This window comes from Melanotaenia boesemani, chromosome 6 (genome assembly GCF_017639745.1).
Source record: "Melanotaenia boesemani isolate fMelBoe1 chromosome 6, fMelBoe1.pri, whole genome shotgun sequence".
Classification (NCBI taxonomy): domain Eukaryota; kingdom Metazoa; phylum Chordata; class Actinopteri; order Atheriniformes; family Melanotaeniidae; genus Melanotaenia; species Melanotaenia boesemani.
The window spans coordinates 5316425-5547989 of NC_055687.1; the positions used below are offsets into that span (position 1 = coordinate 5316425).

Below are 231565 nucleotides of genomic sequence, written 5' to 3' on the forward strand. Positions count from 1 at the left end.
TATCACACTTCAGTAGAGCAAACAAAGTTCAAGCAAAGTTCAAACAGGGAAACACATCAGCATACAACACTTTATGACCCTTATCACACAGAGCAGTGACCCCCACATCCTGTCCTCTGCAGGGTGGGTGAGACCGCAAATCATTACCCATTCTTAAAGGTCCCATATTATACACTTTATTCCCAATCTGAGACCATTCATTAATATCTAAATGAAATATTTCTGCCATGGTATGGACAAATCGACCCTCAGTTTGAGTGCAGCGGCTTCTCTTCACCTCCCTCTTTTTAGCAGCTTCAGAAATGTGCCGTTTATGGTGGGCGGAACCCTGGTGGAGCAGCTCAGCTGTTGGCTCCGCCCATCGCATCGCCCGTCATGAGGTGATTGACAGGTTAATATATTTTCAAGCTATCAGACTAATAAGGCCGAAACGATAAAATAACTGCCAGCTCTTACCTCTCCAGCTGTGTCACGGACAGTTGGTATTGAACCTGGCTTCAGCTTCAAACGGTCGGCGAAGCCTGCTTTCCATGCCCCCATGTTGTGGAAACAGTCCTCTTTGAAATGCTGGCCACAGACATGCAAAACCTTTGGAAGTTTTCCGGGTACATTTCCTCCAAAAATAAAATTAATCCACTCAGTCCTCGTGGGTTCAGTGGATGGAAGTAAAAAAACGTTTTCGTGTTCATTTATGCAGCCACAAACAGAACAGTGCTTCTGTCGCTTAGCCATGTCCGCTAACGAGGGTTGCCGAAGAGGGAAAAACACTGGGCGCTAGGTGATTTTTAGAGGGCGGGCTTTGAGAGCCGGTAGACGGGTCCATCGCTCTGTGGGGAGTGGTTATTGTCCCTTATGACGTCATAACGTACACGCTTTCAAACAAGCTCATTTCAGCGCTTACTTCCCTAGAGGTGGAGCAGGGGGGAGAGAGAGCGCCTGAAAGAGTTTCACACTTACGGGTCTCCTACACATGCGGGGGGACCAGTATGACTGTTCCAAAACCATTAAAAAGTGAATTTTGCATAATATGGGACCTTTAAGGGAGAAACTTTAAACTGTCAACTTCTGCTTACTCTAACAGTGCAGGCCGTCACCCGTTCTACTCGTCCCTGTTTTACTTTTATTATTACGTGCGTGTTCCCTGGAATGCAGGTCTTTTACTTTTAGCTGATTTAACGGCTTTTTATTGCATGTTCTTTTTGTTGAGTGTCAGAGGGACAAAGTTAGGGTCGGGCCTGACCCTAGACCCTTCCTTCCCCCCGCCTTTCCTTTTTTTCTTTTTTTGTTTATTTTATTATTTAGAGAATAGAAAGTACTTTGTGTCAATAGGTAACTTTACTTCTGAGCAGACATGAATTACATGTGGAGTTCCCCAAGGTTCCATCCTGGGGCCTCTTCTGTTTTACATCTACATGCTCCCACTGGCACAGGTCATGAAGAACAACTACATTAGTTACCATAGCTACGCAGATGACACAGATATATATTACAATGTCACCAGGAGACTGAGGCCCTTTAGAGGCTCTTGGTAAATGCATTGAGGAGATTAATGACTGGATGTGTCTAAACTTTCTTCTGTTGAACACGAACAAAACTGAGGTGATTGTATTTGGAGCCCAAAGAGAAACGATTAAAGGTCACATAGTGCATTGTTATTAATGAAAATTTATTTCCTTATATCTGCTTTCCTTTTATTAAAACTAAAAACTAAGATTTATAAACACAACATTTTGAATAAGAAAAGAAACAGTATATACAAACCTTCAGAATCAAGGAGATAATCTATCCAAAAGCCAAGTGTTTTGCCCTCCTTCTGCCGCCTCTTGCTTCCTTCTGGTTTGAAATCTGGTTGGAACATGTTCTCCAGTTCTGAAGCATTCAGGACTTTGGCAGAGAAGCATAAAACTGGGACCAGAACACTGGAAAGCTGCTGCAGTGCAAAAAAAAGGAAGACTTGCCAGTCTATCTTTGAATCTATTAAGGATAGAAACACTAAGGATTTGCATTTATTCTTTTATTTATGATTATACGAGAAGGGGACAAAACAAAAAGGTATCAACAGAAAGTATATTAAAAAGAAAAAAAGAAATAAGAATTTAAAGGGAAAAAGCCTGTTAACTTTGATGTCTGGACAGGTAATAATTTCTTATTGTTCATATTATCACAGGGATGCTAATTAATCAGTATTTTAATAGATATATGAAGGTTTCACAATGTCAGTGGCTCTTTTAATGAGCGATGCTGGTTTCATATTGAGAAATGAGCTTAGAAATGTGGATTAGTTCTAAACACTACATCATATTTTTGATAATTAATGGCTGACAGGTTATTAATTACCATTGGATGGCACTGAGTCAATAATGTACCATCTGAGGTACTCCTCTATGAAAGCTTGCTTCTCACAAGTCTTCACACCTCGGAGGCATCCAGCAGTTTGGAACATGGTGCTGTTTTGCAAAATTATATTTTGCAAAGATTTCTCAGATTCTGCTTCCAGGATCTAAAGAAAAAGGAAGTTTACTATGAGAAAAACTAAACAGCAATATCAATTTGCTACATTTCTAATGAATACAAACAATATAATAATAAAAAAAAATATTTGATGCTGGTTAATTGAATACAAATGCCTAAACTACTACCACAAGCTCTTCTGAGGGCAGATCTTTCTTTTTGTTAGGAGCAGGATCTTCAGTGTCAACTTTATCAACCACAATGGGTTCAAACAGGTTGGTGTAGTTTCTGCGGAGTGAAAACATTATGTGCACACAGTATAGATGCAATCAAACATGAATGCATAAACATGCAGTTCCAGCTTTGTAGAACATCTAATTTGTGTCAAGAGTTAAAAGAGTAAAAATACATGCATTCATAATAATTTTGAGTATTAGTTTCATATAAAAATGTTGTTATAAATGTAACAAAATAGCTGATTCAAAGGAATAATATAAAGCACATACTTATATCATTGCTGAGGGCAAATCACCAAACCTACAATTTCTTTTTTTTGCACCACTACTAAATAAAAATATGTAAATATGTAAAGGACAGATGAAGGTTATTATTGTGACTAAATCTTTCAACCTTTGTATCACAATAGTGGGAACAGAGACAGACTTCCTAGATCTGACAAACAGATGATAACAATGAATTTCCATACATGAAATTCAGGTCTCCTGCATTGTTTTCTGACGTTGGCAGATGATTTCTGTTTAAATGTTAAGAGGAACCTGTTGGTTCTCCATGAACTACAACAGGAATTCCTCCTACAGTAATAGCTTTAAATATGCGTACCAGCTTCTGTTGAAGGTTGGTCTCATCCTCAACTCTGAAACATCAACAGCAGCAGATGATCTTTAAGGATGGAGGAAGAAATAAATGATTCAACTCTGGTTTTTAACAAAAATGCATCACCTTCAAAAGGTAAAGAAGTCCTGATTTCCTCATATTAAACACGTTTAATATGTTTGATTTTAAGACGTCTTTAAATGGTCTGTTTAGTGAAGTTATGGAACTAGTTCTGTTTGTTTCCAGTTAGCTGTTTTACTAAACTTAGACACCAGATTCAGCTGGGATTTTCCAGTTATCCCAGCTGAACCTACTTGTCTTTAGGTTTCACTAAAAACTGGAGGTTTAATCTTTATTGCAGATCAACTGCTCCAGACTAGACCATCAGTCAAGCTTAGATTTTTCAGTGTTCAATCAGGAGTCAACCGGTTCAGGAAATGCTTCTTTGTAGAGTTGTTTAAAGCATTTCATCCATGTTTTTAATCCAGACTAATGTACTTTTATTATTATTATTACTAATTATTGTACGTTAAAATACAATCAATTGTCCCAGAAACAGAAATTCATTTTTCTTGGATCGTCATAATTTCCAGCTGGTGTAGGTGTGTGCAGCTTGATGTTCAGTGAGGAATAAGCTTGCTTGTATCACTGTGGTTGCTGAGATGATTGGGCCTCATTCACCAACAATTCTTACAAATTTGTTTTTAAGTCCTGCTTTTTATTAAGATTGCAGCATTCACAGATATCTTCATATCCTGAATCCCTTTGTCTGACAAACACGCAGGAACATTTGAGTCTTTTTTTTAACCTGTCCAGCATCATAACAGCAGAATGATGGTCTGGTTGTCGTATTGTGCAGAAGAAATTTACTCTACTAAGAGGAGCCTTTTGGATACAGGGCTCCCCTTTAATCTTAAATGTTATTCTTTTTTATTATTTTAAAATATGTTTTTGCTTATAACTGCTGGACTGCACCATAGAAACAGCAGAAAGGAAAAGGTGGATAGAGGAGAAATAGGAAGAGAAAGTATAGAAAAAGGGAGAACAGAACAAAAGGTAGAAAACAAACCGCATGAACTGCAATCAAAGCTAAACAGAAACTAAACAGCTGCTACACCTGGAAAGAACCAGTAAACATCCTAAAGGCTTCTAAGAGAACACATCAGACTGAAAATCATGAACATGAACAACAAACACAACAGCAACTAGTGTGTGTGTGTTTGTGTGTGTGTATGTAGGTGTGTGTACTAAACATTAGGGGTTAGTTGTGATGAGCGATCATGCAAATGCAAACGGGTCTCCTCCAAGGATCAGAGGCAGACTAAGAGGGCCCCAGGCTCTGGGCAACCATGCACCTGGACAGAAGGAGGCAGAGGAAGGTCACAGCTACACCCCTAATCCCATCCAGCTTCAAGGCTTAACTCCCACCAACCTCTGAGGGAGCAGTGGGCCAGAGGGCAGTGAGCTCCAGACAGCCACATAAACAGACAACCAGACACACCTCCATTTCATCCATTTTGTCCATCCATACCAACATCCAGATACATTCACCCCTCACCAGTGTTCAAAAGAGAGCCCATACAGACACATGAATTTACAGGGTTCCCCAGGGATTGTTTGCCATTTAAGTGAAGGAAGATGAGCCGCCCCGTTAGTAGCAGTAGGCACAACTGTTCCCCGGGACCCCTACCAGGGCAGGATGACTCAGGCCCCACCAAGCCCAGAGCCCAAAGTGACAGCAGCCAGAGACCCACAGTGCACCCCGAACAGTTTCCACGCTCCACACCCCAGAGAGAGCATTAGAAAGCTAAAGTAGAAAAAGATATTAACATTTAAGAGTAGAAAGAAACTACTATAAGAATTTACAGTAAAACATTCACAGTACAATATTTACAACTACAGATTAAAACGTAATAAAAACCTACAAAATACGAAGTACAAAAATTAAAATGCAGTAATATTTAGTCAGATTTTTTTTTTAAATAATTTTGGTCATTTGCATGATCATTTTATTTTTAAAGAAACTGCAATAATCAGCTGGGTGATTCTATGGATGGACTTGAGAATAAACACAGCATTAATGGAGCAACCCGCGAACGTCGCCTCAGTGGAGAAAGGGGATGTTTTAACACTCTTTTCCCAGTCAGAGGACTCCACACCCGCACTTTACCCACTTTTTTTTAAATTTGCGACAGTCCAGCTGCGTTTTGCTCCAATGTGTTTGCTCTAGAGGATCTCGGGTCTTCTCGGTTTGTGCAGCAATGGCTGTTGGTGATCAGCTGATCGGCTATTGTTACACTAGTTTATCGTTTAGCTGAGAAAGAGGAAACTAGTGGTTCATGGTTCACACCGTCACATTTTTACCCCAAAGTATTGCTTTTGGCAGGATCTTCTCTAACACAGTAGCTGACGAAAGGATTTATACTTCAGCTATGCAGGGGTGGATCTAGAAAAGTTCTGATGGGGGGCCAGACAGGAGCACTGACCAGGAAAAGGGCGGCACAAATTAGACCTTTTTTAGGTTTAGATTATATGAAATATTGAACTGATTATTACAATTTAAGTGATCATCTAATGTAAAAAAATAAAAAAGCAAAATAAATCGTGTAAAACAAACAGTCAGTGATCTATTTTATCATCAGGTGTTTACTTTGGGTGAAGCTGCTGTAGGACTTTTATCACCGCTGCCCATCATTTATCACTTTTATCTCTTGGTGAAGTGGTAAGAATACCTTTTTGTTGGAGCACAATTCTAATTCTTACTTATCTTTTTATTTATTGCTGGCAAAGTTGGTAAATTAAATCTACCAACTCATGTCTCAGATTTTCTTTCGTGGTCTGTGGCTGCTATGTAGGGTTTTGTTAAGTTTAAAATCTAGTTACATTTCTTTTTTCCTTTTTTTAATGGTCAGAGTGAAGATTTGCCTCATTTTTGCTTTAACAAAGAAAATAGTTTATGCAAACATTTGCCTTGAAATAGGTTAACTGAGGAAAACCCCGCAAGCTAGATCAGGTACCCAACTGGAGTTACTCTGCCTTGTATTCTACATGCCACATATCAAACATATCCATTCAGTCTGGGTGATCTGGTTAAGCAACATACTTCCTGTCTTGTTCCTCATGCTTGCTGCCACTGCTGCTGTGACATGAAAAGCTGCCTGCTTTTCATGCAACTTGATTATACACTATATTGTCAAAAGTATAGGCTCACCTGCCTTGACTCCTGATTAATGGACATCCCATTCTTAATCAAATGAGTTCAATATGACGTTGGCCCACCCTTTACAGCTATAACAGCTTCTAACTTCAACCTCTTCTCTAACTCAGGTCAGGACTCTGTGCAGGTCAATCAAGTTCATCCACACCAAACTCATTCATGTCTTAATGGACCTGCTTTGTGCACTGGTGCACAGTCATGGTGGAACAGGAAAGGGCCATTTCCAAACTATTCCAAAAAATCCGCCTGATTTTCCAAATTCCTGGTAAAAAAAAAACTCCAAAACATCCAACTGATGGAGATATTACCCGATTTACCTTACCTTGACATTTACAACTACCTAGACAATCGACAGGGTCAGAATTAAAGCATACAAGTCAGATTAGAGCAAGGGTGGCCAACATCGGTCCTCAAGAGCCACAATCCTGCAGGTTTTTCATGCATCCCTGCACCAACACACCTGACTCAAATTAAGTGGACCCAACAGCCTATAATGATCTGCACTATGACTAATAAGTTTTAGTCAGGTGTGTCAGTGCAGGGATGCATGGAAAACCTGCAGGATTGTGGCTCTCGAGGACTGACGTTGGCCACCCCTGGATTAGAGGTTTATAAATATTTCATGGCAGGATGAGTATCAGACCTTCAGCTGTGGAAAGTGCCCCAAAGTATTTCCTCTTCATGTCAAAGCTGAGTAAGAAACAGCAGATGTAGATAATGTTAATGCAGTGTAAAAATTAGGGATGTCCCAGTGATATATTTAAGAGTTGATTACTGTGAGAAAACATTACTATTTTAAGATTGCTTTGTTTATTGAGAGTACAAAGGAAAACATTAACCCTGCTAGCTCATGTTAGCTCCCAGCTAACTTCTCCTCTTAGAGTGCCTCTCTTTATATTAGTTCCCAACAACAAGCCTACATTCAAAACAGCTGTACAACTCCACCCTTTAAATCATCACCATTGATGACTCCAGTCTCCTACATGGAGCAAACAGACAGTCTAACCGCACTCTTCTGAGTCTGTAGGTGTTCCTCTGCAGAAATTTACTGATAGCTTATTTTGCTAATATGAATTAGAATACAGAAAACAGTCTACAAACTGCTTCTTATCAGTTATGCATTGTTGTTTCTATCATGCAGAGGAAAAAGAGGATGTTACAGTTTATTCTGGGGTAAAATTTGCAGAGCCTGTGACTACTGAACCAAGTAAGTAATAACATTTTACTACAACATACAATATACTGCACTCTTCTGTTCTTTGGAGCTTGTTGCAGGTCTTAAATACTTAAATGTGGTACTGTGTTGGCTAACCTGTGCTGTTCACAGTTTATACAAACAAATTCAAACTAGGCCTGTCGCGATAAGCAATAAGTCAATTAATTGAACGATAAGAAAATAAGAGCACGATAAGTTTGCCGGCCGCGATAATTTTTTTTCGTCCCCCCTTTACCATAGACTGTGTATGACAATAGGTTTCACTATGGATTATTTCGACTAAACGCTCTGGTTTCTTGCGGAGTGATCTCTCTAGTGTCACACTTGACTGCAGCATGTTGCAGCACGAGCCGGTAAGCCGCATTTGTTTTGCACGGCTGCCAACACGCAATGGCCGTGAGACTTGCGTATTTAAGTGGCTTCTCACGCTCTCGCGCTAAACCTCCGATTCTCATGCTGAAATATGTAAATAATAGATGCAAGCATCTCCTCTTTTATTGTTTCGCTGCTTCCCACATGTAAGCAGAACACACACATTCTAGCTTACGACGTCAGTACAAAGCCCCCACTTCCTGGTCTACCGTAATAACCCCTGTAATCCGCAGGCACATTACGCAAATAGAATCAGCCTATATACTACCGTATATGACAAAATACACATTAAGAGCAATGCCGGCTAATCGAGAGGTTTGGGAGGATTCCCAGTGGGCCGCATAACTTTTGGGCCGGTGTCCCGGCGTATGTGAATGTGGTATCCCAGCTAACTGCTGGGTTGTAGTTACTTATAAGGCCAACAGAGGGCAGAATGACTTTGTTTCACAAGCAGTAGATTTTGAAGAGCAGAAGAAGAACACGGGTTTTTGTTCGATGTAAAGTGCTGAAGTTTGGTTCGTCATTAAAACCGGCATGCTTGTCTACTTGTCTGGAGTTTATTTGAAGATGCAACAGTGAAAAAGGCGCTTTTATTTATTTAGTTTATTGACCTTTGAAAATGTGTACTTGCATTATTACGGCATAGGTCACTATATTAGTTGAGAATGGTCTCAAAATGACACATTAGCGCTCTGCGCAATATTATCGTTTATCGCGATAATTTCTGAGAAAATTTATCGTACAGCTAAATTTGTTATCGTGACAGGCCTAATTCAAACATGTTAGATTCTCCAAAGATGCTGCCATTTTTGGACTTATTTAACTCTGTTGCTCAAAGTCTACACCATCGAATCTTCAGCGTATATAAATTTGTGTGTGTGTATATATATATATATATGTTTTTTTTTTCCTTTACCCTGTCCTGTCCAGCATCCTAACATACAGAACGGTGGTCTGTATGCCATATTTTGCTTGACAGATTTGCTCTACCAAGGGAGACATGTTATATACATGGCTGCACTTGACATTTTTATTATTTTTACTGTACTCTTATTTTCTTTTCTTTATTTTTATGTCAGTGCCTGACAGGAGATAGAGGAAGAGGGAGAAAAAAGGGAGAAAATATCGTATAAGATAGCTGTCAAAAAGACGTATGCATGATTCTAAGATTTGTAGTCGTATTTTTGTGTTAATAAAAGTTTTGTGCACAAATCAAGGCTGTCATATATGTGCGTCTGGTCAATTTTGTGGATTAGGAGTTGTTTTATGTGAGTATGAATCTTAAAGCTGTGAGTGCAAAATCTTGTGAATACAACTCCAATTTCTACGAAGACAAAGTCTCCTATTCTGTGTGGACACGAATTCACGTTTTTGGGTACGAGTAGAAAAGTATTCAGATGAAGTCACAAGGGAGGAGTAATCGATCTGCCGATTGTACAAAACACAACAAGCTCCAATTTCAAAGATGGCTGAAGAAATTGCAGCGGGAGGAGCTACCGGCTCAAGTGAAGCATCACAGGTAAGATGTTCAAGCGGTCTTTATTTATATATTAAAGAAAAACATACTATTTTCAATAATATTCTTTGATTTAAAGACGTACTGCTATAGTTTGCCATGTCGGGTAGTGCTAGCATTAGAAGCTGGCTTGTGCTATTAGCATTGATGTAGCGTGGAAACTATAAAATGTTTATTCTTAGACAATGTCGATTGAAATGCGACTTTTATGGATTTATTAATTACGCTATTTAGTCGATCAGTCTGTCCTCGCCAATCCTCTTTTCCATTTACCCCACTCCCTTCGCCCGCCGAAGCTGAGGATAAATCAATCCATGTACCGGTGAATAACCGTATTTATTATATATGTCATGATATGCATATTTATGTAATCTTCTCTGCCATAAACACGATATTGCGGGGGTTGCGGGGGCGTTTGAGTGACGTGACCTGGGACGCCGATGGAGTGAAGAGACTTAATTCCTCCCAGTAGAAAGTTGCAATGGATTTCTTTAACCATCACTATTACTCTGAAGTTGGTTAAGTACCGCGTAAAACCTCATAGGGCAAATATCTGGCATATTTCCTCCCTGAGCATCATCTTTGTCATCTGATCAATCAGCGGAGCACCGTTGCTAGGGACGCCAATGCCCCTAGCAACGGTGCTCCACTGGTTGAGGAATTAAGTCTTTTCACTCCATCGGCGTCCCAGGTCACGTCACTCAAACGCCCCCGCAACCCCCGCAATATCGTGTTTATGGCAGAGAAGATTACATAAATATGCATATCATGACATATATAATAAATACGGTTATTCACCGGTACATGGATTGATTTATCCTCAGCTTCGGCGGGCGAAGGGAGTGGGGTAAATGGAAAAGAGGATTGGCGAGGACAGACTGATCGACTAAATAGCGTAATTAATAAATCCATAAAAGTCGCATTTCAATCGACATTGTCTAAGAATAAACATTTTATAGTTTCCACGCTACATCAATGCTAATAGCACAAGCCAGCTTCTAATGCTAGCACTACCCGACATGGCAAACTATAGCAGTATGTCTTTAAATCAAAGAATATTATTGAAAATAGTATGTTTTTCTTTAATATATAAATAAAGACCGCTTGAACATCTTACCTGTGATGCTTCACTTGAGCCGGTAGCTCCTCCCGCTGCAATTTCTTCAGCCATCTTTGAAATTGGAGCTTGTTGTGTTTTGTACAATCGGCAGATCGATTACTCCTCCCTTGTGACGTCATCTGAATACTTTTCTACTCGTACCCAAAAACGTGAATTCGTGTCCACACAGAATAGGAGACTTTGTCTTCGTAGAAATTGGAGTTGTATTCACAAGATTTTGCACTCACAGCTTTAAGATTCATACTCACATAAAACAACTCCTAATCCACAAAATTGACCAGACGCACATATATGACAGCCTTGATTTGTGTACAAAACTTTTATTAACACAAAAATACGACTACAAATCTTAGAATCATGCATACGTCTTTTTGACAGCTATCTTATACGATAAGAAAAGGGCAGGATTAAAAATGTGGAATTAACAGTTATGTAGGCTGCCTAAAACACACACAATATATATATATATATATATATATATATATATATATATATATATATATATATATATATTAGTGCTGGGCAACGATTAAAATTTTTAATTTAATTTAATCTTTAATCTTTAATTAATTTAATCGCAGCATGTCATGCGATTAATCACATCGTTACGCGCAAAATGTCTCTTTCCTTTAAAAAAAGGCCTACAGCTATAAAAAGAAAATGCAGTAAGTTTTGGTTTACAAACACTACACCAGGAGTCTCCAACCTGCAACTCTAGAGCTACAAGTGTCTCTCTGGACCTTCCACAATCCCTCTAAATACGTGGCTAAAATATTTTTTTAAATCTATCTTTCTTGTCATTAACTTGGAAGCCATGGACTTTTTTTTTCCCCCTTTCTTTTACATCATTTTCCACAAATATCTGCATTACTTAGCAGAAAGTCTGCCTGTCCTCTTTTTTTTTATAAAGGTTTTATGTTTTTCTTTATTTTAAAACCTTAAAAATGGAATTAAAAATGTGGTTCTTCAAAAATAACAAACATCCTATGGTGGCTCTTCATTAAAAATATATATTAAGTTTCCTTTTTGAAAAGTCTGGTAACATTTGCGTCTCTAAAGTAGTTTTATTTAGCTGGCTGAGGGAAAAATGGCTCTTTGGATTGGAAAGGTTGCAGACCCCTGCACTAAACACATAAACAGGTTTAGCAGCAATTTTCAGATGAAATATTTCTTCATATATATTTATAAAATCAAACATTTATGACAAAGAAAGATGAAATGTTCAGGATTTACTAACTAAAAGGTAAAAAGTCAGCAGGATGAATTTAAAGCTGTGAAGCTGCTTCCTTTTAAACACAGAAGGAGCAATATGTGATGAATATCAGCATCAGGTGAACAGACAGAAAGCAGGATGAGAATCTCACAGCTTCTAGATGGTGAGGAGAGAAATATTCACAATATGCACAATAACTTCCATCCATGCACCTTTAGTGTTTCATTATCCAGATTTCTGGATATAATTTCTCTAAACTTTAATTTTCAGCCTCCGCTACCGGGAGTTAAGGGGTTAACATCTCGTTCCGGGTGTAGCGTCAGGTCTGTAGATGTAACTATAAACATGTGTGGTATCCACAGAAAGTCCAGAATCTCAGCTACCAGCTCAGTAAAACCATTTCTATCACCCACAAACACAGTTAAGACAACAAATTATTTGAAGAGCAGCTACACAAAGTCCAAAAAATATGTAAACACAAATTACGTCTCCCCGTGTGAACACGAACAAACGACTCCTCTACTGAAAGCTCACATCGCACAGATTCCACAGCTGGAAGTTTCATCTCGCTATGACCAAGATTCACCGAACCAGAGACAGAAGAAGACCCGATTTATGCTTCATGTTTGTAAAAGTCAGAAAAAATGTCTTACCTTTGCTGTATTGCATAAATTAAAACTGCATTTATTAAAAAAATAATAATAAAAAAAGTTTCCCGTCCAAAAATTACGATGTTCTGTCCATCTGCATGTATTTTGACAAAGAGAAACGTCGGTTCTTTTTTTCTTCTTCCTGTTCCAGACAGAAAACATCTCTTTATTTTAATAAACCCGCTCTCTCCCGATCACGTCAGACGCACCGCTGCAGCAGGGGAGGGAGACATGGACGCCATGTTTCTGTCATCAAAGCCAGCGGCCAGCAAAAAAAAAAAAAAAAAAAAAAAAAAAATTAAGAGCGATTAAAAAAATTAACGCCGTTAATTAAGCATTGCGTTAACGCGCGATTAATGCGTTAACATGCCCAGCACCTATATATATATATATATATATATATATATATATATATATATATATATATATATATATATAAATTACCACAGTTTATATTTTATATTATAAATTATAAATAGTGGAGATGGTGTTTGACCTTGATTGTGTAGGTCAGTGGTGACCCATGACCACATCAATTCACTTGTTCTAACAGACACCTGGGCATCCACATGGATGAAGCACTAGTGTGAAAACTTAATGTAAAAGTTGCATTTTCTCTACAGTCTCAGAACCATTTATAACTTCGGAGTTGCTGCTTCTTTTATATCGTGTGCTGTTGTATGTTTGCATTTATGGACAACTTGATAGTGCAGTTAAAAGCTTAAATCACATGATTTGAACAGATGGAAATCAGAAGTGTCAGTCAATATAACAATCCTATCAACAAAGCAGAATTAGACAGCCTAAGATAACACCCACATAATTCAGATGAGTTTCTTCAGGCTGGCTACAGGGTTCCCATAATTGTTAATATTTCTGTCACACAGAGGAAAACAAGGACCCGACTACTACTTCAGAGATCAAAGCAAAAGAGCCTGAAGCTACTGTATCAAGTAAATTTGGTAAGTTTGAAAATACCATTCTGGCATTTTGAGGGTTTCTAGTACATGTACACTCACCAGCCGTTAATCAGGTCCACCTTCTAGTACCAGGCTGGACCCCCTTTTTACTACAGAACTACCTTACTTTTTAGATTGAACAAGGTGTTGGAAACATTCCTCAGAGGTTTTGCTCCATATTGACATGACAGCTCCACACAGTTGCTGCAGGTTTGTCGGCTGCATCCATGATGAGAATCTCCCGTTCCACCACATCCTAAAGCTGCTCTACTGGACTGAGATCTGGTGACTGAGGAGGCCGCTGGAGTCCAGTGAAATCATTGTCATGTTCTAAAAAGCAGTTAGAGATGATCTGAGCTTCGTGACATGGTGCATTATCCTGCTGATAATAGCCATCAGAAGATGCTCCACTGTGGTCATAAAGGGATGGACATGGTCAGCAACAATACTCAGGTAATGCTGTGGTGGTTAAACCAGGCCACGTTGGTACTAAGGGACCCAAAGTGGTACAAGAATATATCCCCCACACCATTACACCAGCAGCAGCATGAAGCATTGATTCAAGGCAGGATGGGTCCATGTTTTTATGATGTTTCTACCAAATTCTGAGCCTAGCATCTGAATGTGGAGCTGAAATGGAGCCTCATCAGACCAGCAATGTTTCTCCATCTTCTATTGTCCAGTGTTGGAGAGTCTGTGTGTATTGTAGCCTCAGTTTCTGAAATACTCAGAGCAGCATCCATGCCACTTTCCCAGTGTGACTGGCTAATTAGATATTTGTGTTAACATGTAATTGAACAGTTGGACCTGATAAAGTGGCTGTTGAGTGTATATGAGCTGCAAGTTATGAATTATTTTCTTGTATTTTGTCTGTTTCCTTCCATTTTCTTAATGAATGTTTTACTCTGATAGCATAACATACTGTAAATTATTCTGGTGACAATGTTAACTGTAAATTGTTGTACATGAATATACCCTGCATGGTCAGAAGGGAAATGTCAAACTGGTTCAGAGGTTTATTTAAAAGAAGAAACTTACCCAGTTGTATAACATATGGTGTCTGTACACATTCCAAGATAGTAAACCACCATAATGTTTAGTCATTTCAGATTCACTTTTTTTCACCCCAAGCAGAAATTGAACCAGTTGCAGACTCTCACTCTCGCACTCATCTCTTGCCGATGTGTTTGGGGATACTTTGCATCATCCTGTTGGCGAGCATCATCATCCTCATCGTCTACAGTGAGTTTTATTTAAGCACTAAACTATAATAAACAATTAAAGCAGCTTACATGATCGTTGTTTCAGTGTGGGGAGAATGTTCTAACCAGAAGATAAAATCGAAGAACTCTGTAATGGGTTTGGATTAAATAACTTTGTTAACGTCTCTCATAATTATTAAAAGTATTCCTTAACAAATTCAATACACTGCTCAGATGAACTTCTACATACTTGAATGGTGCTAGTTACTCACAATCAACCTCTTCAGGTTCTATCACCACATCACAATGCAGCCTCTTCTGGAGCCGCCACCTTATCTTGGTAGTGGGGTTTACACTTTCCAGTGATATTAGGAGCTATGTTGTCAGAGACCTCATGCCCCTAGAATGGTCATCAAAGGCCAAAAAGGTCTCTACATGACAGACCAGACAAAGTGCAGCTCAGCAGACCCCTATGTAGAAAAAGAACATTGGTTCAAAGATTCCCTTGCCCAGATATGGGTTCCTGGGGCCCCCTCTGGAGCTAGGTCTGTAGGTGGGGCTCGTGGCAACTTGGTGGCCAGGCCCTATGAACATGGGGTCCCAGTCAAGCTCAGCTCAAAAAGGTGACATCAGTCCCCATGGGCTAACCACCTGTGAAAGAGGCCGTAGGGGTCAGGTGCAATGTGAGCTGGGTGGTGGCTGAAGGTGGGGATCTTGGTCCAATCCTCAGCTGCCAAAGTTCACTCTAAGGCTGTAGAATGTCAACTCTCTGGCGGGGAAAGACCATGATCTGGTGCACTCACCTCAACTCACAGCTTGGTGGCCTCTGATCTAAGGCTTCAGATGATGTGGTGGTTCTGTTGCCTTCATTAGGCTGCAATCTCCAATTCTTACTGGAGTGATTTAAAGTTAAGCGTGCTTAGCTGAGATGAGAATCAGCACCTCCAAATCCAAGACCATGGTCCTCAATCGGAAAAGGCTGGCGTGTCCTCTCTTGGTCGGGAAGTGGGGATCTTGTTCATGAGTGAGGGATGAATGGAGATCGACAGGCATATTGGAGCAGTGTCGGCTGTGATCTAAATGGTAAAAGGTGCATATTTATATAGCACTTTACTATACCTGGAATGATACCCAAAGCGCTTTACATCACATTCACCCATTCACAAACACATTCACACACTGATGGCAGAAGCTGCCATGCAAGGTGCTCAACCACAACCCATCAGCAGCAATTAGGGGTTCTGTGTCTTGCCCAAGGACACCTTGACATGAATTCGACTTGGCCGAGGATCGAACCGGCAACCCTTAGGCTACAAGACGACCGCTCTACGTTACTGAGCCACGCCGCCCCATGTGGACTTTGCATCAGTTTATTGTAGTGAAGAAGGAGCTGAGCCAAAAGGCAACCGGTCACACTACATTCCTACTCTCACCTATGATCACCAGCTGTGGGTAGTGGCCAAAAGAACAAGATTGCAAATACAAGCGACCAAAATGAGATTCCTCCCCCGGGTGGCTGAGCTCTCCCTTGGGTGAGAAGCTCGGTCATTCTAGAGGGTCTCAGAGTAGAACCGCTGCTCCTCCACTCTGAGGGTAGCCAGATGAGGTGGCTCAAACATCTGGCCAGGGTTCCTCCTGGATGCCATCCCTTCCTGAGGAGGCTCCAGGGAAGACCCAGGACATACTGGAGAGACTATAAGCCAGTTTCCATCAACGGGTGTGGGGTGGAGCGAGTAGACGCATGTCTATAATTATAATTCCAAATGCAAAAACTGACCCAACCCATCCTACATTTTTGGGACCCTTCGGTTGGGGTACAAATCCAACTGATCTGACCCCTAAGGGTGGAGCTTGACATGACTGATTAGTTGAAAAGAAAAAGTCACATCCCTTGCGACCTGGCATGAAATGTTGTTACGAAGCACCACCAAGATGAAAGAACATAAACATGGTGGATGACTGGCATTCTCCTCCTTTGTTTCTGAGTAGTGTTTTGGTTATACTTTAAGGAAGTGGTTGTGCTGTGATGGCGTCAGGCTATTACGTAGCTGAGGCTTTAATTACTATCCACCTGACACTCCGCCTTTCAGATAAGGTTACGGTTGGCTTTGGGAACCCAACAAGATTACAGTTTACAAATCATATCCACACCCTAACCGTCTCATCCCGACCTGCGCCCGTTGGTGGAACCAAGGCCTAAATGTCTCTCCACTAGCCTGGGAATGCTTGGGATTCCCCAAAGGGAAATCAAATAAGTAGCCGGAGTGAACATAGTCCGGGTTTGTCTGCTTAGGCTGCTGCCCAACCCGAAATAAGTGGTTAGAAAATGAATGTGTGGCGTTCAATAAACAGATGAATTTATTAAACAAAAAAATATCAATTAAAATAACCAATAAAACCAAGGGAATAAATAAGGGCTGAGACCTACTTGGTTGGGGAGGGTCCAGACAAATCAAAAAGGGGGTCCCAGGAACACCACAAGTGAGGTTAAACAAACTAAACCAACTTAAATCCACACGACACACAGAGGGGGCACCACCAACACATAAGCCCAACCACCAGCAAGCGAGAGGCGGCCTGCACGCCCTGCTTGCCTTTTTTATGACCGTCCCCCCCAGTAATTGGCCGACCAACACGTATGGCAATCAATAACACACGTAACACACGTGTGTCCTACTACAAATGGATAGATGGATCATAAAGCAATAGAGACATAAACTTTTCCTAAAGATTAAACAGCGGGTGCATTTAAAAGGTGTTATTGGACTTGCGCTGAATTAAAGCAACCATAGATAGCAAGTGGACGACAATTAATAGTAAAGTGATATTTGACTTTTTGTTTGATGGACTGGTTTACTAATGTGCTGTCTCCTTTCCTTCCTAGTCACCACAGTAATGAACAAACTGGAAGCAAACCTCAGCAACCTTAAAGGACAAAATGAGCAACTGATTGTGGAAAAGAGAGTCTTAGAGAATCAGACTGAGCAGCTAAAGATGGAAAAGAAAGTCTTAGAGAATCAGACTGAGCAGGTCACAGTGAAGATGAAAATGTTTGAGAACCAGACTGAGCAGCTAATGTTGGAAAAGAGAATATTGTTGAATCAGACTGAGCAGCTAATGTTGGAAAAGAGAATATTGTTGAATCAGACTGAGCAGCTAATGTTGGAAAAGAGAGTCTTAGAGAATCAAACTGAGCAGCTAACGATGGAAAAGAAAGTCTTAGAGAATCAGACTGAGCAGGTCACAGTGAAGATGAAAATGTTTGAGAACCAGACTGAGCAGCTAATGTTGGAAAAGAGAATATTGTTGAATCAGACTGAGCAGCTAATGTTGGAAAAGAGAATATTGTTGAATCAGACTCAGCAGCTAATGTTGGAAAAGAGAGTCTTAGAGAATCAAACTGAGCAGGTCACAGTGAAGATGAAAATGTTTGAGAACCAGACTGAGCAGCTAATGTTGGAAAAGAGAATATTGTTGAATCAGACTGAGCAGCTAATGTTGGAAAAGAGAATATTGTTGAATCAGACTGAGCAGCTAATGTTGGAAAAGAGAATATTGTTGAATCAGACTGAGCAGCTAACGATGGAAAAGAAAGTCTTAGAGAATCAGACTGAGCAGGTCACAGTGAAGATGAAAATGTTTGAGAATCAGACTGAGCAGCTAATGTTGGAAAAGAGAATATTGTTGAATCAGACTGAGCAGCTAACGATGGAAAAGAAAGTCTTAGAGAATCAGACTGAGCAGCTAACGATGGAAAAGAAAGTCTTAGAGAATCAGACTGAGCAGGTCACAGTGAAGATGAAAATGTTTGAGAATCAGACTGAGCAGCTAATGTTGGAAAAGAGAATATTGTTGAATCAGACTGAGCAGCTAACGATGGAAAAGAAAGTCTTAGAGAATCAGACTGAGCAGGTCACAGTGAAGATGAAAATGTTTGAGAATCAGACTGAGCAGCTAATGTTGGAAAAGAGAGTATTGTTGAATCAGACTGAGCAGCTAATGTTGGAAAAGAGAATATTGTTGAATCAGACTGAGCAGCTAACGATGGAAAAGAAAGTCTTAGAGAATCAGACTGAGCAGGTCACAGTGAAGATGAAAATGTTTGAGAACCAGACTGAGCAGCTAATGATGGAAAAGAGAAGATTGGAGAATCAGACCGAGCAACTGAGCAGAGACCGAGACGACCTCAACTGGACACTGGGAGTCATCCTGACATTCAACAGCTTTCCAGTAAACGAATTTTGCCCCAACAAAAGTAAGTACTTAACTAAGTCAATATAGCTAAGACAGTTATTATTATATTTTATTAAGGAACATGCAAATATATTTAGCTGGATCATAATCCCAACTTTCCTTCGTTGTAGGAGTTGTGCCACAAAGACTTTGTTTTTTTAATATTAAGTCTTTTAATTGTTTGAAATCTGTTTTCTTTTTTCATTGCTTGTTCATAGGCTCCATTATAACAACACTAAAAACAAACTAAACTCACCAATATGTCGCTCAAACTCTCAACACTCCAACACTACTCTTGAATTAGGAGGAGATTCCTTGGGCTTTATCTCTGTCAATACATTGCAGCAAAATTCGAACCATTTTCTGAACCACTAAATGCTTCAAATGCCACTGATGACATCGCTCACCATAAACAATATGAGTGTTGGAACAAGCTGTAAACACTTTCTCCATTTCTAGACACGTGTTGAAGCCTCAGCACGGTATGTCCCATCAACAGAGATCAGAGATCCTGCATGTCCATGTTAGACTTGTTCCCTCATCCTTTACACACTGAAATTCCTCCAGATTGCTTGAATGGTTCAATGATTTTCTGCATGAAATTTAAGTAGATCCCTTTCGATCTTCCTCTGAGTAACACTGTTTTTAAAAACTGTTCAATTTTTTTTCATTAACTAACAACCCAGAGCTCCTCAAAGACGTAGACTGTCATGGATAATGCTTTTGTATTAAATCATCATTACAATTACTTGACATTACCGTATTAAAAAACACTTTTTGTTTAACTTTAAAAAATTATTCTCCATGTCCCAACTTTTTTGGAAGGTGTTGCAGGTCTTAAATATAAAAATGGAAGTATATTGACTAATATGAAGTTATTTGGCTATCTCAGCAATTAGCAGGTGAGAGGCAGGAACAACCTGGACAGATCGCCAGTCCATCGCAGGGCCAACACAGAGCAACAACCAACCACTCACTGTCACGCCTAGGGAGAATCTAGAGCAACGAATTAACCTAACATGCATGTCTTTAGACGGTGGGAGGAAGCCAGAGTACACGGAGAACCCACGCACACACAAGGAGAACATGCAAACTCCACACTGAAAGGACCCTGTTCGAACCAGCAGCCTTCTTGTTATAAGGCAGCTCTGCTAACCACCACACCACCATGCAGACCTTGACATGACAAGTCAAGCAACTTAATTTCCAATCACAGCTCGAATAACGTTGCCAAATGTGTAGGGTGTAGGCCTGTCGCGATAAGCAATAAGTCAATTAATTGAACGATAAGAAAATAAGAGCACGATAAGTTTGCCGGCCGCGATAATTTTTATTAGTCCCCCCTTTACCATAAACTGTGTATGACAATAGGTTTCACTATGGAGTATTTCGACTCAACGCTCTGGTTTGTTGCGGAGTGATCTCTCTGGTGTCATACTTGACTGCAGCATGTTGCAGCACGAGCCGGTAAGCCGCATTTGTTTTGCAGGGCTGCCAACAAGCAATGGCCGTGAGACTTGCGCATTTAAGTGGCTTCTCACGCTCTCGCGCTAAACCTCCGATTCTCATGTTAAAATATGTAAATAAGTCGAATGGAGAAATAATAGATGCAAGCACCTCCTCTTTTATCATTTCGCTGCTCCCCACATGTAAGCAGAACACACACATTCTAGCTTACGACGTCAGTACAAAGCCCCCACTTCCTGGTCTACCGTAATAACCCCTGTAATCCGCAGGCACATTACGCAAATAGAGTCAGCCTATATACTAGCGTATTTGACAAAATACACATTAAGAGCAATGCCGGCTAATCGAGAGGTTTGGGAGGATTCCCAGTGGGTCGCATTACTTTTGGGCCGGTGTCCCGGCGTATGTGAAAAAGGCGCTTTTATTTATTTAGTTTATTGACCTTTACAAAAGGGGTACTTGCATTATTATGGCATATGTCATTATATTAGTTGAGAATGGTCTCAAAATGACACATTAGCGCTTTGCGCAATATTATCGTTTATCGCGATAATTTCTGAGAAAATTTATCGTACAGCTAAATTTGTTATCGTGACAGGCCTAGTAGGGTGTAAACAAAATGTTAGAAATGGCCCCAACAGACTGGTGGTTGGTGGAATTGGTGGTTAGATGGATACTTTAGTTTCAGTTCCTCTCCTCGATGCAGGATGTGCTGCTGCATTTCAAAATCAGAATCAGAATACTTTATTAATCCAAGAGGAAATGGTGTCTTTCATCAAAGAAGCAACCTGGCTGTCTGTGTCTGTTTAAATTTCCTCTCCATCACAGCATGGTAGTCGTAGGTTGATCAATCCCTTTGATTACATAAAAAAAAAAAAAAATTTGCCTGTCCTGTCCAGCATCATATTAAGCTGAATGATAATCTAATTGCTGTGTTGTTCCAAACAAATTTGCTCTGCCAAGGGGAGGTTTATGGATATAAGGCTCCTCTTGATAATCTGATTCATTTATTTATTTACTTTGATTTATGGAATCTATGTAATCTTGCTGGACCTGACTGGAGGGGACAGAAAAAGAAAGAAAGCAGCAAAAGGGAAAGCAGAAAGAAGAAAGAGGAGACAAAAACACAACAAATAGAAGGCAACGACCCTTAAATACAAACTATCATGGATACACAGACGGATGGACAGTTGGTTACATGCATAATTTGATCCGTAGCCTTCAAATCTGTCAGGCACTCAAAGTGTCTCACCTACCTTTTCCTCATGCTTTTGAACTCCCTCAATCCTGAAACTGTTAGCAAGAGCAACCCGTACTCATCTTCCTTCCAAACGTTCATAATGGGATCTACAGTCAAAGATGGGAACATTAGATTTACTTCCTCAAAAGAATAATTGCCTCCTTATTCCAAAAAGCTGATTAAACAATTCAGGAAACATCTCCACCGCTTTAATCATACCATTATGAAAAAGCCGCTTCTCAAAGATCTGTGGACCTGATATGCCATCAGCCTGTGTGACAACCATCAGGACCCATCAAGCTTCCAGGACAGAAGTATATAAAGCTGACAGCCCAGTTATGTCTGCTTGCTCCTGCTTCAGGAGAAAGATGCTTCCCATATCACGGTTCTTCTGGCCATGACATCAATAAGACCTTGGCCTCCATCCAGTGCCTCCTGCTCCAAAAAGTCCAAAATCAAATGTTGTGCACAAATGTATTTAAGACCTTAGGGAGGAGAGAAAAGTATAAACTTACAACCATCAAGGCCACTACTAGGTTATTAGCAATCAGGTCACATCCTCTATAGGACAGGTGGGGTAGCAACCATTTCCATTTAGACAACCTTGTACCAACTTTATTAACTGTATCATCCCACCCCCACATCCCATCACTCCTCTTCTTCCCCGCATTAAGTTCCCAGGCAATATGGGAAGTATTACCCCCCGCACATGTCCCTGACTGAAAAGCTTGACATTTTGTCCAGTTGACTTTTGCAGATGATGTAATAATTATGGATTTTCTGTTAATGTTTGGTTCTGGTGATGGATTTACTTCCTGGGTGGAGTGTTTGGTAAGTGATACAGAGTGTTTTCTGTAGGTAGGAGGTGGTCTCAGTAGACCAGTGAGTAGAGGAATAAGGCAGGGCTGTTCTACTTCAGGGCAGCTGGACAGTGTAGCTACTGAACCCTTGCTTTGTAGGCTGTGTGACAGGCTGGGTAGGATTCATTTACTTGGGATGGGTGAAAATCTTCTTTTGGTGGTCAGTGTCTATGCTGATGATGTCACTGCGTTTTTAAGAGAACAAGCTGATGTTGAGGCCCTGATAGAGTCTTTGAATGTATATATGGAAATATCATGTGAAAAGGTTAACTAGGCATGTTATTGCCTGGGAACATGATGTGTGGAATGAAGAGGTCTTTGGTTTCAGCACTGAACATTTTTACATTCAAAATACCCAGCTAAATTATAAAGAATGTGTCCTGGTTACCAATAAGCTAGTGGCACAAACTTATACCTCTCCCTCCATCCACGGACACATATGAGAGGGTACATCACATGATCTTGTTTCTTTTTTCTTTTCTTTTCCTTTTGAAGCAGAAGGGACTGGTTAGGCAAATCTATCCCCTTCTTATCAGTCACAGAGGGAGGCCAAGGTCTTTATTGACATCATGGCCAGAACGATGGCCTTCAGAAGACTGACGGCTCAGTCTCCTCTGTCATCACATTGTGAGACTGCTGGATACAACAAGATCTCTCCTGCAACAGGCTGGAAGACTGGGATATGGCAAACATCTCTGTCTCCAGAAGCAGGAGGAGCAGACTTTACCTGGCTTTCAGATTTCTATACTTCTGTCCTGGAAGTTTGATAAATCCTGAAGATTGTCAGAGATCCTGAAGGCACTCTGGATCTGTGAGGATCGTAACGGTATCCTATCATCGGCCTCTATAAGATCAGCTTTGAGGAAGCAGGCTGTGTGAAGTTTAAATACAATTCAGCAATTCCTCTTGCTCAGTTTCATGATGGGGAGAGTTTAAAAGCAGGGAAAAAAGGTAGTTTATGACCTTTGCATGAAGGTGAGACACGTTCAGCCTCTGACAGATTTTAAGGCATTGATGTGGATAATGCCTAATATTTAGTTTGTACTTCATTAGGGTATAAATTTTCCATCATCTGCATTTACTCCTCATTAAAAAATGTACAAATGGAGTTAAAGACCTACAAAGAAATAGAAATTAAAAAACATACTCATTACTTAGTCAGCCATGCTACATAACAATGTCTTCTCCATTTAAAGTCTTTTCAACAAAAGCTTGAGCAAAATGTTGGTTAAATACATTTCATTACAATATATCAGGGAGCTTAGGTTTCTGTCGCTTGAAGCAGAAAACAAAGAAATACCACCGGAAATCACAGGGGCAGTGCTGAGCAGAATATCTGACATGTGACCAGCAAAAGAAATGAACCAGAGAAGAAGAAGAGGAACAGGATGGGAACAAATAAGTAGAAGAAGAATAAAGACGAGCACAATAACTGTAGAAATTGTGCGAGCTTTACAACCGCCCAAAACAACCTAAACAACTTTGTAGATGCGTTAATGCAGCAAAACGGTGTCTGAAACTGACGTCAGCTCGCAGGAATGAACTTAGCACTGCCCACTAAGGGAGGATTTAACTTGAAAACCATGGCAACGCAAAACAAGCATGGAAGTATGAGGACGGTGACGCATGAAAACGTTTGAAACAGATTTCGCTATTTACGCACATAATGGAGCATAAATGGTCCTTTAATTTCTGAGGACGTGCACAAACAACGAATCAAACGTGAGGCACAAACACAAAAACATGTAATTAAATGAGTTTATTTTCTGCCTTAGGGGTTTGTCTTCTTTTCCTTTTTCACCTATATGTGCATTAATGCTTCACATATACTTCTTAAGATACTCAGACTATGAGACTGATTAATTTAACACATTGCATCAGGATTTTTGTCAGATCCAGTTTACAAGATAAAGAAAATATTCAAGACATTACTATAATCTTTGTTATTTTAATATTTTAGAGACTTCTGTGGGTACACAGTCAGTATCAAGGCCAAATGAAGACAAGTCTGCTAAAGAGCTTTGTTTTTGATGCAAACTGACTATTAAATAAATACTTTTTTGCGTGAAGAGAAGTAAGTTGAAGTGACAAAGATAAGGCTGAAATGTGTTTCTGGGGCTCAAGACTAACTCCAAAAGGAGGTGAAAAGCTCAAAATTAACTAACTGCTTCCTTTTATCAGAACAACTGTTAATTCCTCACACGGGAACTTTATTTTGTGCTTTTTCTCTATTTAATTTATTTTCTGTTTTTATTTCATTTCTTTTATTTCTTTTAAAGTCTGTTTTTATTAATGTACTTGTTATTGCTCAATGCTGTAAAGCAGGGGTGCCCAGATCCGGTCCTCAAGGGCCACAATCCTGCAGGTTTTTGATGTGTCCCTGCTCCAAAACCATCTGACTCAAACTGATGAGTCATTGAGCAAAACTTAATAGGCTGTTGGAGTCAGGTGTGTTGAAGCAGGAAACATTGGAAAATCTGCAGGACAGCGGCCCTCGAGGACAGACTTTGGGCATCCCTGCTGTAAAGCTTTTAATGTTTTATGTAAATTGTCTTATACAGGAAATGTGCTATACAAATAAATTTGACTTGCCTGGCCTATTACATGAACAAACATATTGTTTCCATCTGCTGTAAGAACTTAAAAATTAACTTTAAAAAACCCAAACAAAACAAATAAAATAGTCAAACTTCCGTTGAACAATTTCTTACAAAATTGAAGCATAAAGAAAATACTAAGTACCTGATGTATTCGTTAAGATCAGTGTGTATCCTGAATTAGACATTTCGTTGCACTGAGTTAATCTGGTTCCATTTTTCTTCTCATTTCATGAACACAGAGTGTCAGTCGTGTCGCACCGGCTGGATTCAGTACCAGAAAAAGTGCTACCTGTTTTATGAAGACAGTCCTTGGATGACATGGAATGACAGTCGACAGTACTGCAAAGATAAAAACGCAGATCTGGTTGTTATTGATGACCTGCAGGAACAGGTGAGTTTTAACACAAACACTGCACCAACATCATTTCCTAATTTACCAAAATGCCATTTAAAGATAAATAAATAAAAGTTCTGATCAGAATTTGCTCCGTAGATCATTTGTTCATTTAATATTTAATTAAAAGTTATAAATAATCAGTTAGTTTTTCATTATTCTTTCAGAAATTGGATATGAAAAACAAAATAAATATATAATCAGGCTGTTTTTGCACTTTCGGTGTGAAATTAATCCTTTAAACCTGATGGAAGAAAAAATGGAGAGAAAATCTCATTTTTAAAATGTGAAGTCTTTATGTATCCCTTAACAAAATATAAAAAAATAAAAATAATTTTTGTATATTTACCGTTGATGTGTTGAAATTATCGTGGTGCATCATTGTTTTATTACTGCATCCACCAGGGGGCAGAAGACAAGTATCAATCAGTGTTCAACAGGGTTTTAAGCTAAATTTTGACCTTAAAGTGATGCAAAAGGTCTCAGAAACTGTAAGAATCAAATATTTCATACAGAATTAAAGGTTAGGATTTAAATCAGTTAAAGTAGAAAAACAACCAACAGACAGATTTTGACCCTAATAGTTAATTTATCAGATTTATGTGATCTGGAATACCAGAACTGATGCCATTAAATCTGAGATGAATTTATTTGATCATAAGCAATAACATGAATTACAGAAATTCATCAGTCAAAACACGAAGTACTACTATGACGAGTATCACGGATACTGGATGGGGCTGCAGAATAATGGCACCACATGGGTCTGGATTGATGGACACAAGGACACACTTCAGTAAGAAAATATTTCTTTTGAAAAAGTACTTAAATATTTTCCTTTTTCCCTACATATAAAAAGCACCAACTCCTGACCAGGCGGTGTTCAATGAAGCTGGATAAAGGGAAAATTTAGCCTGTTTCAATAAATCTCTCGTCTCAGTGGGAGATCTATTCCATCATCGTGGCTGAAATGAACCCTTGCTGAGTTACCATGGTAACTACAAGAACAAGTCTGCTCTGAGCCAGGCTAAAGCTGGATTTATATTTATATTTTATCACCGCCATAAGCGCTGCGTAGCTCCGCAGAGGCCCAACGCGCACCTCTTCCAGACCTAATGTGCAGCCCTGCTACGCGGTTACGTGGAGGTACTCTCTTATGATTGGTCAATTTGGGATTACGAGTTTTCAGAATTCCGGAACCATGATGCTGTTAGGCTAACAATATTTTCCTTTTACCTGCTGGATTACTTTGTTAAAAATATTACAATTTCTCTTTGTGGGATAAAGTAATTTTCATGTTTATTCTATTTATATAATTTAATTTACTAAAGGATGGTTATTTAGTTCAACGGTTACCTGGTCAGTGGGGTTCACTTATTCAGTAGAGATAATAACCTAAATTTATTGTGTCATTAGTCTGGTCTACATGGTCTACTTGGACAGTTTATTCATTAGTAAAATGGAAAAACATTATAAAGTGAGTTGTGTAGAAGATTTAATACAGAATTTAAAAAACTTTATGGAGGACTGAAGAAGACAGAATTAACATGAAACACTTCCACATTTAGTCCGTCTGCAGTCTCCTGCCGTTCCATCTCCCTGCTTCTGGTAACAGCTGCAGGATTGCCTTATTGTCATCGGTCTGGACTAAATAAGGCTGAACTGAGTCAGTGAAACAATTCAGGCTTAACTGGGAGATGACGAGAGTTTTAGTCTGACTTTTTTGTGTGTGTGTCTTTCTGGAGCAGCTTTTACAGCATGCCCCCCCCGAGTTCTCTTAGAGAATAATGAAATCCCCAACATCCCCTTACATCTCAGTAAGAAGTGAATCATCTTTGTGAGGATGGATGTTGTTATATGTGCTGATGTTCATGTTTTCTTTTGAAGGTACTGGAAGAATTTGTTCAGTTCAACACTTTATGCACTGACGATGCCTGGAAACAATCCCCAACAGAGCTGGAACTCAGGAAATAATTATTTTCTGAACAAATTCATCTGTGAGGATGACAAAGTCCTGATAAGGTCCAATTAGCTAACACTGTGTTTGTATTCTTCTTCTTTATATTACACATAAATGTAACTTTATGAATCATCAGTTTTAGACAGTAAAAAACTTTAAAACAAATATGTAAGGATGCTTTTTAGAAAACCCATTTTATATATTCTATAGAAGTAGGCTACAAGTCCATTTACTATTTACATGAAGACAAAACAGAGTAAAATAATGTGACGACTCAGCTGTTTCCATTTAGAATCCGTCAATAAACACCTTACATGGCTGATCTGTGTCTTTATAAAGATGATATAATGTCTAAAATATTCCCAGAGATGAAGAAAATTCCTGGAGAAGAACTGGCTCCATGTTCCTCTTGTGGATGTCCACCACAGTTGTTGTTTTTAGTCCATCTCAAGATTTATTTTAATGTAGACAACTACTTCTTATGCTGAACTATAATCATTAATAATGCAGTAAATTCATATTTCTTATAAAAGCTTTTTAATAGAGGCCTTTAGATTTGCTTTGCTTGGTAATTAAAAACCAGCTTCTGTTCTCTTAGTGTAAAATTAGTTGATTTTCAACATTTAAGAAACGTTTTCTGAGGGTCAAATTCCTCGCAGGACAAAGAGAAGACAAGGATCACATGTTTTCAGTTTCCTTTTGAGCAAATAAAACACTAAATATCCTGAAATTGATTTTATCAGCTTTGTATTAAATAGATTGAAGTTCCAGATCAGTTCATTAGATTAAAACTACTTTAAGGACTGCAGGACTTCTGTAATTCAGTCCAACGGGGACAAAGTTTGAATTCTTTTATACACTATAAGAAATCTGTAGATCTATTCATGAGGTAATCTGATTTTATTCTACATTAAGACCCTGAAGGAATCAGGAGATTCTCTGTTAATGATCTGTGCTGCCAGCTTTTCAGTCAAAAGATTCTGTTCAATGAATAAAATCATTTTTAAAATGTTTGTGGTTTAAAGAGAGTTTTTGTTTAGTGGTTTGTCTTTCTACAATAAGAATTAAGATTTTTCCAATAATGAGCAGATTTTGTTATGAACTAACAGCATTAAAAAAAGAGATAATGAAAGATGTGAGATAATTACATTATGGGTTATTTGATCAGTAGTTCTTCAGACTTTCTGAACTTATTTAAAAACTTTTCTTTATTTACTTTGACATGATTCAACTACTTCCTGTAACCTTCCTCAGAAAAGGCTGTGATGTTGCTGTGGCGGTCAGCTGTTCTTATTCAGGTTTTGCCAGACAGCAGAGGACGACGTCGCCACTTTTGTCTGGAGCCTTGAGGAGGACGGCATCCATCCCCCATCTCTGCTCCTGGGACGACAGGAAGATTGTCTAAGAGGGTTCAGACTGGAATAAAGAATAAATCTGCTCAGACCAAATATTTACTTTAAAGCTGCTTAGAATTAAATAAACTGTTTTTGTTTTACATTTATGTTTGAACATATTTCAGAAAATCACTGCAGCTGTTTCCTGTTTAACTGGAAGCAAAAACAAAGGAAAGACTTAAACATCATGAGTCATCTAGAATGAATAAAATATTCCTGATGAGACCACGGATGTTCCCCTGAGGGATCTGCTCCTATGGATCAGTGCTGGACTAATTTGATGTAAACATTAAAATAAATTTAATTAAACATTAAAAAGTTCCTTTAAACTTAAAAAAGCAGTTTAAAGCAGTATTCGGCAACTAGCACCACAAAAGAAAAAAATAAATAAATAAATAAATAGATTTGTAGAGTTATGTCTCAGTAATGTAGAAACATGGTGGTGTTTACAGCGCTGTACTAACAGAACAGTGTGGCCTCTTTAAGAGCTGCAGAGGAAGAGAGAAGCAATGTGAGCAGGGGTCAGAGCGGTAGTGAGGGGAAGGGGAACGTCGGAACAGAGGAAGTCACTGTGAGAAACTTCCTGTTTTTCCTGGGTTAGAGTTAGGGTCAATGTTTTGCTACCAGCTTTAGCAATAAGCACCACACAGCTCTGCTAGTTCCAGCAGAGTCCGTGTCTGCTTCACCACTGCTCTGTAAAGTGAAGGGAGCTAAGCCTGAAACTAGCTGCAGTTTCACCCAGGAACAATCACCTCTCCTCCACCTCCCGACCTCGGTTTGAAGGTGGCAGCAGTTTCTGCTGTTTCTGTTGGAGTAATATCTGATAGTGAAGCCAACAGACCAGAGCAGCACGGTTAATAAATCATCAAAGAAACGTTGCTTCTGGAGCAAAAAGACCAGACAGAAAGACGAGTAAAATAACTTGTTGTTGCTGCTACTGCAGTTAGTTCACCTGGCAAAAAAAAAAAAATGCCCCAGGTTCAATCCTGAGGTCTTCCTGACCCACTTTCTCATCTACTTGCTGAACAATAAAAGGACAAAAGAGCCCAAAGAATGTTAAAAATATAATAAAGTAAAAGAAACAGTGGTGCATAAAAACCACTGATGTGACGACTTAAGTTAAACATTCTTCTGAACATTGATGAAGAAACTGATAAAACTGATGATCTGGATAAAAACAGGTTTTTACTTTTATCATTGAAGTGTAAGTGATTGTGCAGCAGTGATAAAAGTGCTACAGCAACATCACCCAAAGTAAACACCTGTTGATAAAATACATCATTGGCTGTTTTAGACGTTTTTCTTCACTCGATCACTTTAGTTTTCATAATCATTTCAATTTTTCATAAAATCTAAACCTAAAAAAAGGTCTCATCTGGGCCCCCTGTTACGACCCTTTCTGAAAACTAGAGGAACGGGGTTGGTAACAAAACGGACTGGACCAAAAAAAAAAAAAATATATATATATATATATATATATATATATATATATATATATATATATATATATATAGTTTGAACCAAAATATACCTTAACTTTTAACAAAAGGTGTCCTATACAAGGTAATGATGGATGTATGGGGCTTGTCATGCTGCACATGCGTTAATTGCGTTTAAAATTTTAACTAAATTACAAAATAATTACATTAAATTGTTCAAATCAAATTCACATAGCAACACAATGTTCTTTACATAACTAAAACAAGTTATGCATTTTAAAAATAAAATTTAAAAGCCTTCACACACCAAAGTGTTTAACAAAAAATGAAAAACACACGTCATAATAGTTCACACACAGTATCACACACACACTCACTCACACACATACAAAGCGCATGTACACTCCCCCCACTCACCCATACCCCATTCTGTATGAACATAAACTCCCATCCCTAGTTACTGTCTCTGAACTTAAAGTATAAAAATAATAATAAAATGAAAACATTTGACTTGACACGTGTGAAAAGAGAAGTTTGCTCAGTAGGCCTAATAAAGCAACCACAGCTACACTGGTACTGGAGATTCCACAGTGTGTGTTCTTTAAAAAAAAGACATTCATCAACCATAAAAAGCCCGGTTGGACGGCTACTGTCTTACCATATGTAACACGGGGGGGATGACCCGGATCGTGACCGAGGACGGGACTGCAAGGGTCCTCTGGTAGACCAAACCGATTTCTAAAATAAGGTCTAGAGCTCCCTATTATAAAATGCACAAGTTTGTTCAGGCTACTGATTGACAGAAACGAACAGTCATACAAAAATAATTTCCTTATTCACATTAAATTCTTTAAAACATGCCTTTGAGCAGACGGGACTTACAAACATAAAGAAATCACTGCAAACAAAAGAAAATAATAAAAAAAAAAAAAAAACAATTAATGAATTAATAATCAAACTCAAACAAAATTAGTAAACTAAGTGCAAACTTAAACTTATCAAAAGAAAATCCCTCCTCACTCAAACTCCTAAAACTCTTGTGCAAATCCTCCACGCCAAACCCATAAATGTGGAAGGAAAGCCGAAATAAAACTAAATGCGCGCATAAACCGCGGGGCAGGAACGACCACGTCACCCCTACGGCTCAAGCTTTAGCCAGCTTAGACGATCTGACAATGTGAGGTGTGGCAGGCAACAACTAAGATAACAGAGCCTAGAGTCACGCTGAAGACGCTAAAGATGCTGACGAACTAAACAAATACAGCAGGGACAAAAGAACCTAGTAGGAGCTAAAGAACATAGCAGGACAGGGGCAATCTGTAACACCAAAGAACAGAATTAGCCATCCAACCTGTCCATCATTACACATGTTCGCATCTGCTGCGCATAACTCCTACCTGCCCACAGCGTATATGAGGCCAGATCAGTCTCAATAAGAATGAACTCACGCCAGGTGTTTCATAAATGCACACGCTCTGGTTTGCATTCGTATTTCAGAATCGGAAATGCACACGCTCTGGTTTGCATTTGTATTTCAGAATCGGAAATGCACACAATCTGTTTCACAAATGCACACGCTGTGGTTCACAAATATAATTTTGAGGCACACTTGTAAGATTATACGAATTGCTGAACGTGCATTTACGAACTGCTTCTCATTTGTGAACATCTCTGCATTCGTGAGAGAATTCTCTGCGGTGGATTTTGAGACTCCCCTGACGCCGCAGTGTAACGAATCTCACCATTGGTTGACTAATCTGTCAATCAAATTTCCGAGTGTGATTGACAGATTCATCAGTCAATCAGTTAATTCGATAACATTACATGATCTACAACGAGGGAATGTAAGATAAATGTGTTGCTTACAGGTTGTGATTGTTGCGTCTCCTCCATGTCTGCCCGCTAGTTGGACTTTAACTACCATGCTCAAATAGCAGTATTAGCTCTGCGACAGGTCTAAAAGTGTGGAGAAAATGTAAGGAGCAGTATGATTGGCTGAATGCAAACACACCTGATTGACTGATGAATCTGTCAATCACACTCGGAAATTTGATTGACAGATTAGTCAACCAATGGTGAGATTCGTTACACTGCGGCGTCAGGGGAGTCTCAAAATCCACCGCAGAGAATTCTCTCACGAATGCAGAGATGTTCACAAATGAGAAGCAGTTCGTAAATGCACGTTCAGCAATTCGTATAATCTTACAAGTGTGCCTCAAAATTATATTTGTGAACCACAGCGTGTGCATTTGTGAAACAGATTGTGTGCATTTCCGATTCTGAAATACAAATGCAAACCAGAGCGTGTGCATTTGTGAAACAGATTGTGTGCATTTCCGATTCTGAAATACAAATGCAAACCAGAGCGTGTGCATTTGTGAAACACCTGGCGTGAGTTCATTCTTATTGAGACTGATCTGGCCTCATACAGCGTCCTTCACGCACCCACACGAACACCCCCTCAGCACAGTCTGGTGAGGAACAGTTAACGTCAGCTTGATGTCAACAACCAGACCCGTCGCCAGACCTTTGTCTTGAGTGGGGCATATCAAATGCATGGGGGGGGCAAAATTATTACTATACATAATCCTTTATCTGCGCAGCACTGATGCAAGTTAAAAATAGCCAACAGCACATCCAGCAAAAACCCACACCAGTCTTCATATTTTAAAGTAAAATATTACGTAAAGAAATATCCAAAAAACATATTTAACACCAGAAGCATCTCAGGTTGAGTAAACACCGAGGCGGGGGCGTTTCAAAACAGACGGATACATTTTCTGTACACGCACAGACGCACACACACAGACTTTCAACCTACTTTCAGTGGAGGCAGCGCTGTCATCTCTCCAGTCAGTACAGCGGGAGGCGGCGTTTCTCTTTGCTGAACCTTCTCATCAGTGCATCCTTCCACTCAGACTTGAATCTGTGCGTGAGGTCCTTTTCAAAAGCGAGCTGAATAAGTTGGGCCTTGCGTTTCTGGAGCATGCTGCGTCGATGTTCAGAGAACACGCTTTTTAGCGTGGAAAAAGAGTTTTCACATTCTGCTGTCGATGCTCCTAAGGTTAGAGCCAGGTTGTATGCTCTGACAACACTCGGCATTGCTTGGAGTCCACAGTTGAATGTACTTAGGATGTTGGCTATTGTCCATTTTCCATCTTTAGGAGGAACCGGAGTATCGGTCATCTTCTTCGTCAGAAACTCACGAGCCTCCTCTCTCACACATCACATTGCGCGGTAACTTGCACGGCAACGTTGACGTAGGCTACGTCATGTAGCTAATAGTCTACGTGCAGCAGTAATAGCTCCAATAAGAGAAAACTACACTTGTTTGTTTATATTTTAAATGTCTTAGTGATGAAGATTGCAACATTAGTGGTTAAAATTATAATAATGATAGTAAAAAATTAGAGATTGTTTTTAGAGATCTGGCCAGGGCCTCCAGCAGGGGGCGGGCACAAGCACTAACTAAGGGGGGCCGGGCCCTCTATGGCCCGCCCATAACGACGGGTCTGTCAACAACCACACACACTGCCTTTAACTGCTAATGTCATTTACCTTCACCAGCCAGACTGGGGGACATCCGCGACTCCGACGGCAAACTCCACCAGTTCTGCTGCCAATCCACACCGCCAGAACCCTGCAGCGACGCACTCAGATGCTGTATACAGCCGAAAACAGAGCTACAATGCAGCTACCCGCACCTGTTTATAATCCCCTTGATCAGCCAGAGCGGGCAACACGGAGGTGGAAACACGCCCTGCCACGCCCCCACGGCTGCACATAGCGTCGGAAACATCAGCCTCCCTCACTATGCAGAACCACCTGGTTACACATACATGAATAAAACAGCGTGACAACACGTTCGTCACAACGAGGTTGAAAAGAAAGAGAAGAGCTAAGCTCCCAAAATGTCCACCTGCAGTCTATGTGTGTGCAAAACGATCCGTTCTCTCGAAACATCTGAATGACATCATCATTAGAAGACGACCAAAGGTACCCTTAAACGTCCATTACACAGTTACAACTGTTACACACTGCTGTAAGCAAACAACATCTTGGGGATCCAGTAACACCGGAAGCCAGCTCATCCATGACCACAGAGGGGGCCACCACATGAACCACCCAGGCCTTAAGTCTTGGTTCTGACTTTGGGAACAACTAAGAGGCCAGTACCAGAGGATCTCAGGGTCTGTGAGGGTTTATAATCTAAAAGCAGGTCTGACAAAATAAGAAAGTCTAAGACCATTAAAACATCTTAAAATCAATCCTGAAATGCACAGGGAGCCAATGCAGCGATTTTAAAACTGGTGTAATGTGTTCCCACGCTCTGGTCCTCGTCAGAACACGTGCTGCTGAGTTCTGGAGCAATTGCAGGTTAGAAGTAAACTTCTTGAGTAGACCAGAGAGCAGGGCATTACAGTAATCTAATCTACTGGAAATAAAAGCACCTCTATTGCCAGCACCTTGGTGCTGGTGGAGAAAAGGGCGGACTCTGGAGATGTTTTTAAGATGATACAACACTGTCTTTGTGAAAATCCAGCTCAGAGTCAAAAAGGAAAACCCAGATTTCTCCCACAATAACAATATTTAAAGTTTTGTAATTTTAGTAAAATTATCTCTCTGTTGTCTTCGGGACCAATAATTAAAACTTCAGTTTTTTCCTGATTGAGCTGTAAAAGGTTTTCTGCCATCCATGACTTCATATCTAAAATACAGTTTAAAAGGACGTTAACTGGCTCCAGGTCATCAGGAGACACAGCGATGTAAAGCTGCATATCATCAGCATAGCTGTGGAAATCAATGCTGTGTCTCCTGATGACATCCCCAAAAGGCAACATGCACAGATTAAAAAGAAGTGGGCCTATAATTGATTCTTGGGGAACCCCACATTGGATTTTATGGATCTTTAAGAAGCATGTATCCATACTTACAAAAAACTGTTGATCTGTGAGATACAAGTAAAATCTTTTAAGAACAGTACCTGAGAGGCCCACCAGTCTCAACTTTTCCCATATCAAGAGTCTGGAAGTAAAGAGATCAGCCTGACCTCACACAAGCCTGCATCATAACCCAACAGGAGAATAATAACTTCAATGTTCTATATAAGGAAAATACACATTATGAAATGTAATCGAGGGTAATAAATGAATAAATGTAATATATGAAAAAAAGAATGATTACACGTGTGATTATTATATGAGTAAATATGATTGATTACCATATGCATTAAAATTACTTTCACAGGTGGCGCTTAGATCCAGTAGAACCAGAACTGAAAGTTTCCATGCGTCAAAGTTACACAGGTCATTAACGATCTTTTAAAGGGCGTCTTGGTACTGTGGTTTGTCTTATAACCAGATGGAAATTTTTCCAACATATTGTTTTTATAGAAAAAGTCATTTAACTGAATAAAAATAACTTTTGAATGATTACTTAAAATTGGTAGGTTGGATACAGGTTGGTAATTATTAAAAACAGTAGCATCTAAATTACTCTTCTTCAGAAGGGGCTTCACCACCATCGTTTTGAAGGCAGATGGGAAAACACCCGTCTGAAGAGAGTAATTCACAATATTTAAAAGTTCATACTGAAAGTGTGACCCTGGGCTGGGTCCCACTACTTGTCATTAAAAACAAACCATAGGTTAAAAAGGACCAAGTAGAGAGCAGCACTGTCACACCAAAAGGAGGCTAAATTAGTTTAACCAAATTTTATTGGTGAAAAATATTTTCTCTCTTTTTTTTCTTGCTAAGAAAACTATTACGGCAAGCAAAACAACCATCTCATTTCTCAACACACTGAATCAGCTTAGTGTCAGTTCATTAGTTATTCACATGGTACCATTCATTCTTCACTAACGACACCTGCTAATAAGTTAACTGAACTGTTTCTGACATGGTGATGTGTTAGCTAACCTGTGCTGTTTATACCTACCTACAAATAAATGCTAATAAAGCGGTTTCTTATTCATGAATATTATTTTTCTCCCACAGAGGAAAACAAGGACCCGGTTATTTATTCTGAAGTTAAACCTAAAGAGCCTGCAACTACGACATCAAGTAAGACTGATAAATTTAAAAATAACATCCATGCATGATGCATAAACACTCACCAGCCATTTGGTGGCTGTGGAGGCCGTTGGAGTCCAGTGAACTCATCGTCATGTTCTAGAAAGCAGGTGGAGATGATCTGAGATTTGTGACATGGTGCATTATCCTGCTGGAAGTAGCATCAGAAGATGCTCCACTGTGGTCATAAAGGGATGGACATGGTCAGCAACAATACTCAGGTAGGCTGTGCTGGTTAAACCAGGCCACGTTGGTACTAAGGGGCCCAAAGTGGGCCAAGAAAATCTCCCCCCACCATTACACCAGCAGCAGCAGCGTTGATCCAAGGCAGGATGGATCCATGTTTTCATGATGTTTCCAGCAGATTCTGAGCCTAGCATCTGAATGTGGAGCTGAAATGGAGACTCATCAGACCAGCAATGTTTCTCCATCTTCTATTGTCCAGTGTTGGTGAGTGTGTGTGAATTGTAGCCTCAGTTTCCTGTTCTTAGCTGACAGGAGGCACCCGGTGTGGTCTTCTGCTGCTGTAGCCCATCTGCTTCAAGGTTGGACGTGTTGTGTGTTCAGAGATGCTGTTCTGCAGACCTTGGTAGGAACCAGTGCTTATTTGACTTCCTGTTGTCTTTCTATCATCTCCAACCAGTCTGTCCATTCTCCTCTGACCTCTGACATCAACCAGACATTCTGGTCCAGACAACTGCTGTTTTTCTCTTCTCCAGACATTCTCTGTAAACTCTCTGTGAAAGATTCTAAGCAGGGTGGTGAGGGTGGCCTCCCACAGACTCACTGCCTGATGTGTAGGAGCAGCAGAAAGTGAGGAAAGCCAGAGGCATCATGGGAAACCAGAACCAGCCTCTACAGACTTTGAACTGCTTCCCTCAGACTGGACCATAGAAAAAGAAAAAGAATTAACGGATAAAAAAGACCCGGTCATGAGAATTTTTAAACAGTTACATGTCATCTTATTCTTCTGTGATTTTATAATTCTATGTGCTGTTTTTATTTCACTTTAGTGTTTTCTTTTTATTTGGTTATTTTATTGGACAGTCATGAGATGAGATTTCATTGTTGTTCTAGTGTTTTCATTCAGTCTCACATTAAGTACAATAAATAAATTATTTGACTCTTTAAAACCAAAAGTGAAGCATTCTTTTCTGTTTTTAATGTTTGGATATTTTTTTTTTTTTTTTTTTGTCTTTTGTTGCAAGATTTTGTAATTAGACTTTAAATATTTTGTTTGTTTGTTTCATGAACACAGAGTGTCAGCCATGTCGGAAAGGCTGGATTCAGTACCAGGAAAAGTGCTACCTGTTTTATGAAGACAGTCCTTGGAAGACATGGAGTGACAGTCGACAGTACTGTAAAGATAAAGCTGCAGATCTGATTGTTATTGATAACCTGCAGGAACAGGTGAGCTTTCACACAAACACTGCAATATCACTTCCTAATTTACCAAAATGCACTTTTAAAAGAAAAGTTTTGATCAGAATTGATGCATCTAAATATGAAGAAGTGAATTTTTCTGATTATCTGCTACAACATGAATCACAGGAATTCATCAGTACAAATATTAAGTTCTACTATGACAAAGATCACGGATACTGGATGGGGCTGCAGAAAACTGACAAGTGGGTCTGGATTGATGGACATGAGGACACACTTCAGTAAGAAATCACTTCTTTTTACATTTTTTCTCTTTGTTCTAATTTCAAACCTTCAGTCAGAGAAGTTGGGACATTTTCTAAAATGCTAAATGTAAAGACTTGGGTCAGGCTAAAGCTGGGGTAGTAATAATAATAATAATAATAATAATAATAATAATAATAATAATATATTTAATTAATATAATGTAGATATAATAAAATTCAGATCCATTTTTCTTTTTCTTCCTTTTATTTCTTTCTCCGGTGACAACACGGACCCTACTCATGAGTGACTTACTGATGTTCGGCCAGATCTTAGCATATACACACAATTGAAAGATTTCCTGTGTCCCTTCAGTCTAAAATCAGTTTCTCTCTGAGATAATCTCCCATTATTTATTTTTTTATTCACCATTAGATCACATTGACCTGTAAACTATTTATCAGCTTATTACCGCTCACATTAGCAGCTAATGCTACGACCGTGGGTTAAGCTATGTGTAACAAACACCCAATGACCCCCTTGCCATCTCCGAAGGTGTGCCTCTGGGCTGCACCTTGGGCCCCACCTTATTCTCCTTCTACATTAATGATGTAGCCAAAGTTGCTGGCAGTTCAACATCCCCTCTTCACGCTGATGATACACTCTTATTTTCATGACTACAGAGGGAGGACTTGAAGAGAGAAACAAAGGTTTATTGAACAGAGTTCTGTTAATGAAGGGCGAAATCCAGGCAAGGAAGTCCTCAGAAAGGCACGAGGAAAAACAGGCAATAGGGGACTTGTCAGAGGACAAGAGGAGTAAGTCACATAACCATCGACAGAAGTGGGCTCAATACCACATGAGGAATAGTTGTCATACTGGCAAAAAGTTGGTGAAGAAACTGGGCTTTTAAGCTGGAGAGGTTGATGAGTGATGGGCAGCAGCTCTGCAGTGTCACTGCTGAGCCATCAACTTGATGAGAGGGAGAACAGGGCAGCAAAGCACCAAGGAAGGCAAAAGGGAAAGGAAATCAGAGGACACCGAAGAGGCTGGGTGGACTGTCCATGACACTTTTTTTGTGCGCCCTTCCCTTCACTCTGCAATATTCACTCTGCAATCAAGCCTCATCTTTGTGGAGCAGTTTTCAGAACCTCCATTTGTCCTTTAATACCAGTAAGACAAAGTGCATCATCTGATGGGAAAAATGATGCCTTTAGGGCTTCCAGGATCTGCTGTGCTGATTAAACATATAACCATAAATTGTCATCTTTCCTTCCTGCTTCGGCTGCAGGAGCTGTGATTCTTCTCAGCTTTTTGTTGTATGACAGCAGATGGACAATTACAGTTTTTCATGAAGATCAAATCAAATCAAACTTTATTTATAAGGCACCTTTTCTGCCTCATGCCACGTGCCCAGATCGAGCAGGCAAAAAACCCCGGCATGGAGGATCCCCACAAGGAAAACATTGGAGTTACAATTAAAATTAAACAGCCTTAAGAAACAATAAGAACAGCTAAGAATGAATGAATAAATAAGTAAATGAATAAATAAATAAGAAGTAGTACAGTTAAATAAAATGAAAATAAAATTATGTGAAATAAAATTATGTAAAATAAATTAAGATCAAATAAAATTGAGTTAAAAGCTAAGCTAAAAAGATGAACATGAGTCAAGGTTGAAAAACAGCATCATGCCTCTTATTGAGAGAGCTTCATTAATTAAGTTAATTAACCCATAAGAGCCCGGCGTGTCACATACATTTTCTGAGACATTTTGCTTCAATTTATGGTATAAACTTTGCTCAAAATCCCATTGAACACAATCTAATACTTGTCTTCTGTCCCCTAATAGATACCCAGATTCAGAAGATTATTATGATTATTATTATTATATTTGTAATGTATCACATGTTAATAAATGATAGGGGCATTCTGGGTAACGTAGTCCCTGTTAGTCCACAGAGTTTTAACAGATATAATGTCTAAGATATTCCCACAGATTAAAAGAATTCTGCGTCGGTTACATGATAAATTTGGTCTGTTTTCAGGGAGCTTAGCTATCCATCGTTTGACGTGGAAGACAGAACAATATATATATATATAGACCGCAGTTTGATGATCGACTTTGTGGTCGTATCACCAGACTTGCGGCCGCATGTCCTGGACACTCAGGTGGAGAGAGGGGCGGAGCTGTCAACTGATCACTACCTGGTGGTGAGTTGGCTTAGATGGTGCAGGTGGATGGCAGTCAGGTCTGGTAGACCCAAGCGTGTTGTGAGGGTCTGCTGGGAACATCTGGCAGGGTACCCTGTCAGAAAGAGTTTCAACTCCCATCTCCGGCAGAGAACCATGTCCCAGGTGAGGCGGGGGACATTGAGTCCGAGTGGGCTGTGTTCCGTGCCTCTATTGTTGAGGTGGCCAGCTGCAGCTGTGGCCACAGGGTCATCGGTGCCTGTCGGTGCCACTCGTTGGTGGACACCGGCAGTAAGGGATGCCGTCAAGCTGAAGAAGAAGTCCTATCGGGCCTTTTTGGCCTGTGGGACTCCAGACTCCAGAACTCACTCTCAGCATGCACCTCTGACTATCAATGGTGCTACGGTGGTAACAGTGAGCAGCACCAAGTTCCTGAGTGTGCACATCACAGAGGACCTCTCCTGGACCACCAACACCACCTAACTGGCCAAGAAAGCCAACCAGCACCTCTACTCCATCCACAAACTGAGGAAAGGTAGAATCCCGTCCACGTCATGTGCACCTTCTCCAGAGGCACCATGGAGAGCGTCCTGACCAGCGGCGTCACCGTGTGGTACGGCGCCTGCTCCACGTCCTGCAGGAAGACCCTCCAACGCATCGTGAAAGCAGCTGAGAAGATCTCTGCTCCTGACTGGAATGAGGTGGTTCAAACTCCCTGAAAGAAGAAAATGTACATTTGATGTAATCTAACCGGTTGACATTTGTACTATTAATTTTCTTAATAAGAGAAGCACCAACTTTTGAGAAATAGCTATTACACCTACATACGATATCCAAAGGATCACAAAAAGTACTACCATGTGAAAAAGCTGAAGGATAGTTTAAAGGTGCCCTTTTTCTTTGAAGAAGTTCATTTATTGTTTTCCAAGTGCCTTTGATATAGTTAATTTCTGGAAAAGATCACTAAAAATATTTTTTCTTTGTTAAGGAGATGGGCGTATTGATTAATAAATCATTTATATTTGGCTAAATTTCAAGGGGAAGGGGATGATAGATACAAACAAAAAATAAGCAATAAAAAGTGAGTATTTGATCAGACCACTAGTAAGCCATGGATTTTGGTTTTTTAATGTGTCCCTATAACATTTAGAGGAACAGAAGTCTCAAAAGCATCATTACATTTTTGGATAAATAACTGATGTAAGCTGAATTAAGATAATGTTCCCTAAAAACACTTTCAAAAGAAATATTCTCCACTAACTGTTTAAATTTGATTTTGTTAGCTGTAAGTTCGATCACTGGTAACTGACTCTTTATTTGGCTTATGTTGCCAAATTCAACAATTTGGAATATTGAAAAATTATCTGAAATATCTGTAAATAAAATTCCAGATTTGTCTCGTGGTTTTATGTATTAAATAGTATATTATCCATTAATGTTGTGAAATTTTCTTTGATTTTGTTGGTTTGGTAGTTGAAGGGGGAAAAATTGTTGTAGATTATTTTAAAAACTCATCAGTTGCAGAGTGAGTATTCTTTGTAAGGGAAGTTATTCAACGCCACACTAGCACACGGAACAACAGGCTAAATGCGTGTACGAAACATAATGCCAGGGTCCCACCCCCACCCTCACCCCCACCTCTATGCCGACACTCAAGCATGTTGCAGGAGAACCGAACAGGAATTTGAGTTTTTTTAAATATTTGCAGATCAGCATACAGAGTACAATTTTACACTCTTATTATGGTCTGTAAATGTGTGAAAATACAGACCATTCAACCCATTCATACAATATCATTTACAAATCATTTACAAATCATAATAATGTGTAAATTCAGCAATAAATAAATCTAAAATCTAAAAGTAGTATTGAGAGGAGTCATGAAACTTCTCTTGGCAGAAGAAATTTGTTTGGCTCAACACGACAGCTATGATGCTGGACCGGACAAGGTAAAAAAAAAAAAAGATTATCTGTGTCTACTCTGTGCTGCATAAATGCTTCAGTTTGAAATGCTTTACCAAAACCAGCAAATGTTGACTTCATGCTACAATGTGTTAACTTCTTTCTCAACAGTGCTGACGCGCTTCCTGCAAAGAAAAAAACTTCTTGGGTTCTTGGGTAACCAGAGATCAGGAAGCATTAGATCATCTCTTACATCTCTTTTTAAGTTTCAAGTTTCTGCACAAAGTTGTGTTTTTCTGCTTGTTTCTCAGGTTTTAATGATGGATGAGGAGGTTTATGAAAATCTTCCTCCACCTTTAAAGGGTAAGTTACTCCTGGACAACTCTATGTTTAATAAAATGTGTAAAGTGGCTAAAAAACAAGCTAAGAACAAATCAGAGAGTAAGTTGCAAGCTAGTAGGTACTTATTAACAACGCGTTAGTTACCAGATTGTTCCTGAGTATTTTTTACTCATTATCTGGCATTTCTACACATTTTGGTGTAAAATTTAAAATGTTGACTCCTGATCTATTTTCTCCTTCATTTATACCAGCTGGTTTTTATCATAGATGGTTGGAAACCTGGTGAGTCACCTTTACAATGAGGTATAACTCGTAAGAATCAGGCTTCTGTGGAATGAGCAACACAGCTAAACACAGCTTTTTCCATAGAGGTACAATCCTTACTATTTATACTTTACACAAAATGCGACCAGTCATCCTTCCCATCGTTGTAAATTACACCAGTTGGTATAACTAGAGTTGAGAAAATATGGACCAAACACGGCTTATCTTATGGATTTGTCACCCTGATGAAGGCAGTGTGTCGCAATCACTAGTGCATTTTTAACTTTGTCCATGTATTAGCCACTTTTAAAAATGGAATTAAAAATGTGGTTCTTCAAAAATAACAAACATCCTATGGTGGCTCTTCATTAAAAATATATATTAACTTGCCTTTTTGAAAAGTCTGGTAACATTTGTGTCTCTAAAGTAGTTTTATTTAGCTGGCTGAGGGAAAAATGGCTCTTTGGATTGGAAAGGTTGCAGACCCCTGCACTAAACACATAAACAGGTTTTGCAGCAATTTTCAGATGAAATATTTCTTCATATATACTTCTAAAATCAAACATTTATGAGAAAGAAGGATGAAATGTTCAGGATTTACTAACTAAAAGGTAAAAAGTCAGCAGGATGGATTTAAAGCTGTGAAGCTGCTTCCTTCTAAACACAGAAGGAACAATATGTGATGAATATCAGCATCAGGTGAACAGACAGAAAGCAGGATTAGAATCTCACAGCTTCTAGATGGTGAAGAGAGAGAAATATTCACAATATGCACAATAACTTCCATCCATGCACCTTTAGTGTTTCATTATCCAGATTTCTGGATATAATTTCTCTAAACTTTAATTTTCAGCCTCAGCTACTGGGAGTTAAGGGGTTAACATCTCGTTCCGGGTGTAGCGTCAGGTCTGTAGATATAACTATAAACATGTGTGGTATCCACAGAAAGTCCAGAATCTCAGCTACCAGCTCAGTAAAACCATTTCTATCACCAACAAACACAGTTAAGACAACAAATAATTTAAAGAGCAGCTACACAAAGTCCGAAAAATATGTAAACACAAATTACGTCTCCCCGTGTCCACCCCACGGCATGAACACGAACAAACGACTCCTCTACTGAAAGCTCACATCTCACAGATTCCACAGCTGGAAGTTTCATCTCGCTACGACCAAGATTCACCGAACCAGAGGCAGAAGAAGACCCGATTTATGCTTCATGTTTGTAAAAGTCAGAAAACATGTCTTACCATTGCTGTATTGCATAAATTAAAACTGCATTTAATAAAAAAATAATAAAAAAAGTTTCCCGTCCAGAAATTACGATGTTCTGTCCATCTGCATGTATTTTGACAAAGAGAAACGTCGGTTCTTTATTTCTTCTTCCTGTTCCAGACAGAAAACATCTCTTTATTTTAATAAACCCGCTCTCTCCCGATCACGTCAGACGCACCGCTGCAGCAGGAAAAGAGACATGGACGCCATGTTTCTGTCATCAAAGCCAGCGGCCAGCAAAAAAAAAAAAAAAAAAAAAAATTAAGAGCGATTAAAAAAATTAACGCCGTTAATTAAGCATTGCGTTAACATGCCCAGCACTAATATATATATATATATATATATATATATATATATATATATATATATATATATATTATAAATAGTGGAGATGGCGTTTCACCTTGATTGTGTAGGTCAGTGGTGACCCATGACCACATCAATTCACGTGTTCTAACAGACACCTGGGCATCCACATGGATGAAGCACTAGTGTGAAAACCTAATGTAAAAGTTGAATTTTCTCTGCAACCTCAAAACATTTATAACTTAGGAGTTGCTGCTTCTTTTATATCATGTGCTGTTGTATGTTTGCATTTATGGACAATTTGATAGTGCAGTTAAAAGCTTAAATCACATGATTTGAACAGATGGAAATCAGAAGTGTCAGTCAATATAACAATCCTATCAACAAAGCATAATTAGACAGCCTAAGATAACACCCACATACTTCAGATGAGTTTCTTCAGGCTGGCTACAGGGTTCCCATAATTGTTAATATTTCTGTCACACAGAGGAAAACAAGGACCCGACTACTACTTCAGAGTTCAAAGCAAAAGAGCCTGAAGCTACTGTATCAAGTAAATTTGGTAAGTTTGAAAATACCATTCTGGCATTTTGAGGGTTTCTAGTACATGTACACTCACCAGCCGTTAATCAGGTCCACCTTCTAGTACCAGGCTAGACCCCCTTTTTACTCCAGAGCTGCCTTACTTTTTAGATTGAACAAGGTGTTGGAAACATTCCTCAGAGGTTTTGCTCCATATTGACATAACAGCGTCACACAGTTGCTGCAGGTTTGTCGGTTGCATCCATGATGAGAATCTCCCGTTCCAACACATCCTAAAGCTGCTCTACTGGACTGAGATCTGGTGGCTGTGGAGGCCGCTGGAGTCCAGTGAAATCATTGTCATGTTCTAAAAAGCAGTTAGAGATGATCTGAGCTTCGTGACATGGTGCATTATCCTGCTGGAAGTAGCATCAGAAGATGCTCCACTGTGGTCATAAAGGGATGGACATGGTCAGCAACAATACTCAGGTAGGCTGTGGTGGTTAAACCAGGCCACGTTGTTACAAAGGGGTCCAAAGTGATACAAGAATATATCCCCCACACCATTACACCAGCAGCAGCCTGAAATGTTGATCCAAGGCAGGATGGATCCATGTTTTTATGATGTTTCTACCAAATTCTGAGCCTAGCATCTGAATGTGGAGCTGAAATGGAGCCTCATCAGACCAGCAATGTTTCTCCATCTTCTATTGTCCAGTGTTGGAGAGTCTGTGTGTATTGTAGCCTCAGTTTCTGAAATACTCAGAGCAGCATCCATGCCACTTTCCCAGTGTGATTGGCTAATTAAATATTTGTGTTAACATGTAATTGAACAGTTGGACCTGATAAAGTGGCTGTTGAGTGTACATGAGCTACAAGTTATGAATTATTTTCTTGTATTTTCTTAATGAATGTTTTCCTCTGATAGCATAACATACTGTAAATTATTCTGTTGACAATGCTAACTGTAAATTGTTGTACATGAATATACCCTGCATGGTCAGAAGGGAAATGTCAAACTGGTTCAGAGGTTTATTTAAAAGAAGAAACTTACCCAGTTTTATAACATATGGTGTCTGTACACATTCCAAGATAGTAAACCACCATAATGTTTAGTCATTTCAGATTCACTTTTTTCCACCCCAAGCAGAAATTGAACCAGTTGCAGACTCTCACTCTCGCACTCATCTCTTGCCGATGTGTTTGGGGATACTTTGCATCATCCTGTTGGCGAGCATGATCGGCCTCATCGTCTACAGTGAGTTTTATTTAAGCACTAAACTATAATAAACAATTAGAGCAGCTTACATGATCGTTGTTTCAGTGTGGGGAGAATGTTCTAACCAGAAGATAAAATCAAAGAACTCTGTAATGGGTTTGGATTAAATAACTTTGTTAACATCTCTCATAATTATTAAAAATATTCCTTAACAAATTCAGTACACTGCTCAGATGAACTTCTACATACTTGAATGGTGCTAGTTACTCACAATCAACCTCTTCAGGTTCTATCACCACATCACAATGCAGCCTCTCCTAGAGCCGCCACCTTATCGTGGTAGTGGGGTTTACATTTTCCAGTGATATTAGGAGCTATGTTGTCAGAGACCTCATGCCCCTAGAATGGTCATCAAAGGCCAAAAAGGTCTCTACATGACAGACCAGACAAAGTGCAGCTCAGCAGACCCCTATGTAGATATGGGTTCCTGGGGCCCCCTCTGGAGCCAGGTCTGTAGGTGGGGCTCGTGGCAACTTGGTGGCCAGGCCCTATGAACATGGGGTCCCAGTCAAGCTCAGCTCAAAAAGGTGACATCAGTCCGCATGGGCTAACCACCTGTGAAAGAGGCCGTAGGGGTCAGGTGCAATGTGAGCTGGGTGGTGGCTGAAGGTGGGGATCTTGGTCCAATCCTCAGCTGCCAAAGTTAACTCTAGGGCTGTAGAATGTCAACTCTCTGGCGGGGAAAGACCATGATCTGGTGCACTCACCTCAACTCATAGCTTGGTTACCTCTGGTCTCAGGCTTCAGATGATGTGGTGGTTCTGTTGCCTTCATTAGGCTGCAATCTCCAATTCTTACTGGAGTGATTTAAAGTTAAGCGTGCTTAGCTGAGATGAGAATCAGCACCTCCAAATCCAAGACCATGGTCCTCAATCGGAAAAGGCTGGCGTGTCCTCTCTTGGTCGGGAAGTGGGGATCTTGTTCATGAGTGAGGGATGAATGGAGATCGACAGGCATATTGGAGCAGTGTCGGCTGTGATGTAAATGGTAAAAGGTGCATATTTATATAGCACTTTACTATACCTGGAATGATACCCAAAGCGCTTTACATCACATTCACCCATTCACAAACACATTCACACACTGATGGCAGAAGCTGCCATGCAAGGTGCTCAACCACAACCCATCAGCAGCAATTAGGGGTTCTGTGTCTTGCCCAAGGACACCTTGACATGAATTCGAGGATCGAACCGGCAACCCTTGGGCTACAAGACGACCGCTCTACGTTACTGAGCCACGCCGCCCCATGTGGACTTTGTATCAGTTTATTGTGGTGAAAAAGGAGCTGAGCCAAAAGGCAACCGGTCACACTACATTCCTACTCTCACCTATGATCACCAGCTGTGGGTAGTGGCCAAAAGAACAAGATTGCAAATACAAGCGACCAAAATGAGATTCCTCCCCCGGGTGGCTGAGCTCTCCCTTGGGTGAGAAGCTCGGTCATTCTAGAGGGTCTCAGAGTAGAACCGCTGCTCCTCCACTCTGAGGGTAGCCAGATGAGGTGGCTCAAACATCTGGCCAGGGTTCCTCCTGGATGCCATCCCTTCCTGAGGAGGCTCCAGGGTAGACCCAGGACATACTGGAGAGACTATAAGCCAGTTTCCATCAACGGGTGTGGGGTGGAGCGAGTAGACGCATGTCTATAATTATAATTCCAAATGCAAAAACTGACCCAACCCATCCTACATTTTTGGGACCCTTCGGTTGGGGTACAAATCCAACTGATCTGACCCCTAAGGGTGGAGCTTGACATGACTGATTAGTTGAAAAGAAAAAGTCACATCCCTTGCGACCTGGCATGAAATGTTGTTACGAAGCACCGCCAAGATGAAAGAACATAAAGTGGTGGATGACTGGCATTCTCCTCCTTTGTTTCTGAGTAGTGCTTTGGTTATACTTTAAGGAAGTGGTTGTGCTGTGATGGCGTCATGCTATTACGTAGCTGAGGCTTTAATTACTATCCACCTGACACTCCGCCTTTCAGATAAGGTTACGGTTGGCTTTGGGAACCCAACAAGATTACAGTTTACAAATCATATCCACACCCTAACCTAACCGTCTCGTCCCGACCTGCGCCCGTTGGTGGAACCAAGGCCTAAATGTCTCTCCACTAGCCTGGGAATGCTTGGGATTCCCCAAAGGGAAATCAAATAAGTAGCCGGAGTGAACATAGTCCGTGTTTGTCTGCTTAGGCTGCTGCCCAACTCCAAATAAGTGGTTAGAAAATGACTGTGTGGCGTTCAATAAACAGATGAATTTATTAAACAAAAAACTATCAATTAAAATAAGCAATAAAACCAAGGGAATAAATAAGGGCTGAGACCTACTTGGTTGGGGAGGGTCCAGACAAAACAAAAAGGGGGTCCCAGGAACACCACAAGTGAGGTTAAACAAACTAAACCAACTTAAATCCACACGACACACAGAGGGGGCACCACCAACACATAAGCCCAACCACCAGCAAGCGAGAGGCGGCCTGCACGCCCTGCTTGCCTTTTTTATGACCGTCCCCCCCAGTAATTGGCCGACCAACACGTATGGCAATCAATAACACACGTAACACACGTGTGTCCTACTACAAATGGATAGATGGATCATAAAGCAATAGAGACATAAACTTTTCCTAAAGATTAATCAGCTGGTGCATTTAAAAGGTGTTATTGGACTTGCGCTGAATTAAAGCAACCATAGATAGCAAGTGGACGACAATTAATAGTAAAGTGATATTTGACTTTTTGTTTGATGGACTGGTTTACTAATGTGCTGTCTCTTTTCCTTCCTAGTCACCACAGTAATGAACAAACTGGAAGCAAACCTCAGCAACCTCAAAGGACAAAATGAGCAACTGACTGTGGAAAAGAGAGTCTTAGAGTATCAGACTGAGCAGCTAAAGATGGAAAAGAAAGTCTTAGAGAATCAGACTGAGCAGGTAACGACGGAAAAGAGAGTCTTAGAGAATCAGACTGAGCAGGTCACAGTGAAGATGAAAATGTTTGAGAACCGGACTGAGCAGCTAATGTTGGAAAAGAGAATATTGTTGAATCAGACTGAGCAGCTAATGTTGGAAAAGAAAGTCTTAGAGAATCAAACTGAGCAGGTCACAGTGAAGATGAAAATGTTTGAGAACCAGACTGAGCAGCTAATGTTGGAAAAGAGAATATTGTTGAATCAGACTGAGCAGCTAATGTTGGAAAAGAGAATATTGTTGAATCAGACTGAGCAGCTAATGTTGGAAAAGAGAATATTGTTGAATCAGACTGAGCAGCTAACGATGGAAAAGAAAGTCTTAGAGAATCAGACTGAGCAGGTCACAGTGAAGATGAAAATGTTTGAGAATCAGACTGAGCAGCTAATGATGGAAAAGAGAAGATTGGAGAATCAGACCGAGCAACTGAGCAGAGACCGAGACGACCTCAACTGGACACTGGAAGTCATCCTGACATTCAACAACTTTCCAGTAAACGAATTTTGCCCGAACAAAAGTAAGTGCTTAACTAAGTCAATATAGCTAAGACAGTTATTATTATATTTTATTAAGGAACATGCAAATATATTTAGCTGGATCATAATCTCAACTTTCCTTCATTGTAGGAGTTGTGCCACAAAGACTGTTTTTTGAATATTCAGTCAAAACTTTTTTTTTTTTTGCTTGTTTAAAAGCTCCATTTAAACAAGACTAAAAACAAGCTAAACTCACCAATATGTCGCTCAAACTCTCAACACTTCAACACTACTCTTGAATTAGGAGGAGATTCCTCGGGCTTTATCTCTGTCAATACATTGCAGCAAAATTCGAACCATTTTCTGAACCACTAAATGCTTCAAATGCCACTGATGACATCGCTCACCATAAACAATATAAGTATCGGAACAAGCTGTAAACACTTTCTCAATTTCTAGACACGTGTTGAAGCCTCAGCACGGTATGTCCCATCAACAGAGATCAGAGATCCTGCATGTCCATGTTGGACTTGTTCCCTCATCCTTTACACACTGAAATTCCTCCAGATTGCTTGAATGGTTCAATGATTTTCTGCATGAAATTTAAGTAGATCCCTTTCGATCTTCCTCTGAGTAACATTGTTTTATAAAAAGTGTTCAATGATTTTTTTTCATTAACTAACAACCCAGAGCTCCTCAAAGACGTAGACTGTCATGGATAATGCTTTTGTATTAAATCACCATTGCAATTACTTGACATTACCGTATTAAAAAACACTTTTTGTTTAACTTTACAAAATTATTCTCCATGTCCCAACTTTTTTGGAAGGTGTTGCAGGTCTTAAATATAAAAATGGATGTATATTGACTAATATGAAGTTCTTTGGCTATCTCAGCAATTAGCAGGTGAGAGGCAGGAACACCCTGGACAGATCGCCAGTCCATCGCAGGGCCAACACAGAGCAACAACCAACCATTCACTGTCACGTCTAGGGAGAATTTAGAGCATAAAATTAACCTAACATGCATGCCTTTAGACGGTGGGAGGAAGCCAGAGTACACGAAGAGAACCCACGCACACACAAGGAGAACATGCAAACTCCACACAGAAAGGACCCTGTTCGAACCAGCAGCCTTCTTGTTAAAAGGCAGCTCTGCTAACCACCACACCACCATGCAGACCTTGACATGACAAGTCAAGCAACTTAATTTCCAATTACAGCTCAAATAATGTTGCCAAATGTGTAGGGTGTAAACAAAATGTTAGAAATGGCCCCAACAGACTGGTGGTTGGTGGAATTGCTGATTAGATGGATATTTTAGCTTCAGTTCCTCTCCTCGATGCAGGATGTGCTGCTGCATTTCAAAATCAGAATCAGAATACTTTATTAATCCCAGAGGAAATGATGTCTTTCATCAAAGAAGCAACCTGGCTGTCTGTGTCTGTCTAAACTTCCTCTCCATCACAGCATGGTAGTCGTAGGTTGATCGATCCCTTTGATTACATAAAAAAAAAATTTTTTTTTGCCTGTTCTGTCCAGCATCATATTAAGCTGAATGATAATCTAATTGCTGTGTTGTTCCAAACAAATTTGCTCTGCCAAGGGGAGGTTTAAGCATATAAGGCTCCTCTTGATAATCTGATTCATTTATTTATTTACTTTGATTTATGGAATCTATGTAATCTTGCTGGACCTGACTGGAGGGGACAGAAAAAGAAAAACAGCAGCAAAAGGGAAAGCAGAAAGAAGAAAGAGGAGACAAAAACACAACAAATAGAAGGCAACGACCCTTCAATACAAACTATCATGGATACACAGATGGATGGACAGTTGGTTACATGCATAATTTGATCCGTAGCCTTCAAATCTGTCAGGCACTAAAAGTGTCTCACCTACCTTTTCCTCATGCTTTTGAACTCCCTCAATCCTGAAACTGTTAGCAAGAGCAACCCGTACTCATCTTCCTTCCAAACGTTCATAATGGGATCTACAGTCAAAGATGGGAACATTAGATTTACCTCCTCAAAAGAATAATTGCCTCCTTATTCCAAAAAGCTGATTAAACAATTCAGGAAACATCTCCACCGCTTTAATCATACCATTATGAAAAAGCCGCTTCTCAAAGATCTGTGGACCCGATATGCCATCAGCCTGTGTGACGACCATCAGGACCCATCAAGCTTCCAGGACAGAAGTATAGAAAGCTGACAGCCCAGTTTTGTCTGCTTGCTCCTGCTTCAGGAGAAAGATATTTGCCATATCACGGTTCTTCTGGCCATGATATCAATAAGGCCTTGGCCTCCATCCAGTGCCTTCTGCTCCAAAAAGTCCAAAATCAAATGCTGTAACTAAATGTATTTAAGACCTTAGGGAGGAGAGAAAAGTATAAACTTATAACCATCAAGGCCACTACTAGGTTATTAGCAATCAGGTCACATCCTCTATAGGACAGGTGGGGTAGCAACCATTTCCATTTAGACAACCTTGTACCAACTTTATTAACTGTATCATCCCACCCCCACATCCCATCACTCCTCTTCTTCCCCGCATTAAGTTCCCAGGCAATATGGGAAGTATTACCCCCCGCACATGTCCCTGACTGAAAAGCTTGACATTTTGTCCAGTTGACTTTTGCAGATGATGTAATAATTGTGGATTTTCTGTTAATGTTTGGTTCTGGTGATGGATTTACTTCCTGGGTGAAGTGGTTGGTAAGTGATACAGAGTGTTTTCTGTAGGTAGGAGGTGGTCTCAGTAGACCACCGAGTAGAGGAATAAGGCAGGGCTGTCCTACTTCAGGGCAGCTGGACAGTGTAGCTATTGAACTCTTGCTATGTAGGCTGTGTGACAGGCTGGGTAGGATTCATTTACTTGGGATGGGTGAAAATCTTCTTTTGGTGGTCAGTGCCTATGCTGATGATGTCACTGCGTTTTTAAGAGAACAAGCTGATGTTGAGGCCCTGATAGAGTCTTTGAATGTATATATGGAAATATCATGTGAAAAGGTTAACTAGGCATGTTATTGCCTGGGAACATGATGTGTGGAATGAAGGGGTCTTTGGTTTCAGCACTGAAGATTTTTACATTCAAAATACCCAGCTAAATTATAAAGAATGTGTCCTGGTTACCAATAAGCTAGTGGCACAAACTTATACCTCTCCCTCCATCCACGGACATATATGAGAGGGTACATCACATGATCTTGTTTCTTTTTTCTTTTCCTTTTGAAGCAGAAGGGACTGGTTAGGCAAATCTATCCCCTTCTTATCAGTCACAGAGGGAGGCCAAGGTCTTTACTGACATCATGGCCAGAACGATGGCCTTCAGAAGACTGACGGCTCAGTCTCCTCTATCATCCCATTGTGAGACTGCTGGATACAGCAAGATCTCTCCTGCAACAGGCTGGAAGACTGGCAAACATCTCTGTCTCCAGAAGCAGGAGGAGCAGACTTTACCTGGCTTTCAGATTTCTATACTTCTGTCCTGGAAGTTTGATAAATCCTGAAGATTGTCAGAGATCCTGAAGGCACTCTGGATCTGTAAGGATCGTAACGGTATCCTATCATCAGCCTCTATAAGATCAGCTTTGAGGAAGCAGGCTGTGTGAAGTTTAAATACAATTCAGCAATTCCTCTTGCTCAGTTTCATGATGGGGAGAGTTTAAAAGCAGGAAAAAAAAGGTAGTTTATGACCTTTGCATGAAGGTGAGACACGTTCAGCCTCTGACAGATTTTAAGGCATTGATGTGGATAATGCCTAATATTTAGTTTGTACTTCATTATGGTATACATTTTCCATCATCTGCATTTACTCCTCATTAAAAAATGTACAAATACAGTTAAAGACCTACAAAGAAATAGAAATTAAAAAACATACTCATTACTTAATTAGTCAGCCATGCTACATAACAATGTCTTCTCCATTTAAAGTCTTTTCAACAAAAGCTTGTGCAAAATGTTGGTTAAATACATTTCATTACAATATATCAGGGAGCTTTGCTTTCTGTCGCTTGAAGCAGAAAACAAAGAAATACCACCGGAAATCACAGGGGCAGTGCTGAGCAGAATATCTGACATGTGACCAGCAAAAAAAATGAACCAGAGAAGAAGAAGAGGAACAGGATGGGAACAAATAAGTAGAAGAAGAATAAAGACGAGCACAATAACTGTAGAAATTGTGCGAGCTTTACAACCGCCCAAAACAACCTAAACAACTTTGTAGATGCGTTAATGCAGCAAAACGGTGTCTGAAACTGACGTCGGCTCGCAGGAATGAACTCTGAACTTAGCACTGCCCACTAAGGGAGGATTTAACTTGAAAACCATGACAACGCAAAACATGCATGGAAGTATGAGGACGGTGACGCATGAAAACGTTTGAAACAGATTTCTCTATTTATGCACATAATGGAGCATAAATGGTCCTTTAATTTCTGAGGACGTGCACAAACAACGAATCAAACGTGAGGCACAAACACAAAAACATGTAATTAAATGAGTTTATTCTCTGCCTTAGGGGTTTGTCTTCTTTTCCTTTTTCACCTATATGTGCATTAATGCTTCACATATACTTCTTAAGATACTCAGACTATGAGACTGATTAATTTAACACATTGCATCAGGATTTTTGTCAGATCCAGTTTACAAGATGAAGAAAATATTCAAGATATTACTATAATCTTTGTTATTTTAATATTTTAGAGACTTCTGTGGGTACACAGTCAGTATCAAGGCCAAATGAAGACAAGTCTGCTAAAGAGCTTTGTTTTTTATGCAAACTGACTATTAAATAAATACTTTTTTGCGTGAAGAGAAGTAAATTGAAGTGACAAAGATAAGACTGAAATGTGTTTCTGGGGCTCAAGACTAACTCCAAAAGGAGGTGAAAAGCTCAAAATTAACTAACTGCTTCCTTTTATCAGAACAACTGTTAATTCCTCACACGGGAACTTTATTTTGTGCTTTTTCTCTATTTCATTTATTTTCTGTTTTTATTTCATTTCTTTTATTTCTTTTAAAGTCTGTTTTTATTAATGTACTTGTTATTGCTCAATGCTGTAAAGCAGGGGTGCCCAGATCCGGTCCTCAAGGGCCACAATCCTGCAGGTTTTTGATGTGTCCCTGCTCCAAAACCACCTGACTCAAACTGATGAGTCATTGAGCAAAACTTAATAGGCGTTGGAGTCAGGTGTGTTGAAGCAGGAAACATTGGAAAATCTGCAGGACAGCGGCCCTCGAGGACGGACTTTGGGCATCCCTGCTGTAAAGCTTTTAATGTTTTATGTAAATTGTCTTATACAGGAAATGTGCTATACAAATAAATTTGACTTGCCTGGCCTATTACACGAACAAACATATTGTTTCCATCTGCTGTAAGAACATTAAAATTAACTTTAAAAAACCCAAACAAAACAAATAAAATAGTCAAACTTCCGTTGAACAATTTCTTACAAAATTGAAGCATAAAGAAAATACTAAGTACCTGATGTATTAGTTAAGATCAGTGTGTATCCTGAATTAGACATTTCGTTGCACTGAGTTAATCTGGTTCCATTTTTCTTCTCATTTCATGAACACAGCGTGTCAGTCGTGTCGCACCGGCTGGATTCAGTACCAGAAAAAGTGCTACCTGTTTTATAACGACAGTTCTTGGATGACATGGAATGACAGTCGACAGTACTGCAAAGATAAAAACGCAGATCTGGTTGTTATTGATGACCTGCAGGAACAGGTGAGTTTTAACACAAACACTGCACCAACATCATTTCCTAATTTACCAAAATGTTCATTTAAAAATAAATAAATAAAAGTTCTGATCAGAATTTGCTCCGTAGATCATTTGTTCATTTAATATTTAATTAAAAATTATAAATAATCAGTTAGTTTTTCATTATTCTTTCAGAAATTGGATATGAAAAACAAAATAAATATATAATCAGGCTGTTTTTGCACTTTCGGTGTGAAATTAATTCTTTAAACCTGATGGAAGAAAAAATGGAGAGAAAATCTCATTTTTAAAATGTGAAATCTTTATTTATCCCTTAACAAAATATAAAAAAATAAAAATAATTTTTGTATATTTACCGTTGATGTGATATGTTGAAATTATCATAGTGCATCATTGTTTTATTGCTGCATCCACCAGGGGGCAGAAGACAAGTATCAATCAGTGTTCAACAGGGTTTTAAGCTAAATTTTGACCTTAAAGTGATGCAAAAGGTCTCAGAAACTGTAAGAATCAAATATTTCATACAGAATTAAAGGTTTGGATTTAAATCAGTTAAAGTAGAAAAACAACCAACAGACAGATTTTGATCTTAATGGTTAATTTATCAGATTTATGTGATCTGGAAGGTGCTTCAGATTCTCTTTCTGCAAACCGGTGCTGTGTTGAAGCCAGTTTCCTCGTTGAGATTTGTTCCCCCTCCAGCCCGGCCCCGTCCCCCTGCTAGAACCGACACATTATGACCAAGAAGTGTGAAAATGTCAGAATTTATTAATTAAAATGGTAACAAGTGCTCAAATGATTCATAAATAAAAAGGCATTATTATTACATTTTATTTTAAAATGACATAATTTGAGCATTTTCACATTAAAAACTGCATTTAAATTGAAAACTCTTAAACCTTTATAAAGGCTTTGTCTTGTACATGACAGTATTTGTTACATAAGGTTGTTGAGAATATAAAATAAAGAAAGTCCTTCTTTCGAGGACACATTTCTTTCCTGTGTGGACGGGTTTTCAGGGTTGAAGGGGGAACAGATCTTAACGAGGAAACTGGTCTCAATACAACACCGGGATTGTCGTCTTGGTTGTTGGAGGTCGCTCGTCTTCCCTTGGCTGGCCTCCGTGCGCCGCAGTCACTTTACGCTACTGCTGCATCACCGCGGTACATCCCACCACCTGTCTCCCTGAGGGGCCAACATCCACCCAAAAGCGTTGTGGGTTTTAGGTGTAGCTGAGGAAAACCCATACGATATCACCACTCTGACAACACACGAAGCAGAAAACACCTTCCAGCTCACAGAAATCCAAGAAATTAAATATAAAAATGAAAAGTTGTTTTTCTAGTTTATTTATTTAAATCTTAACTTAAAATCAAAAGTATAAAAACAGCCTGTTAATCGTATTATCGTATACCGACTGGACTCTCAGACAATTATAACTTTAGCCTTGTAGGCATATTTATTTCTCTGGTAGCGGAGAAGAAGTTGCACGCATCGAAGAACGGAAAATACAGAACAGAGAGAGAGGAAGTATAGACAACAACGTCACATCCTGGATATACTGTATGAGAAATAAACATTGCCCCCTGTAGGACACAATAAGTAAGTGCGTACATATTATGACTGTTAACACCCCCACTCGAACTTTAGCTTATTGTGGTGTATATACTGCAGCCTACACATAGTAAAAATAAACAAAAATATTCTCACTCTTTGGCCTTCAATACAAAATACAACAATAACATATTGGCACATACATTGTTTTTGTTTGTTTGTTTTAAGCACTTCAAGTACCAAACAAATATTGACCAAACCTTTTAAGTTGTAGCTTAGTGGCTGGTTTTGTCATCAAGTCAGCTATCATGCTGTCAGTAGGACAATACTCTAAACAGATCTTCCCACTATTCACAGTTTCCCGTATGAAGTGATATCTAATATCAATATGTTTACACCTTTGGCGGTTAACAGGGTTGCTGGCTAAGGCAATAGCTCCCTGGTTATCGTCAAAAACCCTGGTTTGTGTGTATTCGTAAGTGTCCATACCTCTGAGTAGTTGTTGCAAATACATACACTCCTGTATGGCTGAGGCCAAGGCCATGTATTCTGCCTCACACGTAGACAGTGCAACGGTCGGTTGTTTTCTACTCTTCCATGAAATGAGAGAGCTTTTCTCACTCAAGCTGACACAATATCCCGTGGTGCTACGTCTGTCTGTGACCTCTGATGCCCAGTCAGCATCACTGTGGACTATAAGGCCCAGATCACCTTGCTCATCTTTTCTAAAACATAAACCACGGCTAGCTGTACCTCTCAGGTACCTAAACACTTGCTTCACAGTACTCCAATGCTCTTCACTTGGTTCAGCGAAATGCTGGGAAAGTTTGCTGACCACGAAACTTAAATCTGGTCTAGTGCATGTAGCCAAGTAGATCAAGCTTCCTACCGCTTCCCTGTATATTTTTGGATCTTGCATTTTTTCAGCATTTTCTGAGTATTCAAGTTTGGGCTCACATGGGGTCTCCCTAGCCCTACAATGTTGCATCTGAAATCTAGTGAGGATTCTGTTCACATATCTACGTTGTGACATTGTGACTTGACCCTCGGACTGATTAAAATCTATTCCCAAGAAAGTGTTTAATTTTCCCAGGTCTTTCCTTTTGAATCTTTTCGTGAGCATCTTTTTGACTCGTTTCACAACCTCCTCATTGTTAGCAGCGATAATGAGTTCATCAACCCACACGATCAAAATCACTTTCTCATTTTGCTTTTCTCTCGTGTACTGACAGTTATCAGCAGGATTTTGTCTAAAACCATTTTCAGTGAGGTGCGCGTGTAACAGAGTATTCCAGTTCCTGCCTGACTGCTTAAGGCCATATAGAGACTTTTGTAACTTGCATACTAGTTTTTCTCCTGTCTTCGAGCCTTCCTCATAACCTTCAGGTTGTTCTAAGTAGATTTCGCAGTCAATTGGTGCGTTTAGATACGCTGTTTTCACGTCCATCTGGTGCAGAACTAAGTCTTCCTGTACCGCCTTTTGCATGATGACTCTGAAAGTTGTCATGTCAACCGTAGGTGAAAATGTTTCCTCATAATCAATTCCTTGCCTTTGGCTGTAACCTTTGGCGACAAATCTTGCCTTGTACTTGTCTGACCCATCTGCCTCGCTCTTGAGAGAATAGACCCACTTACCCCCCACTGCCTTTTTGCCTGGAGGTAGCTGGGTGATTCTGAAGGTTTCATTCTCACTTAGTGATTGCATCTCATCATCCATTGCACTTATCCACTGTTTAGATTTAGGTGAGCCTACAGCCTCCTTGTAGCTTTGTGGTATGTCGCTGACTGCTCTATAACAAGAGTCTACACATGTTACCAGCCTGTCTGCTGTATCTTCGATTTCATAATCCTGCAATCGCACTGGCTTTCTCCTCTCTCTTTGTGGGTTTTTCCTAGTCACCAACTCAGTGCTTGCCTTTTCTTCTCCAACCTCGGAAACATCGGCTCCATCACTTTGTTCAGATGCATTTCCCTCATCGTCATCTACCCTGGGATACACATCCCTATCTTGGTATTCGATGTGTGACTCATGTGTCTGTGTTTCTTTTTCTGTCTGATTTGCCATCTTGTTTGTGACCTTCACCAATCTGTACTTTTGAACCTTCTCTGTGTCTTGAAAATACACAAGATAAGCAGGACTGTTCCTGTCGTAACCTAAGAAAAGACCTTGTTCGCACCTGGGATCCAATTTCCCTTTGTCCTGTGTGTATGCAAAACATACAGACCCAAATTTCTGGAGTTTGGACATGTTCGGTTTCTTGCCTGTGAGCATCTCATAGGCTGTTTTCTTTGTGCGGTTACTGTAACACCTATTTCTCACGTAGGCTGCTGTTTGTACAGCATAATTCCACAGTTTGTCTGGCAACTTGCTTTCTAACAGCATACACCTGCCCATTTCATAGAGGGTTCGCCAGCCTCTTTCTGCTGTACCGTTTTGGTGCGGCGAATAAGGTGCAGATGTCTCATGCTTAATACCATTTTTGGTTAGCAGTGTTTTGAACTCCCTACTTGTAAATTCTGTACCGTTGTCTGAACGGATACATTTTACTTTTCCATAAGGTGCTGAGTCTGCCAAGAATCTTTCTGTGGCCTGTACTGTATCAGCTTTGGATTTAAGGGAATATACTGTCATGGCACCCGAATAGTCGTCTGTGAAGGAGATAGCATATCTGTGACCTTCTAGACTCGGGGTTCTCATTGGGCCGGCTAAATCAGTGTGAACTAGCTGTAGCTTTTCTGTCTGCCTCCCTGTTCCTTGTCTGGACGAATTTCCCTTTTGTGCATATTTCACACAGTTCTTTTGGTTTAGCTGTACTGCCCCTTATTTCCATCCCTTTAACCACACCCAGTAGCTTTTGCACATCTGCGTAGTTACAATGCCCCAGAATTTCATGCCAAGTTTGCATGTCATGACATACACTGCATTTTTCAACACTTTTCTCAACAGTTGGCAAGTAAAACAGATTTCCACTTTCATAAAAGTCAAACCTGGTGCCTCTTTTGGTGATTATGTGGCTGTCCCCCTTTTTGAAAGTCACTGTTGCTCCTCCATTTGTTGCTCTTGCCACTGAAAAGATGTCGTGTGGATATGTCGGCATAAGCAATGCATCCTGTAGCTGTGCTCTTTGTTCACGTCCATCAGTGTCCATCAGGTAGATCAGCGCCGTCCCTCTGCGTTGCGCCATTCCACTGCATTTTGTCCCATCTGCCAGCTCGATCGAATGGGTGTTAGGTTGGAATGTGTTGTCGAAGCTTGTGAATTTAGTAATATCATTTACGATATGAGATGTTGCTCCGGCATCGACCATGATCCCTTTCTTCTTTACATTGTCTGATGGCCTCTCGCCGGTTGCATGCTTTGCCATGAAGCATTGATCTTCTTCGTCGTCCTCTTTTTCCTCTGCGACCTTTCTTGCTCCATCTCTTTTCCCCCCTTTTTTGCATAGGGATTCGATGTGAGTATTGCTTCTGCAGTGACTGCACCACACTTTCCGGGTACACTTGGTCCTGATGTGTCCTTTTACTCCACATCTGTAACATTCCAAAGCTTCCTCGTTCTTCTTGTGTGTCTTGGTGCCCTGTTTGCTTTGCTTTGTACTAGTCTTCATCACACTGTCTGTAGATCCGGATGTCCTCATCTTCTCAGATTCTTCATATATTCTTAATCTTCTTTTGAAGTCTTTGAATGTAACATTGTCCTCGTTCTGTGTAACATGGACAGCCAGCGGCTTGAATGAGTCTGGTAGTCCATTCAAAACAGTGGCAACAAGCAGCCCATCACTCATGGTTTCTCCTGCCTCACGAAGGGCTGAAATTATATTCTCAGTCCTTATCATGTAGTCTGTAACAGTTTCATTTCCTCCCATTTTAATGGTGGTCAATGTCGTGTACAGGTTCAGAATCCTGGGCTTGCTTTTTCCGGAGTAATGTTCTCTTAATATTTTTAGGGCTTTCCTCCCATCTTCGGCAGCATCGTGTCTTATCAGCGACAGGCTTTTATCATCTAGCGCGTTCACTAACTGCGCATAGCAGTCTGCATTTTTCGCGTCATCTGCAGCCATTGCTGCCTCCCCGGTGGGGGCTTGCATGATGGTTTCTTTAAGCTTCAAAATATGTAAACGGCTAAGAAATCTCGTCTCCCACAGATCACACTTATCTTCCTTTCCATCAAATATAATTTGTTGGGGTGGCGATCCTGCTCCAGCCATTGTTACGTTGTCTCTCTTTCGGGGTGCGGCTTGTAGAGAACTCTACCTTCGCTTTTCGCGGGAGTCTCTCGGCGCCGTTTTCTTTTAGTCCTAGCTAGTAGCTCCTTCCGGCTCTAGACTGGCGTCCATGGGCCCATAACCTGTTAATCGTATTATCGTATACCGACTGGACTCTCAGACAATTATAACTTTAGCCTTGTAGGCATATTTATTTCTCTGGTAGCGGAGAAGAAGTTGCACGCATCGAAGAACGGAAAATACAGAACAGAGAGAGAGGAAGTATAGACAACAACGTCACATCCTGGATATACTGTATGAGAAATAAACATTGCCCCCTGTAGGACACAATAAGTAAGTGCGTACATATTATGACTGTTAACACAGCCTGATTTTAGTTTATTTTAGATTTCTAAAATAAATTTACAGTTGAATATTAAATGATGAATACATGAACCAGAATTGATGCCATTAAATCTGAGATGAATTTATTTGATCATAAGCAATAACATGAATTACAGAAATTCATCGGTCAAAACACGAAGTACTACTTTGACGAGTTCCACGGATACTGGATGGGGCTGCAGAATAATGGCACCACATGGGTCTGGATTGATGGACACAAGGACACACTTCAGTAAGAAAATATTTCTTTTGAAAAAGTACTTAAATATTTTTCTTTTTCCCTACGTATAAAAAACACCAACTCCTGACCAGGCGATGTTCCATGAAGCTGGATAAAGGGAAAGTTTAGTCTGTTTCAATAAATCTCTCGTCTCAGTGGGAGATCTATTCCATCATCGTGGCTGAAATGAATCCCAGCTGAGTTACCATGGTAACTACGAGAACAAGTCTGCTCTGAGCCAGGCTAAAGCTGGATTTATATTTATATTTTATCACCGCCATAAGCGCTGCGTAGCTCCGCAGAGGCCCAACGCGCACCTCTTCCAGACCTAATGTGCAGCCCTGCTACGCGGTTACGTGGAGGTACTCTCTTATGATTGGTCAATTTGGGATTACGAGTTTTCAGAATTCCGCAACTTCTCGCTGAATTTGTGTTGTAACCGCCATTTTTAAAAACAACCCCCAATGGATCAAGTTGATGAGACGCTGATCAAATTGTTTCTAAGTTTTCTTCCACAAGCTAATAAAGACACTGAACCATACTGGACACCGTTGTTGTTTTAAAACAGAAAATACCCTCAAACTGAAGTGAACCATCTAAAGAACTCCGACCTGGTGGGTTTACCGGCCAATACCACTCCTGCTGCCACCTTCAGATTAGGAGGGAAAACTGCAACATGACACCAAAACGATGCGCACCCCCTACGCTCGAGTGTGTGAGGAAACTCACCAGCGTCAGCTACGCCATAACCAACCACACGTAGATGCCTCATGAGTATAAATCTGCCTTTAAGCTGGATTTATACTCATGCAGCGTCTGTGTGCAGCAGGGCCGGCCTTGCTGATGCTGATGAAATGTACCTCTAACTCTAGAGGCGTCATGTTGCAGTTTCTCCTCTGAATCTGAAGGTGTGGCTGGTATCGGCCGGTGAACTCCACAGGGTGAAGTTCTTTCCTGGTTCACTTCAGTTCCGGCAGCCATTTCCTGTTTTAGAGCAACAATGGCGGTCAACATGATGCAGTGTCTTCACAAACTCATAGAAGCAAACGAAGAAAGACACTTTTGTGTCTCAAAAAAAGTAAATATCTTGTTGGTAATGATGATGATGAAGAGTAGTTACTGACTTTCTGAAGGGGCCCATGCTCTGCTTGCATTCTACAATAAGGGGCGTGGTTAATAAAAGGACATTTTCAGACTGCAGATCTACTACATTTCATGTTTGGCCTCATCTCTGGTATTTCCCTGTAGGTGGCCACAGTGACCTCACTGACACCCCTAGATGTACTGGGGTTATTAAACTGTGAAATGAGGAGGAATTTAGTTGTAAGCAAAAGAAGATGTTAATAAATAAAGGATGGAGTGTAACACAATCATTTTTACCCCTCACCCCTTCAACCATGATGCTGTTAGGCTAACAATATTTTCCTTTTACCTGCTGGATTACTTTGTTAAAAATATTACAATTTCTCTTTGTGGGATAAAGTAATTTTCATGTTTATTCTATTTATATAATTTAATTTACTAAAGGATGGTTATTTAGTTCAACGGTTACCAGGTCAGTGGGGTTCACTTATTCAGTAGAGATAATAACCTAAATTTATTGTGTCATTAGTCTGGTCTACATGGTCTACTTGGACAGTTTATTCATTAGTAAAATGGAAAAACATTATAAAGTGAGTTGTGTAGAAGATTTAATACAGAATTTAAAAAAACTTAATGGAGGACTGAAGAAGACAGAATTAACATGAAACACTTCCACATTTAGTCCGTCTGCAGTCTCCTGCCGTTCCATCTCCCTGCTTCTGGTAACGGCTGCAGGATTGCCTTATTGTCATCGGTCTGGACTAGATAAGGCTGAACTGAGTCAGTGAAACAATTCAGGCTTAACTGGGAGATGACGAGAGTTTTAGTCTGACTTTTTTGTGTGTGTGTCTTTCTGGAGCAGCTTTTACAGCATGCCCCCCCCGAGTTCTCTTAGAGAATAATGAAATCCCCAACATCCCCTTACATCTCAGTAAGAAGTGAATCATCTTTGTGAGGATGGATGTTGTTATATGTGCTGATGTTCATGTTTTCTTTTGAAGGTACTGGAAGAATTTGTTCAATTCAACACTTTATGCACTGACGATGCCTGGAAACAATCCCCAACAGAGCTGGAACTCAGGAAATAATTATTTTCTGAACAAATTCATCTGTGAAGATGACAAAGTCCTGATAAGGTCCAATTAGCTAACACTGTGTTTGTATTCTTCTTCTTTATATTACACATAAATGTAACTTTATAAATCATCAGTTTTTAGACAGTAAAAAACTTTAAAACAAATATGTAAGGATGCTTTTTAGAAAACCCATTTTATATATTCTATAGAAGTAGGCTACAAGTCCATTTACTATTTACAAGAAGACAAAACAGAGTAAAATGTGACGACTCAGCTGTTTCCATTTAGAATCAGTCAATAAACACCTTACATGGCTGATCTGTGTCTTTATAAAGATGATATAATGTCTAAAATATTCCCAGAGATGAAGAAAATTCCTGGAGAAGAACTGGCTCCATGTTCCTCTTGTGGATGTCCACCACAGTTGTTGTTTTTAGTCCATGTCAAGATTTATTTAGTGTAGACAACTACTTCTTATGCTGAACTATAATCATTATTAATGCAGTAAACTCATATTTCTTATAAAAAGTTTTTTAATAGAGGCCTTTAGATTTGCTTTGCTTGTTAATTAAAAACCAGCTTCTGTTCTCTTAGTGTAAAATTAGTTGATTTTCAACATTTAAGAAATGTTTTTGAGGGACAAATTCCTCGCAGGACAAAGAAAACTGAAAACATGTGATCCTTTTCAGCTCTGTATTAAATAGATCCAGATCAGTTCATTAGGTTAAAACTACTTTAAGGACTGCAGGATTTATGTAATTCAGTCCAAAGGGGACAAAGTTTGAATTCTTTTATACACTATAAGAAATCTGTAGAACAACAATCAATTGATGAGGTAATTTGATTTTATTCTACATTAAGACCCTGAAGGAATCAGGAGATTCTGTTAATGATCTGTGCCGCCAGCTTTTCAGTCAAAAGATTCTGTTCAATAAATAAAATCGTTTTTAAAATGTTTGTGGTTTAAAGAGAGTTTTTGTTTAGTGGTTTGTCTTTTTACAATAAGAATTATTTAGATTTTTCCAATAATGAGCAGATTTTGTTATGAACTAACAGCATTAAAAAAAGAGATAATGAAAGATGCGAGATAATTACATTATGGGTTATTTGATCAGTAGTTCTTCAGACTTTCTGAACTTATTTAAAACTTTTCTTTATTTACTTTAACATGATTCAACTACTTCCTGTAACCTTCCTCAGAAAAGGCTGTGATGTAGCTGTGGCGGTCAGCTGTTCTTATTCAGGTTTTGCCAGACAGCAGAGGACGACGTCGCCACTTTTGTCTGGAGCCTTGAGGAGGACGGCATCCATCCCCCATCTCTGCTCCTGGGACGACAGGAAGATTGTCTAAGAGGGTTCAGACTGGAATAAAGAATAAATCTGCTCAGACCAAATATTTACTTTAAAGCTGCTTCGAATTAAATAAACTGTTTTTGTTTTACATTTATGTTTGAACATATTTCAGAAAATCACTGCAGCTGTTTCCTGTTTAACTGGAAGCAAAATTAAAGGAAAGACTTAAACATCATGAGTCATCTAGAATGAATAAAATATTCCTGATGAGACCACAGATGTTCCCCTGAGGGATCTGCTCCTATGGATCAGTGCTGGACTAATTTGATGTAAACATTAAAATAAATTTAATTAAACATTAAAAAGTTCCTTTAAACTTAAAAAAGCAGTTTAAAGCAGTATTCGGCAACTAGCACCACAAAAGAAAAAAATAAATAAATAAATAAATAGATTTGTAGAGTTATGTCTCAGTAATGTAGAAACATGGTGGTGTTTACAGCGCTGTACTAACAGAACAGTGTGGCCTCTTTAAGAGCTGCAGAGGAAGAGAGAAGCAATGTGAGCAGGGGTCAGAGCGGTAGTGAGGGGAAGGGGAACGTCGGAACAGAGGAAGTCACTGTGAGAAACTTCCTGTTTTTCCTGGGTTAGAGTTAGGGTCAATGTTTTGCTACCAGCTTTAGCAATAAAGACCACACAGCTCTGCTAGTTCCAGCAGAGTCCGTGTCTGCTTCACCACTGCTCTGTAAAGTGAAGGGAGCTAAGCCTGAAACTAGCTGCAGTTTCACCCAGGAATAATCACCTCTCCTCCACCTCCCGACCTCGGTTTGAAGGTGGCAGCAGTTTCTGCTGTTTCTGTTGGAGTAATATCTGATAGTGAAGCCAACAGACCAGAGCAGCACGGTTAATAAATCTTCAAAGAAACGTTGCTTCTGGAGCGAAAAGACCAGACAGAAAGATGAGTAAAATAACTTGTTGTTGCTGCTACTGCAGTTAGTTCACCTGGCAAAAAAAAAAAAAATGCCCCAGGTTCAATCCTGAGGTCTTCCTGACCCACTTTCTCATCTACTTGCTGAACAATAAAAGGACAAAAGAGCCCAAAGAATGTTAAAAATATAATAAAGTAAAAGAAACAGTGGTGCATAAAAACCACTGATGTGACGACTTAAGTTAAACATTCTTCTGAACATTGATGAAGAAACTGATAAAACTGATGATCTGAATAAAAACAGGTTTTTACTTTTATCATTGAAGTGTAAGTGATTGTGCAGCAGTGATAAAAGTGCTACAGCAACATCACCCAAAGTAAACACCTGTTGATAAAATACATCATTGGCTGTTTTAGACGTTTTTCTTCACTCGATCACTTTAGTTTTCATAATCATTTCAATTTTTCATAAAATCTAAACCTAAAAAAAGGTCTCACCTGGGCCCCCTGTTACGACCCTTTCTGAACGGACTGGACCAAAAATACAATTTTTTTTTATATATATATATATATATATATATATATATATATATATATATATATATAACCAAAATATACCTTAACTGTTAACAAAAGGTGTCCTATACAAGGTAATGATGGATGTATGGGGCTTGTCATGCTGCACATGCGTTAATTGCGTTTAAAATTTTAACTAAAATTACAAAATAATTACATTAAATTGTTCAAATCAAATTCACATAGCAACACAATGTTCTTTACAAAACTAAAACAAGTTATGCATTTTAAAAATGAAATTTAAAAGCCTTCACACACCAAAGTGTTTAGCAAAAACTTAAAAACACACCTCATAATAGTTCACACACATACTCACTCACACACATACAAAGCGCATGTACACTCCCCCTCTCACCCATACCCCATCCTGTATGAACATAAACTCCCATCCCTAGTTACTGTCTCTGAACTTAATGTAAGTATAAAAATAATAATAAAATGAAAACATTTGACTTGACACGTGTGAAAAGAGAAGTTATCTCAGTAGGCCTAATAAAGCAACCACAGCTACACTGGTACTGCAGATTCCACAGTGTGTGTTCTTTAATAAAAGACATTCATCAACCATAAAAAGCCCGGTTGGACGGCTACTGTCTTACCATATGTAACACGGGGGGGATGACCCGGATCGTGACCGAGGACGGGACTGTAAGGGTCCTCTGGTAGACCAAACCGATTTCTAAAATAAGGTCTAGAGCTCCCTATTATAAAATGCACAAGTTTGTTCAGGCTACTGATTGACAGAAATGAACAGTCATACAAAAATAATTTCTTTATTCACATTAAATTCTTTAAAACATGCCTTTGAGCAGACGGGAATTACGAACATAAAGAAATCACTGCAAACAAAAGAAAATAAAAAAAAAAAAAAAACAATTAATGAATTAATAATCAAACTCAAACAAAATTTGTAAACTAAGTGCAAACTTAAACTTATCAAAAGAAAATCCCTCCTCACTCAAACTCCTAAAACTCTTGTGCAAATCCTCCACGCCAAACCCATAAATGTGGAAGAAAAGCCGAAATAAAACTAAATGCGCGCATAAACCGCGGGGCAGGAACGACCACGTCACCCCTACGGCTCAAGCTTTAGCCAGCTTAGACGATCTGACAATGTGAGGTGTGGCAGGCAACAACTAAGATAACAGAGCCTAGAGTCACGCTGAAGACGCTAAAGATGCTGACGAACTAAACAAATACAGCAGGGACAAAAGAACCTAGTAGGAGCTAAAGAACATAGCAGGACAGGGGCAATCTGTAACACCAAAGAACAGAATTAGCCATCCAACCTGTCCATCATTACACATGTTCGCATCTGCTGCGCATAACTCCTACCTGCCCACAGCTTCTTTCACGCACCCACAAGAACGCCCCCTCAGCACAGTCTGGTGAGGAACAGTTAACGTCAGCTTGATGTCAACAACCACACACACTGCCTTTAACTGCCAATGTCATTTACCTTCACCAGCCAGACTGGGGGACATCCGCAACTCCGCCGGCAAACTCCAACAGCTCTGCTGCCAATCCACACCGCCAGAACCCTGCAGCGACGCACTCAGATGCTGCATACAGCCGAAAACAGAGGGCTACTAGAGATGTGACGTTCATGAACGAATCGATTCTTTTGAACGGCTCTGGTAAATGACCGATAAGAATCGAGTCACAGTAGTGAGCCGTTCGTTTGAGATCCGTTCATTTTTATATACAAATTGCCCACGCAATGTGACATGGAAGTCTGATTTCCGACATGCTCAATTCACCTGAATGCATCGCAGAGCAGCTCTAGGGTGGAGCTAAAGGTAATGCGGGAACAACGAAGTAAACACTACGGTACAAAAGGGGATTAATTAATGAGCATTGCCGAACTCGGGGGGAAAAAAGAAAACAAAAAAACAAAACAAAACAAAAAAAACTCTCCAATAAGATGCGCAAACGGAGCAGCATTTGGATGCACTTTTCTGTTGAAAGCCAAGGTAAGGCAAAGTGCAATATTTGCCAGAAAAGCCTATCTTTCAAGTCAGTCAATTTTGCGTGGAAGCTAATTGTAGCCAGCTCAGTTTTATTTGTGCCACAAAGTCTTGTTAAGTATGGGGATATGGGGCTACGGTAACCATGGAAACACAAGCCAACTTAAATATAATAACCAATATTTCAAGATAATTCCCACCAACAGAGTCTATATTAGTGGGGTGTGCCAGTTTTAATTTAAATTTTACCATATAATCACTACCACTGATTATTCCCTTTATAAATATGAGTTACCCTGCAATCTTTAAAAGAAAAAAAAAAAAACAAAACAAAAATGAACGAGCCAGTCTTTTGAATGGCTCTTTGGAAGGAACGGATCCTCAAGATCCGGCTCCCTTCAAAGAGCCATAAATCCCATCTCTAAGGGCTACAATGCGGCTACCCGCACCTGTTTATAATCCCCTTGATCAGCCAGAGCGGGCAACACGGAGGTGGAAACACGCCCTGCCACGCCCCCACGGCTGCACATAGCGTCGGAAACATCAGCCTCCCTCACTATGCAGAACCACCTGGTTATAAAACAGCGTGACAACACGTTCGTCACAACGAGGTTGAAAAGAAAGAGAAGAGCTAAGCTCCCAAAATGTCCACCTGCAGTCTATGTGTGTGCAAAACGATCCGTTCTCTCGAAACATCTGAATGACATCATCATTAGAAGACGACCAAAGGTACCCTTAAACGTCCATTACACAGTTACAACTGTTACACACTGCTGTAAGCAAACAACATCTTGGGGATCCAGTAACACCGGAAGCCAGCTCATCCATGACCACAGAGGGGGCCACCACATGAACCACCCAGGCCTTAAGTCTTGGTTCTGACTTTGGGAACAACTAAGAGGCCAGTACCAGAGGATCTCAGGGTCTGTGAGGGTTTATAATCTAAAAGCAGGTCTGACAAAATAAGAAAGTCTAAGACCATTAAAACATCTTAAAATCAATCCTGAAATGCACAGGGAGCCAATGCAGCGATTTTAAAACTGGTGTAATGTGTTCCCACGCTCTGGTCCTCGTCAGAACACGTGCTGCTGAGTTCTGGAGCAATTGCAGGTTAGAAGTAAACTTCTTGAGTAGACCAGAGAGCAGGGCATTACAGTAATCTAATCTACTGGAAATAAAAGCACCTCTATTGCCAGCACCTTGGTGCTGGTGGAGAAAAGGGCGGACTCTGGAGATGTTTTTAGATGATACAACACTGTCTTTGTGAAAATCCAGCTCAGAGTCAAAAAGGACACCCAGATTTCTCCCACAATAACAATATTTAAAGTTTTGTAATTTTAGTAAAATTATCTCTCTGTTGTCTTCGGGACCAATAATTAAAACTTTTTTAATAATTTAGTAAACTTTTAGTAATAATTTTTTCCTGATTGAGCTGTAAAAGGACTCTGGAGATGTTTTTAAGATGATACAACACTGTCTTTGTGACATTTCTAATGTGTGAAATAAAATCCAGCTCAGAGTCAAAAGGGACACCCAGATTTCTCACACAACAACAATATTTAAAGTTTTGTAATTTTAGTAAAATTATCTCTCTGTTGTCTTCAGGACCAATAATTAAAACTTCAGTTTTTTCCTGATTGAGCTGTAAAAAGTTTTCTGCCATCCATGACTTCATATCTAAAATACAGTTTAAAAGGACGTCAAATGGCTCCAGGTCATCAGGAGACACAGCGATGTAAAGCTGCGTATCATCAGCATAGCTGTGGAAATCAATGCTGTCTCCTGATGACATCCCCAAAAGGCAACATGCACAGATTAAAAAGAAATGGGCCTAGAATTGATCCTTGGGGAACCCCACATTGGATTTTGTGGATCTTTAAGAAGCATGTATCCATACTTACGAAAAACTGTTGATCTGTGAGATACCGGTAAAATCTTTTAAAAACAGTAACTGAGAGGCCCACCAGTCTCAACTTTTCCCATATCAAGAGTCTGGAAGAAAAGTGGTCAGCCTGACCTCACACAAGCCTGCATCATAACCCAATAGGAGAATAATAACTTCAATGTTCTATATAAGGAAAATACACATTATGAAATGTAATCGAGGGTAATAAATGAATAAATGTATTATATGAATAAAAGAATGATTACACGTGTGATTATTATATGAGTAAATATGATTGATTACCATATGCATTAAGAAGAACCAGAACTGAAAGTTTCCATGCGTCAAAGTTACACAGGTCATTAACGATCTTTTAAAGGGCGTCTTGGTACTGTGGTTTGTCTTATAACCAGATGGAAATTTTTCCAACATATTGTTTTTATAGAAAAAGTCATTTAACTAAAAAAAACAACTTTTGAATGATTACTTAAAAGTGGTAGGTTGGATACAGGTTGGTAATTATTAAAAACAGTAGGATCTAAATTACTCTTCTTTAAAAGGGGCTTCACCACCATCGTTTTGAAGGCAGATGGGAAAACACCCATCTGAAGAGAGTAATTCACAATATTTAAAAGTTCATACTGAAAGTGTGACCCTGGGCTGGGTCCCACTACTTGTCATTAAAAACAAACCATAGGTTAAAAAGGACCAAGCAGAGAGCAGCACTGTCACACCAAAAGGAGGCTAAATTAGTTTAACCAAATTTTATTGGTGAAAAATATTTTCTCTCTTTTTTTTCTTGCTAAGAAAACTATTACGGCAAGCAAAACAACCATCTCATTTCTCAACACACTGAATCAGCTTAGTGTCAGTTCATTAGTTATTCACATGGTACCATTCATTCTTCACTAACGACACCTGCTAATAAGTTAACTGAACTGTTTCTGACATGGTGATGTGTTAGCTAACCTGTGCTGTTTATACCTACCTACAAATAAATGCTAATAAAGCGGTTTCTTATTCATGAATATTATTTTTCTCCCACAGAGGAAAACAAGGACCCGGTTATTCATTCTGAAGTTAAACCTAAAGAGCCTGCAACTACGACATCAAGTAAGACTGATAAATTTAAAAATAACATCCATGCATGATGCATAAACACTCACCAGCCATCTATCAGGTCCTCCTACTAGCACCGGGTTGGACCCCCTTTAGAATTCTTGGTGTCAAAGATTGAACAAGGTGTTGGAAACCTTCCTCAGAGGTTTTCTCCATGTTGACATGACAGCATCACACAGTTGCTGCAGGTTTGTCGGCTGCATCCATGATGAGAATCTCTCGTTCCACCACATCCCAAAGCTGCTCTACTGGACTGAGATCTGGTGGCTGTGGAGGCCGTTGGAGTCCAGTGAACTCATCGTCATGTTGTAGAAAGCAGGTGGAGATGATCTGAGCTTTGTGACATGGTGCGTTTTCCTGCTGGAAGTAGCATCAGAAGATGCTCCACTGTGGTCATAAAGGGATGGACATGGTCAGCAACAATACTCTGGTAGGCTGTGCTGGTTAAACCAGGCCACGTTGGTACTAAGGGACCCAAAGTGGGCCAAGAAAACCTCCCCCCACCATTACACCAGCAGCAGCAGCGTTGATCCAAGGCAGGATGGATCCATGTTTTCATGATGTTTCCAGCAGATTCTGAGCCTAGCATCTGAATGTGGAGCTGAAATGGAGACTCATCAGACCAGCAACGTTTCTCCATCTTCTATTGTCCAGTGTTGGTGAGTGTGTGTGAATTGTAGCCTCAGTTTCCTGTTCTTAGCTGACAGGAGGCACCCGGTGTGTCTTCTGCTGCTGTAGCCCATCTGCTTCAAGGTTGGACGTGTTGTGTTCAGAGATGATGTTCTGCAGACCTTAGTTGGAACCAGTGCTGATTTGACTTCCTGTTGTCTTTCTATCATCTCCAACCAGTCTGTCCATTCTCCTCAGACATCATCCAGACATTCTGGTCCAGACAACTCCTGCTCACTGGATATTTTCTCTTCTTCAGACCATAGTCTGGAAACAGATGGTTGTGTGAAACACTTACATCTCATTTCTTCCTCATTCTGATGCTCCGTTTTAACGTCTGGAAGTCATCTTCACCATGTCTACGTGATTAAATGCTGCCATGTGATTGGCTAATTAGATATTTGTGATAACAAGTAACTGGACAGTTGGACCTGATAAAGTGGCTGTTGAGTGTTTATGAGCTGCAAGTTATGAGCTTTTTTTTTTTTGTTTTTTTTTTTTGTATTTTGTCAGTTTGCATCCATTTTCCTAATGGATGTTTCACTCTGATAGCAGAACATACTGTAACTTATTTTGGTCATAAATAATAATAAACAACAACAACGTTAAGTAATTTCTGATTAATTTTTTCCCTCCCAAGCAGAACCTGAAGCAGCTGCAGACTCTCACTCATCTCTTGCCAATGTGTTTTGGGTTTTTTTGCATCCTCCTGGTGGCGAGCGTGGTCGGCATCATCGTCTACTGTGAGTTTTATTAAAGCACTAAACTCTAATAAACAATTAGAGCAGCTTACATGATGGTTGTTTCAGTGCGGGAGGAATGTTCTGACCAAATGATAAAATCATATAATGGGTTTGTTTGAAATGATTTGGTCTTATATGTCATGTTTAATTTTTAAAAGTGTTCCTTAAATAATTCAATGCACTGCTCAAATTAACGTCCACATACTTAAAAGATGCTTAATGTTGATAATCATCCTCTTCGTGTTTTATCACATCTTACTGCAGTTGGAGCAAAAACTTTCCAATAGCGCCACCTGCTGGTGCATTGATTGATTTTGACATCAGACCATTTAGAGATGGGAAGATGCAATCTGACATTCCTCAAATATAAGCTGATATACAGGCTGTTTTCACATCACACCAGTATTGTTTTTAACATTCAAAAATAGGATCTGGTATTAATTCGCACTTTTTAATATTTTGTGACGTGTGTGGCATACTGAATTTATAGCTGAAACAGAAAACAGCAGCACACAGGACCTTTAAAGTAAACAAGTTAACCGGCTAAATAAGTGCAAAACATACAACCTTCTACTACAAAATAGCTGAAAACCACCAGGACTTCTTATGATAGAGAACCTCACACATTCTATCGTTCCACAGTGCAACAAACTATGCACATACACCACGCGACAGCGGTTGTAGCCTACAGCAGGAACTGATTAAATCTGTATGTGGCATCCAACTATGCTGAAAATTGTATTAAATTGAATTTTTGTGTGTATTTAAATCTTTATTTAAATTATTCAGTGTTATATGTCTAATTACCAGAGATGGTCAAGTCTCAAGTCACTTTTAGTTGTAATGGGTCTGGTCAGATGCCTGGTCTGCTTAGAAGATGCATTTTAATATCCCAGGAATGTAAAATCCAGATTCAGCCTTTATCTACCAGCATTTAGTAACGGCACTGATCTGTAGCATAAACTGACAAATGTGCTGTCCTTCTCCAGATTCTTAACATAACTTATGCAAGAATTTCTAACGTGTTTCCCTGCTGCAACACACCTGATTCAAGTGTTGTCAAGTTCTGCACAAGCCTGTTAATGAGCCATTGATAAATTAACTCAGATGTATTGTGGCAGGTAAACTTGTAAAATCTGCTAGAGAGTAGCTCAAAAGGTCCACAGTCAGTGATCCCTGCACCAGTGTATCAAGAAAACCTAAATAATTTTTTAATAGGTTGAAATAACTGTGTGAGGTGAGAACAGAAAATATTAATTTTAATCTTTTTTTAAATTTATTGAACAAAAAAATACAATATTTAAATTGATTTAGACTAAATACTTGCAGGTCCAATAAATTGTCCTTACGCTTCTAAACCAGCAACAGCTGTACTTTTCTAATAAACAGACTCTGAAATGATGTTAATAGTGGATCTGATCCCAGTTTGGTCCAGCCAGGGAGGAGATTATAAAAAGAAAAACAAACAAAAAACAAAACAAAGAATAAAAGAAAGCTTATTCGTGTCTGAGTCGAGTCTCAAGTAACTGGAAATGCGACTAAAGTATGACTGGTGTCTGAGTCCCAGACGCAGTCCCATTTCAGCTTAATACATTTTTTTAAATTAAAGATATCTTGACATTTCAAGTGCATTTGGGGATCCCCTGGTGGCTCTTATACCCTGGGCTGCTTCTGATTAAGGGTGCATTCACACCAGGGTAGTCTGCTAGACCCATGGTTCTCAAACTGTGAGTCAGGACCAATATGAGGGTCACAAGATAATTTCAGGGGTTGCCAGATAATTGTATAAATTATATGGTCTACGATTATAAAATAAATTTGGTGTTTTTACCAGGGCTCTCAAAACTAAACCATTACTGAAGGGATAAAACTTTGAAATTAGCACCCTAATTTATTAACTCAAACACATAAACAACGAAGTTAATACACATGCAATATTAAAAATCTGAATTTACCTTTATTGCTGCGAGAAAAGCTGATTTTGGGCATATAGGTGCAGTAAACCACAAAAAAAACCTTTATCTGTGATTCTGACAGTTTTCAACCCTCAAATTTAGAGAACGGCTGCAAGATGACCCATTTGATACATCACATAATTAATCACTTAGTTGTCTGGTAGGGGTGTGGCTCAAAAAGTTTAAGAACCACTGTGCTAGACTCAGTCCAATTGAGGACTCGGTTTAGTTGAGGGGTGCAATATTCTTCCAGACTGAGATTGCCTTCACACTGCACTTCTCAAACAGAAGACAAGGCAACCAACGAAGAAGAAAACTGGTTTACTTTGCAGAACAACTTCGGTTTCTAGTACACAGCACCAAACAAATGGAGCTGCATCAGATCCTAGCGGTCCTGGGTTGATCAGATTTCTATCAGAACTACTGATGAATGAATGAATGATGGTTCTTGGTGCAGGACTGTCTGAGGAATTGGTAGTGATGACAAGATGAAGTTTCATGAAGCCTTTCAGCCAAGTGGTTCACAGAAACTTTTCAAGGCTATAAACAAACCCCCTGCTGGTCAAAGACTGTAAGACAGTTAATACATCTGTAATCAGTTCAACTAATATTCAAAAAGCCCTCAAATGATAAAAAAGACTAATGGACTTTAATGCTTACGTGAGCAGTGACAGTGAGACCTGGTGGGATGTGACTGGAAACAGCCATAATCTGAACCCAATGGTTCTTTGTTATTAAACGTCTGTGCTTGCCATGGATTGTTCATAATGAACGCCATGTTCAAGCATAAAGCCTGTTACATTCTCCACGAGAACAGAGAACTTGGTCTTGGTTTAGGATTTCTTGCAGTTTGTTCTTGATGCATCGGCTGAGCAGAATTTTGTTCTCATGGGGGGTCTGAACAATTGTGTAATTGTTTTGACATTCGAAGTGGGCGTGGTTAACACAAAAAAGCCTGAAGCAGAAAGATGTCACTTCGGTGATGCAAGGCTGAAATAACAGAAATTAATTAACAGCTGATTGAGGTGGTGAGAAAGTATGAAAATGAATACAACATGTGCACAGGGTGGCAGTGCACCGTCAACCATGTGTCTGGTGATGATGGGGCATGGATGATCTTGACTTGGAATATTGAGGGTAGGTTGAGAGAATACGTCAAAAACCTCCTGAATGGACACACCCTTCAGTGGGAGAACTGAATCTGGGGACTCTTAGTCTGTTTATAAGAGAGACAGTTTATAACTAAAGAACTTTTTATGCAGTGTTTGCATTAATTTTGTCTTCTGTCACAGGAATTTAACAAGATGTTCTAACTATACGTTTCATTGTTGTTTTATTGTTGAACACAGAGTGTCAGCCATGTCAAAATGGTTGGATTCAGTACCAGAGAAAGTGCTACCTGTTTTATGATTAAAACCCTCGTTTGAAGACATGGCAGCAAAGTCGAAAGTATTTCCAAGATGAAGCTACAGATCTCGTTATTGATAATCAGCAAGAACAGGTAACCTTTAACACAAACAATGCACATAGAGCATTATCCATATTTACCAAAATTTGTCTGTTTAGAATCGATGCCTCTAACTGCAGGAATTCATCAATATAAACATAAAGTTCTACTATGATCTTTCTCATGAATTCTGGTTGGGGTTGCAGAAAAATGGCAGCAAATGGGTCTGGATTGATAGACACGAGGACACACTTCAGTAAGAAAACACCTTTTACGAACGAGTACTAAAATATACATTTGCTCTCTTTTACGCAAACTTTAATATCAGAATTTTTTTTAAATGCAACAAACACTCTAATGAAATCCAACATGAGCTCATGAAGCGAACTTATGCAATCACTGTTTGGTCACATGACCGTTGGCTCTCAAAGCAGTTAATTTGATTCTGGTTCAGTTTGTCATGTAAATCATCTCTCAGTAGCAAATGAGTTTGTCATGGAGGAGGGTATGCCTATTACAGCACATTTTCTTTTTATTTGTTAATAAAAACTCACAACCAGTAACACAAGCACACCGTCTGCCCTGTTCTCCAAGCACATCCTCTTTAGCCAAACAACCTCGAACTTCTTTTCCTACAAACACCTAAATATACTTTGAAAAAATCCATGATATATTGCATATTTGCACCAGTCCCATGTGAAAAATGCATCTGTCTGTATTTATAAAGCACATTTATTTACGCAGCAGCACCATTTAAATGACATTTTCATAACAAAATATAAATAAGACATATAAAGGGGTACAATGGGACATGCAAAATATGAACGCTGTAACATGCAAACTGGTGGAAATTGATGAAGAACATTGGGAAAAGAAAAACAGCATCGCTGGATTTTTAATATAAACTAGAGCTAAACCTGAAGTTTCCTCCAGTTATCCATTAAAGTCACTCATTCATCCTTATAGAACATTCATCACAAAATTTAACCAGTAATTCATGTTCAGGCTGTAAGTCGACTACACGTTATAAACGAGAAACAAAGAAAAAACACAAAATAAACACAAGAACAAGACCCAAATTAGTTTAGATTGTACAAACTTGGTCTCAGGATCAAATATCAGCTGGTAGATTTAATCAGATATCTGTCACACTTTATTTAAAAATAAGTACTGATGCTGTCACATAAGCTGATGTTTATGATTTCATTTGAAGGTACTGGAAGAACCAGGAACCAAACGGTGGTTTGTTTGAGTTGACGATACCCGACAGGAAGAATACTACACAGAGCTGGGACTCAGGAAATAATTAATTTCAGACAAATTCATCTGTGAGAGGAACGTTCTGATAAGGTCCAATTAGTTAACACTGTATTCTTCCTCTTCATAACTTTCTGAATCATCAGTTTTGGACAGTAAAAACTCTCCAACAAATATGTATCAATACTGTTTAGAAAAGAAGACTAAAATAATGAGACGACTCAGCTCTTTCCATTTAGAATCAGCAAATAATTAATTTATATGACCGATCTGTGTCTTTATAAATATGATATAATCGCTAAGATATTCCCTGATATGACAGGAATTCCCGAAGAACTGGCTCCATTTTCCTCTTGTGGATGTCCAGTTGTTTTTGTCCTCATCAAGATTTATTTCAGTGTGGAAACTACTTCTTATACTGAACTATAACCATCAACAATACAGGATATACCACCAGCTCCCTGGTAACATGATATTTGCTTTAAACCAGATAATAGAAATGTGTCTGATTCACATTTCTTTGGACATTTTTGGAAAAAACAGATTTGCTTTGCTAGTGAAAGTTCTCTCAGTTTAAAACTTGTTGATTTTTCCTGACTGCAGAATTTAACCTTACAGAATAAAGCTAAGAAAAGGAAGAAAAGGATGTATTCAGTTGTTTTTTCAGCTGATGAAACACTTAATATCCTGAAATGTTGTAATAACATTTTAGCAGATCTGTATTAAAACCGTTTTATCTATTTTTACAAATGGGCTTGAATGAACACCGTCATACTGGACTAATGTTGATTTGTTTTGATGGTATCACAGTGAAATGGTTTAATTTAAAGGTCTGTTGCTTTGTGAACTGCACTATACAAATAAAGCTGAATTGAATTGAATAATCTGAAGTTCCTCATCAGTTCTTTTGGTTAAACCCACTTTAAGGACTGCAGGATTTCTGTAATTGAGTCCAACAGGGACAACGTTTGGAGTCTTACACAGTCTTAGTCTCAGTTTGGGGGTCAGATCTGGGAATGACGTCACATCCCAGCTAAAAGCGTTCATATTAAAGCCGCCAGGAAGCTCTTTGTTTTGCTCGCGCTGCCTCTTTACAGACCTCTGTGGGAACAATCCCCGTATCTGTAGAAAGATAATAAATTAATGTCTTATTATTTCGATGTGTTTTTTTTTATCAACAGTTCTCTCAACTTTCTGGAGATTTTTCAAACTTTTTCTTTGGATATTTTCTGCTTTTTTACCCATTTTCATTCCAGTTTTTAAACCCGAACAAGCGTAAAAAAGGCTTCTAAAACAAAGAATGTATATTTCTAGTTTTCTCTAAGTGAGAAAGAAACCGCATAAACTAGCTGGTTTTGCCATGTTACCATGGTAACTCAGCATGACAGTGATTCTGGTCTGGAGCAGACCTGTTCACCAGCACTAGTTACCATGGTAACTCAACTGGGACTCATTTATGCCACAATGGTGGAACAGAAGTCTGACTTTGATGCCACTCTTATTGAAACAAGACTTTCCTGGAATACCCCTCTAGTTTGCTTCTTTCCAGGTTGTATCACCATGGCAACCGATGCAAAAAGAGATCAAGGCAGGTGAAAACCGCCTGTTGACCTATCAGCTTTCCTAGCAAAAAACAAAAAAACAAAAAGGAGATTAGAGTGTCGATACTGAGAGTCGACTCTAAGCCACTAATGACCTAGTTTAACTAAATAACAGGAAACAAGTTATGGAAGTAAATTTATTTCAGAAAATTGTAAATTTTTTAAGCCTTCGAATCTACAAAAGCAAAATTTTATGCAGTGAACTATTTGCATGAAAGTTTTGTATCTGAACTGAACTCAAACCTGAAATTTTAAATGTTCAAATATAAAAGATTTTAACTGCTCAAAGTCGCCTTTAGAAACTAGGTGAATTTTGAATTTCTGATGTCAGATTTTAAACACTGAACTCTGACGGTGAATTTCAACAATGAATTTGAATGAATGAAATGAGCAAGATTTTCCCTTAAATACTGAATTTCAGACGACAAATTTTAAAATATAAAAAAAAAAAAACATAAAATCACACTAGAACAAATAAACAGAGAAAATTTAATGGTTATGACAAAAATTTGCCACAACAGATTTTACAAAGTTATTCTATTAGGATCAGATATCAGCTCGATTGGTGTCAATTATCTGTCATTTCAGTCTAATAAACTGCTTTGTAGTTTTACGGTTGTTTTCATTTGAAGGTACTGAATGATGGAGGAGCTTGGAGACACGGGGCCATGCGCACTGGTGATGCCTGAGAAGACGTCTACAGAGAGCTGGAATTAAGGAAAAATTACATTTAAGAACAAATTCATCCGTTAGCATGAGGTCCTGATAAGGTCCGATTAGTTAATCATGTGCTTGTATTCTTCGTGTTAACACACAAACACACACACAAAAAAAACATCTGCACCATCAATTCTGGACAGTAAAAAACGTTAAAACAAATGTGCAGCGATGAGATTTGTTTATCCACAAAAAATCCATTTAGTTGGATAAAATAAAACTGAATACAAGGCAGAGATGGAAAATACAGTTTAGCTCTGCTGGATTACAGGAATTCATCACCAAAAAAATAAAAATTTCATGGGTTCTGACGACCAGGCAGACGGACTAGTTTAACTTCCAGAAAAAAAACAGAAAATGGATTAAATATCTAAGTTCCATTTGTTTCCAATATTTTTCACATTTCTTATTAGATATGTCTCAAAGAAAAAGAGAAATTTTCTAAAAAGAATAAAGACGAACTCTGACGTCTCACATTCAGGATTTGTGTCGTAGCTTTTTTATGTTTGGTGTAAAAAAATAGAATAAATAAAAAAAATTTGTGTTAATTTATCTTAGATTTTTTCTGCACCACCAGTTCTAGACAGTAAAAACATAAAAACTATTATGTTTTCATGATGTTTAGAATTTCACAGGGATTTGTTTTTATCCAGTTTTATTTTTATCTCCGATACGTCTACTTAACTGGTAAAACTGGGAACAAAGCAGAGAAAAAGTGGATTAAAGATCTAAACCCAGATTCCCATTTTAGTCTAATATTTTCCATGTTTTCTACAAACAAAACAAAGTCGGTCGTTCCATAAAATTACTGAACGATTTCAGTCCAAGCTGTTGGATTATTCAGCTGTATCCTGCTTAATTTCTTTTTTACATTTTTTCATAACAATTTAAACATTAGACAGAAAACAAAGCAGACAATCATCAGGAGCACCTAGAATGAAGCCCACATTCAGGGTTTTGTGTCATGATCATTTTATTTCAAGTCAAATCAGATCCCTTGATATTTCCATCTTCCAACTAAAATGTACAATGTGGAGAGTTTGCTTTCTGACTGGGTGTGAATAACTGGAAGATCAGCTGTCCAGTAGTTTTACCTTTATAGGCATCAAGTACAAAAACATACTTCCCAGCAGTCAGTGATGCGGTCCACCACTAACTGGACAGCTGTTCTAACAATGGGTATGTCCTTTTCCAAGAGATCTGATTGGTCAGGCGGGGGTGCTTTTAAGCTCATCGACCCCTTACCCAGAACATAACCTGCTCCGAAGCAGGTTAGCCATTCAGCTAAGTTACCATGGTAACTGACCCTGGTAAGAAATGAACCAACTTCATGGGACGAAAAACCCCGAAGTTACCTCCAAAAGAGAAAAACCACCTCTGCAGTACAGGCTTCTGGTGTCCCCCAGAAAATAAGTTTTATTTAAAAGCAGCTTCCTGATTAAAATCTGTTAAAATAAAAAAAACTTCACAAGTTTCCTCATGCAGCCTTATTTTACATCTTTATTTAAAAAGTCAGTTCAGCTTTTAAAAAGTCATCGTTTACGGTAGACAAGATGAAATTCAGCAACATTTTGGTGCTAACTAAGCCTGAAATAGTCGACTGAGCTTTCAGTCTCAACTGAGAGACGATGCGTTTAGGTGACGATGCGTTTAGGTGACGATGCGTTCGGGTGACGCTGCATTCGGGTGACGCTGCCTTCAGGTCGCGATGTGCTTTAATTCTGCATCAAACTGCTTCAGACCTGCCAAGTTGTTCATCAGCAGAAGGAACAACTGAAGTCTTCGTTTTACTGTCTGAACTACAGAAAACAGGATTTCCAACAATTAAGTTCATCTAAAGGCTGAATCCAAGTATTTGGCATATTAAAAAGATCTGATCTGAAGTTCTACTTCTCATCCGTCCATCTGTCCGTCCATCCGTCATCAATCTTTTGACTTCTTTTTCTTCTTCTTTGGAGGAAGAGGCTCCCCGTCAACACTGCGCTCCTTGTTACTTTTCTTCCGTTTCTTCTTCTCCGTCGACGTTGAAACGTCTGCGTCTTGCTGCGACGTTTGATCTGATTGGCCGGCCTCCTGTTTGGAGGATTTCTTCTTCTGTTTCTTTGTTTTAGAGTCGGAGCGCGGCTCATGAGGTTTCTCTGCAGCGGGCGAAGGTGGCGTTCCGTCTCCATTCTGCTCCGCCATCTTTTCATGCTTCCTCTTTGGTCTGTGGTCTTCCTCGCCGTTTTCAGCACCGCAAGCCGGTTCACTTCCCTCCTCAACAGAATCACCTTTCTTATTTTTCTTCCTCTTCTTCTTCGGCTGAACGTCCTCTCTCATCGGCTCAGACGTTTCAGTGGGTTTTTCCTTTTTCACTTTTCTCCTTCGACAGCTGTCCGTGGTTTCCTCCTGCTGCTCTGACTGGGAAGAACTTTCCGGTTGGCTCTTCTTGCCATACTTAGCCATGAACTCGGCCTCCTGCTGCTCCAGCCTGGCTAGCTTGGCGCTCATGGTCAGGCCGTGCCGGGCTCCTCTAAAACAACAGCAAAGAGGACAAACGTCACCGTCTCTGAGCTTTACCCTTCATGACATTTCAACCCTTACGTGAGTTTTAGGATTCTTGACTCACTTATGTGCTGTGCGTCCTCCACAAACCTTCATCAGATCAGCATCAGAAAGTCTGTCCAGAATCAATAAAAAGACAAATTTAGATCAGAAACATGAAATATGAAGGAATAAAACAGCCAAACTTCAAGGAAAAGCTGTGAAAATAAACAGTGTTGATGGAAAAGCAGAAGTGTGTCATTTCACCAGAATGTGAAGCGTTCTGTGTAAAAGTCTTCAAACCTCGTTTCTTCTATAAAGTACTGAAACATGCAAACAGGGACAGAAATATGAGGCAAAAACAGAGTCTGAACAAGTCTAACTTATAAATTAATATTTGGTCTGAAGAGTTCGATTCTTCATCAGTCTGAAGCCGAAGCTTTTTCTCTTTTCTCTAAGTAGCCTTCAGGAAGTTCTCCAGGATCCTTGAAGGACTTTCCAAAATATTTCTTTTGTTCTGTTTTCTGTCTGGATGATCCCACACTACTTCAATAATGCTGAGGCCCAAGTTCTGGGCAGGATTCAGACCTGTTTCCATGATCTTCAGTCCAGTTCTTGTGTCCCGTTTATCTTCCTTAACAGTAGCTTCTTGACAGCCATGAGGCTTCAGCCAGAAGTAGATGGATCAAATGAAGGTCCAGATACATCTCTCAGATCCTGGTTCAGGTCTTTGCTGGATTCCAGGTCTTATTGATCTGCTGTAGATGGTTTTTAGTCCTGACTCTTCTTTTGTCCTCCAGGCTGAGATTAGCCGCGTTTCCAGCTCTTTGGGAATCACCTTGTTGCTGTTAAAGTCTTATTTTCTGTCAAACTGTCTGGTCGTAGCTGTTTATAAAGTAATGGGAACAAATTCTGTGTCTTTGTGACAAGCTGCTGGTAACAAAGAGACTAAAGATCCAGTTTAAACTGGTTGTTTGCTAAGTTTCCCGCTGTGTCGACACACTGGTTCATCCCTTTAGTTTGGTTTGCCTGAACGATTCATAGTCAGAGTTCAGTGGCTTAACAAAACAAAACATTCCTGAAACTGGTTCATATAAACGACTGGACTGAAAATACGGGAAAAAAAAGACCTTCAGGAAGCTGGAGAACTGATGAAAACCACCTTAAAAGATAAAGTCTGGTTACTGGGAATAGAAATATAAAGAAATGAGGGGCTGGATTAACACCAAGTGTAACTTTCTAGACACATTACTGGTTTAGTCTTAAACCAGTAATGATGCCAACAGTCTGAGAACACATGAAAACATTTTACCATAAACCTGGACATATTCTGGAAGTTTCAGGACTTCCTGCCATGTGATGGGAGGTAGAAGCTGATGTCCGAGTAAATCAGATTAACAGAACTGCATGTCCTAACTGGTCAGTAGAAAAGTTTTCTTCTTGTAATGGTGCCATTAGAAACACGCCTGTACTCCAGCAGCTTCCCAGCATGGCTTCATGACTGGACCGAAGGTTTCTAATGAATCCAAGCAAGAAGCTCAGAAACGTGAGCGATGGGCCATAAGAAACGTGGAGCTACAAACACTAAAACCTCCTTTTCTCTGCAAATTACAACTTAATCTAAGAGTTATTTACAAATGGCGCATCAGGAAAAATGTTATTAAACACGAACAAATAACCAGTTTAAGGTGAAGGTCTTACTTGGTGGTGCTGGAGAGATCCAGTTTCTGCTCCTCTTCATCTTCATCCGAGCTGCTGCTGTCATCCGAGTCAGTAGACTTGGGCTCCGGCTGCTCCTGACCGGACAGCAGCGTGGCGGACTGAAACGGTTTAAAAAATCAGTTTTGGTCCAGTTGGCTTTAATATGAGCAGCGACTGCTGTTAATGTTGACTGACTGTAAGATAATTACCTGAACATGAAGGTTAAAGCACATAAAATGAGTGAATTATGTTTAATGTGCTGCAGAGCAGCTGGAAACTGACTGAAACAGCCCGAACAGAAGAGTCAGAGGCCATTTAAACACTGAACAGGGTTTTATAAAAGGTGTCAGCTTTCTGGGGGGTGACTGGGTCCAACTAGGACCAGGACTACCTTCACGAAGCATCCGTAAAGTTTGGCTTTAGCCTGCGAAGCTTTCCGGGGCTTTTTATTGGAGATCCTCCCGTCCTCTTCATCTTCTTCTGCAGACTTCTTTAACTTGATTCCTCTCTGAGTCAAACAAAAAACACTAGAATAAAAAACCAGATGGGGAGGTGTCGGGGGGGGGGGCTCTGACACCGAAGTAGACCCACCTGATCAGACTCCACCTGCAGACTGGATGAGGCCTTGTTGAAAACATGATCCCACCAGTGGAAGGTGAACTGCTCCCCTTCTTTGTGGCCAACCTGAGAAACAAAGAAGAAACAGCAACTTCACCAGGACGGATCTTCTAACAGAAGATTTCTTTAGACGCCTGCAGGTTAGAGGCCGTTCGCCCAGTAACATGAAAACAAGAGAAGTCAGCAACACAGATGCAGCACACACATTTAGACGTATCAGATTTACTCATGTTTGCAATCAAGTGAAGGTTTCTGCACCATTTATGTGAAATCTAAATGTGAGGAGGAGGCGGGAATCATCACGTCAGAGGGAAGGTGGAAACACTAAAGTCTGAACCAGTTACAACACGTCGAGCTCAGGAGTCTGGAAGGAATCCAAGTTCCTGGAACTGGATGGAAAATCATCAACTAGATATTTGTGTGTGTATGTGTGTGTGTGTGTGTTTAACTGCGAACACATGTGCACACCAGGAAGTGTTTACACACGTCTATTAAAATAGTGGAAGTATAAACATGCCAACATGTGTCAATGAGCTTATAGAGGGAAGTACATGCAGATGTTTGTAAAATAAAATGCACGTGTCTGCGAACTGGAAGGTGGGAGAATATTAGCACATGCATGTAGAAGTGTGTGTCCTTAACGTGTGCTGACGTAAAGCATCCGCTCCAGGACACAGATGCAGGTGTCATTTTGAACTCTTGCTGTGTTTTCTGGATGCTTGTAGGGAGTTTATCCAACTGATCCATCACTGAGGCAAACTCCGCCCCTCCCCCACGTCAGGACTCACTGACCCACTTTTAATGCTTCTTCCGGTTTTTGTTTTTAGATGTTTTTTTTTTTTTGCATTTTGTTTTATTGCATGTTTATTAAGAATTGTAACATTTCTTGACACACATAAAAGAAAGAATAAAAAGAAACTCACTCCTCCTTTATCACATTTCACTTTGACTTTAATGGCCTCCGAAATGCCATTTTCAGCTCGGCCCAGGCCTTTACCTGCAGAGAGGGACGGAATGACACATCTGGACAGAGACTGAAGGACAGGAGAGACATGGAGACACCTCACCGTGTTCCCAGCCGTGACGCAGGAGCTGCTGCTCTGCAAACTTCAAGCCACGGCTTTTCTCCTGCACCGCTTCTGCCATCTGACGGGTAAAACCACCAAATCCTGCAATATTTAGAGAAATAAACCAGGTTTATTCTTTTTCCTGAGTCACCATCTGAGAAAACACCGAGTCATCTGTGCTAAAGTAAGTCGTCAACTTTATTTATAAGCACCAAAGTGTGACCAAAGTGTTGCACAACTAAGAGTGATAAAATAGAAATAAAATGGGGGGGGGGGGGGGGGGGGGCTCAATAATAAAGAGACTATAGAAGAAATATAAGGCTATAAAAATACAAGCATGAAACAAAAGATCAGCTTTAAAAAAAAGCCAAAGCTCAGTCTGGTTTAAAAGCAAGAGAATAAAAAAAACGAGATTTTAAAATGTCCACAGTCGGTGAGATTTTAATCTGGATGGGAGGCTGTTCCACAATCTGGGGCAACAACAGAAAAAGTCTGTCCTCTTCATTTCAGCCTGGACCTCCGGACAACAGGGAGGGACTGGTCAGCAAACCTCAGCAGCCAAAAGCTAAGACTGATTACGAAATACAGCCAGTTTGATGAAATAAAACCACGAGAGGAAGCTACATGACCAAATCCTTCACATGCTGAAGATCTACTTCACATAGAAAACAAGCTGCAATGCTTTATGATGCTATTTTAATCAAACAGAGCACAGTGCTGTTTTCTCCGTTTCATCAATAAACAGGCGGATTTCTGACAGCGTTATTAGGAAATTCTGCACACATGAAAATTACCCACAATGCATCACAAACCCATGCAGCATGGCAGTCAGTCTGGATGAGCTGCAGGTTTCTGACAGCTGGGACTAAATTTCACTACATTATGACCTTCAGATGAAGGAAATATGAGTCGATTTATTATTAGTATTATTATAAGTTAAAAATAAACACAAGCTGAAAAATGTACGAGCATTAAAGTGCACGTTTTTCTTCTGTCTAGAAGCAGTTACACTTTGTTGGCTTGGTAAACAGTTCAGACTTTCTGAAGGTTTTTCAGTGTGTTTTTAGACATTTCCTGCACTTTGGTTCACAAAGACACATAATTTCTTTAAAGAACAGCAAAGGTCAGACAGTTTAACAGACAGAAAACAGCATTTTAGCAGCAACAAGGTGAAGAGCTGGAAACTTGGGAGGCAGAAAGGCAAGGCAGTTTATTTGTACAGCACATTTCATGGAGGACAATTCAAAGTGCTTTACATAAAACAAAGACATTACAGATATTTAGAAATAGTAAAAGGCATCAACAAATAATCACAATAAAATAATAAATTACATTAAAATTATTAAAAGCAAGTTAAAAAGTTAACATGCAGATTTCATGCATAGGCGCATGAGAAAAATGTTTTTAACCTGGATTTAAAAATGTCTACGTTTGGTGAAAGTTTAATCTCCACTGGCAGTTTGTTCCACTTGTTTGCAGCATAACAGCTAAATGCTGCTTCTCCATGTTTAGTCTGGACTCTGGTCTGGACTCTGGTCTGGACTAGCTGACCAGAGTCTTTGGATCTAAGAGCTCTGCTAGGTTTATATTCTCTGAACATATCACAGATGTATTCTGGGCCTAAACCATTCTGGGATTTGTAAATGATCAGAAGGGGTTTAAAATCTATTCTGTGACTGACTGGAAGCCAGTGTAAAGATTTCAAAACTGGTGTGATGTGTTCAGATCTCTTAGTCCTGGTTAAAACTCTAGCAGCAGCGTTTTGGATGAGCTGCAGATGTTTAATGCTCTTTTTAGGAAGTCCTGTTAAAAGACCAGTACAGTAATCCAGCCTACTGGAGATGAATGCATGGATGAGTTTCTCTTGGTGGACAAGTAGACAACAAAAGAGTCAGGACTAAGAGAAATAACTACAGTCGATGGACAGGATCTGAAATCCAACATGTAATGTCTCCATGGAAACGTGGCTGTCAAGAAGCCATTCTTACGGAAGAGAAACGGGGAGAAAAGGTTGATGTGTGTCACATGACACAAGAACTGGACTGAAGATCATGGAAACAGGTCTGATGGAGAGATGGATCCTCTCCAGAACCCGGACCTCAACAAGTAGTGTGGGATCATCCAGAAAACGGAACAAAATGCAGAAACATCCCAATTAGTGCTTCAATGATCCTGGAGAACTGTTCCGAAATGACAGAAAGCTTCTCTAAGAGGGTTCAGACTGAGGTGAATAATAAAGCTGCTCAGACCAAATATTCAACTTCAAACTCCTCAAAGTGGACAAACACCGTTTCTTCAACATAAACTGTATTCATATTTCGTAATTGCACGTTTAATTAAATCGTTGTTGCTCCGTTTGTCTGATAATGTACTCAAGACCTTCATCCTACATTCATCTGCTTTCATTCCAGCTAACATTGATGCTAACAGCTAGCGTAAAAACTAGACTTAAACTCCTCCTGATCAGCTTCTTTTATTTCTACCACCACCGTTAATAAAACAGAAATAAAACCGCGACATACCTGACAGCTGATAGCTTCAATAGTTTCCAGAACGCAAGCGGTTACCCATGCGGTTTCAACAGAAGGCCGACATGACACCGGAAATACTTTCTTCTTCTTTGGTTTTCTACGGCAGCTTCCTTAACGTTACACTGCTGCCATCTTCTGGTCTTAAGTAACTCTTACATTGTCGAGTCAGATTCTCTTTTCAGTCCTGATCACTCCCATCATTCCTGACCTTTCAAGCAAACGTCTTTTAAAGCGCTTTAAAAATATAAACCGATTTATAGCAGTCAAATTATAATCAAATAAAAACAAATCTATTATTGGCTCCACATTGGTCCAATTTATAAAGAGGTGTATTCATATAAATAAATTAATAAAACACAACTGTCTAGCTATGGACACCATTAGATTGCATCAAATCTTCTATTCAGGCCAGTAACGGTATAGAGGAAAAGCAGAGTGGGTGTCTGAATCCAAACTGGGAGTTGGTTCTACAGAGAGGGGCCCATTAACCGAAGGTTCTGTCTCCCATTCTACTTTTAGAACCTCTAGGAACCACAAGTAAACCTGCAGACTGAGAGAGAAGTGTTCTGTTGGGAAATTAGAGCTGTGGCCTGATGTCTTATGATTAAAGTCTGTGGGCGAACAATGATTGTATTCACGGTCATTGTGAGTAATATGGTGAAGTGAGGCTACAAGTCGAGCTCAAAGCAAAACGCAAATGTTTAAACAAGCAGATTTTTCTTGCTAACCGACTGCAGTTACTCAGTGAAAAGGTCAGGGGGGGCAGGTGCAGCAGTGCCTCACCTGTCATGATAAAGTAAAAACAAACAATAAATATTCTCCCCTAATTTGTGTTAAAAATGCATTTTCAGTATGATTCTAACACGTTTTTGACAATTTATTAAGTAAAAATGGCCAAATTTGAGTATTTCCTGATCAATTCCAGTGCAGAAACCTTGGTGGAGGCACGGGCGAGCTGTGCCTCAGCTCTGACTGTACCATCCAACACAAACTGGGTTGCATGACACGTTTTCTGTTCCTCAGCGTGTCGCCAATATCAACTTTACAGAAATATTTGTTATACACCATGACTCTCTACAGTCTGTGTAATGTCTTTAATGTATTTGTGAGAGAAATATTCCCGTTTATCGTACAGTAAAGTGCAGAGAAAAGTCTGGGGTGCGTGTGAATGACCTTTTTTTTTTTTTTTTTTAAGTGACTAGCGACAAATCTAGCGACTTTTTCAGTATTGGAGACTTTTGTAGACTGACGTATATGAACGTAGTTTATTCTTCTCAGTGAGGAGTGGGTGCTGCTGCTCAGGCCCCTCCTCTGTCCAAAAGCAACCAGAAGAGGCTTCTGGCAGCAGCAGCTGCTGCATTCAGAGCAGGAGATGATCACCTGTTTCATGACCAGGCTAAACATGAGACGTTCAAAGCTGCTGCAGAATGATCTCGCGCTGGCTTACCGTCAGATATTAATGTCTATTAATGAAGAGTGTGGAGGAAAACAGGTGTTGTGAAATGTTGCAGCCTCCTAATTAGAAAACAACCTACACTTAATAAAATTAAACTAGAATAAAAGAAAAAGTAACCAAATAATTTGTTTTATTTTCATTAGTTTTGCCTTTTAAAACATTTTTAGCTTGTCTTTTGCCCATTTTTGCCTTTCCCATGACATTCCTCTCCATAGCAGCTCCATGTACCAGGCTATCATGCACATTAACGACTTTTAGGACAGACAGGAGCCACTTTTCTCACTGAAGAGTTAGTAACAGTGGGTGTGTGAGTGTAATTGAAAGAGGAATGCTGATAGGATATAAAACATTACCAGTTGCATGCTGTTGAATGAATATTGAAATAAGATGTTCTTTTCAGTTCTTACAATTGTAAATTAGTGCCTCACCAACCATAAACTTCACCGCACATCACTGCTGCAGTTATAAACACACAAGTCATCATTCTCCTTGTCTGGACATCAGACTCAGGTGTGTTTAATGGGGTGAAAGAGAAGCATTAACCTGTTCCGCATTGTTTACTCCTCTGGTTTCAGACAGGAATGAAGATGTTTATTGAATCATTTCTAATGAAAAATTCTTAAAGATTTTTCCTTGTTGATGCTTTTCTCGCTGAAAGACGGGAGGGGGTATAAACAGGAAGAGGGTTGACTGCTCAGACGTTTTTTAGATTTCTTCTTGAGTCTGTCATGCTGTGTCGTGATGGGTGAATCTGACATTTTGACCCAAACTGTGGGCTGTTCAGGGCGACTGTGAAATAAAAGATTAATCATCCCTTTTAGTTTTTAATTTAACTTTATCCTCTTTTAATGCCAGTATTTTTAACAAACAAATGCAGCAGTTTTTTGTTTGCCTTGGCTGAACTTACAAATAGTTTACTGCATCATATAATTGTATTTATTTATTTATATTTTGTTGTTGTATTTAGAATATTTTGCAAATTTCAGCCTTTGCTCATAGAAGAAGCTGATGAAACTGCAAACTGAAACCTAATGATATGTGGAGCCACGCTGGATATTTGTAAATAAAACCATGACTTTACCATTAAACCTCCACCTGCAGTTTTCTAATGTGATGTTGAAAAACATGTCAGATGCTCCCATTTTCTCCCCACAAGATTTATTGTTTATTGTGAGTTTGTTTTATTTGTTGGGGACCATGCACAAAAAACATTCATCTCAGAAGAAAAAAGATGCATTGCACCAGATTTAGCTAATTTCCATCTGTGGTCCCAGGGAGGGATAAACAAATAAATACGGTCAAATTAAAACAATATAAATGCCACTAAACAACCCATTACAATAAAACTCATAACCATAACAAATTCAAATGGATTATTTTAGTCCCCTATTACATTGTCTTATTCAATAGATTTAATAACTTTCAAAATCAAATTAATCATAATAAAAAACAATCATACATGTAAAAATTACAACACCCATGTACTAATACTGGTTCATCAAAATGTAGTTTATTTCATTGTCATGGTGTTTACAATGAGAAATATTATTGTTCTGTCAGATCAGGAGGAACAGATCGGTTCATAGGAAGGCTCGGGGAGGAGAGGTGTTCGGGCCATGAGCCAGGCATTCTTCATGTGGTGTGACTTCCACGGTATCACAAGGGCCTGATAAACCCGAAACGGAGAGAGATAAATAAAAAGAAAGAATGTTAAAGTCATCAGAATAGAAAATAGAATTAGATAAAGTTCAAGAAATTTAAGTTCCACTGTGAGGAATAAGCAGTTCTTCTGATAAAAGGCGGCAAATAGAAAAGTTTTTGACTCTGATGACTTTAAAATAAAGCACATTTCATGTACAAGACAATTCAAAGTGCTTTACATAAATCATTACAGCAGGGTGCAGAAAGCAATACAAGTGCATTAAAAAATAAATAAAGATTAAAAGAAATGCAATTAATTAAATAAAAGCAGAAGGAATGTGCTAAAATAAAATAGATAAAATGCAATAAATAAAGTTAAAGACAAAATTAAAACATGATTCCAGCTTAAAAGAACCAGACGTAGATTTTGACTTCTAAATAAAAACTATTGAAATGCAGCAGAGAACAGGTGGGTCTTCAACCTGGATCTGATGAACTCAAACCAGTTGTGGTGCCAGAAAGTCCTACCCAGTTTTCAGCTGGTCTAACGGGGTGATGTGGGAGGAGGTGTGGGTGAGGAGCTGAGCAGCAGAGTTGGATGTACTGAAGCTTGATTAAGGTTTCGGGTGCTGAGCTGTACGGGATGCTGTGCAGTAGTGGAGTCTGGATGGGACAAAAAGCATGGGTGAGGGTTTGAGCTGCAGGAAAGGAACGAGATGGGCAGAGTTTTAATGAACTATTTTTCTTTATCTAGGATGGAGAAAAGGCCAGAGCTGGTTAGCTTTGAGTGCCATACTTTTAGACTTGTTGGGATAAGTGGACTCAGACAGCTCCGTACGGGCATGGATAACACTGGAGCTCTGCGGTGAGGTAATAAATGATTTCTTTCACTTTGAACTTGTTCGGTTACATTTTCATGATGCTCTTGTGCATCAGTCCGTTTCTGGAGAAAATTTTTTTCTTCTTGCTCTGTTCATATGGAACAGATAAGATCTTTTTTTTAAACCCAGAATACTGGGTTGATTATGCGTCCTTATATCAGTAGGAGGAGAAAGATGTTTTTACCAAGCTGGAAGCTGCTCTGAACCATCAGGATCATTTTCTAGAAGGTTAACTCCATCCAGTCCGAGGTCGGTCTGAGCTGAGGCCAAAACAGGGTCAGATAAAGTTCTGCAGCTTCTCTGCATGCACACACACAAACACACACACCTAGTCAGGTCTGGCTGACACCTTGTAGCCGCCCCCTCCCCTCGCTCGTGTCCCGCCCCTCCTCCTCCTCAGCAGTACATGTGCTGCAGTGACACGCAGAGAAGCAGTTCAGGGCGCGAGCCAAAGGCGCACACACCCACCAGCCAAGAGCAAGACTGCAGGGATCCTGTCCCACCACGCTCATCTGGGGTACGACACACACACACACACACCTGTTCACACACACCCACAGCAGGTAAACTTGTTAGACTTTACAATAAGGGCCAGAAAGCCTCATTAATTAGAAACTATTTGAAATCATTCAGGGAATAAATAATCATGAATAATTACATAATCTTTAAATTCCTCTACAGATTTTAATGATAAGTTAATTGTCACCTAATGTTAAGTTAATAATAAAACCACTGAAGAACAAATCAGGGATTATTTGTTAATCACTGTAAATAATACAATCAAACAGAAATTATTAATTAATAATTCCTTTATTATTAGTTAAATATGAAATAAGACACAGAAGAACCACAGATAACACAGATAACGAAGGCAACATTCTCTAATATTTGGTTGGACCGTCTTTAGCTCTGGTTCCAGCAGCTTCGCTGTGGCATTGTTTCTAGAAGCTTCTGCACTGCCACAAGATTTATTTCCATCCAGTGTTGCATTAATTTTTCTCCAAAATCTGGTATTGATGATGGAGCGTCTGATCACTGCTCAAAGCCTTCTCCAGCACATCCCAAAAGTTCTCCATGGGGTTCAGGTCTGGACTCTGTGGTGCCTGATGTCTTCTGTCCCCTGAACCACTCTCACAGTTTGAGCCCCATGAATCCTGGCATATTCCTCTGGAACATGGCCGTGCCATAAAATTCCATAATGAGGAAAAAATGTAGAACTGGGATAAATTATATTACAGTTATTTATTTACAGTTCTCAGTATTTACTGCCGTTTTCTTTCTGCAGCTTCTGATACAGCTCTTAAACCAAGCCATAACCATGGAAACCCCAAGCCAAAGTCATGCTGATGACGATGCCACCTCCACCCTCTCCCCGGCCCGCATCACCATGCTGAAGGAGAAGGAGGATCTGGGCAGCCTCAACGACCGGCTGGCGGTGTACAGCGACAAGGTGCGCACCCTGGAGGCGGAGAACGCCGGGCTGCGGCGGCGCGTGGCAGATAGCGAGTCCATGACCAGCCGGGACCTGTCGGGCTTGAAGGCCGCCTACGAGGCGGAGCTGGCTGAAGCTCGCAAGAGCCTGGACCAGATAGCCAAGGAGAGCGCATGCCTTCAGCTGGAGCTGGGCAAGGTCAGGGAGGAGCACAAGGAGCTCAAAATTAGGTAAGAGGACTTTGGTAAGGAGTGCATGCACACACACACACACACACACACACACACACACACACACACAAATGTTAAATGCATGAAGCTATTGTTTAGTGACTTCATCTGAAACTCCTTTCTCTGTGAAAGCCAACGAACAGTTTATCTTCAGAGTGAATACTTGCATAATTCCTGCAGCTGCAGCGTTGATTCCATAACATTTATTTCTTGGTTTATTTGTTTGGGAACTATGATCAACAGTGATTTGGGAACCAGGCTGTGGTTCACCTACTGTATTAAAATCCTGCACCAACTGATGGAAATGACACACCTCTCATGCTCCGTTTACTACGTCGATGACAGAAGGTCTTTAATTACATACTCAGAATTTCAGTTTTCTCAATTTGTGTTATGCATAGAAGCCAATGCGATCTGGACATACATCTAATAGATTCCATTCATTATAGATAGATATAAATAGCTTATATTTATGTATTTGACCCTGAGTTAAATTTTCTATTTTGAGTAGAAACAATACAAATAATTTACTTTATGGACAAATGCATCTTAGATGGAAAAACTAATCACAATAATGACATAATTAATGCAACTTGCAGGTTCCCCAGTGGTCCCTCTCTGCTATGCTTCATCTGTCCTCAAAGCCCCTCCCACAAACACACACGTTGCCATGGTAACAGGGCAAATAGTACAAGTTGTCAAATCCTGATTCTTTTGGTTATTTTTTACAGAAATCACAGATTTTCTTGCAGTGATAGTAAGAGAGTTTTCTCGAACCCTCGTTAGCAGAAGAAATCCCTGCAGAAGCTGCTGTTGGTTTCTAAGAGCTTTGCTTCAGGTTTGGGAAACCGAAAGACTAAATAGTTGGCAGGGCTGGTTGTGATTTTCTGCTGGTGCTCTCTTCTTAGGAATCAGGATGGAGGTATGTGAAAGTGAAACTACTGCACATATTTTCATTCTTGTAGTAAGATTCTTGCCTGCAGTTGAGCAATTCTAGCGAAGGGACCTGTTTAACCCAAAGGCATTACACAGCATCACTAATCACGTCTGCATTCGCTAGAAAGAATAACACTTAACCTCCCCCCATCCACACACACACACACGGGCACGCGCACACACACTCACACACCTCAAGCTGTTGGGTGAGAATGCCAGACCTGTGTTTTGAGGAAATATATGTAAAGTGGAAAACTTGGGTGTGTGTGGAATGTAGTTTAGTGAACCTGAAGCTCGGAGCATCTTATAGAAGTTGAGACTAATCAAGAACAGACTAAACATGGGCCCCTGAGCTACAACAGGACACAGATCTGGGGCCTCGTTTATAAAACCACGTAGCAATGCAGACTTCGGGTGGCGTACGCCGGTTTTTGTACCTACGCCGGCTTTTTAAATGAGGCCTCTGATCTTTACTCTAATCCTGAGTCATGTATGCTCATCCTCCTGCTTTGCTGGCTGTGAAACACAAGCAACTGTCGCTGATGTGACAGAGGATGGACTCTTTGTGTAAATCCTGCAGGTTTTTTTGTTTTTTTTTTTGGGGGGGGGTTTGTTTGTTTGTTTTTTTCAAATTTTGTCTCTTTTTTATAATATTGATGATAATTTTCTTGATATTCATGACAAATACAATAATTTGTGTGTGTGTGTGTGTGTGTGTGTGTGTGTGTGTGTGTGTGTGTGTGTGTGTGTGTGTGTGTGTGTGTGTGTGTGTGTGTGTGTGTTTCAGAGGGTAAGAAATAAATGTTTTAGTGGACGATGACAATTTTGTCAAGTTAAAATATCTATTAAGTGGGTAGTTTAATTCCTAAAACCCAAACAACTCTGACTGACAACATGGAAAAAGGTGCACACATACTAGCCAGGTGTGTGTGGCTTGCCATTAGAGGACAGCCACAGGACAGGAGCAGCGTCACAGCTCACCTGACGACTTGTGAATCATCCTACACAGATCCCCTTATTCTCAGACTGTGTGGCTTTTCTTTTTCCTGCATCCTGTTCATCATCCTCTGACAGGATAGCGCCCTGCTATCAAATCTGTCCACTAACCACAACTACTGAATATTTTATTCCTCACAAGCTACCAGAAGATAAAAAAAACAAAAGCACTCCAGCCTCATACCCTCCACATGTTTTTTATTTAGCTTTCTGTGTAACTCATTGCAGCTGGAAAAATGCTGCTCTGCTTCAAAAGAGAGACTAGAAACAACAGTTTGTTAGTACATGCAGCTCAAACGAGGGCACTTGATACAACTGGAAATCATGCTGCTGATGCAAATGAGCATTAAAAACTTCAGAGGGGTCCATTGTTCTGCTGGGGACTTCAATGCTCACATGGGCAATGACGGTGAAATCTGAAGGGGCAATATTAGAAGGAACGTCCCTCCTTATCTGAACCTGAGTGGTGCTTTGTTATTGGACTTCTGTGCTTGTCATGGACTGTCCATAACAAGCACTATTTAAACATAAGGGTGTCAAACAGATATGATTGACACCTTCATCAAGAAGTGACAACATACACAAGCAAAACCCCATCACACCAATGTTCTATCATCGATTTCTCTATAGAAACACAAAGAAGGAGTCTGACCTGGAGGCAGCTCAGGCCAGACTGAGGAACCTGGAGGCTTTGTTCAACTCCAAAGACGCTGCCCTCACCACTGCCTTGGGCGAGAAGCGAAACCTGGAGGTTGAGGTGAAGGATCTGAAGGCCCAGTCAGCAAAGGTAAAAAGGTTGTTTCAAATCACCAACTGCAAACTATTTAAGAAGCAGCTACTGACTGGCAAGTGAAGTGAAGTCTCTGCTTGTGTGCTTTCTCTGCCTGCTAGCTGCAGAAATGTCTCAATGGAATAAATAATTTCACGCAAACCCTCCAGCCACTTGATAATGAATGAGAAAAAGATGGTGAAACAGAGGCAGCTGCATCTCTGCTGTTGGTTTTATCAATGAATTTTAGCACAGGACTCACAGCTGCAGCCTTTCTCCACCTACTGGCCAAACTAAGGAACTGCATGTTTTCTCCTTTAAAGAGGCCCACAGTCAAATCAAAGCTGCAAAAATCCTCTCCCTTTCTTTCCTCTCTCCCAGCTGGACAATAACTTAGGTGATGCTAAGAAGCAGCTAAAGGACGAGATGCTGAGGAGAGTGGACTCTGAGAATCGCCTGCAGACTCAGAAGGAGGAGCTGGCGTTCCAGAAGAACATCTACAATGAGGTTTGTGCTCTTCTACTTTTACTCGTCTGTCTCAGTCGTATGTCCTGCTTCTCAGTTTTTTTTTGTGCAGGTTATTAATTTGCTCCCAACCAGCTACTTCTTTGTTTTGCATTTATCTCTGCAGGATTTCTGCACCTCTGAATAAGTAATTACTGCACAGTAACTGACTAATCAATACAATTAACTTTGACTAAAGATGGCTTCTGCAGGTGGAGTGTTTATTATTGTTTATGGTCAATTAAAGAAACACAAGAAAATTAACCTAATTTAAATACAAACAGACTAGAATAAAATGGTTGTGAACAGTCAAATGTTCTCTTGGGGGTGATGGTCTGTTCCTCTCTGCTGGTGTCTGCAGGAGCTGCGCGAATCCAAGCGTTGGTATGAGTCCCGTATGGTGGCGACTGAAACCAGGAGGCATCAAGATTCAGAGAAAAAGCTGGCTGAGGCTCTGGCCGGACTGAAAGCCCAGCACGAGATCCAGTTCGCCCTCTACAAGGAGGAACTGGAGAGGACTTACAACTTGAAGGTAGAGGAGCTGCTGCAGGAGACGGAGCTGTGTCACCACCTGCAAACGAAACGCTGTCTGTCTGAGCAGCTCTCAAAAATGAAATGATGCAAAGTAATGACTTGTGTTTCACATAATCTCAGTGTTTCCTTCTTTCATCTGCACACAGAAGAGTAACTAAACATAACAGCTGCCCATGTAGGAGTCTGACGAGGAATGTGGATAAACAACAGCAGATATTGTTGTTAGAATTTAATTGTAAATGAATCTTCAGCTATAACCATCTTCGTTTTCTTTGATCAGAGGAGGAAGAATGTTGCTTTTGGAGGAGTTAACTTAGGATGGGTGACTACAAGAAGTGACAGGCTGCAGACTGTACATTTCAGTGATTCAGCAGTTAGTTGACCAGCTAATGGCTGATTGTTTCTGCCTGTCAGCTGCTAAAGGCCCGTCAGTCAGCTGAGAGAAACAGCAGCTTGCTTGAAGCGGCCCACAAGGAGCTGCAGCAGACCCGGACTCGTCTGGAGACAATAATGGGCCATCTGAGTCAGCTGCAGAAACAGGTACACACATCACTGTGTGGTGCTTTTACTGACCATGCAGCAGAAACTCTTCCTCTCTGCCTCTGAGGAAAGTTTACCTTTGTGTAATAGTAAAGTGTAATTTTTTTATCAGCTGACAGCGAGCGAGGCCAAAGTGCAGGGGCTGGAGAAGACCCTGGCACTGGAGCGGGACATGCATATGAAGGATAAAGACAGGGAAATAGCAGCGATTCGAGCCCAGAAAGCGGACAAGTACCAGGAGCTGCTGGACATCAAACTCGCCCTGGACGTAGAGATTGATGCTTACAAAAAGCTGCTGGAGGAAGAAGTGGGGAGGTGAGGCTGCTCATGTGCAGGAATTATGTCAGGGCCTGAGGTTCAGAACCTGACAGTAGGTCAGTAATGGTGTGGGGTGGCATTTCTTTGGGGGGCCGCACAGCCCTCCATGTGCTCACCAGAGGTAGCCTGACTACCATTCGGTACTGAGATGAGATCCTCAGACCCCTTGTGAGACCATATGCTGGTGCGGTTGGCCCTGGGTTCCTCCTAAAGCAAGACAATACTAGACCTCATGTGGCTAGAGTGTGTCAGCAGTTCCTGCAAGACGAAGACATTGATGCTATGGACTGGCCCGCCCTTTCCCCAGACCTGACCAGACCTTAAGCACATTATGTCTCGCTCCATCCACCAACGCCACGTTGCACCACAGACTGTCCAGGAGTTGGTGGATGTTTTAGTCCCAGGTCTGGGAGGAGATCCCTCAGGAGTCCATCCGCCACCTCATCAGGAACATGCCCAGGCGTTGTAGAGAGGTCATACAGGCACGTGGAGGCCACACACACACTACTGAGCCTCATTTTGACTTTAAGGACATTACATCCAAGTTGGATCAGCCTGCAGTGTGTTTTTCCACTTTAATTTTGAGTGTGACTCCAAATCCAGACCTCCATGGGTTAATAAATTTGATTTCCATTGATAAGTTTTGTGTGATTTTGTTGTCAGCACATTCAACTATGTAAAGAACAAAGTGTTTAATGAGAATATTTCATTAATTCAGATCTAGGATGTGTTATTTTAGTGTTCCCTTTATTTTTGATTTATATATATATATATATATATATATATATATATATATATATATATATATATATATAGACTCAAATAGGCCAAAATAAGACTAATGAGAAGCAGGGAAACAAGGAAACAGAAAGCAAAACAGAATACACAAGGGAAGGAACTACAAAAATAAAACAGGAAACAGAACTAATCACAAAAGCATAAAAACCAAAAACCAAGATCATGACATTTTTTTACAAACATCTTTCTGTCAAACTGCCTGATCTGGTTGATCTACAGTCCAAACATCTTCCCCTGTCTCCTCCCAGCCTGCAGCTATCACCCAGATCCACACCCACAAAGGTGATAGTGACGCGGCCCTCCATCTCGGGCATTAGCTACAAGAAGCGGCGCCTCAATGACGACAGTGAGACCTCCAGCATGGTGGGAGGCCCCGTGACCAAGACCCGCATCAGTCAGCAGGCGAGCGCCAGCGGCCGCATCACGGTGGACGAGGTGGACCTGGAGGGGAAGTACATCCGTCTGAGCAACAAGTCTGACGAGGTAGCTGCTGCATTCACACGTGAAGATGCAACATGATGTGATCCATGATAACTTATTTACATTTCTGTCCTAACTCTGGTATAAATAAGTCTGTTTTCTGTCCAGTCATCCATCTCTCACGTTTCTCTCCTGCAGGACCAATCGCTGAGCAACTGGCAGGTGAAGCGACAAGTTGGGAGCAGCACCCCCATCCTCTACATGTTCCCCTCCAAGTTCACCCTGAAGGCTGGAGGAACCGTGACTGTAAGTTCCCACATCGGTCGCTATGACAACGCACATGACAACGACATGAATGTGTGTAGAATGAAGGTCTAAGAACTTCCCATCGTTAGGATGTGTGGAATAAAACCAGCAGCCAGTTTCTTATGGAAATAATTTCTGTTGTAACCAGTCGTCTCCATGGTTACGGGTCAACATACAGCAACAGCTGCAGTGACGCTCCTGATGCTGCAGAATGACACAGAGCATCTCTGAAGCGACGGAGGCATCTGTGGCTCTGTTACTGTTACAAAAATCTTTAAACTGTGTTCATTCATTTGTCTGAGATATAATTTTTTTTTTTTCTTTATAAATTAATTTCATTCTTTACCGAAGAAAATAGTCAAACAAATATAAATTGAATTACTTTGTCATTTTACAACAAGATTTAAGGAGGCAATCCTTTAAGGTGCTTGATTTAAAAGAATCTTAAATGCTTGAATATAAAGGAGCAAAATGAAGAAAAATCTTATATCATCTCACACAAATCATTAAAACATAATAAAATGCAGCTGCAGGTCAACATGCCACCGATTTCTAACAGAAACTTAATATTTTACACTTCGTTTGCTACTTTCACATCATCTCAGAGCAAAACAGAAAACAAATTAACTTCTTTGATAAGAAGAAAATCTAATGAAAGTGGCTGAAATAGTTCAATAGTTTTTCCAAACATTGATTTAGCTTCTTTAGTCCCTTTATCCAGATTCATCAATTAACAGGCACAGAGAAGCACATCGCTCTGACAGTTTTGCTTTGAATCTCATTTTTTAAATGTCTCACCTCCTTTTTAAATAATGGTTTTATCTTATTACAAATCTTTTCATATTCCATATTGATTGTAAACATGTACTATGAGCTTTACATGTCTTCAGAACACTGTAATTAGATCAGTTTTAATTACTGTGGTTTGCAAATAATGGACTCTAAGATTCATTAGAATATCTATTTTCATAAAATGAATAAAAGTATGTTTTACATATAGTTCAGACACGGAACAATAACAAGAGTTATACAGATAAATTACTTAATTTTCATGTATATCATTTACTTTATATAGCATAGCAGTGTAGCAGAGACCATCTGTTATTTTGGGGGGAAAAAAAAGAACAAACAAGAGGTCTTTTAAAGTTTTTCATGTTTCATATTTAATTTTCAACTTTCATGTAAAAATGCTCAGAATACATCAGGATCTAAACTACATGAACACACAACGCAAGCTAAAACAAAATGAAATAGATTTACAAAATCATTACATAAAAAGACAAACAGTATAATAAATAGAGACCTACACAACTGAACTTACAAGAAATCACTTAAATCACTGAAAATGCCTTTAATGAATTCATTAAACTGGAAATTCTTTTTATTTGTAATGTAAAGACATCGAGGAATGGCTGAAACTGAATTTTGGAATAAGTCATAGAAGCTAAAAACATGTTTGTGAATAAAGAATGTTCAAAATAGCTGACAAAGAATGAGGTCTGAGTCTATGAAGAAGTTCACTCTGAGGTGGTGGGAGGTCTTATCCCCCACCAATCCACAATGATTAGTTTCAGATGTGGTGGAGCCTCCAGGTGTAGGAGGAGGGAACAGAAAGACCATCATAGTCGTCTTCTCTGTGCTTCCGTTACAAACTCCTTCCCCTCCACAGATCTGGGCTTCGTCCGGCGGTGGAACCCACAACCCTCCCTCTGACCTGGTGTGGAAGGGCCAGAACTCCTGGGGCACCGGCGACCTCCTGCAGACCTCCCTCATCAACGCCAGCGGAGAGGTCTGACCTCACGTCTGAGACTCCATCTTCTCCTTTTACCTGCAGTGAGCTAACATTTTCCCTCTGGATTCACCACCAGGAAATGGCCATGAGGAAAGTGACGCGCACTCTGTTCCAGGACAATAAAGATGAGACCATGGTGAGCTCCTTAGCCGTCCAGAAAACATCCTGCATGGTGTTGTAAAGCAGCAGTTAAACAGCTGTTTGCCCCCCCTGCAGGGAATTCACAGCCCGAGCTGCGTGGAGAAACCATACAACCTGCGTAGACGTGGGGTTTCTGGCGGGAAGCCATCAGAGCACAGTGGTGATGTAGTTGAAGGCCCCGAGGGACAGTTCTAATTCATGGGCACCAATACAGGTACAACAATCATTAATAACCTTTTTCTGTTAAAATACAACCTCAGCTCTAATACAGTTGGGTGACTTTGTGTAAAATGTAAATAAAAAACGGAATGCAATGATTTATAAATCTCATCAAGCCACATTTTGTTCCCAGTAGAACATAAACAACATATCAGATGTTGAAACAGATATTTTACCATTTCATGGATGTTTTCCTGGAAAGTGGACGGAGCTAGAAGAAACATTTTAGTTTTCATTTTTCCTTCTAGCAGCTCTTGTGAGATTCTTTGTTATGAGACAAAACGCCTGCTGCTTCCGACTCGTTAAAGCCGCTGTGTTATATCATAACTTCGAGATAAAGTTGTGATATAACACATTCTCAGCAAATCCTGGTTTATGGGCTCATTTATGATCAAGTTACCAAAATAGAAAATATGAGCTGACAGTAAATCTGATGGCAGCAACACATCTGTAAAAAGTAGTTCCAGGGTGATGTTCAGCGTGGTGTAAAAAGTAGTTCCAGGGTGATGTTCAGCACGGTGTAAAAAGTAGTTCCAGGGTGATGTTCAGCACGGTGTAAAAAGTAGTTCCAGGGTGATGTTCAGCACTGTGTAAAAAGTAGTTCCAGGGTGATGTTCAACACGGTGTAAAAAGTAGTTCCAGGGTGATGTTCAGCACTGTGTAAAAAGTAGTTCCAGGGTGATGTTCAACACGGTGTAAAAGGTAGTTCCAGGGTGATGTTCAGCGTGGAGTAAAAAGTAGTTCCAGGGTGGTGTCCAACACGGTGTAAAAAGTAGTTCCAGGGTGATGTTCAGCGTGGAGTAAAAAGTAGTTCCAGGGTGATGTTCGGCACGGAGTAAAAAGTAGTTCCAGGGTGATGTTCGGCACGGAGTAAAAAGTAGTTCCAGGGTGATGTTCGGCACGGAGTAAAAAGTAGTTCCAGGGTGATGTTCGGCACGGAGTAAAAAGTAGTTCCAGGGTGATGTTCGGCACGGAGTAAAAAGTAGTTCCAGGGTGATGTTCGGCACGGAGTAAAAAGTAGTTCCAGGGTGATGTTCGGCACGGTGTAAAAAGTAGTTCCAGGGTGATGTTCGGCACGGTGTAAAAAGTAGTTCCAGGGTGATGTTCGGCACGGTGTAAAAAGTAGTTCCAGGGTGAAGTTCAGCGTGGTGTAAAAAGTAGTTCCAGGGTGATGTTCGGCACGGTGTAAAAAGAAGTTCCAGGGTGATGTTCAGCATGGTGTAAAAAGTAGTTCCAGGGTGAAGTTCAGCACGGTGTAAAAAGTAGTTCCAGGGTGATGTTCAGCACGGTGTAAAAAGTAGTTCCAGGGTGATGTTCAGCACGGTGTAAAAAGTAGTTCCAGGGTGATGTTCAGCATGGTGTAAAAAGTAGTTCCAGAGTGATGTTCAGCACGGTGTAAAAAGTAGTTCCAGGGTGATGTTCAGCATGGTGTAAAAAGTAGTTCCAGGGTGAAGTTCAGCGTGCTGTTTTTCTAGCCACATTTGTAAAAGAACCAATGGGCAAATGATGATGAGTCAACAACAGGCATTTCAACTACCAAAGGAAAGACAATAAGATATAATGAGGCATGTCTCTGGGCCTGACCAGATCATGGTCAATGGTGGGTAATGCAGAGAGACCACAGTGTGTTCTTTGTCTTAGCATCTGATAGTATGAAGCCAAACAAGCTGTATAACAAGACGTCTCTTCCTGAACACAAAGAAAATTATGTTGATTACTTCAGGAATAAATGACTCAACTGTCGTATATCGCAGAGTTGTTTTACTAAAGCAGCATCTGTCTCATTAAATGCTCAACTCACCTGAACTGGTTTGCAGTTATTTTTGTCAATGAAAAGGGTCTGCAGAAAAAGTTTGAGAACCACTGTTCTATGTCAACACTGAAAATATCACTGGCGGTTTGTAAGTTGTAACAAAAGTTAATTATTTACTGAAATCTAGACCTTAAAAAAGATTTTTTTAAAAAACAAACAAACAAAAAAAAACAAACAAATAAACCGCCCCTGCATACAAATCCTTTCCATTACCTGCCAACCACCCAGTTAGAGTAGGTCCTGCTCTGATTTGTATTTCAGACGCTGTTAATAATTTACCTTCATAATAATTTACCTAAAAGGTAAACATGCCAATCCAACATCTGCACAGCACCAATGATTTAGAGGAAACGTCCTCTTGTTTAATCTTGACACTCACTAGATATCTGACTTGGTCCATCTGCTGTATTATGATCAGCAGGTTTCACAGGTGCCACCAGCAAAGCTCAGGTAATAATGAAATAACAAAAGACTTTAACTGACACAGGCTAGTTTCAATTAGACAGCTGAACAAAGAACATCAAACAAATATTGATCAGCTGATCACTGACAGTCCTGCCATGATTCAAGGAGCAACAGGAAAGGGAGGAGGAAGATGAGGAGGGGAGGAGGGGAGGAGGGGAGGCAAAGACTGAAGCAGCAACGTTTGCACAAAAGTTAAAAAAAAAAAAAATAAATAAAAAAAAAAAAAAAAAAAAAAAAAAAGTGTCTGTTTGACCCTCTCACCATTAAAAACACCCACATCCACCACGGGTGCGACGCCCATGCTTAGCTGACAGGAGGCAGCCGGTGTGTCTTCTGCTGCCGTAGACCATCTACTTCAAGCTTGGACGTGTTGTGTGTTCAGAGATGATATTTTGCAGACCTTGGATGTCACAAAGTCCCTTACATCTCCTTTCTTCCTTATTCTGACACTCAGTTTGAACTTCAGCAAGTCATCTTCACCATGTCTACATGACCAGATGTGTTGAGTTGCTGCCCTGTGATTGGCTGGTTAGAAAGCAGCTGAACAGGTGGAGCTGATAAAGGGGACAGCTACAGCTACTGCCATTTTAACTTTAACTGTTCCTTTTACTTCCTCCTCAGGATCGCATGAAGCCAGAGAACTGCTCCATCGTGTAAAAACCAGAGCTCGCCTGAACGCACCACCCTCTGCAGCCCGTTGAGGAGACAGTTTCCTGCTGTTCCAATATTTGTTTTATATTATTACATCTTCTATTCAGGTTAATCTGCAGTTAATTTTGCTTCCAGGTTTGTGGGGAAGGGTGCAGGATTTTAATATTTTACTTTTGTGTATTCAAGTTATATTACTAATGTCTGCTCTCACAATCATACACACTCACGCAACTACTCACACACAGGTAATAAAAAGCTGAAAGACACTTAACTCCCAGGGGGTAGAGGCCCCCCCCCCAAGCTTCAACTCAGGTCTGGTCCAACAGTCGGGGTTTTGGGTGTAGATGCTGGTCTAGTGCAGCACGGTTGGTTGGTTACAGTCCTACATATTCCCCTGCATCAGCCTGGTCCTACAGCTCCACGGACGCCCACCAGAACCCACTGAGCACAGGACCGTTTGTCTGGGTGGGCCTCAGCCCTGTAACGACCACCAAACTCTACTTTCCAGAACACCAAACACACAACGATTGTGCTCTTTTCACCATTTCTGCTGATCACACTAACCTCACAGGTGCTTCCACTCAGTAATCAGGTCAGGGCTGCACACCCGCCTATTTATATAGTTATCAGTGGTTTGTGTGTCCATAAGCAAATTTTTATTCTTTATTCAAACTAATATTTTTATGCATTTTCCATAAAAAATATAACTATTTCTTTGTGTAATCAAACCTTTAAACAGACAACCCTTTCTCTACTTTCTTTCCTCTGAAGTTCAGAGGAAAGAGAAAAGTATCAAGCGTGTTTGTCCAGCTTCACGCCGCCATCTTGTGACCGTCAGCCATCATTGTTGATTTGTGCTGCTATTAAACTCAGTCAAAAAGGCTCCCCCTCCCTCCCTTTCATTCCTAAATAAATTATATAATTAGCAGTATAATTAGTAAATGATTATAATTTCTTTTTTATATCTCACTGACACTAAAACGTGTGTTCTTGAATTTGCAGAGATCTTTGATTTGTTCCTTGTAACTTTCAAATCTTAGTCAGCAGGTTGTTTTAAACCCCTGAATCCTCCTTGTTCAGATCTCATGAATAATTTAAAGGTCTGAATTTAAATTTTACTCAAAGCTGTTAATACTAAAGTCTTACTGTCCTTAAGGTGGAATTTATTAGATCACGTGGCTGTTGACATGGAGAAACTATAGATTGAGCTTATGTAATTATTATTTCTTCTCTAAAATAACACTGAATAAAACCTGTTTTCTTTTCCACTGACTTTTTTACTGCATGCAGAACACCGTCATTAAAAATGCAGACATTTTTATTTACACATAAACACAAACATGCCCACAGTTACATTCAAAGTTACATGGTTTGTAAAATAAAAAAGCTACACTTATATCATTTACAGCACAATGTTCGATCTTTTCTAACAAACTTTACTGGTCAGAATCAGATCCATGAACAACACGTTGCAGCTATTTAAAGCCAAAACACGACCAACGTTGACTAAAGTAGAGCTAACATTGTTTTCAGAGAGTTAAAAAACATTCTGAAGCAAATAAAAATCACTGGAAAACAAAATGATTAAAGGCCCAATGTGTGGAATTTAGTGACATCTAGTGGCCGAAGCTGGAACCAGATTAATGTTTCCGACATGTCACAGCAACGGCTGCTATATGGTGAAACTAAGGCTACGTCCACACTGCAGGTAAAAGTGGCCCAAATCTCACTTTTTTACTTATATATGACTCATATCTGATTTTTTATTTTGACATCTGACCAGGTCAAGATGTGGCCCTCAGTCAAACGTCTGATGTTTAATTTTAGAGCCTCAATCTGAACGATCATGTCACATTTCATCAGTTCTGTGCAAGTTCGTGTTTTTCATGAACTGGTTCAAAGTTCCACAGGTGAAAATCAATAGTTCAGGTTCATAGTTCACTGTTTCAGTTTTAAGTTGAGTAAAATTTAGGTTAGAAGTGAAAGACTGAACTTGGGAAAGAAAAAAAGTGTCTTGAAAAAGAAAATGCTGCAAAATGTAGAACAATTATGAATAAATATCTTCTCACACTCGACCGATGCTTCACCTCCACGTGTCTTTGAATTAAGAGTTGACATTTTGACTTATTTAAGTGTAGACAGACATAATTTGCTCAGAAAATTACAGGTTTAATTGCCTGTAAATAATCGTAAGCAGATGAAGTGATGTGCACGCTGCGTTACTGGTATGTTATGCTAGAATACGCAGTGCATTGTGGGTAACGTGGTGAGAAGAGGATGTAGCGTATATAATCATATAATTATAATCTCATATAATCTGAAGGAGTTCACGTTCAAGTTCTGTATTTGCAAATATATTTAGTTTAGTTCAACGTTCACAGAAAAACGAACAAGTTCTTTTGAATGCTGCAGGTGGCCGGACGAGGCGACATCAAACGCTAACCTATAAAATGTAGTGATACACACACGCTGACGTGTAGCATCCATCTTCACCTCCATTAGCACAACGTGATGCAGGTGAGACCGTGTAGGTGCAGGTTCATGTAAAACACCTGCAGTGTGAATGTAGCCTTTATTCCACACACTGGAATTCATGAAGCATAACGGCATCAAATCAAAACAATTATTTTCATCTCCTACAACACTTTTAGTGGTTTTAAAGGATATTGCTTCGTTTTCTAGCAGAAATCCGTTCATATAGAAACCATTTGTGGAAAGAAAAGAGAAGAAACTAAGTTCTTCTCATGTCTGTAATTTGTGGCTCCTCCTCTCCTCCATCCTGCCCGTGTTCTAGAAATCAAAGCCACATATTGAGAAGAATATCTTAATAACCTGGAGGAGATAAAGGATACAGCAGCCTTTCCCTTTGTGGAGTCTTATCATCTACAACACCTTAAGGGGGCGATGAACATTAGCATTTACTCCATCTTTCTTATCACTTCTGGAAGTCTTTTAAGCATCTGTAACATCTAAAACAGGAAATAACTGCAGTCTATCATTGTAAGATTAAAAGCAGATCTACATGAATGTGTAATTCTGATTTTACAGATTATAATAAGGATGGTAAGAAAACGCTGCAGCAGTATCACACAGAGACGTCTCGTTTTGTTTCCGTCCTCGTCCCACAGTGATGGAGTACCTCAGAGTTTGGATCAGCTTGGCCTTTGCAAAGTGAAAAGTTTATTCTACTGACCAGCAAATGAAAATGATCTTCAATCTTGTAAACACATAAAACAACATATTCATCTCAAAGTAGGGCTGCTCTACATTCATGAGGCTGATAATATATTCATCTCTATATTTACACAGTTTCCTCTGACAGCAGCAATGAGCCACATTTGGAAGCAACACTGGCCTGAATGGTTGGAAATGATTGCTTTGTGTTTCTTTTTGGCTTGTAGGAAGTAAAGAGAAAACATCCTGAATGGCTGAGGAACCATCAGGAGAATAAAAAAGCGAGTTTATCCAAAGCTGCCTGGCAAAAGAAAGAAACGCTTTCTGGAAACATTTTTACACATCAGGTGAAAAAGTAAAAACAGACGCAGCAGCTGCGAAGCAGAAATGAAAACATGCTGAAGTTTAAACACACAAACATCCCAAAGTTGTTGCTTTTAACCACGAAGGCCTCGGGTGGGTTTCCCCCCATGAGAGGGTGAAAATCACTGCTGGTGTCTCCACACACTAGCCTTCCTCCTCCTCTTCCTCACCGGCTGGCTCTTCAGTCTGGATGCCAAGTCTGTTATGGTGGGGTAGTAGCGCTATAAGCCCACAAGGGGGCGGTGTTGTGTTAAAGGTGGGGCACCCTCAGTGAGCTGGTGGAGCAGACGCTTCAGTTTAACAGCTGAGAGCATAAAGTTCACTCTTCCTCATCATCATCTTCCTCCTCCTCGTAGAAAGATGTTGCTCTTCTGCTCTGGTTTTCACTGCAGCGTCCTCCTGGGGGAGGGGCCGGGGGAAGGGGGGCGGCGGACCGGAGGAAGGTCGTAGTGTCCCGGGATGTGGCTGTTCACGGGGAGGTCGTAGTGGCTCTGGGGGTCCTCATGAGGCGCGTGTCCGAGGGAGCTCTGACGCTCTGGGAATAAAACAAGCTCCAGTTAGTTTGGAAAATGTTTGTCCTGGAAAACATGTGGAATTTGTTTGCATTCCTCATCAAACGTGTCCTGTAACGTGTCCGAGTTGGTACTCGGAGCTTCAGCTAGTTTGATGTTGCAGGTGGCAAACAGCTGCTGCAAGTAAATCATTTCATGGATCCAGTCTGGTCCTCGCTCGGACTCAACCAGCCTTTGGCTCAATCCCAGTCCCTCCCTTTGGCCAGAAGTAGGTGCCCCTTTTCTACCGAGGATCAAGTCTCAGTGGTTATGAAGGCACTATGATTTGATCCTCTAAAGAAAAGAGGCAAAACAAAGTGGAGGAGAGAAACTGGGACTGGGCCTTCAAATCAACTTATTGAACGTAGTCTTTAATAACGCTCTTAGCCAAGTTATGTGTATATTATAATTTGTTAATATGTGTGACACACTAATCTAATGTGTCAGTAGTGGAGGGTTCGCATTTATTTTCCAGTTGTCACTAAATCTGTTTTCTATTTCTGCAACATCAGCTGACACAAAGTGGTTTGTACAAAGTCTGCAGCAGCTGCGAGTAAATCAGGTTATCTTCTATTTCTGTGGACTGAGTTTAGCTTTTTAAAGGTGTTTGCAGAGCAAATCGAGCCCTGGATCAGTTTTAACACCAACAGATTCACATGAAATAAGCTGCTGTTTTCTTTACACATTTTCCCAAAGATCCAACATTTAACCAGGATTTAAACAGAGGAAACAGTCCGACACCTCATTTAATCAAAGAATCTGAATAACTCATCTAGTCAGACTGGTTTAGTGCGACTGCATGTGGATGTATTACTGGTGTCCACATAATAAAAAGCAGGTCTAATAAAAGAACACGCAGGGCCACCCTGCTTTTCCTTCCTCCGGCTCTTCCTTTTCTTCTCTTCCTCAATAAAAGCAGATCTTGGTTCATCAGGCTCTGACTTCAGGAAGTGTCTCCTCCCCAGCTGTCAAACAAACAACAATCATGTCTGCAGGTTTGACTGATTGCGACTCTAAAAGGGATTTAATTACCTCCCCCAGCCAGGTTATTGCTGCTTGTTTGATTACAGGATTTCCCCCAAAGTAACGAGCAGATTTTCATGAAAGTTTTATCAGAGGAGACTCGTCTGGATCCTTCTGACGCAGTCCTGGTGGAGGTGGAGGCTTCTTTAACTCTCAGATTTCTACTGCAGAATGTCAGACATCGCTTCATCCCAGCTCCACCCCAACATAACTAGTTTTCTAAAACTGAATAAAACCTAAATCTGCAGCTTGTTCATTAGTTTGAAACTTTAATTTAGAAGTCCAAAGAAACTTCACTTTGTAAAACACAACTAAATGTAGAATCTGCTGCAGGACCAGACTCAGAAAAGTTGGATGGAGTCGTTTTTCCACGTTTCCATCAGCTTCCTTTTAATGAGACTTTTAATGAACTGAAGATAGTTTTTCTTTTTCTTCCTACTTGTATAATCCCTTTTCAGGTTGTGGAGGCAGTGGTGGATAGCGAGTTTGTTTCCATCTAACTGTCATGTCTATTCTCCTGCAGTTCCCGACCATCTTGGACCTTTCACTCCAAGATGTCTCCCTGAATATTCTGCTGTGCAGACGCTGAAACACCAAAGTTCTTTACGATCTGCCACTGAGAAATATTTGTAGAACTTATTGTTGATTCTCTGATGGAGTTTGAACCAAAGTGGTGATCCATGACCCATCCTTGCTTGAAAAGACTAAACGTTTGGTGGATGCTGCTTTTATACCCAATCCTGCCACCCTCACCAGTCACCAGTTAATCTGCTGGTTGGAGAATCTTCTTCTGTATATAAATATTAATCTGGTTCCAGCTTCGGTATATTCTATCAGCTATTTCTGAGGATGCTGTTGCATCAAATTCAAGATTGGGATTTGAGAAAATTAAAGAAATAAGACCACATTTTGCTCTGAAAGTGCCTTTAACTACAACAGATAAAGAAAACAAGCGAATCTTTAGAGCAAACATAAAGCACAGCTCTGGCTCACCTCTGCGTAAGGTGGTGGTGCTGAATGGCGGTGGGCTGATCTCGGTGTACGCTCGCTCTCGGGGCATGGCCGACTTCATCTCCATGTAGCTGCTCTCTGGGGGGCAGAAGGGAAGGCCGGGCAGGTCTTTGATGGTGGCATAAGGATTCTCACTGTTCAGAGAGCTGCTGCTCACCGCCACCAAGTCCTTCAGCTCTGTCGCCACACAGACACAAAGACATCAAAGCTGGCAAAAATCAGGCCTTCACTTTGCAGCTGTTTCACAGATTGTGTTGCTTTTCTGCAGACAGTCAGGCGTTTAGTGCTCCTGCCCTGCATCAGTAGGTAGAAAAGAGGAGAAAATAAGGCGATAAACTACCTTTGTTGTAATATTTTCCGAGGCTGGCGCTGTAGCTGTAGCTCCTGTCGATGCCAAAAGCTCCTGTAAACAGTAAAAGACACATTTTCCGTCTACATTTTTATTCATGTCAAACTAATCAAAAGCAGATGAGCCGTTGTGGAAACGTGCAAAATCAATACCAGGTGAGTGATCACTGCTGCCAATGCAGCGATCAGCTTTTATTAAGTCCCTGGTGTTTATAGGCTCGTATCAACGTGCATTTCAGAAGAGGAAATAAGATGGCTGGTAAACTTCGTGAAAAGAGAAGCTTGTTTTCAGCTCCTCTAAAGAGGAATAAGTTATAACTGCAGGTCTTGTTTTGTTCTGAAGATAAATAGATTTGAGGACCCACAATGATCCGTTTCATTAGTCTAAATATGCCGCTTCAGTCTCCTTAAAGATCCTAAATGAAAACTTTCTGCAGGATGAGAAGCTGCAGTTAAGAGTCAGCAGAAGGTTACATGAGGAATGAAGAGAAGGTTTTTCTCATGATCTTGGTCAGAAAATCTTCTCCTTAATTTGATTTTCCTGTAAATGTTTTTCCCATCATTTCATAAAAAAAACTTCCTCTATGTGGATGAAATGGAAAGCGAGAATCATCGGGACAGACCCGAGTCTTTTCGGGGTTCGTGGTGTTTCCAGTCTGCCGGCAGAGTCGCGTTGGGCTCGACTCCGAACAGACTTCGCCGCTCCCTCGCTGCGTTTTTCACACTGCAGAAGAGCTGGTTGTTGTTCTGAAAGAGAAAAGACATTAAAAACTGGACTGGCTGCAGCATGGGACAGGTGAAGCGGCCGAAGACGACGGACCTTGATGATGCGGTCGTGGTTGTTGGGCAGGTGCGGCAGCGGAGGCCTGCTCTGGCTCAGCGTGTGGTAGCTGGGGTTGGAGTAGTAATGATGGTAACTGTGAGGAACATCTGCAGGAACCAAAAACAAGCACACCGCATCACATCTGCTGCACAGCGAGGTCAATAAAACCACTCATTAATTACATAAACACAACAATGAGACACGACTAAAAGGATTTTTTCCTCAGTAGATTCGGCTGTTTGAATCTTAAAGGCCACATTTACATTTTAAAATCTACTTACTGTTAGAAAGCTCAGCATGTTTATTTATTCAGCCGTGAGATTAATGAGAAAAACAAACAACAAAACCACAACTTTAGCTTCAGTCCCACATCAGAATTGTTCATTTGTCACTAATATGTGGAATAAAATGTAGATTTAAGTGATGTACACACTCAGAGCCAGTAAAATAAAGGCGTCCCTATGCTGCACCTTTAATTTCTGTTACCCCTCTGATGCACGAATTATCAGAAAACAGCGCCACATTATTTCCAATAAAACACGTTATTTTTACAGACATTACAGTGATGGTTACTTTCTTTTATCTTACTTGGCTTTTTGTTTGTTTTACTCATTTTTAGCTGTTCTATAAAATATTTATAAAACAATTTTCAGTCATTGGAGATAGCCGAACAAACATCAGTCCAACATAAAAAGCTGACTAAGACTAAAATAATAATAATGATGTCGTGCCAGTCAGGCTTCATTCAGACATGGCTGTGAAAACACGCTGCAGGACACGGTGCTTGCTAACCATCCAAGACTAAACCATAAACCATGAAGTCCTCACGGGTCAGTCCTCTCACAACATGTCATCCCGCCAAAACAAAGTCAGCACTTTTCTACATGTTTAGGTTTAGTGAACAGTCAGTGTTGTAAACTTCATCAGCTCCACCTGTTCATCCGCTTGTTGACACACATATCTAATCAGCCAACCACATGGCAGCATGTAGAAAAGGTGGAGACGACTTCACCTGAGGTTTAGAATGAGGAAGGAAGGCGACTGAGGTGACTGTGAACATGGTTGTTGGTCTGAGTATTTACTGGGATTTTCATACACAACCATCTCCAGGGTTCTCCTCTGGATTATCAGGCTCACTTGAAGACTTGAAAGCGGCTGTTTTGCCAGATCAGTGTGTGATGTTCAGCTGGGAGGTGTGGAGGTGTCTACCTGGACCAGCGTATTCAGAGTTGGCGGTGCGGCTGGTGGAGAAGGAGACGGCTGGCGTGGTGTTCTGCTTGTCTTTCTGCCTGCGGCGGTAGAGCAGCAGCAGCGCCAGCAGGAGCACCACCAGGAGGACGAGCACCACGATGCCGCCGATGGCCCCCCACGATTCCCTCTCCCCAGGGGGAAGAGGAACCATGACGCTCCCCGTCTGCTCGGACGAGTCTGAAAAGACAGTTGAGAGCAGAATTTAGAAATGGAGGGTATTTCATCCACAAACTCCACCCTCAGCTCTGGAGCTATCTTACTTATTACACCCGATCAAACACAGACTCCAGTAAACATCTGGATGTCTTCATTTTCTCTATAACACTTACTGTTCTGACAGCTGACTCCCCAGTAGCCTGGACGACACACACACTCCCCAGTTTCCCTGATACATGTGTCACTGTTGGGGCAGTGCTTGAAGCAGGTGTGGTTACAGTGGGGCCCCCAGAAGCCCTCGGGACAAGGCTCGCTGCAGCGGGAACCTGAAGGAAAGGAACTGATGAGGAGGCGAATGAACAGCACCAAATTTTTGTTTAATCTCATTCTTGATGTGCCGCTTTCATCATTTCATCAGGATGTTGGAAAAGGTTTCCCGTTTCCTAGACGACATCCTCCTCCACGCTGGATGTTCCCGCTCGGCTGCTTATAGAAACTTTCCCCACACTCACTATCATCCTGAAGATTTTTAACTTTCCAAACAGCTCTAAGCATGAAGTTGTGAACCTACTGCTAAAGAAACCTTTGGACCGTAAATTTGGAGGTCTCATTTACATTTTTACTGTTAGCTTGTTAGGTTTTTGTCTGCTGCAGATGTTTTCTTGAAGTTTTACAGAGTTGAAATAAGTTGCACACAGTTACTCAGGATCTGTTTGAGCTCTAGTTGTCTTTTTCTAAAATAAACACATGTAAAGTACTTGTGCAGGTTAGTTACTGAGAGTGCCTCCACGGTTCCTCTGACTGGGATGTAGAACTTCTTTGAGTGATAAGAGCGAACTGAAAACATCTGCAATGAGCATCTGTGTTCTGAGTGAAATGCTGCTAAACGTATCTCTCATAATATCCCTGTTTATGGTTCTTTAATTAAATGATATCTTTTTTGCACCTAATCTATCTTGATGCTTGCAGATATTGAATTATTAATCTAAAATTCGTCCTCTAATTCACGGCCACAGCCATGAATTACCGACCTGTGACTGTGTCCTGGCGCCGGGACTGTATGGAGCTGATCTGGGTTTGTTACAATTAATTAAACTAAGTAATAATACCTGAATATATTCTCACATACCCCTGGAGTGTCTGACCATGCTCTAAAAATACAATGGTCTAGAAAAGTGCTATATAAATAATAAATAAGTTATCATTACTATTCTTATTATTATCATCATCACTATTATAAAATCAGCTATGAAATGACAGTAAACGAGAGAGGCTGGTGTAAACCTGTGGCTTACGCAGTCTTTTTGGACCTTATCGGTGCTGCTGCAGCCAAGCTGGCCGCGACAGCAGCAGGGCGTCATCACTTACCCCTCCAGCCTGGCAGACAGGGGCACTCCCCGGTGGTAGCCTGGCAGCCGTTAGCATGGACACAATCACACCTCTTCAGGCAGCCGGGCCCAAACGTGCCCATCTGCACAGTGAACAAGCGCCAACAGGCAAAGAATTATCAGGGGAATCTCTTCAGAGCTCGTCCAGCTCAGTCAGGCAGACAAAATGCTACACTGGCATTATGGTGTGTGGACAGCCTGGCGGGTTGGCATGGAAGCGGCGACAGGGGTACGTATCCAAAGCCCAGATTAAAGCATACAGAGAATGAGGTAAGGCATGACAAGCTGGACACTTCTGACTGTCCAATCACAGCTAAAATGTCCTGTAACACCCGTATGACTCATGCATCAATCTTATCAAAGACAGCAGCTCATTTATGTCCTTCCATAGAGCAGAGATGTGATATTTCCTCATATCTTTGGGAGCAATGATTGATTTATCTGACTAAGTGACATCTGTTTTCATGCAGTGCAGTGGCTTTACTCCAGGATGCTCGCTGTTGCTTTGGGAAGCAACAGCAAGGAGGTAAGGGAGGGATTAGCACATATAACAGAGCCTTTTTGTAAAAAAAAATAAAAAGCATCCACTTTGCATTTCTTGTTATTTTATTGAAAGTTAAAAGAAAAACAAAACAGCCTACAGTTGGAGACTAGTCTACTGCGATAATCCTGGTGCAAGTTTCACTCTCTGCAGAGTAAAATAGTCTGTATACGTAGATCTTTCTGCTTCAGTGTTCAAAAGTTTGCTTTTAGTGTCTTTTCTGATCTATGTAACCTTGTAATCACTTTATTTTTGTGGTTCTTTACCTTTTACCTACGTCATGAGTTCGTTAAAGGTTTTGATTCCTGTGTGGTGGGTGTGCAGCGCAAACAAATCCTCAAAAGATTTCAGCTCTTACAAACTCTTCCACTAACCTATCTATCTACAACAGTCTTTCCCAAACTGGGGATCCAGAGAAATTTTCAGGGGGTTGCCAGATCCTTGTAAACAGATAAAACAAATATAACCTGCATTTATCAAATAAATATGGGATTTATTAAAATGAACATGTTAATACAAAGAGATTAATCTGTGAAAATATACTTGTACATTTTAACATGTTAGTGCATAAAAAACAAATTATTATTCGTGCCTTTTAAAAATTCGAATTTGGCATCATTTCAGCAAGAGAAGCTCATTTTTGGCATTTAGGTGTCACAGTTGCCATAGTGATGAACCGAATCAACCATAAACCACTTTATCCTCCTTATTTGTGACGTTTCTGGCAGTTTTCAAGCCTCACATTTACAGGATGACGTGAGATATCACACAATTAACCACTCAGTCGTCCCACACTTTTATTTTGAAAAACCACACCCAAATTGAATCAGTCAAGTGTCCCAGACCATGTGAGGCCTCGTCTGTCATGGGTCACATGGTTTACAGCAATAAGACACAATCATCTCCATTTAGCACACCCCCTCCGTACTCGTAACACACCTGGACGTCTCGGCTTCAAACGTCCCATCACTAGCTAAAGGTCTTCCTGTGCATGCAGGAACTCACCGGGCACGGCTGATCGCAGTGCTTCCCCTGCCAGCCGGCTGTGCAGATGCAGGATCCTTCTGCAGGGGTACATTTTGCCCCGTTGGTGCAGTGGCAGGTGGTGTTACATCCTGGACCCCAGGTTCCTTCAGAGCAAGGGATGGAGCAGTCCAGCCCTCTCCAGCCTGCACACACAAGACTCATAAGCTACAAATGTTTTTCCCTCTAACATTTTCACCAGCTTGACCCCAGAAATAAATCTACATTTAATCTATTTCATTGCTCTTCTGCTGGAACTTTTTACCCTCTTTGCAGAAGCAAGTCCCGTCAATCGGTGAGCAGTCGATAAAGTTTTCGCAGGAGCACTCCATGGAGCAGTTCTTGCCATAAGTTCCACTTTTACAGGAACTTTCACAGTGAACGCCCTGAAGTTGGAAAAACAGTTAAAAACATGACACAGTAAAAACTTTCCAACTCATTTCCAGATAAAACATGCTCACCGTGAATCCGGGCGCACAATGGCATCGTCCCGAGACGCTGTCACACACCCCGCCGTTCACACACAGACACGTCTCCAGGCAGCCGTTACCGTAGAAACCGTGAGCGCAGGTCTCGTTACAGTACAGCCCCGCCCACCCCGGCTGGCACGTGCACTCTCCTTTCATTGGGTGGCAGCTTCACAATATAAACATACATTAACATGAGCAGAGAAAGCCAGGCGGGTTTTCCAAAGCAAACAAAAAACATGTTTTTGGGATTCTTTTTTTTTCCTAAATTTTGCTTTCTAAGCATTAATTTCCAACATGGAGATGTACGACCACCACGATGTACCTACAAATGATTAATAGTTGTAGGTTTAATCATTTAATTATTTAATCTTTAGGAGAGAGCTCATTTTAACTGTAGTTTTACTTTTTCAGTGAGCTGGTAGCTCTCATTAGGCCTGTCTAAAAAGAGAAAACCCCCCTCAGTCCATCAGCTTGAGGACCTGAAGCCAGACTGGACTTAGAAAAGCCTCGTAAACGTGACGTTCAGGCAGCTGGCGAGTGGGATCAGCTCATTTTTAGCTCCACTAACTTTTACAGGTGACGGCCAGATCCGGTTGAGTTAAATTACAAGCATGTCTTTAATGTGGACGTTTTCCACGGTGAGTCAGGAAAACTCAGAAATTCATTCCTATTGTCCTTCTTCCACTTTCCCTCAGATTCTTTAGATAAAACGTATTAACCTGTGGAAAGCCGCTGCATCAGTGTGCTGAAACTACAGATGTTTATATACATTCTTCCTGCGTTTTATGAAGGTACAGGTGTTGCAAACTGAGCAGATTTCCCTTATTTTTCTTGAACTGCTGACAATATTTCTCTTCATTTCCAAATCAAACTGTTGGGCCTCATCCACCAACCCTTCTTACTAACACATTTGTTCTTTAATCCTACTTACGAACATTTTACCAAAATCTTTGTATCTTGGATTTTTCTTAGCTAAGAACAAATCCTGCGAACACTCAGGAGAACTCTAACAAACATCTGAAATGTTGGAACAAAATCTCCATTTGTATTTTCTGCTGTTCTGTTCTTTAAAATACAGAAATAAAAGTAAAGCAATTTTTTATCAAATTTTAAATAACTTTTGCTGAAATATAAAGCATTTTGCTCTTTAAGATAAATACCAATATGCAGATCCCAACATTATAACTTTCCTCAAGGGAAAATTAAACTATTTTTCATCCATTTAATTTATTCCAAAACAAGTCGCTGTCCGGGGGAATCTAATTCTATTGCTATTCTATCACCTCAGCCACAAGAACGTTACCTCATAAAGTCCCTGTGACTCCCAGAACCACCTGCTGGATGTGGTCTTTAATAATTAAAATTTACTACATATTCATTGAACCAAAACCTACCAGCAGTGGTGGGTAAACCACTGCATAAAATATTAACGCATCATTAACTTGTTGTGTTAGGTTTGAAGAGAACGTGTAGTATCTGGTTCAATAACAATTCACTACTAAATTCAGGAATAAAGTACGTCTGATTGTGATTTAGTGGTGTGTTCGTGGCTCTGTTTTTGTTTGTTTTGTTGAGGTTGACCATCTTGTTAGAGAAACGCATGTTCTGTATGTAAAATAACACAATGGTTGTACATGTTCATTCAAAGGTTTAGATCAAGTTAAATTAAGCTCCCTTGTAAAGGTTATAGTTCATTTTAGGTTAATTTTGATATTGTGCAAAAATCCCTTAACTTTTTGTAAGTAGTGTGTATACAGTATATCATAAAATATCACAATATTATATAACATATTACTGCATGGGTTATCATGGTTGGTACAGTTTTACAGTCCTTTTATCTCTTTATATGAACCACAGTTAGGAGAACTATAACTAGATAATCTGACTAAAGCAAATCATGAAAAAGCTGCTTCTCTAGCTTGGTGGTGTGATCGGTTGTTTAACCCTTGGATGAACTGGCGACCTGTCCATGGCGCACCTGCCTCTCGCCTGCTACTTACTGGGAGAGGCTCCAGCTTTTCCCGCCACCCTGAACTGGAATAAGCAGTACGGAAAATGGATGGATGGCATTTTGCTCTTGTTGCACGTTGTTTTGTGGATTTCCATGATCTGTATTCCAGTTTAACTTCGTTAAACTTCGTTAGCTTAGCGTGCATGGCTGTTTGTCTCACGTCTGTGTTGGCGACCTAGACTTAATATGTCCGGGTCGCTTTGCTCAAACAAAGACTCCTCCAATGAGCTACCAAATCTCTTGCTTAGTAATATCCGTAGGGTGAAAATAAACTCACCTGAGGGTGTGTTTTTCCTGACAGAGACACGTGTGTTCGCAGTGCATGCCGTAATTCCGGGGCGCACACATCCTGTTCCTGCACTGCGGCCCGCTGAAGCCCGGCTCACACAGGCAACCTCCATCAATGTTGTAGCAGCGCGCACCGTTAGCACAGTCACACACACCTTTACAGTCCTGTCCGTAAGTTCCTGCGGCACACTCCTCATTACACCTGAGGCAAAACACACAGACACATGGAAGCTGAGGAAACAGGAAAAGCTCAGTGAGCTAGCTTAATGTAGGCTCTATTCCTCTGTCTGTGGTGTCAGGACAACAACATTTACCACTGTTTACAGATCAGAAATCAACTATGATTTATATCTTGGCATGTCTTCTCCAAACGAAGGATTTGGGTGCAGTTTGAAGGAGACGAGATATCAGAGCTGGCATGAAAATATGAAGGAATGCTTGTATATACACACCTGTTCCCGGTGAAACCTTTAGCACAATGGCACTCTCCAGTCTCAGGGTCACATTTGCCACTGTTGTGGCAAACACACTCGTCAGTACAGTTGGGCCCAAACCTTCCCACCGGACATCGCTCTGTGCAGACCTCACCCTTCAATGCAACATGAAAAAAATCAACCATTTTCACAGTTACTCAGAAAGAATCCAATAATCGGTGCTCCTCCTGGAAATCCGGAAAACGCTGAAACCTCACGGTGTGTGTTAGTCTCCAGTCAGTCAGTCAGTGTTGCAAAAGAGATGGTTTGTCCAGAATTTGGAGCCAGCTGGAACACACCAGCTGATTTCAAATATGGCAGACTTCAGGGACAACACAGACAGAGCCAGCTCCAACTTGACAACGTACCGTCCATCCAGGCGGGCAGGCGCAGATCCCTTTGCCTTTACAGATGCCACCATTCTGGCAGGGGCATCGAGCCTGGCATTTCCTCCTGCACGCCTTCTCACAGCTAAGGGGACAAAGAGGGGGGAGGAGGTGGCGTCATGAGATATCTATGTAATTGGCCCACTTTTCAGGCACAAACACTCTGTGTGTCTTGGGAAATTCTTGAAGACTTAAGTAAATGTTTTCTGCAGTGAAAGTGCACAAAACGTGTTTTCATAATTTCATAAATCATGCACAGATGTCAAAGTACTGATGTCACTACTTTCACAGAGTACCAATAAGCAAAAAAAACAAGTTTTAGACAAAAACTGACAATTCATACTCACGTAACATCATCTGAGAGAAAGTAAAACAGTTGTTTTTTTTATTACTAGAAGATTTTTACGACACCAGTCCAGTTGGAACGTGTCTTCGGCCAATCAGAGTGGAGATCACTTGGCTAATTCTTTTGATTACACCCTGAAGGTAACATGGAAAGGCTACAAAATACACACAATTCATCATGGAGCTTTATCCTATAACTGCTGTTGCCAAGAGCCCACTTTTCTTTTCTGAAGCTGTTTTCATACTGGCAGAGTGAGTTTCCACTAATGCAGAGAGGGGAAGAGTTTTCATTGCTTACTCATCCTCAGGGCCATCTAAAATACAGGGTGTAACAGATGACTCATGGAGTACACGGTAAATTATTAGGGTCTTTTAATAATCTCCAGATTAAATTGTGGAAACAAATAACAATTGGCCATAAAAGCTGAGTGTCTCACAATCCTCATGAGAAAGTTCAGATAATAAAGTGACATGTAATGAAGTGTGCATCAAGTGACTCCCAAAAGAAATGATCACTTACACAGAGAACTCTAAAAATGTTTCATACCAAAAAGGGAGGCAGTTTCGGTCAACTTTTAGCTACAATAGTAGGTCTAAAAATGGAAATGTTAGTCGATGGATCCACCACTTAAAAACTTAAACCCTCAGCTGTTTTTCTTTCTTCTATTTTTTCACCTGAAAAAACATCCACAAATTCAGCCTGTAAAAGCTCCACAACTGTGTATAAAAACACCCAGGTTTGAAATATTAAAACTCAGTGACCTCATCACGAGACCACAGTTAGATCTATAAATTATTCCTCACAGTAACACTTAAGGCTGTTTCTTCAGTGAGTTATCAGTCTGTGGAGCGCTCAACCCCAGAAGACGGCCATTTTTTAGTGCAGATGAACAGCCGTGCAGTCATCTGAGAGCTAACAGTGCGTGGGCTACAGGTTGATCAAGTACTTATAGTCCCTGGTAGTTTAAACCCGTGATTCCCAGCCCTGGTACTCAAGGCACACTACCCTGCAGGTCTTAGATGTCTTCCTGCTACAACACCCCTGATTCAGATTAACAGGATCTCTGACAAGCTCTGCTCAAGTCTGCTAATGAGCCATTCATTTGAATCTCGTAACATCCCGCCATCCTCCACAAACTTCAGCTGGTCCAGAACTCGACCACCCGCATCATCTCTAGAACTCTTTCCACTCAGCAAACTGCCCCTGTTGTGTGACGGCTCCACTGGCTTCCAGTTCAATTCCACATTTGATCGGTCTTTAAAAAAACTTTTTAAAAACTACAAGAATAAACGTAAATCTAACACTATTACTGTCTTGACTTTAAGCAAATAAACTAGGCTGTAGTGTAGTTACACTAACTACTGTATGCTGCAAGTTGTTGTAGATCTGTGGAAGAAGTTAACATTGTCATTGATGGAAACACACCTCAAAGAGCAAAACAAGAAATAACTGTGGTGGACATCCACAGGAAGAACATGAAGAGAGCTCTTTTTCAGGAAGTTATTTCATCTCAGGGGAATATCTGGGATATTAATTCATATCTGGGAAGATGCACGAGTTTATTTATTCTCTGCAGATTCAGACATAAAACAACTGATGAATCACGTTATTTAAATTTTTGCCAGGTCTGACACAATTCTCATTTCCTAGTGGACATCAAGTGTTCATCAACCTTTTAAAAGTGGCTCCAATTTTTATTTAAAAACACATACAAACTTGTCCAAGTTAAAAAGAATTATAAACGATTAAAGACAAGACACAATGCTGATAGCTTTTCTTAATATTACGAAAACAAAAGCTCCTGAAGAAACTTAAAGATCTGGAGTGTCACATTTAGAACTTAGGAGGAACGATCTGGTTGTGGAGCAAATCCTTCTTGTTTTTTACAACCATCATATTTTGGGAGGAAACTTGATGCTTTAAGCTGGTTGAAATTTGCAAGTTTTGCCACTAGATGTCACTGCACCCTACACACTGAACCTTTAAGCTATAAGTCTCCTCCTGTCACTTCTCATTTCAAAATCATCCTTGTTTTTTCTTTCTAAATTGTAATTTAATGTCACTTGTTTAATTTTTAAAGCATGTGCAAGTCTTTTCTTTTCCAATATGCAAGTGTCTCTGGGCCAAATCTCAACCTTTGCACCAATAGTTGAACTTTAACAAGATATAAGTTCTCATGTTATACATTTCCTTGTGCCAATTTTCCTGCATAGAGCTGCACAGATTCCTGGAGAAATTAGTAATATAATCATTTCTATTTATCCAACATGCATGATGAGTGATAATAAATCTGACTACAGTCGGAGGCCATTTGTTGGAGGTGGAGGCTCCAGGTCCTTTTCCACTGACTTCTAGTATCACAATGTTTAAAGCAGAGAGGTCCCATTCCTGTCCTCGAGGGCCACTGTGCTGCTGGTTTTAGATGTTTTCCTGCTCCGACACACCTGGCTCTAATGAATGGGGTATTAACAGGCTTGTGACAACAACAAGCTGTTTGGGAGATTTGTTAGACTCAGCTGTGTTGGAGGAGGAAAATATGTAAAACCTACAGAATAAGTGACCCTGAAGGACCAATGATGGCTTTATAAACAAGTAAGAAATTTGTGTTTGGACGATTATTTCTTTGTTATGACAATGTTTCTTAGCTACAAATCTTTTAACAGTTGGAAAGCCTGTTAATTCTCTTTTAAATGTAAGGAAAACACTTTTGTGGGATGAGCAGCAGAGTGGAGTGTGTTGGTGATGCCCATGAAAAACGTTTCAAATCGTCTCTGCCAATAACAGCTTAGAAATCTCCATTAATTTACTTCTCATTTTATGTACTTACAAAGTCCCCGTGAAGTCGTCCAAACACATGCACTCTCCTGTTGCTTTATTACAGGATCCTTTGTCACATTTGCACCTCTGCAGGCAGCCCTTCCCAAACGTTCCTGCTGGACATTCCTCCTCACAGATGCGTCCTATGAACCCTGGAAGACACTGGCATGTCCCTTTCACAGGATCGCAGAGGGCTTTGTTCTCACACCGACACTCCTGACTGCAGCCTGGGCCCCAGTGTTTCTCATCACAGTCTGAAAGGTAAAAGAACAACTCAATTTTCCACATTTTCCTTCCATTCAAGCCAATTTTATTTCAATAACGCTCATGTACACAATGACTCAAAGCTGCTTAAAATGAAATAAAAAACCTGAAATAAAAAAAGACTACCCATTATTATTATCATCTGTGCACATTTTTTGCTGCAATGCACTTACAACATATGAAGTCATGACAAATAAACAAAAGCCCGATCTGAAGAAGCCCAGCAGCTTACAGCAGAACAGAAGCGAAAGGAGGAAGAGTGTTGGCTGCCAGGCTGTTCCCCGCTCCTCCACTTCCAAATTGACCTCGTTTTGCTTGAGAGTGTCATATTACCAACAAATTATCATAATCTGGCAGAGACATTTTCAAGGAGCTCACAAGACAAAAAAGATCTTCATAGTTAATATTACAGCAGCCTGATTGGCTCTTGTGGGGTTAGCCTGAGGTACAGATTCACACAAGGTTTGGATTTCAATTCATGATGAAGAGGTCTCAGTCCACTGAGAGAACACAGATTGGTCATGGGTGCATACTTCAAATTTCTCACCATTTACTCCGACTGTCTTGGACATCAGTCTTCATTCAGAGGACATGATTTCCACTAACGCTGATGTGACTGATGGATGGGAGTCAGGTATCCTGTTTCAAGCTAAAAATGATCCCAACGATTTCATGCCGACCTGCTGAGAATCATCTTTGCTGTGAGTGATAGACAGTGCAGAAAAGTCTGAGCCAACCTTTGCTTCTGCAGCAAATATGCTTGGAAAAACACAGTGAGCTCAGGTCTCCATTATCCTGACGGGAGAGCAGAGCCAAATTTGGCTGGGAGGAAAGCACGTTGCCCTGGACCGCAGTGTTTACCACGTTATCGTGGAGCAGGACCTTTGCCTCCTTTGTTTAAAAGAGTCATAACTTCACTTGTTCTCTGTGTGGGCACTGGAGAAGGGTTCTGTCGAATTGTGTCACGTTGAGTAATGAGAATCTCAGCTGGAGCGGAGATTATGTTTATATAGACATTCTCCAGGGCAGCAGGGGAGATTTACTGAAGGGTCTGGAAGAGCCAGCAGCTCAAACAACCACACAGTGAGCAAATAAATGGGCAAAATTCACCAAACCAGAGATGTGTGGCATCTGTCTGTACTTCCTACCTCTTCATCTCCTTCATCGTCTCCATTGCTACTAAAAGGCTCAACACTTTATCAAACGAAAACTGAATTAACTTATCTTTAAGGAGGACAGAAATAAATGATACAGCTGGGCCCTACATCAGTTTTAAATGATGGTTCAGAAGCCAAACTGTTCAACTTTGTTTGGTGCACATTACCTGGACTCCTCTCTGCTCCCGTCTCCTCCTCCCTGCTGGATGAAGAGGATGTGGCTTCTCACACTCACACTCTAGTTTTCTTGGATCTTTCATTTTCTAAACTTGAAATATGAACTTGAAACCAAAGTTTTCTGATTTTCTTCCTTTCTTTTAGCCAAAGACTGGCATTTATCCAGGGGAGGACAAACTTCTACATGCATCAACATACCAACTTCATCTCATGCCAGAACTTTTCAGCAGTATATAAAAAATGGGCGGAGTCTCTGTGATGTCACCTGTAGGTGTCTGAAGAGCTGAATTGAAGCTCACTGGGCGGTTCCCACCTTCGCCATCTTGGCAGCGTTATTCTTGTCGTCATTCCCAGAAAATCCAAAAATGGGGAAAGAAGTGGAGCTGAGAGCTGAACTGTGAAGGTGGGGGTGGATGATTGACACCTTCGAGCTGCCTGTAGCTAAGAGTTAACTGAGCTAACCCGGGGCTAACGGTAGCTAACCAGCTAACTGAGGTAGACTAGCTAAAGCAAAGGAGCGCTGTTAGCCGGCTAAAAACCGCGTTTGTGCTACACTCTCCCTTCTTGCCACGGATATTGGATGCCTGTCAATTAAAAGGACACACCCCTAACTATGCCGAATTTCAAGATTAAATAACATCCAACAGTAAGAGTTAGAAAAGAATTCACCCCACTTACAGTTGTCATGAAGGTAAACTTGACCTATTAATCCTAAAATGCTTTTGTTGTACCAGGCTTTAAACATGTTTATTTCTGCTGTGAAGTTGGTCTTTTTAACATGGGAGTCTATGGAGATTGACTCTGTTTTGGAGTCAGTCCCTAGCGGATGAGGGGTGAACTGCAATTATTGCACTTCCGCATAGTCTTCACATTTCACCGGCTGAGGTTGCAGCGTGATTGTCAGAGACTCTCAGAAAGTCACTAATGTGAACGCTGCTGCCCCCTCCCGGCTTCCAGATACACAGTTTACACCATGAGGCCTAAGTTCAACGTACACCACCTTTTACTGACAAATTATGTGGCTTGATTATTAACTTTGTTATTGTCTGTTTGTTTGTTCTACTCTTATTTACATATTTATTTTTTTATTATTTATCTCATTCATTCATTTTCTGTACCAGCCATCCAACCATCCATTTTCTATACCACGTAGTCCACTTAAGGGTTGCAGGGAAGCTGGAGCCTACCCATCAGCTGATCCGATCGGCCTCAGTCGGAAAGAGTTGTTGTTTATACCTTTACACCATCAGATGAGCAGGAAATGAACCACACATGCACTCACTCTGATGGTTTCTGAGGTGGATGTGGTTTTTGTGCATGCTTGAACCAGGTGGGGGTCACGTGATAAGTTTCATGGAAAACTTGAAAAATGGCGGCAGAAAACTCAGAACTGGACTGTGGTGGATACGTTTGGTTGGAAACTCTGAAAGAGTTAAAGATTATTGAGCAATTCGGTGGTTGAAAGATTTGAAACATCAGTTTGTTCATGTAAATATAATATCAGAACCTGGGTTGTAACAATCAAATGTAATAAAATCTTTTTCGCCATCTTCTTCTTCTGTTAGTCCACATTGCGCATGTCAGCAGCGCTACGATGGTATAGAACCTGTCCATCATGTGACTGGATCACTTTATCCTGAGTCTACATAAACATGCCAGCTGGAATCAGATTGATGTAATATTTCTCCACGTGAACGTAGCTACTGAACACGAACCAGCTTTTGTCTTATCTGCTCCAAGCAGGGGCGAGCCTAGGATATCTTTGATGGGGGGCCATGCAGGGACACAGCCTTAAAAAAAGGGGGGCACATGTAAATGACACCTTAAAAATTATTAAATAAATGAAAAAAGTTCTGGATTTTAGGAAATAATTAACAGTAATTAAAATAATTAATAATTAAAACCAAAGTGGTCAAGCTAAGTTTATTTAGGGTGAACCGGCATTGTTTGGCTTTACTCTGCTGCACAGACATACTTTTTTTATAAGAAACCTTTGAACCAAATCACGTTTTATTAGTGTTTCTTCAGTATTATTGGCTGTTTAACTTTGCGCAGTCATCACATCTGGTAGTTTTATGACTTTTATATCGTCTTTAGAAAAGAGTTTAGAAAAGTAGGTAGTTGGTGAGATAATTCTGTACGAATGCCACATTATGATCAGGAACATGATGTTGGTGAAGTAGAACCATCAGAACATATAAAAATATATTACATGCTGCATTCACTTGCACTTACAAGGTCAGTTTACACTGAATATTTGTCAGATTTTTTACTTTAGATGCCTGTATAACTGAAACTGAAACTCAAAAAAATAATACTTTTTCAGTATTAAGAAATCTCAGTTGAGCATTTCAGTATTTGTTTATTTTTCTTTATGAACCAACCAGATCCCTCAGGTCCTCAGGGTCAGGTCTACTTTCTGTTCCCAGAGTCAGAACTAAATGTGGAGGCAGCGTTCAGCTTTTATGCTCCTCACATGTGGAACAAACACAGTTTTACATCATGGTTAAAAACTTTTCTATTTGCTGCCTTTTATCAAAACAACTGTTATTTTTTTACACTGGAACTTTAATTGATTGCATTTCATCAATCGTATTTAAGCTTTCTCTTGTTTTTATTTAAATTCTTTAATTTCTTTTTAAAGTTTGTTTTTAATGCACTTGTTAATGCTTCCTGCACCCCGCTGTAATGCTGTTGTTTTATGTAAAGCACTTTGAATTGTCTTGAACATGAAATGTACTGTATAAATTAACTTCACCTGTCTATTGTTACTTGAACCACGTTATTATTGCACCTAATAGCCTTTAAATTGCAGTTACTGTATATTAGACCGTTAGAGCCTCTCCCCGACATAGCAAATCCCAATTCAACCCCTGGCTTTCATCATTTAGAAACTAAATTGTGCAACAAAACAAGCCTCATCTGAACAGAGAAGAGCCATAAGACTGGACTAATCCACTTTAAGGGCCTCAATAACTCAGATCTGGAGAGGTCAGTTATCTTTACAGCCGAGCATATTTGTGTGTTTGACTCCCACTTCATGTGTCTGATGTAAACTTCTGTGTTTACTGTGATAACTTTTCCCTCAGGTTAGTCTTACAGGTTTTAATCCAAATCCACTTCCTGTGTGAATAAAGCGAAACAGCATGAAAATGATCTCCAAACCAGAATCTGCCTTACTGCGTGCATGTAAAGCCAGTAACTAATGCATGTGTGTAAGCTGGCATCCCTTCAAAGGAATGCATTGATATGATGGGAAAATTCTCCCATTCCCCCAGAGTGTTGTCCAAGTAGCGGTTTGGGGTTTGCTTCTATCCAAAATCCACAAAATCTGCACAAATGACACTCAGTGCTGGTTTTGGTTCCAACTTTTAGGGACCTTCCCTGAACCGAGGTTTAGTTTAAGCATAAAATACTCAGACAGGAAAATTCCAAGCTTGAAAAACACTGAAACTGCTCTGTTTATAAAACCGTATTTAATATAACTACCGCTTTCTCCATATCTGCTCCTTTCTTGTGTTTTTATCACCTTTTTCCACATAAAGGGAGGATTGCACGGTGCCTGCACCTCTCAACCATCACATTCATGATAAAAACAGTATGAAAAGACCAGGCCTCTCTCATCTTACCACCCAGCCCAACACGCAGGCATCCAGGAAGTGTCGTCTCTTATTCTACCAAGAAGACTCCATTTCAGTCGAGTCGAGGAGAAACAGGAGAAAGAGGAGTGGAAGAAGGCGAGGCGCAAAGAAAGACAACTTAAGTGAGGGTTGGGGTATGAGGCAGTGTAAGAGGAGACTTTCAGGAGAAGGAGAATGGGGTAACATTTTCCATTTCCCCTTCCCATCCTCCCTCTGTCAAGGCTTCAGCCACTACCAGTTAAAGCTAATTTGAGCTCTCTGCAGAAGAATAAGGGGGGAAATGGGGGAGGAAGGCTGTGTACGATTGACCCAGCTGACTAAGAAATGGGAGCTGAAGATAGTGGAAAACTCCGTGAGGGAACAGCAGCCCCGTGAAATGTGGCTCTTGATTCCCAGTCCAAGTTTCTTTGGACGAAGAAATTGAATTTTAAAGAGAAGTGAGAGTTGAAGAACTGTTATATAACCCTTTCTCTAGACCCGAGTCCTCTAAAAGGAGTCAGGAACAGGTTTTATGAGCTTTTCTGCTTAGTGGCAGATTTAATTTTTATTACACTTCAATGTTTAATTTCCTTTTATAACATTTTTTAATAAAAACTTCTCTTTATTAAGAAAAGCTGTTATGAATTTACAAAAATTCTAATTATACATTTAATATTGAGAGGTGGAGGTTGAGCTGGAAGCCCTTCTGGATGATTAAACCTGTTTCTGGCCCGAAGCTGATGACTCACTGCTGTGCAGGCTGTCATGCTCCTTCGCGTTTTCCATTGCAATCGCAGTCTGTGTGATGAAGTGGTGTGTGTGCAAAGATCCGCCACTTGGCCGGGTGTCATTTCCTGTTGTGTATGTGAAGTATAAACAGTACCACTGAAAGCTTTCATTCATATGAATGTATGCAGAGCTGCAGAGAAAAGAAGAGAAAGCTGAAGAGTGAGGAAATGTGCTGGCTCGTACCGCTGGAACAGTCATCGCCTCGCCAGCCTCTCTCACACTGGCAGCGGTCCGGAGCAACACACCGGCCGTGGACACACTCCTTGGTGCAGCGAGCTGTTGAAGAAAAGCAAAAATTGACAAGTCATCAGAAAGCTGTTGACCTGAAAATTTATAGGACATGTACAGGTTGCATCACTCATGCAAAACACAGATTTTAAAAAGATTTTTTATTCAACCCTTAAAACACCAAGCTAATATTTTTTTGTTGTTGTTGTTTTTTTGTTTGTTTGTTTTTTTTTATTGCAACTGTAGCTTTTAATCCCAGTCAGCTTGATGTTTCCAGCCTTAGCTGTCAGATTATGAGGCTAAAATGATGTAAAATGAATGTATGAATAGATGTAGCAGCATAAAGGTCGACCAGAAGAAGAAAACAGAATTTATTACTAACAGAACTTTGTAGAAATAACACACAGATCAACAGTGACCAAACCTTTTCTCATCTCATCGTTCTCTCAAGTTTTGGCTTTCAGGAGAAAAAATATTGTTATTGAAACAAACACACAACAGAAACTATTTCCATGTTTCCACTTTTTCCTCATTTCCAGTTCTTCCTGCTACTATTTACCTGCTATCCTCACTAAACCAACTCCAGCTCAGCTGTGCATCAGAAACGTCTTCTTGGCTTTATTCCAGCCATAGAGGAGCATTATTTTTCTTCTTTTCACACACACATAGAACTTTCTGCTCACTGGTTGATCTTTGGCTGCTCCTGATTGGACGTTACCATCAATCTAAGCTCTCTGATTGGTGGAAAGTCTGACAGGAAGTGGCTTCACCATCATGTCCAGGTCTAAATAGAGGTCTCTTAGCAACATGGTAGTGATAGTGATCTTTTTTATGATAAAAAAATAATGGTGTTATCATCTATTCATTATGATATAGAGTCTCTGAATAAACACTTATAAACCTCCTGGACGGGGTGTAAATGTCTGGAAAACTCTCATAAATAACCTAAAAAGTAAATTATCTATCCCATTTATCTGACAGTTACACACCACCGTTACTGAAACACGGATGATGATATAAGCGGTACCACTCGGGGGGCCGGAGATCAGGTTCCTCTGGGGTTGACGACTTCTTTTTAGGGGAGACTCGATGTGTTACAAGTTTTAAACCAGATGCCAGTGAAGATAGCACTTTGAAATGAGGGAAAACAGTTTAGAGAAAACAACCAATTATTAAAATAATTCTTTAAGTTGATAGTTTACCTCTTGACATTTACAACATTTACAGTATTCACCTTTACAGGTACGTCTCACATGTCTGAAAAGCAGTAAGCTCAAGTATAGACGTATATGTCTACACCCCGTAGGAAGAAACAAAAAAAGAATGACTCCCAATTTCTGTAAAAGATGGACAGAGTCAAAAGTAAATCCAACAAAGAACTGCCTTACAGTGCAGAACCAACCTTTAAACCCTTGTTCTTCCCCAGCTGGAAGAACAAATGGTGCCAAACTGCACTAAAATGGCCATTTCTGAGACGCCTCCTGACCCGTCTGTCCTAAAATTTCCTTGTTCTCCACTTCATCAGCGTTGCAGAGGTAATGTTCACATTTTGTTTTTTGATGATTGAGGTTCAGAGCTGCAGCTGCATCATCCCAGAAATTCATATTTATCCTGAAAGTGGTTGTTTTTTAGGCAAGCCTGGAATTCTTTTCATTTGTGCTATGTGCCATCTCCATTTATTCTTCACCAGCAACACATATACTGAAATTTCTACCGAAACTAATCTCAGAAGTGTTCCTTCACTGTGACTATGAAGTACACAAACAGACCCCATGGTTGCAGAGATGCACTCATTGCATTATGGGGATGTCATTTTCTGCAGACGCCTAAAGAAGGGGCTCAGGACTCAAAGGGTTAATTATGGCCACTCATGGTTGGTGTCATATCTAGAGGAATAAAGACCTGCAGCATCTGTTACAGACATTTTGTGGAGGAATGGATCCTCTGCTGTGCACATTTGACAATTTTCACCATAATTTGCATTAAAACTGAGGTCTGAGTCAAACACTGTGCTGAGATATTTATAGCTCCACGTCTTTGTTGTTTACCAGACTGACTTCATGCTCTCTGGAAATGATTTCAGGAGTTTGAGTGGTGGGACTGATGAGGGTTTAAGTTAAAGTGCTGTGTGTTAAACAGGATCCAGGATTTCAAGACTCACCTATACTGCCATAATCAATGTTTATCTTTTAAACAGACTTTCTACATTTTTTTCGCACAGTTTTCGGTAAGAAAATTGATGTTTTGCTGAGATGTGCTGCAAGATTAATCACTAGTTGAAAACTCATTTAGTTGAGTAGCATTAACCACGATTGGGAAAACAGTCATTCTGCACATTATGTTCTCAAGAAGTTGCTGAAATTACTGGCAAGAGTCGAAAAATAAATTTAAAAAAAAGCTTCAGACCATCAGTTTAAAACCAAAAGATGCTCAGTTTGCAAAGACGTGAGCCAGTGTTCATGTTTACAGAAATCCTCTTTCTTTCATTCAGTTTTGCTCAGATTATTAAATAATTTGCCTCGTCTTCTATTTCTTCTTTTTTTTATCTTAGCTCTCTGTATGAGAAGAGTTGTTTAGTAAATCAAACCCTCATTCAGCTTTCGCTCTGAGCGTATCCTACCATCAGAAGCAGCGTGTGAGCTGGCAGGCGACAGCTGGGCTCAGCCGAGCAGCTGAAAGCATCAGCGCCGAGATGCCTTTCATACCAACCAGCAGCTTCCTTGCAAAGAGTCTTTGAGCTGCTAGAATCATAAATGGTTCTGCTATTAATTCACTTAACTCAAACAGGCATTTATGACTGAGGCTACCAATTTGCCACAAATCTCTTCATCTTTTATTACAAAGGATGAATGTTTTTACCGGAAGAGGCACATGTTGTGCATTCAAACACAAAACACAATCATCTGACTGATTATTTTCTCCTCTTTATTTGGCAGCATGTGTGTACGGGACGATGGAACGTGGGGGATCTGACATACTCTCAAATTAAGGAGGTAAGGATGATTATATATAATTATGCGGGTTTAGAAAAATTAAAAACGTTACTGAAAGCAGCTTTTAAAGATGACAAGTTACTGAGAGACATTTCATTTACAGAAACTCCAAACATGGACCATTCAGCTCTTTTTGGGGGAGTCTGAAGCTTTTGTGTTTGGTGACAAAAGGAAACATGAACACAGAGACAAAGCGTCTGGATGAAGCTGCTGTTTAAAGTGGCGCACAATAAGCAGCCATAAATGCATATCATTTATCCCGAGCATGCACAGAAACCTTGTTATTACCATCAAGCATCTCTCAGATAATCCACTGGTGTTTGGGCAGGTTTGTAAAGCTGAGGCAGAATTTTCTCTGTTTACTTTTACTTTATTTACACACGTTGCTGCTGAGTGTCAGCGATAACAGCATGTCAGCTGCATCAGTTTAGCTTTTAATGCTTATAAACAAACTTTCTGTTCTCTGTTTCAAATTCCTGCATCTTTCTTTGGTATTTAAATATACAAACACTTTCTCAGGTCGGCCTTCTAGTACCAGGTTGGACCCCCTTTTTCCTTCAGAGCCACTTTAATTCTTGGTGTGAACGATGGAACAAGGTGGTGGAAACATTCGTGAGATTTTGCTCCATATTGACATGACATCATCACACAGTTGCTGCATCCATGATGAGAATCTCCCGTTCCACCACATCCCAAAGATGCTCTACTGGACTGAGATCTGGTGGCTGTGGAGGTCGTTGGAGTCCAGTGAACTGAGCTTAGTGACATGGTGCATTATCCTGCAACCGGTGCTTAATGGACTTCCTGTCGCCTTTCTATCATCTCCAACCAGTCTGTTGCTGCAATGTGATTGGCTGACTGTTTTCATATGAAGGAAAGTTTGGATTTTTTTTCTCTAGTAAATGAAGTGAATCTATTAGCTGATAAGTGCATAAATAAAGTTATTAATAACCTTCTAAACTGACTGATCCATAGTGTGAACAAGAAACAAAACATCAGAAATTCAGTTAGTTTAACTAAAGTTAACTGGATGAAAACTAGTACAACATGAGAGCTCCACCTCTGAACTCAGCAGCTGCTCAGCTGACGAAACAAAAACTGCTGAAATTACGTAAAAATCAAGGAATCCAAATACATTTGATATGTTTTAGTTTAAAATTCCAGCAATTACACGAGTAGCAGGAGAAGCTCCAGTGGGAATCAAACCCATAATTTTGGTTATTCATGTGCCACTTGCCGCTCGTACTGGGGCTGGAAAAAAGCTGCTTACTGTGAGTAATAAGAGAGACTTACTGAGTGAATAAATGTGACATTGTTTTATACACAAACCACAACCCTCACAGGACTTTGACTACTGCTGGTAGTTTATGCTCTAGTTTCATCACAATCCGGCATCAGGTCGGCGTGTTTGTGCACGTTGGCTTGCAAAGATGCAGCAGAGTCACACAGATTTCAAGGATTACGTAATAAATAGTTATTATAGAAATAACTTGCTGGAAAAAGGAAAGTAATCAGATTAGTTAGAACTTATTGTGAAAAGTACAACTACTCTCATGTTTCATGCTGTATAAATTTATGGTTTTTATTAAGTAATTTCCTCAAAATCAAACATGGCTGCCTCATACATGAAAGCCCTGAAAGTTGTGGTTATTTACTGTTTCTGAGCACTTCGATTTTTGTCTGGGATGCACGTTGTTGACAAGTTTCCATGGTTACTTACGAACACATTTGTCCCCGCTCTCGTAGTAGCCGGGACAGCACTGGTATCTCCTGCGGTAGTCGGTCTTCACCGCCTGCCTGTAGGCTGTTTTGTAGGTGATCCTGAAAGAATTTCACCGTCCAGCATGAAGCTTCATTGGTCAGCTCACAGGAACAAGGAGTCAGCAACAGGTGAGTTACCTGTGACGCAGGCATCTGTAGGAGGTCCGCGGGTCCAAGCAGGGCTCCTCTGTCACATGGTCGTAAGGTTGAGAGTAGGATTCTTTGACTGAGGTGGTGAAGCTAAAAAGTAGAAAAATGTGCAGAATTTATATGATTTTTGTTTTTTTGGGGCATGTTGGTGAGCCCTGGTTTAAATTTAAATTAATTTAAAGGCCCCAGAAAACAAAACCTGCTTTAATAGTAGTTTTTAGTGAAGCATTAAAATTACTTGATGAACAGACATTCATTATTCCTGCAGGATGAGTCGCAATCCTGACTTCTAAGATCCAGGAGTAACTCTGTGCTGCTCCCACAAAATATTCACTTATCCAATGAAAATACCTGAACATCTGTTGTATAGATCGGTTGGAATAAGTTGAAGACATATGTGGTTCCCAGATGATTCTGATGATTCACACATTTGTGGTTTTGAGAGGAATGTTTCAGCAACTATCAGATGTCTTGTTATGAACTCATACTCATTGTATCATCGAGTCAAAGGTTTGCCTTCAGATTATCATAAAATTCTACCAGTTATCATTAAAATCTAACCACAATTGCAAGAAAAAGTTGGGAATTGTCTGTGAAACGTCAATTAGAAACAGAATTCAATGATTTGCATCTGTTTTAGAACACAGTAAACATGTTAAATGTTCAGTCATTTTACTTTTTCCTGAGAAATATTTGCTCATCTTGAGTTTGATGGCAGCAAGTTTGAACAGAAGCAAAATAAGGCTGAAAAAGTGAGACAACAACTGGGGGAACAACTAGTTAAGCTAAATGTTGACAGGTCAGTAATATGACTGGATTTTAAAAAGAGCACCTTAAAGAGGCAGAGTCTCTCAGAAGTCAAGACGGGCAGAAGTTTAATCTGCAAAAGCAGTATCTACATATTACAAAGCCAATCTCAGAATAACATACTTCATTATAAAACTGCAAAGACTTGTATATTTAATTATCTATAAAACATAATACTGTCAAAAGACTCAGTAAATCTGGAGGCATCTCTTTGGGACAAGGTTCAGGATGTTGATGATCATCTGACATTCAGGCAGCACTACATAAAAATCAGACATGATTCTCTACTGGAAACCACTGCATGGACTCGGGAAAACTTCCAGTAATCACTGTCTGTGAACACAGTTCCCCCTGAAACCCACAATGCAGGTTAAAGCTCCATCATGCAAAGAAGCCAGATGTGAACAGGATCCAGAAACACAGCTGTCTTCTCATGTCTAAAGGACCAAAGCTCATTTAAAACGGTCTGAGGCAAAGTGGAAACCTGGATGAAGATGTGAACTAGTTTGTGGAAAGCATGGACGGCGTGTCCTGCAGACTAAAGAGGAGAGGGAGCATCCAGCTTGTTATCAGTGGACAGGTGAAAAGCTGCATCTCTGATGGGATGGGGCTGCATTAGTGCCTATGGCGTGGGCAGCTTCCACATCTGTGAAGCTCCATCAATGCTGAAAAGTACATGGAGGCTTTAGAGCAACATCTGCTCCCATCCAGACAACGTCTCTTTCAGGGAAGACCTTGCAGATTTCAGCAAGACGATGCTGAACCACATCCTGCATCCATCACAGCAGCATGGCTTCACAGGAGAAGAGTCCGGCTGCTGAACTGGCCTGCCTGCAGTCCAGACCTTTCACCAGTACACAACATCTGGAGCATCATGGAAGCAGGAATCCAGCAACCAAGGTCCAGGACTGTAGAGCAGCTAGAATCCTGCATCAGACCAGAATGGGACAACATTCCTCTCCTAAAACTCCAGCAACTGGTCTCCTCACTTCCCAGATGTTTCCAGACATGTTAGAAGAAGAGATGCTACACAGTTTTAAATATGATCCCAATTTCCTTCAAGATCAACTCATGCTTGTGTGAAATGCTAAAATGTACTTTCTCTATGTTCTACTGTAAATTAAATATTGTTTTTCTTTACATTTTACACAGTGTCCCAACTTATTTGGAATCAGAGCTTTAATCACATTAGTTAAATACCACCTTAACCCTATAATGGCTTATATATCATGTTTGATAAAAGTTCTGAGACCTTTTGAACCACTTTAAGGTAAAACTTTGCTGCACACAACCTAATACTTGTCTGCTGCTCCCTGGTGGATACCAGAAGTGAGAAGACTTTACTAAAATAGTTTTGACATATTAAACAGTAATAATTGCTAAATAAAGCATATATTTTAAAAAAATCATATATATATATATATATATATATATATATATATATATGATTTTTTTTTTTTTTTTTGCACATTTTGTTTACGGGCCAAACAAAGAATAGGGTTAAATAATGTCAATGTTAGTTAACCTGCCATGTTGTGTTTAAAGTCTGTTACTTGCTCATTTGCATTTGCTGATGTCAAAAGTTTATTCAGCAATTTTGAACTAGTAGTTGTGTAAAAACGTTTTACTGGTACCGTATGTAGCAGATGCTTTGACCATCTTTAATCATCATGCACGTGTCTGAGGAAAACATGATGAATTAATATAATAATAGTTTCGCTTATTTGTCACTGTCAAAAAGGCCTCACCTTTCCCACAGGCTGCACACGTTGGGGTCTCTGGGGTCCAGCGAGCAGCTCAGACCAATCAGGAAACCAAAAAGCAGTGAGACAGCAGAGCAGTGCATGGTCGGCATGGTCCTGAGGGGAAACAAGAGCAGAGGCATTTACAGAGGACTGCGAAACCGTTTCAGCACAAGGCCAACGCAAATTCCTACTGTTGTAACAGATTATTATACAGGCGACGGATAGTATTCACTTCCAAATGCATCTTCACTCAGACGGCATTAGTAGTCTACATCAGAGAAACAGTAATCCGTAAAAAAGTCATATTTTGCAGCTTTTACAGCTCTGAGGCAAACAGTGGAAAACATTGCCCAACTCAAGATTTGCATGAACTGCATTGGTTTTAATTTAGTATAATTAACAAATCACAGTGTGGTGGACGGAAAAATGCAATCAAGACGGGCTTTGTTTACCAACAGCAGTCAAGATTTACCCTCTGACTATAAAAGAGTTCATTAACTGCTCAGCAGAAGTGCTGCGAAGCGCCAGAATGGAGTGTAACGGTCCGCTCCCTGCAGAGCTGCACCACGTCTTAACAGCCAACATTAAACACAGCATCAGGAGTCGCCATGACAGCAGGACGCAGAGCAGGACAGACAATATGAGACAGAAGAAGAGCGATCGGACTTCCAGAAATGTGACTCCCTGCTTCATCCTGACCCCTATCAATCAGTCCAGAGAAGCCTCCACGCTCCTCTGCTGTCCTCGTCCACACACCAGCAGCAGCTGGATCTGATCAGAAAACCGTCCAAGCAGAGCGGCCCGGCACGGGGACTCAGTTAGGCTCTAAGGGAGCAAAAGGGAGACTTCTCTTTTTTTCCCTCTACATTTGAAATATCCATGGAAACGAACAGAAGTTCAGCAGGGCAGCTTTCTGGTAGAAGTATCATGGGAATGTAACTGCACTTATTGAAAGCAGGGACAGCATGTGGACATGAGATTGGTCCGTCCTGTTCCTTGCTGTTTTCCCAGCAAGTCCCTTCTGACAGAATTGATGCACCACAGCTTCTCATGTCATCTGGCTGTGACTGGGGAGATTACAGATATGGTGGGACAGTGACATGCAGACTCTGATCAGGATTTTCGTCCGTCAAGAGACTCATTTAAAAACATCTCAGATCTCAGCAAATCTGCCTTACAGTCAATAAAATCTGATCTTTATAATCACTAAAATAATGAAATTTCACAGACTGAAACTCCAACTTTACACTTGGAATTATAGTTTTATTTTAAACCAAAGCTAATTAAGATAAACTATATTAAATTGGTAGTTTTATGAGCAGATCTATGCTAACAAAAACACGTACAAAAACCCATACAGGCTAATGTTGTGCAGGTATAAAGTTCTGTTTTTACCATGTAAACTTACAACACAGTCTGACAGTAAAAACTTTAAAATATGAAAAAATAAAAGTCAAACTGTAGATTTTTCCTTGACACTCAGCTTCTCTGTCAGAGTGATAAATTTCACTTGGAGGCTTCTTTCATGTCTGCACCACATTTGTGTACTTTGCAGCTGGGGTGGGACTCAGTGGGACAGAAAAAGGAGATCTGTGAAGGGCAGTAAGGTGTGACGGTGTCTGTTTACAGTCAAGCCATGCTTTTATAACCCTAACCAGTTGGTTTTTAATGCCTGAAGAAATAAATAACATACACCGTGAAAACAGGACAGGAGACAAAGTAGAGCTACTTGGGTGACAGTCTAACTGTCCTTTAAAGCTAAAAAATAACTGTTTCTCTCACAGTTTTATGAAGGTATGCATTACATCCAATATTACACCAGTTTCTTCTTAGGTTAGTAATTTATTATCATGAGAACAGTTGTGGGGTAGAACAGTTGTGGGGTAGAACAGTTGTGGGGTTCCCCAAAGCTCCATTTTGGGCCTCCTATAGTTCAGCGTCTGCATGCTTCCACTAGCTTGGATCATGGAAACAAACAAAATATCTGAACATAATCTGATGACTCTCAGCTCTCACCTCTGTATAACTGTCTCACCAGAGAAATATTAATGCATTCCTCGATCAAATTAATACTTAGATGTAAAAGAATATTCTTCAGCTTAACAATGATCAATGTGAAATTAATGTATCTGGAACCGAAGATGAGCAGCTAAAGATTACTGATAAATTTTTACAGCCATATCAAAGCTGTAACCAAATCAGGCTTTTATCAACTTATCTAGAGTAAGATAACTCACATCTCTCAGGGGAAAATAAAGTGTTTTTGAATTTGAATTTTGTCTTAAATTTTACAAACAAAACTGTGTTGATGTGTGTTTATATCCAAACAAGCTGGTGGGAATGTAGAGATGAAGATCAGATGAGCAGTAAAAGGTCAAGTCATGGTTTTGTTTCCATGAGGGTTACAGATCATAAAATGAGTGTTATCATATGCAGATTCCCTCACACAACTTAAAATTAGCCGTCTCTGCAGCAAACTGACTGAATGTGACAGAAAAGTAAGCCAGATGGTCAGTCCTATTCCTCTCTTCTTTTTTCTGAGGTGTCTGTTTTTTATTGTTCATGTTTGAAACTTGTCTGTTTACTTCAGCTGCAGTTTTTATAAAGATCACTGAGTCTGAGTTCTCCACGGACACCAGTGCAGAAGACTTTGGATTGGGCTTTACAGCTCAGCCCCAACCAACCAGAAAAACTGGTTAAAGGTTTGAAAGGTCCACTAAACAGGCCAGCATTACCATCCTGAGCACCAAGCTGCTACCTTACGATAAAAAAAACTCTGTGATTTGTGTTTGATGCCAGCAGATTCCATTGCATCACTCCAATGTCCAGCCACATCCTGTTTCTGTCCATGTCTGCTTCATGTCTTTTCACTTGTGGTTTTCTTCTTCCACTTCTCATATATGTGTCTACAGCCTAATTCAATGTGCTGGTAACAGGAAATTTCCAGAGGTGGTAAGTAACAGCTCCACAGTCCAAAACGAGGGACAGGTAGAGATACAGTTTTAAATAAAAGAACAAAAATCAACATGAATAAGAGCAGTTCATCTGATGAGGGATCAGAATGATGATCTATGGGTTGAAAAATGAGTGCTTCATAAGCTGATCATCTTCTACGTAGTCAGCTGTGACTTAAAGAGAGGCATCTGTGGATTCATGATACCAAATATCGGACAAATAATTCAGAGATTTGAAACTGCAGAACTTCAGCTATCTCTTTTTAATGAAGAGGGTAAATGGTTTAAACACAAACGTTATCTTTGAAAAAGAATAATCAAAACAATATTTTACTAAAATGCTGTTAGGCTCCAGCTTCCCCGTGACCCTTAATGGACGAAGCGGTATAGCTAGGTGGATGAATGGATGTTTGAATAATACCAGTTAAAGTTAAATTTTCTTATGTTTTAGCAATGGGCACACAAAACTTTTATTATGGGCTCCATTAAAAATTCAAATATTTATTTCTGCCTAAACAAATGTATAAATTAATGAATGAGCAGAAAAGCTTTTCTAACGATGAGGCAGTAAGTTCTGTTATAGAAAAACAGCTGTGCTGAGTTGTTCATCTACGAAAAGTTAGGACATTGTGTAAAATGTAAATAAAAACAGAATGAAATGATTAATGTCTTATATTTTATTCCCAGTAGAACAGAAACAACATATGAGATGTTAAAATGTTTTCCATGTGATGGAAAATATGAGCTGATAGTGAATCTGAGGGCAGCAACATGTCTGTAAAAAGTAGTTCCAGGGTGATGTTCAGCATGGAGTAAAAAGTAGTTCCAGGGTGATGTTCAGCACAGAGTAAAAAGTAGTTCCAGGGTGATGTTCAACACGGTGTAAAAGTAGTTCCAGGGTGATGTTCAGCACAGAGTAAAAAGTAGTTCCAGGGTGATGTTCAGCACAGAGTAAAAAGTAGTTCCAGGGTGATGTTCAACACGGTGTAAAAGTAGTTCCAGGGTGATGTTCAGCACAGAGTAAAAAGTAGTTCCAGGGTGATGTTCAGCACGGTGTAAAAAGTAGTTCCAGGGTGATGTTCAGCATGGAGTAAAAAGTAGTTCCAGGGTGATGTTCAGCATGTAGTAAAAAGTAGTTCCAGGGTGATGTTCGGCACGGTGGAAAAAGTAGTTCCAGGGTGATGTTCAGCACGGTGTAAAAAGTAGTTCCAGGGTGATGTTCAGCATGTAGTAAAAAGTAGTTCCAGGGTGATGTTCAGCACGGTGTAAAAAGTAGTTCCAGGGTGATGTTCAGCATGTAGTAAAAAGTAGTTCCAGGGTGATGTTCGGCATGGTGGAAAAAGTAGTTCCAGGGTGATGTTCAGCGTGGTGTAGCATCCCCTCTTCTTCTAACATGTCTGGAAACATCTGGGAAGTGAGGAGACCAGTTGCTGGAGTTTTAGGAGAGGAATGTTGTCCCATTCTGGTCTGATGCAGGATTCTAGCTGCTCTACAGTCCTGGACCTTGGTTGCTGGATTTCTGCTTCCATGATGCTCCAGATGTTGTGTACTGGTGAAAGGTCTGGACTGCAGGCAGACCAGTTCAGCAGCCGGACTCTGCTCCTGTGAAGCCATGCTGCTGTGATGGATGCAGGATGTGGTTCAGCATCGTCTTGCTGAAATCTGCAAGGTCTTCCCTGAAAGAGACGTTGTCTGGATGGGAGCAGATGTTGCTCTAAAACCTCCATGTACTTTTCAGCATTGATGGAGCTTCACAGATGTGGAAGCTGCCCACGCCATAGGCACTAATGCAGCCCCATCCCATCAGAGATGCAGCTTTTCACCTGTCCACTGATAACAAGCTGGATGCTTCCTCTCCTCTTTAGTCTGCAGGACGCGCCGTCCATGCTTTCCACAAACTAGTTCACATTTTCAGTTTGACCACAGAACAGTTTTCCACTTCATCTCAGACCATTTTCAATGAGCTTTGAACGATTTCTGTTTTGCATGATGGATCTTTAACCTGCGTTGTGGATTTCGGGGTGAACTGTGTTCACAGACTGATTTCTGGAAGTCTTTCTGAGTCCATGCAGTGGTTTCCAGTAGAGAATCCTGTCTGTTTTTAATGCAGTGTTGCCTGAGGACACCAAGATTTCCAACATCCAGTTTTGACCTTCAGCCTTGTACCATGCACACAGAGATTCCTCCCAATTCTCTGAATCTTTTTAAATTGCAAACTGTAGATGGTGGGATCTTGAAAAACATTTCCTGAATTTGTTTTTAGACCCAGTTTGTCTTAGATTGGTGAACCTCTGACTATGTTTAGACCTAAGAGTCTCTGTCTCTCCGAAATGCTCCTTTTATACCCAGTCATGTTACTGGTCTGATGAAAATGAACCTAACTGGTTCTCTTTGGCTCCTCCAGTTTTTCTGATTTGTTCCAATCACTTTTCCATCCATTCGCTGCTCCTGTTCCATCTTTTTTCAGATGTGTTGCTGCCATCAGATTCAAAATAAGCCAATAGTTTCCATGAAGTGGTAAAATATCTGTTTCAACATCTGATATGTTGTTTATGTTCTACTGGGAATAAAATGAGACTTAATTTTAATTATTGCATTATGTATAACTTTATTATTGAACAGCGATCTTTTATCCCTGCAGCCCTTGTGGGCATAGGTGTGGAATTAATGTCCAAGGGAGTGTGTTTTAGTTATTGGTAGTCACACATTCAGATGATGATAGATTTTTATTTTCTTTTGTTGAGCTCAGTCTGTACTAAAGGCCTGTGAGCTGTAATGTTAGCATGAGCTAAACTAATGAGGAGCTTCTTCGTTTGAGACTTTTCCGTGAAATCTTCAAACCAGCCTGCAGCAGAGAAAGTTGCACTTATGAAAGTTTTATTCAGAATAGTAGAAGGGTTTCTGATGACAATTTTAGCTAAAAAATGAAGAAATGGTGTGAGTTTTTGGTCAAGTGAGTAAAAAGTGAAATCAGTGAAAAGCCCCTGACTTGACTTTGGCTTTGCTGCGTGTCGTCTCTCTGACTGCAGCTCCGTCTCCTTCATGTCGTCTGTTTGCGGTAAAGAAACTTTCTTCTCACCCATCAGGCACATATTTACATTTTAAATCACTGGGTTTGGGAAATTTTGGACATTTTCCTGAATTGAGAAGATTTGCTTGTGGTTTCGTGAATAATACATAACTCTAGTACTGCCAAGGTCAGTGGTTCAGTTCCCAAGCCCCTTCGAGCATATTTATAAAATATATTCTTCACAGAAGATGTTTGAGAAGATTTATCATTGACGTTTTTGTAGAAACTGTTAATTATAACCATTACTGAGCCTGTTTAACATCCACATCACCTCCGTTCAGCTTACAGCTGATTGAAATATGGCACGATGATATCTGCAGCATAAATCAGCAAAATGTTCTGTTTCAGATAAACTCTCTAACTTCGCTCCTACCCACCGTCAGGAGTTAATTCAATCCCTGGCACCAAAACTAACGCCTCAGAGATCTGCACCACAAAAACAAGATTTTATAAGAACAGGCATGTGGTTTTCATTAAGAGGAGTCATCAACTTCGCCCGCCACTTCATTGGACTTGGGGGTAAATATTTTTCATTACCTTCTCTTCATTTTAATTGTGTTTCATTAGAGAACGGCTTTAAACCACATGGGAATTCTTAAATGCTGAGAAAAAGAGCTTAATGAGTGCAGACGGAGTTGTTTTGAAGTCAGCTGCTGTTCGTGTTACATGTTTGGTTTACCTACAGGGGGAAGGAGGCAGGTAGACGTCTGGAACTCCAGGTGGTCTTATCACCATCTAGAAACAGGAGTCTAAAAGGAGCAGATACTCTACAAATGCAGCTTTATGTGAAACTGTGGACTGGTTGATTTAACCTCTTTCTTTCTTTTCTCATAAAGCCATCTATGGAAGCTTTTATTTTCCAGACCTGCAGCTCTGAAACGTTTCACTTGGACAACCTAGGCTGCAGAAAAGGAATAAAACATAAATAGGAACAAGGTTTTCAGTTCCTCTCTGATGCATTGAGCTACCTGGTAGTAATGTATGTACACCTCCACAGTTCACATTCACTGTAGCGTCTGGACTAAGATCAGCAAAAAACCATAATAGTAGAGACTGCGCCAACATAGTTTTGGTCTTATTTGTGATGAGAAACACAGACAATCTCTTTCAGAGCAGCAAAACTTTGATGTGGCTCTATAAACCAATAGAAAATAAGCAAATAACCACACACACACAAAGGAACAAATACAAGTGCACACTCATGCAGCAGCCATGCAGTTTCCAGCTCTTCATGGACCGATCGAGTGTTTTCATGTTCTGGAGACATTACACATAAAATGAGTCTCATACACTGAAACAAGTTCAGAGGAAACTATTTTTAGTATCTGAAGACATTTTGTTAATTCACCGGGCCTCGATTGACTCATACTGTCAACCCACGCGTACACACATCCAACCAACTGAGGAATGCTGTGAGCTGTTTAAGGGACCCGCAATGCTCTTTCCAGAACCACACAGGGGCTTCAGTGAAAACAAAGCCCAACTGGAAACAGATGCCCTGGTTTTATACTAATCTCGTTAGAAACTTGTAGTCGTATTATGACTACATTCTGTTTCAATCAAAGGTCTTACGGCATGAATAAGTGCAGGCAACAAAAAATATATATGTTTTTATCTGGTTTCAGGCTGTTTCAACTGCTCTGATTAATAGAGACTTCATATTACTGATGTAGAGAGAAATAACATTAAAAGAAAAACGGTTTATAAAGTGAATGTTTTGTGTAGTCAGCTTTTGTTAAAGAGCAAGTTGATTTGCAACGCAAAGTGGTAACATCAGCTGTTCAGTCTTAGAAAGCATCCACAGCAGGATTTAGAAAAACTTGACTATGTATTTATCTTTAGTTGCCTGAAGTACTGCAGTTAGTCCAGAACGCTGCTGCTCGAGTCCTCACTAAGACCAAGAAAGAAGACCATAGAAATCCAGATCTTTACACCGGCTTCCCGTCTGTTGAAGAACTGACCGCAAAATCCTGCTGCTAGTTTACAAAGACCTGAATGGTTTAGGACCAGATTAGATTCAGGATCTTCTGGTTCGTTCTGAACCAACCAGATCCTTCAGGTCTAAACGTGGAGAGGCAGCGTTCAGCTTTCATGCTCCTCACATGTGGAACAAACTCCCAGAAAATTGCAGGTCTGCTGAAACTTTTTATCAAAACAACTGTTAATTCCTCACACTGGAACTTTATTTATTCCATTTTATCTATTTTATCCATTTTATTTTTTTTCTTTCTGTTTTATTTACTTTCTTTTACTTCTTTTTAAAGTTTGTTTAATGCACTTGTTGCTTCCTGCACCTGGTTGTAATGTTTTTTAATGATTTATGTAAAGCACTTGAATTGATGTGTACATGAAATGTGCTATACAAATAAACTTGCCTTGTCTTTGAGTCCTGTGCAGAGTCTTCTACTTGAAACTTACATACCCAAACAGTCTGAATACTTGTGCAGTCACAGTAAAGGGAACACTTGTGAAATTTCTTGAGATAGAAATATACAGTATATAAATATCATTATATGTGTTACAGGTGAAGAATGAATGAAGATGACACAAAGAACAAATGAAGAGTTTTAAGATCACCAAAGAAAACAAGCACTTTCAGGAAGAATATGAAAATCCCTTGTAAATGATGCCGCTGCAGCTCTAAACCTCTAGCAGATCATAGTATAATATGTATCTATGTATATAACACATTATCTTGGCAAAAGGCTAAATTAGAGAGGTTGTAGGACAGTTTAGACAAGGTCTCCAAAATGGCCACTTTGGTACCATCAATTCTCAAAAGTCCCCCAACTGGGTTAGAGAAACAACATAGTATAGCATGAGAGAGAAATCGTTCATATGTCATCTATAAAAGCTCAGAAGCTCACAAACAATGGCGAGAAGCTAACGCCCCTAATGTTTGCATCATTTTTACTTTGTACAGATTTTGATAATCTTAACCCTTTCGAAACAAAACATATATCTCAGCATCGGTAAATATGCTATGACAACAATATTAATATCGGTATCGGACAAAATTTTCATATCAGTCCATGCCTACAAATTACATGTTGGTTCAATATCACCTGGCAAAATAGTCAATAAAGTAACTTGAGGAAAGCTAATGCAGTGAATTTGGCTACACTTTTATGTCTGATGGTCTCCCACAAAGAATTAACTGTTAAACATTTTTTTGTTAACAGCCCACACTAATAACTTGATTACCCTCCTGTGCACATGCACAGAAAACATATTCTGTGACAGACAGCGGCTCAATTAAATGGTCGGACCAAACGTGTCAACTAAAAGCAAATGTCTTTTACAAGGAGGGCCTTATAGAAGTGGATTTGTAGTCTAAGCAGCCAAAGACTGCAGAACAAGTCAACAGTAGATGGCAGTCATATAGGCTACTGCATACAGGCTACACATACCCTTAGCATGCTAGTAACCAAAGCAGCTAGCAGTTTAGTGTATATTCAGCCCCAGAATGATGTTTCAGAGGCTAGAAATGCTAATATCAAGCTGAGAGATTGTCTAATCCAGGGATTCACCACTTTAGAGATAACTGTGTAGCTCACTATGCTAATACAACACAGACACAGTAATCTTGTAAGTCGTTCTTTAAGATGCATAAGTAAGAACCAAAGTCAAATGAGTCAGTTATTTGTTCAGTAGCTAGCACCAGTAGCTAGCTTTGACAAGGAAAGCTACAAGTGTACCTCTGCCAGGTGCTTGATAGTTTCAATTTTGGGGGGTATTGGGTGGTGGTGGGGTGGGATAGGAGGAGTTGTTTGCCTCCTTGCTTCCTAACCACCTAACCTCAGAGCTCTGTCTTTGTGTTTATTTCTGGACAGCAGAACTAATCTAGGTAGTAAATGTTAGTCAGACACTAGAAAGGAAAGTTTGAGGGGAAAGAAAAATAAACTACATGGATTCGCTGGAGCGTTAAGAGACACTGAGAGGAACAGAGAGGAAAAGTGTTACTAAAGTTCATTTATACGTTGGGGTGCTCTGACGTTAAAGCTGCAAAATATCCCATCTTTCAGACTTCTTTTCCTTTTATTCAAAGCTGCTGCAGACTGGTTTTTCCCTCCATATCAATAGATCCAAATCTTTAAATGCCTTTGTTTTCTGAACTTTTTTAAAACTCCTAAAAAGGCAAAGAGGCTGCAACAGAAGCCAAACGGTGAAATACGACAGGTCGTCTTGCAGGTCGTCTTTAGAGAAGTTATGACACATGATCCTGCAGGTGCGATGCGTCTAAGTGAGGAAGACGTGAATAAATCAAGCACCTGGTAATTTATGTCTGGTTTAATATTATTGTGGTAATAAATAACACTGATTTCAGACCCAGTTTTCATTGAACTTTGATGTCTTGGATGTAAAAGGGTTCATAATAAATGCAGGCTAACTTGACAATGATGGAAAACTTCTGCTCTTTAAGCTGCTGATTTAACCCCAAATTAGAAATACCATATAAACCCAAGACATTCACCTTTTTCTCTCAAGAACTTTGTTTGACTTTGTGAAGGTAGCAATTTAAAATAAAAATCATTTAATTTAAAAAAGATTTGATAAAAAAGCAGCATCCATAAAAATCTGTGTCTTTGAGGAGCAAACTTGTTCAGATGACCCCCAGTTTGTCTCCAAATGAGAGAAAATAACCGAACGGTTAAAAAACAATGTTTCTCAAAAAAGATTGGAAAGGATTTGTATAATTCTCCCATTACACTCAGAGTATTAATAATCTATTCAAGCAATTTGAAGTCATCTGGCCTCTGAATCTCAAATAAAGATCTGGAACTGATGAACTAGATTAGAATTTAGTAATCTCTTGGATTACTTAGTCCCCGCAGTCGAGGCTAGTTTTGCATCAGCATACAGCTGAGCTTTAGGGAGTGATTTAATCAACCAGAAGTTCCCAAAGGGAGGCATAAGTGCTCCATTATTATACCGAGAGAGCAGAAATTAACAATCATAGCTCGTGTCAGACTTTATTCCCAAGTATTCTATCCACCCACTGAACTCAAAAACTTTCAGACAATATCAGAGTTCCAGGAGTTTCTGTAGACCTTTTCAGAGGCCCTGGACATGAAAAAGTAAGTTAGAAACCACTGCAGTCTGTGCATTATAAAAACCTGCAAAAAGACAAAAAGATGGAGATAAAAATAAACAAATCAACATCGACCGCTTCCTGATGTTGGTCACACAGTGCATGATTAGAAGCCCGTTCTGCACCATTTCACATTGAAGTTGGGCTGTAAAGGAGGTTTAAATGATCCCAGTCTGATTGTGATCATTACGGATCATCAAGCATCCTCTGACAACAACCGGTGGTTCGCATCCCAAACGCAGCTCAGCTCTGAGAATAACAAATCCATAAAAGCATTCACAAGCAGAAACTGGAATAAATTAGCCAGACTTCTCCATGTGACACACCAACAGCCCCCCCCCAACCCCGGGCCCAATGCACCCACCCTCCCATTAAACCAGAGTTACTGTAAACGGAATATAAAACCCATAATCCTTTGCATCTGGGTTATCGTCTTGGCTTGCTGGATGGGTTCTGCAGACCGCAGAAAGGCTGGCAAACACCCTCCAATTGCTGCCATGCTTCAGATTAGGTTGGTGGGTTGGCAGAGACCCCTCATTAACACTCTGGGGCCTTGCAGAAACAGTGATAGTGAATGCCGCACCCAGAAAAAACAAGAGCAGCCCCCACAGTCGTCATTTTTGCCACATTATGAACCACAGAGATGTCTGTGCCTACATCCACACACGTCACTGTTTACTGTAAAGCCCTGGTAGACGGTAAAAGGTGGTACCCTGCACAAAAGCAGAACCCCCACATTGGAAAAACACTCTGGGTGGAAAACTCTTGGCAGCTCCAATGTTCACAGGATTGTTGCATGACAAAACGATGATTTAGGAGGAGAATGAAGAGGAGGGAAGCCTTGTAGAGATGTTGGGAGTCTGATTTCGCTGAGTGAGCTCAGCACTGTTTTCTATCTGCAGGATTAATACAGTAGAGCAGAGAGTTCTTGAACTTTTGGCCTATTGACCCTGCAAAGTGTGCTTCTTTTCTCACCCCCCAGGCACTTTATTTGTCTTCATTTGGCCCCTCAATCTGCAAACGTATCTGATAAATCAGGCAGCAGGTCTTCCCCACAACTTCCAGGAATGAAATGGGAATAAATTAAATGCAACAACAGATGCCCAATGCAGCCTGCCAACCTGTCCCTGGGTTTGTTTGACTCATTTCTGTTAATTGGGGAGGGGGGCCTGCGATGGAAACTCTAACGTAATTGTGTCAAATCGGTGCCATTTTTAGGGCACCGTCAGGCTAACTTTCTCTTGGAAACCTCAGACATTGTGGTCAAGGAAAATATAGTTAATGAAAAGCAGGATACAATATGTGCCCCCCCCCCCCCCCCCCCCCCCCCCCCCACCCCCCCCATCCTGGTCCCCTGTTAATTTACTGCAGTTCAAGTTCAAATGGGAACTGGCAGGTCTGACTGGCAGCAGTCTGAGATCAGCTGTTTGTCTATTTAACAAACTGAACTCAGTGCTTAAAAGTTAAACGATGGCATCCATGGCGATGTGATGTAATGACCACACCTTCATTCACCGTGGTAACAAGTCAGTGGTTCATATTGTGTGCATGTTTTTGTTGGAGTGGTCATGAGGTACTGCAGCTGATGATGGAGAACAGACCATGTGGATAAGAGCGCTTGCAGAGATAGCGTTGCCATGGTAGCGCTGTTGTTTTGCACCACTTGGGGACATCAACAAAATGTTAAACGCACAGGAGGTTGGATCAGGAACTGAAACAACACAGAGTAAAGCTGAGCTGATTGGGGGGAGCTCTGTATCACTGTTTAGAAAACAACAACAACAACAACAACGCTTTGTTGTTTGTTTTTCTGGATTTATGTTTTAGTGTAAAACAAGAATATTGATGCTGCAGCTCCAAAAAACATACAGCGAAAACAGAGAGAATTAATGCTTTTAGGCATTCTGATAAATTAAAATAAAATAAAAATTCATTTTTTTTATTATTTAGATGTGTTTCTCTTTCATATTTCTCAATTAATTGAGCTTTTTTTTATTACTCTGAAAAAATACTGTAGCTGGTGACTTTTAATTCATTGTAATCAACTTTGCACTTTTATATTGTAAACTTACTAATAGTTGAAAAAACTTAGAACTTTATTATTTTATTCATTTGGTTGCTCAATAATTCAGATGACAGAAAAAAGTTTCTAATGATTTCAGCTGGAGACAAAAAATAAATATAAACTATAGCATCCAGTTTCCAGTCATACAAACTAAAATGTCCCATCAAAGCTCCTCTATTTTTTATGTATCATGTAGTACTGTGGTAGTTTATATTGTTTTGTTTTTTTAGGTGTGTTTTAGGCAGCCTAGAAAACTGTTATTTACACATTTTAATCCTATCCTTTTCTCCCTCTTTTTGTTTTTGTTTTTTTCTTCACTCTTCCTCTATCTCCCTGTCAGGTTCGGCACTGACAAATAAAGACTAAAGAAAAGAGTCAATTCCTAACACCAGATACCAACTTACGACAGATGAGGGAGGAAAGAACATATATTTACAACTCCTCCTGTAACAGCCATCTTTGGGGACATTGAGAAAACAAATAAATCTTTGTTTTTTTCATTCAGTGAATGTTTACTTTTTGCAGATGTGTGCCATCTGATGTGGTTAGCTTTTCCTCGTGTTGGGCCTCATGCCATTTCTCGGCCTGTTGCATTACTCCTTCTGCTCTCAGAGCAGAGCCACAGTGCAAACTGCTGCCTGGTCCTCCATGCTGCAGACCAAAACCACAGGCAGGGTGGCTGTGGCTTCGCTGGTCAGAGAGAGCGGAGGGGTCCACAAGAACAAACTTCCACCGCCTGATTAAAAACACCAGCTCACCTCTGCAGAGCAAGACTAAGAGAAACACAGCTGGGTACACCTTGGACATAAATCACATCTGGCCTCTTTAAGCAAGAGCGCTGTCCCAACTTTAGTGAGTGAAATGGTGGAAAACCCAAAATGGAGGCCCTGGCTGAGGTTTGAGAGGGACATGACCATACAGTGCTGTAATTATATGTGCTCTAATGCTCTGTGGATCACGCTGGCAAGGAGACACACACAGTACTTGTTAAAAAAAAAGAGCCTTTCCACAAACTGCGACCAAAAAACACAGTTTTGTATTGTACTGCAGGCGCTCTCACAGTATGAGCAGAGGCGAGAACCCTCAACATTACGAGGCTGCAGCTCGTAAGACAAATTCAAGATTCACCACATGAGCATTCACCAGAAAACAGCACAATGTTTGCACCTCCAGTGTGGCTTCAACATGCATTCAAACAAGGAAATTATGCACTGATTAGCTATGAGTGAGTTTTGGACACCAACAAAGCAGAAATATAACAAGAAATCCCTTCTAGAGTCACATTCAAGTCACAGCAGATCCAAGAAGTCAGAGATTCATAGTTGCTCAGTTTGAATAGCCGTGGCATTTCTTCCCAGAGGCCCAGGGAAGCTAGGCCTCTATTTATTCCTTTTACTACTTACTTTCATTCTCCTCAGATTGTGGAGGTCAGTTTTCTGAAAGGACCAGATTTGTCTTTACCGTTCATCCCTGCACCATCTCCCATCCCAAGATCTTTCAGAGATCACTTTCTGCCTCACAGAACCACTCTGCCGGGTTCTGTCTGACATTAAGAAATACCAGAAGTGGGCATGAACCCTCAAGGTGACCGGAACAGCTGAAAAGTTCAGTTCCTCTTATAATAAAAGAGTACCTGGAATGATACCCAAAGCACTTTACATTATACATCACATTCACCCATTCACACACACATTCACACACTGATGGTGGAAGCTGCCATGCAAGGCACTAAACCACGACCTATCAGAAGCAATTTGGGGTTTGGTGTCTTGCTCAGGGACACATCTGAAAACCCTTAGGCTACAAGACAACCACTCTACCCACTGTTACACGCTGCCGCACGGGGGAATCTGTGCCCCGATATAAATCTGCAGATATGGAGCATCTGAGCTTCTTTTGGATATTGGAACACACATGATTTGCATGTTTCTGCAAGCAGCTATTCAACACTCCGTTCTTGGATGAGCAGAAACAAAAGAACAAGCTGCAAGCGCTCAACCATTATAACATATTTCACAAGCCACAGGCGAGCTGTGACTGCTTCTTAGACTGCATTCAGCCCTTCTGTTCAAATCCTGGTTCGTTTGCTCGGAAAGTCCAGCTTGTTTGGGAGGTTTGAATGTGCAACCGAACTCTGATGCGGATCAGAGAAGCAAACTCTGAATCACCTACAAACATAGCTCTCGGTCCACTTCAAGTAAATCAAATACAAAAAGTAGACTGAAGCAGCAATTCGCAGTGAGCATTTGGATTCAACGAAGGGCATTGCGCACGTGCAGGGCGAGAGGCAGCTCTGGCCGACAGGAATGGCTTGTAGTCATTGTAGGGGCGGCTTTAGCTCAGGAGGAAGAGCAGTCGTCCTTCGACCGGAAGGTAGGCGGATCGATTCCAGGCTTCCACTGACTACATGCCAAAGTGTCCTTGGGCAAGACACTTAACCCCATGTTGCCTCCCGATGTGAATGTGTGTGTGTGTGAATGGCTGAATGTGATAAGTAGTGTAAAGCGCTTTGAGTGGTCAAACTGACTGGAAAAGCACTATATAAGTACAAGTCCATTTACCGTTTAGTCAGAAGGGAAGAACTCGGTAGAAGTTCTGATAGAACTATGATCAACCCGAGATCGCTGGGATCTGATGCAGTTTAAGGTTTTGCTCTGATGTGGAAGAATCAGGAGTTCTCCTGCGTTAACCAGTAGATGAGCAAGTTTTCTTCTTTGTTGTGTGTCCCGTCTTCTCCTTCAGTGATTCTTAATGCAGAGCTGCCTTTGGCAAGGACGGGAATACGTTATTTAAATAGATCCATTTTGTTTGACTACAGCCACATTTCGAACCGTAGCGATCCTCTTGCAGAGCCAAAACATATACAGAGTCTGTTGTTGAGGAAGAAAAAAGTAAAAAAGTACAAAAAAAAAAAAAACTTAAAAAAAGTACAGCATGTAAGAATTACTGACATCTAGTGGTAAAGATGGGCATAGCAAGGACTTCAAACGCCAATCACAGTGAAGGATGGACGGTGGCCATCAGTGGTCAAAACGTCTTCCAGACATAAACATGTTTTCATCTGTGAGTGGATCCACAATGTTTGCACAGGTATCGTGTACATGTCCCAGTACTGTCTTCTTCTATGGTCCTTTTAAGGCGTTACTTTCCCAAATGGTGCTCTAGCTCCTATCAACAAAGCCGGTACTGCAGTTTTAAAGTTTAGAGCACAGGGTCAAACTCCGGTCCTCGAGGGCTGGTATTCTGCAGGTTTTCATTGTTTCCCTCATCTAACACACCTGACTGAAATTAATGGGTTATTGTGAAGAAGCTGACAAGAAGCTGTTGGATCCATTTGATTTTAATCAGGTGTGTTAAATCAGGGAAACAATGAAAACCTGCAGGATACCGGCTCTCGAGGACTGGAGTTTGACAGCCCTGGTTTAGAGGGTCCTCACTTCAAACATAGTTGTTTGTCCATTCAGAGACACCGTAGTAAAAATGGTGACACAAATATGGCAGCTACCATGTGTGAGGACCCACAGCAAGTACAAACAAATGGCTCAATCTAAGAGAGAGTTGTTTTAGTGAGATGATTAGATATCAATAGAAACAGTTTTTAATGATATGTCATTTCTTTCTGTCATTGAGCTTTTATTCTGTTACACGCTCATTTTTTATGGTGGTTATTCGCCAGGATGGTCTTCATGTTCAAACAGGGAGTGAAATTAGCATCTTTCCCCCGCTGTGTAACTTTCTGTTGACTGAGCTGCTGTAGGAGTGTGTGTAAATTTGGATGTCCATGTAATATGCTTATTATGTCTGGGTGTTAATAAAATTACACAGAAACGTGGCACCACAAACACCACCAATGTCAGCCAGATTAAATGTAAAGATAACTGTTCACTCAGTCTGAGTTCATTGTTTTATGAATATTAGATAAGAAAAGGATGAAGTATGGAAAGCTTTTGTGATTAGGATATGACAGTTTGCAGATAAAACACTGTATACATGACATTAATATTTAATTATAATATCAAGGATGAAAGTCTGCGAATGTGCTATTTTATTGCAAACTAGAATTTAAGCTGTGTGGGATTTTCACAGAAACATAGAACGGTGAGCTCCTCAGTAATTTCCCCTCCACGAACAAAAATGTTACTGTTAGAAGTTTTATTTCCCCTCTTTACTCAAGCTGTTACTGACATGATGAATTTCTGTCTCAATTCACAAGCCTCATATAGAGCAATGATAATTAAATTAACTTAATCAGAACTGACCAAAACCAAAGAAAGCCAAAATATAATTAACTGAATTAATTTTGACCACATAATAAACACGAGAATGTCAGGCTGAACTGGGTCATGCTGAAAACATTTCTTCCATAAAGTAACTACGAGCAAGATATTTTTAATGACTGTGGTGCCTGATTGATCTGCTGAATGTTTTTCTTTCCATTGTTTCTGGATGAATCAGAGGAGGGTTGCTTCTGACGCTCACTTCCTCCACATCTCTTCACACGCTTTACTGGATAACCGCTGCTGACATCCAGGAAACGTCCCTTTAGCAGAGAGGAGAAGCTTATATGACTTAATGATGAAGCTATCGTGCTTTTAGCATGACTCAAGTGATAATAGTGACTGTTTTACTACAAATAAGTCAACAGCCATAAAAAGGAATAAATACAGGACATTTAATTAAATCAACTAATATTTTCCAGTTTTCTTTACAAATCCAATCCTAAACAAGTTGGGCCGCTGTGTAAATGTAGCTAAAAGGAGAAGGCAAGGATCTTCAAATCTAATAAAACAACATTTTATCGGTCATTGTCTTGCTGAAAGAGACGTCCAGTCCTTCAGAGGAACCTGCATCCAGAACCATCATCATCACCAGCTGATAGAACCACATGAACAAGGATTCCTGTGGAAACCTCCATCCAGCTCCACTGGGGTTACACTGAGAGATGTAACTTCAGACTTTACTGAGCAGAAAAGAAGCTGCATGATAACCTGGTCCATGGTTACAGAGGCGGGCTCAACTTCTCTGGACGGGAGGCATCTGGGATGGACCATCACACACTGGAAACCTGGACTCTGGTCAGACCAGTCTGAATTCCAGATCTTTGTTGGAGGAAATGGAGCAACGAGCAAAAAGAGCATCCAGACTGTTGTCAGGAACAAATCCAAAAACCCGGTTCTGTGATGGTACGGATCGGAGTTCTGTAACGTTAATGCAGAGATTTTCCAGCAACATCTGCTGACTTTAAAACAACATATTATGTCCATGCAGCTTTTACCAAGATGATGAAGAACCACATTCTCCAACATTACAGCCATATGACTGAGGAAGAGGAGGGTTCGGATACTGGACTGGCCGGCCTGCAGTCCTCACCTGTAGGACCACATCGTACAACTTCCCACCTACAGACATGTTTGCAGGCCTGAACCTCTTCATCACTTGGTCTCCTGACATGTTGGGAGGACTGGAACCATTATGAAGTGAGAACAGATTTCCTGTTCCAGCCTGTTTTCAAATATGCTGCAGTGTAAAAAATGGATTCATATCAAATCAAATGACATCCAGACAAAATGGGAAACTTTATTCTTTATTTATTCTCTCTACAGTTAAAGTAAAAATAAATATGTTTTAGATTTTTGGTTGTAATTAAATGGAGACAATAGGACTGCTGCAGCATAGCTTCAGACTCACTTTAATCTTACTTCACATATCCTAGTAAAACAGTGTTAAATTAAAAATAAAAAGCTGGACGTTGACTTTTTTTACGCTGCACTTGGTAACATTTAATCACGTCTTCTGCTCCTAATTCTTTGAAACATCAGAGTCCACATTTATCCACCATGAAAGGTAGTTTCTTTGATCATGATATCTTCTCTCTTTGCCTCAGAAACAAATTATTTCTGTCCTCCTCTGCAGGGTCAGAAAGTTGTGGGAAGTGCAGCTGAAAGAAAAGAGCAGGAAAAACAGAACTGATGTTGCCACGATAAAACCTTTTCATCCATATTTATTAGAGCAGAGTTTTCTCTAACATGTAGGCTACAGAGCCCCAACAATAACCACAAACTGTGTCCCAAATGTCTAATTTTATAATTAAAATTCTCCTGTTTAATGCAAACAACAGGAACTGAAGGTTCCTGTTGTTTGTTATATAGTTTTATTATCACTGCCAACAAGTCCTGTTAAAACATCAACAGATCAATGGAAGTTTTATTTATCCAGACAAAAGATTACAAAACTTGTTGTCCAGAAACTATGAAACCACATCACTGAACAACACTGCAGCAGCGCTGACAGATGAGCACAGTGATTTAATTTCAGTCCAACACACACACACACACACACACACACCCTACTGCAGCAAGTACTCAGTAACACTTTAAATGTGTTATTCCACAGCTTCAAAAACTGAACCATTTGCTCTTCTTATGAGCAGTAGTTGATAACAACACAGCTATGATTTGAAACATCATGAAGAAACTTTCCAGATTCTTTCCCAACAGCTGATCTGAAGTGGATCAGCAGCACAGATCATTTAAACTCGTTTTTACTAAACATTTCCTTTAGGTTTGAAATTCTAAACATCTGAAAAATGTACTCACAACTAAAGGAAGCTGTTATGAATGTTTAGTTCAACCTGCTTAGAATAAAATAATTTTCTAGGGCTGATTTTAGATTAAAAAAAAAATATTGGAAAGCTCACATAGAAAATATAAAAGTAAAAATACAGAGAATAATCACTGTTTTATATAAAGTAAAGGACCCGTTAAATGACCAAACGCTGTTGATGCTGTATAACAGCCTGACTGGTACAGCCTCTGGTACGGAAATCTGGGAAAGTGCAGGTAAAACAGGTAAAACAGTCTTTCAACTTTCAATTTACTAAAGAGAACCATTAGAGTCATTAGTAGGAAACCGTATAAAGAGCCAACAAATCCTTTGTTTTTTGCATTTAAATTATTAAAGGTTCAGGAATTAGTGGCCTATAAAAGAGCATCACCAAACAAAACAGATTTAAAAAAGAGGGAAGGTTTGTATCATTTAAAAGAGGCAGGAGGAGAGGTGGGTGGAGAGGCAGGTGGAGAGGCAGGAGAGGCTGGAGGAGATGCTGAGGCAGGTGGAGAGGCAGGAGAGGCTGGAGGAGATGCTGAGGCAGGTGGAGAGACAGGAGGAGATGCTGAGGCAGGTGGAGATGCTGAGGCAGGTGGAGATGCTGAGGCAGGAGGAGATGCTGAGGCAGGTGGAAAGCCAGGTGGAGAGGCAGGTGGAGAGGCAGGAGGAGATGTGGGTGGAGAGGCAGGAGAGGCTGGAGGAGATGCTGAGGCAGGTGGAGATGCTGAGGCAGGTGGAAAGCCAGGTGGAGAGGCAGGTGGAGAGGCAGGAGGAGAGGCAGGAGGAGATGCTGAGGCAGGTGGAGATGCAGGAGGAGATGCTGAGGCAGGTGGAGATGCGGGAGGAGATGCTGAGGCAGGTGGAGATGCAGGAGGAGATGTGGGAGGAGAGGTGGGTGGAGAGGCAGGAGGATAAGCTAAGCCAGGTGGAGATGCTGAGGATGGAGGAGAGGCAGGTGGAGAGGCAGGAGAGGCTGGAGGACATGCTGAGCCAGGTGGAGATGCTGAGGATGGAGGAGAGGCAGGTGGAGGGACTGTACAGATGCATTTTCCCTGTCAAATAAATGTTAAAACACGTGCTTCCTGCAGCACCGACAGTCTGCAGTCTGATCCCTGAGTTTAAACATGAACACCAGTTTCTCATGAGGGGAAACAGGATCAGACTGCAGCCACCAACAGGAAACACTGCAACACCTCCAGCATCCAGAGCTGCTGAGTCATCACAAAACTCTGCATCGAACATCATCATAATGTGTACGATGCTTTTCTTCTTTCCTCTGTGGCCTTCGTGCGGTTTATTGTCCAAACTCTCCTGAAGAGGTGTGAAATAAAACCACATTTGTTTGGCAAAACTTCCACAGACAGAAGCTCAGTAAGAAGAACCAAGCAAGAACCGCTACTCATAAAAGTCCTTTACTCAGACCGGCCACAAGCTGATTGGCTGATATACAATACGATGGGGCTTACTGGGGGGTCTGCACTGACCCACATTATACTGATACTGAACGTCAGCGGAAAGCACCATCCTGTCCTGTGACACGAGCCTTAATAACGACATATTTCTTACAGCGGATAGCGTTCCCATCAGCGGCCCCCGCTGGATGAAAAAGGGGGCGATTTACAGTAAGAGACTTTAACGTCGCCACATCTGGTTCAGATTAAGAGGCACTCTTAATGTGACTGGATGGCAACTTTTTTCTTGCTTTTTTTCTTTGTCAGCTGGAAACCATTTAAGCTGGTGTGACAACATTGTTCTGTTTGGGATTTTTTTCCAGAATCAATCTGCAAATACTACTAATAAAAAAAAAAAAAAAAATGGGACAGAAGTGAATCTTTATCTTACAAAAGAGAGCAATAAGAATAATGACTACTATTAATAGAGATCCATTACTTGTGCGTCAACAACTGTTGAAACATTAAGAATGAGTTGACAACAGTAACTTATAACGTTTAAAGGTCCCATGTTATGCAAAATTCACGTTCTAAAGGTTTTCTAATAGTCGTGTTTGAGGCCAAAAAATGAGAAAATTCTGTCTCTTCTCTCATTTGCTTTCTCCACTTTTTAGCAAATGTGCGCTCAAACAGGTGAGTCTGAGATCTTTCCCTTTGTGACCCCACGGAGGGAGTCATCACCGAGCGGCACCAGCGAAAGCCTGATCCTCTCCCAGAGAGGGGCGTGGAGTGGGCATGGACAGGCACCACTCATGAACATTTAAAGGCTCAGACACAGAAAAAGCCCATTCTCAGTGTGAATGGCTGAAATTAAGGACCAAGGCTGAATTTGGGGCAATACACTTGAAAACAAAGTTGAGGGATCTCTGACACCCGCATGAAATTGTTGGAAAAAATATATAATATGGAACCTTTAATTAAAACGAAAACTGTTAACAGGAAACATCCAGATCTTTAAAAAAGTGTGTTTTAAAACCAAACTGATGAAACATTATGTCTCTATAAAAGGAATCAGTTTACAGAACAATCAGAGAAACCAAAGAGCTATTTTATTGCGTAAATACAACAAAAGTATGTGTTAAATTGTGTGTTTTATGGCAGTTTTGTTTATTGCGGGAGATGATTCAGCATAACATGAATTGTGCCCGTATACAAGAACGTGTTTCAGCTGCAGCTCATGTATTTGTTTTCCTGTGTGTATGCTTCATTGTTGATGGTTGCTTTGTGAAAAAGGGGATAGATTTTTTTTCCTTCTTTCTGAACCTTTTTTCATTCAAACTAGAAGATTTTATAATGTTAAATGTTATTTGATTTCTTGAAAGAAAATTTCTCCCTGTAGAGCTGTATGTATCATATTTTATACATACCGCCTCTGAGATCTTTTGCATCACTTCATGGTAAAAATTTAGCTCAAACCCCTGTTGTACACAACCTGATACTTGTCTTCTGACCCCTGGTCGAAACAATAATAATAAAACTGTAATAATTATGACATTTCACATGGTAATAAAGGTTCAATTATTTTTTACTCTTTTTTTACATTTTGTTAAAAGGGCCAAATAAAGTTTGAAAGTTTGTTTTAAAACAAAAATGAAAAGAAATTTACTAGAGACTGGTACTGATTGAGAGCTGCATGCTAGGAGACAGAGATGCAAATCTGAACTTATGCCATGCGTTGCCATGGTAACCTGTATGGTCTTGAAGCAACATGAATACAAGCAGCAGCAGTACAGGTAGAGTTTACCACAGACGTTATCAGCTGTTATCTCTCCTGCTTTCTTTCTCTATCAGCGTTTCCAGGAAGTCCATCGTGGGACAGTAAATTCCTCCAGTTAAACCCTGCTGATTTACAGACCAACCTCTCGCACATGGTGTCCTGGCTTTCTGGAGGACGAGGTGGAAACCTGCAACTCATTAACGTGATCATTTTAAAGGCTCTTTTTTTTGCACTTCTTGCCCAGAAAGCTGCCTCTGACTCCCTCTCGCTCCAGATGGGCCTCATCCTGCAAGCATCTGGAAGTTAAAGCTTTATTTTCTTCACTCAAAAACTCTAGCCACGTGTGCACCCTGAAGGTGAACCCTCGGAGATGTTCCTTCACTTAGTCTGATCCTCATGCTTTTCACAGCAGAGTCACCGATCTGAAACTGTTTCAGCCCCCCGTTAATTCACTGTGTTTGGACGCCTCGTGGTGAATAAAAGATGAAAGCAGCCTGCAGAACGAGCGCCGGTTAAGTGAAAACCCTTGCTTAGTCATCTGTATTGTGTCGCCTTAGAGGGGGCTTGTGTACATCTGTCCCACGCAGCAGGAAGACACTGGTAGACAAGAGCCAGATACTTGTCCCCACACAGGACATCCTGGGCAAACAGCAGCATGGGAGGCAGGAGGGAGGCCGAGGTCCTGCAGCCTGTCATCTTGTGTGGGTATCGTATCGCGTTCAGGACTTAAGGAAGCCAGGCGAAGGGGAAACTAGTGACTGCTCTTTTTCTGGATGCCTAAAGGCAAACAGAATCAGCAGGAAACACAGCAGGTTGTCTGTGAGTCACTTCTTATCACAGCAAGGCTTCGCCGATATTTTCCAACCAACGCTGCAAAATACTTTCGACTATTTGTCAATTAACAAGCAGATAAGTAACGCTGTTAGCCCACTCAATAAGCAGACGCTGCACTGTATTAATGATCTCTGAAGATAACAAGCCTTCCTCATTACTTTATAATTGACTGCAGCTCCGGTTCATTGGTATCTGTCTCCATCTCCTCACCCCTTTTTATTATGTCAAACCTCTGTCCCCACAGTCCCTCCGGTCCTTTTTTCTGTTTTCACTCATCACTGCAAAGCACAAAGGGAATGAAAACTGGGACAACAATAGGAAGCAGAGAGGAAACATCTTGCATGTACATCCAGGTCTGCATCTCAACACTCTTCCTCTGACACACAAAAGTTAGTTTATAATCTAAAAGAAAGAGAAAGTTGAATGACATCAGACGTATTACTCCCACTTTTTCCAACTGCAAACCCATTTTGGCTCCTAAATGCAGCATTTTTTTCTTTTTTTAACAAATAACTCTTTTTCCAGGCAGAGTTTGAGTTGTTTTGATTAATGGGGACGCTGACAAACTGTGATAATCTTTTGTCTCACTTTTCCTACTTTGTCTAGGTTTGTCTTTCTGAAGTGGCCTGGAAAATAGAAGAGAAAAAAAGGGAAAATAAGTCCCTCATAAAAAGCAAGATGGACGACTGCGAGTTTAAAACAGCTGGTGGAGTGGATCTGGGTTTGAGCTCAAGGAAAACATCAAGAGTTCTTGCAGTTCATGTCCATGTGGTGCCAAGCATGACATAAAGGCCATTTGTTTTTCACATGCAAAGCTCCCATCGTGTGTAGTAAACGCCTAAAATTTCATCCCGTGACAGAAAAAACTAAACTCTCTTAATTTAAGCATCCACATGACTGATTTTTATAAGTATCAAAAGCAAACAACAAGACAAATATAACCTCATTTTCATCACAAAGATGGAGACAAAAACAAGAGCGAAGCCTTCTGGGCTTTGTATTCCCTGTAATTCTACATCTCAGGTTTCATCCAGTTCCAGCCGTCCTGCATAGACACCACAGCGAGACCAGAGTTAAAAGCCCCTGAAATCTTAATGAACAATGTCTCCACTAGTGCTCCACCCACCACCCGAACACCAACCACCAACATAAGCAAGTTCAGGAAGACCCTCACCACAGTACAAGTAGTCTGTGGTCACTCCATCATCCTGCTGCTGGCTCCTCCTTCATTTCCAGCCCCAAACCCCACGACCCTCTGCTTTTTACGATCAGTGATTTGAGCCAGAACCTAACTAAACTGTACATGCTCCACAGCCAGCTCAGAGCGAGCGACCTAAACCCCCGAGCCAGAAGGCTGCAGCCCAATCTGCACCAAATTATTTGCACGGCTGCAAAACACATGGGGTTGAAAGCCTTATACAAGCCGTGGTAGGAATATTCAGCAGCGTCACCTCCACGTTGTTTTCATCCTGGGCTATTTTTACACCAAAAAGGAAAGTTTGTGAAGGCAACGTGGGTCATTTTTTACCTCTTCTTGACAACAGTGAGGCAGTGTGATCAGTTTAAAGGAGTGTTTCTCAATCCAGGTCCTCAGGACCCACTGCCCTGCATGTTTTAGAAGTAACCCTACTTTAACACACCTGAATGAAATGAATGGCTTGTTAACAGGCTGCAAAGAACTTGATGAGTAAGTTCATTAATTTGAATCAGGTGTGTTGGAGTAGGAACATCTCTAAGACATGCAGGGCAGTGGGTCCTGAGGACCTGGACTGAGAAACACTGGTTTAAAGGGACTAAATATGGCACATCTTCTGATTCCAATGCAAAAAAAATGATTCATCACAAAACCTAAGAACCATTTCCAACCGAAAAGTGGCCAAAACAAAAGTCTACAAGCATGCTAACATGTTAGCCACAAAACTAAATTATTTTCAGAATCAGAATACTTTATTAAACCCGCAGGAAACTGTGTGCACACAGTTGCTCCATACCAAATAAAAAAAAGGATAAGATAAAGATAAAAATCTCAATAAGAAAAATCACAAATTACAAAAAAATTTGAGTATTTTCCATCAAAGCTTCACTGTGAAACTATTAAATATTTATTCAAATAAGATATGTATATTGTGATGGCCCACCATCTTGGTTTTCTTGTAACATTTACTGTGATCATTGCTGAATGTTCTGCATCTGAGAGGTGGGAGTGGCTAAGCTTACAAAAGCTTCTCTCTCCCTGTAGGAGAAGCCATCATAAGCCTCACGTCCACCAACGGCTGCAGGTCAGGACAAAAAAAGGAGAATAGTGAAGACAAATTAAAAGGAAATTAGAAAAAAAAAAAAAGAGGAGACAAAGATGCAACAGGGCAAAGCAACGACCCTTCAATCCAACCTAACACCAGACACCAAACTGCTACACCTGAACTTTCCTGCAGCTTTTACCAGAAAACAAAGCTGACAATCATCAGCAGTTCCTTAAAAAATAACCAAGACAACAACAAAAAATAAATAAAAAAAACATGTATCACAACAAAAAAAGTACCAGGAACACACAAAAAACAACCTAAACAAAAGTAGCTCTTAGCGTATAAGCCCACCGGATGACTCGGTGGCTGTCAGCGTGCAGCGCAGCGCCTTCCTTAAAGTGGAGGATAGCACCATCCAACAGTTTCTGTTCTTTCTTCTTAGCGGTGCTTCATAACGCCATCTTAAACGGAGATTTCATCAACAAAAAGAAAACATTTTGCTCTAAACAAGGAGCCATTTCTGCTTTGTTTTTATGCCAGGTCGTCACAGGAAGGGACTTTTTTCAACCAATCAACTGATTGCAGTGTGTCAAGCTCCACCCTTGTGTGTTGAATCGGTTAGATTGGTACCCCAATGGAAGGGTCCAAAGACAGCTCGGGTCAGAAATTAGGGTAGCCTTTCTAGTTTTCACATGTGCAAACGCAAAAAAAAAAAAAATGCATCTTGACCAGCACCCATTGGTGGAAACGGAGCTTTATTTCCACGTGGTAACCAGTTCTCCCCAGGTTTGTTTTGCATCTTTGTACAACACTGACACCAACTATTGGGCAGCTTCCACATCTGTGAAGCTCCATCAATGCTGAAAAGTACATGGAGGTTTCAGAGCAACATCTGCTCCCATCCAGACAACGTCTCTTTCAGGGAAGGCCTTGCAGATTTCAGCAAGACGATGCTGAACCACATCCTGCAGTTCAGCTGCTGAACTGGCCTGCCTGCAGTCCAGACCTTTCACCAGTACACAACATCTGGAGCATCATGGAAGCAGAAATCCAGCAACCAAGGTCCAGGACTGTAGAGCAGCCAGACTCCTGCATCAGACCAGAATGGGACAACATTCCTCTCCTAAAGCTCCAGCAACTGGTCTCCTCACTTCCCAGATGTTTACAGACAGATGTAAAAGGAGTCATCAAATTGCACTTTTTCAAGTTAAACATGTGTTTTGGTGTTGGACTGATGTGTTAACTTCCCTGAAAGCCTTTCTTTTGAAGATGGTCAAATTTTTCCATCTGGGTCCTTTGTTCACAGCAGACCTGCCCACAAGAGTAAACTCTCGCAAACACATGATTTTAATTTGCTCCTGGGATTTCATCATCACAGGAGGCTTCTTGAATAAGCCAGTCCCTCTTTCAAACCTAAAGTCATGCTTTAGGTGTGGAATAATGATTCAAAGTCATACTTTACTGCTGTTGTAGCTAATGCTAATGCTAACGCTAAGGACGGGCCTAAAAGTTTAACCCCCTGCAATGTACAAATGAGCCCCGTGCTTTCTTTTGTATAGGTGGGGTGAAGTGCTCTGTTACATACATTTTTGTAAACATTTTGTTGTAAATGTGCTTCTTCCACCACCTCGGTATCTTCACTCTCAGGCTCGGAGTTCAAACATAAATGGCTGCTGCTCGGTCAGGTTCGCTCGCCATCACTAAGCTGTTGGTGTTTTGGAGTTGGACGTACTGTGCGCGCACTGGGCCAGCCCCCCTTCCGACTCTGGCCTCCCTTCGGCCAATCAGCTCACACCTCATTAACATTAGTCAAAAGCTTGCAGAACAAGTGCTATGTTTGATTTTTTTTGTTTAATACGTTTTCAAAAAAAATATTTAAAGACACTTAGAGGACAGTGGATACATGAAAAGACCAGGTGACCTTTAAAAGAAGATCGGATGCTACATGATGCTGAACATCGCCCTGGAACTACTTTTTACAGACGTGTTGTTGCCATTAGATTCACTAACAGCTCACATGTGAATCATTGCATTTCATTTTTAAGTTAAGTTCAGTCTTTTCTGCCACATCTAACATGTCTCCATGTAAATCTCAGCCTTTAATGAGGCTGTTGTGGCCACATTAACGGATTTTGGGAAACCAAGAAGCGGCCATCTTTTTGCAGTCCACTGAGAAGATGTTGCGACCTACAGGAGGTCTGCAGGAGAAGTCAGTGAATCACCTGCAGCTGACATGGCTGCACGCATGAACCAGCAGATTTAAAAGCTAAAGGTAATTCTATAGGATAGCGCTCGTGGTCCGACGGGTTATACAAACAAAGACTTTCGTGCTGTGGTGTTGAGCCATCGGGTTGAACCGTGGCTTTCAGAAGACGACATGCAGACTCCCTGCTCGCTGTGGGTGGTGATACGATTAATTATAGACAAGTCCAGACACTGGAGGATTAAATTAATGTAAACGACTCCAACCACAACTTTCCTCTTTTTATTTATACCTCATCTCTTTGTGTCCCTGCCCAGTGTCATCTGCTACCAAAACACATCCGATAGCCTGTCTGAAATCAAACCCTCTTCTGGACCAACAGATGGTGGCTAAGCCACATCTCCAGCTGTCAGAGCAGATTTTTGTTTCTTGTCCAGACTAAAAAAAATGGGGCAGTGAAATAGCACTGATATCTGAAACAGTCATGAAGAGGAGAGACACACAAACACAACTAATGAAGATTTCACATCAGGACAATAACGAAAACTAGATGTTCCATTTTAGTTTCTTCTCACAAGACGAGTTCCACTTAATAACAAGTTTTCTGGGGAAAAATAAAGCAGAAGAAGAGTCCGAACCAGGTGGCAGAGATTTTCCCTGATAGTTAATCGCACTTTCTTCTTCTGATGTGTTTGTTAAACGGAGCCAGAGGCTTCTTAATCAAAAAGCCCTTCTTTCACTATAACTGCAATAAAGTTGAATTTATCACGATTTATGGTCATTTTACGGCTCCGCAGAGGAGAAGAATTAGGTCCAAAACAGTATGAGTTAATCATTTTAAAGCTTTAAATCAGCTATGGATGCATTCATTTGTCAACAAGTGACTTAGAACAATTGTTAACAGAAGTTTGTCTTTAATTTTAAGCTACAAATGTCTGTTTTTCCCCTGAAAGCCGTGTCAAAAAGTCAACAAGCAAATAACCCATCAAAAAAGTCCAAACAAGGACACCATCAGCAGCTGAAATCAGTGTAATCATTTAATCAAAACACCCTTTTTTTTATCAGATTGGTGTAATTATTGTGTCACTGTCATCATGCCCCAAACAAACCCTGCAGCCTCCCACATCTGCAGGGAAAAGACGCTTTTTCTTCATCTGATAAACTTCACAGACAGGACATGAAAGTGGAGTCGCCACCACACACGGGGTGACTCACAGTCGTATGGACCACAGCCGCCACGTTTCACGGGTCTGAGCTGCTCCAGGGCCCGAGGAGGCGCTTCAGGACTTCGATTAAATCACAGCAATTCAATAAAAATCAAACCGAGGTCAGAAGAGGCTACAAAGGGGGAGGAGGAGGTCTAACAGATGAAGCTGCAGACCAGCTCAAAGCGACTTCCTCTGCAGTGAAGCTTCGCAGAGCCAACAGCTTTTCTGACTCAGACTCTGGACTGAAGCTGCTTTCAAAGCAAAGACAGAGATGCCAAAAGAAAACAAAAAACAGGCAGGAAACATTGAATAAGAGACACAATGGCACAAAAACTTACTCCAAAAATAAAAAGTCGGTCTTTGGCCTGAGTTCCTTCAAAAGGATTTTTTCTGTTTTATTAAGCTACTCAACACTGAACCGACCTACAAGCATTCAAGTATGAAGTCTCCAAACTCGAGGGATGAACCAGTGTGTCGACACATAACTTAGCAAAGAAGCTGTTTAAACTGGATCTTTAGTCTCTTTGTTACCAGCACTCGGTCACAAAGACACAGAATTTGTTCCCATTTATGTCAAACAAAAACAGCAAAGACCAGAAAGTCTGAAAGAAAACAAAGTTTTAGTAGCAACAAGCTGGAAACTTCCTAAATCTCAGCATGGAGGCAGAAACCGGACACACATGGACATCAAAAGAAGAGTCAGGACTAAACAACTGTCTACAGCAGATAAACAGGGTCTGAAATCCAGCAAAGACCTGAACCAGGACCTGAAAGATGCATCCTGACCTTCAGGTGATCAATCCACTGTTTACTGAAGCCTCATCAGAAATGGTCTCCATAGAAACGTGGCTGTCAAGAAGCCATTCTTAAGGAAGGGAAACAGGGAGAAAGGGCTGAGGTAGGTCACATGACACAAGAACTGGACTGAAGATCAGTGGCAACAGGTCTGATGGAGGGATGGATCCTCCCCAGAACCTGGACCTCAACAATACTGAAGCCGCGTGGAAACATCTGGACAGAGGAGGGAACAAAAGACAAAAACATCCAAAGAAAAACTTTGGAAAGTCCTTCAGAATCCTGGAGAAGTGTCCCTGAAGACTGTAAATGAGAGAAAGTTTGTCTAAGCGGGTTCAGACCAGAAGAATAAAACTGCTCAGACCAAATATTCACTTTCAACCTGTTCAAAACAGGACAAACTTTTTATTTCTTTATGGTGTTTTTCCATGTTTGCATATTCTGAATAAATAACTGCACTAAAATACAAAAATAAAAGAAAAGAGCTGGCTGAAGATTTAAACGTGAACACGTCTCAAGAACTTTCAAAACATTTTGCTCCTGAGTTAAAACCTTAGAGACACAAATGATGTGCGCCTATATGTAATATTTACGTCATTTTAACAGCTGAAATGAGCTAAACAGACGTGAGTTTAACCGTCAGCATCATGTTTCAGAGTTAAACTTCATCTTTCAGCATTAGGAGGGAGGTTGGGGGCAATGCGGTCATTTCCAAGCATTTCTCATTACAGCTGCACAGACTGGCACTGCGCACACCGAAAAGTCCGGACAAAAGCGGACATGCAGCTTTCATTCAGCTCCTTTTCTTTCCTTTAAAAACTTTATCCAGCTGGAAACATCTCACTCACCTTGCCGGAGTCTCCACCGCAGAAATATTTCAGGTTATCACCAACTTCCCGATGAAGCTGAGATAAAAGACGCCGTTTATTTATAAGCTGTCTCACACTTAAATGCCATTTAAGACGTGTAAACATTCAGAAGTGTGCGCAGAGAAGGAGCCGGAGCAGTCCAAACGGGGAGGGTCCCGAACTGGAGCCAAGAAACTGGAAAACTGTGACAGCAGCAAAGGGACTGGAGGAGGAGGAGGAGGAGGAGGAGGAGGAGGAGGAGGATGGGGCAGAGGGGAGGCTTGGGGAGGTCCAGAGGGGGAGATTGAGAGTTGTGTTTTCCTGCAGTGGGCCTCCAAATCTTCATGTCAAAGTGTGTGTGTTTAGGCATTTTTAGGGAATAAGTGGTCCGTCGGGATGATACCTGGAAAACTGATGATCCGTGTCCTGACTGCGCAGGTTTAAAATTACAACTTGTTTATAAAGAGGAAGGTTTGGCTGGTTGGTATTTTAGAGAATAAGCAGTTTGAAAAAATCATTTAGTTTCAAGAAAAAATGTACGGAAGCCGAGAGCGGCCATTCTTGCAATTATTAATTTTTGCTTCGGTTATAAGCTAATTTTCATGTGATAAGTGACATTTTGTTATTAACTGAATAAATATGCATTTTCTTAAGAGAACGACACTTGTTAGTGGCTTTTTCTGTTAACGAGTTTATCAAAGCGTGTTTAAAAACCTACAGAAGCCGACAGCAAGATAAGGTTAGGGTCTCTGGAAAGAGAACAGAACAAACAGATGTTGCCTCAACTTTAAGATTTACACCAATTACAACAATTACTAATTAAAAATCAGCAGCTAAGCTCATTTGTACGGAAGCCGAGCGCAGCCAGTCCTGTATTTTTGACGTCGTTGTCCCGAGATAACAAGTTAATTAATTCATTTTCTGAAAATAAGAAAGTTTGTTATGTAACTTGTTTCGAGTTACATATCTCGAAATTGGCTTTTTTTTGTTTTGTTTTTTTTTTAAACCAAGATCATTAACTGTAACTGATTACTATATTTTTTCAAGATCACGATTTAATCAAGGCGCCAAAGTACAAAAACTAAAAAGAAAAAAAGGGGTCTGGAGAAGTAATTAGCACATATTAAAAATAAGAATAACTGGGTTAATTGCTCAGTAAAACGACTAGGAATAAAATGGAGCATTTCCACGAGGCAGAGTTTTATCAGTCATTTCAGAAAAGGGTTCCTTGATGTAAAGTTGTGAAGACTGAAGATCCCACCATCTACAGTGTATAATATCAAAACTTGATGCTGGTGATCTTGAGATCCTCAGACAGACAGAACGCCATTAAAACCAGACACGATTCTCTACTGGAAACCACTGCATGGACTCAGGAAAACGTCCAGAAACCACTGTCTGTCAACACAGTTCCCCCTGAAACCCACAAATGCAGGTTAAAGCTCCATCATGCAAAGAAGAAGCCAGATGTGAACAGGATCCAGAAACACTTTGGACCAAAGCTCATTTAAAATGGTCTGAGCCAAAGTAGAAACCTGTTCTGTGGTCAGATGGATGAAGATGTGAACTAGTTTGTGGAAAGCATGGACGGCGTGTCCTGCAGACTAAAGAGGAGAGGGAGCATCCAGCTTGTTATCAGTGGACAGGTGAAAAGCTGCATCTCTGATGGGATGGGGCTGCATTAGTGTCTATGGCGTGGGCAGCTTCCACATCTGTGAAGCTCCATCAATGCTGAAAAGTACATGGAGGTTTTAGAGCAACATCTGCTCCCATCCAGACAACGTCTCTTTCAGGGAAGGCCTTGCAGATTTCAGCAAGACGATGCTGAACCACATCCTGCATCCATCACAGCAGCATGGCTTCACAGGAGAAGAGTCCGGCTGCTGAACTGGCCTGCCTGCAGTCCAGACCTTTCACCACCACATCACCCTGGAACTACTTTTTACAGACAGGTTGCTGCCATCAGATTCACTATCAGCTCATATTTTCCATCACATGGTAAAATGTCTTCTAAACATGGAGCAGACAGAGCAGAGACGCTTCAGCATGACCAGAGAGTATAACAAGATGTGGAAGCGAAGTTTTCCTCTTCATTTCCCTGAAGCAGATAAAGAAAATTTTCGAGATATTTAACTTGTTATCATGCGAAAACAAGATTTCTTTTTTGAGAAAATAAATTAATTTACTCGTGATCTTGAGCCAATGACAGAAAAACTACAGGATTGGCTGCTCTCAGCTTCCGTACAAGTGAGCAGAGCTGCTGATTTTTAATTGGTAATTGATGTGAATCTGTAAGTTGTTCATGAGAGCTGTGCCTGGTGATGTTAGGAAAGTTACTGGACTGTTCTTAAAAACTTATTGTATGACTCACTCCCACCTTTTAATGCCAGCAGAATAACAGTCAAGTCTTGTGCTGCACTTTGTAAATAGATTAAACTCAGAGAGGTAGTCACTGTGAAGACAGCAGTTCATTCAGAGGCTGTTAGTCAGTGTGGAAGGATGCTGACATATTTGTTAATATGACAAGTAGTTTATTAACAATACAAAAATATGTATCATACACAAATACGGCTTATTAAATATGAAGATTTGGAGGAAAATTAATTGTGTGTTGAATATCTTTTAACTTTAAGTTTCTTTAACTAGAAGTGAGTGCACCATCCTGTCATGAAGATTTACGTATCCATATCATCTCAAACTTTGTAACAGACAAGAAGAGTCAGAAATATCAAGATCCACTACAGGACCAAGCATAAGCACCCTGATCTTAAGCAACTCATTCAAAATAAGTAAAAATAATCTGCTGCTGTCCCGTCCTCCAGTGCTGTCATTACAGTTCTAGAGCAAACTATGACCTTTAGGTAAGACCTGGACTCTGTTCAGACCAGGGAAAATTTGTTATATGACTTTTTGTTTGTCTACTCCTACCACACAAATCAAGGCAGCTGACAAACTTGTAGCTATTCATCACGATCAGACTCTCTTTGTCTTCCGCGCATTATTGACAGCTGTGTAATGGCTTCCTCCTCCCAGACAGTAGGCCAGCGATGATAACCAGCGCTTTCCTCCCTGCTGGGGGCTGACACAGATAAACAACCAATGGATGGAGGTCTGCTGGAGCAAACATCCTCACTACACGGAAACCAGAGCAGGAGGAAACTAAACTGTTTCCTGTAACCACAGGCACCAACTGGCAGCCTGGGGGGGGGGAGTTGCCATCCTCCGACCTGTCCTGAAAAGGTCAGAAAACGTGTCCGAAGAGCAAAAATATTTGCTAATGGTGTGAAATCTTGGGCGTAAGTCTGTGTCCCACCCAGCAAACATCATTCCTGACATTCAGATCAGTTTAATTTTCTTCATGGTGAAAACACGAAGCTTAAATCTGCAGAAGCTCGTCTAGTTTTTCACTTTGTAGCTGATTACTGGCTGGTAACATCTTTCTTCAGCTCTTTTGAGATGTTTAATTTCTAAAAAAAAAATAGCTTTAAAGATCCATGTGAATGAAATGTTCACATTAAAGTTTTACTGATGATATTTATGAATATCTAAATTTGTGCCTTTTAGTATTGAATCTAAAAAAAAGCTGAACCCTTTTTTTTTTTTTTTACCAAAGAAGGCGGAGCTTTAATTAGATCAGTTGTTTGTCTTCATTCAGATTCCCTGTTAACATGATTAGGTAATATGGCTCATTAGTTTTGGTGTAACTATCTAGCAGGTTTGCCCCCAGAGGTGCATAATAATAATGTTGAGTGTGGTTTTGATCCTTTGGTGTGAAATGCTGCCACCTGCTGGCAGTCTGGTGATACATGGGTAATGGTGAACAACAGAACAGCTGGATCTACATAAACTCTGAACATTTAGAGTTTATGGAATAGTTTAGACCCTACATGTACAGAGTTTGAGGGCTGGATGTTTCCATTAATGTTGTAGAACTTGAGTGAGGAGCTTTAGTATTTACATGTCGTATTGATGAGGTGATTTCATACATTTTAAACCTGCCTGTCAATAAACTGGGAAGTTTTTTATTTATAAATGGTTGAAGTATATTTATATTCTTAGATTTGTAAAAGAAATATTTAGAATTATTTAGCTTCTGGGTTCTTGAGGGTCTGGATGGCCGGCTCCTGGGGGCTCGCCAGGGCCTGTGCACTGTGACCCGAGGGGCTCTGGCTGGGCCTTTCTCCACAGCCCTCGGGGTGGGTCCGGGTGAGTATTTATGGTGGGGTGGCTTGGTTTTGTGCTCCAGGACTGCTGCTGATCGCCCGGGTGTCTGGGCCGCCCCAGTCTGCCACTAACCTCCGTGGAGGCGTGGTCACATTTGCAGGATCACACTCATCTCTGATCACTCCTCATCCTCTGCATGCTGACAGTCACTGAGCTGTCCAGTGACTAACAGATACTTGTGTTTAGGTTTTTGTTTTGTTTCGGTTTTTTTTGTTTGGTTTTTTGTACATGTGTATCTAGTACTTTGGTTGTTGTTGTTTTTGTTTTATTTTGTCTTTTTCTTTATCTTTTGTTGTTTATTCAGGTATTTTTTTAGGAACTCCTGATGATTGTCAGCTTTGTTTTCCTGTAAAAACTGTAGGAAATTCTCTGTTGTGTTAAGTTCAAGGGGTAGCAGTTGGCTGTCTGGTGTTAGGTTGGATGGAAGGGTTGTTGCTTCTATTTGTTGTGTCTTTGTCTCCTCTTTCTTATTTCTGTTTTCCTTTTTGCTTTTTTCACTGTCTTCCTCCTTCTTTGTGTCCCCTCTGGTCAAGTCCAGCAAGATTACATAGATTACATAATTCAAAATAAATAAATAAGATTAAATGAATAAATGAATGAATCAGATTATCAAGAGGAGTCTTAAACCCATGACGCTCCCCTTGGCAAAGCAAATTTGTTCGACACAACACAGCAGCCAAACCATCATTCTACCGCTACCATGCTGGACAAAATAAATAAATCACTACACCCACCCAACAGCCTGCAAAAATGACTCTATGTGGATCAACCAAGCGGTAACCTCCGCTGGTAAAATGTGAAGCCTTTGCGGAAGTGCAAAAAACTGCAGTTCACCCCTCATCCACTAGGGGCTGATTCCAAAACAGAGTCAATCCCCATAGACTCACATGTTAAAAAGACCAACTTCACAGTAGAAATGAACATGTTTAAAGCCTGGTACAATAGAACATTTTAGGATTAATAGGTCAAGTTTACCTTCATGACAACTGTGAGGGGGTGAATAGTTTTCTAACTCACCCATTTGGATGTTATTTAATCTTGAAATTTGGTATAATTCGGGGCGTGTCCTTTCCATTGACAGGTATCCAATATCCACCACAAGAAGGGAGAGTGCAGCACAACCATGGTTTTTAGCTAGTTAGCTACCGTTAGCTCCGGGTTAGTTCGGTTAGCTCTTAGCTACAGGCAGCTCGGAGTTTGATGGGTGTCAATCACCCATATACACCGTTCCTCCCACCCTCCACCTCCTTGCTCATTTTTGGATTTTCCAGGAATGACAACATGCATGATGCTGCCAAGATGGCAAAGGTGGGAACCGCCCAGTGAGCTTCAATTCAGCTCTTCAGAAACCTATGGGTGACATCACGGAGGCTCCGTCCATCTTTTATAAGCAGTTTATGGGATCAACATAATCAGGCTGGTAGAAGTTGCCGCTGTTGAGTCCTTAAAATTTGTTACATACTTGACAAGAGCAGAGACCTTTTCTTCTCCAAAAGGGGTGTCTTCAACCTTCAACTGCGCAACCTCGCTATTGATACCAATATGCAGAGCCAAACGTTCTAAATGTTATAATTCTAATATCCCTCAAGGGAAAACTAAACAGTTCTTCATCCATTTCATTTATTCCAGAACACGTCACAAGGTGTGTCCCAATTCAGGGTCTGCACACTTCGGAGTGTACAGACTACGTAGGCTACAGAGTGTCCTCCATAGTCTACACACTTCGAAGTTCGCTTAACATTTGTGAAATGGGACAGCTTACCTAGCCAACGAGAATTTCCCATAGCAACAACACAGGAAGTTGAATCACTTAAACCTCTGAAATTACTCATAGGATTAGTGAACGTTAAAACTGACTGGTAATTAGTTCCTTACTTTAAGGTCCCCAACCTTCTTTATTTCAGCTAAGGTCCCAGACCTTTCACGGCTCCAGACCCTTTTGTTTTGTTATGTTTTTTTTTTTTTGTTTGTTTCTTGTACTTAGGATCCCAGATCCTTGATGGTTCCAGACCATCCGGTCCCAGACCGTTTTACACGTATTTTCCTTTACTTCTCTTTAACTTCTTAAAGCCACATTTCTCATACCAACATTACATCATCTGTTACCCGACCAGGCACATAAATTTAAATTAGTCAATGTGGACAATTTAGAAAAGGTTTGTCTTTACCTTTTTATGTGGTTATTGCCTGAGTGGTGTAGAGGATGATGAAAAGTGTCCTCGAAAATTCTTTATCTGATAACCAAGAGAGAAAATTTAGTAAATGAAATTCAAAAACATTTAATTATGTCATACCGGATCTGGGCACGTCGGGAGTCACTAAGGTGTTAAAGAAAACCTTAAGAATACACAAGTAATAGAGAACAGGTATTTACCCACAATATGCTTTTACCTGAGGTTTTCTTCTTCATGTGTTCTTTTACCCGGATCACAGATGACAGGAAAACTTCTCTCAAGATTACAAAATTTATTAATTACAATTGAAATGAGAAATGTGCAGCACAGAGCTCTGGATCCTTCTGTCTAAGTTTTTCTTTTCACTGGTTACAGAGAAAAAGGAATTCTACTGTTCGGAACCCAGATTGAACTCCCGCTAAGCTCATGGACCCAGTTTTTAGCCTCTCCTAAGCTAGACAGTGATTGGACGCCATCTCTAACTTAGTCAACTGTGATTGGCAGGTCCCATCCCTGCGTCCGCCCCATCTGGTACAGGTTTCCCGTTTTCCTGCAAACCAGAGTCTCATGCACACAGAGATGCAAAGTGCAGACTTTCTGTTTCATCCTAAATTATTTTCACTTCTTAGAAATTCCCCATGTTACAAAAATACAACATGACCTCTTGTACAGACACAAGCCCTCAAACCTCATGTCACTTTTACTTCTTTTTCTAATGATTCAGTGTTTGTGACCTTTTGATGCACCGTACAAGTAGACCAAAACAACTCTGCAATTAGATGTTTGATTAAGGTCATATACATGTTTTTCATTCAGAGACAAATTAAAATAATATCTAACACCGACAGTAAAAAAAAACAAAAAAAAAAAAAACAAACAAACACGAGTCTCTGTTGTTTTCCAGCCGGTACACACTTCATTAACCCCTTAAAAATCCACAAATATCAAATATTACCTAATTTTATTGTCACCATTTAACAAACATGTTTTTAATATACTTGGTTTTCTAATGTTTCTACTAAAGTGTAGTTAAAAAAAAACATACTTTTTTTTTAAAACAAAACTTTATTGCAACGTAAAACACACTCTTCTGAGTTCGGTTGCTGGTTCGCCGTCATCTTTTGCGCAATGAATTCTGGGAGAAAAGAGGCCGCGAAGGATGCATCACCAGCATCCTTCGTTTGAGGCCAAACGAAGTGCGGATTCGAAGGGTGGATTCGGAGGGTTCTTCAAATTCTGTGAATTGGGACAGTACTTCGCGCACCGTGATGACGTATATGGCCTATGAATCCGCACTTCGAAGTGTGCAGACCCTGAATTGAGACACGATGACAGTCAAGATAGATTTAAATCTTCCTCTAACACCATCAGTGCAAATATGTAATGCAGCCAATGTAATGAAACTTTATTCTACAGAGTACCACTTTCCTCTTCAGCCACGGCACCTCGAGGATGAGCATCAGGACGCTGTCATGGGACCAGACTGCTTTCCAAGTTCAGGGAGAATTAATGACCCGTTTGTGTATAAATATGATTTATATGATTTGACAGCCTGTAATTATTTATGATCAAGTAAACACTTTCAAAATTAGAAAAATCAGGCTTTACTGCATATCTTTAATATTTGTAGTTTTCATCACTTTGTCATTCTGCTTGTTTTTTTTTTCCTTCTGTTTCTCTTCTGTCAGTTTGCACAGTTTACCTGATGCGAGGTTGGTATTCATCAATCTAAGAGGAAAGATACAAACATGTTCATGAATATGAGCGTTTTTGTAAAAAAACTTCTCAAGTACAACTTAAGAACACATTTAAGAAGACTTCTTAACTGGAAAAAGGGTAGATAAAAAACTTGTATGCATCTTAAACGTGTACTTAATTACAATTGAATAGTAAAGTATTAACTTTACTTATTATTTATGTTTTAAGTTTTATTATGTGTCCAAAAATGGCTTTTTGGCCTTTACAGTACAGTTATGTTGAATGGCATATTATTTATGAAGTGAAATCTTGGAGATATCTGACATCAGCCTGAACCAGAATCCAGAAAACTCTGTCACCTATTAAGATCTCCCAGTAACTTGCATCCAAAAGTGTCTGTTTGAGCTGTACAGTGAAGTGTACATACACGTACTATGACTTCCATTTATTCAAAACTTGTACAGTAAAATCATCAAACCTTGACACTAGAGACACCTGATGTAGGTCTGAATAAAAATCAAGAGAAACCTATGAAGGCCTACTCATATCGCATGTCGTCTTATATGTGTGTTGCGTGTGTATTCATACCAAAATAGCTTCTTGGTAACATTTGCACTTGGTGTTAATGTGACTTCAGTATGAAGTTGTAATTTTAAAAAATTACAAAAAGTTAATAAGTGTTACTTCAGTTTAAGTAATTTTCCTTTATTTAAAAAAATGCTCCCAAAAACATAAATAAAAACAAATATTTTTATTTTATTGAGCTAATAGTAACATCATCATCATCTAAACGGTTATAGTTTAATTTATTTCTTTATGTGCAAAGTCTTTGGATTATTAACATTATTATGCACTTTAACAAAATTGTGACACAGTCTTTGAATTTATTCTACTGTAGACATTTTTGTCCCTTTGCAGCTTCCATACATAAGCCTTTTTTAATTTCAGACGCTAATGACGGCTCGCTGGTGAATCTCTGAGTACCAAAGTGGAAACTTTACAACAGTGGTTCTCAAACTTTTTCAGCCACGACCCCACCCCCAGATAACGTTGGTGTGGCAACCCCCACGCAGCGACTTAGTGGTTAATTGTGTGATATAACAAACATGTCATCGTGCAGCCTGTAAACATGAGGCTGGAAAACTCAGAATCTCTGGATTTTAAGGTGATCATGTTAATAGATTTATTGCTTCATTAATGGTTAAATTTTGACAGCCCTGTTAAAAACCACACATTTATTTGATAAATGTAGGCTAAATATTTTAACAATTATCTGACTATCCCCTTAAATTAACTTGCGACCCCCATGTGGGTCCTGACCCCCAGTTTGAGAACCACTGCATTACAGGACACATTTGAGAAATGCAAATTCCAGTTTTCAAGGACAAACATTTTCCAAACTAACTGGAGCTTGTTTTATTCCCAGAGCGTCAGAGCTCCCTCGGACACGCGCCTCATGAGGACCCCCAGAGCCACTATGACCTCCCCGTGAACAGCCACATCCCGGGACACTACGACCTTCCTCCGGTCCGCCGCCCCCCTTCCCCCGGCCCCTCCCCCAGGAGGACGCTGCAGTGAAAACCAGAGCAGAAGAGCAACATCTCACTACGAGGAGGAGGTAGATGTTAATGAGGAAGAGTGAACTTTATGCTCTCAGCTGTTAAACTGAAGCGTCTGCTCCACCAGCTCACTGAGGGTGCCCCACCTTTAACACAACACCACCCCCTTGTGGGCTTATAGCGCTACTACCCCACCATGACAGACTTGGCATCCAGACTGAAGAGCCAGCCGGTGAGGAAGAGGAGGAGGAAGGCTGGTGTGTGGAGACACCAGCAGTGATTTTCACCCTCTCATGGGGGGAAACCCACCCGAGGCCTTCGTGGTTAAAAGCAACAACTTTGGGATGTTTGTGTGTTTAAACTTCAGCATGTTTTCATTTCTGCTTCGCAGCTGCTGCGTCTGTTTTTACTTTTTCACCTGATGTGTAAAAACGTTTCCAGAAAGCGTTTCTTTCTTTTGCCAGGCAGCTTTGGATAAACTCGCTTTTTTATTCTCCTGATGGTTCCTCAGCCATTCAGGATGTTTTCTCTTTACTTCCTACAAGCCAAAAAGAAACACAAAGCAATCATTTCCAACCATTCAGGCCAGTGTTGCTTCCAAATGTGGCTCATTGCTGCTGTCAGAGGAAACTGTGTAAATATAGAGATGAATATATTATCAGCCTCATGAATGTAGAGCAGACGAGGAGTCGAGGTCAGAAACTAAATGAGACATCTGGGTGAGACACTACTGCAATGTTTTCCAACAGTCTCCACCTCTTTATCTGTAAAATAAAATAACACCTTCATGTAGATCTGCTTTAAATCTTACAATGATAGTCGTTATTCTTTTAAATGTCACAGATGCTGAAAATACTTCAAAAACTTAAATATGTGGATATTTAGACCCTTTAAGATGTGACGAATAGATGCAAGATTCCTTTTCCCAAAATTCCTGCCTCTAACTCCTCTCTTCACATCTTAGTCCCTCCCAGCAGATACGAGATGAAACGGTCTTCGTCTCATCAGCTGTCATTTTAAACTCCGTAAACTAATCACCATTTTGTTGCAACAGTCAGGTGTATTTCTTTATTTCAGATAATCACATATAAACTTAAAACAAGCAGAAGTTTCCTCTTTACATGCAGCAACATTTGTTAGGAAAATGCATTTATTTGATTGGTTGAATATGTGAGACGCATCCATGAAAAAGTTACCAAATCTTGTCTGCAAATAACAACCAGTTTATTTTGCTGGCAAATTTTTTCATGTGCATGTTTGTGTTTATGTGTAAATAAAAATGTACTTTTGCATGTAGGAAATAATTCTAACAGTCAGTGGAAAAGAAAATAGGCTTTACTCGGCATCATTTTAGAAAAGAAAACAATAATTACATCCACTCCATCCATAGCTTCTCCATGTTTACAGCACTGTGATGTAAAAAATCCCACTTTAAGGACAGCACAACTTTAGCATTAACAGCTTTGGATAATATTTCAAATCCTTGAGACCTTCAGATGATTCAGGAGACCTGAACAAGGAGGATTCAGGAGTTTAGAAAAGACCTATGGATGAGGTCAAAATGTGAAAACGTTGTACAGGAATAAATCCAAAATGAGTCAGAAAGGCTCCTGCAAAGGTGTGAACACATTTTGGTGGAGAGAGGGAGGATTTAGCTCGCAATTACATTTAAATTCTGCATCATGGAAGCTAAACAAAGGTCATTTGTCTGCTTGCTGGACTTCTGAAGGCACTTTGGGGATAATAGCGACAAAACTTTTGAAGGCAAAACAAAATATAACTCGGCAGAAACACCAAGGCATGGTAAGAAAAAAAACCTACAGCCATCAAGTATTTTCCATAAATGCTTTGATAAGCTTTCCGCTGAAGTATAAATGACTTAAGCTGCAGGACTACAGCACAAATCTACCTGCTGTGCAGAAAAAGCAGTGCATGAAGTCACAAAGTCAAACAGACCCCTTAATCCCATTATGATCCCAGAAATCACGCCCAGAGGTTTACGAAGCTTAGCGGGAATGAAAGAGAAGAAAAAGCTCTTATGACTGGTTTTTAGGGGTAACGCGCATCAAAGAGCACGGCTGACGGTCACAAGACGGCGGCATGAAGCATGTGAGCTGAGAAAAGACACTTGATGCTCTTTTCTTTCCTCTGAAGGCACGTTTGCATTTTCAATGTGGAAAAAAAAAGCTGCACAACAGCTCTTTTATAATAGTGTTACTACAAATATATACTCTATATATGACACCAAATCCATCAACAAGGACTCAAAATACAGTCCTGATGAGCCTGTAGGTAGAAAACCAACTTTATGAAATCTTAGAATGATAGAGCATCTTTTTACAATTTGGTTCATTCAACTTATCCAGCAAATCATTTCTGTAGGTGCTAAAAAACTAATCTAGTGTCTCTGCAGGGAAATCTGTGGATGGTGAAAATGATTGAGTGCATCACAGCTGCCTGCTGAAGACATTTTAACACAGAAAACATGTTTGTTTAAAAACCTGAGCTTACAGTTCTTTGGCTTTGTTGCTTCTAAACGCAGCGAAATACTGTTCGGAAAAGGAGGCAAACAAACGTGAAGCGTAAACACGTCTTTAAATGAAGACTGGATCCGTCTGATGGCGACAACACCGTTAACGAGCAGTTTCCTCCCGGTCCTGTCAGGGTTCAGCAGCTGTGCGTGTTGACTGTTGACAGCCTGGCCATTAAATGTGAAACCCCGGCTCGGATCGAAGCGCAAGCACTGGTCAGTGTGTGTGTGTGTGAGCAGAGTACAGTACAAGCTTGAGCACAGCAGACATGCAGTAACATAACTTGAATATACGAAAGCCAAATGAAAATTCTGCACCATTCGCTAGAAACCTGGAAGCAAATCTAACCTGCAGATTAACCTGAATACAAAAAATCCACAAGTCATATAAAAAAAAAACAAAAAAAAAAAACATCCCCACAGCAGGAAACTGTCTCTTCAACAGACTGCAGGAGGTGGTGTGTTCAGGTGAGGTCTGGCTTTTACATGATGGTGCAGTTCTCTGGCTTCATGCGACCCTGAGGAGAAAGTGACAAGAAACAACAGAAAATACGAAGTTAAAACTCCTTAGTTACAACAGATAATAACAAGGTTAGAAATAAAAAGAATCTATTGGACATTCAGCAGAATCAGAACATCAGTGATGTGAACAGCCAAGATCTGCAGTTTCATCTCTGAACACACAACACGTTGAACCTTGAAGCAGATGGGCTACAGCAGCAGGAGACACACCAGGAGCCTCCTGCCAGCTAAGAACAGGAAACTGAGGCTACAATTCACACAGACTAACCTTGAAACCATAAAAACATGGATCCATCCTGCCTTGGATCAACGCTTCAGGCTGCTGCTGGTGTAATGGTTGGGGATTTTTTTTTGGCCCACTTTGGACCCCTTAGTACCAACGTGACCTGGTTTAACCAGCACAGCCTACCTGAGTATTGTTGCTGACCATGTCCATCCTTTATGACCACAGTGGAGCATCTTCTGATGCTACTTCCAGCAGGATAAAGCACCATGTCACAAAGCTCAGATCATCTCCACCTGCTTTCTAGAACATGACGATGAGTTCACTGGACTCCAACGGCCTCCACAGCCACCAGATCTCAGTCCAGTAGAGCAGCTTTAGGATGTGGTGGAACGGGAGATTCTCATCATGGATGCAGCCGACAAACCTGCAGCAACTGTGTGATGCTGTCATGTTTATATGGAGCAAAACCTCATGTATGTTTCCATCACTTTGTTCAATCTATGACACCAGGACTTAAGGTGGTTCTGGAGGAAAAAAGGGTCCAACCCAGTGCTAGAATGCAGAGCCGATAAAGCTTTATAGAAAAAAAAAACTGTAATCTCTTTTTATAAAGCACGTGTATATTTTGTCCTTTAAATGGATGCTGAAACGGCCACATTTAGTTATTTGTACCACAACTAAACCAACATTTCACCAAACTGAGTCCGAGATAAGAAAAACGGAATAAAGGAGAAAACATCAGTTCAGAGAAATAAAGAGGGGCGGGTCAATGACAGCATCCACTACTGGGGATAGCTGTTATTTCCCTTTATGTAGTCACAAAATGAAATATCTCACAATCACCCGTTTGAGCACACATTCGCTAAAAGGTGGAGAGCAAGAAAGTGAGAGAGGAGACAGTATTTTCTCATTTTTTCGCCTCACACACAAGCTACGAGGACACATATGACTTGTAGAAAACCTTTAGAAAGAGAAATTTGCATAATATGGAACCTTTAATTCTTATTGGTAATTTTACTATTTGACCTTCATGCATGTTTTACAGTGAAGCTGCTGAGCTCCATCTCCGTCTGTGTGAGGGGTGCATGCACTCCTCTTTGCATGTGCTGTGTTGTTGGGACGTTGTTTGCTCAGCTTGAGGTTTATGTTCAGTATACATCCGTCAGACTGCATACAGCACGTCCTGCTGGTGGACTCCTGCAAATCCTCCACAATGTGGCTTTTTTCTTCACTCAGCATTGATTTAATATGTTTTATCTACTTGGAAAGCTCATACAAACAAAGTCAGACCCAACTACTGAGATTTCTGTGTCAATACTAGAGTAGATTCTGTTTCTAAAATGCTTCATGGTAAATCACACGTATGTCGGCAAACTGCTCAGTAAAGTCTCCACATGAGTGTTTATCATTAAACTACAGACGTAGTTCAAATCAGAAGTTTATCCTTTCACATCACAATACAGAGGAATAAAACATCTGAAACATTATGGAGCATGAGCAGATACACAACCTATATACCTATATACTGTAATATCACTAGTAAGTACAGTTACTATATTAATTCCCATCTACAGCATCAACGTCCTTCACCCCGACCCATCAAAGTAAACATGTGGAAACACGGTTTCAGTACAGTTATTAATGATTATTGTACCTGTCTGGGATCGTTGGAGCCAACGAAGGAGGAATGTCCGATGAGGCCTTCAGGCACGCCGCCGCTGCGGTCCGACGACTGCCCGCAGGAGTCGCAGATCACCGTGCGGCTACGCAGGTTGTACTCGTTCTCCGTGCAGCTCGTGCTGTGAGCTCCCTGCAGGGGGGGCAAACAGGTGTTAAACTGCTGCTTTACAACACCATGCAGGATGTTTTCTGGACGGCTGAGGAGCTCACCATGTCATCGTCTTCATCGTCCTGGAACAGAGTGCGCGTCACTTTCCTCATGGCCATTTCCTGGTGGTGAATCCAGAGGGAAAATGTTAGCTCACTGCAGGTAAAAGGAGAAGATGGAGTCTCAGACGTGAGGTCAGACCTCTCCGCTGGCGTTGATGAGGGAGGTCTGCAGGAGGTCGCCGGTGCCCCAGGAGTTCTGGCCCTTCCACACCAGGTCAGAGGGAGGGTTGTGGGTTCCACCGCCGGACGAAGCCCAGATCTGTGGAGAGGAAGGAGTTTGTAACGGAAGCACAGAGGAGACGACTATGATGGTCTTTCTGTTCCCTCCTCCTACACCTGGAGGCTCCACCACATCTAAAACCAGTTGGTGTGGAGTGGTGGTGGATTATAACCCCCGACTGGTTACAACAAAAATTATTTCCACAAAAGCTGGCTGCTGGTTTTATTTCTCACATCCTAAGGATGGAAACTTAATAGTTGAGTGGAAGTGGGTAAGGTTAATTTCTTAGACCTTCATTCTACATACATCATGTCTGTGCGTTGTCATAGCGACCGATGTGGGAACTTACAGTCACGGTTCCTCCAGCCTTCAGGATGAACTTGGAGGGGAACTTGTAGAGGATGGGGGTGCTGCTCCCAACCTGTCGCTTCACCTGCCAGTTGCTCAGCGACTGGTCCTGCAGGAGAGAAACGTGAGAGATGGATGACTGGACAGAAAACAAACTTATTTATACCAGAGTTAGGACAGAAATGTAAATGAGTTATCATGGATCACATCATGTTGCATCTTCACGTGTGAATGCAGCAGCTACCTCGTCAGACTTGTTGCTCAGACGGATGTACTTCCCCTCCAGGTCCACCTCGTCCACCGTGATGCGGCCGCTGGCGCTCGCCTGCTGACTGATGCGGGTCTTGGTCACGGTGCCTCCCACCATGCTGGAGGTCTCGCTGTCGTTGTCGTTGAGGCGCCGCTTCTTGTAGCTGCTGGCGCCGGAGGAGTTGCGGCTGCTGGAGGCTGCACCGGAGATCTGAAGCAGACGGGTTGTGTGACCGTGGCCGGAGCCAGAGCTCCGCGTCACTGTGACCTTTGTGGGTGGGGGGCTGGGTGACAGCCGCAGCCTGGAGGGGAGACAGGGACAGATGTCTGGACTGATCCACCAGATCAGGCAGTGCCACTTCTAAACTCAATCTGATCTGAGATCTTTTTTTCTGGAGTTTTGTGGAGCAACTGATGTTACTTTAACCAGCTCAATCAGTTTTTAATGATACTAATCACATCTCGACCCTGTAATCAATCAGACTTTATCAACATTAATGCAAAAAGGATAAAAAGTAAATGAAAGAAAACAGCTTCTCCTGTCTGACACTCTGAGGGTCATAATGGTAAAAACAAAGAAAATACTATCAACGTTTGGGATGAAACAAACTTAGAAATTTGTGTGAGAAAACACAAGAGGCAGATATAAAGTTACATTTATTAATATTATAAAGCAAAGTTAAGACGAAGAAAGAAGAAAAAGAAAAAGAGCATTACATGCATACACAACAGTAAGACAAATGTTAAAACAATGACAGCTATGTTCGGCTGCAGGGGGGAAAGACAGGCATGCAAAGTCACGTTACTTCCGGAGTTGTGTTTGTAAGTCAGGAAATGATGCATTTATGTGTTTAAGGATTCAGAAACATTTCACACTGTAGTGTGTGTGAAGGAAAACTGGTCTGAGGACATCCGTACGTTTCAAAGTGAGACAGATGGAGCAGAACGTCGACATGAACTTGGCTCGGTTTATACTGAACTCCAAGATAAATCCAAGAATCTATCTATGTGTGTGTATGTGTGTATTGGTTCCCTTTCTTGACACCCCCTCATCATTCGATCTACTTCTAACTTGACGGGGCGTTGCTGTGGAAACGAGGACAGGCAGAGTGTGGATCGTTGGATCTCATATTTACACTATAAGTTGTCTCCCACGAAGCGTTTAAGAGACCTGCAAAATTTCTGGCCCAGAACAGTTTCCACGAAGCGGCGCTGCATCCGGGGTAAACTGGCAGAAAGAACGTTGATACCAAAACAGTCTCAGCTGCTCAGATTCGAGTTTGCAGCAAAGCAAACCAAAGCAATCTTTGATCTTTTCTCTGAGAAAACGGATTCTTACTCTGCAGAGATTTGCTACCATTCAGCCACAAGACTGAGGTGCAGCTGAGGTTTTGTCTTTGCTTACAGTCCAGCTCAGCCTGAAGGTGTTGGATGGGCTGGACGTTTCCACAACTAATCCTGTTCAGGGTTACAGATTTATAACCAGTTTTCCAAACTGTTGGAAGAAATTTAGACAGAAGAAATACTTTAAAGTGGAGCTAAAAGGGACCAAAAGTACAGAAAAAGTAACTCAGAACGAGTTTGTTCTCTCTTGCTGGGGAAGAATCAGCGATTCCAGATGTCGATCTTTGCTTAATTGAGGACAGAAAGTAAGGATTTGTTCTGTGTGTAAAACGAAGCTAACCCTGGCCATTAAGCCGACAGCTTCTCTGTGTCTGACCTGGGCTGCGTTTTAATTCCTGCACATGAGCGGCCTCACCTCTCCTCCTCTCCCTCCAGCAGCTTCCTGTAAGCATTAATCTCCATGTCCAGGGCCAGTTTGATGTCCAGCAGCTCCTGATACTCATCCAGCTGCTGCTGCATCCGGGCTCGGATCTCCGCCATGTCCCGGTCTTTGTCTTCCAGACGGCGCCTCATCAGGTCGCGCTCCCGCGACATGGCCTCCTCCAGCTCCCGCACTCTGGCCTCGCTCGCTGTCAGCTGATGCAGAGATGGCACATCATCACTACACAGAGCAGAGAGGAAAGCTTTCTCCTGTATGGTCAGTTAGAACAGTGTTCGTACCTGTTTCTGCAGCTGGCTCAGCTGGCCCGACATGCTCTCCAGACGAATGCGGGTCTGCTGCAGCTCCTCATGGGCCGCTCCAACCAGGCTGCTGTTTCTCTCGGCCGAATGACGGGCATTTTCCAGCTGAGAGGCAGAGACAATCAGCTGTCAGCAACAGGTTAACTAATTCAAAAAGAGCCATAATCTTAATTTTTCTCTTAAAATAAAATTCCAATAAATAAAACTGCTCTCGCTTTTATCCACATTCCTCCTCAGACTCCAACAGCGCATCTGTACGCTTTGTTGGATTTATTTTTCATGTGCATGCAGATAAAAGAAGGATACACTGATAAGATCTGAAACACAAATCAGTACTTTGCAGCACTTCATTTGTGCATTTCTTTTTAAAAGCAAGCTGCTCAGGCAGTCAGTGCTTCGCCTGCAGGTGGCGACGTGGCTGCAGAAAGCTCCTCTACCTTTGAGTTGTAGGTCTTCTCGAGTTCGTCCTTGTAGAGGCGGACCTGGTCCTCGTGCTGGGCTCTCAGCTCGACCAGAGCCTCCGCCAGTTTGCTCTCAAACTCCAGCTGCCGCCCGCTGTCGATCTCCACCATGCGCGACTCGTGTCGCCTCTTGGACTCGCGCAGCTCCTGCAGACACCAGCAGAGTGATTCAAGAGAACAATCTGACTTTCTAAACCTAGTTCTTTTTCACTCGTATTGAAATTTCATTAATTATTTCTTTAACCCTTAAAACTCCAACCTATTTTTTGTTTTGTTTTTTTTTTTTTTTTTGCTTTGTTTTGTAGCAACTGAAGCTTTTAATCCCAGTCAGCATGCAGACATGATGTTTCTAGCCTCAGCTGTCAGATTCTGAGGCTAAAATGATGTAAAATGAATGTATGAATAGATATAGCAGCATAAAGACCGACCAGAAGAAGAAAGCAGAATTTATTACTAACAGAACTTTGTAGAAATAACACACAGACCAACAGTGACCAAACCTTTTCTCATCTCATCATTCTCTCAAGTCTTGGCTTTCAGGAGAAAAATATTGTTATTGAAACAAACACACAACAGAAACTATTTCCATGTTTCCACTTTTTCCTCATTTTCAGTTATTCCTGCTACTATTTACCTGCTATCCTCACTAAACCAACTCCAGCTCAGCTGTGCATCAGAAACGTCTTCTTGGCTTTATTCCAGCCATAGAGGAGCATTATTTTTCTTCTTTTCACACACACATAGAACTTTCTGCTCACTGGTTGATCTTTGGCTGCTCCTGATTGGACGTTACCATCAATCTAAGCTCTCTGATTGGTGGAAAGTTTGACCGGAAGTGGCTTCATCATCATGTCCAGGTCTAAATAGAGGTCTCTTAGCAACATAGTAGTGATGGTAAAATGTGATAAATAATGCTGTTATCATGGATCATTGTGGATTTACCATACAGAGTCTCCACTAAACCTCCTAGACCAGAAAGAAATGCCTGGAAATCTTCCATAGATCAGTTAAAGGTTAAGCTATCCATCACAATTTACCCCACAGAGCTACACACTACTGTTCCTGAGAAACTGTTGGGAATATATGCAACAGCACTCGGGGGTGCCGGCGATCTTGTGGAGTTTTAAGGGTTAATGCCCCATAAACAATAATCAACACTCCACCTGCAGAAGCCATCTTTAGTCAATAAAGTTAATTGTATTGATTAGTCAGTTACTGTGCAGTAATTACTTGTTCAGAGGTGCAGAAATCCAGCAGAGAAATCTTTATTCACCACATTTAATTCTAGAAAACTCTGCTGTTTCCAATTTTGGCTAAAATGAAGCCACAAAATTTTGACTTCACAAAGAGAAGAAAAGTAATCCTGAAGAAATGTGTGCAGGCAGGAGAATCAGAAAGTGCATCAATGAGGCACATCTGGAGAGGGAAATGCAAAACAAAGAAGTAGCTGGTCTGGAGCAAATCAATAACCTGCAGAAAAAATGAGAAGCAGGAGACAGACAGAGACAGACATGTAAAAACAGAAGAGCACAAACCTCATTGTAGATGTTCTTCTGGAACTCCAGCTCCTCCTTCAGAGTCTGCAGGCGATTCTCAGCGTCCACTCTCCTCAGCATCTCGTCCTGCAGCTGCTTCTTAGCATCAGCCAAGTTAATGTCCAGCTGGGAGAGAGGAAAGAAAGAGGCAAAGGGAGAGGATTTTTGCAGCTTTGATTTGACAGCGGGCCTCTTTAAAGGAGAAAACATGCAGTTCCTCAGTTTGGCCAGTAGGTGGAGAAAGGCTGCAGCTGTGAGTCCTGTGCTAAAATTCATTGATAAAACCAACAGCAGAGATGCAGCTGCCTCTGTTTCACCATCTTTTTCTCATTCATTATCAAGTGGCTGGAGGGTTTGCGTGAAATTATTTATTCCATTGAGACATTTCTGCAGCTAGCAGGCAGAGAAAGCACACAAGCAGAGACTTCACTTCACTTTCCAGTCAGTAGCTGCTTCTTTAATAGTTTGCAGTTGGTGATTTGAAACAACCTGTGAAAGTCTGGAGGCGTTAAAGGTTGACATCCCCGTCATTCTCATGCTTTATGACATCTTCTACAGTATTTAAGCTGAAGTGATCCTGTTGCTGTGTAGTTCTGATGCTGGGCCACAGCAGCATAATCGACTTCTATCCAGGGTTTGGATTTGCTCTGAGGTTGAAATATGCCCTTCCTCACCACAACCTACACAGGGGACTTCAGTATGAATAAAACTGCTTTTTACCTTGGCTGCCTGGGCCTTCAGGTCCTTCACCTCAGCCTCTAGGGCCCGCTTCTCCCCCAAGGCAGTGGTGAGGGCAGCGTCTTTGGCGTTGAGCAAAGCCTCCAGGTCCCTCAGCCTGGCCTGAGCTGCCTCCAGGTCAGACTCCTTCTTCGTGTTCCTATGGAGACGGGGATGACAGAATGTCAGTGTAATGGGTTTCCCATGTGTGTCCTTGTCACCTCCTGCATAAGGTGTCTACCATACCTCTGGAGGATTTCTCTCTCTCTACTGTAGATTTCAGGTTTCAAGATTTATTGTCATCGTCATAGATACAACGAAATTTTGTTGGAGCATCAACATTGCGTAGTTCAAAAAGTGCAATACAAAGCAAAACAAAGCCGGTGCCGGCACGTCTGCCTTACTGCAGTTTCCAGAGATCGCGTCCAAAGATGCAGACATGTGGAGCAGGTACATACTATTCACATAGAATAGTGCAACCATGCAAAGACCAGTTCACAGTTATTGTTTTAGGGTGTGGTTAGTGTCCATGGTCGGGGGCAGGGAGGAGCAGGGCACTGTTCAGCAGCCTCATTGCCTCGGGGAACAGAAGATGGGCCGTTCTGGTGGTTCTGGCTCGGATGGACCTGTACTTGCTTGCTTTCCTCAGACAGTGGGTGGTGCAGATGGTACTGATCTCAGGAAGAGTGGTCGTTATGATTTTTCCTGCTGTATTTACCACCCGCTGGAGTGCCTGCTGCTTGGACTTCGTACAGCTGGAGAACCCCACCACAAAACTGTCAGCACACTCACGATGGCACAGTTGTGAAAATGTGTCATCAGCTGTTTAGGGATTTTGACACTTCCCGCTTCCTCAGATAGTGGAGGCGTTGTTGGGCCTTTCCTACCACTAAGGCTGTGTTAAAAGCCTGGGATAACTCCTCAGTCACAGTTTCTACCACAGTTACAGCTCGTCCCTCAGAGTGGAGAGTGGTCGTGTCCGTTTTTCGGGTAATCCACATTAATTTCCTTGGTCTTCTTGATGTTCAGGACAGGTTATTGTTGTCGCACCATGCTGCAAGGTGTTGTACCTCAGACTGATTTTCTCTTTGTGTGATATTTCTTCACATGCATGCATACATGCATGGATGGATGGATCAGGTCAATGTAGGGAATTCATGTGGAAAAACAATAACATTGAGCCCTCTGCCTATTTCTTAGGCCTTTGCTTGGTAATTGTGTAATCGTAATGAAATGAGTAACCATATGGTCTACTAGAATACAATGGGAAATATAATAAAAGGGAGATTTGTTAAGATGTGTAAATATCAGTGTATGTGTTACCAGTGAAGAATAAATGAAGATGGCACATAGCACAAATGAAAAAACGTTTCAGGCCAGCCTAAAACAATAAATCCAAACATTGCTGATGATGCAGCTGTAACTCTAATCCTTTATCAGATCATGATCAGAACATTATCTCTGCAAACATAACTTTGATAACGTGAAGCAGAACTAAATTAGAGGTTTTAGTTTAGCTTGTTCAGACAAGGTTGCTAAAACAGCCATTAAGGCACCATCTGTTCTCAAAAATCTCTTATTTGTGGGAGTACAGATTTTAAAAAGTTATGGTTCTTCATAACGGCAACGTTGTCCAACATACCCCCCCTAAAAACTGTAAAAAAAAAAAAAAAAAAGGAATCAGGCTGTCATTTATCTGGAAATGTTCCAAGCACCATGACAAAAAAAAACAAACAAAAAAAAAGAAAAACAGGACAGGTGTGTACCTGTATGAATGAATTTCAATGAACTTTAATGTAACTGCAGCAGGTGTAACATTTTTTTTCCAGTACAACCTGTTCAACACTAGAAAAGTAATAACCAGGAAATAGTTGAACAAAACAAGTTGAAAAATAGTTGAGCTGAAATTAAGGCCTTTCATGCAATGGAACAAAAACAGGCATTTTTATCAATCACTGTTTATGTCTGTATCTATTTCCTCACATATCTCTGGCTTGTGCCCAGTTTTCACAGCATCATACTGGATGGACAGTTCAGAGCCAGAACTGGAATTGCTGCTGTGATTTTAGGGCGACAGAAAATCTTGTCAGATGGGGGACACAGACTCTGACCTACTGATTTTGCCTGAGAAGCCGGTCATGGCCCACCACTGCAGGAGACAGACACTGACAATGTCATCCCAGCACTGAAGCCAGTATGCTGCTTCATTTCCTCTCAAAGTGAAAGTTAATCAGCGGCGTACAAGCTGTGCTGCTGTGACACAAACTGTCATTGTGTGCTGCAGTGAGGGCAGCAGTTGTCCACCCACATCAGTTCAACACTTGGTTCTGATCGTAGCCGACGGGCTGAATAAGAGCCCATTGAGATCCATCTCCAGGGAATCTGTGTTGAATTACAAGAACTCACGTTTGCTGCACATGTGCTTCTGCACACTGCCCCTCCCATAACATCTCTACAGGAACCAATTTACAGCACTGGTTGGAAAAAAAAAAACTTGGATCTGCCAGTGGAAAAAACAATACATTCCCAGCAGAATATGAAGACAGAGGAGGCGATGGAGGGAGGTTGTTAGTAGTATAGGTGGCTCGTGCAGAGCCAAGGCGGAAATGGGCTCCCTGTTATTCCATTTGGCCCTGTGGGCTACTCTTCATTGTCACTAATAATGGCCATCTGCTGAGGGAGATGGCTTCCAGGTTGCTCACACAGACCTCTGAAGGCTCTGGTTTATGAGCAGCTGGCTGTCGGAGCAGCCGGCGTGAGGACAGGCCAGCTAACAGAGATGAATATACAGCTAAACTCACACCACAGAGTTAATCCACTCCAAACTCAGAAATTTATCAGTAACAGTAATCTATCTGTTACTGATGTTGGTAACACTGAAAACGTCATTTTCCATCCCTGAAAACAGCCAGAAGGACAGGTTGTTACTCCACAGCTTAAACACTGAAAAAAACATGAAGTTTTTAATAAAAAAAATAAATAAAAATCATTAGAAACTCCACAAAACCTTCTGTCATCTCCGTGAGTGAACATCTATTTGTCTGCAGCGCTGCAGTTATTTTAATATTCAGTCTCCAGTACTGATATCCTTTAAAGCCAGAACCAAGAAATAATGGGGAGGAAATTCTACTTTTTTAAATGTTAAGTCTTTATTTGGCCCTTTACCAAAATGTAAATAAATAAATAAATTAATTTTTACAGTTTATTACCGTGTGATGTCAAAATTATTGTAGTGCAAAGGGTACCCACCAGGGGGCAGAAGACAAGTATCAGACAGTGTTCAACAGGGTTTTGAGCAAAGTTTTCACCATAAAGTGATGCAAAAGGTCTCAGAAACCATATCAAATATGAGACATATGGCATTAAAGGGTTAAAGAGATGGATTTTAAACTGTAAACAGAAGAACACAAACAGCTTCAGTGAGCTGGTCTGCAGGCCAGACGTCCAGGGAATATTTTTTACAGTTCTGTGATCACTGGTGTGCTAAAAGCCTTGCTCAAGGGCAGATCGACTGATAATATTTAACTGCAGCAGCTGTGAAGGTTGACATTTACACATACGAACACACAACAGGAATGAAAGACAAGTCCTGTTGCCAAGAGGAGGAAAAATATTGCGTTAATGATTTTAGTCTTTACAGTCCAGGTGTACTAACACGTGAAATTAAGGCTGTAAATATACAGTAAAAAAAACACACACACACACACACAGAGTTGACTTCAACACCTGGAAGAATTCCCTGAATTTTTGGACCAACTCTGACCGACAGTTACCTGCAGAAACAGAGTCCCCCGTCCCTAACACGCCAACCATCACTCATCTAGCAGACAGGTAGATTACTAACTGGGCTAAAATAAGATGATGTGTATTATTTGGAGACTTTAACCACCTCTGGTTGAGCCACGCTCCCCACCGCAAACTAAAATTTGTTTTCCAACATTTTAATTTAGCCTCAACGCTCATTAACAAACCCAAACAGAAGTGTGTAATGGACACAGATTTGTTCTGTGGAGGGTGGAAACATCCACACTCATTCATTTACACCTTGAGATAAACACCACCTGCTTTTTATCTAAACAAACATTTTCTTCCAACAAACCAGTTTAACAGTGTGACTGCAGGGGAGGAACGTTGCAGTGTGTGTGTCTGTTGCTGTGACATTTATTGAGGCTAATGGGCTGGATGGACCCCCCACTGGGGGACATTAATGGTCAGGAGGGGCTTCAGTTTGTCCACATGCTGCTTTGACAGTTTGAAATCTCTTCATAAAGAAATATGACAGAGAAAACAACCGAGAGCTTGTTAGCATGTTAGCATGTTAGCATCTGCCAAAAAGGACAGAGCTTCTAAGCTACATGTAGGTCAGGAAAAAAAAACACTAATAGACAATAAAATATCAAGTACAATTAACAGATAATACAACACATAAATGAGCAAATATGAAACAAAATATAAACTAAATACAATAAAAACAAACTAAATAAAAACTAAATATAAACTAAATACACTAAAAAATAAACCATTTTTCAGGTTTAATCAGTCAGCACTGTGCTGCTGCAGCATTTTTATGCTAAAGAAAATAAAGTTTTCATATTCAAATCAATGCATTCTCCAAACACAGCTGCAGGAATTTTCAAACCCATGTTACAAGCAACCCTTTGTCGTTTAGAAACCATGTAAACAAACCAGCCTTAATGCATAAACCTCAGCTATTTTTTGTTAAAAATGCTCTGAACAAGAGGCAGCTGTTACAGTAATTAAAGCCTAAAATCGTCACATCGAAGGTGGAGGCCGGCGCTGACGAGGCTGCAGACATGTGAAACACACTCACTCTGAAATGTGTTTTCTTTGACCCTGATGTGTCCAGGATGCTGTTCCTGGATGTCGGCTTAAAGCAGCATGTGGTGCCTGCAGACGAGAGAAGGACCCTGGAAAACCTGTGTGTGTGTGTGTGTGTGTGCTCTCCACGGTGTGTGGGAGTGTAGACTGAAAAAATGAGTAGATTAAGTGCATCTGTGTATTGACTGTGAGCATAACAGCTCAACCTGTTAATGTGTTATGAAATGTTGAAACATCTCATACAATAAATGTGAATGTGTGTTTCTATAAATGCTCCTCATAATGCAGCGTGAGCTCTTCATGTAGGCGTTTGCTGAGAACTACGTGTTTATATTATCCAGTAAAAAGCACCGCAGCACTTTTTCCTTGTTCTACAGCATTAAAGCATCACATGGTGCGAACAGGACCAGAGGACCCACTGATTTTAGATTTTATTGAACTAAGACAAATTCACAGTGAATTCACATTCAAAAGTGAAGAAATTCCTGTTTCTCTCGTACAAAGAAGCTCTGCTGCAGAGAAAGACAAGACAGCAGAGTTTTTCCTCTCTCTGCTCGTAAAGTGAGCGCGACCTTTGTGCCAAAAGGGCAGCAGCGTTCAGCGCTCTGCAAACAGAACAAGAAGTGGAAATCTGGCAGTCTTCATCCTTTCCTGACTGCAAACCCTTCGCATCTCGTTTTCCTCCCACACACGGCAGCTCTCATAAAGAAAAAACTGACATTAATAAGGTTAACGATGTTACATCACTGATCTGCTGCAGCATTAAAGCTTTAAGGGATTTTCTTAATAAAAAAATAAGCCAAAAATGTTTTTAAATCAGCATTTTGATGCATTAAAGGCAAAATAGGAGCTTTGGATGGAGGTGCTGCAACATGGGAGGAAAAGAAAAAGAGAGGGGCACTAACAAGACAAGAAATCCGAGGAGGAGGAGGAGGAGGAATGTGTTGGCTTGGCTCCCGGCCTCCAGGATGACTCACAGCTAGCTCTGGCCACCCCAGTAACAAGAAACAAACTCCACCTCATGGAGTGAAACAGAGAAAAAGAGAGAAAAAAAAAGCACAGTCTCTCTTTTTCTGTTTTGCTATGCTGTTGCCATAGTAACCAAGGCCTTATCATGCCTGGTAGCACATTTTGACAAAAAATAAAATTTAACAAAATATCTCAGGACTTTGTTTTCTGTAGAAGCCAGAAGGAAATTACAAGCTTAGGAAATTACAAGGAGCAGATCAGCTTCATGGCGTCCTGTCAGCAACGACAGTTCAAAGAAAAACACTTCTGGATCGTTTGAATTGTAAATGTTTTAACTGATCCGGCTTCAGCATCTGACCTTTGCCTCCTTCGTCTCCTCTGCTTTCCACACCAGACCTCTGCTCTCGCCACGAGGCTCGCCGTCCGCACAGACCCCACTTTTCATTAAAGTACAGGTTCATCACCACGGCGGCGTACGGAGGCTTTAAAGGTTAGGTTCACTTCCGTTTACCATCGCAGACATTTAGAATTACGTCCGTTTTCACAACCTCCTCCTAATCCTGATAATTCACAGATTTACCAGCACCTGCTGCATAAAGAGCTTCTTGTACCTGCTGTAGAAAACATGCTGGAACTCTACAGATGAAACCACATTTCTCCAAAACAGTTTTACTTTTCTCTGATCTGTACCAAAGTTGATAACATCTGACCTGCAGAACTTTCCCCCAGTAAGCAGACCAGCCTTGTTTTAAAGCTCACTTCATCCATCTAATTTATTTATTCATTTTTATTTACTTTTATGTATTTAATTATATATTAATTACTTATTATTTCTCTTTATTTATCAACTGTTGCCAATTTAATTGTATTATATTTTGTTTTAGTTTAATTCTGTTTTTTTTTATCCAGATTTTTTCCTGTTTTTATTTTGTTTGGAATAATTATAAATAAATTCAGGGTTAAGGGGTTGTTGATGATGATGATGATGACACCTTTATTTTGACCAAGTAGTTTAAATCATAAATAAATATACCAGCAAAACAAGAAACGCAAACAAAATTTAAAAATGACAAAAAAAGCTACGTGAGTCTCAACCCTGTTTCCAAATTTTATTGCCACACTCAAGTCGAACAAAGCACATAAACTATGCTCGTCAATCTAAATTTAAATTTGTGGTTTTTTTTCTTAAATAGTTTGATGTGTGGATGTTGTTTTCACTCAACATTCAGTTCCAGATTCTCACTCCACTAACAGGTATACTAAATCCTTGTTTTGTTGTTTCACAAAGAAATTTCATTATTTTGGACTCAATAAAAAGTAGATTTGCACGTTTAAGATAACCTGCTTTATGGACTGAACAGAGCAGTATGTGGAGAGATTTGTGGTTTAAAAGGTTTCTTAACGCTGATGGGAAGTCCAGCTCTTTTTAAAGATTCGTCTCTTTTGGCTCCAGAGTGGCTCTTCATTAAAGTTCAGTCAGCGCTTCTTTTTTAACCTAATTTATTTGTGAATGGTGGATGTTGACTGGTGACAGGGCCTGGCTAATGGGCAAAGGTTTGTTCCATAGCTCTGAATGTTCAGACTTCAGTCTTTATGTATTTATTTCATTAATTTCTGTGGTTCTGTGTTCAGATGTTCATGTAAAAAAAATAAATAGAAAATCAGGCTTACACAGAAGAAAAACACTAACATACAAAGTTATTCATAATTATTTAATTAGGCTAAAAGAGAAACTCTGGAGAGATTGATCGGAGCAGAAGAGCCGGACTTCCCATCCCTACTAGCAACAGTGAGGCTTCCTCTGTTGTTTTTTCCTGGCAGTTGACAGACAGCTTGGTAAATAGACGCCACCTTGTGGTGGTTGTGATGTGTTACAACCTGGTGATGGATAAAACAAGACGTTGCGTATTGAGATTACGATTTATGACCATTTAAAAAAGAGAAAATTATTCCCCATCCCTGGTTCCTTCCTATTATTTATTTATTAATTTATTTATTTTTATACACTTATCGGGTTAACAACCACAGGGCTGTGGTCTTTCATGTGAATTTATATTTTTGCAACAACAAAGAGACCCCCCGAGACCTCCCATTTAACCGCAGTCCTGCTTTGTGAAAACAATGGCAGGACTCTGCAGCAGAAGGGGGTTCAGCGCTTTGCTCGTGGGCACATCTAGATCTTCACCTGCAGTTCGATTAGACCAGCGCTCCTCTCCTCCGGCTGACACGTCAACTCTCCATCACCTCATTCATTCTCTGCACAACTGCTGTGAGAATTCCTCTGAAACACATCTAAGATGCCATTGATCTGTATGGTATGTTACCACGCAAACACACACATACAGCCCTCATCTGGCAGGCATGTGTGGGAAGGGTTTCCCGATGACTCACCCATCAAACACGGAGAAGAGGGAAAATGAAGGGGGTTCTCCCAAATTCCCTATAGAAAGATCCGCCCGGACCTTTTTCCACTCTCACCGTGTTTACTGAAGCTGCTCGTGAGGCAGCTCTACGTTGAGCTCTCTGCAGGGAAAAGGTGACTAAGAGGAGGTTGGTGAATAATAGGGGCTTCAAAAATAAACACTGGAGCCCAGAAATAGGAATAAAACCAGGAAATGGAGCCAGACTGAGGCCACGGTGGCAAAAACAGCTCATTTTCTGGAGGCTGCTGTGACTGATGCTTTTTATTAATAATCATCTTTTTTGTTGAATGTTGAAATGGGAAAAAACTGACTGTTGTGGTAGTTCTGCCTTGAAATACTTCATCTGATCCAACAGTGAAGGCTCACTTAGCCGTCTGGTGAGTGGACCATCGGGTCTCAAATCTTCAGTAAACAGTGTGCATTGATGTGAGATTTCCACCGTGATCAACAACAGCTGTAAACAACAAAACTGTGGTGATTTAAAACAAGAGGTGCCGTTTCTGTTCTCATCTTTTTTTTCCACGTTTCCAATAAAATGGAGAAATGCTGCAGATCTGCACACATTTCAGGGTATTTCTCCTCTCAAACGACTGATTTTAAATGCAGCTGAATGTGGACTGCATGCTGCTTGTTAACTGCACCCACTGAGGTTAAAAGAAAATCTATGATGTACAGGAAGATTAAACAGGTGAATGTCTCCACACACCTTCAGATGAAGATTCAGCTTGTAAGACAACACAAAATCCTCCAGGAAGGATTAAACGTCGCGTGTATTGCAACTTAAATAAGAGAGACTAAATATGACAAACACTACAGGCTGGCACATGACTATCTCCTGAGTATTTATTAGAAATGAAGACAATAAGAGTGATTGTGCGAGTGTACATGCTGGTGTGATGAATAGCTTTTTCCAGGGGCCACCCATCCGGACCCACATGTGGTTCTTCCACGTCTTCGGCCGTCCGATTTTTTACAGAAAGCCGACTTGTGACGAGCACATAAACAGGGGGAGGGGCACACTGAGATAAAATGCATGCTATTGTTCAAGCCATCACTAAAGCAAACCATAAACCGAATAGAATTGTCTGTCCTCTCCTGTCTCACTCGCAGCTGCAGGATTTTACATTTACTAATACAGCTCCTCAAACACAGGGTCAATCATCAGGAAAGGGAAAAGTGTCCCGCCTGCTGATAACAGCGTGCACAGAGAAGCATAAAGCTGCTCCGGCTCCTCCCACCTCAATCATCTGATGAGTCAGAGTGTGAGTCAGACGCTGCTCGGGTGGTCATTGAAGTTACTGGCAGAGAATCAGATTCCCCGACACAGGCTGCAAGTTCGCCTTTCCTTTTTACAAATCCTAAGATAAGACTAAGATAAGACGTTAATGTTAAACTGATCTGGTTTTATATCGACAAACATCTTGATCAAACCTAAAAAAACATGAACACTTCCAGCAAAGAACAAAAAGAAAATGAATTCTGCATCCTTGCTGAGCCTGTAAAACTGCATTTTCTCGACACTTTCAGTTTAAATAAAGGGAAAGTCTTTAAAATTCTACACATCAGCTTCCTGGTTGGAGTTTCACATCATTTCAACCAAAACTGTGTTTAATCCTCATTTGCATCAACAACAAGACTCCATGTTGTATCACCAGCCTCGTTTGAGCCGCATGTACGAACAAACTGTTGTTTCTAGCCTCTCTTCTGATGCAGAGCAGCATTTTTCCAGCTGCATTGAGTTACACAGAAAGCTCCAGAAACCTGAGATGACTGCTAATGTTAGCTTTGAGCTAAATAGAAACCATGTGGAGCTTATGAGACTGGAGCGTTCTTGCTTTTTAGTCTTTGCTTAGCTTGTGATTCAGTGGCTTGATTACAACTGTGGTTAAGGGACAGCTCTGAAAGCTGGATGCTCTCACGCAAAGCTGCAATAGAGGGCTCCGAACCAGCGGGAAGCCCTTGTTGGACATCAACAGGATGCAGGAACAGTCGGAGCATGAGGGGATCTCTGCAGGACTATATACAAGGCGTCAGGTGAGCTGTAAAACTGCAGCTATTGTCCTCACACACCTGGAACCTGCAAGTACAACAAATGTGCACCTTTTTCCAAAGTGCCAGCTAAAAATGAAAAAAAAAAAAGATTTTAGGAAAAAACTACCCACTACATGCAACTATAATCCAGTTCTCACATAAAATACAGGCTGTAAAGATCTGAATCTGTCCCATTTAGTCCAAGTTACTGAAAACAAAGAGGAATTATATCAAGATGATCCAACTCTTCACTCCAAATGAACAAAAGCAACACATAATGCAGAACATGTGAGCTTGAAAGTTAGAAAAAAAACAAACTCCTCACAAACTCAGAATCATGTCCAGATTATATAAAACCTCTCAGTCAACTTGTATTCATGTCAGAGAAAATGGGATTCAGCAGGTCTGGAAACTGGTAAAAAAAACAGGTGGGACGGAGATGGTTGGGGTCACAATAAGTCACTTTGTTTACGTCCCAATGAGAGGCCTCTGGGCACAAAGAGCGAGCGAGCAGAAAAAAGACAGAAAGAGAGAGTGAGAGAGAGCGAGCCTGTGGAGTCCCACCATCTTAAAGTGATTTACGCCGTCCTTGTTCGAGTGACTCATGGAGGCTTGGCTGCCTCTGAAGCTCTATGGAAACTCCATTTCCATAAACTCCATATAAACACACATAATCAGCGCAGCAGCCTGCCAAAACCACTGATCAGTACCAAGTTCTGGGCCGCTGAAGTCCAAGACCAACTCTCTCATTACGGGCACATCAGACGTTTATGATGCTGCCACATCTGTTTTCCACCACTCAGGATTCTGTTCAAGTTACAGTCAGCAGACTGGCCAGCCGGCCATGCTTCTGTTCAACTAAAGTCACTTTTAGGAAAAAATGCCTCCATGTGTAATAAAACTGATTTACTGTCAGACAATACAAGTAACCTGAAGATCAAACTATGGCCTTTGGGATACTGAATTTTACTTTTTTTTAATGAATTAAAGCAACACTACTGAACCATCTTCATCCTGTCTCTTCTCTGAGATCTCTCCAAGCAGTAAAAGTCAATCTGATGTAGACTCTCCTCTTATCTGTTACTCCATCTATTTTCCTCTCTTCCTCCAATATTATCCTCATCATGAGACGCAGGGCCGAAAAGCTAAATCCAGCTGTAACTTGAGGCTCCAGGCTGGAAAAAAAAAAGTTGTGAAATGCATATTCTCAGCCTCAGGACACTGAACAGCTCCAGGAATGTGCAAAATAAATGTCAGCGTGCCATTAAAATGAGTCAGAAACAGAGTTTTAAGGTTGGAAATTTGTGCTGTATTCTTTGAAAGAGAAGTGTGCAGGATTTACTGACATCTAGTGGCAAAAGCTGCAAGTTGCAAATAAAAGCATGAACTTCCTTTCTTCTTTCCAAGTGTTTTGGACAAACTGCAGCAACATGTTTAGTGTCTGTTCAGCATTCCTGTTCAAGGTAAAAAACATGGTGTACTAAACACTATAAGAATGAAACTACAACAATGCCCTTAATTATCACACTGGAGCTTTAAAGTGCCAATATGATGCTCATTTACAGGTTTATAAATACATTTAGTGGGTTTACCAGCCTGAAATGCTTCCTTTCACCTTCAGTCTCTAAATGATCCTATAGTGCAATTTTATTAAAATTATTACAATTTTCCTGTGGGGATTCATTTTATTTAAATTTCATCCTGTTTGTTTACTGGGATGAGGACAACAGTCCAATCAGACGGTCTCATTGAGCTCCAACAGGAACTCAGCTCATTGTGGGGGAGAAAACGTCTGGTGTCAACATTTAACTCTGCAGACTTTTAATATGCACAAAAAGTTAGATAACTCTTTAAAAAAAGAAAATGCTAAATAATATTGTCCTTTTACGGAAGGGAAATGAGGTAAAATGCGAACCAAACCGTTCCTGCGCTGCCTCACATCAGGTTTTGCGACTTTTCCTCCCAGTTTACGGACATGATGCTCAGCGAGCTACATGATCCACATCCATTAACCATTGATTTTGTTCAGAAGATGTATATATACTGTATATATGTATATACAGGTATGTAGATTGGTATTTGACTACACATAAAGGCATTTAAACTATATTATCAATCGTATTTGCTCATCTGCCTTTAGATGCATCTGAACTTAAGTGACATCCCATTTTAATCCATAGGATTTAATATATCAGCCCTCTGCAGCTATAACAGCTTCAGCTTTTCTGGGAAGGCTTTCCACAAGTTTAGGACTGTGTTTATGGGAACTTTTGAACATTTTTCCATAAGCACATTTGTGATGTCAGACAATGTCCATGTCTTTATGGACCTTGCTTTATGCCCCTTCCTGTTCATGTTGGAACAGGAAGGGGCCTTTCCCAAACTGTTCCCACAATGTTGGGAGCATGGAATTGACCAGAATCTCTTGGTATGCTGAAGCATTCAGAGTTCATTCACTGGAACTAAGGGGCCAAGCCCAGCTCCTGAAAAACAACCCCACACCATAATCCCCCCTCCACCACACTTAGTGTAATGCAGTCAGCCAGCTACCGTTGTCCCGGCAACCGCAAAACCCATACTCGTCCATCAGATCACCAGATGGAGAAGTATGATTCGTCACTCCGGAGAACGCATCGCCACTGATCCAGAGTCTAGTGGCAGCATTCTCTACACCACTGCATCCGACGCTGTGCATGGCTTCTGGTGATGTACGGCTTGGATGCAGCCGCTCGGCCATGGAAACCCAATCTGTGAAGCTCGCTTTGCACTGTTCTGAGCTGATCTGAAGACCACATGGAGGTCTGCAGCAATCAACTCTGCAGAAAGTTGCCGACCTTTGAACTAAGGCCCGACCGATTTATCAGCCGATATTAGCCCTTTTCAAAATGGCCAATATCGGCCGTTGTTTTGCAGATTAAATGCCGATTTATTCTTAATTTCTCATAAGACAGTAAATGCTGTTTAGTGTCGGAGTAGTGCAGAATGATGTCCTTGTGGCGTTTGTCTACTAGATGGAGCTCTGACTCCATTCAATCCCACAGTCATCCCCCTGTCTTTTCAACAGGGGGAGCTAGTAGCGACAGTCAAGTTTATAATAATGTTGGAAAATTAATGACTCAGCATGTCTCCAGTTTCAGTTTAACTCTGTTTGCCGTGTGTAATGATGAGTGACATGTGCTTCGTTGTGTTGGTCAGCTTTTTATTTGCGCTGCATTGCTAAAGTTGTGCTAAATTAGCTTAAGGCGCTCCCCTCGATGTTAGCAATAACACCGCTGTGTTTATCCCAACCTAGAATAGCATAAGCTAAGTAACTGCAGAAATAACGCAAGTTACAAAATATGTGAGCGTACAGAACGACCGTTCATCACTCAGTCAGCTGCAGGTTGAGGCATATTTTGGGAGATGTGAATGCAGAGAGGAGGAGGTTTATTCACTGCAGCACCGAAAGCTTATCATTAATATTACAGTCTGTCTTCAGCCACCTGTGGAAGAGAACACTCAGAGGCATGTCGTTCATTGTTAACTCTGGCAACATAATAAAAACAACTTCCCTTTTAAGACAAAACCCTGTCATTAAAGGATCAGTGCTCCTATACTGCACTGTGAATTATGTACATAAGAAAGCACTACAACCGTTATGTCATGTCTCCCTTAGTTTTACTTTGTCAGAAAATACAAACGTGACAGGCTGCAACAGAGACTCACTATGTGTTACAATTAGTGCCAGACCATTTGTTACCATTATATATAAAATACAACTCTATCAAAGATTACATCTTTTTGACATTTGAGAAAAGCATATCTGTTTTTTTATTTTGGTTCATATATATTTCATGATATATTTCATGGCAAAGAAAATACTGGAGTAAAGAAAATGTAATTTAACATTAAAGGGCATCAGAAAGCTGCATAATGTTTTGCCAGCTTCACTCATGTTGGTTATTTAAGGCAAACACCCATGGCCTCATTCTAGAGATATAATTAATCAGTATCATTGATACCATTTACCTGTTTACAAGTTTTTCTACCTGTGCTTTAACCTACTTCTAATTTGTATCAATAAGAGGTACAAAACAAGATGAATTTAATTAATTCATTTATACAATCCATTTCAGAATTGACTTTTTTTGAGGTTATATAATTTCCCAGTTATTTAATACTTTGTTACATGTTTTTGGAAATTCTTCTGTTGTAAAGTTAAACATATACTAAAGGACAACATATTGTGGAACAGTAAAATGTTCTCTCTGTAATTCATATTTTTGTTGGTGTAAGCATTAAGGACCCAAAAATTAATTTATTCATTATATATTTTTTTAAAATATCGGCCGATTAATCGGTTATTGGAAACTTTAAAGTAGAAATCGTCTGCATGACTCAGTGCTTGATTTTATACACCTGTTGCCATGGAAGTGATTGAAACAACTGATTTCAATGATTTGGATGGTTGAGTGAAGACTTCTGACAATATAATGTATTTGTTTTTCCTTCTGTTATTTTCATATGTTTACACCATCACCCGCTTTAACACCGTCATCCCCGGCTCGGATTTAACACCATCAATCTACTCTGCAAACTGCTGCAATCTTAAATATCAACGGCAGTTCTGGACATCCTTGAAATTTTGTCCAATCACGGCGCTCCTCCATGTTACCTAATAAACATCCACCATCGACTTTACATCCGCGTCTGATTATGAAGATGCAGCCGTATTAGTAGGAATGTGTCCCATCATAGTTTAAAATCAGCAAACACCAGGCATGAACGTCGTTCTGTACAATACACAGAGGTTATATTTACTGCGTAACACACCGGAGAATGTCTGACGAGACGAATCCCCACGACAGTTTCTAGCATTCAGATCTGCTGCAGATGATCAAATAACCTGAATAGATTTTACTTTTCTTTTATGTACTCACTATGTGAACTCTGCTGAACAGCAAAATGATGAATCTCAATTTTTCATTTATCATTTTCAATAAATTTCATGAGCAAGAATATCGACCATAAAGTGCCCCAATTCTCTTTAAGAGTTAAAATTTAAACTGATGATCCATTTATTTGCATTTGTTTAGAACTTCGTAACAATAAGCGGAGTAGCAAAGTCACTTAGTTCTGCACGAACATCATCAGTACAAAAGAAAGAAAAAATAAAGACGTATGGGAAATTTACATCGATGATATTAGCTCATTGATGGCTGAACTGATGTATTGATGACTCAGAAAAAGCTTCATGGCTCATTTCTAATACTGCTGGATGACACCAAAAAGTCCCGGCCTGCTTTCTGAGCTCTAATCCGCCCTGACATGACTCATTGTGACAGACGATTGTCTGCTGACACATAATACAAGCTGAGATCATCATAAGGGAACAAAGGGGTTCCCCTCGAGGCCTCGTGGTGAGCTGAGGAGAAATGTGATCAAACAGGAGGAGAAAAGATGTAGAGCAGCAGGATAAATATCTGCAGCTGGAGGCGGGAGGCAGTCTGCTGTTTCTGACCCCACAGAGCTTCTCTGAGACGTTGCTGGAATATCCTGCAGAAGTTAGGTGCTAATAACAGAAGCAATGCTAACACACACACCAGTCCCTGCTCACACCACTTCCTGGGACACTTACATGTAATTGTAGCATCATTAAAGTTATTAGTTCCACCTGCACTTTTCCTGATTCCTCCTGTCATTACACCTGCTGCGAAGAAAGCAGGACTGGAGCTCAGTGGTGGATAAATGCAGCTAGCAGAGCTTTTTAATGGCTGCCGGCATCATGTAATGATGATGCACTCAATTATGAATAAAGTGGTCGGACTCCAGGCATAAAAGTACTCTAAGATGATCACAGATGACTCAAGTTAGATCACAGCAACCCTGATAACTCACTACGCTGACTACATCACTTTACAGTCATGTCTTAACATCTATTCTGCTGCTATTAAAAAATTCTTTATTAGCTGAAATCATCCATTTTACTTCAACCTTACTTCACCTGGAAAAAAGTCTAAAACAAAGATGGTATAAGTCCATAAAAAGGCTTAAACAGACTATTTGGTATCATTTAAACCCAAGAAGAGATGAAAAAATTGAGTCTAATTAGACGCATCTGAATCTGTAAAGTTACCCAGAAATGCTGATTTTGTGGTTTCTAGAACATCAAATTTTGAATGCACCTCTGAAACCAACAGTGTGGGAAAATCTAACAAAGCTGCTCGAGATACAAAGCAGCTAATTCATCGCCTCTAAAAGCCCACTGATTCACTGCCACATAAACTGGAAACCTTTTAGGAATTTATAGTGTAGCCAAATATTCTGAGACTCATTTCTTTATAAACTTAGCACAAAAGGAAGGAAATTTGTGTTTGGTGGATTATTTCTCCCCTTAGATGATACTAGTGGTGTTGTGTTATACATGGATGGAAAAACCTGATTAGTGGCCTTTAAAATGTGGAATAACTTTGAAGGAACTGAATTTGTGGATTGAGTAACACAGCTACATGTGTGGATAGTTCCCTTATAAAAGTGTGCCAGAATCCTCTGTAACATTCTTCTGTTTACTCTTGTTCCAAGTTGCTTGGTGGCCTGGATGACTGCACTCTCCCACAGTAAGGAGGAAAAAAACAAATATCTGCTATTTTTCATTATAAACCATCAGGAACCTCTAAAACGGGATGAAGCTCCATATGCAGCCACAACAGCTGGGTACTTCTTCATGCTGGTCACACCTAGCTGTGGGATGGCATCCCATTCCTCAACCAGGAGCTGTTGAAGGTCAACCAGCATGGCTGTGTTGGTACAGCACGTGTCCAATGGGGTTGAGGTCTGGACTTACAGCCATTCCATCCTGTCCACTCTAAGATCCTGGAGGATGGGATTGCTACTGGCTCCAGCATCTCAGTCAGATTATTAATCAGGTACCAAACATACATCTGGGACTCATCAGGCAGCACTTCGAGCTCAAAACAAGAGTAAAAACCAACAGGAGAATATTACAGGAGAGATCCATGATCCTTACGTGTTTAACTTCATTTTAAATGTGACCAATCAGGCTTTTCATTAATATATAATACAACACCAGTTTGTCTCATAATGGGGAGAAATAATCACTCAAACAGGGGGCGGGGGAATTTGGCAGCACAGTGATGTCGTTTTGATACCAGACCTTTAAAAGTAAAATAAAAAAAAAGTATTTGGGAGGTTTAATTCATCTGAAGTGCAGCGCAGGCTTCCTCTTTTCCATTTTAGGCAGAAACTTGAAACACAAGGTCTTTATCTAAACAAACCTGATGAGAGCAGCTTGAATGGATCCTCCAGTTGTCCCTAACAGCCAGTAACAGCATGGATGTATAACGTGTTGCTATAGCAACGTGTTTAAAAACGCCTGCAGGTTAAATATAGAAACTTTACTCACTGAAACTCAAGCTGTGACTAATTTTAGACCACTTCTTCTTAAGTCCACCTCCATCACAAACCCCTTATTCACCACAGGATGGTCTGGCTAAACACTTCCACAACACGAGACATGATGGAGGTGGTAAAAAATGGCCGATCCAGGAAACAGGAATGTGTGACATGATAAACCCACTTCCTGCTGTGTGAGCCGATAGCTCCCAACGTTGGCCACAGCATCACATCGCGTGTACAAAAGTGCTTTTGTGTTTTTAGTCTGCAGCTTCGTCTGCCTTCTTTCTTTTATTATTTTAATCCAAATTTAAAGACACTGATTTAAAACAATGTGTTGGAGCTCCGTCTAACTGGTGTCACACCCAAAACCACAACGAAGCCGACAGGTGGGGCAAACTCAGGTGTGTCCCAACCCTGCTTCAGGTCTGAGCCAGAAAAAGGGCTTGGCTGTTTATTTACTGATGAGTTGGAACAGTCTGGAATCTTACTTTACTTTCTTAAATAAAAAAACAGGGCGCTGGTCTGAGGGTTTGGAGAGTTCATGCAGCAGTTATGGATAAAACTCCATCAACAAGCTTTTTTCTACTAGTGATGGGGAGCTGGAGGAGATAAATCCTTCTTTGTTTCCATTTTTAGATTCAATGTAAGGACAGAAACATTAAAATGGGAAAGTTGCATTAAAAGAAAAGACAACTGCTGCAGGTAATTACTTTATCTTAAACTTCATGTCAGAATTAGCCAAAATATTGAGAAGATTTTTGAAGATTTTATCTCTTTAATGTACAGTTTGATTCACACGGACACCTGGCGATTATTTTCATAGAACTATGAAAAGTTGTGAATGTATTTAATCATGTTTAAAGTACTACAGCTGAAGTAGAAGTCAAGGTAAAATCTGGACGTGCTGGACACAGCTCCCATCTGAAATCTGATCTTCCACGCCTGCATCTTGACAGAATTGTCATTTTCCACTAAAACTTTAATTTCTCAACATTTGAAAAACTACAAACCCAAAATAAAAACACTTGAACTTTTGACTGAATATCACCACTAACTGTCCTGTCTCGATTTGATTCAGTTAACCTGATTTGATTTTTTTTTTTTATAAAACACTGAGCCTGTTTAAGAATAAAAGTCAGATATCTGGGAGTAATGAGATTACTGAAATAATCTGACCTGACGATGTACTTCTGAAATACGATATTCTAAAGATTGTTGTCTACATTGACCAGTCCATTATCGGATTTATTTCGGAGTACATAGGTGAAGTCACTTTCTGCTGTTTTCAAAACGTTCAGTGTTTGTTGAACGTGGTGGAGTCCATGGTCTTAAGGCTGTTACAAACTGCAAGAAGCAGGACTTTTTTCTTGTTCTCGAGGCCACAAGAGCAAAATTTTGTTCTTGTGGACGTGAATGGGGAAGTCTTGCGGCTTGTTCTTGACACATCAGCCGAGCAGAATGGGGTTTGAAAAGCATTGTGTGATTGGTCGGACATTCGAGGTGGGCATTGTTAATGCAGAAAAGAATGAAGCTGAAAGTTGTGGCTTTCACATTTCCCCAACGAGAGGCTGAATAGTTTTAATGGACAGCTGATCGAGGTGGTAAGAAAGCACAAAAATGTATACAACCCAAGAAGCATTTAAAGACATGGACACCACCACGTGCACAACGCCGCCCTGCCACAGTTTTTTGTTAAATATGAAATAACCGGGTCAATTATTCATTGCACATAAACACAGACATCCCCTCTGCAGTAATCCCTACCCCATCAAAGTTTCTCATGGAGTATGAACCGACTGGACCAATACAAACTTTTTTCTTGTTCTTGCGGCCTTGAGAACAAGAACAAACTTCTCGATTTCCCTTGGAGTACGTAACAAGCTTTAGCGTTAGCTGCTAATGTGGGATATTAAACTGTTAACGCAAGAGTTGGATCACTGTCGTCACCAGTACATATAACGTATTAAAAAAAATCCTCACAGTTTTATGAATTGATATTCAGTAGGATTTATGAAATTTGAACAGACGCATTTGTTTTCATTTGTTTTATTGTTCTTAGTCTTGTTTTGAATTATTTCTTTTTGTATTGTTTTAATTGTTTCCTGTATTTTATTTATTTGGTTGTAATTTTAGATTGTGGAGCATCAGAGAAAATGTGCAACAAACTGCTTCAGGTGTGAAGATGACATGCACCTAATGGGAGAAGAAGGAATTTACATCAGCTGACATGAGCGATCCAGTTGTTTGTGTTTCATAGCCAGCAGCACAGCTGGAAGACGACCGCACATGTACATCAGTTTTGTAGTAAAGATTAGATCCGTGCCTCCTGCTGTAGCTCAGGGGCCTGTGTTTAGTCTGTTTCTTACCCATTGATTAGTCTCAACTTGTTCAAGAGGCTCCAGGCTTCAGGTTCACTAAACTGCATTCCACACATACCTACGTTTACCACTTACTCAAACATGTTAAATTTTTTTTACACAGTGCTGCAGGGGCGGGGGGGCAACAAGTGTTCGTTGTAGCAGTTAGGCAAACAAAGATGTGTTTAGAGATGTGTTGTAATGTCTTAAACAGGTGTGTCCCTTCGTCAGAACTGCAGGCTCCACCTGTTGCCGGCCGTCATATTGGTGGTAAAAGCTAAGGACATGGACAAAAAGCCAAACATGCTGTGGACTGTTTGTCTCACTGCTGCCTGAAACTCAGCGGCGAGTCTAAGCAGCTCCTCAGTGTGTATTAATAAATCTGACTTCCCATCACAGAGAGTCCAGTCAGCCCATTCCACTGACCATGAAAAACCTCTGAGTCACCACCCCGTCACACCGCCGAGCCAAGACTCCCAGAGCGCCATGGCAACCGAACACCAAACACTCTGGCAGAAGTATAGCAGATTAAACCAGCTATGGCTGGGCTGGGGGGCTCTTTTCCACCACACACACACACAACAAGATCTGCTTCCTTTGGAAAAAAACGCTGCAGCACAGAAGCACAGTGACAAGGCAGATCCTGAAGTCTGTTCCCTCAGTTGGAGACGACACACGGCCCTTTATCCTCACCCTGCTGCAGTATGTGCACATTTATAACCCCCAGATTGATCTGAGGACAAGGTCACCACTGATAGCACAATGAAAATCAACTGAATGCCAAGCTGCAGGATACAAACAAACCACAAACAAAAGACATTTTCCTACTAAATTCTTATTCATCTTTTTACTGAGGCAGCAGCTCTGAGCCACACCCACATAGTTTCAGTCTTGTCCTGCACAAACACATACATTTATGTTCCAAAGCTGTAATAATAAAAACATTAAGATTTTAAAATGCATTTTTAATCTGTGTTGTAAAGCTGCAAATATAACAGAATATCCGACTGCAGGAATGCAGCTATTCTATATTTAGTAGTTTAGACATTCCTAAGATGAGAGCACCAGACGATGATCAGCAGATATTCAACTGCACTGACATTAAAACCACAACAACACTCCTCAGATTACAGGTAGAAAAGCAACCTGCTGTAACTATAAAACTTATAGAAATCCAACAGCAGCTTCTGCAGGGATTTCTTCCTGCTAAGACACATAAGATCTGTTACTGTCACTGCAAGAAAATCTGGGATTTCAGTGAAAAACAACCAAAAGGAAGAACAGTATACAACTAGTGCCACATGTACGGTTACTATGGCAACTACCTTGTTTATGCCTGTTTGTGGGAAGAGCTTTGGGGACAAAGCTAAAGCCCAGCAGAGAGGGACAGGGTGGGAACTGCAAGCCGAATTCATTAAAATGTTCTTTTCTTAATTTAAGTTCAGATTCATTCATATTAATTTGACATTTTCTATTTTATGAAACATGTAAAAGTTTCCTTTAGCTACGAAATGCATATGCATAATTTAAAAAAAGTAACTGAATAAAATAAAAACAAAAATTATGTTAAATAAACTACAACAATTATTAAGTCTGAAAAGGAGCAGGGTGAAGCAACTACTTAACTTTTCCTGCAACCTTTACTGGTCAGAAGTGGCTCTTCCTATAGCTAGGGCACTAAACCTTTTGTATTGTCAGCAGTGTTGCTCTGTGGACCTGAAAAAACATGTAGACAAAGCAAGGATCATGGGAGAGGGGTACTGGCGTCTGTAGTGCCCATGTCTGTTTCCCCTATGGATGTAAACGTATGTATACATACACAGTGTTTCCCCTACAATGACTCGGCTGTGCCGGGCCGTTACAGGCGAGCTAAACTTCAAGAGCATCAGACAAGTTCATTACATGTGGAGTCCGGAGAGAGGAAAGGTAACTGCTGGTAAGTTGTTTTAGATTTTAAAAGTTGAACATATGTTCCAACAAAGATATTAATGATTAACGGCAAACGCCATGCTATGTCACGTTAAGTTAATGGTCCTAAAGCTAGTGTAGGCTAACAAAGTTGACACTGGTTAGCTTAATGTATTAACCACTGATGTAATTTCAGATGAGCCTGTTGAAACATCTTTTGAAAAAGCAAAAGACAACCGAGGACGAGAGCTCTGGTCGGTAGCAGGTAGCAGCATTAATGCAACAAGGTTCATGCAAGATTCCTGAACCATGTCAAATAATTTAATACTAGAGTTTCGATAGCCTCTTCACAGACCTGAACAGATGTGAAATGATGCAATTTGTACGCGACTTATTATTAATACTTATTAATACTTAAGACTTTTATGATCAAGTAATGTTTAACAGGCAGGAGTAGCCCAAGGGTTAGGTGCAGAACAACACGACACAGGTGAGGTAGAGGAAGCATGAGAGGCGGGTGGAGGAGCAGGGGAGGTGAGTGGAGGAGCAGGGGAGGTGAGTGGAGGAGCAGGGGAGGCAGGTGGAGGAGCAGAGGAGGCGGGTGGAGGAGCAGAGGAGGTGGGTGGAGGAACAGGGGAGATGGGTGGAGGAGCAGGGTAGGGGGGGTGGAGGAGCAGGGGAGGCGGGCAGAAGAACAGGGGAGACGGGTGGAGGAGCAGGGGAGGCGGGTGGAGGAATAGGGGAGGGGGGTGGAGGAGCAGGGGAGGGGGGTGGAGGAGCAGGGGAACTGTCTACTAACGTACTGCGCTTGTTTCACAGAATTACTACAGAAAGAGCAAAGGTAAAATCTCTTTCTTTTTACAGCATTTAGTTTCATTTTAAAAGGTTTAAGGGTGCATTTACACCAGGATAGTTCACTGGACTCTATACGATTTGGGACTTGGTTCAGTTCGGGGGTTCAAGTTTGCATTCACACTGCACTTTATAAATGATGTATTCCACTCCTCACCAGAGGCGGCGCTGCATCAAGAATTACTGAAGGAGAAGACGCGACACACAACGAAGAAGAAAAGTGGTTCCTGCTGACTTTTTAATAAATTCTCAAGTTTTTATCCTTATTTGTCATTTATATTTGATTTTATTATGTTAATGTTTTATTTGAGATTAAAAAGAAGCATTTTACCTGCCACTGTGTAAAGGAAGGTGGTTGCAAACCAAAAGCTTCTGCACTTTAACAGAGCTTTTAATATAAAAGCGAGAGCACACAATTTATCATTTTATTCTTCAATTTTCTAACAGTGCAACTGGGATTATTCACAGAAAATCAAGCTATTAATCCCATAATTAATCGCAACTGAAAATTTCAGTCGTTGCCTAGCGCCAATTTTTTTTTATTTTTCTCACAAAAGATGCATTCAGACTTTAAGCATATCATATATTTTCCTGTTTGTTTCTACTTATAGTACAAACTTAACTCTGGTTTATTTTTATTCTCAGACCAACGGTAACATCAGGATCAATACATAATTATAATGCAGACAACTGAAGAACTCATCCAGCTCCTGTACCTCCAGCAACATGATGAATCTCACTGCGGTGAAAGCTAGAGGGAATCCCAGCTGCTTCTGTCTGCATCACAATCTCAAAAAGGTTGTTAGATAAGACGTGAAATCCTGAGGATTGTCTCACGCTATAACAAAAGGCCTCCTGTCACCGGAGCAGTATCTCTAGGTTAAATGGAGCAGCTTGTGTGGAAAAGGTGGAGCAGTTTGTCCAGAGGTGTGTCATTTCCTACACCAACCCCTGAGGCATAATGAGACATAACTGGGCTTGTCAACTGACGAGTCACCACAGCTTCAACCTCTGGGAATGTCATTCACCGAGTTTACACACTCCTGGTAGAAAAATAAGGGTGTTGCATGATCTCAGTTCCTCAGAAGAGTGTGTGAGCTGATAAAATCACAGAAGCCAGATGCACCGATTCTTTGATCCGTTTCCACTTTAACCAACAACAAGGAAACAAATTAAAAAGAAAGTTTGAAAGTTAACACAAATAACTTTAGAAGGAAAGTAACAACCAACAGAGCCATACTCGTAACACACATTCAGCTTCATACAGGGATCATCATGCCCTGCAGATCCACACAGTACAGAACTGGTGTGGAATTTTCATGCAGCAGAAAAACCGGAGCATTTTTTCCACATGACTGTGACATCATGTGCCAAAAATCCAGGGAGTTCCCCCACAAATAAACCAACAAATAAATGTTATGGCATCAACGCTGCATGAAGATTTATGGAAGAGTCCTGGTGGGTGTATTCACTCTGCAGTCAGATGGAGCCCCACTCCACCCGATCTGCTGCTCTTACCTGGCTTTCAGCTCCTTGTGCTCCTCCCTGATCTTGCCCAGCTCCAGCTGCAGGCGTGCCCTCTCCTTGGCTACCTGGTCCAGGGTCTTGCGGGCGTCGGCCAGCTCCGTCTCGTAGGCCGTCTTCATGCCCGACAGGTCCCGGGTGACCATGGATTCGGACTCTGAGATGCGCAGCCGGAGCCCGGCATTCTCCGACTCTAGGGAGCGCACCTTGTCGATGTACACCGCCAGCCGGTCGTTGAGGTTGCACAGGTCCTCCTTCTCCTGCAGCCTGGTGATGCGGGCCGGGGAGAGGGTGGAGGTGGCACCACGGATGGTGCGTTTTTGGCTCGGGGTTTCCATGGTAGCTATGGCTCAGTTGAAGGGATGAGTCAGTGGCTGTGGGAATGACAAAAGAAAAGTTAATACTCCACAAATCACAAGTTAAACTTCAATAGATTTTATACTGAGGAAATGTTTCCCTCCTGGATAAAATCTGATTTCTGTCTCTGCAGCGTTTTAAAAGTTATAAAAAGTCTTTCCAAAGCCAACAACATGTTTCACATTTCATTTAAAGACATTTCATCCTTATTCTGTCTTTTGGACAGAAAAATACTATCGTTTAACCTCTTCTTGGCGAGGCCTTATTTAAGCCTCCTGTCTAAAATAAATGAAGTATATCTTCACCAGGACTGTGTGTAAAATCTTGGTCTCTACTACAGAAGTCAGAATCCAGATATGTGTTACTGTGTCAGATTAAATTCACATGAAATGCAGTAGAAAATGTAAATTTTTAGAAAAAAAAAAAAAGGACAGCAGCCCAGGAATTAGTAATGTCTGATAAAAAAAAATGTGCAAAAGTAGAAGGTAAAAAAGTGAAGCTGATCAGTTTTACAGGTGTTTTAATAAAAAGGTGTTACACAGGTAAACATCTCAGCATATCAATGGTCAAAGTCAGGAGAACCCAGGGATAGCCCCACATTCACCTTAGAAACACCATGAGGATCCAGAAAGAAGTCAACCCCAGGATAGTTTATGATAGGAAGAGTGAATCCTTCACTATAAAAACCATGGAAACCAGCAGGATTTTCATGATTCATTTCAAACAAAGGCAGAGTCATAAGAGAAAACATTAGCAGAGTTTTTTCAGAGCCGGAAAAAAACTTTAGACCACAAAAGTAAGACATGATTTCATGATATTTTTTTGCTACTAAATTCTGTGAACCAACAACCATTTTCATACGACTCCTTGTTTGTCTGGTTTGCTTGAAGTGGGAAAAATTAGCAGAAGCTTTAAAGTGGACAGAGCTGTTCTCGTGCTTTTCTTACATCCCCATATAATTGCTTTGGGTTTGCTTGGTAGTCTTTTAGCTGCGTTTCTCTCTGTCATGTTGCTATGCTACATGTTAGCATTGCTGCATCCTGGTGTCTGCAAACATCTTCTGTACTGCTGGTAGCTCATGCTGCCTCCTGCTCAGTTGCCCTCATCAGGAAGAGCTTAATAACAGAAGGAGAATTAAAAGTTTCAAGTCTCCTTCTGGCCTTTAATTCTGCTCGCTCACACCTATACTTTCACTACAAACTGTGACACCCACCTTACTCTCTTCCTTCAGCTCTCTTAGACTCCTGTATTTTTGCATCTTTTAGAAAATTTCCCACAAACGCATCCCCCAAACCTCTACTGCCTCATAAAGCTTGTAAACGCTTCTATAATTACTCTTAAAATATGCAGCTGCAAACAAGGAGGGCAAAACAAATTAAAACGTTTCCCTCCTCCTCCGAATTTTTTAGTAAAAAAAAAGAAAAAGAAAAAACTACTTATTGCTTCGACTCTCCTGAGATCATTTTGTTCTTCGGTGATCATTTCACCCACAACTGCTTGCAACAGCCCCGAATATAATTACGGTGGATTCACAAAGTAAACAAATGCTGCAAGGCGCCCTAAAAAGGGCATTTTCTTCCACGTTGTCATAAACACGAGAAGCAGAATTAAAGTACAAAACAGATTTCAGAGTTTTTATGTAAATCCGAAAGTGAAGGGAAATATTTGGGAGTGAGTCCTTTGGGAAAATGTAGCAGCTCTGCAGCAGAACCATTAACACAATGAAGATCTGCTGCGTTATCGTTACCTCCATCTGTCACCGTCCAGGTGTGAGAACTTCTCAGCTCTTTCCCAATAAATGATGAAAAAATGCTTCAGGAGTGGGTGGAAACACCAAACTTTGCCATCCACCGCCCATTACAAAGTACACACAGGCACATGCACGCCCATGTGGGTGGGAAATGTGCACACATCCCTACACACTCATAAGCACTCTCTGGCCTAACTTTGAATAAATGAAACATCCAGAAAGGTTTTAACGTTGCTGTGATGATCCACACCATCCTCTCCAACATGAAAATGAGCCGACGGAGCAAGTCAAACAAGACAGAAGCAGCTCTGTCACAAAGCTCGGACAGCAGAGCAAACTTACCTCTGAAGGGAAGGACACTCCTGCCTGCAGCCTGTAAACGTGGGACCTTCCTACAAGTTTCTGTGTGAGCTGTGTGAGTGTGTGTGTCGTACCCCAGAAGAGCGTAGTGGGAGCGGATCCGTGGAATAATGCAGTCTTGCTCTCGGCTGGTGGGTGTGTGCGCCTTTGGCTTTCTCTGCTTGTCACTGCAGCACATGTACTGCGCTGAGGAGGAAGAGGGGCGGGAGCACGAGCGAGAGGAGGGTGGGGCTGCGAGGAGGAGCCAGGCCAGGCCAGACTGTGTGTGTGTGGACACACACAGGCCGGGTGCAGAGCTTCATCTGCCCCCGCACTGGCCCTCTCTCGGGCCGCGGTCTGTGTAGAACTGAGGTGTTCTCGCGCTATTTCACCTCAGATGGGCCGAACCAGAAAAAATAAAAGCCAAATAATCTAGAAGTAAACACTATTAAGATGAAAACAAAATGTATTTAAATAAATATATGTATAAAATAAATAAAAAGTTTTGTCTTAATATTTTATACCTTATACATTTATTTTATGTATATTTTATACATTTTATTATAAATTTTATACATTGGTAATCCTATATAAATCTATATTTCTACATTTAAATTAATTTTACATCATTTATATAAAAAAATATTTATAAACCAATTTTTACAATTGAATTTTTTTTATTTGATCATTTATACAATTATCAAATTTGATCAGTTTTTATACATGTACAATTCTAAAGTTTTATATATAAAAGAATTTAACTTTATATTTTTAAGTTTTTGTTTTATTTATTTAGCATATTTAGACATTTATACATGAAATTCAACTTAAAAATAAAAGATCTACAAAATCACAACATTTAATCACAGGTTTCTGTAACAGAGAAATGCAGTATTTCACATTATGACAAGAGTAACTTTTTAAGAGCTACAAGTTATTTTAAATGACATTCATGTACTCTTGTCCACCTGAACTGACTCACCTCCTAAAACATACTAAAGACGCCACTGTTATTGTCCTCCTGCCTTGGAAACATTTTAAAAAATGCCACCTTACATGGACAATTAGGGATTTTTATGCATTTTTATTTTATATTTAACAAACTCATCCCATGGGCCAAATTGGACCCTCTGGCTGGATTTGGCCCTGGACCATATGTTGGACACCTCTGGTCTGGAAAATGACACTGTTGGTACACAGATTAAATCACCCTGCTGACATGAAGGACACATCATCAACCCACTATTCTAAGGAAAAAATATCTTATCTGTTCCACCTCAGCAGAGCGAGAAGAAAAGAAGGGGGCAGATCACAAACGCATCATGAAAATGTAACCGAACAAGTTCAAAGTGAAACAAATCAATCATCACCTCACAGCAGAGGGCCAGTGTTATCCATGACGGAAGAAGAACCTGTCTGAGAGCTTAGGCGGTATATCCACAGAGGAGGGAGTCCACAAATCCCAACAAGTCATGTTGAAAGTCTAAAAGTCTCACTCAAAGCAAACAAACTCTGGCCTTTATATTTATTTCTTCGGGGTGGAGTTAATGGAATCACAGGTCCAATCAAGTTCTGACGCAAAGGGAAAAAAAAGATGGTTTCTATGTGCGTCTCCTCTCCATGGAAATTACTGCACCTCTGTTTTTGGGCATGAGGGAGTATCCTGCCCACAGAATGGCCGTCCAGCATCTGAGTCACAAGTCCCGGCTACAAACCACACATGGTCACACTTTATATCCCAGACTAAATAAAACTCATAAAAAATAAATAAATAAAAAAGATCAAATGATAAAAACTCCAATGATATGGAAAGTAATAAAAAAAAAAAGTCATTACATGTGTAGCAAGGATTTAACACTGTATTTGGAGTCAAGTGGTTTTTTTTTTTGTTTGTTTTTTGTATGAAATAGAACATTATTCATAAATGTAAGCTGCTGAGTGAACATTAACATGAATTTATTGTAGGTATACATACAACCTTTATGCTATTATGAAGATTACAGAAAAATGCAAATGATGAAAATGGTTTGCATTTTCAATTCTTTAAATCAGTTACGGAAGAATAGTTATTTTCCCTCTTGGATGCAAAATATTTGATAAACAAACAACGTTAGCGAACTGATTATAGTGTCAGAGTTTAGAAAGGTACTGATAAAATGATAGAAAACAAACAAAGAATAAGTTAAAGCAAACTTATTTGGGGGGTTCTTAATTTAACTGAATTGTAAACAGTACTGAAAACCTTTCCATCTGTATTCTTCATTCACAGGTATGTAAAATTTCTAATCTTCACCATTTTTTAAAAAAAAATATAACTTTTTTTTCCAAATCTGACAACACAACCAAAAAAGGCAAGTCTTGAATTTGAAGTGTTGTGCATGAAAAAAATATAGCTAGAGCGCAATATAGAAAGATAAAGCATGATCTACTTAGCTAACTAGCTACATAGCTAGAGACAGGCAGCTAACTAGCTACATAGCTAGAGACAGGCAGCTAACTAGCTACATAGCTAGAGACAGGCAGCTAACTAGCTAGAGAAACACACAGACAGAGGTCGCTAGGAAGACAGCTAGATAGCATGATAGCTAGACAGCTAGCCAGGCAGACACACAGCTAGAGAGATAGTTAGAGAATTAGCTAGCTAGCTTGAGATAGCTAGAGAGATAGATAGCTAGAGACAGATACAGATTTTCCCCCATTAAATTCCCATTGTGTACTATTTAAAAAAGAGGGAAAGAGCTGTAATAATTACATTAAGTATCTGCAGTAGTGAAGGAATCATGCTTCAATTTGATCATGTTCAGGTACTAAAAATTCTTGAATTTGATATCTTTAAAAAAAAACAAAAACAAACTATGTATATTTTATTGTGTGTGATGCCTTAAACAAACCCTCGTGTTTTATCTATCCATCTCCTCTTCATATTTGTCAGGCCCCTGCATTACCATGGAAGCCACATCAAGTCAAGAACCCTTGGCTCACTGCTTTCTAATAAGCCCTGGTCTGTTTCTTACATACCCAAACATTAAAATTTCTCCTGGAGGGAGAAAGTGGGAACACCTGACTTTTAATGGGGCTGCAATTAACTAATCTGGTTCATTTCTCAGTGCATAGCCAACACAAATTAAGCCTGCTTTATCGTCTCTTTAACAACCACAACCTCAATATTAACAATGACATTAATAAAGGAAAAGGGGCACAATGTGCAAAATTCAAAGGAATTATTTGTCCGTTTTTACACACAGTCCCTGAACAGCCCACAGTTTGGGTCTAAATCTTAGATTCATCCATCATGACACAGCATAACAGACTGTGCTGCAACTCAAGACAAGACCTGAACAAACTGTTAGCAGTCTACACCCCACCCGCATCTTTCCCTCTGCCTCACGGCCTTCCAGGTACGAACCAGAAAATAAAAAGATAGGAGTGCCCATTGCACAATCTAGATGCTCCATTTCTCCATCCTGAATGCCTGACTTGCTGCTGTGCAGCGAGAAAAGCATCAACGAGGAAAAATGAGCCTGAGTGAGCAGGCAGCAGCAGGAAGATCCTAAAGAAATGATTCTGTAAACAGCTTCTTCATCTCTGTCTGAGACCGGAACAAACAATGCAGAACAAATTAATTCTTCTCTTTCATCCCAGTCAGTCCCATGTCCAGCCTGGCTTCAGATAACAGAGCGAAGCGGTGACTCATGTATAACTTATTTACGAGCACAGTTACCACCAGCTTCAGTGCACATTTGCACTTTGATTTGAGCTCGAGTTGTAGCTTCACCCCACCGCCTTCTACTTAACCATCTCTGCTGTTCAAGAGATCATTGTTCACACTCGTACTGTAATCATTAACAGAAATCATTGTGTATGAGTCAGAATACACACGAGCTGGGTGTGTTTAGGTTAAAAGAATGCTCTAAACTTTTATTTTAGATGTCTTTATGAGCCAGTGTCTGCAGCTTGATGGGATTCGGTTTTCCTTTTCATGCAAATTATAGTAAAACTCACCTGGAATGACCCCAGTTATAAATTGTCCACATGTTAGAGAGAGGAAATAAAAAAGAAAAAAAACGGGAAGCATTATCTAAAGTCGAGCATTATCTAGATTAGAAAAGCAGATATAAACCATGAGGGAGAATCAGAGGATTGTCTCATTCTGGAACTAACCTTCCCAGAGGAAAACTGCTGAAACTCATGAGACTGAGCATTCACAGCCAGGCTGAAGACCTAAAAACACTTTTAAAAGATCCAGACATCTAATCTTCACCTGTCATCATACGCTGGATAATAATACAGTGTTTGGATGGTATTAGTGGAGGAGGCTAAAAATGCATCGCATCTCTGAGACTAAACCCAAATCAGAAAAAAAGTCAACTTTATTTCATTAAAGAGTGGACATCCATTTCAGAATTAAAAGCCTGCCACACATTCTGAACACTGTAAATAAATAAATGGATAAATAAATACATTTCCTTTTAAACAGGTGACTGTAACCATGACCTGGTCCAAAGGCAGCGCCCATGAAAAGCTGAGTCTTCCGCGAGTAAAGATGTTCAGATGAGCTCCTGTTTAAAGGTCCTGTTTGAAACGAGGGTCCTCAAAGAAAGATTGGAAGGGATTTCCAAATTTTTCCCTCTACAGTCTGAATATCAAACAGTTCAGGAAATCCAGAGGAATTTCAGTGTGTAGAGGACAAGGGAGCAAGTTTAATCTGGACCCCTGATCTTTCATACAGACCTGCACTCAGAGCCGTCCATCGCCACAGGGACAAGGTTTATTATGGGGGTGGGAAACAGTACGAAGTGGTCTAAGATTTATTGTCCCAGCTTTTCTGAAAAGTGTTTCAGGTCAGAGATAGATATTTGGCGCTCATTGCACCTAGCTAAGATTAGCTAGCAACAGTTTGCTAACCACAGTTAGCTAACTATCTTAGCTCATCTTAGCTATCAACGACTGAAGCTCAAGAACACTAAGGTGATCTTAAGTTTTTGTGTTGGGTATTAACACTCTATTACATATTACTACCATATCTGTAGTTGTGTCTTTATATATTTACATAATTTGAATGAAATCTAGTCATATTTATCAATATTTGGTACTCATTGCACCTAGCTAACATTAGCTAGCCGCAGTTTGCTAACCACAAGGTATTAAGCTTAACATTAACTGTAACATACAGTAGTCAATATCATATTCAGATTATTGATGCTTCATGAGAGTAGCACTGTACTTGTGAAATTAACATATATGCACGAACAGCTACCTACTCTGTCAGTTATCATTGTAAAAAAATTGAGACTTTGCAAGCATGGTTAATCATATTTGAGCGATATTAAATATGCCAAGATCTGATTTTAAACACTACAAATAAACACACTACAAACACTTGTCCTTGTATCATTTTCTTTCTCAGGCACAACCCACTCTAGGATCCAGCTCTAAAATGCTGTCCTCACCAACTAGTCCCTGCCAGACTAGCAGTCGCAGCTTGGTCTTTGGTCTGGGCCCTAAAATCACCAGAGAGGATGGCATCATCACTGGTGCAAAGCTGCCAACTGGTCGCCAGATCTTACGCTGCATGCTTGCCCAGCAACCTGGTGCAAATGGAGCGCTGTCGCAGTTTGAGGCAGCCAAGGTTGTCCTGGAGCAGGTGCGGCCATTTTACAAGAAGGCCAACATCCCAATGGTAAGCGATAAGCGTGCCGTGCGTGTCACAAGATGAGTTAATAAATGCCAACAACAAGCTGCGGAAAATCTCCCACGCCAAGCGCTCCAGTGAGGCTGCAGAAAAACAACTGGAGAAAATGGAGTGCAGACTTGATGCCACATTTCCACTGTGGCCTCCAAATGTTGAGAAGCTGATTGATAATCCTGAAGACCTAGCTTTCTTGGCCAGCATGAAGACCGACAGAGTGGCCACATTTGGTGCATTGGATCAAAAGCTGCAGCTCAAGGTGAAGCGGCGAGAGAACCGTCAAGCTGCTGCGGCAGCCAGACGGTCCAGGTGTGAAAAGGAGCTGGAGGAAATGACAGCAATGTCCAGCTTGGTGTCGGAAAGTGATGAGGAGCCAGAGGATGATACTAACACAGTCTGTCCACCATCTGAGGTCAAACCATCCCTCAAGCGCAAAAAGAATGGAACAAACATCTTCATTCCACATGACATCCTTAGTCGACCAAGTGTTGTGTCACTGGCCACAAGGTTGAAGATGTCACCAATGCAACAGGCTGCCTTCACGCGTGCCCTGGTCGAAGAGTCAGGTGGCGAATGTACACATCTCTCTGCATCCTATGCAACAGCTGACCGAGCAAGGCGCGAAGTGTTGGAGAAAATCAGTGAGGAACAGCACAAACAGTGGACCCCACCTCCATTGTGCACCCTACACTGGGACAGCAAGTTAACACCGATGCTCAGCAACGTGCACCAGTTGGAGGAGCGTCTTACAGTGGTGGTCGGAGATGCAGTGCGGTTGAAACTGCTTGGTGTCCCAGCTTATAGGAAGCAGACTGATGAGGCATGTGGAGCAATTATTGCACGGTTGACATGCAAGTTGCTTCAGGACTGGAGCTGCGCTGACCAGGTTGTCAACATGGCATTTGACACCACTGCCTCAAACACTGGCCATCTCACGGCAGCCTGCGTTGCCATTCAGCTTTCACTGGGCCGACCACTGCTTTGGTCTGGGTGCCGGCACCACATTGGTGAGGTTCTCCTAAACCAGGTTTTCACAGACCTGAAGGTGGAGTCATCACGCTCACCAGAGGTTACCTTGTTCACACGTCTGAGAGAGAACTGGAACCTGTTACCACAAGAATCCAGCAGTCAATGGTCCCGCTACATTCCTGGCAACACGGAGCAACAATTCCTGGGCAAGTTACGTGCTGAACTTGTCATTTGTGCAAAAGAAGTTGACTACAAGCGAGGTGACTACCGTGAGTTTGTGAAGCTGTGTCTTGTGTTTCTGGAGGCAGATGGTGAAGAGCAGACTCCAGTGACTTTCCAACAACCAGGAGCGCTCCACAAGGCACGATGGATGGCCAAGCTGCTCTACACTCTCAAGCTGGCCTTGATGGAGCAGCACATTGCATTGCTTCCCCAGGGCACAATCACAACACAGCATCAGGTGCCGAAGATTCGGGCCTTTGCCAACTTCATCACACACATCTACGCAAAGTGGTGGCTGACCTGTGAGAAAGCTGTAGATGCTGCCTGGAATGACCTCACTCTCTACCACCAACTGCAGACATACAAGGCTGTAGATGAAGGCATTGCAGCGTCAGCAATCAAAGCACTCGAGAGGCATCGCTGGTACCTGACAGGTGAGATGCTACCCCTGGCTCTCTTCAGCAGCAAGGTGCCAATTGATGACAAGCGTGCACTTGTCAGTGCGATCTTGGAGCACAAGCCAGCTGATCTTCCCATGCATGTCCCCCAGCAGCGCTTTGGTACTGGTTTTGGTAAGCCAAAGTTCCCCACCCTCTTGCCAACCACCTGACCTCGCCAACGCAGATTGTTGGTTTGGGATGCACCAGCTGCACATTGATCCAGCATTTCTGTCTCTGGATGTGAAAGAATGGGCTACCAATGCTGCATTCAAAAAAAGTGAGGTCAATGTCCGCGCAATGAATGTGGTCAATGACTGTGCTGAGCGTGGCATCAAGCTCACATCCGACTTTGTCACAGTGGCCAGGAAGGAGCAGCACCTACAGAATGTGCTGCAGGCAGTTGAACATGATCGCAGCCAACAGCCAAACCTTCGCTGCTGTAAACGCAGGCTAATCCCTGAATAGGAGGGTTACTCTTGGGTGGCAGGTGGGGAGAGATATCTGAGGGGAGACACACTGGTGAGCTTCAGTTCAGGTTCTATACTCTCCCTGTTGATGTTGTTCAGTGGAGTGGACTCTGTTGAAGTTAAGTTTGAAGTTTAGTTAATGTTAGCTCTTTAGGCCCTGAGTTAGCCACTAGAGGGGGTTTGTCAGCGTGTCAGTCCCACTTGTGTTTAACAATAAAGTGTGTAAACTTTTGTATGTGTGTCTGTCTGACATCCATCTACTCAGGTTAAGGCTACATGAACAATTCCCCCATTGATTCCCATTCATTTTGTCTGTAGGACAAATGAATGGAGAATCTTGAAAGTTAAATTCTGAGAAATGGCCAAATTACCCAAAGGGGAAACACAAAATTTTTCCATAGAACACTAAAGAACATGTTACTGTATAAGAGTTAACTATATTCAACATTTCCATGTCAACTTTTTTTGTAATTAGACAAAAAATTGCTCGTTTTTCGAAATTTCACAAAAGTTTGTGTGTTAGGTGGCACCCCTAAACCTCAATGGATTTCTTCAAAACTTTGCAAAAGTTGTTTTTATGTTAACTGGAACAAAATGCAATGCCAGCCAAATTGATATTATGAAATTAAAATTTCCCATTCAAATTTGATGCACCCTAAAATATATATATATATATATATATATATATATATATATATATATATATATATATATATATATATAAATAATAGATGTTTATTATATAAAATGAAGTTGATGAGAAAACTAACATTTTGGGTTCATTCTGTCTGTTTTTTTCTTTGCTTTCTGTTTTTCTTTCCTCCAGAGTGTGGCAGCTTTTTCTGATTGGACGTTGCATGATTCTGCTTTCATTTTGTGTTTTCACTTCAGAAGGAAACTGATGAGCATAGAAGTGATGAATCCTAAAATAATGACTCAGACTCAGTCTCAGCACAGCTGGTGTCATCAAACACTTCTTACGTGTTCTTGCATCAATTGCAATTATTCACTGACAGATTTAAATGGTGCTCTTGGTTATTTACATTTTCAGGGAATAAAAATAATCATTTCTGTTTGTGATTCCTTCACTTCTCTCAGCTGAGGCTGATCTGCACAGTTTAAAGGACACTTCTACACTTTCAAAGCATCACTCGCATCTTCATGTCAGCAACAAACTACGACGATAAACCTCGACCTTCTTCTAATGTGCAGATAAAAACAATGTGGAGCTTCTGTTTCATTAGTCTGTTGATTATTTTTTGGGGTTTTTCTCAGAAGCTGCAGCCTTTTCACATTTGGTTTCCCTTCAGTGTTGTCTTGGTTAGCTGGACAACACTGGAAAAACCACTAGATCCAACCAAGCCAAACTCCACCTGAATTTTTAGACTGATAACTTCGCATAGTAGCAGAAAAGCACAACAATCCTGGACCAAAATCGGATGCAAACTGCCATTAAAACTGTACAACTTCTAAGTTGTCTCTGGAAAAATTTTCATGCCAATCCATCCGGAACTTTTTCAGAACTGCTGCTGACAGACAGACCATAGAGCCTCTGTGGAAGAGGCAGACATATCTGCAGACTCGTATAACATGTATGAAAGATGTTGGTTTTAAAAATAAGATCCAGTTTTTACGGTCATTTCGGCAGCTGCGGTAAGAGTGTGGTTGATCTACAGAGTCAGAGTGTACTCAGACCAAACCTAAAGCAAAACATTTCAGTTATAATTGAATTTATTCTTCATTAAGTCATCTTTCTGCTCATATTTGCTAAATGTTGGGACTTAAACACAGAACAAATTAGAGCCTTAAAATGATCCACCAAACCACCACCTCTGCATTTCATTATGGCCTTTATACGAGGTGAATGTACTCCATGTCGGGCTTTGCTTTGCTCTTCAGCAGCCTGTTCTTGGTCTCACAGATTCCACAGAGAATGGAAACTTTCCTCCGAGATTATGCTCCATGAGTCATCAAACCATTTCGTGCAGAACTGCCATTTTCCAGTTTTACTGTATTCAGATGTGCCGACTGTGGAAGCCACAGAAGCTCACTTAACTCATAATATAATGCACAAAGACATGAATGGATGTGCACAGTCAGCAGCGATGTGCACATAGGCTGCAGCAATGATGCCATGGAAATGTCCCCTACACACCACATGCAGCAGCCTGGGCTGTTCTCTGCCAGGTGTGGTCTTCTGCTGCTGTAGCCCATCCAACAAGGTGGGAACAGAATGTTTTTGTTTCTCTTAGTTTAAAATTGTTGTGGTGAAAGTGGATCAACTTAGTTTGTTAAAAAAAAAATACACAAACCAGCACATTTGACACAAAATGCTGCTACATGACGGGACTGGATGAAAGAATATATTTTATTAGATCCACCATCCCGGTACTGGGCTGGACCCCTTTTTCCTTCAGAACTGTCTTAATTCTTAGCTGCACATCCATGATGAGAAGCTCCCGTTCCACCACATCCCAAAGCTGCTCTACTGGACTGAGATCTGGTGACTGTGGAGGCCGTTGGAGTCCAGTGAACTCATCGTCATGTTCTAGAAAGCAGGTGGAGATGATCTGAGCTTTGTGACATGGTGCATTATCCTGCTGGAAGTAGCATCAGAAGATGCTCCACTGTGGTCATAAAGGGATGGACATGGTCAGCAACAATACTCAGGTAGGCTGTGCTGGTTAAACCAGGACATGCTGGTACTAAGGGGCCCAACATGGGCCAAGAAAATCTCCCCCCACCATTACACCAGCAGCAGCCTGAAGCGTTGATCCAAGGCAGGATGGATCCATGTTTTCATGATGTTTCCAGCAGATTCTGAGCCGAGCATCTGAATGTGGAGCTGAAATGGAGACTCATCAGACCAGCAACGTTTCTCCATCTTCTATTGTCCAGTGTTTGTGAGTGTGTGTGAATTTTAGCCTCAGTTTCCTGTTCTTAGCTGGCAGGAGGAACCCGGCGTGGTCTTCTGCTGCTGTTGCCCATCTGCTGTAAGGTTGGACGTGTTGTGTCTTCAGAGATGCTGTTCTGCAAACCTTAGTTGGAACCAGTGCTTATTTTATTTCCTGTTACCTTTCCGTCATCTCCAACCAGTCCGCCCATTCTCTTCTGACCTCTGACATCAACTAGATATTCTGGTCCAGACAACTGCTGTTCACTGGATATTTTCTCTTCTTCAGACCATAGTCTGTAAACCCTAGAGATGGTTGTGTGTGAAAATCCCAGTAAATACTCAGACAAACAACCATGACACGTTCAAAGTCACTTAAATCCCTTTTCTTCCTCATTCTGATGCTCAGACTGAACTTCAGCAAGTCGTCTTCAGCATGTCTACATGACTACTATGTTGCTGCTGTGTGATTGGCTGATTAGATATTTGTGTTAACAAGAAACTGAACAGGTGTACTTAACGAAGTGGCCGTTGAGTGTATTTACACACTGAAGCCTATATTATACTCCAGTCTGCCCTCTTCGTGAATCATCTGGAAGCTCAGTCTGTGCCTCTGTGGCGCCCCCTGCCGCCTGTCTGCTGAACTGTCTCCATTCACAAGTACAGTAATGCTACGAAGCGCCATCCGCTGGCTGACACTCAGCAGGAAAAATTCGGTCACAGAGTTCATGAACTGATTCAACTTTCCGTCTGCCTGCCTCCTTTAAAGAAAGAAACACAGAGACTCAAAGGAAACCCCGCTCCGGCTTAAAAACCGCGACCTGTCGGGCTTTTTTCTTACCTTCCATCTATCTCCGCCGTTTCAGACGCGGCTCCTCTTCACGGTCACCGCTGACCTTCTAAATGCCGACGCTCCGGTTCATCATCACATCTTCCTCTGTGAACGCAGCTCCTTTGAACATGTCTGAGAGCTGCAGAGAGGAGCCAGCTCAGCCACCTGCGGAGCTGTGCAGTTGATTAGGCTGCCAATCTCTGCTAATTACAGGGCGGCCCGCGAGCGCCACCCGGCGGCCATAATTAACCACGAGGCAGCAGGTCAGAGCTCAGAGAGGAGGGTGGAGGAGTTACCGTCATCTCAAAAGGTGCAGAAATTTGAATGAAATTCTGCAATTTAGGGCCCTTTTACCGTTTATATTTAATGTAATTTCCACATTTAGGATAGAAATCCTGCAGCAAATTGGTTTAAACAAGGAAATAATCATGAATAATGATGCATTTTATTGTCTTAAAAACAGAATACATTCATTTTGTTAAAATACCTTAAATGTTTGGATTCAAAATGCAAAATAATGTCAACCCATCCATTTTCTTTACAGTTTATTTCAGTGCAGGGTCACAGGGAAGCTGGAGTCTATCCCAGCAGTTAGGAGGTGAGAGGCAGGGTAGACCCTGGACAGGTCACAGTCCACCGCAAGACCAGCACAGAGGGACAATCAGCCATTCACGCTCGCTCCCAGGCAGTAACCTAACATGCATGTCTCTTCTAAAGTTCTTGTAAAACAACAAAAATATACTTTTATAGTGAAATAAAAATGTATTATTAAAATTATTTATCCTAAAAACAAACGGAACTAATTAGACTCATATGTGGTGAATTAACCTGTGAACTGCATAAAAATGAGCTATAAAAGAAAAAAAACTTTGCTCCAGGGCTTCAACACAATCTGTAATCATTAAATATTCTACTGCAGCAGCTTGAGATGCTATCTAGATCCTTCAGTTATAAAACTGGTGAGACACTTCTGAGACATGTTGCTAAAGCAAACTTAATAAGAAGAATTTGTTCAAATAGTAGAAAAACACCACACAGACTAACAAAAAGCTTGGAGTTGAGTTCTGTGATCCAAGGCTTCTTAAAAAGTTTTTGAAAGAGCTAAACTAGTGTTAGTAAACCTTTTACATGTAATCCAGTATAAAACAGAACTACTGCAACCTGCTGCTCTCCCAGCTGTGAAACACAGTGGAGGTGCTATCATGCTGTGGAGCTGCTTTGCTGAATGCATCAAAGAAGACACGAAAACAGGAGATTATCGGGGTATTTTGGAGAGAAATGTCTTCCTTGTCATCAGAGAGCTACAGCGAGGTTTAATGTGAAGGTTTTGAGTTTTTGAGCATTTTACTTTGACCAGCAGTCAGTTCAGACCAGGGTTCAAATGTCACCAGGGCTTTTGTGGGGAACCTTATTTATGAATGTACACCATGACTTCTCATGTCACATGTGTATATTACTCCCAGAGATATTCTGCTACTGCAGGGGTGTCCAGCTCGGGTTCTCGAGGGCCACTGTCCTGCAGGCTTTAGATGTTTACCTGCTCCAACAAACCTGTTCAAATCAAATAGCTCTCCTCAAGTTTGCTGTCAAGTTCTGTCCAAGCATGTTGACCCATTATTCTGATTCAGGTGCTGCAGCAGGAAACATCCAAAACCTGCAGGACAGCGGCCCACATGGACCACCTGATTCCATCAGTGAGATCTCATATAGGGACGATAACGTCATGAAAAATCCTGCAAGAATTTTAATTGTCCAATAGGATCAAACAAAAAGCAACAGAGCAGATACACATGCAGTCAAACGTTTCTGCCTCATCATACACAGGCCTTCAAGTAAAGCAGCTGTCTGTGGTTTGCAGCCTTCTCATACATCCTCTTTAATGTGCCTGTGTTAAACAGGACTAAGGTCAGTCCTGTTCATTAAATCAGCAGCTGCCTGAGCTGTACAACTGCTTATTACTGTTTTCCACATAAACAAACCTGCTACTCATCATGTTCTGTGATGGTGTGGGTTTGCTACCTCATTGCTACTGACCACAACAAAAATGAGCCATATGTGTGGCTTCGTAAATCAAATAACCAGTACAGTGCCGCCACTCTTTTTATTTGTAAATGGTCAACCACGACCCATCAGGAGCAATTTGGGGTTCGGTGTCTTGCTCAGGGCCACCTCGACATCAGCTTGACAGGCCGAGGATCGAACCGGCAACCCTCAGGCTACAAGAAGAACCGCGCTACCCACTGAGCCACACCGCTCCAATGCTGCATCTAATCACTTTACTTAAACAACTGTTATGTTTTTATTCTCTTAAAATGGGCCATTTATATCAACATGTTGTGGATCTAAAAACATGGCAGCTGCCATATTTGTGTCACCATTTTTACTACGGTGTCTCTGAATGGACAAACAACTCTGTGTGTGAAATTTTAAAACTGCCGTACCAGCTTTGTTTGATAGGAGCGAGAGCACTGTTTGGGATAGATAGCACCTTAAAGGTAGCACAGAAGAAGACGGTACGGCGCACGTTGTAGAAACCAGCAGACAGACGGCTACAGGAATATTTTTGGGGGGCCAGCTAAAGCCCCCGTCAACCTACCCATCCATATTTCACTGTCCCAAAGACAATCATTTTTATTTTACATCACAGTTCAAATACCTGAGATCACAAAAACTATTAACATAGTTCAGCCACAGTAAGTAGCTTAAAATGAACTAAATAAGCGTGCCGTTCATTTGGCTCGGGACACCTTGACGAGCCCTCAGGGGCCATTCTTGACTGCACAAACTCCACTTTGGCAATGATTGATACACTGACCTGAGCTGGGTTTCACAGGATTTCATAATTTAATTATAGAGCAGTAGCATCACACAGCTCTTCCTCAAGGCAGCAATACCAGCATGGCTGCCATTATGGAGCTGTACAGATGGCCCAGTTGAACGGTGCCGTCACTTTCATTCCCCAGGATCCAAAACTCATTCCAAACACAAACAATAACACAAATAAAAAAACAAGCAGTGTGCTGCTGGAGGTTTATCTGCAGAGCTCTTCCTGGATGTGCTTATCATTATGTAACAGCTGATCATGAATTTTACATGACCCATGTTACCGAGCTGTAAACGGTTTGTTTAGATTCGTAATGTTTATAAATGATAGAACAGGGTTCTGGGCCACTTGGAGGCATCATGATCTCAGACAACAAAGAGTCCACGCTCACACTGATGCAGCCTGCAGTTTTACTCAGAACTGACAGCACGATCCAGCTAAGAAACACAGGTAAGTTGATGCTTTCATAAAAGATAAAAGGGGAATCATATCAGGGTTAATTTTCTTACAGAAATGTGCTAATAAAAAAAAAACAAATAACATCAAAAGGTCTACTGACAGCAGCTAGACTATTATGTAAAATAAACCAAGCAAATGTCTGCCATTTTACAACCCCAGTTCCAAATAAATTGTGACTCTGTGTGAAATGTAAATTAAAACAGAATGTAATAGATTACAAACGTCATCAAGCCATTTTTTTTCCCACAGAAGATAAACAACATATCAGATGGTGAAACTGAAACATTTTACCATGTGATGGAAAATATGAGCTGATAGTGAATCTGATGGCATCAACATGTCTGTAAGTAGTTCCAGGGTGATGTTCAGCATGGTGTAAAAAGTAGTTCCAGGGTGATGTTCAACACGGTGTAAAAAGTAGTTCCAGGGTGATATTCAGCATGGTGTAAAAAGTAGTTCCAGGGTGATGTTCAGCATGGTGTAAAAAGTAGTTCCAGGGTGATATTCAGCATGGTGTAAAAAGTAGTTCCAGGGTGATGTTCAGCATGGTGTAAAAAGTAGTTCCAGGGTGATGTTCAACACGGTGTAAAAAGTAGTTCCAGGGTGATATTCAGAATGGTGTAAAAAGTAGTTCCAGGGTGATGTTCAGCATGGTGTAAAAAGTAGTTCCAGGGTGATGTTCAACACGGTGTAAAAAGTAGTTCCAGGGTGATGTTCAGCATGGTGTAAAAAGTAGTTCCAGGGTGATGTTCAGCATGGTGTAAAAAGTAGTTCCAGGGTGATGTTCAGCATGGTGTAAAAAGTAGTTCCAGGAAGTAGTTCCAGGGTGATGTTCAGCATGGAGTAAAAAGTAGTTCCAGGGTGATGTTCAGCATGGTGTAAAAAGTAGTTCCAGGAAGTAGTTCCAGGGTGATGTTCAGCATGGAGTAAAAAGGAGTTCCAGGGTGATGTTCAGCATGGTGTAAAAAGTAGTTCCAGGGTGGTGTTCAGCATGGTGTAAAAAGTAGTTCCAGGGTGGTGTTCAGCATGGTGTAAAAAGTAGTTCCAGGGTGGTGTTCAGCATGGTGTAGCATCTCTTCTTCTAACATGTCTGTAAACATCT

The 231565-nt window shown here is 40.8% G+C and overlaps 6 protein-coding genes and 1 long non-coding RNA gene across 16 annotated transcripts; 4 read left to right on the plus strand and 3 right to left on the minus strand.

Moving 5' to 3' along the window:
• Window positions 1-2745: 2745 nt before the first annotated feature.
• Window positions 2746-28459, plus strand: LOC121641945 (girdin-like). Of its 6 annotated transcripts, none has more exons than XM_041988352.1 (9): window positions 2746-3420; window positions 7644-7709; window positions 13477-13551; window positions 14683-14790; window positions 17635-18037; window positions 18122-19005; window positions 25390-25541; window positions 26225-26340; window positions 27432-28459. In XM_041988352.1, the coding sequence occupies exons 1-9, from the start codon at window positions 3360-3362 to the stop codon at window positions 27574-27576; spliced, it is 2010 nt and encodes a 669-aa protein (XP_041844286.1). In that variant the 5' UTR covers window positions 2746-3359; the 3' UTR covers window positions 27577-28459. The 6 variants fall into 6 exon arrangements, with proteins under 6 accessions (XP_041844286.1, XP_041844287.1, XP_041844284.1 ...); XM_041988353.1 differs by having other exon boundaries at window positions 17635-17990; window positions 18327-19005; XM_041988350.1 differs by having other exon boundaries at window positions 17635-17702; window positions 17745-19005.
• A 13912-nt stretch (window positions 28460-42371) lies between these two features.
• On the plus strand, window positions 42372-64657 carry LOC121641947 (C-type lectin domain family 4 member F-like). 2 transcript variants are annotated; one of them, XM_041988360.1, is made up of 7 exons: window positions 42372-42492; window positions 44804-44878; window positions 45986-46096; window positions 48901-49599; window positions 55139-55290; window positions 61568-61683; window positions 63756-64657. In XM_041988360.1, the coding sequence occupies exons 1-7, from the start codon at window positions 42447-42449 to the stop codon at window positions 63898-63900; spliced, it is 1344 nt and encodes a 447-aa protein (XP_041844294.1). In that variant the 5' UTR covers window positions 42372-42446; the 3' UTR covers window positions 63901-64657. The 2 variants fall into 2 exon arrangements, with proteins under 2 accessions (XP_041844294.1, XP_041844295.1); XM_041988361.1 differs by having other exon boundaries at window positions 45989-46096.
• Window positions 64658-69024: 4367 nt separating this feature from the next.
• On the plus strand, window positions 69025-72476 carry LOC121641949. Its single transcript, XR_006010820.1, has 3 exons — window positions 69025-69164; window positions 72030-72032; window positions 72463-72476. It is a non-coding gene; the product is annotated as an uncharacterized LOC121641949 (long non-coding RNA).
• An 8469-nt stretch (window positions 72477-80945) lies between these two features.
• On the minus strand, window positions 80946-88518 carry gpatch4 (G patch domain containing 4). The gene is made up of 8 exons (XM_041988884.1): window positions 88416-88518; window positions 85894-85995; window positions 85750-85823; window positions 84800-84892; window positions 84600-84716; window positions 84209-84327; window positions 82593-82643; window positions 80946-82496 (listed from the first exon to the last, which is right to left on the minus strand). The coding sequence occupies exons 2-8, from the start codon at window positions 85970-85972 to the stop codon at window positions 81908-81910; spliced, it is 1122 nt and encodes a 373-aa protein (XP_041844818.1). The 5' UTR covers window positions 85973-85995; window positions 88416-88518; the 3' UTR covers window positions 80946-81907.
• A 4290-nt stretch (window positions 88519-92808) lies between these two features.
• Window positions 92809-107280, plus strand: LOC121641347 (lamin-A-like). The gene is made up of 13 exons (XM_041987434.1): window positions 92809-92919; window positions 93688-94064; window positions 96627-96783; window positions 97147-97272; window positions 97631-97801; window positions 98218-98343; window positions 98456-98658; window positions 99708-99942; window positions 100078-100185; window positions 101855-101974; window positions 102054-102113; window positions 102194-102332; window positions 105237-107280. Exons 1-12 carry the CDS (start codon window positions 92809-92811, stop codon window positions 102311-102313), a joined length of 1914 nt encoding a protein of 637 aa, XP_041843368.1. The 3' UTR covers window positions 102314-102332; window positions 105237-107280.
• A 1146-nt stretch (window positions 107281-108426) lies between these two features.
• Window positions 108427-168692, minus strand: pear1 (platelet endothelial aggregation receptor 1). Its single transcript, XM_041988524.1, has 20 exons — window positions 168487-168692; window positions 137404-137514; window positions 134837-134938; window positions 134658-134758; window positions 129900-129992; window positions 123720-123963; window positions 120529-120631; window positions 120140-120276; window positions 119677-119889; window positions 117380-117554; window positions 117184-117304; window positions 116901-117064; window positions 115335-115437; window positions 114140-114292; window positions 113769-113987; window positions 112557-112666; window positions 112360-112483; window positions 111729-111791; window positions 111371-111565; window positions 108427-109338 (listed from the first exon to the last, which is right to left on the minus strand). The coding sequence occupies exons 2-20, from the start codon at window positions 137508-137510 to the stop codon at window positions 109187-109189; spliced, it is 2679 nt and encodes an 892-aa protein (XP_041844458.1). The 5' UTR covers window positions 137511-137514; window positions 168487-168692; the 3' UTR covers window positions 108427-109186.
• Window positions 168693-179454: 10762 nt separating this feature from the next.
• On the minus strand, window positions 179455-227329 carry lmna (lamin A). 4 transcript variants are annotated; one of them, XM_041988096.1, is made up of 13 exons: window positions 227190-227329; window positions 213217-213596; window positions 188928-189084; window positions 188208-188333; window positions 186649-186819; window positions 186191-186316; window positions 185886-186106; window positions 184122-184428; window positions 183879-183986; window positions 183449-183568; window positions 183310-183369; window positions 183074-183229; window positions 179455-181189 (listed from the first exon to the last, which is right to left on the minus strand). In XM_041988096.1, the coding sequence occupies exons 2-13, from the start codon at window positions 213558-213560 to the stop codon at window positions 181154-181156; spliced, it is 1932 nt and encodes a 643-aa protein (XP_041844030.1). In that variant the 5' UTR covers window positions 213561-213596; window positions 227190-227329; the 3' UTR covers window positions 179455-181153. The 4 variants fall into 4 exon arrangements, with proteins under 4 accessions (XP_041844030.1, XP_041844028.1, XP_041844029.1 ...); XM_041988094.1 differs by lacking the exon at window positions 227190-227329 and adding an exon at window positions 215764-215879; XM_041988095.1 differs by lacking the exon at window positions 227190-227329 and adding an exon at window positions 215672-215865.
• Between the last annotated feature and the right edge of the window lie 4236 nt (window positions 227330-231565).

Coding starts and splice junctions, on each gene's coding strand:
- LOC121641347 (XM_041987434.1), top strand. CDS start 92,809: ATGTGCTGCAGTGACACGCAGAGAAGCAGTTCAGGGCGCGAGCCAAAG. Junction 94,065..96,626: donor CACAAGGAGCTCAAAATTAG/GTAAGAGGACTT, acceptor ATTTCTCTATAG/AAACACAAAGAAGGAGTCTG. Junction 101,975..102,053: donor TCATCAACGCCAGCGGAGAG/GTCTGACCTCAC, acceptor ATTCACCACCAG/GAAATGGCCATGAGGAAAGT.
- LOC121641945 (XM_041988349.1), top strand. CDS start 3,360: ATGGAGGAAGAAATAAATGATTCAACTCTGGTTTTTAACAAAAATGCA. Junction 13,552..14,682: donor TACTGTATCAAGTAAATTTG/GTAAGTTTGAAA, acceptor CACCCCAAGCAG/AAATTGAACCAGTTGCAGAC. Junction 19,006..25,389: donor CGAATTTTGCCCCAACAAAA/GTAAGTACTTAA, acceptor TCATGAACACAG/AGTGTCAGTCGTGTCGCACC.
- gpatch4 (XM_041988884.1), bottom strand. CDS start 85,972: ATGGCAGAAGCGGTGCAGGAGAAAAGCCGTGGCTTGAAGTTTGCAGAG. Junction 85,824..85,893: donor GCGTCACGGCTGGGAACACG/GTGAGGTGTCTC, acceptor CCCTCTCTGCAG/GTAAAGGCCTGGGCCGAGCT. Junction 82,497..82,592: donor GGAGGACGCACAGCACATAA/GTGAGTCAAGAA, acceptor CTGTTGTTTTAG/AGGAGCCCGGCACGGCCTGA.
- pear1 (XM_041988524.1), bottom strand. CDS start 137,510: ATGCCGACCATGCACTGCTCTGCTGTCTCACTGCTTTTTGGTTTCCTG. Junction 134,759..134,836: donor TACAGATGCCTGCGTCACAG/GTAACTCACCTG, acceptor AAATTCTTTCAG/GATCACCTACAAAACAGCCT. Junction 120,277..120,528: donor CCTGCCCGCCTGGATGGACG/GTACGTTGTCAA, acceptor GTTGCATTGAAG/GGTGAGGTCTGCACAGAGCG.
- LOC121641947 (XM_041988360.1), top strand. CDS start 42,447: ATGATGGATGAGGAGGTTTATGAAAATCTTCCTCCACCTTTAAAGG. Junction 44,879..45,985: donor TACTGTATCAAGTAAATTTG/GTAAGTTTGAAA, acceptor TTCCACCCCAAG/CAGAAATTGAACCAGTTGCA. Junction 49,600..55,138: donor CGAATTTTGCCCGAACAAAA/GTAAGTGCTTAA, acceptor TCATGAACACAG/CGTGTCAGTCGTGTCGCACC.
- lmna (XM_041988096.1), bottom strand. CDS start 213,560: ATGGAAACCCCGAGCCAAAAACGCACCATCCGTGGTGCCACCTCCACC. Junction 183,230..183,309: donor ACGATGAAGACGATGACATG/GTGAGCTCCTCA, acceptor CCCCCCCTGCAG/GGAGCTCACAGCACGAGCTG. Junction 181,190..183,073: donor GCTCCAACGATCCCAGACAG/GTACAATAATCA, acceptor CTTTCTCCTCAG/GGTCGCATGAAGCCAGAGAA.